This window comes from Budorcas taxicolor, chromosome 10 (assembly GCF_023091745.1).
Source record: "Budorcas taxicolor isolate Tak-1 chromosome 10, Takin1.1, whole genome shotgun sequence".
In the NCBI taxonomy this organism is placed as follows: domain Eukaryota; kingdom Metazoa; phylum Chordata; class Mammalia; order Artiodactyla; family Bovidae; genus Budorcas; species Budorcas taxicolor.
The window spans coordinates 26679560-26906701 of record NC_068919.1 but is presented as its reverse complement, the minus strand read 5'-3'; the positions used below and the strand labels follow the sequence as shown (position 1 = coordinate 26906701).

The following is a 227142-nucleotide window of genomic DNA, read 5'->3' as shown; positions in this document are numbered from 1 at the left end:
TTCAGTTTAGCATCATTCCTTCCAAAGAAATCCCAGGGCTGATCTCCTTCAGAATGGACTGGTTGGATCTCCTTGAAGTCCAAGGGACTCTCTAGAGTCTTCTCCAACACCACAGTTCAAAAGCATCAATTCTTCGGCGCTCAGCTTTCTTCACAGTCCAACTCTCACATCCATACATGACCACTGGAAAAACCATAGCCTTGACTAGATGGACCTTTGTTGGCAAAGTAATGTCTCTGCTTTTGAATATGCCACCTAGGTTGGTCATAACTTTCCTTCCCAGACACTAATCCCAGTGTGACAGCCTTACCTTCATGACCTCATCTAACCCTGATTGCCTGTCCCCACAAAAGCCCCAGGTGGCGCTATAATAGAACCTGTCGGCCAACACACAGAGAGACATAAGGGTTCGATCCCTGGGTCCAGAAGATCCCCTGGAAGAGGATACAGCAACCCACTCCAGTATTCTTGCCTGGAGAATCCTGTGGACAGAAGACACTGGTGGCCTACAGTCTGTAGGGTAGCAAAGAGTCAGATACAACTGAAGCGACTTAGCGTACACACACACAGAAAAGCCTCATTTCAAATAAATACATTGGGAGTTACGGCTTTGACATATGAATTTTGGGAGGACACAAACATTCAGCCCATAACAATTCTCCTTATAAAAAACTCAGGCTATAAAACAATGCTTTAAAATGGAACCAACTGAAGCTTTTTAAAAATTAGCACATAAGAAAAAATGCCCCAAAGGACCTGGATTGGTCATTCAGATCCTGGATGTAGACTCCAGTGTTCTTAGATTCCAGTATTCTGTGTGGTGGGATGTAGCTTACTCCACTCCTAAGACACCTGACATTGATCACCAGATGAATCCAGAGTAACCAAGCTTGAAAAAACAGGTTACACCATCAGAGATGTATCATTATGACTCATACTATGGTTGTCATTCTTATTCTTTAATGGATCTGTGGGAATGGCAATCCTCCCAGCTTCCTAAGCAAGTGCTGGAGGGAAGTGCTATAATGGGAACCTGTTAAAATGTGAATTTCACAACCGTCCTCTTGAAATGAGAAAGGTAGTTGATAATGAAGAATGAATGGCATTACTAGCCAGCCTCTTCTCCCAGCACCATATTATTTCATGTCACTGCTGACAGGGGCATTTCATGACACTGAATAGCCATGAACCAGAAACAGAAAAAATTGTAATCTGCATAGAAACGATGCAGAAACCCAATCTGAACTAACAAGGTAGGATCTTACCCCCCAAAATATATATATTTTTTTCTGATAAAGGGGTTTGAAAACGCATACAGACAAAATGGAGCAAAAAATTTTCATCCTGTTAAAACCCTATTATTGACATGGAAACAACTGTACCATGAATGGTATAATAGTAAGGTGTTCCTTTTCAGAAGACAACAATGATAGTAGAGTTAAATAACACAAATAACTAGAGATTGCAATAGAAGCCCATTTTACTGAAGCTGCTAAAAAGCTTAGGAGCTTTTTTTAAAACACTGGGGGAACTGGTTGAACCAGTGAGGCTAGCCAAATAGAATTATAATAGAGACATTGTAAAATGGCATAGACCAAAAACTTCAGAGGTAGCTGTAAAACTTTTTCCTTTAGAGGGATGCATTCTCACAAATCTGGTTGTATGAACAGAAAATTTCTTTGTTCATTTCAATCCAAATGCAGATGCTCTGAAGAAAATGGCATGAAGTATTAGAAACAGTCAGCTGCTTAGACCCTTAAAGGGCTTCCCTTGTGGCTCAGCCTGTAAAGAATCCACCTGCAATGGGGGAGACCTGGGTTCGATCCCTGGGTTGGGAAGATGCCCTGGAGAAGGGAAAGGTTACCCACTCCTATATACTGCCCTGGAGATGGACTATATGGGGTCGCAAAGAGTCAGACACGATTCAGTGACTTTCACTTCACTAGATCCTTCAAGAGGTGTTTGGGGATGAGAGGGGAAGACAGAAATGCCAAAATTGGACAGTGGCACAAACTGTAAAAGCAGACAAGGCAACTCATATGACCCGTGCAATCATGGTTTGCCTTCTCATAGTTTCTTTAATTAAAATAACATTTGCTCAAAGCCACAAAGTAAGGGAAGTGTAATATTTATTTTTACAATTTCAGTATTCCTATTATTTTCTAATTCAAGTTTCTCCCACGGGGGAGGAATACCAGCAGGCTCTCAAAAACTAATGACTGCTTAAACTACTCTGTGTAAATTCAAACCTTGTCATTTTAGAGCAACGAAACACTCTTAGGTCAGTGATTCTGAACCCTTGCTGCAAAGTAGAATCACCGGGAGAGCCACACAAAAAACACTGATGCATTTGATCCCCTCTAAGCAGATGAAGTAAAATCTTGAGGTGTGGCCAAGGCATCAGTATTTTCTAAGGGCTCTCAAGGTGAATCTCTGAATCATTCTGCTTTTAGGTTTAAAATCATGTCATGTTATAATTAATAACATTTTTTCCTCTAAATCCAAAAGTGGTAGCTGCATAATGCAGAGAATTAGGAAACATATGGAAAGTACAATTTTAAAAAATGATCTGAAATCTCACTATTCCTTTATATGTGGTAATCTAGTATGTCAGTCCCTTGCTTTACACATGAAGAAATGAAGGCCAAGACTTCCTTCCTCTCTTAGGAGCTCATTTGGAGTCAGGATTACAATATAGGTTTCCCTTTACTTTTCTTGCAAAACACATTTCTGTGCAAAAACTTGGATCCACACAAGTTTCATTCCAATCTGAAACTCTATTTCCATAAAGAAGCTATTATTTCTCATGATATTCTAACAAATTTTAAGAATATCAGTCAGATCATTAAAGAGTGACTTTGCCTTTCTCTTGAATTTGAGCACATAGGTAGGCCCCTGTGTTCTACAGAACACTAATTCCATTGGAAACTAACAGATGTAATGAAAAAAAAAAAAAGAGAGAGACAGATTTCTCATTCAGGCAGACTGGAAAACAAAATGAAAGAAGTTTCTTTACTGCATCACTTCTTGTGGTTTTAGTGTTATACTAATAGCACTGAGAATCTCTGGGATGTATGTGCAGAATACAATATCTTGACTTTATTTGACCTTGGAACCTTTCCTCAGTTCTTTGGAACACATTTCAGCAAATAACACTGTGAGATTCCTAGAATAAAGGAGTAAATAGATCTGTAGTACCTTATTAGGGGCTTCCCAAGTGGTTCAGTGGTAAATAATCCACCTGCTGATGTAGGTTTGATACCTGGATCAAGAAGATCCCCTGGAGGAGGAAATGGCAACCCATTCCAGTATTGTTGACTGGAAAAATCCCATGGATAGAGGAGCCTGGTGGGCTACAGTCCATGAGGTTGCAAAGAGCTGAGTAAGACTGAGCCACTAGGCATGAACATGAGCACTCTAAAAAATTTATACCAAGCAGAGGCGTACTTTAAAAGGGAAGAAGTATATGACTTGAAGGACAATGGCAGCAATATTGGTTATAAAAGGGGAAAAAAAGCAGTAAGCAACTTAAATACCCGGTAATAGGTTTAATTATGATATAGGCATATAATTAAATATAAAACCCAATCACTAGGAAGAATGCTGGAGATTAGTGATGTTGAAAAAACACAGGACTTCCCTGCTGGTCCAGTAGTTAGGAGTCAGACTGCCGGGGTGAGGGTTGGGGGACACAGATTCCATCCCTGATTAGGGAAGATCTCACATGCCAAGGAGCAACTAGGCCCCTGCACCATAACTACTGAGTCCATTCCCAGCAACTACTGAAGACGGCTGGCCCTAGAGTTCCTCCTGCACAAGAGAAGCCACTGCAGTGAGAAGCCAGAGCACCATCCCTGCTCCTCATAACAGAAAGGCCACATGCAGCAACAAAGACCCAGCACAGCCAAAAATAAATAAAATTTAAAATAAAATAAAAAACATGGAATGCATTTGTGGCAAGCACTCCGTTTAAACTCAGAACAAGCCTTAAAAGCAGGTTACGCATGAAAAGGTTTGAAAACAAAGAATCTGACTTGCCCCAAAGTCACACGATTAAGTAGTGAAGCCAGGACTCAAAGGTAAACTGAATCTCGAGCCCAAGAGTCTTAAAACGCCCACAGGCTTCCCAGGTTTTGTGCAGGGCAGGGATAGAACTATCTACGACGCAGTGTTACTGTGAGAATTAAAGGATATAATAAACACAAAGCTCCTGGAATACGGTGGACATTCAACACTCAGAAGCCACTAAATAACTCGCTCAAAGTCACACAATGCGTGGTTTCACCACGAATATAAACAGAAATTTGAACTTGTGTTCCCAAGAAGGCGTAAAAGTTGCAGAAGCACTTGCCTTCAACGCTTCCCTGGTAACTCAGCTAGTAAAGAGTCTGCCTGCGATGCAGGAGACCTCGGTTCGATTCCTGGGTCGGGAAGATCCGCTGGAGAAAGGCTAGGCTACCCACTCCACTATTCTTGGGCGTCCCTGGTTGCTCAGCTGGTAAAGAATCCGCCCACAATGCGGGAGACCTGAGTTCCATCCCTGGGTTGGGAAGATATCCTGGAGAAGGGAAAGGCTACCAACTCCAGTAGTCTTGCCTGGAGAATTCCATGGACTATACAGTCCACGGGGGTCGCAAAGAGTCGGACACGACCGAGCAACTTTCACTTCACTTTCTTGGCTTCAACCTCTAACGCAGGGTCAGTATAGACTTTCCTCTGTCCCATAAACCGCACCTCAGAGGTCAAGTAACACCCAGAAGGTCTCTTCAGAAAGCAGAGAAAGCGCAACAGTCCCTTTAGCACCAAGCTCACCAATTGGCCACGGGACAATTTCCGGGGCGGAAGTGACGTCTATAGTTGCGCGCCGGAAATGGACTTACAGAGTGAGCCCAGGAAGTCGCCGAGGTATTTGGGTTTGGGATCTGGCTACGCTTTGGTCCAGAGCTTTGCCGCATTTGTAGGCGGCTGCTGCCATGACTGCCCAAGGGAGCTTGGTGGCTAACCGAGGCCGGCGCTTCAAGTGGGCGATTGAGCTGAGCGGACCTGGAGGAGGCAGCAGGTGAAGTGCTGGGCAAAGCTCGATATCAGAGCTTTCACTGTAGGACTACCCCGGAGGAATAGGACCTGAGCCCTCAGGCACAACTCTCTAAAAAGACGACTCCTGGGGAGCTGATGGCTTCTCTGCCTGGAGGTTTCTGTGTCCAAAGGATGCTTATTTCATCCTTCCCAGTAGGCCAGGATCTGACGAACCACGGGAGGGCTTGGTCTAATATAGGTAGATGCGTCTAAGGATCTTTATTCCTATGATGAGAACAGGAAATGTGGGATACGAAGTGTGGGAGGCTACAGCCTTAGTTTTTTTTGGTTTCGTCTGTAGGGGCCGAAGTGACCGGGGCGGTGGCCAGGGAGACTCGCTGTACCCAGTTGGTTACTTGGACAAGCAAGTGCCTGATACCAGCGTTCAAGAGACAGACCGGATCCTAGTGGAGAAGGTACAGAGGTATAGATGTAACCATAGTCCTTGGGCCAGTTCTGAGCTACTCACCTACCTCTTCTTCCAGGCAGCATGTGGATATCTTACTGAAGATGGCCCTTATCCCGAATATTTGGTAGCTAAACTGCTTGAGATAAGTGTTACATTAGTTGACCGTATCAGCTCCAAAAGTGCTAATTGGAAAAATAAAAGACGGTTGAACATAAGGTATAATAAAGTAGGTTGAAAGTTATCTATTGGGGCAGCGCATTCCAGTTGAAGTCCTTTTTCTCCTCTGGTACCCTTATACCACTCATCCAATCTGTCAGAGTAGTCTGTTGGTTCAAATAGATTGAAAATCTTATTTCTTGCTTTACTCTATCATCCTGGTCTAAGTCACTCCATCTCCTACCTCTTTCCCTTTTGTTCACTCCTGTCCCCAGAATGACCTCCTTGCTGCTGCTTAAATATGCCGGGCAACCTATTTCAGGCTTTTTGTACTTGTTCTTCCCCTTTCCCCCAGATTCCTTTATGATTTGCTGTCTCATCGCCTTTATGTTTCTCAGATGTTACTTTTGTAGTGAAGTCTACCCTCATGGCACTCCCTGTCTTCTTATATTTATCCATATCATTCATACATTTTACTGTCTCTCTTCACTGTTGTAAGCTCTGTGAGAGCAAGATGTTTGTCTCCCAAGTGCCTGCAACAGTGCCTGGCGCTTTTTTTCCTCTCAGCCTTAATACTGCTTTTCAAAAAGCCCCTTTGGCTTTCTTGATGTAGAGCAAATTTCATTAGTTTCTGCTCTCATTTTGATTTCCTTCCATTTCCCTGTGTCTCTAATTTATTATTCTTCTGATTTCTTGAAATAGATGCTTAGATATTACTTTTAGTCTTCTAATATGTATTTAAAGGTGTAAATTTCTCAAAGCTCTGGGTCTTACAGTTTTAATATATGGTATTTTTGTTATCAGTTAATTTTTCTATTTTCCACTGACAGTTCTGCTTTGATTAGTGGATCATTTAGAGCACATTTGTTCATTCTAAGACATAAGAAAAAATTTCTAGTTATCTTTTTGTTATTGATTTCTAGCTCAATTACATTATAACCAAATAATATGCTTTGTATGATTTGAGAGTTACTGACATGTTCTCCATGGCTCAGTTGTCAGTTTTTGTAGATGTCCCATCTGTGTTTGAAAAGCATGTAAATTCTTTATCTGTTAGGTGCAGTGTTGTGTGTCAGTTGGGTTAATAATGTCATTCACATCTTACATATCTTGATTTGTCTGTCCTGTTAGTAAATGAGGTGTGCTGATCTACCATTATGTGGATTTTACCTAGTTCTTCAATTGTAGATGGGACAATGATAGGTGCAGAAGTATAAGAACAAAAGTAGGGAAGTCCTTTCTTTACCTAAAGTCATGGGGGGAAAATGGTATCTGGAAAACCCATAGGGAAAAACATAAAATAGTGAGGATGCCTTATCTTTAGTAGATGAGCAAGGTTCCTTTGGCAAAGTGAGAGAATGGTAGAGGTGGTGGAATTGAGGAGTTAGCTCAGAAGCACAGAACTGGGAATTGTGTTCATTTGACTTTAAAGTCAGTGATACGATAAATGTGGGACTAAGGATAGTAATCAGTGGTTAACCTGTGTTTGTTGTAGCGCTGCTGGGACATTGCCTTGGGTCCCCTGAAACAGATTCCTATGAACCTCTTCATCATGTACATGGCAGGCAATACCATCTCCATCTTCCCTACTATGATGGTGTGCATGATGGCTTGGCGACCCATTCAGGCACTTATGGCCATTTCAGCCAGTAAGTATTCTTTTTTTCTTGCCAGTAAGTATTCTTGAAATAATAATCCACCCTAACTAAGCTTTAAGAATCAGAGGCAAATTCTTTGGCAAAACCCACTGTAAATCTTTGGCAGAGCTTGCTCTTGGCTAGTTGCATGCAGGGTGGTGATGGCAGTGGTGGTGGCATGAGGGGAAAATGGTGCTTGTGGGTTTTTGTTCATCTTTAATGGTTCTATTTGCTATCTTAGTATGGAGCTGTTTGTATTATTTATATTAATATATTGCCTGATTCATACTGAAGAAAAAGTTGTTTTGGTTTTTGACACTTTCTGTTACCCCAACAGCGTTCAAGATGCTAGAAAGTTCAAGCCAGAAGTTTCTTCAGGGTTTGGTGTATCTCATTGGGAACCTTATGGGTTTGGCATTGGCTGTTTATAAGTGCCAGTCAATGGGACTGTTGCCTACACATGCATCAGATTGGTTAGCCTTCATTGAACCCCCTGAGGTAAGGCAAAAGGAAAGTTAAATTTGGAGCAGCCCTAATGTACAGTAAATAGCTGACCCATTTGATGGCGGGGGATCACAGTTTGTATTAGAGCTCATTTCTTAAATAAGATCCATTAGGAATTTGAGAGTTGTTATTCTTAAAAGATAAAGTAAAATAGAGCTTGTGGTGAAAGTAGTAAGTAGTCAATTCAGGAAGGTATTTCAACACTCATTCACCATTAACCTATTTACTTTTTCGTTTCTCAGAGGATGGAGTTCAGTGGAGGAGGACTGCTTTTGTGAACTTAAGAAAGAAACACCTGGTACCTATATATCTGGATTCTTTATGTCCAGTGGCTCCTTCTCAGCTTATTAACCCTTAACATTATCTCCTGCTGAAAAGAACCAAAAGCTCTTTTCTCCATGGTGAAAGACTGTTTCACTACAAACACACAAAAACTATACCACAACTCTTGACTGAAAATAAGGTAGAAAACTTTATTTATGTTTCCAGTATAGAGCAAAACAACAAATAAAACCATGACTATGTAAACAAAAGAATGGTTGCTGTTAAATCAAGAACCATAGCAGCATCTCCTTTTAATAAATTAAATGGCTGAGAACAATACTAAAAAAAAAGTTGCACAAGTTTTCCTTATATCTATTCTCCTTAATATTTCACTTCTATTTAACACAAGCTGGGACATAAAAATTCTGTTGGAGATACTTGTGGAAGATGTGAATTCAGATCATACATGATGAAAAGAAAAATAAACCAGACCAAAAAAGCGCATAAAATGCTTACAGTGTAATAACTACTTTAATATCCACAAAAATGGATTTTTAACACGTTTGGGGGAGTAAGGATTGGCAGGACTGCTGGGGCAACAGGAATCTGAGGCAACGGAAGATAAAAAGTGGTGATCCTCCCCCCGAGAGGAACTGGGAACCTGTCAAACGGATGCTGCGATTCAAACTTCAGTTTTAAGATAGCTATGCAATGCAGAGGGCCAGCAATTAGAAAATGAATATTGTCATAACCTGCCCTGGTAAAGTCATAGCTAAGACTTAAAAGCTGGATCTCATTCAAAAAGCAGGAAGATGTCTTTCCTTTTTCTTCCTGCTTAAAACACAAAGCCCCCTCCCATAATATGCATTCTCTCGTCAGGTTTTCAGTATTGCTTTATTTGCAGTGATGAAGAGACAAGATGCTTTGCAAACATAAGTGACATGTAGACATGAAATGCTCTAGACAGAGATGAGTTTAAATCTGGCCCAAGAACCACTTCCCCATGTAACAGTGATTGTTTTAGGGGCGCAGTAGGGGCTATATTAGCAGCCACTAATTCCATTATCCCTTTAAAGGATTCTTACAGAGCTCCAGCCACAGAAAGCTCTTCTAAAAACTAACCTTATTTTCTGCCCACGTTTTTTCTATATGGAAAAAAATACATATACATGTATCACTTTGGCCAGAGGGTGTGTGTAAATAAAAAGGAATTCTTGGGCAAGCTGACTTTAGAGCATGGGTCATTAATAGCTTGGGTCCTCGGAGACTTGTTCTGCTACTGCTGAACTCAACTTAGCAATGGAGTGTTGCAATGGAAGTTGTAAACAATGCTTCTACCCTCTGCAGAAAGCAGCAGGAAAAAACAAAAACAAAACAATATTGCTACCTGACTAAACTTGGACATTTAAAGAAGAGGAAAGGGAATAAATCAAAATGACTCAAATTTCTTAAGTCATATTGAAGGGTTTTTCTCCTCTGTCCATAAGGGTAAGCATAGTCTGCAGACGATGGAGCAAAGCAGCTTGCTCCATATCCTACTGGTAATCAAAGAATGGGACTATTTATCATTCATAAAATAAATTTCAAAAGCAGCCATGAATACAGGCAAGAGAGTTTCTTGAAATACCCTATCCTGTAAAATAAATGAAGACTTCACATAAATTACCACTCAGCCACACAGGGTAGCTTCCCTGTGCTTGAAAGTCAGATGTTTTGTGATCATTAACTTAGCAAATTAGTGAAGTTTGCACAAGTATTTTCTTGACACATTTTGAGCTTTCTGAAAACAAATAGCAAAAGACTTAATTTGGATAATTTTTGGGTTCAGATCCAAGTTTCTATAGTCAGAATAAGGAACTGGAAAAAAAAAAAAGCTCATACTTTGAGCACTGAGGCGCATGCCTCAAGTCTTCACTATGGCTTTGGGAATAAGTCCACAGGTTTCTTAAAGAAGTTTCTTGATTCAGGTCATTGCCAGTTATACACCACTTCAGTGAAGCAGGTAAGAAGAATAGCAGCAGCTCAGTAACTTTGGCACTATGGAAGGAGTATGGCTCTAAACCGCAAGTTCCACTGCTGGATTCTCCCTTTGAAGGATAGTCCAGAGGTTTAGGGAAGGATTTTTGCCAGTCTTCCTAGCGTTTGTTACTATGATTTTTGATCTGTGCCTGTAACCCAGAGGACATAAAAGGGAGAAGGAAAGGAGGATCTGTTGGTCAATATGCATTATCATCTATATTTCCTGGATAATAGCTTATGTATTTTGCCCATATCACACAGGTAACTACAGACTATTTATCCAGATCTTGATAGATACCTTTCGGAGTTCCCTTAGTTTGTCCATTTGAAAAGAACCTGAAAGAATTTTTACTCAACCTTCTAAAAAACAATTTCCATGGTAACAGTGCCTGTATAACAATCTTAACCACAGAATGGGTTTTGAAAAACAGCTGAAATATATAATATAGTATGTGTCCCTAAACATATTTGGGGGGAACCTTGTTTCGGAGGAAGTAGAGGCTGCAGCTTCGCGTTTCAGTTTTTACATATTAGTACCCTAATATAAAATTAAGAGTCCCGGAGAGCAGTGGATGCACTGATGAAAATTTTCATCTTGGCCTGCCAGTTACCTACACCAAGATGTAAGATCCCCATGTAATTGGCCAGGAATTCCGTAGTATGATGAGGCTGTCTCTCTCTGGCTGTCACCCCCATGGTGTCATCATTGAATCATGACTTCTAAGACTCATCTTTTATGTTAGATGTGTACTTGTGTATTTGCCTTTCGACTTCAGTTGAATTTCTAGCATCTCTTTTACCAATTTATTTTATTGGTTTAGTTTGTTCAGCCTAAGTTGCCTTCATTCTGGTACAGGCATGGCTTGTAGGCCTTGAGCATTGTACTGATGTTGCGGGAAGATCTACTTCTTTAAGGACAGCAGGTCATATGATAGCGAAGAACAGATTGGTTTGTACTTTCTTGCACAAGGACTTGAGGCTCAGCTCATTAAGAGTTCAGCGTGATGTATACAGAATACAGGTCTCTAGTTGATGGGAATGGTAATGAAGAGCCGGCACTTCCACGGAGGATAGAATCCTTTTCAGAAGGTGAGGCCGAGCAGAGTCATTCAGGAGTAGATTATGAATAAATGGTGATCACTTCACTGCCACCACCTCGGACAAGAAGGACTCGCTCTAGTCCTTCAGTGAGTACTTCTAGGAACTCCATGTCTTCAGAAATTGTCAAGGAGACAAGTAGGAAAAGAGCATTCTTACAACCTGGCATCATGATAATCTGAGTTTATCTGACTACAAAGCTGAAAAATCAACAGGCTTAACTATTATATAGTCAGAACTGGAGACGTCTGAACTCTGCATTCAATTCAGTTCTGTGAAGTAATCTGGGGATCTAGTCTCTAGGCATAAATAATATTAATGCAAAATTCTTTCCCACTTGTTAGATTTTTTTTTGTTATTTTTAAATGGGGGAACCCACAAGTAATGTGTTATTAGTACACAGTAAATAAGCCAAAAGGGAGAAAAAGCCACAACAGGGTAGCTTGTAAGATTCCAAGAGAGAATCCAAATAATTTCCAAGTGCAGCTCCTCGAGCTACATTTTTTCCCTGCCACTTCTTTTTCCTATGTTTCACTGAAATACAGATGATTTACTCTTTGTTTTCTTTTAACCTCTTTTCCTTAATGGTACTTGTAAAATGATCCAGTCTTTGCTATTTCAGAGGATGAAACCTTGTCTTTTCCTCTCAGTTAGAGGAAATTCCCCTTTAACTTCATCCAAGACAGACTTTGTGAAGTGGGAAGAGCCTGGAAAGGGGAAAGGATATGGTGTTCCATCTCTAGGATGATCAGAAATGGTGTTATATACTGAACATTAGAAGTCATTGTGCATATATACCACCTAAAAAATCTGTCTAGGGTTCAGAGAGAACATTACACCCAGCTCCCCCAAAGAAGCCTAGTACCACTTCTTAGTAAGGGTCCTTGCTTGAGACTTTTAACAGTCTTCTCTTCTCAAGAGGGGAAGTCATAGACAGTGACCTTTATAGTTACTCAGTGTCTCATCTAAAACACATTTAGATTTTCCCTACCAGCAATCCTGTGCTCAGAAAGGATACAGTTTTCGTCACCCTCAGGGTTTCGGGGTGGCCCTGGCATATTCAACAAAACCAGCTTTGCTTCATGGGACTTGTTAACTATAACCTCATTGAGCTTGACTGCTGTATGCATCCGCCTCACATTGGACTGGTCCCTGCAAGGGGAGAGTGAGGGGTTAGAAACAGCAGTAGGTTATGGCAGAGAGAAAACTAAGGTATATCGTCAACTCTAAAAAACCTGAGATAATAGAGGTTTTTTGCTTAGAGTATGAGTAACATAATGAACAAATGACTGCCTTATAATATTGACATCATGGGTTTTCTCATTCTGTGTTTGTTTGTTTTATACCAGGAACACAGTATGGGCAGGAAGAAAGATGGTTTGTGTACACTATTAATTGGTGGCTGGTATGCACAGGCAAACAACAGAAAGATGGCTGGATCTGGGGTGAAATGAAGACTAGATTCCATCCTGTATACCCAGGCAAAGTTGCATCTGTGGCACTAACGGGGCTACTACGTTAGGTTTGAGTTGGAAACTTACGGACGCATGTTAAGCAGGTCCTGGAACCCTTCCATTGACTTGGCCTTTTGTCCCCGAGACGCCATATACTTGTCTTTCGTCCACGTCATGTGCACCTTCTCCTGATAAGTCTCTGTCTCGTCATCCTCGTCAGAGCCAATGCTGGTCAGTCGTAGCATTGAGTTCCGATCTTTCACCAGCTGTGCCTGGGGGAGGCCCAACACAACTATGATACTATACCCGTTTTCTCTCATGCATCATCTTTAAGTATTTTAAAATGTGGGTACTGTGGAGTGACTAATAAAGCGGGTAAGGAAGAGTGTCATGCTGTGAGAAGACTGCATCCTCCCTTCCGGTGAAAGGCCCCCCCGGCCAGGCTGAGGCCGGTGCGCAGCCTCACCTCTCGGTCTCGCTCCGTCTTGGACAGGCGCATGTGCCGCAGCATCTGTGACCTCTGCTCCATCATCAGGGTGCGCTCATAAGTGTAGGCGGATATGTCACTGTCGTGCTGCCATACACACCACACAGATAGGCACAATAAGCTTCAGGGATGAGCAGTAAGCACAAAGGAGCAAGAAACACGCACTTTCGTTTCCACTCACTAAATTAAACCAGACCAACTATCACAGTACCAACCCAGGTGTCAGTTTTTGTTTAGTGATTGAGCTACATGAAACAATGCTGTGGCCTGTAGATCAGATCCAGAGCTCTGAGTCTCTCCCACAATCTAACCATTACATATGTGTTTCCTTGAAACACAAAACACAAAATCCTGTTAGTTTAATACTGCCAGGTTATTAAATTAAAAAAAGCTATCTGTGACTTTAGCATGAATATATGAATAGAAACTTAATAAAACTGTATTAAGAAGACAAGAATCTGGCAGAAATAGGACTATAATAAACAAGAAAGCAAAACTTAAAACCACCACCAAATACACACCACATATGTGCTATACTTATCTAGATCAATATACTAGAGTTTTGTTGGAACTAAGGGATTAATCCACATTTGCAACTGAAGAAATTCCCAGACTAGAAGAGATTCTAGAATGACAGGGTGGGACATGGGAGAAGGGTAGCTTCTCTGATCTCAAACTCAGTTTTCTCACCATCTCTACCACTTCCACCTCTGCCTCAATGCGAAGGTGATACAAGAAGGTGGCCAGGTCCTTCTTCATCTGAATACTGTTGTCTTCTAGCTGGGCTACTGTGAAGATCCGTATGCTGCATTTTCGCCACACCTGAGAAAGTACCATATATACATGGGAAATTAAATGCAAGGAAGCAGGAAAAGAGTTATTCAAATGGCATTTTTGCCTAAAACAACCTTGAATAGTATCAAGGTATTTGTTCCTAGCTTCTTACTTGCTATATTATTGTACTTGGGCAAAAGTTTGACTATGAACACATTAAATAGTTTAAACAAGAAAAAAACTGGCAAAATGGAAAAGACAGAATGTGATACATTAATAGTGAACTCCGGGAGTTGGTGATGGACAGGGAGGCCTGGCGTGCTGCAATTCATGGGGTCGCAGAGTCAGACACGACTAAGCGACTGAACTGAACTGAACTTAGTCAGACAGCATACTAACGATACCGTGCAGAATATACTGTTTGTTTATTTTTTCCCTGTGGCAAAAAAAAAGTTCATTAAGGAAGGAACAGAAAGAACAGAAAAAAATACCTCAAGGGAGAGGTGGGCCAAGCCAAGACAGACACTGGCTATATTTACTATTTTACTATTTACTTCAGTCTCACCAAAGGATGAGTAAGACACACATACCTCTTAGGTTTTCAGCACTTTGCTCTTTTTTTTTTTTTTTAAAACAGGACATGTTCACTTGTTAATGTTTTTTCACAAGGGCTTAATAAACTTGCTGAATTTCTCTTGGAGATGGTTAGATATCAACTACAAAGAAAACTATTTCTCATAAGGTTGAATCTGGGATTATGGAAGGCCAAGAATAATCTCCAACATTTCTAAGCCCCAACATTACAGAATGAAAGAAAAAAACTGTCTAGTGAACCAACCAGGACAGAAGTTGAAGGAGACAGACTTTTTTAAAAAAGGTGTCAAAATACCTTATGTTGTTTCAGTAGGAATGGTAATAGCATGAGCATCCCCCCATCATGTACAATCCACCACACATCAATGTTGCCCTCAGAAAACTGCTCCACATTGCTGGGAAAGAAGGAGATGTTTTTGGCCACCAGCAGGGCCAGATGGGCAGCAGTTGTCACTCGAACTGTGCCTAGAGGAAAAATAGAGACTTGGGATAAGCAGAGATGAATCCTCAGGCTTGCCTTGCTTCCTACCATGTCCGCAAAGAAAGGGTAATGCCCCTTTACAGTCCTTTGCATAGGGTGTCCTGTTTACACAGTAGGTTATACCAAATCAAGTAACAAAATTTATTAATAAAAATCTGAATAGCTAACAGAATTAGACTGAGACCTATGATTTACATCACTAGGTGTATTCTGATTACTATATTTCTAAGGGGGGGGTATGTGAATTTGGGAGATTTTGATGTTGAAGAACACTTCCTCCAACTCCTGTGAGAATGCCAATGTGGGAGATCACACATGGAAATATGACAGTTTCAGAGATAATTCCTAACATAAGACTTGGCAAGATAAACAACTGATGAACATTATGTGAGGCTGGAGGAGGTGAGTAGAATCAGTTATTACTACTAATAGTTATTTGCACTTGTCTGCTCAGTCACTCAGTCATGTCTGACTCTTTTTGACCCCACAGACAGTAGCCCACCAGGATCCTTTGTTCATGGAATTTTCCAGGAAAGAATACTTGAGTAAACTGCCATTTTTTCCTCCAGGGGTCTTCCCAACCCAAGGATTGAACCTGAGTCTCTTGCATCTCCTGCTTTGGCAGGTGGATTCTTTACCACTGTGCCTCCAGGGAAGCCCAACAGTTATTTAGGTGCCCTTATAAGGTTATGTTTCAGCAACAACGGAATTTCTGCTGTACAAGGCTGGAGCATGGGGTCAGAGTATATCCTCTATTTGGGCCCTCAAGATAGTACAAGAAGTGGTTTGTACCAATAAAAGTCTTCCAAGCTCGAGCATCTTCACTCTGGCGCCAGCCGTTTGGCCATCCCATCACCACTGTGTTGTGCTTCATGCCCCCAAGGCCACATGACTGGATGAGGTGGGAAATGCCCTCCCTCAGTTTGGCGGCCACCACCAGCTGGGAGAATCCTTTCACCTTCTCTGCCTCCATCAGATGCTTTATGGTCTGAAAGAGAGAGCCAGAACCTCAAAATTGGATTACTTTATCCTGAGTCTTTTAACTTCTTACTTCTTTTCCATATTATATTCCTTTCCAAACTCTGTATAAGATCATATCTTGTACAGAACAATTAAAAAAGTTTAATTTATCCCAATGAAATTTTAAAAAAGGTGTCAAAATACCTTATGTTGTTTCAGTAGGAATGGTAATAGCATGAGCATCCCCCCTTTGCCTTTTCACCTTTTAGGTGCTTACTACATACACAGATAGTTGTCTACATGGAGATCCTCTACGTTTCCCTCCCTTCTGCTTTTCCTTCTAACATACCAAACAAATTGAGAACAGGGATCTTCGCAAAGCAACTATTCAGTATCCCTTAATGGCCCAGGGTTAGTGTGAACATAGTCTTCCTTCCTCAGTGTCAGTCTTGCTCTGACTCATATTACTAGAAATTCAATATGATGATTCAGTTTCACTTCAGAATTTCCTCAGGTATGTTTTATTTTTTGTTTCTATTTCCACATTCCTTTTGATATTTTAATGGTGATTATTAATGACACTTGTATTTCTTTTACTTCACTCTCTTGGTGGAATGGTGAAGGGAATAATGATATGGAAAATGGATGATTTTCCCAAAGGCACAGATTAAGTCAGGGTGTATCTAGATTCATTAGTGTCTCTTGATTTCTAATACTGTGCTTTTTATTTATTTTTATGATCATTCTGGACTAATGTTTCTTCAGCACTTCTAGTTTTAGTGTTTCAAAGCTAAACATTTCATTTCATTCCAAAATGAAATCTAGTAAATTAAAAAAAATTTTTTTATTACATTTACTTGTTTGTTTACGCTATGCTGGTAAATTTTCACTGTGGCACTCAGACTTCTCTAGTTGTGGCATGTGGGTCTAGTTCAAAGACCAGGGATTGAAACCTGCCCCTCTGCATTGGAAGCACGGGGTCTAAGCTACTTGACCACCAGGGAAGTCCCTCAGTAAAATTTTTAAAATGCAACTGAAATTTCCCCAGGGTAGTTCCACCTATTGCTTATAATAAATATTAGAATGGTAACTACTTTCTTCTTCAGGAAGAACTTTAATTCCCAAAAACTAATCAGACTTGGCAAAAGAATCCTGGTTCTGCTACCATGTATTAAGATTAGTAAAGAGGAAGAAAATGTGCTCATTGCTCCTTGGTGTCACAACTAGATTGAGAGGAATTATCACCATGGTTCAAGGGATGATTTATTTATGTGACTTCTCTCAGGGCTGAGCCAATGTCTGGAGTCTATTTGGAAATAGTGCTTAGCCTTGATAATCTTATAGTTTAGAAAGTTTTAAATGGGAAGAATAAATTATTATCTTCTGGTTCACCTTATTATTTGGAGAATATGACCATACAAGTCAGCACAAGAAGGACACCTCTTAGGTTGCTCAGGAAAGGGATCAACTTAGAAGTCTGAGGTCTTATGATTCAGCTGCACAAAACCATAAGCTAAATTAAATTCTACTAGGTCATTAAGCCTTGATTGTTACCTGCTCAGCAGCTAAAGCTTCACCATAATTCTCCAGGAAGTTCCCAACGATGACAGAGCCCACAATTGTGAGACCCTTTCCTGCCTTAAGCTGTGAAGCAAAGGTGAGGAGACGAGGATGCTTGACATGTAGGTCTTCATCTAGTTTCAGCAATACAAGCAGCTGAGGCCTGCAAAGAGGTTGGCAGGGGGATGGCAGGATGAGAAAATACTTTGGGTCTGAGGACAGAATGACAATCCTACCCTTTAATTTAGGAGAACTGAATAAAACATATACTTTAGCAGAGGAAGAGATTAGAGAAAATGATGAGGCTATATAGTCATTCTGAATTTTCCCAGTATTATCTCAAGTTGATCAGTCTTGAAGGAAGAATGAAAAGGGTAGAAGTCTAGATCATGTATCATATAACTAAAAGGTCACAGAAATCAAGGATTTAGAATCAGTCAGAACAGGTTCATTACACGAATTCCTTGGGTCACACGATTTCCTTTTGCTGTAATCAATGAAGTACACAATTCTGTGTGCCAATTCTGTTGATTTTTTTTTTACCTCCAGTTTTTAGTGTGTGGCGGTCCTTCCTCCAGCCTAAGCAAAGCAAATCGGGCTGCACTGAGGGACAGCCCGCGGATACCATCACCCCATTCTTTCTCAGCTCTGAGAGAAAGAGGTGAAAAGAGCAGAGACAGACTTAAAATCTAGCAAGTACAATTTCAAAAACTAAAATTTACTCTATTTAAAAGTAACATACACACAAAGTAGATTAAAAATTGCATTAGCTATTTATATGATGCTCACTACTAACACAATGAACCTACTGTAGGCAGATCAACACTATCCTCCATCAACACACTGCACTGTACGACAGTTCAGAATAAACGCTGAGAGGGTCACTCATTTGTCCTGCGATGTAACTGTTGAAAAGCTAGAATGCTCAACAGCAATTTGGATTAGGAAATTACTATAGATCCAAAGTTCAAATTATTTCAAAAATAATGCAGAGAAAGCAAAACTCAATGTAATCTAAATCAGAGTGTTATTTATTCCTAATTTGGGCAAGCTGTTAATGAAGTTGTTACAAAGTTATTCAGGACTGATTTCTTTTCCATCTCAGACACAATTCCTTGCCTGAAGAGATAAGCAAGAATATTTATATTTGTTTAATACTAATCATTATTGGAAAAGACTCTGATGCTGGGAGGGACTAGGGGCAGGAGGAGAAGGGGATGACAGAGGATGAGATGGCTGGATGGCATCATCGACTCGATGGACATGAGTTTGGGTAAACTCCAGGAGTTGGTGATGGACACGGAGGCCTGGCATGCTGTGATTCATGGGGTCACAAAGAGTCAGACACGACTGAGAGTCTGAACTGAACTGAATCATTATTATTTCAGTACCTCTTTTTATTTTTTCACTGATCCATATTTTCTCAATAGTTTCCCCTTATGATCAAAATTTAGGTACAGATGAATGAAGTTATCTGGATCCCTAATGTAACTTTCACTGGTATGGCTCTAACCAAACTAGCCAGTTTCCATAATTTTAGCATCAATCAAGATTGTATCGACAGACTCACCCTTGGTACTCGATGTATTTGTAGATCATACCAGCTATTACCATAGCTACAATGGCATAATACCAGGAAGAAATGAACATCAGCGCCAGACAGATACTCATTCCCATGAAAGAGAGTGCCCTGGAAAATTAAAGACAAAAACAAATAAAAAATGTTTTCTTTAAGCAGCTATAAGAGAAGCCTGTGACAGAGGTGCTTCTTAAACTGGTGAAAAATTATTTTTTAAAACTCCAATATGTTGTAGACAGAACCTCTGTAAAATGCAGTAAAATTGAATTACTAGAAAAAAAAAAGTTATATGTTTGGATGCCGTGCCAATGTCAAATTTGTATAAAAGTTTCTAAACATATTTTCCCGTGTGTGTGGCAGGGGGCGAGGGGGGCACTGTGCCATGAGGCATGCAGGACTTTCATTTCCCCAACCAGGGATTGACCTCATTCCCCCTGCAGTGGAGACACGTAGTCTAAACCACTGGATCACCAGGTAAGTCCTTTTTTCTTAGTTTGTATAGTTATCTTATCATGGATTGGGAACAATCAGCAGATCTGCACTGAGCCCCAAAGCATCCCTGAAAAGAAAGTGAAAGTGTCAGTCGCTCAGTCGTGTCCAACTCTGCAACCTCATGGTCGGTAGCCCACCAGACTCCTCTGTCCATGGGATTCTTCAGGGAAGAATACTGGAGCGGGTTGTCATTCCCTTCTCCAGGAGATCTTCCCGACCTAGGGACTGAAACCACGTCTCCCACATTGCAGGCAGATTCTTTACTGTTTGAGCCACAGGGAAGCTCCTTAGTGCTGATGTTTCCTATTGCTGGAATAATACATAAATGAACCAGGATGCTACAAAAGTCATCTGCAGTTATGAGGACAATTAATACCTACATGGCAAAGCAGGGATGAGACATGTAGCCAGAATTAGTAACAACTCTATAATCTTTAGGGAAAAAAGCATTTCATGTGAATATTTCTAAAAACTTTATGAAAATTTATTAGCATACCTGCAGAACCCACTGAAAAAAATCTGCCATTAGTTTCCTTACTTTACATAGGGAACTTGGAAGAAAATAATGAAATTCTTGTTTTGATTAAATAAATAAGATAGACAACTACATTTACTGAAGTTGTACTGTGTAAAGAATGAAGTAAGTTGTATGATAAATTTCAAAGAACAAACAGAGCAGTTGTTAATCTGGAGAAGTTTAGATCCAATGAATGAAAATATAGGGTGTAAAGAGAAAGAGGAAAAAAAAACAAAAACAACTGGTAATACACAAAAGAACATTCATAATGAACTTTTAACTAACATTAAATCTAGAATGAGGATTAATGGTATTAAGATCAGTTGATGATCTAAAATTGTGCCAGATAAAGGTCGCATCACTATCCACCCCTGGTAAGTGAAGCTAGAAAGGGATCAAGGAAAAAGTCAGCAAAGAGGAATGTACAAACAAATATATAATAGGACATATTAAAGAACTTCTAGCTATGAAAGAAAAATGGGATGGTAGCTAAAAATGTGATAGTTCCTTTAAGGACTGAGATGTGAACACAACAGCAACAGCAGTAGCAACATCTCATTAAGAGCTTTACTACGTACCAGGCACTGTGTTAAGCACTTTAGATTATCTCAAAACAATCCTGTGAGATAGTTAATATGATTAGTACCATTTTATTAATGAATAAAATGAAATTTTATGTGGTTATGTGCTTTGATGAAAGCTACAAAGCTAGGAAATAGTAGAGCTAAACTTGAACTCAGGTCATCGATGCCATAGGCTCATGATCTTTTAAAAAAAAATACTTACTTGAATGGGTTCTTCTTCTCTTTTTTAAAAAAATAATTTTATTTATTTATCTATTTATTTTTGGTTGTGCTGGGTCTTCATTGATGCATGGGGCTTTTTCTCTGTTGTGCAGAGGCTCCTCATTGCGGTAGTTTCTCTTGTTGCGGATCACAGGCTCTGGGGCGCTCAGGCTTTACTAGTTGCCGGACGTGGGCTCAAGAGCACAGGCTCAAAAACTGTGGTGCGTGGGCCTAGTGGCTCCGTAGCATATGGGATCTTCCCACTCCAGGGATCGAACCCATGGTCCTCTGCACTGGCAGATGGATTCTTTACCACCGAGCCACCAGAGACACAGCTCATACTCTTTAATTAAATAAAACTGTCATAAGGAAGAGAGTCTGAGAATGAACACTGAGGAAAACTGATGAAGATAAGAGGATAAATGGAAAGGAATGAAGCTCAGGGCTCAGCTAAGATGTAAACAGGCAATCCGATAAGCAAAAGGTAGGTTGTTTCAAACTGAGGAACACAGCAGCCTGGAAATATTTATTTCGTAGTTTTGACCTTTATTCTCAATTGAGTATTATAAGCTATTATAAAACCATGTATTAAACTTGATTAATTAATCCAGCAAAGAAATGAGAGCCTGAACTATGTACTAAAAAAAACACAGTAGGATGGTGGAAATTCATGTGAACACAGGAAGATAAAAGAGACAATATGAAACAGATGGCCAAGAAAAAAAACTGGATTGAGAGTTCAGAATCTCCTAGTTTTCAAGTTCAATGATGAGTTCTCTCCAAACATGGGGAAGAAGAAGAAAAGCAGACTAACCAGTGGTAGTAGCGGAACCGGGGCCTCCAGTTGGGTGTTCGAAGCAACGTTTGCAAGGCACACGCCAGATTCACAAAGAGGTAACACATGAGAAAAAACCTGGCAGGATAAGAAAGCATGAGAGATGGTTATTATTGTAAAATGATTCTTCAAGGATTATTTTATATAACTAGAGAGCTTCGCTGTATTTAAGCCTTTGTTCTAGCCCACTAGCCTTTGATTAAGAATAGAGTGTAGAAAAACTTCACCTCCCCACAAACTTGCTCAACCTTCTAAGTTCTCACTCAAGTGAAAGACACTACCACTTTTTATCCAGTTACTCTTGGGATAATACTCAGTTTCCTCTTCACTACTCAACCTTGTTCCAAATTCACTTATCAAGTCCTACGGATTCCCCCTCTTTACAGAACTCTGAACTTTTCCCCTCTCCTTTCCACCTCTACTTCTCTCAGCATCTTCAGGCTCTCATTTGTTCTTTGCTGGATTAGTTAAATATGCTTCTAACTGGCATTGGAAACTTCCAACTTTCGGCTCAATTTTGGCCTCCTCCTAACCTATCTTTTATACAGAATTCATCATTATGAAATAGAAATATGACCATTTTGTCCTCAAAGGATTATCCACTACTTTCAGGAAAAGTTCCAGGTCCTCTGTGATCCACTTCTGCTTACTCCCTGCTCTGCACTTACCCTACCCGCACCTTCCACTCTCAAAGCCAGACTTTCACTTCTCTGAAAGCACTGCACTATTTCACCTCTCAATTCCTTCACACACATTCCCTGCCTGGAATCTCCTTCACCCCTTCACTTCATGATATAAGCATCACTTCCTCCAGAAAACCTTTCCTGATTCTCAGTCCAGTTAGGTGGACCACTGTAGAGCTCACAGAGCATGCAGTGTTCACCCTGACCACAGTATTCACCACACTAGACAAGGATCACTGGTTTCTTTATCTACCATCAGTTCTCTAAGGTTGTGTCTTAGTCATCTTATGCTTATCCTCAGCATACTGAAAATAACCTAGAGGGCCAGAAAATAAGCTAAGCTTTAATGAAAGTCTTCCCCCTCAAATTATCATAGTATCTGTTTTTTGCAGAAAAGTATAGAAAAAAAAACTTGGGAGAAAATTCACAATCATAACTGCTAACATTTAGCACTCCTTGCATATTTTACCATTTATTACGTTTTTAAAAACATAGATGAGACCACACTGCACCTATCTTTTTTTTTTCCTAGTCACACTGCGTAGCTTGTAGGATTTCAGTTCCCTGACCAGGGATTGGACCTGTGCCCTTGGGAGTGAAAGCATGGAGTCCTAACCACTGGACCGCCAGGGAATTCCCATGAACCTAGACATCACATATGCAACAACAAATGAAGAGAATAACAGGCTCTTACATGGAAAGAATAGGAGCCACGAGATCCAGGGAGGCAATAAGGATTCCCAGTTCTGCAATGGCAGCAGTTAGAAGTAAAGCCCAGGTAGGTTCCCCATTGGCTTTGCTGTGACCAAAAACCTGTACATAGAAGAGAAGTATCAGACAGATGAGTGTGGGAAAGGTTTGAGTCAATGCTCCCTTATTCCTCTATGCTATAGTTTCAGAATCTTTAAGATAACAGCATTACAACTGTGGCAGCTTTTAAATACCTTTATTCCACTCACATATAAACTCATACTAGAGATTTAGAGGGCTATACAGAGTCTTGTGCTAAAACCCATCTTCATATTACACAGCCCAGTGATTTCTAAGCCTGTGAAGATCAGTTTCTCCTAAAACCTGAGAAAAAAGGAAGAGGGCATAGAATCGGGTCACTCACCCTCAGAAAGGGTATGATGTTATCCTTGGCTATAGCCTGCAGCAGCCTCGGTGCTCCTGTGAGACTCTGAAGCCCAGCCCCACATGTGGAGAAGAAGGAGCCAATAACAATCACCCATGGGGACGGCCAAGATAAGGTTCCTACCACCAGATTACCTTTCACAGCATCTCCAAACCTGGGAGAGAAATCAGAGTGGGGACGTTTAACCTGGAAATAACTTTAGATGAAAATGCTAGATAGACATTCACTCAATTTTTTCTATTTATAATTTTTTATGCTCACAGATGAGAAAGGAAAAATACCAGTAGCCTGTATGATAGAAATGAAGAAAGTAAGTTTCAAGCTTTTATTCAGAATGCCAAGCAGACACTCTTATGTCTCATACAGAAAACAGAAACTTAAAAAAGTTTTAAATTTTTATTATTTGCCCTCTTTTACTTTTAGTCTCAGTTTTCCAACAGCTCTTATTCTACAGGAAAATCCTCAGTATTCAGACAAATCCACTGCTTTACTGAAGAATACTTGTGGCATCATATACAACATACTGGCCTCTCTTGTGGGGACCTATATATATGTACTTTCTGTTGTTACTTGTGATACACATCTCAGGTGGGTTTTGAGTTTATAACTGTCCTGGTGCTGTATGGGATGATCAGACATAATGGAAGATAGATAGGTGGCTGTAAAAGAAATCAATTACTCACTTGTCTCTGAGGACAACACCTTCAATACATGCACCAAAAAGGACAACATTGCTTAAATCTAAGACACTGAGAGTCAAGGAAACTGCCATTCACCCTCTAAGATGAACATAAACACTCAGGATATTTCTATCAGTAAAATGAGCGGCTAAATTCACTAATCTCATAAATTCTTTCTTGAGTTGTAGAGATGAGGTAGGTAGATTATCTGGGTTTCCCTTGTGGCTTAGCTGGTAAAGAATCCGCCTGCAAAGTGGGAGATCTGGATTCGATCCCCGGGTTGGGCAGATCCCCCGGAGAAGGGAAAGGCTACCCACTCCAGTATTCTGGCCTGGAGAGTTCCATGGACTAAGTCCATGAGGTCACAAAGAGTCAGACACGATGGAGCAACTTTCACAGGTAGATTATCTGGTGTGAAGTGAGGGGGTGGAAAGCATATATCTTTATTACCAGGATAAAAATACTGAGCACCCTTGTTCTATGGCTCAAACTGGATCCATCAAAAGGATACAGACAAAGGAGGTGGTCAGGATGGCGAGGATGGTGCCAATGGGAATGGACTTCTGAGCATCTTTCAGATCCCCAGATCTGTTTGATCCTGCCATGATGCCTTTAAAAAAGGGAAAAAGAACAAGTCAAGTTCTTTAGTTCCTGGACACTGATATTTGAACTGCTATCAAAGACTAGAGGAAAATCTAGGAATTCCGAGAACATAGCTTTGTCTCCGAAGAAAAATCCCTTCGCGTTTCTACCACCTGTAAAACAGGCAGCAGCCCATGTGCTTACCTGTGACAGAGGGAAAGAAGATGCCCACCAGAAGAGTGAAAGAGGTGGTGATGTCCACAAGGACATACTCATGGTTTAAGCTGCCTAAGACATCAGAAGATTTGGCTGAGGGCTTCTCAATGATCTCTCCCTTTGGTAGATAATTACTCCAAAGATTCTCTGCAGTGGGAACAAAGGGTGTATAAACAGTAGCAGTATGGAAAGGACACAACTGGATAATTTTCTAGCCAACAGTATTGTAAATCAGATCTGTCATTTATATGGTCTTTAAGGGTGTATTTGCTTCTATAGAGCACAGATATATGCACATACACGTCATATAGTAAAGTACACAAAAATAAAAACCTGATACCCTTTCCCATCTGGTTCAAATGTAGTTTGACAAATACTTTGGTATGTACAAACACAGTTACGTTTACCAGTGCAAATTAGCAAAAGTTAACCAGACTAAGCTGAATGCCCTTACAAAGTTAATTAAAAAAAAAAAAATTAGGTATCAATGCTAACACCTTAGTGTTAACTTGCTTACATGCAAAGAAATTTGTGGACCAGACAGTTAAGACAGAAATCACTTAAGGAAAGAATTTCAAAAATTTAGATGAGTCAGGAAAACACATGTGGGTTTGATGACATTAAAGTAATTCTAGCTGTCACTGTTGGAAAACCTGACAATTTTACAATGTGTTAACACACAGAATACTTTATTAAGTTTAAAAGTCATTTGTTCAGCTCTGCTTTCAAGAACAGTAAATTTTAGCAGACAATGCTACAAAGATGTCCTGAAAAAGGATAAATTCATTAACAGAAAAGCAGAAGGATGCTGAATTGAGTTGTATGCTGAATTTAAGAAGGGAAGTGGCTCTGTGGCAGTGAGTGTTGATGGATAATAGAAGAGTAAGAAACGTGTCCCCAAACCTCCTAACTCACCTGTAATGACACCGCTAGCCAAACCAGGGATGCCCTGGATTGAAGTGACATTATTGTGAACAAAGTACTCATCACACGTGGCATTGAAAAACTGACTTGAGTTGCAGAAGAAGCCCCATAACTTTGACGGTGCTGTCATGTTGTTAACTTCCTTGGTCTTTGAGCAAACATCAATATGTCTTGATGAAAGGGTGCGGTTGCCCAGCATGCAGACCCTAAGTGAAAAAGAACAGGAAGAAAACTGAAGCCAGGGAAAAACTATTTTAAAAAAGAAAATAGTTTAGAAATAGGTTAGTATATATATGCTTGCAAAGGAAAAAAAAAAATCTCATCTCGAAGAGTTTTTACTGTCTTGGGGTGGGAAAAGAACTAGTATTGACTAGCTCTGTAAATGATATCTTACATTTTCTGCCAACCTAACCCTTACAGCCATCTCACAAAATATGTACTAGTATTTCTACACTGTGGAGGAACTGAAATTTAGGGAGAAAAAGTCGTCTGCCTGAGCTCACACAGGTGGTGGGTAGTAGTAACAGAATTCAAATACAGGAACTGTCTGAAGATGCTGTGCTGAATCATCTTATAGAATTTCTAGGTTATTAACCAATTGTTGGGTCTAAAATCGGAGAAGGCAATGGCAACCCACTCCAGTACTCCTGCCTGGAGAATCCCAGGGACGGGGGAGCCTGGTGGGCTGCCATCTAAGGGGTAGCACAGAGTCAGACACGACTAAAGTGACTTAACAGCAGCAGCAGCAGCAAGGTCTAAAATAAGTCTTAAGAGTCCTTTTGTTCTTCTTACACACACAGATACACACAAATCCATCTCTTTCATTCTGGCCTAAGAAAAAGCCTTATGCTCATAACAACCCCTTTGAAAATATATAGAAAAAGGTCAAATCTTCTGGATACTGTTTCAGGGAAGACAGCTTGGCTATAATTAGGCCATCCCTCTACGGCCTAATAGAAAACTGTTTTTGAACTTAAGCCTAGACCTAGTTGGAGTGAGGATATTTAAGGATAATACAAATATAGACTGTTCATTTTATTTTTTTTCTTTAAACCAAAGATATAAATACAAATAAAGGAATAATAAACCCACAGTTAAAATAACTCTCAGGAGGAAAAAAGCAACTTTTGAAATCTGCAAAATGATAGCATACATATGTGATAAATCATGTGCCTGTCACTCAGCTTCAACAACTCCCAACATTTCCCACTCTTGTTTTATGCACTCCTCTAGGTTTTTAGACTTGTTTTGCTGAAATATTTTAAAGAAAATACCACACATGAATTTTGCCCACCAAAAAAGAGGAGACACATCAAAGGAAAACTTGAGGAAAATAGAATTTCCCAAGTTAAGATACAGCCAGAATATAGCCTTTAGTATTTCTATGACTCAAGTGGACCTCCAGTTACTTTACAGCTCCTGGATGAGCAGACTGAAAATTTATCATGGACTCATTACTGACAGCACTTTGCACAGGAGAAGGAATGCTGGACTGGGAGTCAGCAAACCACAAGGTTTGTGTTTTTGCTCTGCCAATCATTAACTCTGGGGCAAGTCATTTAATTTCTCTGGACCTGTTTTTTCATCTTGAAAAATCTGTGTTTCAGTAATCAGATTAAATCAACATAAGACTGATGAGTGTGATCCCTGGATTATTCGGATGATTTTTCAAAGACAGGCACTATAACAAGGTTATAAGCAATACTCAGTGCTGGCTAGTTCCTATGCCACTAGTCAAACGGAAAACAGGTGAGCCTTTGAGTCACATATCTGTACAAACCCATTTCTACTTCAAAAAGTATACATTAAGGCACCTGTATGACTTATGTATGTCATATAATTTATATAGAAACAGATATATATGCAAATAATGTGACATTTATTTCCCTTTATTTTGTGACTATAGAGTTCATTATTGTACTAAAAACAAAATAAAAAATTCAATTGTAAATACTTGAGGTAGGAATTAAGGTTTTCTTGACTTTCTTGATTTTTCATTAATAAAAGGAATCTAACATTTAAATATTCTATCAAGGTTGCTGACAGTAACTATGCTGTTTGAAAGCCCTTCATGAATAATTCAAATATAAATAATCATTATCAGGAGGTTTTGAAAAAGCTATTATCTATATCCAAATGATGGCCACAGTTGGCAATTCTATGCTTGGGACATAAGGAAGATGACACCCAGAGTTTCCTCGGAGGCTTCCTGCACAGATCTAACTGGGCTTATCCAAGAGGGAAATCACGGTGAAACTGAAATTCTGCCTTGAAATGATCACATCACCAGATACTGTTAATGGCTACCTAATAGTGATGCCTAGTCAGAGAGACACATACGGGAAGTGTGGAGGGGCGAATGAAGACTTGATGGCTCCAGCATAGATGGCCAAGATGGACACAATGACACAGGCCAGAAAGAGTGAGGCAAACTTGTTCACATAGCGTACGCCGATGAATACCACCAACACCATGAGGACCAAGAAGGCTGTCCCATAGACACGCATGTTATTTAGCATGGCTGCTGACTCCTTGAGTGCATCGTCACTATGAAAGATGGCAGCTCGAGGGAAGATATATACCTGTTAAGCCAAAAAAGGAGAGAAGGACGTCATTCAAAGTAACCAAAGGGTTGTTGTTGTTGTTTGCATTTGCTTTCACAAATGAAAGTAAAACCGAGACAGAAAGTGACTGGAGACATAGCCTAATTCCTGTTTCGATCTAAAATGCCTACAAAAATAGGGTATCATTGATTAGCCTACATGCTATTGTGAATACTTACACTTCCAAATGGAAAAACAAGGGATATATTAGTAGCTTATCCAAAGTGTTATACAAAGTAACGGTAAAGATTATCTTGAGTCCTACTTCTACTCTTGTTACTTTAAATAGTAAAAAATATATCCTAATGAATAAATAAACAAACATTTTATGTCATTGGGATAAAAACATTAAAAGAGATAAACTTTATTTTACTTTTTCCCCATTAGCATGTCTTGCCTCTGAGACTACCTTTTTGGGTGAGGTGGCAGGGTGCTGGTGATGGAGTGGAGAGGGGAGGGCAGCCAAAGGATACCCTCAACCTCTCTGACTCATACTCCCAGTAGGCAGTCAATAACAGGTCAGCAATCAGTCACTTGATTGATTCCTATAAATGATTTCTCAAAGCTTTGCTATCAAATAGCAAAATAAGTCCAAGTCTGTATCTTTTCCATACTACAGACCACAATTAAGCCATTACTCACCAGAAAAATTTCAATGGCACCAAGGATATACATAGCTGCTGCAAATGTGGTACCAAGATAAAAGCATAGGCCAACAGCTCCACCAAACTCTGGGCCCAGTGCTCGGGAAATCATAAAGTATGAGCCTCCAGCTAAAAGGTAAAACAGAAGGTGAACAAGATAAAGAAAGTATGCTAGTAACAGGAATGTAAACAAGTTGTAAAAAAGGATAAATGCTTTAGGCTTTTAAAAACCCTGAATGGGATAAAAAGCAGATTTCCCAGTAGGAAGTAAAAGATGAAACCTTCATACTACACATCTAATATCCCACATAAAGCAGCACAATTTTGTCAGTATTATTAAGAAAAAATCAGATGATATTTACTACAGGCATCTGAATAAAATATAAATTTACCACAGATAGCTGAATAAAATATAAATTCTAACTAAAAGAAGCTAAAAATGCAGTAGAAATGAGATATTCTAGCTTAAAAAATAAAGATTTTTTTTAAAAAGATGGTTTCTCAAGTCAAACAGTAGTGCCTGTGGCCAACAGACTAAATAAATAACATTCCTTGGAAGTCTGCACCTCTATCTTTATAGCATAAACATACAGTAATCAGTGACCATCCATGAAATCCCGTCTCAGCTACTGACCTGGCACCACTCCATTAGTGGCAATGGCACTCATGGAGATAGCAGTCAACATCGTCTATAGAGAAAGAGAAAAGAGAAGGCTGTTACTATACAAAGACAACATTTCCATATTACTTCCCCATCTGCACGTCTCAAAGCACTTGTCGAATATTCACCTCTACATACTCATATGGAGGGAGTTCCTCATACTCAATGGTATGGAAATGAGATGATGAGCTCCATCCCTGCACTAGTCGCACTACTGGTATCTGGAGTATTCCGTTAAAATGCTCCTTCATGGTAATCAGTGGGTTAGGTGCTATTAAGAACCACTGATCCTACCCTGATCTTCTAGTTAAAAACTTGGAAAAGATTGGAAACTGACTAAACACTGGCTACAATAACAAGAATAATATTCAGTAACGAGAACCACTGAAGACTTCTGAGTTCACAAGAACTGTATTTTAAAACCATTACCTGATAGTGGCAGAGTACAGAATGGACTGCAGATAGGGAGCACATGGAGGCAGAATGACTTGTTAGCAGGCTAATACAGTAGTTCAGTGAGAGGTAAGGACTGCAGTGGTCCAAGTAGGAATATAAAGAAGGGGTTGGACAAAAGAGATTTCAGAGGGAGACCTCATTGGCCTTGACACCTGATGAGATATGACAAGCAATCAAGGAGTCAACTATGGCCCTCAAGTTTCAAGACTGAAAGAAAAAACTGAGTCATGAATGATATGGACTATGTCCACTTACCCTGCTCTGCATGGTACTCAGTTGAGCAAAATGTGCAGGGAGTGTGTGATGGTGACAGTAGTGAGTCAGCAGTCAGCTTAATAATAAAAAGTGTTTATAATAATCTATCAATTTACAACAAAACTGAGAGATGTAGCTGGGATACACAGATAAGAGGAATTTAAATTAAAGGAAGACCAGAATGTTCTCAGTATAATGGAAAGAAGGCTTGGAAATAACACCCCAATTTCTGGAGAAGGGGTAAGGGATGACACTTCAAAATAAATACTTCTTACCCCCAAACAATAATCAGCTGTTTACTGGTCCTGCAGTGGAGTAATACATCTCATTTTCTAACACATTTTCTGCCACAACACTAGCATTATCAAATTCAAATGGTTTGTCTTCTGAAGTGTTGTCTTCAGAAGTGTCTTCTAAAGTCAGGGGGTATATCTTCTACTTCCAAGGGAAGCCTTTCTTTGTAATTTTCAGTACAATATATTACAGATATAAGCAGTGAGTAACTGACTAAACTGAAAATCCTTTAGATTTTAATACCAAAATAATCTCTCCTGTTGAGATCATGAGTATTTTCCCAGTATGTATTCTTTCTTTTATTCCCTAAGAGGTTAAAGCATGATACTCTTGAGCTCTTGCGTGTTCCAGGTGATGTCCAGGGGTCAACTTGGGACTTACACAGCAGCAGCAGATAAGGACAATTGCAAAGGCCTGCAGAACTCCAGCTGTGCCCACCACCCATGTAAGGCGCAGAAACAGGATCACTCCAAAAATATTTTGTAGACATGGGAGGTAGACACCCATGAAGGTACCCATTTGGGGAGTCTGGAAAGAAAGATGTTGACAAAAGAAAAAATCATGTAGTCATCTAGAAGAGCTGATTCATCCCTTTACTTTTATATAAAAACTTGTGCCCTAACTATAATTTTAATTGCAAAACAGAAATGAAAAGTTTAAGCAATATCTTTAAATAGGCACATACAAAATCTCCAACAAATGTCTATCACTATACTTATTATTCCTAGAGATACATATTTTAACTTTACAGAGATCTCCACATGTTTTTACATAGGAATCCTATCACAAACTTTTAGGTGCATCTCCAACAATTTAAAAGTTTCTGTTCGTCAAGGGCATTATTTTTTTCTTAAAAAAAAAAAAAGGATAATGACTTGATGGAATTTCTTCAGAACGTGGTATAAATCATTCATAGTAGTTGGTAAATGGAGTTGATAAAAAGATCTGAGTGTTGCTTTACTCCTGAACAACCAGAAAGCTAACCTGTAATTTTGTTCCACATTCTCAGGGGTATGGACACTTTTCTTCTGAAGTGCTGGTCCCTTGCCCTGGAATGCTCATGTCCCAGCTACACATTACAGAACTCACCCCTCACGTGGCTGGCATATAAGTGCTCAACAGCTCTTGAGCAAAGAGTGATGCCCAGGACATTTTTTCCTCTCTTCTATATGGGGCTATGTTAACTTGCCTTACTATTCTAAGGCCTCACCTTGGTGGGCTTCTTTTTCCCTTCAGTGATGTTCTCTGCCTCTTCATGTTCCTTTGCTCCTTGTGTCAGATTAGTATAATTGGCCAAGCGGCTAAGGAGAGAAGACACCTTTGGTCTGGTGTCCATTTCTTCCTATAAAGCCAGAAAATAAGGAAGAAATACATGATGAAGAACACTGGGAATAAACATCAAAACGATCCATCTACCAGAAACTGCAAGGTAATCACAGGCAAATATTTTTTAAAAATTTATCGGAGATTTTATTCTCCCCTCATGTTTTAAGATACAATCAGAGCTACATGAATTCTTAGGAAATTCTTAAATGAAAAGCTTTATGATTGTAATAGCTGACAGAAAACAAAAAACCACCCTGGCTCCTTATAGAGAGCTGTAACCTCATAAAAGGCTTCCCAGATGGCGCTAGTGGTAAAGAATCCGCCTGCCAACGCAGGAGACGCACGAGATGCTCATTCAATCTCTGGGTCGGGAAGACCCCCTGAAGGAGGAAATGGCAACCCACTCCAGTATCCTTGCTTTGAAAATCCCATGGACAGAGGAGCCTGGCAGGCTATGGTCCATGAGCCCGCAAAGAGTCAGACACGACTGCACACACATGAGATTGCAAAACTCATAAAGAACATCAATGACATAATTTTTAACCACAGTACTGCTAACAGTCTACTAACAGTATTACTAATAGCTCATATTGATAGTTATTATTTACAGCACCAAGCGTGGACACGTCAATGAAAAACTTTTGTGACTGAACCAAATATTCACCTCAGACCTTTTCTTGAAGGAAACTAAGAGAAAATATTATTTAAAAAAAAACAGGAACACTGAGAAAAGTGGCATTTGAATCACTGTCCAAAGTAAGACAAAGCAGTGCTGGACTAAACCAGGCTCCTTTCAACAATCAGGCCACAGGTTCCATCAAAGTCCATGCTGTCTTAGTCAGGTGAGACATTCAGGTCCTTTTAATCCAACAGCCTGCTTCCTACCCTGCTTTTTGGTTAGTGCTGTGCTAAGTCGCTTTAGTGGTGTACAACTCTTTGTGACCCCATGGACTGTAGTCCTCCAGTCTCCTCTGTCCGTGGGATTCTTCAGGCAAGAATACTGGAGTGGGTTGCCATGCCCTCCTCAAGGGGATCTTCCCAACCCGGGGACAGAACTTAACATCTCCGGCAGCTCCTGCACTGCAGGCAGATTCTTTACTGCTGAGCTGCTAGAGAAACTCTTTTGGTTACTAGTTCTAAGGTAAGTAACATTCATCCCAAACACAGAATTGAAAAATTTTATAGATTATTACAACATAAACATTTACATCCTAGTTAAATTAGACAGCAAGATTCTCCCTGTGTCTGTGATGTCAACATTCCTCTTTATTTCACAGAAATTTGATTCAATGGTTATTAACTAGCAATAATTAGATTATATAGATTAAATCAACTACAATGACAAACTATAATAATGAGTATTATATTTTAACAGTTAGTTATCAAGTTATCCAACCTGTACTATTTTAAAACTAGATGGGGTGGAAGACAACAATCTTAAAATTTCTGTTCCTGAAGTCTCTGCCCTAGTTTTCTCCCAAATATTACCTCAAAGAGTGCCAAATTCTTATCAAAATATTCATCTCCTTCTTCATAATTGGAATTGTTAAGAAAAGCATTTCGTGCTTTCTTATGTCCATCATCTGGAAAAAAAAGTATACCACGTTAGTTTCTCATTGGTACTGAAGAGGCATCAGCACCAAAGAACTGCATGTTGCCTCTGTAATAATGAAACTCACTTTCATATTCAGATTTTCATCTCAAGCATGGTAGCATTGCCTGGAAAATGTGACTTCCTCTTGAAAAGGAGCAAAAGCAAATCTCTAAGAAGTAAACACGGGTCACTCCTTTTCTTAACAATATGAAGACTGGAAACACTATTCTTTTAAGATTCTAGCCTAGAGGGACCCTACTCTTAATGTCATCCAAAGCCAGAATGAAAAATAAAAAGTCATTGAGTACCTGCTCAGTGTACAACACTGTGCTGGACAAGGCTACTTTACACACTGTTCCTGTTGATAATGGCAATAAAAACCCTTGGCCTTCAGGGCTATCTGACCTTTTCTAAGTGACACCATTTTTGTACAAACGTTTGCCACATATCTTTTTATGTGAAAACAGGCATCCCACAAGAATTTGGTGAATCTACTCTGAGGAAAAATGAGAGAGCGATTGGGTTCCCTAAAACAGTAGAGATTCTGTTGTTTGAGTGCTTTCTTAACTTTGGTTCTTTATAGTGTAAAAGTTACACAGCTATACAGGTCTGGCAGAAGAGAAAATTTTAATAACTGTGTAAATGTCATTAAGAACTAAGACTTTAGAGACTTCCCTTGCAACCCAGTAGTTAATAAGACTCCATACTTTCACTGCAGGGGGCACAGGGTTCAACTCCTAGTTGGGGAACTAAGATCCCACATATATAGCATGGTGAGGCCAAAAAAAAAATAAAGCGCCCCCCCCAAACTCTAAGATTTTAAATATTGAGAAACTAGAGATCAATATAAAAATTAAAGATTTTAATCTAAAGTCCTAAAACCTTATATATGTAAGATGAGCTTGGGAAACAGAAAGCTATCAAAATAACTGAGTCATGTCAAAGGACAGAAGAGTCAATCTGAAGGTGTTCCCATTGGCTAAAAATGGGATAATGTGAACACTAAAAATACATAATGCAATGAATTCAAATGCAACTACTTGAAATATCCAAATGGTACATTAAAAAAAAAAAAAACTAGTCCCCTTCGCAGAGTTGCTATGAAAAAATATCAAAGTCTGAAAAATAACAAATGTAAAGAATTAAGCGATTAGCCCTAATCCCACCTTTCCTGTACCAATTATAGTTCAAGGTAACCAAAGAGAGAAAATTTCTTCATCATAGAAACATTCTAGCTAATAAACACAGATGGAATGATATAATTACAAAAACAACACCAATTTCCAACCCCTAATGAAATAATGGTTATAAGCAGTCATCATCAATGGTTGCTAAAAGCATTAGGTGAAAGCCTGAGACATAACCCACAGATCAAACTTAGCATCACTAAAAGTGGGACAACACAATCCTCTAATGTAATGCAATAAAAGATACACTGTACAATTTTTGATGTATTCTTAACCAAAGAATGAATGGAAGCTGAATATAAGCAAACCTCTAAATCTAACTATCAGTTCACAGAAAACAAAGGAAGAGCATGTTAAACATCACCGCAAAGAGGCAGTCATCAAACTCAGAATGTGGGGCTTCCCTAGTGAATCAAGTGGTAAAGAATCCACCTGCCAATGCAGGAGACACAGGTTTGATCCCTGCTCCAGGAGGGTCCCATGTGCCACAGAACATGTAGACCACTGAACCCATGTGCTACAGCTACTGAAGTCCGTGTGCCCTCGAGTGCATGTTCGATAGCAAGAGAGGCCACCACAACGAGAAGCCCGTGCGCCACAGTGAAGAGTAGCCCCACGACTAGAGCAAAAGCCCGCATAGCAGGAAGACCCACACAGCCAAAAGTAAATAAAATTATTTTTCAAAAAATTCAGAATGTGGACAACTCCACATGACAAATAATCTGCTTTTTTGTTAACAAATAAATGGCATAAACTAAAACAGGTGAACTCATAAATTAAGAGACTTAAGATGACATACCAGATCAGTCACAAGGTACAAAACTTGTTAGAATCCTGACTCAAACCAAATGTCAGGAAACAATCAGAGGAATATGAACATGGATTGGTTATTTTCTTTAGAAAGGGCAAAAAGATTCTGGGGAAAAAATTTGGTGGGGGCCGAAAAATTTGCAACATTGTTGAAGCTGGGTGATGGGTTCATGTTGTTTTATTATGCTATTCTACTTAACTCTTCTGTACCTCTGGAAATTCCCATAATAAAGTCATAAAAGAAATGCAATTATTATCCTCCCTCTAATGCTTCCAGAAAATTTTGGAGAATGACACAGCTAAAAATTATCACCACTTTTGAGTAATTCATTTATTCAATTAATTCAGTAAGTAAATACTGAGTTCTTATATGTTGGGCACTACAACAGTAGACAAGGCAGTTAAAGACTACTTTCACTGTGCATATACCGAAGCCGCAAAAGACAGAAAACAGCTTCTAAAAAAGTGTAAGTTCAATGAAGAAAATGAAACATGTGCTGGGATAGATTATGACAGGATGGGAAGGCAGACAAGTTTTGATAAGATCATTAGAGTGATGATAAGCAGGTCCTCCAGAATTATATACTAATTTATAGTATTTGCCAAATATTCACATAGGCCAATTTTAAAATACTAATGTGACTTCACTGAACTTGGTTTCAGGAAGAGAAGATACACTTGGCTTTCATGAGCTGGTATGTGCTAACTGGCTGTAGCATACTCTTGGCACAGAATGGATGGGAAAAACCTGCATTTCAGGTAGAGGGGATAGCAGTTCTAAAAGACCCTAAAGCAAAAATAAATAAGTAAAAGATCCTAAAGCAGATACAATCTTAATGGACTCATAAACAGAATATATAACATGGCCAAAATAGAGTTAGGATAGAGTGGCTACAAAGACAGGAAGAAGTCAGATCATGTAGTTCTTTAGCAAATGGATAGCTCTTCTAAGTCCACTTATTGAGAAGTCCCCTCCTTTCTGCCACTGACCTATTCTAGTTAAAAACAGTACGACGGGGGTTGGGGCTGGGAAAGAGTGACGTGAGAGTATGTTAACGTTATTTTCTTCATTTGGGGGACAGGAGTAGACAGAATATTTTTAAGTAAGGGATTGAAATTTACAAGTTAAAATATAAAGACTGACACACTGGATTAAACAACAAAATCCAGGCATATATGTCTCTTGTTTACAAGAGTCATAATAAGGACACACAAAGGATAAAAGTAAAGGAAAGAGATATATCAGGAAAAACCTAACCAAAATAAAGCAGTACAGTTTTATTGTTAGCAGATACATATTTCTTTAAGAGAAAAACTTTATTAGGAATGAGAGGGTAACCACACAAGGCCTAATTCACCAAGGGAGTATATAAATTTTAAACATACATCTATTGTTTATAGTTATTTCTTTCTGTGTAACAAATGACTCTCAAATTTAGAGGCTTAAACAACACATGCTTACCGTCTCAGTTAGTGGGTGCTAGGAATATGGACATGGCTTAGCTGGGCACTCTACCCCACAGTCTCCTGTCAGAACCATGGTCTCACTGGAAGGCCTGGGGAAGATTCTCTTCCAACCTCACTTACACAGTTGGCAGGATTCAGTTTCGTTTTGTTTTTCAGGCTGTTGGCCAAGGGGCTTTCTCAACTTCCTTGCCATGTGGGACTTTTCACAGGGCGGCTTACAGCATGGCAACTGGGTTCCTGCAAAGCACGCCATCAAAGAGCCAGAGATGGGGTGCAAGACAGATGTCACATCTCACTTTGCAAGTGACTTCTGTCATATTCTAATAATTAGAAGTTTTGGAGTCATAAAGTCCAGCCCTCTCTCAAAGGAGAGATGATTACACAAGGGCATGAATACCAGCAAGAAAGGGTCAACAGAGCCGATCTAAAAGGTTGCCTAGGGAGTTCCCTACTTGTCAGGATTTGGTGCTTTCACCGGTGGGACTGGGCTCAATCCCTGGTCAGGGAACTGAGATCCTGCAAGCCAAAGTGCAGCTAAAGAAAAAAGAAGCCATATCCACCCACCCATCCATGCCTCAAAATATTTGAGGCAAAAATGAACAGAACTATATCAAGAAATTAATAAATCTACCATCACACAGGGAGATTTTTAACATACTTTCCCTCAATAATTGATAGGTGAAGCAGACAGAATAGCAAAGGCAAAGAAATCCAAGTAACACAATGAATGACCCTGACCTTAATGGAGGTAGAGTTCTGCCTGCAAAATAAGAGATTATACATTTTAATCAAACATATATGGAAATTTTATATATGGAAACTTATCATGTACTAGATCTTAAAGACTGTACAAACATCAAACATATCAAATATAAGCCATGATCTTGGTGTATAACAAGAAGTTAGAATTTAATTATAAACAGACAAATTTAAAAACCATGCAAATTTAAGAGTTAAAAACTACACATTTTCCTACAATTCAAGGATCAAAGATTAATCTACTTAAAAACTGAGTAACAACAAAAACACCACCTATTGAAACTTGTTTGATGCAGCAAAAGCATCACTTCAAAGTAAAGTTATTGCTTTAAAGTTTTATATAAGGAAAGTAAAAAGAATAAAAATTATATGAGCTAAATATCTATTTTAAGAAGCCAGAAACAGAAGGAAAAAGATAATGATAACTATACCAGTTGTCTTTTGGTTAAATGTCCTTTTCTGGTTTTCAACTTTTCATTTTTCCTGGGTTCTTATGCTGTAGGTAGATATCCTGTAAAGAGCATGTACCTGTGTTTTTAAAAATCTGACAATCTGTCTTTTTAATTGTCAAGTTAGGTCCATCAACTGTAGCAGCTGATATATTCGGACTGAATTGTACCATCTTTTTATTTCTCTTTTGTTTTCTTTTTCTATGATTCATTCTCATCTTCTCTCTGGATTTTTTTGGTTTACTTTCCCTTATTCCATTTTTTCTGTCTCCTAGCCTGGAGTTTTCACACTCTTATTTCTATTCCTTTCAGTTCCAACTCTCACCTCCTGACTTACATATTACTACTGTCCAACATTTCTAGGAGTTTTTTTCACTACACAAATAAGACACTAAAATTATTTCATATTGACAACACTGACTTGGGTGAAGGTCTACATTTACCATTCATTTGTTCAATATTCTTTGTTGCATTTCAGAATACTAGTCTTCGGGGATCATTTTCCTTTTACTTGCGGTATATTCTTTAGAATTCCTTTAGAGAAGGGTTTCTCAAACTCGGCACTGTGAAATTTCAGACAGTATAATTATTTGTTGTAGGATATTGTCCAGCACATTTTAGAATGTTTAAGAGCATCCTTGGCCTCTAGTCACTAGATGCCAGTAGCACCTCCAGTCAAAAATATCTCCAAACATTTCCAAATATCCTTTGGGGACAGAATTGTCCCTAGTTGAAAACAAATAGTTTAGAGCAAGTGTTGTGGTAAAAAATGTTGTTGGCTTTTACTTATCTACAATTATATTTTGCCCTTAACCCCAAGTGTCTTGCTAAGCACAATTCTAGGATAATAAATTTTTTCCAAACACTTTAAGACATTATTTGTTATCTGAGAAGTTTATCATCCTGTTGTTATTCTGATGATCTGTTTCTTCTCTCTGCTCCTTTCAAGATCTCTTCTTAGATGTCCTGCAGCTTTATTAAGGTATGTCCACATGTGGTTTTCTTTTTGTTCACAACTGTCTTCTGCCTGTTTCTAATCTGTTTAACCCCTTCATTTTTTTTTTTTTTTTTTGAGATTCGAGTTTTATTTACAAGTAAATGAAGACTGTCCCCTGTAGCCACTCATTTGGGGTGAGAAGAGCAATGTAAAGAAGTAGCTGCTGGCTCCACAGTGATGAGTGAGAGGAGTCCATGCCACTGTTTCTTTAAACGATGATTCTGTAATTAAAATGAAAAGAAAAAAAAAAAAAACACACACAGAACACAACACGTGATTTCTTCATGTTGCATCTGTGAAAGAATTCAAAACAAAAATGACTTTTCAAAACTCTATAGAGTCTCTCATCACATGGGTGAGGTGACCAGGCTGTCACTTCGTTTAGTGACAGCCCTGCTCCTCAAGAGCGACAGTCTCTGAGCAGAAGACTTAATACTCATTGAGAGTATCTGCCCGAGGGATGGACAGGCCTCGGTCCTTCAGGGCCTGGACTTTCAGCTTCTCGGCTTCCAGCTTGGTCTGCTGTTCCACCCTCTGTTCTTCTAAGATTTCCTCAATAGACACTTGCTGGAGAAGTGTGTCACTCTCCTTTTCTAAGTCTATTTCTCCTAGCAGGACCACATTTTCTCCTCTGACCACAAAAATCCCTCGAGGAATATCACCGTATTTTTTGCCCACATGAATACGCTCCACAGTCTGATGTAGCACTAAGTTAGCAAATTGATCAATGCTTCTCAAAAAGCCTATGAGTGTCCTTCCATCTCGAAGCAGGACCAAGTGCTTTTTGTCGATGTCCTCGATGAGGCTGGCGGTGCCAGGCATATAGTTCATTTTGAGTCGAGACAGAGCTGCAGCGTATAGCGGCGGTGGGCCAGCGAGTCCCACACCTCCTTCCTCCCACCGCGGTCGCCGCCTTTGCAGGACCGGGACAGGAACCAGACCCGGACAAACGCCGCCGCCCCAGCTTTCAGTAGCCGGGGCCTGCCGGAAACCTAACCCCTTCATTTTTAAAAATATCAACAACTGTTTGTTTACCTTCTCTTTAAACAGTCTCATGTTCCTAGCTGCATCCTCTATTAAATAATTTAGACATTTAACAGTGTTATATTCCAGACTCAACACCATTTCATTCCTTTTGAAAGTTACAACAGGAGGAAAGGAGTTCCAGCCTTAGCATACTACCTCCCTATTATTCAGCAGCCCTATAATATTGTTGCTATAAAAATCTGACTTCAGAACTCCCCTGCCCCGCTGCTCACTGGTCTAAGCCATCTCCTAACAGCTCTGGCTTCCTGGGCTGCAGCCCTGGCACCTCTGTTTGAGGCCTCTTTAGTTTCAAGTTTCAGGTGCAACTATCCTATCTTTCACACACTCTGGTTCTGGAAGTTTCTGACTCAATTTCTACTCGCTTGCTTAATTTTGTTTTGCGTGGTTGGAGGGAAGAATGTCTCCACAGACTTTGCCTGCATTTATGAGACCGATGATGCCTTCCAAATTGTCTTACCCAGGGTCAACTTGTGGTGGTGGGAGTGTCCTGTAGGGCTCCTGGTCAATTATGAAATGTCAGGGCTTTCTGGGCAAGGAGCAAAGCTCTCATCACACGTGGTTAACTGAAAGGCGTGGTTCAACCAGGTATAAAATCAAAAGTGGTTATACTGAAGGGCGTGGATCAATTCTTGGTCTGAATATCTTGGAAATCATGCTGCTTTCTGATGTACAACCTTCAGAAATCTGGGCCACTACTATGACTCCAGGAAATCCCAAGTGGAATGGAAATTCTAGTTTCTGAATAGCAAATAACCTTTACTCTGCAAGAACTAAAAAAACAAACTCATATCCATCCTAGGACTTCTTTAGAATTATGCAGAATCCTAAGATGCCTTTGGAGGATACCTAGTGAGACTGGCCTCAGTAATGCTTTGAAGGTCATACCTGAATGGTCTAGTGGTTTTCCCTACTTTCTTCAATTTAAGTCTGAATTTGGTAATAAGGAGTTCATGATCTGGTCATTCAGGTATGACCTAAATCAAATCCCTTATGCTTATACAGTGGAAGTGAGAAATAGGTTTAAGGGCCTAGATCTGATAGAGTGCCTGATGAACTATGGAATGAGGTTCATGACATTGTGCAGGAGACAGGGATCAAGACCATCCCCATGGAAAAGAAATGAAAAAAAGCAAAATGGCTGTCTGGGGAGGGCTTACAAATAGCTGTGAAAAGAAGAGAGGCGAAAAGCAAAGGAGAAAAGGAAAGATATAAGCATCTGAATGCAGAGTTCCAGAGAATAGCAAGAAGAGATAAGAAAGCCTTCTTCAGCGATCAATGCAAAGAAATAGAGGAAAACAACAGAATGGGAAAGACTAGAGATCTCTTCAAGAAAATCAGAGATACCAAGGGAACATTTCATGCAAAGATGGGGTCAATAAAGGACAGAAATGGTATGGACCTAACAGAGGCAGAAGATATTAAGAAGAGGTGGCAAGAATACACAGAAGAACTGTACAAAAAAGATCTTCAAGACCCGGATAATCACGATGGTGTGATCACTCATCTAGAGCCAGACATCCTGGAATGTGAAGTCAAGTCGGCCTTACAAAGCATCACTAGGAACAAAGCTAGTGGAGGTGATGGAATTCCTATTGAGCTATTTCAAATCCTGAAAAATGATGCTGTGAAAGTGCTGCACTCAATCTGCCTGCAAATTTGGAAAACTCAGCAGTGGCCACAGGACTGGAAAAGGTCAGTTTTCATTCCAATCCCAAAGAAAGGCAATGCCAAAGAATGGTCAAACTACCGTACAATTGCACTCATTTCACATGCTAGTAAAGTAATGCTCAAAATTCTCCAAGCCAGGCTTCAACAATATGTGAACCGTGAACTTCCTGATGTTCATGGTTTTAGAAAAGGCAGAGGAACCAGAGATCAAACTGCCAACATCCGCTGGATCATGGAAAAAGCAAGAGAGTTCCAGAAAAACATCTATTTCTGCTTTATTGACTATGCCAAAGCCTTTGACGGTGTGGATCACAAGAAACTGTGGAAAATTCTGAAAGAGATGGGAATACCAGACCACCTGACCTGCCTCTTGAGAAATCTGCATGCAGGTCAGGAAGCAACAGTTAGAACTGGATATGGAACAACAGACTGGTTTCAAACAGGAAAAGGAGTACATCAAGGCTATATATTGTCACTCTGCTTATTTAACTTATATGCAGAGTACATCATGAGAAACGCTGGGCTGGAAGAAACACAAGCTGGTATCAAGATTGCTAGAAGAAATATCAATAACCTCACATATGCAGATGACACCACCCTTATGGCAGAAAGTGAAGAGGAACTAAAAAGCCTGTTGATGAAAGTGAAAGAGGAGAGTGAAAAAGTTGGCTTAAAGCTCAACATGCAGAAAACGAAGATCATGGCATCCGGTCCCATCACTTCATGGGAAATAGATGGGGAAACAGTGGAAACATTGTCAGACTTTATTTTGGGGGGCTCCAAAATCACTGCAGATGGTGACTGCAGCCATGAAATTAAAAGACACTTACTCCTTGGAAGAAAAGTTATGACCAACCTAGACAGCATATTCAAAAGCAGAGACTACTTTGCCAACTAAGGCCCGTCTAGTCAAGGCTATGGTTTTTCCCGTGGTCATGTATGGATGTGAGAGTCGGACTGTGAAGAAGGCTGAGCGCCGAAGAATTGATGCTTTTGAACTGTGGTGTTGGAGAAGACTCTTGAGAGTCCCTTGGACTACAAGGAGATCCAACCAATCCATTCTGAAGGAGATCAGCGGGATTTCTTTGGAGGGAATGATGCTAAAGCTGAAACTCCAGTACTTTGGCCACCTCATGCGAAGAGTTGACTCATTGGAAAAGACTCTGATGCTGGGAGGGACTGGGGGCAGGAGGAGAAGGGGATGACAGAGGATGAGATGGCTGGATGGCATCACTGACTCGATGGACGTGAGTCTGAGTGAACTCCGGGAGTTGGTGATGGACAGGGAGGCCTGGCGTGCTGCGATTCATGGGGTCACAAAGGGTCGGACACCACTGAACGACTGAACTGAACTGAAAGGAACTGAATGCTTTGAAGTAAACAGCCCATCAGATCACTATTGTTTCTTAATTCTCATTTTACCAACCATAGAAAGCTGATATTATTGAAAAACTTACTGGTGTTTCATAGAACATTCAAATGAAAACTGATAGGAGTGCCACTGGCTCTACTGAAAATATCAGATTTCCATTTGTTACGGCATACTTTTTTGTAAGCAGAAAGAATATGCCAAATTCTTGCTCTTTATAAGCATTTTATTGTTGTGGTGCTATTATTTCTATAATGTTGCTATTTTTTGTTCAATTACCACTTATACTTCAACTTAGATGTAAGATAAACCTCAGATTCCTCCCTTAGACTCCTAAGCTTGTCTAATGGCCTTTGTTGGTCTGAGCAGGGCAGAACAAGAGCAATAAGTATACTTAATATCTCTTGGCCCAGGTTTGGGTCTGAACTATGTGGCCAAGTCAACACAAAAGGTTGTCTGAAATGTTATAAATTATGTTTTTGATTTTTAGTTTGATGTATGTGTGCGTGCTCATTTGTGTCCAACTCTGTGTGACCCCATGAACTGTACCCCACCAGGCTTCTCTGCCCATGGAATTTTCCAGGCACGAATACTGGAGTGGGTGGCCATTTCCTACTCCAAGAAGAAAGTCTGAATCAACAGCCAAATAAGAGGCACACGTTATGACTGGCTGCTTATCTCTTAAGTCTACTGGCTTTCTCTCTTTTCGTTTGCAGTTCACTTACTGAAGAACCTATGTTATGTGTTCAGTCAAGTTTCTGATGATCTGGATTTTATAAGCATCCATGTGATGTTGTTTAACATGTTGCTCTGTTTTCTTCTATTTCCTATATATTGGTAATTGGGTCTAAATGCTTAACCACATTCAGAATTTTTATGGGGGAGGGAGGAAAATACTCTCATAGGGATATTTTGATCATCCATCTGGAGGTACGGGTCATCTAATTGCTTTCTTTTTCAGATACTAGCAAATGTTGATCATGAATGCCTAGATTCATTAATTCATGAGAGGCTACAAAAATAGTGATATTCTGTTATTTTTCCTTAATTTATTAAGGAAAATTAATTAATTATTAGCTGAAATACTTTTATAAACAGACAATCCCTGTAATTTACTATTTGGTTACCCACTGGTATAGTTAAAAGCAAGATAAATACTTCATTTTTTTCTTTTAGACCAATTCTCAGAATAATGAATTGATTCACTAGACTACTCCAATGGTGACCAGTTTTTTATGAGCTCATGAATTTAAATACTGAATATGTTTCCAATAAAATCTTTTTCCTGAAATCTATTAAGTTGATTTTATGTTTTTCCTTCAATATGTTTAATATATTATATAAATTGATTTTTAATGATAAACCAACCATGTATTTTTACCAGAAAGTAATTTTTTGTAATTTTTTTTAGTAATTTTTAAAAATACAGGTAACCCCTGAATAATGCTGGGGGTTACTCAAAGTATAACTATAGTTGATTCTGTATCTGAGGTTCCTCCTCCGCATTTGCAGATTTAACCAGCCACAACCTATGCAGTACCATAGTATTTACTATTGAAAAATATCCATGTTTAAGAGGACCAGTGCAGTTCAAACCCAAATTGTAAGGGTCAAGTGTATATTGCCTGATTCAGACTGCTAATATTCATTTAGGATATTTATATCTGTGTTCATAAGTAAAATTGGTCTATACTGTTCTCACATTGTCATTGTTAAGTTTTGGTACCAAGGTTATGCTAGTCTCAAACTGAGCAGAGAAGTGTCTACTTGCTTTTCTGTTTCTTGAGAGAAACTGTAGAAGAGAAATTACTTTGCCTTGAATGTTTGATAAAAACTGTAAAAACGCCAGGGCCCACTGTTCATTTGCTTGCTTGCTTTCTAAAATGTTTTAAATGGAAAATAACACACACATAAAAATTCATGAATTGTAAGCATACAGCTTAATCCTTTATCACAACTGCAGTCTCACCCTTCTGTACATCTCCTCAGCCTGACCCTGTGTTTTGCAAGAGATCTGATGAGTCAGTGGAAACAGCAGATACATTAAAATAACTTTACCCTGTTGAAAGGAAAGCATTTAGAAGATTTGAAAGATCCTATTATAAACTCCATTCAGCAGGCAAGGCCACTGAAGCAGTTTTTCACCTACTGGGCCAAATTATCCTAAGTGAGATTTTTTATAGAATCTGGCAACATTTTAATTCAAGCTACCAATGCCTTTTCTGAGGAATCATAAGATAATTAGAAGATATAACAATAAATTATCTTTCACTCTTTTGCAATTCCAAAAATAAAAAAATAAACCAGTAAGGGGAATACCCTGAAGGTCCAATGCTTAGAACTCTGCTCTTTCACTGCTGAAGGTGCAGGTTCAACTCCTCGTTGGGATTTCACAACCCACCGGCACAGCCAATAAATAAATAAATAAAAATAAACCAGGGCAGATTTTGAGGTTGTAGCTAAACATACTTAGAACAGGAGACAGAGGAAGACCGTTATCAATAGCATGAGAAGAAAGGAGAACATAATCTGACCTAATGAACCTAGGAGAGAGAACCCAGGGTAGAAGGATGAACATAACCTAAACTGGATAAATTCCCAGGTTTATTTAAAAGTGAACGCAACTGTAGGTTGCCAAATGAGATTAATGTCTGGAGCAGCCTCTTTGCAAATCCTAGGGGTTTTAGATAACACTGAGGGAACTCTTTATGATCACATACTATTTCTTTGCACCTATAATTAATTTATCCACTGTCTCTTACTACAAAGTGCCTACTTGGAAACAAAACCCATCTCAGTAGCACTGGAATGGTACCAGCTCCCCTGACTGTTCGTTTCATTAGCCAAGCCCTCCTCTGCCTCCCTTACACACGTGTGTTCATGCTCAGATGATGAACCACTCTTCAAGAGTCTCTACCTGTCAGGCAGGTATCAGAGACAGAGCAATTTAACAGTTTAGGGGGAACTGTACTCTTCATCATCTACCAAAATCTTCTATGAGATCTTAATCATTCCTGGTTCAAATGTGAAATTTCTATACTAAGAAGACTGATTTTGAACAGTTTAAATAAAATAATATAAAAGTATAAAAAAGAGAATAGTGACAGCCCTAATACCACAAGGCTACATATTTAAAAGTACTTTTTATACTTTATTTATTTAAAGTATATATTTAAAAGGACTTAATTCACTCATAATTAAAGAGGTACAAATAAAAACTAGAGGTGCCATTTCACCTACTAAAGAAAAAATGTTAATATTGATAACACCTACTTTTGATGATAGGGAGCTTAGTATGTGTCCATACTCTTTATTGGTGGGTTTAAGTTGATGTATCTTCTGGAAAATATATATACCTTTTGACCCACTGTTATCCGACCAGGGATCAAACCCATACTCCCTGCATTAGAAGCAGAGAGTCCTAACCACTGGACTGCCAGGGAAGTATCAATTACACATTTTTATATTAAATACTATGACTATCTTTTTTCCTTTTTCTATCGGTGGAGTTACACTGTATGGACCATTCTGTGATTTCCTGTTTTTCACTTAATATTTTATCGTGGACATCTTAGTACATAAAGATCTGCCTCAGAGTCTCTCTGTTTGTAGCAGTAAAGTATTTTATTGATGTGTATACTACAATTTTATTTATGAGTATTTAAGTTATTTCCAGGGGTTTACTGCTATGTTGCAATGAACACCTTGTACATATATACTTGCACTCTCATTGGCAGTATATTTAAGTATACAAAGAGATGAGTATACATCTGTATAGCTACATCTACACAGATCTATACAGTGTATCTGTACAGTATAACTCCACTGAAAGAAAAAGGAAAAGATATAGTCATAGGAAAAGGAGGGGATGACAGAGGACGAGGTGGTTGGATGGCATCACCGACTCAATGGACTTGAGTCTGAGCAGGTTCCGGGAGGTGGCAAAGGATAGGGAAACCTGGCATGCTGCAGTCCCTGGGGTCGCAAAGAGTCGGACACGACTGAACAACAACAACAAAAGTATTTAATGTAACGTTTAACTGAGATTTCCCTGGCAGTCCAGAGGTTAGGACTCCCTGCTTCTCATGCAGGGGGCCCAGGTTTGATCCCTGGTCAGGGAACTAAGACTTCATACACCATGAGGCCAAAATAAATAAATGATAAATTAAAAAGCAAAAGAAAATATGTAATTAAAAACGTCTATAAGAATTCACAATAAAGTATCTAGAGCAAGTTAACCTTGGGGGAGCAGAGGTGAGGTGGGATACTTTACAGGACCTCTCTCTGCATTTTTTATATATATATATATATATATATATATATATATACACACACATATTTATTTACTTTTTATATTATTTTAATTCCTTTCATTCCAGAGTATGTTTTTATATTTGAAAAATTCATCAGTTTTACGATGTAATTTCTTATCAAATTACAGGTTTACTGCAATTTAAGTAAGTGATACCTAAAAGAAATCAATTCATTTCCATAACTTATTTCACAGATAAGGAATTTGAACATCAATTTCTTTGGCTTGCTGAATGAAGGCTGTGCTGTTCATGAAGTACTTTTGAGAATTAAAATGAAGGTGATCACAAGATATTACAGAATATTGTATCTTCTTTTCAAAATTATCTTGGAAAAAAGAAGCTCTAACTCTTACAGACCTTTTTTAAAACCACAGACCATGTAAAATTACTTTTTAATGTAACTATATTGAGTCTTAACAATCAACTACAGAATAGATTCCTAAAACTTACCAAGTTGGGAATAGAAACAGCAGGAAAAGAAGCTGAGGAGTGAAAATTGGAAAAGGGGTACAGAAAATAGAATTAGAGAAGGGAATAATATCTCTTAGTATACGCAGGAAAAGGATGACTTTAGAGAGAGTGAGTCCCCACAGAAATACTGTACCTAACAGCTGGCTGTGTTCCCCTGTGATGGAGTTCTGACTCGGGTCTGAAAAACAAACAATTGAAAAGAAAAGAAAAATGAATGAACAAAACAAATAATTTCTTAAAAATCAGCAACAAAAGTCAACCAAGGAAATAAGCAAAAAAAAAAAAATGCTCAAGAAACATTAATGAAAGGATAATAAAAATATGACTATTATAAAAAATAATCCCACAGCTTCCTCAAAAAGTTAAACAGATTTGCCATGTGACTCATGGTACATACACAAACGAACTGCAAACAGGGACTCAGGTACTTGTAGAACAATGTTTATAGCAGCGCCATCCACAACAGCCAAGGGTGGAAATAATGCAAGTTACCTCCAAACATGAATGGGTAAACAAAATGTGGTACAGAGGGTCCTTGACTTACAATGGCTTGACAAAGATTTTTTGATTTCATGATGGTGCAAAAGCAATATGCATTCAGTAGAAACCATATTTCAAATTTTGATCTTTTCCTAGGCTAGTGATATGCAGTACAATATTCTCTTGTGATGCTGGGCAGGGGAGCATGCAGCAACTCCCAGTCAGACATGTAATCAATAGGATAAACCACCATAACAATTCTGTACCCAGACAATCTGTTCTCTACTTTTAGTACAGTATTCAGTATATTACATGAGATATTCAGCACACTGTTACAAAAGAGGCTTTGTGTTAGATGATTTTGCCCAATCTGTGGGCAGAAGTGTTCTGAGCTTAAGACGAATGAATGAATGAAGTCGCTCAGTCGTGTCCGACTCTTTGCGACCCCATGGACTGTAGCCTACCAGGCTCCTCTGTCCATGGGATTTTCCAGGCAATGGTACTGGAGTGGAGTGCCATTTCCCTCGCCAGGAGATCTTCCAAACCCAGGGATCGAACCTGGGTCTCCCACATTGTAGACAGATGCTTTACCATCTGAGCCACCAGGGATAGGTTAGGCTAAATTATAATGTTTGGTAGGTAGGTATAGTAAATGCACTCCGAGTTACAGTATTTTTAATTTAGGAAGGGTTTATTGGGATGTAACCCTACTGTATGTCAAAGAAGATTTGTATTTATATACACTGGGATATTATTCAGCCATAAAAAGGAATCAAGTTCTGACACATGTGCATATACCCTGAAAACATTACACTAAGGGGGAAAAGCCAGAAGCAGAAGAACAAATATTGCATGATTCCATTTATATGAAATATCTAGAAAGGGCAAATTGGCAAATTTACAAAGACAGAAAATAGGTTATAGGTTAGCAAGGGCTGGGGACTGGAGGTGGAGCTGGGAGTAGGATGTTATTATTTAATAAGTCATTAAAGAATTTCAATCTAAAATAGAACTGGAACATATAAAATGGCAAGACTCATCCATGTGCCCTCAGGAAGACAAAACTTAAAGACTAAGAGGCTGATTTCCCCAAAATGCCTGACTTACAGAAACAAAATTTTCTCAGATGATGGGGGGTTGATCAGAGGCCTCATTTCAACCCTGGTAAGTTTTGCCAGAGGCATGAACAAGAGATGATCCAAACTGGGTTACTCTCACAAAGTGGGCTGAACAGAGTGTTGTTTGTGTGACTAGACTAATTCTGTCTGCTCAGGAAGTTTTCAAGGCTGGCCTCTGTTTGTTTTTGATTTTAACTGACTCAAACTGAACTCTCCCCTCTTTACATTCCTTGCCCATAAATACAACCTTTCCTAAACTTTGACCAGACTCATGTATAGCTTACTACAGTTTGCTTGTCCCAGATTGCAACTCCTCTGCTGTCACTGAATAAACTCATCTTTTCTAGCTTGCCTCAGTTTACCTCCTCATTTAAATCAGAGTACAGTTTCTTTTCTTTCTGACAACACAGCACAGCATGTGGAACTTCCGACTGGGCGACCAGGGATCAAACCTGTGTCCCCTGCAGTGGAAGCGTGAGTCTTAACCACTGGACCGACCCCCAGGGAAGTCCCAGAGTTTCTTTTTAAAAAATGTTTTTTTGGCCATGCAGTGCAGCTTATGGGATCTTATTAGTTCCCCGACCAGGGATCAAACCCAGGCCCACCCACAGCAGTTGAAAGCATGGAGTTCTAAACCCTGGACAGTCAGAGAATTCTGAGAAGACATGGTTTCTGTTTGGGGTGGTGAGAAATTTCGGAAACATTGGTAACGGTTGCACAACATTGTGAATGTATTTAACGTCACTGCACTAAAAATGGTTAAAATGGTACAATGGCAAATTTGATGTTGTATATATTTTTCTATAATAAAAAGTAAACTAAAAAATAATCACACAAATTTAGTCAATCAATATTAGTCCCATAAAGAAGAAGAATGATTCAGGACCTATGACATGAATTACACTGTCTCTTTAACGATCAAAGAATACGTGGCCACAGCAGCTGCAAGTCAAGACAGAAGCAAAGCGTTCATTACTACCAGCAGATATGTTCTGACTAGACTTTAAGATAAAATGATTAAACTGGCTTTTATAAATATCTATTTCTTCAGTATTCTGTGATAAAATTAGTGACAATAAAAGTTCTTAATCCAAGAGATACTGACAATTGCCAATTAACAACTTGTTTATTTCAAAGGCTTGCAAAGCGTTAAAAGCTCAATAAGGAAAAGACTCTGAGCTCTAGTTTCCTCAAAGAGTACATCTCTTGAGATATAGAGAATTACATCTGGATTTCTTGAATGTGTTTGGGGAATGTATAATTATGGCTGATTTGTGTTGCTGTATGGCAGAAACCAACAATACCCTGTAAAAATTAAAAAACAAAAAATAATATTAAAAAAATAGTTTTAGACCAGGGGTCTATGAACAATGGGAAAAAATTACATCTTCATTTTCACTAACCTCTAATTGAAGTTGAGTATTTTTCCCAAATATGATGTAGGCAACAAACTACATTTAAAAAAAATTACCTGTGATTTTGTCAACAATAACTGATATTTTCATATCACATTGCAGTTGTATATACCTCATAATATCTTTTCGGTTCCACACTACTTTGAAATTATGGTAGTTATTAGAGTGCCTGTTAGATTTAAACAGGTTTAAGACTGCCAAAGAGGTCCAAGATACAAAAAATATTGAGAATTACTATTTTAAACAAAATTCAAATATTTTTCATGGTGTTTCTAAATATAAATGTATACATAATTCAATCTAACACTAAGCAGCCTGGACAGACAGAACCAATCAGAAACTATACAAATTCTGATTTCTGATGTATACAGTATATATTAGAGTATATTCTACATAATATAATCAACGAAGAGATAAGATAGAAATCTGATTCCTAGAACTAAAGTTTTAAATGCTATGTGAGCATTTAATAATATAGTTTGAGAAGATTTTCTTCCACAATTTTAAAAGAAATTTCAAATTTTTAAAAGATATTTTCCCCAACATGCTAGAAAATTATTTCTCAGTTTTTATTTGTTTTTAATTTAAACCAGTTTTATTTCCTATCTAAATAAAGAATATAGGTTGTTTTTGTACATAAGACAAAAGCAGGACTAACAGTTCTATAGCATATTAACATATCACAATAGCTCTCTCTCTCTCACACATACACACACCGGATGAGAGGGCAACAGGTAGGAGGGCCAGAGGTGTGTACACACACACACACACACACACACACACACCAGATAAGAGGGCAACAGGTAGGAAGGCCAGAGGTGTGTACACACACACACACACACACACACACACACACCCCCCAGATAAGAGGGCAACAGGTAGGAAGGCCAGAGGTGTGTACACACACACACACACACACACACACACACACCCACCAGATAAGAGGGCAACAGGTAGGAAGGCCAGAGGTGTGTACACACACACACACACACACACACACCCCAGATAAGAGGGCAACAGGTAGGAAGGCCAGAGGTGTGTGTACACACACACACACACACACACACACACACACACACACACACCAGATAAGAGGGTAACAGGTAGGAAGGCCAGAGGTCCCGAAGTGGCAGGAGGAAATAAACTGCAAGTGGCAGACTTACTTTTTCCTTCTCTACACAAATTTAAAAGTTTATTTTAATTCTGTGTTGTAGACATCTGGTTCTGCATGAACTTTTCTCAGACCTTGAGCTAACCAATGCATTTTTCTTATGGAAATGTTCTTCTTAAGCTATGTTAATGAAACTATGTATTTGCTTTGGGCTCTGCCTTTCTTCAAAATGGTTCTGCCTCAGTTCAGTTCAGTTGCTCAGTCATGTCCAACTCTTTGCGACCCCATGGACTGCAGCACGCCAGGCCTCCCTGTCCATCACCAACTCCCAGAGCTTGTTCAAACTCATGTCCATTGAGTCAGTGATGCCATCCAACTATCTCATCTGTCATCCCTTTTTCCTCCTGCCTTCAATCTTTCCCAGCATCAGGGTCTTTTCCTATGAGTCAGCTCTTCGCATCAGGTGGCCAAAGTATTGGGAGTTTCAGCTTCAACATCAGTCCTTCCAATGAACACCCAGGACTGATCTCCTTTAGGATGGACTGGTTTGATCTCCTTGCAGTCCAACGGACTCTCAAGAGTCTTCTCCAACATCACAGTTCAAATGCATCAATTCTTTGGCGCTCAGCTTCCTTTATAGTCCAACTCTCACATCCATACATGACTATTGGAAAAACCATAGCTATGACTAGACGGACCTTTGCTGGCAAAGTTATATCTTTACTTTTTAATATGCTGTCTATAGGTTGGTCATAACTTTTCTTCCAAGGAGCAAGTGTCTTTTAATTTCATGGCTGCAGTCATCATCTGCACTGATTTCGGAGCCCCCCAAAATAAAGTCTCTCATTGTTTCCACTGTTTCCCCATCTATTTGCCATGAAGGGATGGGACCAGGTACCATCATCTTAGTTTTCTGAATGTCCGCCTAAGACTAACTTTTTGCTTCTCTCTAACCTTGGGCTGATAATAGCTCAACAAACAAGTATTCAAGTCAATTGTTTTATGGCTGGGGATGACACACCTTGTCCATTCTACCTCAAAAATGCATACTGTGGGAAAGAAAGTAAAAGTTAGTTGCACAGTCATGTCCAACCCTTTGCGACCCCATGGACTATAGCCCACCAGGCTCCTCTGTCCAGGGAATTCTCCAGGCAAGAACACTGGAGTGGGTTGCCATTTCCTTCTCCAGGGGATTTTCCCAACCCAGGAATCAAACCCAGGCCTCCTGCATTGCAGGCAGATTCTTTACCAACTGGGCCACTAGGGAAGCCCATTGTGGGAGAGGGGCCTGGTGAAACTCCCTCAGCCGTGAGGTGTCTCTCTTATCTGATTAGCAACTTTATAACAGAAATAAAATGCCTTGCTAAAAATTAGCAAGGTGCATTCTTCCTGCGTTCTCCTGATGTCTATGTCAGAAGCTTTCCCTATCTCTTTTATACTTGAATAAAATTCTGTTACACAAAAAGCTCCAAGTGGTCAAGCCTGGTCTCTGGCCCCAGATCAAAAGCCTCTCCTCTGGAAGTCACAAATCCCATTGTAGTACACAGCTCATGGCAACCGCCTTTCACTATCATTACAGAAAAACAGGTATATAAGTAACATGAAAGGAAGAGTAGAGAAAGAATCATATGATTTCAGAACCAGAAAAGCCTTGGTCATCATCTAGATATACTCCAGTGATTCTAAAGGAAAAGCTGCAGAAAAGTTATTAGCATCATCTATTTTCTTCCTAAAACTATACCAACAATCCTTCTGAAGATTCTGATTCCCAGATACTGTCACTAATAGGAATGCCTTTATCCATCAGCTGTGCTGGGACAGAACAAAGCTGAGAACCTTGGATTTTAACATATATAACTGACAAGATGAATGCTTGGGTTAATGAATGACCAAACACACCACACTATGACAAAAAAAAAAAAGGGTGGAGATATAGTCATGACATTTTGAGAACCTATTCTTAATACTCTGTAATTCTAATTTTCTTGTTCTAAAATACAGTAGCCTAAAACAAGTTATCTGGAATTGCCAGGGCATGTATCTATGGAAAAAAAAAAAAATCTCAGATAACTCAGACGGAATAGGTATATAAAGGATTTTTTCTTTAAAAGAATCACCAGTTTCTTTACTGTATATTTTCTTGCCTTCTGAGATGTGCACACATGATTACATGCATTTTCTAGTTAAGCCAAAACTTCTCCCTTAAACATTTTCCTACACAGTCAGTTCTCTATTTCTGAGGGATGGGGGTGGGAGCGGGGTGGAACCTACAGATTTGGAGGGCCAACTACACTACACGATTTTATATAAAGGATCTGAGCATCTGAGCATTCTGGTGTTCCAAGGGTAGTGGGGAGGGTCCTGGAACCAATCCCACCTGGATTCTAATGGACGACTGTATTTAAGATGAGTAAAAATAAGTCTACTGTGTAGTTCTTTACAAGATTTTTCATGTATTACAATTAAAGGAACATAGGGCAATCTTTACTTGATACTTATTTGGTAATATGAAGACCAACTCCCAAAGACCTGCAAATAAATGCTTCATTAATATATGTAAAAGCTGAAATAAGGGCAAATCTAGGAGTAAACAAGAACCCATTAGAATGAAACTAGCTATTTCTGTAAAAAAAAAAAAAATCACAATTGGTAAATGGGTTTTTAAGTTGAAGGGTGTTTCTGGGCATGTAATCCAAATTGTGTTCAACAACGCTCTGAGATATGTCTGGGCACCTTTGTATTGTTCTGTATCTGAACTCTCCCATTTAACATTTTTTCTGCCTGTGTCACTAATGAGGGCACACCCAACCCAGGTTTGCCTAATACTGGGAGTTGACCTAAATATTACTCCAAATGGTATCTGTTTTAACCAAATTACTTCCTGTAATGAGAACAATCTGCCAATAATGTAACTATCTTAACCCTTTGATAGCCTTCCTAAATTAAGCTATTTCTAAGTCATAATACAACCAGATTATATACAAAAGCCTGTGAAACTCTACAGATAAAAAGGCAGTTCAATACAAAACAGAAACATGTACCTTTTCACAGTGGGTAAATGGCATCAGAAAAGTGAACTGAAACTATTTCCTTGGAACTATGATGATATAGTACTTTTTTAAAATGGATACTTGCTCAATATACTTGGTTTATCCTGGGCACATGGTAAAGAACAGAGATTTTATTTCGTGCCATATGCCTCAGAGAATAGAGAGAAAAAAAAATGACCGTGGGCGGTATTCACTTGCAAAACTGCTTCACTATAAACAGTTTTTCTGAAAAGCCTTATTATCTCCCTTAGTTTGCCCATAGCAACAGTCTTTTTCTGAATTTCCTTTGATAATCATTTCATCTACCATTCTTGGCAGAGAATTTGAAGCAAATGAAAGCTAACCTACATTGTGCATCTAAATATCACTGTACATTTTAGTCATTAAAGATAGAATCAGTAATTTCATTAAAATAACACAATCAATAATAAAAACTATTGCCTAAACATGTAGAAAAAGAAGTAGGCATGACCAAGAGCAGCAGAAGTTATTTAAAGATACCAAATACCTGAAATCACCAGTCTTAACACATTTCTAATTTTTTCAATTCCAATTTAAAAAAAAACAAAGCAGCAACATCATCATAAGCCATCATCATAAGCCAAATTAGGTAAAGATGATTAGAGAGGAAATAAAAAACAATTACTCTAACATTCACGTTTATTAGATTCTGCCTCTATTTTGAATAAGTTCTAATTGTGGTGGCAAACTTAGGAGGGAAAACAAGTTGATATAAAGTAAAATCTGAAAAAGCTATCCTCCTTACATAGATCTTGAACTGACTTCAATGAAACTAGACAAACCTAAAAAAATTCACATGTGATTAATTGGGTATAAATAAATAGATGGGTGAAACAATCAGGCAATTTTAGGCAAAGTAATTAAGTAATAAGATGGAAATGTAAAGCACTGCCTACAAAAAGTTACTAAATCATTAGTTATTTACAATTGGTGTGTACCCCATAAAGGAAAATTAAGAGATCCTTTTTGATTTTTTTTAATGTAATAGAAATATAATCTTTAAAAGATATTTAGAAGTATCTACCAAAAAAAGATAGTATCTACTGGGATACTGTTGAAACCGAGTAGGACCCTGTAGGGGCTCCTGGGCACGGGAGTGTTTCAGTTCAGCCTCCATGACCTTCCCTGAGTTCCAAAGAGCAGGTTCAAACATTTGCCAGTCTGCAAAGGGAAGGGATGCAGAGTCAAGAGGGATCAGCCAGGAAACAAAGCAGCCTTGGGGCAGGGCGTAAGAGGAGCCACACAAAGGCCTTGGGGTGTAAGCTTGGCATGTTTGCGAAACAATGAGGCTAAAATACAGAGAGGAGGAAAGTGGTTTCTAAAGAAAGAAAGGTCAGAAAATTAGGTAGCAGATACATCTTGTAGTACTGCAGACTATGGTAAAGAGTATGTTAAGAAAATGATATGAAATAGCTGGAAAGGTTTTAAATAGCTGCATGACAGGTTTGATTAACTTTTTAGAAGATGGAGGCTGCAGGTTGAAGAGAGGATTGTAGCAGGAGCAAGAGTAGAAATGGGAGAACCAACTAGGAGTCTACTGTAGAAATCTCAGAAAGGTATGATTAGGACTGTAGTGAAGACGGTAAAAGTTGAGAGCCTGATGATATCTTCTGGAATGAGGGCTTGAATTAGTCTTCAAATGTAATGTTCCTGTGACTTTAAGTTTTGTAGCCCTTTTCATTTTTCTATTCAATAAATATTTTGGGGGCACCTTCTACATGTGAGCCTCCCTCGTAGCTCAGTTGGTAAAGAATCCACATGCAATGCAGGAGACCTCGGTTCAATGCCTGGGTCGGGAAGATCCGCTGGCGAAGCGCTAGGCTACCCACTCCAGTATTCTTGGGCTTCCCTTGTGGCTCAGCTGGTAAAAAGTCTGCCTGCAATGCGCGAGACCAGAGTTCAATCCCTGGGTTGGGAAGATCCCCTGGAAAAGGAAAAGGCTATTCTGGCCTGGAGAATTCCATGGACTGTATAGTCCATGGGGTTGCAAAGAGTCAGACACAACTGAATGACTCACTACATGTGAAACACTGCTAACTACTAGAAATGTAACAATAAAATCCCTGCCATCAAAGAGCTTACATGTTAGCGGAGAAGAGACAAACAAACAAGCTAAGTGTCAAAAGTAATTAAGAAAACAAAAAAGAAAAGCAGAGTAAGAATAGAGAGGATTAGTGTGTGGATGGTTTGTGTGCTAATTTATAATTTAGACACTGAATCTAAAAAATGTCTGTCAGATAATATGACATTTGACCAGCAACTTATCTGCAAGAAGAACACTGCAGGCAAAGAGAACAGTTAGTGCAAAGACCCTGAAGCAGGTACCTGTTGGGTTGTTCAACAAACAGCAAGGAAGCTAAGTTACACAACAGAACAGCAGGATAAAAGTGCTAAGATGTGGGATAAGAGACGGATGTGTGTCAGGGGCAGGGGCACAGATCATGGGGAGCCTTGCTGGGACACGGTAGGGACTTACTTTGAGTGAGCAAGAAATCCATTGGAAGGTTTTGGTATGTATTTTAATATGACCACTCTAGCTGGAGAACAGATTGCAGGAGGCAAGTTGAGGAAGCAGAAAATTGTTGGAAGGCTTTTACAATGGTCCCAGAAAAGCTAAGGGTAGTGTGGATCAGCTCAGTGGTAGTGGAAGTGCTGAGAAGTAATCAGATGCAGGGTGTGTGTCAGTGGAAGGATTCACAAGATTAGCATGCTGATGACTGCACATGGGACAGGGGGAAAGAAAGGAGTCAAAGCTTTTTCCAACAATTATGTGAACAGAGATGCCATTTACTGAGTTGTGGAAGACTGAGGGAGGAGGACTGATGGTGAAGTTTTAAAGACACCTAAAACTGTTAGATACTGTGAGGAATAAAAGAATGAGGATGTTTCTGACATTAAGAAGCTCATAATTTTGTTGAAGAGTCAAATTCAACATAAAAAACTCAACAAAGAATCCCTCTGCCATTCTGGGCATGAGACGATACAGTGAAGCCCCATGTGGTTACGGAATCCAACACAGAGTCAGGGACGAACGGGTAGAGATGTTAGGAAGAGATAAAGATGGCCTATGGAAGACAGTAAATATGGTTTAATTTTTACTACCTGAAAACGTTTAGGAACTGTACTATTTCACTTTTGTTATTTTTATATTTTGATTACTTCTGTAAGAATACAACCATTCAGGGACTTCCCTGGTGGTCCACTGGTTAAGAACAGCCCTTGTGATGCAGGAGATGCAGGTTCAATGCCTGACTGGGGAACTAAGATCCCACACGCCGTGGAGCAACTAAGTACCCCAACAAAGATCCCACACGCTGCAGCTAAGACCCGACAGAGCCAAATAAACAAATATTAAAAAAAGATAATGAGCACTCATAAATATTTATCATAATTTTATACTAAAGGTTTATTGAATTCATTTGTTCTAAACATCTCAGCAGGTTTATATCTGTGGTTTCAGGTTATCAGGATGTCACTCCACCTTCTCTCTATACCCTTACCATTAACCCTGTTACCCAGGAGTTGAAGCACTTTTCAAATAGAATTTTTTTACGTCTGTGCTAGAATGTCTGTAACATCTCTTCAGAACTCTATGGTCTCATTTTTAACAGGCTCAGAGCCTCTGCTTGGCAACGGTATCTAGCAAAATTAAAACAATTTATATTACATCTATTTTTAGTTTATATTTTATTTATACAGTGGCAAGCATGCTGAGATTTCATTTAGGAACAAAGTTTCCCATATAAAGGAAACCAGAAAACCAGTGGCTCAATGTAAGAAAAAATATTAAATAATGCAAAAATGATATATAAAAATGGAAAGGTTATAAAGGTAGTCTCCAAGCGATTCAATTTAGGGAAATTTTTCCTACTATCATCATAGCAAGCCTACACAGAAACCCTGCAAGAAAGACTTATTTCTGTGTCCCGAAAGCAACTCAGAAAACTGAAATGAATTGCCTAAGGTGGTATAGCTGATCATCTGTGGTACTGCCTTTAGTGCTGCAAGGCTCCAAAGGAGAAGAGCAACATGGATTGAGTGCAGTAGGAATTTTAAGTAAACCTTTTAAAAACCTTAAAAATCATGAAGAACTCAAAATCACAGAAGAGGAATCAATACGGGACATGTCTGGGATCATTTGCTTGGAAGGGTTGATCCCTTAGGAAAGGTCATAAGACATCTAAAGGACATGAAAAACAGTTGAAATTCTCTGTGTGGAATCTAAAAATAAAAGCAGTATTTTAGGTAAGAAAACAAGGGTGCAATATGCAAATGAAATGAATACCACATTTATCAGAGACCAAGAAGATATAATTATAACCAGGCCACTGTAGTTTATCCATGTGCTAACAAGCATCTCTAGCATGGTCTCTAGATGGTTGTTATTAGTTTAACCAATACTCTGAATGCCTACTCTGTGTTAGGTGCTGTGCTTGGCACTAAGACGCCAGTAGTAACCCTTTCTTCTCAATAATCTGGAGAGAAAACATGTGAACGATTATGAAAACAATAAAAATAATTCTTATAGTATAGGTACAAATACTGTGAGAATCAAAAGGGAAGGAAAACAAAATAAAATGGTGATCAGGGATGGTCAATGGGATAACTGAGCTAAATTCTGAAGGATGGGTATTTTATTAAAAAGCAGAATGGGTGAGAGAAAATGGACAAGGGGAGAGATTCTAGTCAAAGAGATTGACAACGAGGACACAGCTAATGGAGAAGTTCTGGAGATAACATGGGAAATATACACCTAATAACATCCCTGTATACAATATCAGGTATACACTATATCTAACCTATAATGGTATATAATGTTATTTTAGTCTGTAATTGTTGTTGTTCAGTCGTTAAGTCATATACAACTCTCTGTGACCACATGGACCGTACCAGGCTCCTCTGTCTTCCACTATCTCCTGAAGTTTGCTCAAATTCATGTCCGCTGAGTTGGTGATGCTATTCAACCATCTCATCCTCTGCTGTCCCCTTCTCCTTTTACCTTCTATCTTTCCCAGCATGAAGGCCTTTTCCAATGAGTCTGCTCTTTACATCAGGTGGCCAAAGCATTGATGCTTTAGCTTCAGCATCAGTCCTTCCAATGAATATTCAGGGTTGATTTCCTTTAGGATTGACTGGTTTGATCTCCTTGCTGTCCAAGGGATTGTCAAGCATCTTCTCTAGCACTACAGTTCGAAAGCATCAATTCTTTGGCACTCAGCCTTCTTTATGGTTCAACTATCACAACTGTACATGACTACTGGAAAAATCACAGCTTTGACTAGATGGGACCTTTCTCAGCAAAGTGACGTCTCTGCTTTTTAATATGCTCTCTAGGTTTGTCATAGCTTTCCTTCCAAAGAGCAAGGATCCTTTAATTTCATGGCTGCAGTCACTGTCCAGAGGGATTTTGGAGCCCAAGAAAATAAAATCTGTCACTGCCATACATATATGCATTGTACCTAATATAAAATATATACTCATTTGACAGGAAAGGAGATTTTAAAAATTGATTTAAAAACTGGGTAAGATACGAAGCAGAACCAGTCAGAAGATGTGTTTCCAACTTTTGGTTCTTCCTCTTTCTCATTCATCAAATCCAGTCATTTGTGGCTTCCATACCAATCTCTTCTTTCCATCACACTGCCATCTATTAGAGTCTCATTATTCATAGCCTGGACCATTAAAATAGTTTAATTAATCTCCCTGCCATCAATTTCCCCATCTTAAACAATCCTTCATTTTCCTTCTTATTAATTTTGCCTTTATCAGCTTCTTTATTGCTTAAAAAAAGACTTTCAAAGACCTCTAAGTGAAAATGCCAGGAGTGCCCAATCATTTTGTGAAGAGAAGACGGACTGTTCTCACTTCTTGTTTATATTTTGAGATCATGTGGGGTGCTGATTCAAGTCTCTCCAAGGAAAGGAAAGGGCTGCCTTTTGCAGGCTCTGTCTCTACTCCTACTGTGAATTTCCTGGTTGGGCATGGTAGTGGTAATGATGGTGGTAGCAGAGGTTAATGGCTTAAGCAGCCATAAATAGATTCCAGTGTACATGTTTGAATCCCTTGGCTTATAGAGTGAGTAAGTGAAGTCGCTCAGTCGTGTCCGACTCTTTACGACCCCGTGGACTGCAGCCTACCAGGCTCCTCCGTCCATGGGATTCTCCAGCCAAGAATACTGGAGTGGGTTGCCATTTCCTTCTCCAGGGGATCTTCCTGACCCAGGGATTGAACCTGGATCTCCCGAATTGCAAATTGCAGGCAGCCGCTTTAACCTCTGAGCCACAGGGAAGCCCCTGGCTTATAGGGTGATCTCCAAAAACACCTAATCCTGGCTTTCAAGTTCCTTTATAATCTAGCACTAGTCTACTCTTCTCTGACTTTATTGTTTGTTGTTTTCAGTCATGAACCCTCTGCTCCACACTGTCTGGAATGCCTTGAACCTTGATTCTAGACACATGAATCTTTGTCTGTATCACGTGTCATTGAAAGTTTCCCTGTCTTTTGTCTCCACTTACCTGATTTCTACATCTTTCAAAAGTCCAAATAACATGCTTCTTCTTTCTTTAGCCCTACTCTGAGGTTTAATTTTCTAAAAGATTTAATCTTCCTCTTAACTGTTGGATGTATGCTGCCTTGTATTATATTTTACCTAATTAATCTATTAATTCCACAAATACTTCTTAAGCGCCTGTAAGTGTCTGACTATATGCCAGGCACTGGGGGTTACACAGAGAAGCACAAACGCAGTAGCTGCCCTTAAGGGACTTAAAGCACCATGGGTAACACAAGCATTACTAATGACAACGGGTGCGTAAAGTACTGTATTAGGTGTTTATTAGGGATGTGGATGGCTTAGCAGGTAAAGAATCCTCCTGCAATGCAGGAGACACAAGAGATGCAAGTTCGATCCCTGGGTCTGGAAGATCCCCTGGAGGAAGAAAAGGGCAATCTACTCCAATATTCTTGCCTAAAAAACTGCACGGAGAGAGGAGCCTGGCAGGCTATGGTCCACGGCACTGCAGAGCGGGACACACCGGAGCAACTGAGCGCAGCACACACAGCACAGGGGGTGCCCACGTCACACCGCGTGACAGAGAGGCCACGAAGGAAGCAGTGATGTCCGAGCTCAGTCTTTAAAAGAAGAGCAACTGCTTGCTTGGTACTGGAGGAAAGAGCATTTCAGGAATATGAAAAACGTGTGGAAACAATAAAGGCATTCAAGAACATTTGCTACGGTGTTTAGTATGTTTGAGCAATAGATAAGAAGGCTGTTAGGATATTCTAGATAATGAAGGTATATGTATGACCTGCCAAACAGTATAGGCTTTACTCTGCGGACAGTGGGGAGATATTACGGGGTTAACGTAAATAAGGAAATAAAGAATGAAATGTATTAATATATTAGAGAAAACGTCTCCTGGTAGTGACTGTAATAGCTAGCTTTCGGAGGCGGGACATGAAATAACAATGGACTTCTTCTGAACCAGTGCAGTCACAGTGAGAGCCGGGAGATGGGGACTGACTTGAGAAATATTTAGGAGACTAAGTAAGCAACAACTGGTAGGAAAGAGGAGGAAGAAGAAGGAGAGGCGGAGGAGAGAGACTAGACAGTTTAATACTTGGTGGGAAGGTTTAAATAAAGTAGAAAGGACAAGAGAGGAGGCAAGGGAATTCCCTGGTGGTCCAGTGGTTAGGGCTCCATGCTACCACAGCGGTGGGCCTGGGTTCAATCTCCAGTATGGGAACTGAGATCCCACAAGCTGAGTGGCATGGCCAAAATCTTTTTTTTTTTTTTTTTTTTTTAAAAAGAGAGAGTCAGCAAGAGAATCTCCGCAGAATCGTGTACAGATGAGCACTGATAAGAAGGAAGAAGGTAAAGGGTAAGTATCAAAACAGATGGTGGTAGGAACTGGGGAAGAGGTGTTTTGGAAATACATCCTTTATTTAACTTATATACACTTGCTTATTCAACTTCTATGCAGAGTACATCATGTGAAATGCCAGGCTGGATGAATCACAAGCTGGAATAAAGACTGCCAAGAGAAATAGTAACAACCTCAGAGATGCAGATGATACCACTCTAAGGGCAAAAAGCAAAGAGGAACTAAGGAGCCTCTTGATGAGAGTGAAAGAGAAGAGTGAAAAGGCTGGCTTAAAACTGAATATTCAAAAAACTAAGATCATGGCATTCAGCCCCATCACTTCATGGCAAATAGACGGGGGAAAGATGGAAATAGTGATAGATTTTTTTCTTGGGCTCCAAAATCACTGTGGACAGTGACTGCAGCCATGAAATTAAAAGACACTTGCTCCTTGGAGGGAAAGCTACATGCTGCAGTCCATGGGGTTGCAGAATCAGACACAACTTAGCGACTAAACAACAACTGCCAAGCAGTCATATGCTGAATATAAGAGAATAGAGTGCTGGGGGTGCTTAATGAGCATTTTAAGTTTTGTGAGGAACTTCAAGAAAGGAGTTCAACTAGGATCACATAGAACTTTTGAAAAGTGTTAACAGTACAGTTGAGGTGGAAAAGATTAGGAAAAGAAAATAGAATAGGATAAAATAAAATGGATCATTGATTCCTTATGTCCTTCTTTGGCTTTATGGATGATCCAAATTATTTTTCATGTACTGTAGAAAAACATATTTCATGTTTTCTTCATTTTTAAAGATTTAAAGGTTTTGGGAAAATAAGGTCCAACAATACAGACTACCTCCTTAACAAAAAGGGATGAAAATTGACTTGAACATGCGAATTGTAAGGAGCCACAGAGCTAAGGAATTAAGGAGCTGAAGCTTTGCATTATGGAGACTAAGAGAACATGGTAAACATTTCTGATATTTTAAGTGCCTGTATTGATTTTATGTCACTAGTAAAAAGATAATTGCTTAATACAAGCTGAATTTAACATTTTCTAGATTTTCAAACATACAGAGAAGTTAAAATAGAAACTCCCATACAAACTGCACTTTAAGAAATCTGTTTCTAATGTATATGTCTGCGAATACACACATGCACATACACAGATCTTTTGACTATCAGTAAATGTGTAATGGCCCTCCATAATCCATTGCACTGCCACCTTGCCCAGTCCAAAGCAACTACTAATCTACTTTCTGTCCTCATAAATTTGCCTATTCTGGACATTTCATATAAGTGAAATCATATGTGGTCTCTAGTGATGGGCTTCTTTTATTTTTTATAATGTTTTCAGGGTTCATCTATATTGTAGCAGATAGCTGAGAAAAGAAGAGAAGCTAAAGACAAAAGAGAAAAGGAAAGATATATGTATCTGAATGCAGAGTTTCAAAGAATAGCAAGGAGAGATAAGAAAGCCTTCCTCAGCAATCAGTGCAAAGAAATAGAGGAAAACAACAGAAAGGGAAAGACTAGAGATCTTAAGAAAATTAGAAATACCAAGGGAACATTTCATGCAAAGATGAGCACAATAAAGGACAGAAATGGTGGACCTAACAGAAGCAGAAGATGTTAAGAAGAGGTGGCAAGAACACATAGAAAGTTGAAAGTTAAGTCGCTCAGTCGTGTCCCACTCTTTGCGACCCCATGGACGGTAGCCTACCAGGATCCTCCGTCCACAGGATTTTCCAGGCAAGAGTACTGGAGTGGACTGCCATTTCCTTCTCCAGGGGATCCTCCCAACCCAGGAATCGAACCCAGGTTTTCCACATTGTAGGCAGACGCTTTATCGTCTGAGCCACCAGGGAAGTCACACACAGAAGAACTATACAAAAAAAGTCTTCATGACCCAGATAACCACGATGGTGTGATCATTCACCTTGAGTCAGACATCCTGGAATGTGCAGTCAAGTGGGCCTTAGGAAGCATCACTACAAACAAAGCTAGCAGAGATGATGGAATTCCAATTGAGCTATTATTTCAAATCCTGAAAGATGATGCTGTGAAAGTGCTACACCCAATATTCCAGCAAATCGGGAAAACTCAGCGGTGGCCACAGGACTGAAAAAGGTCAGTTTCATTCCAATCCCAGAAAAAGGCAAGGCCAAAGAATGGTCAAACTACTGCACAATCGCAGTCCTCTCATACACTAGACTCCAAGCCAGACTTCAACTATATGAACCATGAACTTCCAGATGTTCAAGCTGGGTTTAGAAAAGGCAAAGGAACCAGAGGATCAAACTGCCAACATCCATTGCTGCTGCTAAGTTGCTTCGGTCGTGTCTGACTCTGTGTGACCCCATAGACGGCAGCCCAACAGGGCCCCCATCCCTCGGATTTCCCAGGCACAACATCCACTGGATCACCAAAACAACAAGAGAGTTCCAGAAAAACATCTACTTTTGCTTTATTGACTACACTAAAGCCTTTGACTGTGTGGATCACAACAAACTGTGGAAAATTCTTAACGAGACTGGAATACCAGACCATCTGATCTGCCTCTTGAAAAATCTATATGCAGGTCAAGAAGCAAGAGTTAGAACTGGACATGGAACAACAGACTGGTTCCAAATCAGGAAAGGAATACGTCAAGGCTGTATATTGTCACCCTGCTTCTATAACTTATATGCAGAGTACATCATGCAAAATGCTGGGCTGGAAGAAACACAAGCTGGAATTAAGATTGCCGGGAGAAATATCAGTAACCTCAGATATGCAGATGACACCACTCTTATGGCAGAAAGCAAAGAAGAACTAAAGAGCCTCTTGATGAAAGTAAAAGAGGAGAGTGAAAAAGTTGGGTTAAAATTCAACATTCAGAAAACAAAGATCATGGCATCTGGTCCCACTACTTCATGGCAAATAGATGGGGAAACCATGGAAACCTTGAAAGACTTAATTTTTGGGGGCTCTAAAATCACTGCAGATGGTGACTGCAGCCATGAAATTAAAAGACGCTTACTCATAGAAGAAAAGCTTTGACAAACATAGCATATTAAAAAGCAGAGACAGTACTTTACCAACAAAGTACTAGTCAAAGCTATGGTTTTTCCAGTGGTCATATATGGATGTGAGAGCTGGACTATAAAGAAAGCTGAGCACCAAAGATTTGATGCTTTTGAACCGCAGTGTTGTAGAAGACTCTTGAGAGTCCCTTGGACTGCAAGATGACCCAACCAGTTCATCCTAAAGGAAATCCGTCCTGAATATTCATTGGAAGGACTTATGATGAAGCTGAAACTCCAATACTTTGGCCACCTGATGTGAAGAACCAAGTCATTGGAAAAGACCCTGATGGTGGGAAAGATTGAAGGCAGGGGGAGAAGGGGATGACAGAGGATGAGATGGTTGGATGGCATCTCCAACATGATAGACATGAGTTTGAGTAGGCTCCAGGAGTTGGTGATGGATAGGAAAGCCTGGCATGCTGCAGTCAATGGGGTCTCAAAGAGTCGGATACAACTGAGTAACTGAACTGAACCGATCTGTATTTCATCTGTTTTCACTGCCAGATAATACTTCATTATACAAATATACCACATTTATCTATTATCAGTCAATATCTGGGTTATTTCTATAATTGGGGCTATCATGGATAGTGCTCCAATGAACATTCCTCTACAAATTTTTGTGTGGACATATATTCTCATTTTAAGTATATACCTAGAAGTGTAATTGCTGGATCATATGGTAACTCTATATTTAACTTCTTGAAGAACTGCCAAACTGTTTTACAAAGTGTCTGCACCATTTTATGTTCCCACCGAAAATATATCGGGGTTTCAGTTTTTCCACATTCTTGTCAACGCTTGTTACGGTCCATCTTTTTGGTGAGAACCATCCCAGCGGATGTGAGGTGGCCCCTTGCTGTGGTTCTGATGTGCACTTCCCTGATGATTAAAGTGCTTAAATGTGCTTATTTAGCACTTTCTCCTTTCCTCATCTCCATCTGGAAACCTCTTAGCTCTTTCCTCCCATAATTTTGAGGTTTTGCTTAGACTTATTTAGTACTTTTACATCACAAATATTATTGAATTGTTCCCTGAAGTATGTCCCTTTTTATTAGAGTCCTTATTTAGCATAACATTCCCAGACAGTCTATCATTTTCCACGTTTTCTATCCCTTTCATTTTGCGATCTGTGCTCTGGCTCTTTCAGTTGGTTAAAAACCTTCTTAAATATTCTCTAGTTATGTGGGTAATACAGTCTCTAAAGTTACATTTATGCCATAGCTCCTCCTTGTAGAGGGGATGATATTTTCACTGGAAATGGGGATTTGGGATTACAGTCTTTTTCTGTTGGTAATCTGTGGATACTCTTTCACTGTCTCCTAATTCCCACTGTTGTGAACTGGAATTCTGATGTGAGTCTCAGACTATTCTGAATATCATACTGTAATCTGGAAGCCTCCAAAATGAATCCCTGGAGTTCAAAACTTTACCTGGATAAGCCTAAGTGTGTTTTTTACAACACTGATCTTCCCTGGAATGTCAATCTGCACAATGAACTTTATCTTTAGATCAGGAATTTTAAAAATACATCTTTAATTACTACTTCTCTTCCATTTATTCCTTTTTCTGTAACTTGTATTAGCCACATTAGGTGTCCTCTTCCCAGTCTCTTTCCTATCCTATCTATCCTCAATCTATCCTCCAAATTTATTATTGTTTTTTTCAATCTGTATTTCTAACTCTGGGCTTTGAATCTTCCAGGGCAATAAATGATCATACTCATTCAATCCTTTATTCAGTAATTAGGTACTGAGTGTTTACTATGTACAAGACTCTTCTCGACATGGACACTGACAGCAGTCAATGTACACAAGAGAAAAAAACCCGGCTTTTATATGTTTACATTCTAGTGGAATTTTTTTTTAAAGTGTATGTGCACGGATTGCAAGTCAGGGCGTAACAAGTATTTAGCAGGGAAATCATCTCTTCTGCCCCCTAAGTCTCTTCTGTGCTTCACCTGAGCTCTCTTAAGCGCGCCCGCTGTTCACTGTTTCATATTCAAGTTCCCGTCCTCTGGCATTTCTCTTTAGTTGGTCTGCTGCACTGTTTACTCTCGGCTTCTTCCTCTTTCTGGTTTCCTGCCTTCCCCAGATGGGCTCTTTTTCTATGTTGCTTCAGAGGGGCTTAGGTTTCATTGTTGGAGCATCATAAGTGGGAGCGGTCTCAAGAGAAGAGAAAGGCAAAGCAGCCTCTACACCAGCAGACGGGCAGGGCAGGCCAGCCACCAGCCCCGCTGAGGCCCAGGAGAAAGGCTGCCGACTCTCAGGTCTCCTTACATCTCCCAGACTCAGAGACAGGGAGGTAACAGTCCCCTAGCTCTTTCCCATTCTTCCCATTAGGGGAGTCCATGGATCTCTACCAAGCCAAGCTCTTTTTCTGGATCTGCCATTCATATCCTCACTCTGAGGATCTTGATCAGCCCTTGAGGACCAAGTCCTGGGTCAGCTCTCCCTGAAAGAGCTCCCACAGAGCTGAGGCCTCACTTGCTTCTAAGTGTTCATCACATCCAGGGGTCATTTGGCTCAAGAGTGGCAGACACAAGTTGAAATTAGTAACAGAGGGATAGGGAGATTTCACCTTCCCAAAACCCTCTATGAAAAGTAAGTCCTAGTTACAGATTAATCCTAAAAACATTCAAATCTTGGCAAAGAAGTCAACGCTTTAAAAAGCCTCTGTGAGGTCTAAACATCTGTGGGTTGTATCATGTTCAACTACTGCCCTAAATGTTAAGTTCTGTGAAATAAGGTAGATCATAATGTTAGTTGGATTTTAAAGGATATTGACTAGATGGATGAGTCTCAAATTATGTTTTATAAAAGCAGTCAGACAAAAGAAAGTACATACTATATGATTCCATTCATATAAAATTACAGGAAATACAAACTACTGTAGGGACAGAAAGCAGATGAGTGATTGCCTGGGGACCACGGAATCAGGTTTAAGTGGGTTATAGAAGGGTGGAAGAAAGCTTTTGGAGGTGATGGAAATGTTCATTATCTTAAACATAATAACTGTTATAGGAGTGTCATGTTAAAGCTCAAACTGCATACCTTAAATACATGCAGTTTATTTTATTCCAATTATACATCAATAAAACTTCAAAAGAAGCACTGACTGGGAAAATATTTGTCATACTAAGGGTTGATGTTCCTAGATATAAAGAATGTCTAAAAATAAAAAAGAACAATAGGTAAGGGAAATGAACAGAAAGTTACTGAACTTTTTTGAGTTTGAAATTTTCCACAAGGAAAAAAATAGCATTTTGAAAACAATAAAACACTGTCCCTCATCCTCATATAATATACAATACAGTGGAAGAGATAAAATATAATTTTAAAAAATCAAAGCACATGCCAAGCATATTTGAGAGGTGATGGATACTGAATGATAGAATAATCAAAGCTGGGGTAGAGGATTAGGCAAGTCACCTAGGAGGAAATGAGCATGAGCCTATTCTTGAGGTGATGTGAGTTTGTGCAATTTTTTAATGGCAGACAGGCAGTAGAAAGGGCTTCCCTGGTGGCTTAGTGGTAAAGAAGCTGCCTGCCAATGCAGGAGATGCATTCAAACCCTGGGTCAGGAAGACCCTCTGGAGAAGGAAATGGCAACCCTCTCCAGGATCCTTGCCTGGGAAATCCCATAGACAGAGGAGCCTGGCAGGCCACAGGGTCACAAGAGTCAGACACGACTGAAGCAACTTAGCATGCATGCACTCTCTTGTTGTTTAGAACTATGGGATTCTCCGGGCAAGAATACTGGAGAGGGTTGCCATTTCCTTCTCCAGGGGATCTTCCCAACCCAGAGACTGAACCTGCATTTCTTACGTCTTCTGCCTTGGCAGGTGGGTTCAGAAAGAAGAAAATAACTCAAATGAAGAGAAATATATGGACAAAGGCAATGTGGCGGTGGAAGGATGAAGACAGCTTTTGAAAAGGACTCTTACAGGTTCACCATTTCTAATACAACTACGGAAATCGCTAGTCATGAAAAGCTTATATGAAGCAGAGTAAAGAACACAACGGAAAGGAAATGAGATACAATTCAGTGTATGAGGATTCAAAATGATCAATATAAATTATGCTATTTAGGAACTATATCAATCTTGGTCATGTCTATGCTCTACCTTTGTTAGTATTTTTCTTCAAACAGACTTGTGTTTTTAGCTTTATTCTAAGTAATAAGATCCTTGAAACGGAATATTACAATTATTTCTAGCACACTAAAATAAATGCACCCTTCATACCTTTAGCAGCATGTTTATTCTTAAGGCTATATAAAAGTGTAGTTCTTTCACTTGCTCCATATGCCCATTCCCCCCTGTAGTCTTTAAGGCTCCATTCCCATGTCACTGATAGAGTGCATTTCCCCTCAAAAGTTAAGGAGTAGAGGACCATTAAAAGACCATTAGATTGAGCCAAATTCCTAGCATGCCCATATCTCTCAATTTTTAGCATCATCTGAAAGAATATCCTACATTTGGAAATACTCTATGCCAAATAAAAAAGCAATCCAACACAAAAAAAGTTAGAAGCTACAAATAACTTTCAACTAATTTTGAGAAATCCACAAAGACAAAAAGAAACAGAATCTAAGAAGAATTAGTAACTACTGAAAAAGTAGACCAGACAACTTTAGAAAACATAACATGTTTTAACACGTGTTTAAAGCAGAGAGACTGTGGTGTGATGAAAAGAAAAACGGCTTTAAAGTCACAGAGACCTTACTTTGAATTTCACATCAATCACTTAAATGAACTATTTAATTTCTTGGCACTTCACTTTCCTCATCTCTAAAATGGTGATAACTGTTCCTTGCCCTGGTGATTGTGAGGATTAAATAAGCCAATATTCACAAAGGGCCTGGCATATATTAGGTGCTGTACAAAATTAAATCAGTTCTACTCTGGTTTATTTCCTGTGGGGCAAAAGTAGCAGAGCACACAGCTGGTACATTAAACAAGGAAAATCTGGGGAGCAAGATTCTAAAAAAAAAAAATCAGTGATAAATTGTGAATCACTAAATTGTATGCCTATAACATATAATATTGTACATCAACTATACTTCAACCAAAAAACCCTCAATATACAAAAAAAATGGTGATAACAGTAGTGAAATGGGGAATCAAAGTGTTGGTAACTTTCACTGTCTGAGTATAACATGAATATGACCAAGAAGGGTTAATGATTTAAACAAAGTTTTAAGATGTACAGAGCTAAAAGCAGTCAGTCTCAAATTTGTTTTCTTGTATTAAGGTATTAAGAGTATGTAAAAAAACATGGTGAAAAGAACGATATTTCAGGGAGATGTTAGTCTTTCTGACAATGAATATTGGTGGGAGGCAGGGAGGCAGAAAAACATGCCTTATGAAGCTGAGTTTAAAAATAAACTTTTAACACTGAGGTTTTAAAACATGCAGGTCTGAATCTGTTAGTTGGGTTGATATAAAATCCCATGTGAATAGTAAAAAAGCTTTTAAATATTTACTACAGAAAAGATTTTATCAATACAAGGAAGCTCTTTAGTTGTCTATTTTAATGCTAGTCAGTAAAAAGACAGTCGTATCACCTACCTTAGAACATAAGCAGAACTAATGTTTAGGTTACAATCTAACATTTTGAGGGTTCTTAAAATTTAAACTCCACTTAACTCATGCAATTTGGGTTACTCAGAGCTAATGTTTGAAGATGCTCTTCAATACCAATAAAGATTTTCTTCCTTGGAGAAGGAAATGGCAGCAACCCACTCCAATATTCTTGCCTGGAGAATCTCACGGACAGAGGAGCCTGGAGGGCTACAGTCCACAGGGTTGCACAGAATCAGACACAACTGAAGCAACTTAGCATGCACGCACATCCTTAATACTTATCTCTTCCGGGACCAACCCATCTTACAGTTCCTTTCCTTCCTCTTTTCCTCTCTGCCTTCTTGCCCTCTTTCCTTTTGTTTCTTCCTCTCTCCTTTCTTCAAAAAAAAAAAAAAAAGATTTCCTTCTTTCCTGTTATGAGTTCATTTCTGAAAATCTCCTTAGAAATCTTCCAATCTCCTATCTGTATCAACTGAACACAACTTCTGACGTTGAAATCTTCCCAATCCATAGACACTGTAAGATCTGATAAGGGAATTTTCTGGCGGTCTAGTGGTTAAATTTGCACTTTCACTGTGGAGGCCCAGGTTTAATCCCTGGTCTGGGAACTAAGAAACCACATGACTCACGATGTGGCAGGAAAAAAATAAAGAAATCTGATGAGCGAGGGAGAAGATCTGAAACAAATATTTCATGGAAATACTTTAACTTGCAAAGCAATTATCCTTCAATAAATGAATAAATGCAACATTTATACCTGATTCAGTAAGTGCAATACACAGTAAAACTGTTTTACTGTTCCTATAAAAAATTTTACAGATTTCATAATGTTTACATCAAACTCTGTGACCCATACACATTTCAGATATTAAACAACTTTCTCTTGTTTTTCAAAAGCTAGGACTTGGTACCATGGTAAGATGGGAAGCACATAAAATTTATCAATTTTGAACACAGGCTCTGTTACTACTCAGCAGGTAACTTTAGGCAAGTTGCTCATGGTCAACAAGCTCAGTTTCGTTACCTTTAAAGAGGCAGTAGCACCCACTATCCCACAGAGTGGGGACAGGCTGAAGCTGGTTAACACTTCACCAAGCAGCCCCACCCCTTTACCAGCATCCAATGTGCGAGCTATGTTACATGTCTATTTCCCACCTGCTTGCTCTACCCCTTCCTCATTCCGTCTGTCTCTACTGCTGTAATCTCATCAAGACCTCCCTTCAAGAATCAGTGTGCCAACTGCTATATTTAAAATAGATAACCAACAGAGACACCCTATATAGCACAGGGAACTCTGCTAAATAGTTATGTGGCAGCCTGGATGGGAGGGAAGTTTCAGGGAAAATGGATACATATATATATATAACTGAGTCCCTTTGCTGGTCACCTGAAATTATCATAATATTGTTAATCAGCTATACTCCAATACAAAATAAAAGTTTAGGGAAAAAAAAAAAGATTGTTAAAATAGGATCAGTATGTCCTGTCTTCTGAGATACCTGTCTGGGGTCCCCTCCAGGCAATATTATACTCTTCTCCAGAATTTGCTATCCAAAGTGGTTAATTTTGCTCTTGTTAAACCACTAGTCACGATATAGAAAGTAATCAGTAGCTCTTATTTCTGAGTGCTGTGTCACACATGTGTTAAGTGCTTTATGTTCATTTTCCCATTAATTCACAACCACCCTGTGAAGTAAACAGTACTGTTATTCCCTTTATCAATGAGTAAAATAAGAAAAGTTAAATCACTTGCCCAAAGTCAGTCAAGCAATAATTAACAGAAATTATCACCACTCCTAATTAGTAATAATTAGTAGGACTGGGATTCAAAGCCAGGTAACTGGGTCGAGAGCCATTCTGTTGCCTTTGGTGGAGAACTTATACTTCCTTCACCTTTGTAGCCTTAGGAAAAAAGCACAACATCTGGCATGAACATGTGCTTAAGCAAATTAAAAAAAAAAAAGGCAAAAAACAAGTCTGTACACTGAATTGTCTATTGTGTGCAATTCACCTGGACGTGGAGGTACAATATTATTCAAGATCTTTACTCTCAAGGAACCTAGAGGCAGGGTATTTGGGAGAGAGGCAAGTGAACAGATGATTACAATCCAGAGTGTGATACACGCTATTTCTGTGGCAAGCCTCAGAGAAAACATAAAGAGGGCACCGAAGCTGGACCAGAGAGAAGGAATCAAGAAAGATGTTAGGTAAGCCCGAGTTTCTGCCTTTCCCTTCAAAACCAAATTAAGTAGGGTTTTACTAGACTGGCATGGAGAAGGCAATGGCACCCCCACTCTAGTACTCTTGCCTGGAAACTCCCATGGACGGAGAAGCCTGGTAGGCTGCAGTCCATGGGGTCGCTGAGAGTTGGACAGGACTCAGTGACTTCACTTTCATGCATTGGAGAAGGAAATGGCAACCCACTCCAGTGTTCTTGCCTGGAGCATCCCAGGGACGGCGGAGCCTTGGTGGGCTGCCGTCTATGGGGTCGCACAGAGTCAGACACGACTGAAGCGACTTAGCAGCAGCAGTAGTAGACTGGCATTCTAGTAGTTGGCATGGCAGAGATGAATGTACTACTGTTTTTTAATTAAAGTACAGTTGACTTATGAATTGTATGTTCAGTTTGTAACATTGTACAGGAGGTGGTGATCAAAACCATCCTCAAGAAATGCAAAAAAGACAAAACAGTTGTCTGAGGAGGCCTTACAGATAGCTGAGAAAAGAAGAGAAGCAAAAGGCAAAGAAGAAAAGGAAAGATAGATATATCCATCTGAATGCAGAGTTCCAAAGAATAGCAAGGAGAGATAAGAAAGCCTTCTTCAGTGACCAATGCAAAGAAATAAAGGAAAACAACAGAATGGGAAAGACTAGAGATCTCTTCAAGAAAAATTAGAGATACCAAGGGAACACTTCATGCAAAGATGGGCTCAATAAAGGACAGAAACGGTATGGACCTAACAGAAGCAGAAGATGTTAAGAAGAGGTGGCAAGAATACACAGAAGTCCATACAAAAAATATCTTCATGACCCAGATAACCACGATGGTGTGATCATTCACCTAGAGCCACACATTAGGGAGTGTGAACTCAAGTGGGCCTTAGGAAGCACTACTGCGAACAAAGCTAGAGGAAGTGATGGAATTCCAGCTGAGCTATTTCTAATTCTAAAAGATGATGCTGTGAAAGTGCTGCACCCAATATGCCAGCAAATCTGGAAAATTCCTCAATGGCAACAGGACTGGGAGAAGCCAGTTTTCATTCCAATCCCAAAGAAAGGCAAGGCCAAAGAATGTTCAAACTACCGCACAATCGCACTCATCTCACACACTAGCAAAATAATGCTCAAAATTCTCCAAGCCAGGCTTCAACGGTACATGAACTGTGAGCTTCCAGACGTTCAAGCTGGATTTAGAAAAGGCAGAGGAACCAGAGATCAAATTGCCAACATTTGTTGGATTGTAGAAAAAGCAAGAGAGTTCCAGAAAAACACATACTTTTGCTTTACTGACTACGCCAAAGCCTTTGACTGTGTGGATCACAACAAACTGGAAAATTCTTTAATAGATGGGAATACCAGATCACCTGATTTGCCTCCTGACAAATCAGTATGCAGGTCAAGAAGCAACTGTTAGAACTGGACATGCAACAACAGACTGGTTCCAAATCGGGAAAGGAATATGTCAAGGCTGTATATTGTCACCCTGCTTATTTAACTTATATGCAGAACACGTCATGAGAAATGCTGGGCTGGGTGAAACACAAGCTGGAATTGCCAGGAGATACATCAATAACCTCATAGGCAGATGACACCACCCTAATGGCAGAAAGTGAAGAAGAACTAAAGAGCCTCTTGATCAAAGTAAGAGAGGAGAGTGAAAAGGCTGGCTTAAAATTCAACATTCAAAAAACGAAGATCATGGCATCTGATCTGATCACTTCATGGCAAATAGATGGGGCAACAATGGAAACAGTGACAGACTTTATGTTCTTGGGCTCCTAAATCACTGCAGATGGTGACTGCAGCCATGAAATTAAAAGACGCTTGCTCCTTGGAAGAAATCTATGACCAACCTAGAAACAATATTAGAAAGAAGAGACATTACTTTGCCAACAAAGGTCTGTATAGTCAAAGGTATGGTTTTTCCAGTGGTCACGTGTGGGTGTGAGAGCTGGACTATAAAGAAAGCTGAGTGCCGAAGAATTGATGCTTTTGAACTGTGGTGTTGGAGAAGACTCTTGAGAGTCCCTTGGACTGCAAGGAGATAAAACCAGTCAATCCTGAAGGAAATCAGTCCTGAATATTCATTGGAAGGACTGATGCTGAAGCTGAAGCTCCAATACTTTGGCCACCTGATGTGAAGAACTGACTCATTGGAAAAGGCCCTGATGCTGGGAAAGATTGAGGGCAAGACGAGCAGAAGGGGACAGAGGATAAGATGGTTGGATGGCATCACTGACTCAATGCACATGAGCTTGGGCAAACTCTGGGAGATAGTGAAGGACAGGGAAGCCTGGCATTTTGCAGTTCATGGGGTTGCAAAGAGTCAGACACGACTGAGCAACTGAACTAAACAGACTTACAATATTACATTAGTTTCAGGTATACTGTACAACAGTTATTTGATATTTTTATACATTACAGAAGGATCACCACAATGTACTTTTTAAAATTAGTTTAGTGTTCCCTGGTGGTCCAATGGTTAAGAACTAGCCTTGCAATGCAGGGGACACCAGTTCAATCTCTGGTAGTGAGAATGCCCCATGTTGCAAAACAACTAGTACTATGTGTCACAACTACTGAGCTTGCACGCCTGCAGCCTGTGATTCACAAGAGAAGCCACCACAGTGAGAAGCCTGTGCAATGCAACAAAGAGCAGCCTCAGTTCATCACAACTGGAGAAAGCCCAAGTGCAGCAACAGAGACCCACCACAGTTCAAAAATAAAATAAACAAACATTTTTCAAAAATTAGGTTATGTTTACAATTATCTATTCTATTTTATCTCAAATTATCTGTCTAGTTCAAATACATCTCATGTTCTAAAAAACACATTTTAAAGGATGATCTGCTTTCCAAATATGTTCAGTTTATATGATGGTACATCATATTTTTCTCTCCTCACAGACAAATAAGGAAAAAAAACTCCATAAAAAAAAGTGACTACTTACCTAACTGGCTAGTATGAGAAGCGCTTGCAATAAAATCACAATCAATTTAGGATTTTAACTCAGAAGAACAAGGGGCTGTAACTTATCATATGTCAAGCAATTGCTCTGCAACCACTATCTTCCTCAACAATGCTTTTCACCTAAGCAAAAAAAAAACTTTTGAGGTTTTTCCCATATATGTTTCCTTCCTTTTTTCCCTCTAATTTAATCCTAAAATAAAAACAAATACAATTTAGAAAATGTATTTCCATCAGTTGCTCACTTACCAAACAACAGTTCATTCAAGTGGATATCTTCTGAACTGTCACGAAAAATGCCAAAATAAATAGCCTTATTAAATTCAATTTAGATTATATCTGTCACTTCTTCCTTGTCCAAAGCAATTACTACAGAAGAAAATAAATTAAGCCTAGTAATACTATTTATTACAAATGTTGGTTGCTATAAAAATGTTTCACCAGTTTTCTAGGTGGTTACTAATAGACTAAATGATTTCTACCCTGTTCTAATCTGAATAAAGTAGATTTCTTCCAACATTGTGGAACCAGTAAAGACGAAATAATAGAGTAAAATAAGTAAATACAATAAAATAGTAAAACCAAATACAATAAAATTGAGCAGGAGTGAAGAATGCACTTCTTTGCATTTTGTGGGATTATGAGAGGACAGCAAAAACAAAAGCTTAAAAAGGATTAAAATCTAAGGGCAGCAAGCATAAACAACAAAGGAAGCGCAGCTTCAAATACACACAGTCCCAAAAGAGAACCTAAATTCTTTGACCGAGAGTTTTGGAGAATCAGGTTTAAGTACAATGTAGGTTGACCTTACTTTCTTTTTTTTTAAATTGAAGTATAGTTGATTTATAATGTTGTGTTGTATCTTCAGCTATACAACATGATTCAGTTATGTATTTTTATATGTATTCTTTTCCCTTACAGGCTATTACAAAACACTGTGTAAGTTCTCTTTGCTACACAGTAACTCCCTGTTGAGGTTAAATAACCTTAATTTCAACTTATCACCCTATTTGTTTAGCCAAATGAAAAATACCCCAGGGGAAAAAAAAAAATAACCTGGAGGAAAAAGAGTTTCCATAAAATCTTCTTTCTTATCTTCCCCTAGTAAATTCTCTAAAATGAAAAGATAAACAAACGGAGCTTTATTGTGATAAGCCTTATCTTTAAGTTAGAGATTCTTAAAAATTCATGAATGCTTGGTAGGACAGGAGAGAGTCAACAGCAGTTACAGCAACGAATTCTGATGTGTTACTTGCTAGCGGAAAATTAGAATCACAGAATCAAAAGGAATTTTAAGAGACTTTTATTCCCTTTGCCTTTATTCACAGACTAGAGAAATTTTTGAATATTTATGAAAGTTACAGACTTAAAATATAAAGGGCTTCAAACTATGGCTGTATTTAATATCATAATATTAACTCAGATTTTAACAGCATGTTAAAAATTCAAAGCCACAATTCCCACAGCAAGTGTAATTGTTACCATTTAGAGAAAATAATAGGAATAATCACATTCATCAAATTTATTAAACCCGAAGCTATGCTAGTCACAATTGACCTACTGTACTTTTGTTCTTTCATTCAAGAATGCTTAGACGATTTACTATTGAATTACTCTTTAACTGGTAAAAACTGAGGCAAAATACTGAAGAACTTGAGAAGTACAAGTGCAAAGTCCACTGTACAAAACTGCTGAACCATGCTCCCTGTTGATGTACTTTTTAAACTGAGCAAAAGATGAATTCTAAATTCCACATAAATTGCCACTAATTGTGCCTTTCTTTCTGCTTGAAAACACTTTTCATACAGGAGTACTGGTTCAGTTTCACCTGTAGGTAATGAACACAGAACTCATTGTGCAGAAAAACAAACCAGAATGTGAAAAAAGTTATCAGATATACAAAGGAGTGCAACAGCTGACTGAAAAACACTTGAACCACAATACTTCTTCTCCACTCTTAACGAGGCATTTTGAATATTTTAGTTACTGTTTCTTTCATGAGACCTCCAGTTTTCCTAAGCTCCCGAGCTGAGTACTCACCTGGTCCGTCTGAATGCTGAATCGGGGCTTTTATTTCTGCTGCACTGCGTTCCCCCTCCTGGGAGCCGGAAGCTGCTGCCCCCTCCTCTGTATCCTCTACTTTAGTCACCGTGAAGTGTGGCATTGTCACAGTCAGGAACGTGCGCTCCCCCTGTGTTTGCTTCCCTCCAGTCTACCTTCGCTGCCTGTCACTTCCTTGCGGTGCCCCTTTCTGACTGATCACTGCCCACGGGAGACCCAGGCAGGGAATCGGGAAGTACTTTCAGTTCACGTGACCTACAGCCCTAAGGGAGGGGAACCTGGAAAACCCGCCTTCCAAGGTGGTGTTTACCACTCACTTAAAAGGATTAAGCATTCCACCTATTGCTTATTTGTATTAAACTGTGAGAGTCACAAGAATGGTTTAGGCTGTTTTCCCAGAGAAGCCAAGGGCTGGAGAGTGGGAAGAATGCTTGAAACTCTGTCCATTGTGTATGCACCCTCTTGTTTCTTTAAGTTATTTGCACATGGAGATCTCAACCTCTGCCCTCACATCTCACAGGACAAAGACTAGGGAACAATTCATGAAAGACTGGTACTACATCAATTTAGAAAGTCAACTATCTGTAAGTTTCTGTTGTTGCTTTATTTCAAAGCATATTGAAAACAGTCATGCAAGTCAATGTTTTTTCTTATCTTTCAGATGAGAACATTCATTCAACAAATATTTAATGAATACCTATGTATTTTAGATAAGGCATAGTTCGAGATGTTGTAGGGTATACAAGGACACCCAAGAAGAGACATTAACTTCCCTGAAAGTCCAAATTTGTTTAAAAGAGCTAAATATTTTTAATGAGAAGAGTTAAGCATTTTTCGTTTTGTACAGAGAGTTTAAACATTGTGTTTTAAAGAAAAAACAATCCAAGAAAATCCCTGATGGAGAGGTGTATAGTTCCTTCAGCACACACTTAACATACTTTTGATATATTTTATCAGATAATTGTGTTCTCAGTTGATGACTTTAACGGAGTATGAGGCCCTATCTGAGCAGTCTAACACAGGAGTTCAGTAACGAGTGAAAGTGAAGTCGCTCAGTCGTGTCCGACTCTTTGCGACCCCGTGGACTATAGCCCACCAGGCTCCTCCGTCCATGGGATTCTCCAGGCAAGAATACTGGAGTGGGTTGCCATTTCCTTCTCCAGGGGATCTTCCCCACCCAGGGATCAAACCCAGGTCTCCCGCATTGCAGGCAGACGCTTTAACCTCTGAGCCTTGAGCTCTGTGCTAATTTCCATGTTAATAATGTAATAGGAGGATTTCGTTGTTAGTAACACCTGACAAGCAAGACTGCACTAAATTTAAAAGAGAACAGTGATGGTTTATAACCCTCATTTATTCTAATATACACCACTTCCAAAAGAGAACAAAGCTGATAGCTGTTAAAGACCTACTTGTACACTGCACTGCACTAGAAACTTTTCATTAGGATCTCATTTAATCATCACAAAAACAGAAACATTAGGCTAAGAACTTGCCCAAAGTCACAAAGCTTGTAAATGGTGAAGTCCAAATTAAAAATCCCCAATACCTTTGATGGTAGTCAGCGTAGAGGTTTCACAGAAAAGAAACTCATGTACATTTACTTAAATTTTATTTCATGGGTTCCTGTATAACATTGGTTTGTAATCTTAGGCTACAAATTGGAATCAGCTGGGAGATGTTAAAACTACTGATGCCTGAGTCCCATCCCAGATATTCTGATATAACTGCTCTGGAGTAGAACCTGGGCAACAGGACTTTGAAAAGCTCCCCCCAAATGGTTCTAACAGGCAGCCAAGGCTGAAAATCACTATAAGAAAAAAAAAAGAAGGCTTTGTAGCTACTGAGATTTTTTTCTTTGAGAGAAGCGAAGTAAGTCAGGTGTGGTAGTACCCTTGGTGATTTTTCCATATTAACCACTTGGGTAGCTACTCAACTAATTTACTCAAAGGTACTTAAAACAACTGCCAGATTGTCAAAGATTTCCATATTATATTCTAGGTTTCAAATTTATTAATGCTTTAGTGTCACTAGATATTTCCAATGGGATCTTACCTTTTCATATTTATTTTATAAAGAGTTGAATTGTACCTAATTTTTTATAGTCAATGGACAGAAACAATTACTTGTGTTTATAAATCTACATGTAGCTTGTACATATAACCCTATATACAAATGTTATCCTGTCACCTCTCCCCTCTAAAAAATACCCCAAACCTAACAAGTAGGAAGGTAACAAATATCTGTCAATCTACAATAAGTGTAATTTATTTACCAATTTAATGCTCTGGTAACCATAATGGTCAGCAAGTTTAAAATAGTTCTCTCCTAGAATGGACTGTAGGTAGTACAGTATAATAAAAAATTCAAGGCAAAGTTAAAGTAATACAGAAAAGGGTCGGGGGAGTGGCAAAGAAGAGATGTGTAAGTTCTGTACAGGAACAGTGGTTAGATAGAGAAGGTGGGATATAAGAAACAGCTATTTAAAGACCAACAAACTAAAACAATGAGGTATACCATTCCATAGCCAGCATGACAGATAAAACTGGGAAGATGGATAATACCAAATTCGGGGGGGCTGCGGAATGGAAGGAACTTTCATACATTTTTAATTATGTGCAAACTGGTTCACCACTCTGGAAAAGGGTCTGGTACTTACCCTTATAATCCAACAATTGCACTCCTTAGTATTTACCACCCTGAATTTATCCTGTGAATGAAAATATATTCCCACAGGAGGACTTGTATAAGAATGTTCATAGCAGTTATTAACAATAGCCCGAAACTGGAAACCCAGCCGCAAACAGGAAGCCCACAGAAGAATGAGTAAATAAACTCTGATACATTCATACAAGGGATTACTACTTAGCTATAAAAAGGAATGAACCAGTGATACCTACAACAATAGGGATGAATCTCAAAAACATTATGCTAAGTTACAGAAGCCTTAAACAAAAGAATACATAATATATGAAACAACCAACAGGACAGTGCTGGCAAAAGTAATATGGTGGATAAAAAACAGGACCGTGGTTGCCTCTGGAGGAATGGAAGTGGGGATTAACTGGGATGGAGCAAAAGAGAACTTCCCAGAGTGTTGGTAAGATTCTACATTTTGACATGGAGTTTAACAGTTCCACATGTGTATTCATTTGTCAAAATTCAGTCAATCTTCACTTAAAAGTTGTGTATTTTACTGTATGAAAAGTGTAACTTGAAAGAAAAAAAAGCTGCAAACAGATAATGAATTCTACTTAATAGTATGTATCCTGAGGTATTGGGGGAAAATGAACTGATATCCACAATTTAGCTTAAAATGCATACAAATGGATGGACAAGCTGTGACAGGAAAAGTATAATAAAATGTTAACGACAGATTCTGGGTGGTACGCATATGAGCGTTCACTATAAGTCTTTTAATTTTCTGTATGTTTGAAATTTTTTTATAACAAAATGTTGAAAAAATACAGTAAACTGACACCATTATGAAAACGAATAGGCAAGTCAAAGACTGGGAGAAAACATTCATAAAACATATGCCTGACAAAGGACTTGTGGTCTGAATATATAAAAATCCCCAAGAAAAGTGAAAGTGTTAGTCACTCAGTCATGACCGACTGTTTGTGACACCATGGACCCCACCAGGCTCCTCTGTACACGGAATTCTCCAGGCAAGAATACTGGAGTGGGTTGCCATGCCCTTCTCTAGGGGATCTTCCCAACCCACTCAACAGTGACAAGACGACTCAACAGAAAATGAGCAAAAGATTCAAACAGACAATTCACAAAAGAAGCTATATACAAGGATAATAATCAGCAACTGAAAAAAACACTCAACACATCAGTGGCCATCAGGGAAATGCAAATTAAAATCACAATTAAAACTGTTGGCAAGGATGCAGAGCAAATGTTAATGGAAATGCTGACCACTTTGGAAGAAAGTCTGGCACTTTTAAAATAAATTAAACACATACCTATTTTATGACCCAGCAATTCCTCTTCTAGATATTTACCAAAGAGAAATAAAAGCTAAAATCATAAAAATTTTGAACAAGTATGTACTAGCAGCTTTATTTATAACAGGTCAAACAGGAAACAGCCTAGTAGGTATCCATCACAAGATACACAGCCTACAGCATATTCATACAATAGACTATCAGCCAACAATAACCAGGAATGGATTACTGATACATTCAACAACAACATGACTGAATCTCAAAAACATTATAAATTATACGCTGCACATTAATTATGCACATACTGAAGTGTTTAAGTGTGAAGCACACTAATGTCTGCAACTTACCCTTGAAATGCTTCAAAAATAGATGGATCATTGGAAGGGATGAACATGTGATAAAACAAATATAGCAAAATGCTAAGTGTAGCCTCCAGAGGACATGGTTATGAGTATTTATAATATAATCTTTCAACTTCTGTGTATGTGTGAAATTTGTCATAAAAAAGTGTTGAAAAAAAATACAATGAACTAAACGAAGTTCACTGAAATCTAAAAACTTTGGAACAAATCACTCATGGGTCAAATTTCATTTCACATAAAATTTAGGGAGTTGCATAAAAGCTTTTCCTGAACTTTGATTCTAGAGTTTTGAACACTGTTTGAAATGAGAGTCACCATGCAGGTCTGAAATATTTACATTTTTACATTAAAAAAAAAATCCAGGGGAGAACAGATCTGTGGTTGCCAGGGAGAAGAGTGAGTGAGGGAGGGATGGATTGGGAGTTTGGAGTTAGCAGATGCAAACTACTATATAGAGAATGGATAAACAACAAGGTCCTACTGAATAGCACAGGGAACTATATTCAATATTCTGTAATGAACCATAATGGAAAAGAATATGCTACATAGCAGATATTAACGCAACACTGTAAATCAGCTATACATCAATACATTTTAAAAAAATCTATAGTTAAAAAAAAAAACTGGTATTTTCATGCAATAAGATACAAGGCCAAGCTAGGGCAAAAAGGGCATTTTAAAGAGCTAAATATTATACATGTTATATTTATTAGTTACTTTCACTAAGACACTTTTCTTGTGACTATGTTTTGTTTTTGTTTTTTTTTCAAGAATCATGACCATTCTTTAAAAGAATGGGTCTATTTTGGGTAATATTTTGAAAGTACAATTTACCACTCTACCCTATTCTATTATTAATTTTTAATCATGGTTAACAATTCATGATAACTAACATTTTATTTTATTCAACCCATTTATTAAAAAAAAAGACAAGTTAGCTTCAGTGAAGACACTGAAACAAGTGGAAGTCAATAGGAAATTACTTTTAACAGAAGGATTCTTTCAGTTTGTAATATTTTGTTAAATCCCATCATTAAACACTCAATTTTAGGGGCTTCCCTGGTGGTCCAGTGGTTATGTACCTACATGCCAGTGCAGGGTACATGGGTTCAATCCCTGGTCTGGGATGATCCCACATGCCAGCAGAGCAACTAAGCCTGTGCGCCACAACTACCGAGCCAGTGCTCCAAAGCCCATGCTCCCCAACAAGAGAAGCCACTGAAATGAAAAGCCCATGCACCACAATGAAGAGCAGTCACCTCTCACTGCAATTAGAGAAAGCCCACGTGCAGCAACAAATATCCAGCACAGCCAAAAACAAATAAATCTTAAAAAAAAAACCACTCAACTTTAGAGCAAATCATATATGTATTTCCACTTAGTTTGAAGAAATTGAGAACTGTACTGTACAAAACCTATGCAAATTACACTGCAAATTATCTTTGGTAAAGGACTATTTTTCTTTAAATTGCCATTCATTATGGACAAAAAAAAGACCTATAAAAACATAAAATAAAAATTACTAGAAAATGAAATATACAAAACACAAATTCCAATTTTTATCGTTAGATTCAATATACATAAACTTACTCTAACAAATTGCTAAGCAAGTTCTAAAAACTTAATTTCTGAAATTATCTCCTCATATATGTAAGGAAGAAGTATCTGGTGGCTCAGATGGTAAAGCGTCTGTCTGCAATGCAGGAGACCCGGGTTTGATCCCTGGGTTGGGAAGATCCCTTGGAGAAGGAAATGGCAGCCCACTCCAGTATTCTTGCCTGGAAAATCCCATGGACGGCGGAGCCTGGTAGGCTACTGTCCATGGGGTCGCACAGAGTCGGACACGACTGAGCGACTTCACTTCATATGTAAGGAGGTTTATAAATAGCTCATGGTCCAGCACCATCTGCATACCTCACTCTGAATGGCTCTATTAGAGAATATTCTAAACATTTTATTAGAAGTCAATAGGGGTCACACAGAGTCGGACACGACTGAAGAAGCTTAGCAGGCAGTTCACTACTTAAATTTGATGAGTATATAGAATCTCATTATACACAAATTTCCTATTTAACATACTCAGCGAAACCTTTTTCTCCTTCAAATACTGGGACAATAAATATTAATTTAAAGTATAAAACTGATCACAAATTCTAAATTTTGCCTTACTATGTAGACAACTATACAAAGAATTAAATGAGTCAGTTACTTTGGTGAGGACCAACTATCATGGATAGTAAGGCATCAAAACTTCTAAATCTCAAAATTACGTAAAATTGTCTATGAATGGATTTTTATAAAATGATATTTATAATGTATTTTGGGACTGATGACTGAAAGACAGTAAATACAAAAAAGACATTATTTTCTGATGGATTCGTAAAACTATAGGGTAAAGATAACAAAGAGTTCTCCAAATCAAAACATCAGAAGAATCTCATGCTTTACTGAGGCTGAAGGACTCATGCATTTATTCAATATGCCATATGACAGGAAAGAGGAATGCAATGGAGAAGATGACACTATTCCTGCCCTCAAGGAGCTGGCAGACTTATTATCCTATTAACTACATAATAACAAGCAATATAAAACCGGGAGTGTAACTTACAGAATCAATCTTGAGAGCACAACAGTACCACCTTGCCCAGTTTCTTCTGTAGGAACCTTAAGCTGTGAGTCTTCATTAAAGGAAAGAATAATGGTTGATGGCTAGTGCTAGTTTGAGAGCTATGCCATTCATTTTGGCTACTGATCCAAATACTAAAGAAGGTATTATCAAAAGCCTTTTAAGTACTTAGAGCCCTCCGCTTCTCCTGTTATCTTTTTCAGAGTATTGCAATTCCCTATATAAGGTTGCTCATCCCAATGTCAATTGTAACCTACAAATGAGAGGCCCCCAAAATCAACCTAAGTATGAAAACATAACTACTCAGTAACTCAGATTTTCATTTCTGAGGCATGATACTTCATTCTTTCATTCTGAAATATGATCTATGGGCTTCTAGTCAATGCTACCAGTAGTACATAGAAAATAAAACTGATATTAAACATTATCAAAACTTAGGACATATTTCTAAAATATAAAAAAAGAAAAATGAAAACATAATCTGAAACAAAATTTCCTTGTTAATTTTTATGTCAGAGAACAAGTATTTTTTTTTATAAATTATTGCTTCCTTTCTCCCCAGCAACAAAACTCAGTTTTAAAATAGATCTACTGATGATGACAGGCACAGACTTATTGTTAACATTCAGTGGTCCAGTGAGAACCCATGAGTGTTGGAGGTTAATGCATAATGACAGATGATGCTTTGAGTGGATTTTTTTCCCTCTCATACAAACAAGTCTCTAATAAAAACACTTTATGTTTAAAAATAAATTAAATAGATCTATTGAGACAAGGGTTGAAACATGAATATTAATTAACTTTAGATGGCTTCCCTGGTGGCTCAGACAGTAAAGAATCTGCCTGTAACACAGGAGATCTGGATTTGATCCCTGGGTTGTGAAGATCACCTGGAGAAGTGAATGACAACCCACTCCAGTTTTCTTGCCTAGAGAATTCCACAGACAAGAGGAGCCTGGTGGACTACAGTCCATGGGGTCACAAAGAGTTGGACATGACTGAGCGACTAACACTTTCTTCACTTTCTTTTTTTTTTTTAGATGGACTAATGTAACTAAATCAGTAAATCTTCATGTTAATTAAGCACTATTATAATGCCCTGGGGCCTCCCTTGTGGCTCAGCTGGTAAAGAATCCGCCCGCAATGCCGGAGATGGAGGTTCGATCCCTGGGTTGGGAAGATCCCCCGGAGAAGGGAAAGGCTACCCACTCCAGTATTCTGGCCTGAAGAATTTCATGGACTGTATAGTCCATGGGGTCGCAAAGAGTTGGACACAACTGAGCAACTTTCACTTTCATAATGTCCTAGGTATTTGAGATCATTTGTGTAAAAGAGAGTAAAAATGCATTTTTAGGCCAGATTTCTTGTTAGGGACATAGAACCTTAGGTTATTCAGAAAACATATCATTTTACTACATTAAAAAAAAAATTTCCTTTCATGCCCACAATGTGAGGCAAAATAATTGCAAAAATATACATAGAACATAAAACTTGCATTTCCTCATACCTCTTCTACTCTATTACACATTTGCAACTTAATAAATATTGCAGCAGAGCTGACCACTGTTGTTGGCCAGGCTTCCCTGTCCTTCACCATCTCTCAGAGTTTGCCCAAACTCATGTGCATTGAGTCGATGATGCCATCCAATTGAGTCGATGATGCCATCCAACCATCTTATCCTCTGTTCTCCTCTTCTCCTCCTGCCCTCAATCCTTCCCAACATCTGGGCCTTTTCCAGTGAGTCAGTTCTTCATATCAGGTGGCCAAAGTATTGGAGCTTCAGCATCAGTCCTTCCAATGAATATTCAGGACTGATTTCCTTTAGGATGGACTGATTTGATCTCCCTGCAGTCCAAGGGGCTCTCAGGAGTCTTCTCCACCACCACAGTTCAAAGCATCAATTCTTTGGTGCTCAGCCTTCTTTATGATCCAACTCTCACATCCATACGTGACTACTGGAAAAACCATAGCTTTGACTAGATGGACCTTTGTTGGCAAAGTAATGTCTCCGCTTTTTAATGTGCTGTCTATGTTTGTCATAGCTTTTCTTCCAAGGAGCAAGTGCCTTTTAATTTCATGCCTGCAGTCACCATTTGCAGTGATTTTGGAGCCCAAGAAAATAAAGTCTGTCACTGTTTCCATTGTCTCCCATGTCTGCCATGAAGTGATGGGATCAGATGCCATGATCTTAAGTTTTTTGAATGCTGAATTTTAAGCCAGCTTTTTTACTCTCCTCTTTCATCTTCATAAAGAGGCTCTTTATTTGCTCTAAAGAGGAACCAGTGGTTAGGATTCCACCTGCCAATCTACTTCTGCTTCACTGACTACAGTAAAGCCTTTTACTGTGTGATCACGACAAACTGAATATCTTGCATGGATTTCTCAAGGCCATATAAATATAATAAGGCTTAGCTATGGAGCACCAAAAATACAAAGCAGAAGACTGTTATTTTATAGGAAATTTTAAAAAGAAAAAAACCATGGGATTTCCCTGGTGGTCCAGTGGTTAAGACTTCTTGCTCCATGAGGTCAATCCCTGGTCAAGGAACTAAGATCCCACATGCACCCAGCATGGCCAAACTACTTTCCCTACCAGGAAAAAACAAAACCACCCAAAACAAAAACTAAAGTTAGGATTAAGACCTAAGTATATACCATTTCCTAACAACTTAATACTGCTTTTGTTTTCATTTTTCTATCCTGTCCAAATACAAAAATATAAATTTTCAGAAGAAGAAAAAAGCTTTAGTCCTTACATTTTTTCAGTTAAGAGACCCAGAGGTAACTTCAAATTTTCAACTTTTGCATAGCCTTTCAGATTGACTTATTTACAATATTGGTTTGATTCTGATATTTTGGTAACTGTTAAGTTCTACCTGTGATTTAAGTAGATTAAAATTTTTCAAAAGTAAAATGCACTTGAGAATCAGAAATGTTAAAAATTTGACAAATGAACACTTTAGCACTGAGCAAATACAGTAACAACATTTCCTATTAACCAATACTGAACTTCTGCAGCTAAAGCAAGGTGCTGTGTGCGTGTGTGTGCGCTGTGTGCTCTGCAGCTTTGTGCTCATAACTTTATACACCATTGCAGGCACTCTTCAAGTGCACCAAAGCACGAATAACAAGGTTTTAATGGGGAATATCTTCTTCGGTTTTCCACTTACTTCTAAAATTTCATTAAAATACACTGTTTTACACAATCACAAAATAAAGTGCTTTCATAATTCCTTTAATACAGCTCTCCAAATTTTCATATCTACTGCTAAGAAACACATCACTAAGAACTTAAATACATAGAATGTGCATTACTCTGAGTCAACAGGCCCACCAGGTGAAGCTATGCAGCTTACATCAGGCCAAAAGGGCAAGGAGGGGGAGACTGAAATTCAATTTGCCCTTTTCCAGGGAAGCTTGCAAAGGTGGCCATTTTAGGTCTGGCTAGTCCAAAAGCATTTATTACACAGAGAAAGAAAAAAAAGAGCAGCTTCGATTCAAGTTTACAGCAAAATATCGTCCTTCTAGGTCAGCACAAATTGCCTTAAAACATTCCTCTTATTTTAACAGCTTTAACACGGAAAAGCATGACTATATAAGATTCTTAGGTTCCCAGGCCCTCTTCCTTCTCTTCCATTCCCAGTACAGATAATAGCAAAGCAAAGTTTATGAGAATCCCTCAGAAATGCAAACCAAAACTGCAAATGAGGTATCACCTCACACCGGTCAGAATGGGCCTCATCAAAAAGTCTACAAACAATAAATGCTGGAGAGGGTGTGGAGTAAAGGGAACGCTCTTGCACTGTTGGTGGGAATGTAAATTGATACAGCCACTGTGGAAGACAGTATGGAGATTCCTTAAAAAACTAGGAATAAAACCACCATATGACCCAGCAATCCCACTCCCAGGCATATACCCTGAGGAAACCAAAACTGAAAGAGACACATGTAACCCACTGTTCACTGCAGCACTATTTACAATAGCTAGAACATGGAAGCAACGAAGATGTCCACTGACAGATGAATGGATAAAGAAGTGGTACATATACACAATGGAATATTACTCAGCCATAAAAAGGAACACATTTGAGTCAGTTCTGATGAGGTGGATGAACCTAGAACCTATTATACAGAGTGAAGTGAGTCAGAAAGAGAAAGATAAATATTGTATTCTAACACATATATACAGAATCTAGAAAAATGGTACTGAAGAATTTATTTACACGGCAACAATGGAGAAACAGGCATAGAGAATAGACTTATGGACATGGAGAGAGGGGAGGAGAGGGTGAGATGTATGGAAAGAATAATATGGAAACAATATTACTATATGGAAAATAGATAGCCAACAGGAATTTGCTGTATGGCCCACGAAACTCAAACAGGGGTTCAGTATCAATCTAGAGGGGTAGAATGGGGCGGGAGATGGGAGGGAGATTCAAAAAGAGAATATATGTATATCTATGGCTGATTCATGTTGAGGTTTGACAGAAAGCAACAAAATTCTGTAAAGCAATTATCCTTCATAAAAAAATAAATTAGAAAGAAAAAAGAAAAATAAACATGCCTTTGACAGGAAAAGAAAAAGGCCTCTGATGCAAAGAATTACTGAGGAGATAGGAGAGACCATCCAGGATAGAAGATGAGAAGTTGAAGTAATCACTCTTTCAGTCACTAATATTTAATCAAATATCTAGAATATTCTAGGACAGACTCTATAAAACAAAGTCCTTTCTATTAAGTCTATTTCTGGATTTCAGTCCAACTTTTTAAAAGCTTGTATTACAGATGTTTTCAAATATACACAAAATCAGAGAAAACAGTAAGATGAATCCTCATGTACCTTTTACTCCAATTCAACAAATCATAAATGTTTGTCAGTCTTGTCTATCTCTCAAATTTTATTTTTTTGGTATGAGGGGAGGGTGGAGTACACTTCATTTCACCTGTTAATATGTCAATATGTACCTCTACAGATCAGGGCTTTACATTACCATCGGGCATAAATATGCCTAAGAAAATTCACAATAATTCCTTCATGTTGTTTAATATTAAGTGCATGGTCATGTTTCCCTGATTTTCTCAAGTCTTTTTACAGTTGTTTGTTCACATCAGTTCAGTTCAGTTCACTCAGTTGTGTCCAACTCTTTGTGATCCCATGAATCGCAGTACGTCAGGCCTCCCTGTCCATCACCAATTCCCGGAGTTCACTCACACTCGCGTCCATCGAGTCAATGATGCCATCCAGCCATCTCATCCTCGGTCATCCCCTTCTCCTCCTGCCCCCAATCCCTCCCAGCATCAGAGTCTTTTCCAATGAGTCAACTCTTCCCATGAGGTGGCCAAAATACTGGAGTTTCAGCTTTAGCATCATTCTTTCCAAAGAAATCCCAGGGCTGATCTCCTTCAGAATGGACTGGTTGGATCTCCTTGCAGTCCAAGGGACTCTCAAGAGCCTTCTCCAACACCACAGTTCAAAAGCATCAATTCTTCGGTGCTCAGCCTTCTTCACAGTCCAACTCTCACATCCATACATGACTACTGGAAAAACCATAGCCTTGACTAGACGGACCTTAGTCGGCAAAGTAACGTCTCACATCGGGATCCAAAAAAAGTCCACACATGTATTTGGTTGATATTCTTTTTATCTGAAACAGCCTTTCCCCCTTTCCATCAACTCCTCTTTCACCCCATTCACTTATTTGTTGAAAATTCTAATTATTCAATAAAATTTGCCACACTCTGGATTTAGCTGATTGCTACTTGCGGTATAAAATATTGATAATACATTATACATTTAATCACTAACTGTGCAGTATTGAGACTTGGTCTATAACCAAAATGTTTCACACAAGTGATAATTTGTCTTTTAAAAAAATGGGGGGGGGTGCGAATTGAGCTTGGGGAAAAAAAAAACCTACCAGAGGATGCTATTAGGAAAACGAAGAAGGTACCAAATCCACATGGTTTTACAAAACTATCCCCTTTACTACCTTATACACTGTTAGTTACAGCTCTTTATTAGTGTGTCAAAGTGAAGGACAGTATTCAATAATCATATAATATGAAAGGTATATTTAAAAGAAAGTTAATAGTCACCTATAATTGTCACCTACAATGTAATTCACTTAGTTTTGTTTGGTGCAAAAAACTAGACTTTTTTTCAAAAGCATAAAAAAAGTGCTTGGTACTTTGAAACGTGTTTTATGAGAGAAAAAAAAGATAGCTTTCCAATTTTATTCTGATTCTTAGTCAAACATTATTTAACCCCAGCTCGAGAGACTGGTATGATTACTAATAACACAGAATTGGTGGGTCAGTAGAGTGGGCTTAATGTCCATGTGTGATGTAATGGTGCCAAGTGCAGATAAATATTTGTTAAGACCTATCAGCATTTAAGGAAAAGACTGCCAGGCCTTATCCACTTGGTGAATGTCTACTTACCCTTTGAAGCCCACCTATAGTAGGAAAATTCTTCACATGTATATTACATTAATCCCTCTTTCCTTTTGAGCTATGGTCCCCAACTCTGGCTGAAGAGCTTTTAAATATGATGGACAAAGAATGTTGCCTGCTGTATCAGTGAACAACGGCTGTTGAGGCCATCAAGACGTCAGTCATTGCAGTCACCCCCAATGGTGCACCTTGAGGGGATTCAAAATGGAGAAAACCAGGATACTGGCCCTAGACAGCTAAGGTGCATCTCAAAGGAATGATTTCAATAAGCCCAGAGTTTTGCATCTTATCATATATAGAAAAGCACTAAATTTGTTAACTTGAGATGTCCAGTTTTCCTTAACAAGCAGTAATCTTTTGATGTTTCAACTATTTGGTTTTTTGGCAAAAACTCCTATGTATCCTGGTTCCTCCATATCCTCCTCCTTTATAACAGTCCCTCAGGGCTTATTGAGAGGCTATCTTTGGGTTGAAGCCCTCAGTAAGTCTGCCAAATAAAATATAATTCTCAACTTTTAGGTTGTGCATTTTTTAAAAATTGACAACGTTATGCTCTGAAGATACAAAGACAATTTGGTGTCCCTGTCCTTAAGAACTTTACAGCCTAACTGAAATAGGTACTGTAGAAGTAGTCTGTGTAAGAGATGTAGGGACTTAAAGATCTGATCTATCTGGATTTGAGGCTGAACGAGACAAGGTGTCAGAGAGAGGTGACCCCATGAAGGAGGGGCTTATCTAAATTACTCTCACCTCTCTAGCAGCTAACAACCGTCAATAAAAATTTGGTGACAGCCAGCCTCAAAGTACACTTAGAGCTTCCTAACTCAACTGGCTTTTGTTTTTACTCCACCTCAGAAACCCACTCCCAAGGCTGTACACTAGGACCACACTGGAACTGCTCCACCTCTGAACACATCAAGCCCAACTTTCAAACATCTGATCACAGCCTTTAACCCTTCTACGTCTTTCACTACCATTTTGCCCGTCAAGTCCTCCAGTCTCTCAGTTCATTTTCCTTTACTGTATTTTTCTACTGTATTATTCTAAAATTTACTTTATTTTTCTCTTTTGTATTTTGATGTGCACTTCTCCTTCTACATTTATCATACAGCATTTTAATTTATACAAAATTTGGTTTGCTTTCTCTATTAGAGCATAACTTTCCTTAGAACAGTAATGGGATTCTTTTTCTCAGTCTGGCATCCTTCACACCCAGAACAGGTCTAGTCCATAATAATTGCTCAGTAAACACTGGTGCAAGCATTCTTGTCATTTTCACCACTATTTCTATGAGCTCTCCAAAGGCGGAACCTATATTTTACCTGAGTATTCAGTAGAATGGGGTTTGACCTATAATTTCTACTGGAGTGCCTCCTACATGGAGCCCTCAGGAGCATTTGTTGAATTGGAAAAGGTTGAAATGTTATTAGAGCCTGTACAAGACATATAAAGATATGTTCTCTGCTCTATCTTGGCATTATTATTTTAGCAATCATTTAAGTTAACCAAATAGTTATGAGACCACCATAAAAAATGTTCATTGTGGCAGAGGCAAACGGAAAGCCACGGACAGAGAGGTCAGGAAGCCTGCACTTTACTCTCGGCTCTGCCACTCAGAATCTACAAATAACCATCACTGTAACCCTTAGTTTCCTCATTTATTAAAATGGGGTTTGATGAGAATTTGATTCTTGATTATCTGAAAGTTCCCTAACTGATACGCTATGGCTACTAATTTTTTTTTAAATTAAAAGTGATACACTCTCAGATTTCCCTAGTGGTACAGTAGATAAGAATCTGCCTGCTAATGCAGGGGACACGGGTTTGATCCTTGGTCCAAGAAGATTCCACATGCCACGGGCAACTAAAGCCCATGGGCCACAACTACTGAAGCTCTCGTGCCTGGAGCCTGTGCTCCGCAACAGAAGTCACCGCAGCAAGAAGTCCATACACCACAATGAAGAGGAGTCCCCACTCGCGGCACAGAAAGCCCTCAGAGCAGAATGAAGAGCCAGCACAACGCAAAGAAAAAAAGAAATGATTTTTTTTAAAGGTAGAATTTCTTATGTAAAGAATAAAAGTGATACACTCTCAATATAAAACATTGTATATGCCTTACTGAATTGTTTAAAGGGAAATTCCTTCTCTCCACTCTGTTTTCATAACTCTGGAGACGTCCACTCTCAAAAGTTCCTTCTGTACATTTAAAGCATTCCTCATGCACAAGCAAGTATAGTGCTAAGACTGTTGATTTTATTTACCAGCTTGACAGTCCCAGAAATTCTAATGGGACAGTGACAAAATGAAAGAGAACTATAAATACTTTGATAGCAGAAAGATAATTACTACTCAAGAGGCCAACAGTAGAAAAAAATTAAAATACAGACATATTTAAAACTTCATGCATCACCCCTCCTTGGTTGTGTAATGTAATGTTAATAAAGGTATACGACAAGATAATAAACTGAAGGTGGGAAGAAATGTGGGAGGCAAGGGAATTGTGGAGAAAAGAGAGATTCATACCAATGTTGTAATCACTAAAGGATATAAAAAAAGACCAAAATAATAATAACAATACAATTCTAAGTGGTAAAACAGGGCTTCCCTGGTGGCTCAGAGGTTAAATCGTCTGCCTGCAATGTGAGAGACCTGGGTTTGATCCCTGGGTCGGGAAGATCCCCTGGAGAAGGAAATGGCAACCCACTCCAGTACAGTACTCTTGCCTGGAGAATCCCATGGACAGAGGAGCCTGGTGGGCTACAGTCCACGGGGTCGCAAAGAGTCGGACATGACTGAGACTTCACTTTCACTTTCAAGGGGTAAAACAAGAAACAATTCTGAAATATCTTACGAGCATATGGATAGAGTCAAGGAAGTAGTTTGTTTTCCTTTATTAAATCCAGCCGAGACAAATGTAGATTAACACATGTCCTTGATTTTCTTGACAAGAGCATTCTTTGAAGTTTGAAAGTGAAAGTGAAAGTCACTCCGTTGACTCTTTGCAACCCATGAACTATACAGTCCATGGAAATCTCCAGGCCAGAATATGAGAGCCTTTCCCTTCTCCAGGGGATCTTCCCAACCCAGGGATCAAACCCAGGACTCCCGCATTGCAGGTGGATTCCTTACCAGCTGAGCCACAACATCTAAGTCTAATAATGGCATCTGCATATTACAAGACCAAAGGTAAAAGAAGTATATTTCTAACCAGTTCCCTCCTATAGTGTGGGAAATATATCACAGGATGATTGCCATCACAAGAATTTTTCTAAAAGATAAGTAAGAAAAAATAGGTCACTAGGAAAGTAGGAAACTCATTTCCCAAGAATACTCTAGGAAAAAGTGTGATCTAATGGCCGGACTGTTAATTTCCCTTTCATCTAGTACCAGAAACTAAACATTAAGGAATATGTTGGATAGAGGACCAAGCTTTAACTTCAGTACCCACCTAAACGAGACAGATTTCACCTAAACAAGATAGATTTCACCTAGACAAGATAGATTTCACCTAGACAAGTCTCAGTTTTACCCTTATGGTTTTACCCTTATGGTATAAAGTGATACCACTGCAGATCTTAAAGAACGGCTTATAGATCAGAAGAGCAGCCCAGATAAGGATCCTGTCTCTGCAAGGTTAATACATTACTGATATGTCTACTTTTAGAAACACCAAAAGTACAATTCTATGATACCTAACTTGCAAACCTATCAACACTCAACTATAAATTGTGTATGTGTGCTCAGTCATGTCCAACTCTTTTGCAACCCCATGACCTGAAGCCTGTCAGGCTCCTCTGTCCAGGGGATTTCTCAGGCAAGAATACTGGAGTAGGTTGCCATTTCCTACTCCAGAGGATCTTCCGGACCCAGGAATAGAATCTGTGCTACCTAATAACAATTACAGGCTTTCCAGGTGGCTCAGTGATAAAGAAGCCGCCTGCCAAATAGTAGACTTGAGTTTGATCCCTGGGTCAGGCAGATCCCCTGGAGAAGGAAAAGAGAAGCGACTCCAGTATTCTTGCCTGGGAAATCCCACGGACAGAGGAGCCTAGTGGGCTACAGGCCGTGGGGTCACAAAACAGTCAGACAGGACATTGCGACTGAAGAACAACAAATGACAATTACAACATTAAAAAAATTAACACTGTTATAGTCTTTACCTGGTATTTTTACAACCTAAATACAGTATAAAGGGTAAAAACTAAAACTATAATTTAGAATGTGGAAGAAGAGAAAATGATCAATTATTTTATTCCCATAATGTAATTTTAATACCATGGTATATAACATAAACTCTGTCATGAAGGTGAAAATTGTTTAGTCCAGGAATTGACCTGTAAGGTCTTCATAAAAAAAAAAAATTAGTCAAGGACTATAAACTAGCAAATCTACCTTGTCTCCTTACATTAAAACACACTAAACAGAAATAAGGAACTAAAAGCATTTTGGTTTCCTGCGCTCTGTAGGTTAGAAGGAACAATATTTCCTGACACCGGAAAACAGCAAGTCAGTGGCTGAAGATGGTTTTCAAATGTGGGTAGAATATCATTTTAAGAGCTTTGAAAATTCTTAAGAGAATTTTCATTACTAGAGAGATCTATGTTAGAACACAGCATAAAACTAAATATATAAAGCAGCACGGTATTTCTCAAATTTTTCTACTTTAGTCCAAAAAATGTTATGACCTGTTTTATTTCATCATCTCTCACTAAACGCAATGGAAACCTCCAAGCCTGTTGACACAAATTGCTTTAGGAAGCTAAAGGTCTGCAGTGGTCAATACAAGTCAAAAGTGGCTCATGCGCTGTTCCTGACTACAAAGGCTTAATACTCAGTACATGCCATCTAAAGTTCAAAATGAAACAAAAAAAATTTATGTGGAATCAGGCCCTAAAAGCCTCTTTAGAATTCTCCACTGGACAAGGCAGCCCACTCAGATCTACCCACCCTCACCCTGAGCTTAGCTACTGGAACAACTGCCTCTGTAAAAACATAAATTTTTAAAAGGAATTTTGTGATACAATATCTGAAGTCTCTTTCGGAAAGCCAATAACTAAGATATGATCAATAATTACTCCACATAACTGACCTTAAAAGCAAACTGTCATACATAGTTAGACCCCCAAAGCCAACTCTCCACTAAATTTTACCATTTAGGATTCTCCTTCCTGAAAATGATTAAATTCTTTGATACTCATCCTTAACCAAAAGATACATTTCAAGTTTGAGACAAAAAACGAGGAAGTCAAAACACAACCACTTTCCTTCTTGCCATATACCTCCAAACACACCAAGTTACTACTGCAGAGCTTGGCTATGCAAACCATTATCCCAAAGGGTTCCTAAACATCTCAAAAAGAGGTTCCTTGGTTCCTAATGATTATTCTATAATGGAAACGTGATCTCTCAGTATAATTTCATCCTGGACAAACAGGTCAGTAATGGAAATATTTTGTTATCTACGTTTCTACTCACCCTCAGTAACATCCTGGGGGTTAGATGTCCGGTCACTGGCTGGATCCAGTGCAACCGTTGCCAAGGAAGTGGTGGCTCCAGACATCTCACTCATAGGCTCACTACGGCTGGTTTCGGGCACACTTTCGCGGGAGCTAAATCTTACTCGGGAACTGGATCGAGAGCTGAGGTCCGGACTGGTGTCTGATAAACCTGGAATGTCATCGATCTTTGTTGGTGTCACCATGAACCGAACTGAAGCCATCTTGGTGGTGGTTTCTGGAGGATGCATTTTTATTTTTCTCTTCCTTTATAAGGACAAGGAAAAAAGAAAAACCCTGCAAAACCCTTCCTCCTTTGCAAGCTACTTCTGATTGCAAAAACAGAAAAGATAACTAAAAACACGAAAAACAACCTTCAGTTACCTTGATTTACACCACACGAAAAGCCACTACATATAAGAATCCTCCTATTCAAGAATTCAAGCTGTCCTAAAAAGTGCACTACCAACAGTTGAAAAATATTAAAAAAAAAAAAAAAAAAAAGACAAAACGATGCCAATCTCGTGTAACTTCGTTTCTTCAGAATGAAGAGATACCTAGTTCTCTCCTCTGGTCCAGGGATGTGGGCTCAGGGCCATTGTCAGAAAAGCAGGTGACGAAGCCTTTCTTGCCTCGACCCTAAGGTTTCGGCCGAGGTAGTTAGTCCTTTTTTTATCTGTAAATGTCCCACGGTTAGTTGAGCAAAGTGAGCACAAGCCCACCCTTATCAGACGAATACAGCATAGATCAGCCTGCGAAACGGTGTATACCCGGCCACCTGTTGTGTATCAGGTGAATACCCCACAGGTCTGGCTGGGAGGAGGTGTGTGTAGAGCCACCCGATGTTTCTGAGGCCGATAATCCACTTGGGTATGGTGGGAGAGGTGCGCACGCATAACGGGAAAAATAATCGCACACTCTGGCTGGAGGAGAATGAGAGAAGGGTGAGCAGAGGAGGCTGCAGGGGCAGAGCGGATTTCTGCCTTCAAGAGGCCTGCGGGGCTGGCCCGCCCGCTCTTCTGGCAGAAAGGTCCCTAGGATCTGGGAGGAGGCGGCTAGCTGATCGAGACTCCGCGGACTGCAGCTCAGGGTCGAGGCAGGTCGCTGCTAGTCAGTCCATCGAGCCCCGACTGGCTCACTCGGTTTCTCTTGCGCGTGACAGGACGAGCCACCCCTTTGCCGAAGAAGCTCTCTCCCCTACCAGAGCCCCGGCGCAAGGTCAGCCCTCGCTGTTCTTCCTTAGGGTTCTAACTGAAGAGGAGGTGGCCTCAGGCTGGCCCTGGCTGAGCCGGAGAGAGCAGCGAGGATGAGAGTAGGAGGTCGCAGGTGCGGGATCTCGGCGCCAGCTGATGCGGGTGCGCGCGCAGCTGTTGTTTATGAGCCGGTAACTGTTTCCGAGCCACGGCGCGCGCAGGACGGCTGGAGCTGCCAGGGAGGGCGCCCCCTCCTTGGCCAGACGCCAGAGATGCAGTTACGTGACCTCGCCGCCCCCGGCCCCGGGCCCGGCGGGCTGGGCCCGCGCCGCCGCAGCCCCGCCCTTTCCTCCCCGCTCGTTCCTCATTCGAGGTTAACGGTCCGAAGAGAAGCCTAGGGGAGCGGTCGGAGGGCGGCACCGTCCCCACGAGCGCCTGAAAGCCCCGCCCAGTCTCTGCAGCCCGCGAGGTGGCCGAGAGGGCTGCGCGCATGCGCTCGCTCAGGTTGCGGCACGGGTTGGGCCCCAGTGTGGGAGGCCCGGAGCACGACGGGAATTGTAGTTGTGTGTGGGGGGGGCCTCAGCTGCGTGTATTTGGAAAAACAAATGCTTTTCCTTCTAGGTCCTGCTGTCTTGCACTAACTCTAGAAGTGGAAGGATTTCAGGGAGCAGTGGGTACGCCATACTCTCAGAACCGCAAAAACCATCTCTACTGAATAAGAACATCCTCAAAAAACCATAATTTCTTTAAAAATCACAAATCTCACACCATCATATACCTCCAAAATATATGCTATATATTGGATATAACCCTCATTGGAGTTTTTATGTAGTGGTATATGCCAAAGCATTGTATGCTCAAATTTATACATAATGTGTGCTACATTCTCTATTTGCTGTCTTTCGGAAAAAATGCTGGTTTTCACAGGTATACACCTATCAAATATTCATATTGTACACGTTACATATATACAATTTTGTGTTTTACCTCAGTCAGACTGAAAGCTCCGTTAAAAAAGCCATCTTTTAGACATGAAGATGACATTGAGATACTTTCTCTTGACGCCAGTGTTTCTCTGCTACTGCCACCATATTTTCCCTAGCATGTTTATTTAATGCGTGAATATAGAGGTGTTCAATAAATTTGACTCATCAATGTTTTGTTTGCAAGTTATTTCCTACAGCTGTGATCAAGACTTTTTCTTAATTTTAATTTTTCCTAACTTTATTTATTGACATATAGTTCATTTACAATGTGCAATCTTTGCTGTACAGCAAAGTGACTCAGTCATACACATATTTTAAAAAATATTTCTTTCCATTATGGTTTATCACAGGATACTGAATATAGTTCCCTGTACTATATGTAGGGCCTTGTTTATCAAAAGTCATTTAAAGTCAACAACCTGGGGCCTGACTTTGCCTGGTCCTTGCTCAGCACAAGTAGAAATGTTTAACATCATCCTTAATAATAGATGAGAACAGTATTGAAGACCTGAGCCAGGAAATCTCCGTTTATCACATGACACAAAGTCCACAGTCTGGTTTAAAAGCTACAGGTAACTAGATTCCTATTTAAAATGTAAATCTCCTCAAAGCTTGATTCTTTATAAAGCCTGTGATACTGATTCGGGCTTACAGTTTTCTTGCAGAAGCAAGAAATTTAGCTCCCTGATCAGTTTTCTTTTTAGGCAGGCCTGCTGTTCAGTCTTACAGACATTCCCCTTACTAAAAAAAAAAAAAAAATTCCTAGATTTCTACAACATTGAATTTTGTTTCATTCCACAGTGTATTTTCATTCACTTTATACTAAAGAGTTTCCCATTTCTGAGAACATCTCAGATACCTAGGAGATCTCTTAAGAAAAAAATCTTCGCTATATACACACCAATTTGAATTTTCCTTAGTCTACACAGTAGGTGGTATCAAGAATGCTAATCCTTTTTTGGCGGGTCAGTGTAGCTTTTAAAGACAGAATCACAGTCTGCATTAAAAACAAAAAGATAGGATTTGCTTATTTTTTTAGCCACCCCATGCAGCAGCTTGCCACCCCAGGGGCAGCGGAAGCTGGGAGTCCTAACCACCAAGAATTCCCCTGAAGTTAGTTCTTTAAACACTTCCTTAGCAGAACCTTTTTCCCTAGTCATTTGCAGAATTTCTAGCCTTTCTTCAAACATTAACCTCTAATAGGACAGGACAAGTTTTTACAATCTCTTTAATACTAAGAGCCATAAGTAAAGAGGCTAAGAAACCAAAAATTGCTTGACAGAAAATAAGCATCCCATTTCACCACTCTCATAAGTAATAGAACTGGAAATCATGTCTTTTATTAACTACGTATGACCCAAGTCTTTAGATTTTTTTTTTCTCTCAACAGTCAACTATTCTTTTCTGCTGGGACAGTCAGACATCAGCATCAATGAGAAACATATTTACCCCTTTCCAGGGCCAGTCTTGATAAATCAAATTTGGGCTGATGTATGTTACAGTGGCACTAGGCAAACATTCAATTCAATGTCAAAAGCCACAAATAAGAAGTTCAGGAAGTACCCAATTGACTTACGGAGAGGAAGGAGCAATCATTTCTTGAATGCCTGTATTTTGCCTCATCATCCCTATGCTATCAAGAAATTGGATTATAAATTTATGGTTGCCCCATGATAGAAGCTCATGGCCTAAGAAATCTTCCAGGATTAAAAGAAAACCCTCCAAGATATTTCCAGAGGAGCAGTAAAAATGCATAAAGACATTCCTATTCACAATGGTTGGATGAATTAAGATCCATCACTGAACTCTATCAATTTTAGAGGTGGAAGAGTACTTAGGAATGATGAGAAAAACGGAACTAAACAGGTTGACTTTCTCAGAGTTATAAATAGAGGGGTGAATACTCCTTTTCTGGCTTCCAATTCAACATCTTCCTCCTCCCATATAGCTGCTATTATTTTTCAAGCAACTCTTCCATTTTGAGTGAAATTTCATTTCAAGGGACAAAAAATTACTTAACTGACAACATGGGTATTTCTTACTTAATGCTAACAGTTGCACAAGTCTTTCTCAAGCTTTCTTCCCCTACCCTAGCACCCTGCTATGACTCACAGCACAGCACGACTGCTACAGCAGTCACCTAAGTTTCTCTTCCAAGTGGTCTTGTATCCCTGGGGTACTCTTCCCTCTCGTTTCCCTCGTTTTTTTTTTTTTTTTTTTTTAAAACCACTCCTTTCTTCCCACAACATACAAAACAACTGCTCTTTGAAATCATTTTAATAACCTGGCAGTGATTCAAAGTACGAAAATATTCAAATATCTCCCCTTGGACGGGGTTGCTACCATGACTGCTTCACAACAAGCATGATCGAAGGCAAAGATGAGACCGGATTCGAGGGGCAAGGGTCGGAGCAAGCTTCCAGGCTCACAGACCGAAGAGCCTGGCTGCAGAAAGTCTCTTGGGTGCTGGCAGGCAGCAGAAGACACATGAAATGTTAAGACATCCTCAGAGGACGGGGCGCGGCTGCTGGGTCATGAGCACCTTGAAGCGTTTCTTGATGGTGATTCGGTGTCGAGAGTATTTGTCGTCTGGGGAGAATCGAGCAGGGTGGGCCGAGCACGTCTGTTGTCCCATAGGATCAAGCTTCTGCTCGAGGAGGAAAGAACATAATCTCAGCACTGGAATGGTGGGAAAACGCAATCCCTGGCCTCAAAAGGGAGATGGAAGCTGGGATGGGGAGTTCAGTTCAGTCGCTCAGTCGTGTCCGACTTTTTGCGACCCCATGAACCGCAGCACGCCAGGCCTCCCTGTCCATCACCAACTGCCGGAGTTTACCCAAACCCATGTCCATGGAGTCGGTGATGAACCATCTCATCCTCTCTTCCCCTTCTCCTCCCGCCATCAATCTTTCCCAGCATCAGGGTCTTTTCAAATGAGTCAGCTCTTCGCATCAGGTGGCCAACGCATTGGAGTTTCAGCTTCAACATCAGGGGCCGCGCAAAAACGGCAAACATGAAAACAGGGGATGCGACGGTAAGATCTAGAAGCCACGCATTTCTGCTTCCATTAATTAATACCACGCGCGGCTTCTGGAGTTTCTAGTCCCGCCCCCCTCCCCCGCCCCCGCCCAAGCAGCTAGGCAACTCACTGTCTTCTCCCGACCGCTCCTTCCAATGACATGCATCGCTAAACTGACATCCAGCCCGTTTACCCTTCTCACCTTCAGCGTGTAGACTCGCTCTCCTTGCTCGTTGAGGTAATACTGGAGAAACATGATCACACTAAAGCAGGACGTTCCAATTCTGTCCGCAGCTGCCTCTAACTGAAGGCCTCACGTGTTGGTCAATTTCCTTCCTGTACAGCCGGAAGTCTCGCTCTGAAAGCACGCCGGGAAATGTAGTCCAGTTTATCTAGACTTTTCTCCAGCCGGACAGAAGGAGGCGCACTAGCTCAGAACGTGACCAGTTGCAACCCAGTTGCAATCTTGTAGGAGTTGTACGACACGTGCAGTGTGCCCACTGTGGGCCTGGTACTGCTAGGGAGAGAGGGGCGTAGGGATGGATATAGATTAAACATAACTGAATACTATCCTGTTTTTAACTCAAGATGCACACCCATTTCAGAGGCAATGAGTTTCTAGTACCTGCAGAACTAAAGGCTCCAGGATCCAGAGCCTCCTTTACCTTAGGAAAGAAAGAAGATTTTCTTCCTTCCCCTATTTTACATCCGGTTCTCTCGCCCTGTTTCAAACATTGGCGGTAAAAATGCACGATGGGTATTCCATATTCTGCACAGCGAAAAGAGCGTGAAGTTATTTTACGAAACCGGTGAAGCATATTTTAGTGGTCGACCCAAGATTCAAACTCAGGTCTCTGCCACAAATTCAACTCTCTGTAGTGGTGAGTAGCTAATAATAGCGTAATAAGATGCGCCTCTTAGAGGTATGGCGAATTTTTAAAAGAACGTACAAATTCTCTTTATAGGATTCTGGTTTAAAGAAATGAAAATTGGAACCCAGATATCATTAACCGAGGTGACCATTGCGGTATGATTTATAATGGCGAAAAACGTTGGAAGATATATCAGCTTTATAACCAGAAAAACCTTAAAGTTTTTTTTTTTTTTAAGTATAGTTTGTGTTTGCTTGTAGTTGTATAAAATATCTCAGTGAGGATCCAGAATAAATCTGATTTCCTCTGGCACAAAGAGCTCAACTTGGTTCCGGAAGGAGTAGAACGGGGGGTGGACTTGCCGTGTACTCCATTTTAAATAGTCTGATTTTTGAACAGTCCTGATGTACTACCCATTTTAAAAATTAAAATTATTTAACAAAATTTAAAACCACAAAAATAATTTAACAAACAAACAAAAAAGACTTTTGGGTCTTGGAATTTTACTCTGAGTGGCAATTTTTGATTAAGTGGGAAGCTTTTCAGCCCAGGGTATGGCTGAGCTGTTTGTGGACTGCAGAGGTGATGGTAATAGTCTGTTTGGGAACTGCAAAACAGCTTTCTAAGGAAATAATATACATACAGCAAATCAGCACCCTTGATATTGTGAGACAACCCTAATTTGAAACATTCTGTTCACTTGATCCGTAAATATATAGACTATGTGCTCTGATTTTGGTTTAGAAAATACAGCAAACATTGAATTGTCAAGAGTTTGCCACAGTTTGCTGTTAATAGGAAGTCAGGTACAAAACTGGGTAGAATTGAAAGGCACAAAACTAGATATATTGGTAAAGAAGTGTATAGGGAACCAAGATGTAAAACTACGTGGTTGGGAATCTGAGAAATAATTTGCAAGTTGTCTTGAAGAGATACACAATTGTGTCGCCATACTCTGGTTTGGAGGGCATTCCTGGTTACTGCCTACATACCAGAGTCCTTTGTGGAATATCTCCCTAACTTCACCCCATTTCCCCCTCCCTTCCCCCCACTGTAGAATGATGCCTTGAGTTCTAGATTCTAGTTCTGTTTTGATCTGATCTTTACCCTCCCTTCCTTGGATCCCTGTGTTTCGACTGGAGGTTACTCTCTGGGTCCTGAACCTGCCTGTCTCATTCTGGAGGCTTCCAGACAGCCACAGTTAGTGCCCAAACCTGAGACGATGTCTTCAGATGGAGGTGAGTCTGCCGGTAGGGGAGGGTCCTCTGCCACCAGCTCCCTCTTTAGCGATTCAAAACTTGACACTTTACCTGGGGACGAGCTCTCAGGGCTGACCTAGAGGGATGTGAGAACACCAGACACCACCAGAGGCATCACACTGGGGGAGGAGATGGTGCTGTTAATACTAGGGGTTGGGGAAGGAAGGGGGCCTCCTGGGTGGCAGATCAGAGCACCTCTGAGGAAAGTGCTGAGTAGAGAGAAGGGATGGTAGTTAGCAACTTGCTTCTCTGGAAGAGGGTGACCTTCAACATGTGTTTGTGTGGCAGGGGCAGGGATGTGTGTGGAATGGGGGACACAGGGGGGTTCCAGGGGAAGGCCCAAGTTCTGGTGTTTTCTTTAGGCAATTGGAGGCTGCTCTAGAATTTGCCCTGAGAGAACTGATCTAGGGCCGCTCTCAATTTTACTGGGTGTAGGGAGTGGAAGCCTTGTCTGGAAAACCGTTCAGTGGGGCCATCTGTTGCCAAGTCCGTCGAGAACTGTCCTCCCGGAAGCTAGATGAGGAGGTGCAGTAAGTGCCTCTGCTCAGAGCCTCCTGGCTCCTTCCAGCCCCAGCGAGGGCTTCTCTTTTCATGTAGGGAGCAGTTTTCCTTGCTTTCCCAGGGTCAGGGGAGGTGGGTCACTCTAGCAGAGATGAGGACTGGGGCTTCCCTGAGACGCTCTGACTTTCTGCCTTTTGCGGAACTCAGGCCTCAGACCCATTTCACTGTGTTCCGTTCTTCAGGGAGCATTCCTGGTCCTCTGCTCTGTGCCTGAGGTGAAGAGTCTGCTCGTATTCCCTGTCTCCTTCAGTGGTCAGGAAGCAGCAGAAGCTGGACGTTGTTAATTTGCCAGCAGAATAGTCTATCTAAGAGGGGGAGGAGAGCAACCTGAAATTAGGCAGATGATCTGTTATTATTGAAAGTCCTACGAGACACATGTCCTGATTAAGTACACGTTTTAATATATTTATCCTTGGTCTCTTTGACTAGAGTCCACATAGCCCCTGAACTGTGTCTCAGACTTCATGGTCAGTGCCTTTCAAAAGTGGACCCTAAATTTCTGGCATTAGGAGTTTCAAGCAGAAGGATCACAGATAAACATTATAGTATGTCTAGCATCTACTTAAAGCTCTGGAAGCCTCCCTCTCCACACCGCCCTCCCTTTACCCATTTCCTGGCTCTTACCTCTAGTCATTCCTGGCTGCTAAGTAACAAAATTTCTGGGAACAAAACCTCTAACCCACACATCCCCTCCTGGGAAGAGTGCTTCTGTGAGTGGTGGCAGGGACCACAGAGAAGCTGGGAGCAGGGTCCAGGTGGCTTGAACGTGTTTGGAATGTACCTGTATGCTGGGTGGCATGTGTTATGGAGTATGAGCTCGTGGGTCCAAGGTCATTGCAACTTCCCTAGTGCAGTCATTCTCAACAGGGAGTAAGGGACATCAGAAACACTTGGGGGACATTTGCAAATATACGCATTCCCACTCACTCACTCGCTGAGAATCAGCGCTCTGCTTCTTCAGGGACTAGAGTTGAACTCAGATGACCTAGCTCTTGGCCTCTTTTTCTGCTACTGTATCCCCTCTTTTTGTCTCTACAGCATCTCCATTGCCAGGATCGGACATGGCCATGAATCCTGGCACCGCCCTGTCTCCTTTCACTGCACTTACCTTCCCCCAATCTGCTCCTGGCCCACCAGACCCACCACCATGGGAGCCGCCCTCGCAGCCCCCTGTGCCTGCAGCATTCTCTCCAGGCAACCCTCTGGTGCTCTCTGCTTTCCCCAGCTCGTTGTTGGTGACCGGGGATGGAGGCCCTGGCCCCAGTGGAGCCGGAGCTGGCAAAGTCATTGTCAAAGTCAAGACAGAAGCAGGGTCAGCTGAGCCCTCTCAGACTCAGAACTTTATCCTAACTCAGACCGCCCTCAGTTGGATTGCCTCTGGCGCTCCCTGTGGGGGTCCTGAGAGTCCTGCCCCCGGGCTCCTGACAGCCTCTAATGTGAAGACCCTTCTGCCCACTAAGGCTGCTGGGCTGAACCAGGAGGGTGTCCCGTGCCTTCCTGCTCAGGCTCCACCACCAGCTGCCCAATTGGCCCCCATCGTACCCCCAGAAAAGGCTTGGCCAGGGCCACAAGGGACAACCGGGGAAGGAGGTCCTACAGCCACCCGACCCAAGCCCTCACTGGGTGACCTCTTCTATACCTCCAAGGGTGTTTATGAGAACTTCCGGCGCTGGCAGCGCTACAAAGCCTTGGCACGAAGGCACTTATCCCAGAGTCCTGATGCAGAGGCCCTTTCCTGCTTTCTTATGTAAGTGGGGAGACCAAAGATTCATTATCCTAGAGGCTTTTAAATGAGGAGGGTTTGGGGAAGGACAAAGTGGTTAGGCTATTTAGGGATACTTGAGTGCAGGTCGTGAGGGTGATGAAGATGCTATGAGAATTAAAATAACAATGCAACCAACCTCTTTACCCATGTGCCAGAGGATAATAAGTCTCAGGTGTCTTCTTTGAAGTGATCTTCACAATCCTTCACATTCCAGCAGGCATTTTTCTGGTCATCCTCATTTATGGATGAGAAGGCTAATGCTCAGAGCAGTAATTGGAACCCAGGTCTCTAATAAGGAGTGCCAGGGCCTTCTTGTGCTATTTTACTAGCTTTTTTTCTTTTTTTAAATTATTATTTATTTTGGCCCGTGCTGGGTCCTCATTGCTGCGAGAGCTGTCCTCTAGCTGTAGCTGGGGCCACTCTCCAGCTCTGGTGCTTAGGCCTCTCACTGCTGTGGCTTTTCCTGCTGCAGAGCACGGTCTCTAGAGTGGGCCAGCCTCATTATTTGCGGCTCCTGGGCTCTAGAGCACAGCTCAATAGTTGTGGCGATCAGGGCTTAGTTGACTTGAGGCATGTGGGATCTTCCCAGATCAGGGATTGAACCGTGTCTCCTGCATTGGCAGGCAGATTCTTTACCACTGAGCTACCAGGGAAGCCCTTAATTATCTTTTGACATGGAGTTGAACTGTCCAAACCGACTCGGATGAGGTGCACTGGGAGGGGAGGACGGTGTGGTGCCAGGCCACGGAGCTCATGTGCCACCCTATTTACTCTCCTGTTTTGTTTTGTTTCAGGGTTTGGGGCCATGCCTAGCAGCTTGTGTGAATCTTAGATGCCCATCTAGGGATTGAACCAGGGCCTACAGCAATGAAAGGGCCAAGTCCTAGCCACTGGACTACCAGGCAATTCCACATACAGCTCCCTGTTTTATTAGAAGTCAAGTTGAAATAGAAGTCAAGTCAAGGGAAGTGGCAGAGCTCACTTGGGTTCCCCTGGTGGCTCAGATGGTAAAGAATCCACCTCCAGTGCAGGAGACCTGGGTTCAATCCGTGGGTTGGGAAGATCCCCTGCAGGAAGAAATGGCAATCCACTCCAGTATTGCCTAGAGAATTCCATGGACAGAGGAGCCTGGCAGGCTGCAGTCTGTGGGGTCAGAAAGTCACACATGACTGAAAGACTAATACTTGGTCTAGAGCTCACTTACTGGTCAAGTGCTGGGCCCCACCACTTACTAGGTGTGCCATCCTGGGTCCTGGCACTAGTTTCTTTACTCTCCGCTTTCACATCTAGAAAGGGGATGGTTACTGACCTCAGAGAGTTGCTGAGATGAAATGAGTTACTGTATGTGAAATGCTTAGCGGAGTGCCTAGCACAGAGAATGCCTCATCAAATGGCAGCTGCTATTGTTGTTGTTATTGTTATTATAAAAAGGCAATCTAGAAGAGAAAAAGAACTCACAAAAGGCCAGAATGTCTGTGCGAGTGGATGCTTGGCCTGGGAGCCCAGGGTCACCGGCTATTAATGTTTATAAAGCAAAGTCATTGACCATTTGGGGAATTTTCTCTTCTTCCCACTAAGAACTCTGCCTTCCTCAACTGCACTGCGCCCTCAGCATTTTGTGTAAACCATCATATAACAATATGCCACCTCCCGCACTTAACCGTTGGGCTTCTCAGGTGGCACTAATGGTAAAGAACCCACCTGCTAATGCAGGAGATCTAAGAAACAAGGGTTCAGTCCCTGGGTTGGGAAGATCCTCTGGAGAAGGGAATGGCAATCCATCCCAGTATTATTGCCTGGAGAATCCCATGGACAGAGGAGCATGGTAGGCTACAGTCTGTGGGGTTGCAAAGAGTTGGACATGACTGAAATGACTTAACACACACATCTCTTACTGGACTTGAAAAAAAAAAAAGGACATCATGTTCCTCCAGTGGCTGAACCCCTAAGGGAATCTCCCTTTCCTTCCTGACTCTGGAGTGAATTATTCAAAAGGCTCCCTCAAAGTCCTTGGTGTAGATCACTCTCTGCTTTCTCCAGACAGCTCTGGGTGTCTTAGAGTCTGGGAATCTGAATTTCTCACTCCTGACCTGTTTCTGTTCCCTATGTTCATGGGCTCTGGGCAGGGGCCCCGGACCAGACGCTCTGCCACAGTCACCCGGGAGGCTGGTAAAATGCTCAGTCCGGTGATTCTGGGGGCACTGGGATCCATGTTTAAAACAAGCTTCCCCAGGTGATTCTAGGCACAATAATGATTGAGGATTCACAGAAAGTTAGAAAGGCAAAAATAAATCACAGAGAGCTCAAAGAGTATTGATATTCGATTGTGAGGGGTATCCTGGAGGCAAAAAAAAACGCTTAAAAAGCAACAAGTAAAATCACCCCACAGACTTTAATTAGATTCATTTGGGTTTGTGAGCGCGGTTTTTTTTTGGAAATGTAAGAGCCTTTGGGCAGGGTTCAGCTTACTTTACAATGAATAACCTGAATGCTTTCTTCCTTGTGTTTGGTTGAAGATAGTACTGTGAGAATTCAAGGTAGTTGATTTTAAAAGATGGGGAGAACTGTCTGATTTTCTGTGAGGATTGTAAATTTCAGTGGGAAGAAAGACCAGTGTGGTAAATGACTGGCTGGAGGTTGGGGGTCTGGAGTCTAATCCTCAGTGGGATGTGACAGGGACCTGGAGATGCCTGATCTGATGAGGGGCAGGGGGTGGGCACTGAGGTGGGGGTCAGGGCAGGTGGGTGGCGGGTACACTTGTAGACTGTGACTGACCCAATGGGGGTTTTAGCCCAGTGCTTCGTTCCCTGGCCCGGCTGAAGCCCACGATGACCCTGGAGGAGGGACTGCCCAGGGCTGTGCAGGAGTGGGAGCGTACTAGCAACTTCGACCGGATGATCTTTTATGAGATGGCAGAAAAGTGAGTCCCGGCAACCCTCATCCTCCCTGGGGGCGGGGGTGGTGGTGGTGGTGGTGGTACTCTGAGGGCAGGTAAGAGAGGCTTGGGTCTGGGCTGTGGGTGGTTCCTGTAAGGGATGCTGGAGGAAGGGTATAGACTAGCAGAGGGTCTCCTGGATCCTTGCTGCTTCTCCCACCATCTTGACTCTTGGGACTTTTCTGTCCTATCTCCTCTTGGAAGCTTTCCCTTCTCCAGATCTTGAGTTATGTAGGGGCTTTGATACTGAAGCTCTTAGGATGGGATTGGATCCCAATTGGTGTAAAAACCCTATACTGAAGGGAACCTAGTGATGAGAGGTTTATGCCCTACTAGGCATGTTCTTTCTACCTCACTGACCAGATAGCACCCTGGGGTCACCACTCCTGTGGAAACAGTGGCACAGGAATTGTTTAGCCCATTGCCTCAGGGGAGGGCTTTTTCTTAAGGAGGTTTGTCTGGGGAAGGTCCTAGATGGATGTCCAGGGTGGTCTTCTGGCTCATATCCCCCATTCCTCCATGATAATCTCCTTAGTTAAAAAAGTAACTCAGGAAAATGAACCCTATCCTCCAAGCTTGGCTATCACTTTCTCCCTGGAATCTTCTGGACCTAGACTTCCTAGATTGACCCTTCTGGGACCCGAGTCCCAGCCTCAGGCCTTCTGGGTCACAGCACTGCCTCCTAGTGGGAACTTCCTTGAATTGCAACTCTGGCTCTGCTTCAGGAATGCAGCCATGCTTTATGGTTGTAGGCATGGGCAGATGAGGCCTTGAGGAGGGATCTTGCTAGGTGCGGCACGGGCCTGACTGAACTCAACAAGGTTTTATTAATCTGTATACCCTCGACGTTGAGTGGGATAGGGTATGAAAAAGCCATGATTCTGTCCTGTAAAGCTTACAAGCTCTAGATTCTTTTCTTTTTATTAAGATTATTTTCTTAATAAGCTTTCTAAGTGACAACTGCAGGGAGAGGGGCTATGTGGTGACCTGGTGAGGGTTTTCCAGAAATGTTATTCATTCAGCCGTCTGTGAGCAGATGCCCTGGGTTTTTAATGAATCATGGTCTTCTCAGCACTGCCTGGGCCTTCTGCCCCCCCTTGCAGGTTCATGGAGTTTGAGGCCGAGGAGGAGATGCAGATTCAGAACACACAACTGATGAGTGGGCCCCAGAGCCTGCCTCCTGCAGCCCCTCTGAAACTTGATCCTCCGGGACCACCTGTCCCTGAGGTTTGCCCGCAGCCAGGTAAGGCCACCCAATGCCAACAGGAGCCTGTGGGCCAGGAGCTCAGAGGGAGTCACACAGAAACCAGTCACTTCCATCCAGGGAGTGGCATGTGATGTTCCAAACAGGACAGGCATAAGTTCCCTTTGTCCCAAACTAGATGTTGATCTTGGCCAAGTTAACCAACGGCTCTCTCACTGAGACTGTAATTGAGGCACATGATGCCTCATCTGCCTAACAAATGAGGGCTGGACCAGGGGGCTTTTTGGAATTTCAGGAGTTCTGAGAATCCTCCTCCAGATTCTCAGACCCTCTAGCTCCTAAGTATTCTCCCCTAGCTGGTACTGTTGTTAGGTCGGCCAAATCCAGTCTGGAACCATCTGTGTACCCAGGTCACTGCCCTTACAAGCGGGGAGCAGGGGTGGGAGAGGGTGGGAGGCAGGAGCCGAGGGCTCAGCACTGCTTCCCGTTTCTGCTTCCCATTTCTGCTTCCCGCCTCGCCCCTCAGTGTACATTCCCAAGAAGGCGGCCTCCAAAGCACGGGCTCCCCGCCGGCGGCAGCGCAAAACCCAGAGGCCTCCAGCCCCTGAGGCCCCCAAGGAGATCCCGTCAGAAGCGGTGAAAGAGTATGCCGACATCATGGAAGGGCTGGTGGGGAGCCACTCGGCCACTGAGGAGTCAGATGGGAGACAGGAAGAGCAAGGACAGCAGCAAGAGGAAGGGATCTATCCAGATGCTGGTCTTCTGAGCTATATCGATGAGCTGTGTTCTCAGCAGGTCTTTGTCTCCAAGGTGGGCTAGCCCAGGGGGTGTGGTTTCTAGCAGACCCTGGGGTGGGAGCTCCAGGGAAGATCTATGGTTTTGCCCGAGGCCTTTGGGAACTAGACTCTCTTCGGTGCTGGGGCAAGTGTGTAGCTGGTGGTTTCCAACCACCCAGGTAGAGGGTGGTGAGTAGGGAGGTGCGTGACTGCCTCTTGGTTCACGCTACCTCCTCTCTGTGACTCCCATCACTTTCATCTCTGTTCCCCAGGTGGAAGCTGTCATTCACCCTCAGTTTTTGGCAGATCTGCTGTCCCCAGAACAACAGAGGGATCCCTTGGCCTTAATTGAAGAGCTGGAACAAGAAGAAGGACTCAGTCTTGCCCAGGTAAACCTGGTAGGTAGAGAATATCAGAATGAAAAACGTACGTGGCTTCGTCTAGCCTTACACTGTCTTGGATGATGCGGCTTCTGGAGAGGGACAGCTTGAGCTTCCAGCTTTGGGTGTAGAACAACAGACGAGGACCACGGAAAAGGGGAGTTTAGGGCTCAGAGCATTAAGACCCAGTAAGGTGGAGAAAAAGAGCGGGGCACCTGGCTTTGATACCATCACTTAAGCCACTTGCTTGTATCCCCGGGTCCTGCCTAAATACCATCTCCTCCCACCCGGCCTGCCACCCCTTCTCACAACCACGTATAGACCAGTATTTGTCCATTCTCCTTCCAGCTGGTCCAGAAGCGACTCCTGGCCTTGGAAGAGGAGGAGGAGGCCGAGGCACCTCAAAGTTGCAGTGGAGCCCAGTCAGATTCAAGTCCTTCTATTTCTGATGAGGATGAAGATGGGGGTGGGCGGCTTCGGCCCTCACCTGGGCCTCGGGGGGCTGGGGGCTCCCTCCTCCTTGGAAAGGCTGCTTCTCTCGGAGAGTGGGCAAGAGAAGTGTCTGGTGGGCAGGAGCGGGCCCTACGTGGCCTGAGGGTGATGGGCAGGGATGGGAACACCCTGCCAACCCCCAGTGGCTGGGGCCTGCAGCTAGAACTTGCAGCTCCACAGGGAACTCAAGGGCCCCTGCATATAGAGAGAAGAGGGTCTGGGGAGGTTGCAAACCAGATATCCCCACTGCAGGATGACCTCCTGGGAGGTGCTGGGTCCCCTGGGCGCTCCCTGGGCACTGACAGGACTTCTGAGACCCTTCGCTGGCAGGAAGGCCCCCAGCTAGAGCTCGTTCCCACTTTGGATGTTGGACTTGCTGGGCTGGCTCCTCTGCAAGGACAGGGGTTAGAAAAGCAGACTCTGGGGCTGCCCCCAGGACAAGAGGTAGAGGGTCTTGGAGTGGGTCCTCAGAGCATGGAGCCATCAGTATTGTCCCAGAAAGGCTCTTCAGAGGCCGCGTGGGGAGATGAGAGTGGTCTCCCCCCAGTTCAGAGTTATGATCAGAACCCTTCACCTAGACCAGCTGGGAATAGGGATGAGGCCGGGGCTTCTCTCAGCCCGAGGCTGTGGCTGAGCAGTGAGACGGATGCTGTCGACTTGGAGTTGCCCTTACAGATGGAGGAGGTCGTAGAGAACCTCCATGAGGGGCAGTGTGTAACTGAGCTTCAGGGGGGCAGCCAAGCATTGGGCTCTAAAAGCAGAATTTCCCTGGGCCCCAGAGAAGCCCTGGCACCTGGGGACGTGGGAAGCAGTGCAGTTCCCTGTGGAGACACAGACGCCACAGCTGCCCTAGAAGAGAGAAACTATCGTGGCCTGATGGAACCTCAGACGGCCAGTAGCCCGGCCTTGAGGCCTAGAAAGGATACGGCACAGAGCCCTGGGACTCTGCAGGGTCAGCGTGATCTGTGGCCTGAAGATTGCCCCCCTTTGCTAGAGAGCAGAATTGGGGCCTCTACACTGGGGTCTTCTAAAGAAACACTCCTGCCTGCAAGTCAAGGCAGTATCCTTATCCTGGGGACCCAGGACACCTCCTTTCCTGAGGCCAGCCCAGAAGCAGGGAGCAGTGGCAGTTCCGTTTCTCCTCTGTTGGAAACCACATATGTTGACAAACTAGATGTTAGGGATGCCTGTGGCCTCCAGCTGGGGGTCAGCGAGGATATTTGCCCCCTAAATTTTAATTCTTATGACCCCCAAGGAGAAGGCAGGGAGCATACTGATTTATCTGAGCCTAAAGAACTTGCTCCCTTACAAGGGGATCAACAATCTTCTGGCCATGGGAACCCCAAATCAGTACCTCCTCACCAGGGCCTTAGAAGCACTTCCCCCAGCTGGGGAACCAGGGATGCCTTAGTTGCGAGAGAAACCTCTCCTGTTATTGAAGCATGCAGTTCAGCAGATGGGGCCAAAGCTGAGGAGGAAGGGGAGGAGGAAGACAAGGAGCTCTCCAACTTTGCCTACCTCTTAGCCTCTAAACTTAGCCTCTCGCCTTCTCGCCCTGCTTCAGGCTTGCTTGCCTCAGGGCGTCCTCAGGGGACCCAGAGAGCATCCCACTCCCTTGCTCCTAAGCCAATAGGCTTCGGCCAGCTTCCTGCTGCCGAGTCTGGGAAGCGAGCCCTAGTTGGAGGACCAGTCCCTGTTGAAGAGAGGCCTTTGCGGGGAGATGAACCTGGGGCGCCTGGGGAGAAACCAGTGGCTCTGGGAGTGATTCGCACCTCACAGCCTCGTAAAAGAAAGCGTGATGGTTTCTCCAAGAGCAGGAGGAAGAAACGGCGTCGCAGCCAGTAGGGGGCAGCCAGGCCATCCTGTCCCACCTGCCAATCCCTGTGGGTGGGGGCCCCCAGGGAGTAGACTCTCCCTGGCAGCCTGTGAACACTTGCTCTCAACCCTGTTGTTTTGTTGTTCTGCGCCTGGGGCAGAGGGGTGTCACGCTGGCTTGGTTGGAAGTGGTCCCCTGGGTGAGAGGTCGGGGGAAGTACCTTTGGAAGTTGTATGAGAAAAAAAAATAAAGATTTTGTTGTTGGAAAATGTTCTCCACGTGCCCTTAACTTCTTTGCTGCTAGATGGGGTGAGATGCTAAAAAGGAGAAAGGCGGTGGGGGCGGCCTCGGATTTAATGGATCCAGATGGCATTCTAGCCTCCAACCTTACTGAGGTATCCTGATGAACCTGGTGCTGAGGGTCCTGTGATTACTTTATTCCTCCATCAGAAGCCTGGACGTGGTGTTGGGAGGGCTTCTCTGGACATCCTGCCATGATCTGTCTCCCTTAAAAGTCCCTAGATGGAAAACTGCTTCTTTTTAACCTGTCAGATTTCTGGGATAGAGCTCTATTTCCTTAACCTATTTCCAAAATGGTGCCTAGAGATACCACCTTCTATAGGTGGGGGCTATTCTTGTTCCTTGAAAAGAAGCTGGACAGAAGGGACTTGTATGTCCCCAATTCATAGTATGGCAGAAACTCTGGACTGGCAGGTCTGAGCTGCAGTAGAACGGCTGGGTCCTGACACAGCTCTCTGCCCCGACCATGGGGGCATCAGCCTTAGTATGATTATTAAATATAAAGTGGTGGTCAGCTATTCTTTAATAAGGACAGAACAAGAGGGAACAGGCTGAAAAGAGGTGCAGGAGGAGGCCTGTTACAGGCTGTGGCAACAAGATGGAAGATACCAGATCCGCATGATCCATCCACTGGCAAGTGAGGACTAATCAGCTGTGTCCAAGAGATCTGGCCTTGGGAACCTTCGGGGGTCTTCCCAGGGTGGCCTGCAACCATTCGTCCTTTCCTCCCCAGCTTATGATACCATCAATGTGACTGAGCTTTTTTGTTTTTTAATAGATATAGATATATATTTATATATAAAATAGTTTCTTACAAAATAAAACCAAACTAACGAAAAATGAAAACCAACTTAAAAAAATCAACGACAATAATGAAAAGTCAAGCAGGACAGAGGTGGGCTTGAGGCCCGGGGGTGGCCCCTGGCGCTGCCCTGAGTCTGAGCGGGTGCGAGCTGGCGGGGCGGTGGGGTCGAGGTGCTCAGTCGCCCTTCTGCTTGGGGGTTTGCACAGTCCCATTGGCCAGAGCGGTGGTGCTGCCTGGGGAGGAGGCGGGTGGTGTCTGGGAGGGGCGCAGGTAGGTGCTGAAGAGCTTCCCGTGGAGCGGGTGGTGGAGGGAGAAGTCCTGGAACTCACCTGGAGGGGAAAGGAAAGACCTGAGGAGGAGAGGGAAGAGATCCCTGGCCCTCCTCACTGTCTCAAAGCCAAAGTACTGTCTCCTACCTCCCTGACAGTATTCTCCCAGCCTCACCCTGAGGATGTCCTGATCCCCCCAAGCCGGCCCCCAGCCCTGTGCTGCTGACACCCCGACTGCCTGCACGGGGCCTGCAGGGGATGACTCACAGAGGGAGAGACCCTGGTGGGCCCCTGCCTGGCATAGCTCGGCATGCAGAGTCCTGGCAGCGGGGCGCGGTGAGCCGAGCAGCAGGTGCAAGATGGTGCTGAAACCGTCTTTGTACAGCAGGCGGCCGGGCCCCTTGGCCTGCTCCTTTGGCTCCTCGGCAAAGAGCTGGGAGGAAAAGGGAGGCAGGTCAAGCTCTTTCCTTGGGACATCACCCTGCATGTCTGTCTGACGGGCTCCTCCTTTTTTTGCAATTATAATGGTCACAGCTGCTTCCATCTACCTGTTCCCAGTAAAGCCTCAGCAGAGATGCTGGGGCTCTGCGGTTCAGACAGTTTGGCACTGGGGTGGCCACCAAGCACCTACTAGCCAGAAGCTCCTGGGAACAGCTCACCGTGGGTGGGGTGAGCATAGGCACTTCGGGGCTGACCCCCACAATGTCCTGATACCTCAAAGGCCAGGCGAGTCAGCTCCTCCAGGCTCCTGCCCCCACTCAGAGCTGCCAATGCCAGGGCCACGTCTCGGAAGTCCACCAAACCATCGGCATCCTGGAGGGTGGGAGAGAAACCAAGGCAATGTAGGGACCAACCCCATACCCACCCTCCTGCTCTGGATCTCGGCTCCCCACTCTTCTCAGCAGGCATGGAGGTGACCCCTGTCCTGGGTCTGCTTGCCTCAGAACTGTGGGCCCTAAACTCTCCAGGTTCCCTGACAGTTCTCTCGGGGCATGGATTCGCTCATACTATACCTTTTCAAGTCACCTGGGTGACAAAGCTCTCCTATAAAGGGATCTCCTAGGAATGATGGAATCCCTCAGGTATGTTTAAGTTACCATCATTTCTGATAGACAATCAGGGCATTTCGGACCCCAAGCTGGAAAAACTGGTTCTCTTCTGACTCGGCCTGTGTGGGAGAACTGGTCCAGCTAACTAATAAAAGGGGGCCCCTGGCAAAATGTCTTACCAAGGAAAAAAAAAGCAAACCTGAGGATGCCGGCTGTGCTATGTCTATGAGGGACCAGGGCACCTGGGTTTTGGCTCTGCTCGGCTACAGGTTATGATGGGAAGCTCCTTTCAGGGACAGTCTGCCCCAGTCTAAGGAATCAGCACATCTGGGTCACTCTCTATCCCTTCAGAGGATGTTGAGAAGTATGGTCTGCATCTTAGATCAAAAAGAACTCCTTAGGACCACTGGGAGTTGTTCATAAACATTACGAATCATCTGAGGCTATTATAATTCAACAGGACAACCTGGCTAAGTCCCAGGAAATATATGGCTCATCAAAATTCTTGAGAAAGTTCAGGAATCCTCCAGAGAAGCTCTGAGACATTTAAAAAAAATCTGCCCAAGTATTACAGATACTTCTGGGTCTTAAACTCTCAACTGTCTAACCTGTCCAGTGTTGTCTCCTCCATGTCACCTTCCCCACCCAGTGCTCACAAGGTCATGTGATCCCCATCTCCAGTATGCCTCAGAAATTTATGGATCTCACCGACCATTATTTTTCCATCATTCTTTCCCACAATGACTAAAACACTGCTTCTTAATGTATAAAAAAAATGAATCTCCCAGGGGACCTCAGAAGATGTCTGTCTACCAACAGCTATTACAGCATCCAGCCTACACTCCAGATTGGCCATCCACACAGCCCCTGGGATACTGTCCTTAAAATCTTGAGCATCCCAGTCTCTTTACCTGCTGGAAGTAGCTAAAGGCACCAGCCACCGTCTGGGAGTCAGAGAGCTGTAGCTGCTTGGCAAACTCTTCCTGACTGATCCTTCGACTCCGGCCTGGCTCTGTCCCAGCGTCTACACAGCCAGGGGACAGCCTACAAGGGAATTGTCGTCGAAGGTGCAGCACTGACTCAGTTTTCTTCTGGAAACACCACCCACCAGCACCTTGGCCCCAGCCCCAAGAATCCTCCCAGCACAGGTACATCTGGTGTTTTTCCAAGAGGTACTCTGACTCATCATAGTACCTGGAAAGCCATTCCTACCTTTGTCATTGGGGTTATTATGTATCTTTTTTTCCTCCTTCCTTTTACTCCATTATCTTTCAAAAAAATTCTCATCTTCCTACTTTTTTTTTTTTTTTCTTTCTAAGGACTTTTCTTCCTCCTACCCATTCTCCCTTTTCTCTTCTCCTTTCCTCTTACCCATACCCTCATCTCCAAGGTCACTTACCCAGCCTTCCGAAGCACTTTGCCCAGTTCCCAGAGCTGTGGCTCCAAGGCCACCTTCAGCCGGCCCACCACAATCACAGGCAAGCTCTCTACAAACTCGCACTCGGTGGCTGGAATGCCTAGGGCCCTACAGGATGAAGAGGGTGGAATGCAGGGGGACTGAGTTAGAGGGCACGGTCGTCTGAGGGCTCGTTGCTGATTCTGGCCTGCTGACCAGGGAGAGGAGATCAGGCCCCTTTCACTCTCCCATCCCTCACACATCAGCTATCAATAGCCCTTCCTCCTGACCGACTGCCTCCCCCGCTACAGTTTTGCCTCAAAACCTCACTCAGCTCTCCTCCCCTTCCTGTGGTTCCTCTGCCCTGTGTATCTGCTTTTGGGAAACACCCCATGGGACACTCACTGTGCCATAACCCTCTGGACATTGTTGGCATAGAGGGTGGGGTCCCTGCTCTCCTCCGGGCTGGGGCGGTATACAGGTAGGAACTGAAACACACATACACAGGCTTCTCATCAGGACTTCCAAGTTAGGGGTGACCACTCCCACCCTCTTTCCCTGAAGATCCCCAGCTCAGCCGATGGCTGCTCTCCTACCCCACCCCTGGGAGTCATACCTCCACATCCACGATGCTGCAGGGCTGAGAGGCTGTGAGCCAGAGGACTTTGAGTCTAAGAGAAAAGAGACCTCAGATGCTCACCAATCTCTAACTACGGGCATCCCCCAGCCCAAGGATGGGAGTGGCAAAGTTCTGCCCACTGATATAAAAATCAGCTACTAGCTGTAGAGTCAGCTGGATGAGTATGTAGCTGGGAGATAGAAGGGCCAGAAAGGTGGTAGGTGGGATAAGAGAGTGCTGCAGGGCCCTGCCAGAGAAAGAAGTATAGGTGAGGGGTTTGAGGAACCACGAGAAGGAGCAAGCCTGGTGCTGTGGATAACCGAGGTAGAAAAGGCTGCAAAGTGGGTCAAAAGGCACCATAAGCACAGCAGGAATGATTAGCAGGGATAGCTGAGGGCACTTTCTGATAATATCTCAGGAGATCAGGACAAAACAAAGGGATATGGCATTCCCTTCTCTAGGGTTCTCTCAGTTCCAGGGATGAACAAGAGTGATTCACTTTGTCTGGAGGGTAGAAGACGGTCCCCACTCCCCACCCTCACCCCCAGGAATACCACTACTCACACTCCAGGGCCCCTCCAAGCCCAGCTGGTAGTGTCCTGTGGGAGAAGCAGAGGTGAGAGGAGAAAGGCATTACTTTTCTTCCCTGAACTGACTAATCCTCTCTGAGCAGAGGCCTGCACCCCGATCAAGCCCCACCTCCACACACATATCTTGTTGTGGCACCACGAGCAGTTTTCACTTACTCCCATTCAGGGTGGACTTGTGCCCTCCCTCCCCCAGCTGACGACTTACCAGACTGTTGGGGTAGCGGATGAGGACAGGCTGCACGGGCACCCCCGCGATGAAGGCTCCTAAATCCCATTTCCACCCCCACCCCCAAGGCAGAGGTTAGTGCATGGAGGCAGCTGGAGGGCATGGAGTACAGGGGTCTGGATCAGCTCCACAAGGAAATCTGGCTGGGCTCCATTTCATTTATAATTTCCTCTGCCTCCTGGAGACTTTCCAGCATCAGCTAGGAGGTTCTCTATCTCCCTCCCTCCCCCACCCCACCACTTTTCTTGGGTTATTCCAAACTCCCTCTCCATATATGGGGCCTCCTTTCCTACAGCCCTCCCATCTACTGCTGCTTTATTCACCTGGTTTGAATTTCAGCAAAGCCTTCTTGTTGGAACAGGTGCCCTCAGGAAAGAACAGTACCTGGTGGTGGGGGGGGAGGGAGGGGCGGATCAAGGGACCAGAATGAGGTGGGTGGAAGGGGAGAAGAGGCAAGAGAAGCGTCTTCAGGAGCACATAAAATAGGAGGAGGTCCTCCGACCTTGGACCCACCTGAGGCCACTTGCCTCCGGAGGTAGCCCGCCTTCGGACCTCTTCCACCACTCTGCGCCGGGAGGCGGGGTCATGCCTGGACACCAGGATGGCTTGGTTGAAGCGAAGAAGGGCTGGGGTAAAGACAGAACACAAGGGGTCACTTGGTTCTTCCCCAGGGGCACTAACACCAGAGCTCCCTGCTCCCTTCTAAGCACAGAGCTCAGAATCTAAAAGGCTGCTTCACAAATAGTATTAATTTGCATTTCATTTGCCAGTATCAGTTGATATGGCTTCTAACTTCTCCCTTCTCCACCTGGGACCAGTTCTCTCCAGAGTCTCTGACTCCTGTCCTTTTTTGCCCAGAGTAGCCATCTCTCCCCTTCACTCCTCTTAATCTCTCACCTCCAATGACGGGAACGGAAAGGTTCTCAGCTCGAGACACAACCTTGGGCAGGTCACAGGGCAGCAGAACAATGGGGTCAAAAAAAGTAGAGTGAGGGGCGGCAACCAGGACAGGCGCTTGAAGGCGAGAGGCCCGCTGGCCCCGAACGCGAATCCGGAGGAAACCCAGCAGGAAAAAGAGCAGGCGGCTGAGGCCCAGCACCCCATGATGGCACACAGTCCTGCAGGGCAAAGCTGGGCATCAGTGGAGGCAGCTATCCTGACCTTCACTCAGCCCCAAGCTCAGGCACCCAGGAAAGCAGGTGCCCTTCTTTTTCTCTCTGTTACCTGGCCAAGAGGCTAAAGTCTCTGGTTAGTCTGGGACATATCCGGGTGCATCGTTTAGAGTTAAGGTCTTGGGTACCAGGGTTTGAGCTTGGCTGACTCACCTCACCTACCCAGCCTGGGTAGGAGAATTTCAGAACCCTCCCTCATCCTCTTTTCAAAGAGGGAGCAGATGGACAGCAGGGAAGAGAAAGGAGAAATTGGGTCTTTGGGGGCTGATCCCCCACTTACTTCCTCCATCCGGTAATTGGCTCCTGAAGCTGCTCCTCAGTAAGACCAGCTACTTGCAGCCAGGCAAAGGGCCAGAGGAGGAAGAGGACGATAAAGGCCAGAAGCACTCGGATGGGGGCCAGCAGTGCCCCCAGGAGGCAGAACTGCAGAGGGTGGGAGAAAAGGCTACTTCAGGGCTGTGAGATGCTCCTTACAGGCTTCCCTCCCCAACAAGGATGGACCCAGGAGCAGAAGGCCATCAACCCCACCCCTGTGGATCAGCAGATAAGTAGTGTGGGAACAGGAGATGGGGTTGGAACGCAAGGTGGGATGAAGATACCAATAAGGGAAAGAGGATAAACGATTAATAGATCAGTGGCCTCACTTTCGTGTCTTTCAGTTGGTCCCCACCACACCTACAAAATTAAAAGGCTGTTAAGAGGATTCAAGGATAACCAGTGTGAAAGCGCCCAGCACTGTGTTTGGTGTAGAGGAGGCTAGAGAGAGTTCCTCCTCCCCCCACCCTCTTCCATAAATAGATCCCACGTCCAGCAGAAACCAGGTGCATAGTGGGCCTTTTCATTGTGGGCCTGGGAGGTAGAGGCCAGAAAACAGAGAGGTCCACTTTTCAGACCCAGGCCAGTCTCTAGTTCTGCCCAGCAGCACGCCCCCAGTTCTAGGAACTTGGGGGAGAAAAAGAGTTCGGCCTTACTCCACACGGCAGGGGTTGCCAGGGTGACTTCAGGGGCTGCCCTGGGGAAAGTGCAGGTAAACAAACCGAGCTCCAGGAGCCGACCTCAGGGGAGATGAAGGCAAAAGAAACCTTGGACACTCCCTTCTCACACCATTCCGCAGCTCCCCCAGGCCCTTGCGGCCCTCCACTTCCTGTAGCCACCCCCTTCTTTACTTCCCTCCCCGCCCCCACCAGGAGGTGCTGCAATGCGCGTGGAGGAGAGGGTAGTGCAAAGTGGGGTTGCTGAAAGGGCGCAGGGGGTGCAGGCTCCGGGCCCAGCAAGCTCTGCCATGTCAGAGCCTCGGAAAAGCACTCAGCACGCCTCTGCCCCCACCCCCGCTCTTCGTAGCCTCCAACTCCATCCTAGCCCATCTGCATCCGCAGGATGTAATCCGCAGTCGCCAGGGTTCTCCACCTCGCCCACCGCTGGGTCCCCTGCAGTCCTCCAGGCTCACCTAGTCAATTCTCACACACCTTCAGCCTGCCTATCGCCCAAGCCCGCGTCCTCTCCAGGACTCCTTGACCACCCCCGCCGCCCCCCACGTGCGAACCCCGGACTCCCCGCCCGGCTAGCCTCTCACCAACCTCCTTCCTGGATCTCCATCCCCATCTGCGTCAAGGCTCTAAAGGCCTCCTTTTTCTATCCGCGCGAGTCCTCCGGGCGCCCCCCGCCCGCACCTTACCTTAACCCTCTGGAGGCGGGAGAGATGTAACTCGTGCACGAAAGGGTTGGGGGGCGCTGGGGGTCCGGGGGTAGGGTCGAGGGGGGCCCAGTCCCCCGGACGTCCCTGGCTCATAGCGGCGGGAGAAGGTGGGAGGGCGGGCGCCCCGGCCCGGCCCCGGGCCCCTCTTTGCAGAGCAGCGGCTGCGCCTGCAGCGGCGGTGGCGCTCTGGCCGCGGCCCCGCCTGGTGCGGGGCGCCGAGGGGCGGGGAGCAGGCGGCGCGGCCGGGCCCGCGTTGTCAGGGAGCCGGCCGAGGGGCGGGGCTTCCAGCGCCCGGGTGCTGCTGCTCCTCCGCGACCGCAGCCGCGGCCGCAGCCCCTCGGGCCATTGTTACGAGGCTGCGGGTTGCGGGAGCGCAATGTCCGCCTGCAGGTTGTCCCCTGGGCTGGCCCTCTGGGACTTCCTCTGGGAAGACTCGGCCTCCGCCTCCCCGCAGGCCTCCGGCTCGGAGCGGGTTTAGGGCCGCGGGGAGCGAGCGAAGCGGAGAACGCCCTACGACCCCGCCCGGGCGTGGAGGTCACCCTGCAAGCGCAGACAGGGTGGGGCCCTCCGGCGGATGAGCAACGAACGGTGGGCGCTCAGTGCGCGGAGGCCCGCAGCTCCCGGGCGACGCTGGCCCGAGCTGTCCCGGTGGACTCCCGAGCCCCATCCATCTCTCGGAGGCCGACCACCTTTCCTTCCTGGTCGTGTCGACGCCATCGCGGGTGAACTTGGACGCTCGCGCCCTCTGGCGACCGCCTTATGTCTCACAGCTCGGCGTCCGCGTACTACCTGCGTTAGGCAGGGCTGCCTGTCGGGTGTAAGGACTCCTTGAGCCATGCAGACTCGGGTCACAAACTTATAAGAGCCCAACTAAAGCTGGCTAGGGACGGGCAGTGAGAACCTGGAAGGCTGGGATACGTGTCTCTTTTTCCTGTCTTTCTATTTCTCTCTTTTCCTCTCTCCACTGCTTGAGAGGACAAAGGAATACCCTTCATTACCAAACTACCCTGGAAAACTCATAAACCGTTGTCGTCAGGTTGTGGTGAGATCAGGGAATTGGGTAGACTTTGAGATCCACACCCAGTGACACAATCAGAAAGATAATTCTTGTGACAAAAAGGAAATAAAAGCCTCATTGCTTTTGGAAAGAATTTGCCTTCAGTTCACCCTGCTTTAGGGCTCTCTCCTGCATCTTTGTCAGTCACCGTATCTTGAGGGTAATGGAAACAATGGCAGGTGAATGGGCTATTGGGTCATTGAGTAATATTTATCTTTCACTGGAAGGGAGACCAGGCAAAAGTTAGGACTCACTTCTAGCTAGACCCCCTTCCCTCCCTTCTTGCCCCATAATCTACCCACTTACATTCCTGCCTCTGTTCTTATGTCAACTACAAATTGGCGCTTGCCAACGGTATTTGCCTCCTGCGTTTGTCGATATTAAATCTTGTGCTCCTGTAGCAGCTGACCTTCAGCACACCCTGAATGGAGTTAAGGGTGGAAAGTGAGGCAGTGTGTGCTCCAGGGAAACTGGTGGAGCAGGTTTTTAGATAGGTTGATATTTTCAGGAACTTATTTTATGATCTTAATCCTTGCATCTTCTTGTATCTAGAAAAGCACTAAATCCTTCAGAGTGACATCAGCTCCTAGCAGAATATCTTTTGTAAGTTAAGTGCTTGATTGCATTGAACTCCCCTTTCACCAGAATCATATACAATCACCTCCTTCCGCTGCCTCTTTGGAGCAGTTTCTCAGAGCTATCTGAGGTGCTGTATCCTGGGCTACGGTCCTGATTTTTCCTCATATAAAACTTAACTCTCAATTCTCATGTTGTGCATGTTTTTGAGTCACCACTTAGGAGAGCAGCCAGCATTCTCAGAGAAATAAAAGGATATCCTCAGTTCAGTTCAGTTCAGTTCAGTTGCTCAGTCATGTCCGACTCTGACCCCATGAATTGCAGCACGCCAGGCCTCCCTGTCCATCACCAACTCCCGGAGTTCACTCAAACTCATGTCCATCGAGTCGGTGATGCCACCCAGCCATCTCATCCTCGGTCGTCCCCTTCTCCTCCCGCCCCCAATCCCTCCCAGCATCAGAGTCTTTTCCAATGAGTCAACTCTTCACATGAGGTGGCCAAAGTACTGGAGTTTCAGCTTTAGCATCATTCCTTCCAAAGAACACCCAGGACTGATCTCCTTCAGAATGGACTGGTTGGACCTCCTTGCAGTCCAAGGGACTCTCAAGAGTCTTCTCCAACACCACAGTTCAAAAGCATCAGTTCTTTGGCGCTCAGCTTTCTTCACAGTGTGACTCTCACATCCATACATGACTACTGGAAAAACCATAGCCTTGACTAGACAGACCTTTGTTTTAGGCAATATTTATTTATTATAGATTTTTAGAGATGATTCCAATCTCTTTAATTTTAACAATTTTTCACCTTTTTTGATATTAATGCCATATATGTAAGTTTAAAGTGTACAATGTGATTATTAGATATAGATATACATTTTACCTATTATTTAAGGGAAACCAGGTTCTGTATGTCTTGGCTTTTCCAAAGTAGTTTCAATATTTTTATAATTTCATTCTTTTAATTAAGGCAATTCATTAAAAGCATAATTGCACATAAGTTGTTTTTTATGCTTCTAATATTTTCAATTCAGTTCAGTTGCTAAGTTGTGTCCGACTCTGTGTAACCCTATGGACTGGAGCACACCAGGCTTTCCTGTCCTTCACCATCTTCTGGAGCTTGCACAAACTCAGGTCCATTGAGTCGGTGATGCCATCCAACCATCTCATTTTCTGTTGTCCCCTTTTTCTCCTGTCCTGCTGTAGCAGCTGAACTTTAGCACACTCTGAATGGAGTTAAGGGTGGAAAGTGAGGCAGTGTGTGCTCCAGGGAAACTGGTGGAACAGGTTTTTAGGTAGGTAGATACTTCATTTAAGAGGATGTCGTAATCTTTCCCAGCATCAGGGTCTTTTCCATGAGTCAGTTCTTCGCCAGAGAAGACAATGGCACCCCACTCCAGTACTCTTGCCTGGAGAATCCCAGGTACGGGGGAGCCTGGCGGGCTGCCACCTATGGGGTCGCACAGAGTCAGACACGACTGAAGCAACTTAGCAGCAGCAGCAGCAGCAGCAGCAGCAGCGGCAGCAGCAGCAGCAGTTCTTCGCATCAGGTGGCCAAAGTATTGTAGCTTCAGCTTCAACATCAGTCCTTCCAATGAATATTCAGGACTGATTTCCTTTAGGATGGACTGGTTGGATCTCCTTGCAGTCCAAGGGACTCTCAAGAGTCTTCTCCAACATCACAGTTCAAAAGCATCAATTCTTGGGCACTTAGCCTTCTTAATGGTCCAACTCTCACATCCATACATGACTACTGGAAAAATCATAACTTTGACTATATGGATCTTTGTTGGCAAAGAAATGTCTCTGCTTTTTAATATGCTGTCTAGGTTTGTCATAGCTTTTCTTCCAAGGAGCAAGTGTCTTTTAATTTCATGGCTGCAGTCACCATCTGCAGTGATTTTGGAGCCCAAGAAAATAAAGTCTGTCACTGTTTCCCCATCTATTTTCCATGAAATGATGGGACCGGATGCCATGATCTTCACTTTTTGAATGTTAAGTTTTAACCCAATTTTTTCACTCTCCTCTTTCACCTTCATTAAAACTTTCTTTAGTTCCTCTTTGCTTTCTGCCATAAGGGTGGTGTCATCATTTCTCTTGGCAATCTTGATTCCAGCTTGTGCTTCATCCAGCCCGGCATTTTGCATGATGTACTCTGCAAAACTCTAAAAGTTTTGCCCTCCTGTAACTCTAGAAGTTAAGTAAGCAAGGTGACAATATACAGGCTTGATGTGTTCCTTTCCCAATTTGGAACCAGTCCGTTGTTTCATGTCTGGTTTTAACTGTTGCTTCTTGTCCTGCATACAGATTTCTTAGGAGGCAGGTAAGGTGGTCTGATATTCCCATCTCTTAAAGAATTTTCCACAGTTTGTAGTGATCCACACAGTCAAAGGCTTTAGTGTAGTCAATGAAGCAAAAATAGATGTTTTTCTGGAATTCTCTTGCTTTTTTTATGACCCAGTGGATGTTGGCAATTTGATCTCTGGTTCCTTTGCCTTTTCTAAACCCAGCTTGAATATCTGGAAGTTCTTGGCTCATGTACTGTTGAAGCCTAGCTTGGAGAATTTTGAGCATTACTTTACTAGCATGTGAGATGAGTGCAATTGTGCAGTAGTTTGAGCATTCTCTGGCATTGCCTTTCTTTGGGATTGGAGTGAAAACTAACCGTTTCCAATCCTGTGACTGCTGCCAAGTTTCCCAAATTTGCTGGCATATTGAGTGCAGCACTTTAACGGCATCATCTTTTAGGATTTGAAACAACTCAGCTGGAATTCCATCACTTCCACTAGCTTTGTTCGTAATGCTGCTTCCCAAGGACCACTTGACTTCGCACTCCAGGATGCCTGGCTCTCGATGAGTGATCACATTATCATGGTTATCTGGGTCATTAAGATCTCTTTTGTATAGTTCTTCTGTGTATTCTTGCCACCTCTTCTCAGTATCTTGTGCTTCTTTCAGGTCCATGACGTTTCTGTCCTTTATTGTGCCCATCTTTGCATGAAATGTTCCCTGGTGAGGATCAAAGTCTAGTTGAAGTTGACTTGTCTGGCATCTTGGACCCATTTGAGTCTAATCAGTTTCTGTTGTGTCCTCGGGCTATGTCATTCTTTCAAAGAGTGTGCCTCCTGTTTCAGCTTGACTGGGGAAGGATCTGCATCTAACCCCCTTCAGCTGGTGGCAGAATTAATTTTCTTGAGGCTGTAGAATTCATGGCATTTTGATTCTTATAGCCAGTGCCAGAGAGAGAGAATCTCTGACCTCCAGGCTCTCTTTTAGGTTAGCCCACCCAGGACAATACTGCCATTGATTAACTCAAAGTCAACTAATTAGGGATTGTGGTCCTTAATTACATCTGCAAAATCCATTCACTTTTTTGCTATGATGTAACATAATCATGTGAATAATAGCGCATCACTTTTGCCTTATTCTGCTGTTAGAATTAAGTCAGGACATGCACAGTCAGGAGGAAGAGATCATAAAGCCACCCTAAAGTGTGTTTACTATGGACACTAAGTGACTTTGGGTTTATTATGAAACACATTGTCCAGCATGTTTCACTGTTGTGGAGAAATATACTTATTTTTCCTGTAAAAGTAAATTTTTTCTCTCATTCAGAATTTATTGTTCAACCATCTCACACTCACAGTTATTGTTCTGTCACTAAGTCATGTAGAGCTCTCTGTGACCCCATGGACCACAGCATGCCAGGCTTCCCTGTCCTTCACTAGATCACACTCACAATTCCTTGAGCTATACTGAAATGCAGAGGTAAACAAAAGCAACATTAAGTAGAGTGAGTTCTATAACTATTTCAAGAACGAATTCCCTGAAGAAGGTCATTTGAGTTAGATCTTGATATATAAGTAGTGGTTTGTAAAGAAGTTGGGAAAGAGCAGGTCAGACAAAAAAGGAGCACGTACTCTGGGACAGGAGAAAGTTAATGAGGGTTTGAACACACCCATGTGATCAGACTGTTGGGAGATTGGGGACGAAGGTGGAGACTGAAAGATATTGTGCAAAACTGTTAAAGCAGTCTAAAGGATTTGTGTTTGCTGACTCTGTGCGAACCCATAGACGGCAGCCCACCAGGCTCCCCCGTCCCTGAGATTCTCCAGGCAAGAACGCTGGAGTAGGTTGCCATTTCCTTCTCCAATGCATGAAACTGAAAAGTGAAAGTGAAGTCGCTTAGTCATGTCCGACTCCTAGCAACCCCATGGACTACAGCCTACCAGGCTCCTCCATCCACGGGATTTTCCAGGCAAGAGTACTGGAGTGGGGTTCCATTACCTTCTCTGAGTAAAGAGTAAGCCGTAGTCAAATAAGGACACAGCAGCTTTCAGTGGAAGTTCTATCAGTTCAGCTCAGTTGCTCAGTTGTGTCTGACTCTTTGCAACCCCATGAACTGCAGCATGCCAGTCTTTGGAAGTTCTATAGACATCTACATAGTAATATGTATAATTATACATTTTGTGTGACTGGAACCTCACTGTAAATGGACCATGACCTCAGACTTACAGCCTCCAGAACTGTGAGAACCTACCTTTCTGTTTCTTAAGCCACCCTTGTTATTTTGTTATGGTGCCTGCACTAAGACTCGCTTACCATATTGTTTATCACAAATCTACTATTTAAACATGATACTATGTACTACCACAGGCGCTGGAGACAAGAAGGGTGCTTGAAGTAATCTGAGGTGATTCTGAACCTTTGCAAACTTACTTTCTAAACGAATGACAGTTGGTAACTGTGTAACTGGGATTTTTTTTGAGTTAAATTCCATGCAGAGTATAGTGTTCCTCAAAGGATAAATAATAAAAATGTCCAACTTGTAGTTTAAACAGATATTTTTAAAACTCAAAAGTAACCTTAGCAATTGTTTAAAACTTGGACCCATAGGGTATTTTTTTTGCAGGAGTAATTTATCTTTGACATTGTTCAGAATTGCTGGTGCATAGTGATAATAAACTACTGAGTAATTTTTGGCTGGTTTTATTATTGTTTTTAGGTTTTCTACAGACAAGGCATACTCTTGTTGCCTACATGTGGGGCTGACCCTGTCTAGCAACCTGCTCTTGGTTCCCTACTGACTCCATGATCTCTTAGGTGCTTGTTTCACAGGTTAAGAACCAATGGTCTAGCTTGGGAGACTTGCAATATTTGGGGTTGACATGATTTAAACATATTCATTGTGACGCATCAGCCAAATCCAGGTGGGACTATCTAGTAGACCTTTAAAAACGTGGATCTGGGGCTCAAAAATGGAGATAAAGATTTTGGAGTAGTCTGTGCATCTGGTGGAGAAGGCAATGGCACCCCACTCCAGTACTCTTGCCTGGAAAATCCTATGGATGGAGGAGCCTGGTGGACTGCAGTCCATGGGGTCGCTAAGAGGCTAAGAGTCAGACACGACTGAGCAACTTCACTTTCACTTTTCACTTTCATTCACTGCAGAAGGAAATGGCAACCCACTCCAGTGTTCTTGCCTGGAGAATCTCAGTGATGAGGGAGCCTGGTGGGCTGCTGCCTATGGGGTCGCACAGAGTTGGACACGACTGAAGTGACTTAGCAGCAGCAGCAGTGCATTTGGTAGGGAAATCAAGATTAGGAGTGTGGGATCAGATGTATTTCTATTTGCTTCAGAGGTGCCTTAAATCGAGAAAGAATTCTTCTGATTATTATCTTTTCTGTTTCCAATCTAGTAAAATAAATATTTATTAAGCTACACCTATGGGATGGTGCAGTGGTAAAGAATTCTCCTGCCAGTGCAGGAGATGCAAGAGACTGGTTCGATCCCTGGGTTAGGAAGATCCCCTGGAGTAGGAAGTGGCAACCCACTCCAGTATTCTTGCCTGGCAAATTCCATGGACTGAAGAGCCTGGAGGGCTACAGTCCATGGGGTCGCAAAGAGCTGGACATGACTGAGCCACTGAGCACACACATACATCTATCAGACACCATGTTATCTATCTATCTAGACATGGGTGTGTTGGACACAGTCTCTATTGTGATTGTGGAACTTGAATTCCAGCTTCCCAGTTCTGTCTTATTCTTCAGTCAGGCTTTATATTGAACCATTTTGCACAGTCTCAATAAGCAATAAATTCATTTAATACCAAGGCAGATTCTTTTTTTAAGGTAGCTAACAGGTGGGACTTCTCCTTGATAGGGACAGCACAGTTCTGATGTCTTCATTTTAGGTTCACACAGAATGTCCTTGGAGTGATTAGAGACTGAAAAAAAAAAATCACAGTTTAACATATTCAAGAATATTCAAGATAGGTTTAAGATGAGAAAAAAAGTTTCTAAAGAGGAGCTTACTGCTTAAGGGCACATGTAAGCAAGGGGAAAGAGGTGATTCCATCTCTGTGGTCCTGAGTGTACCATAGTGCTGAGTGTACCTATGTTTAATAAATGTTTTCTGGTGTTTGAGAGTCTCAAATTTTTAATAAATCAATAATTGATGCAGATCTCAGACATTTCCTATTTCTCCTTGAGTCACTTAAATCCAGGGACCTGGAATAATGGCCATCAATCACTATAACTGAGTGATTATGTTGAAATATGCATTCACAGTGAGCTTTAGAGAATACTAGGCCACTACATGGGGGGCTTCCCTGGTAGCTCAGACAGTAAAGCGTCTGCCTGCAATGCAGAAGACCTGGGTTCGATCCCTGGGCAGGGAAGATCCTCTGGAGAAGGAAATGGCAAACCATTCCAGTATTCTTGCCTGGAGAATTCCATGGACAGAGGAGCCTGGTTGGCTACCATCCCTGGGATCGCAAAGAGTTGGACATGACTGAGTGACTTCACTTCACGCCACACATAGAAGAATATCTTTGGCATTTATGCGGATACCATTGCTATCTGAGCAACCAGCCTTGGTGTTATATTTGCATTAATCCTTCCTTAAACTAATGTTATAAATTTGAGTTGCTGGAGTGAGACTGGTTCAGAATAAAGTAAACAGTCTTAAATTTGGCATCACCAATAGTTACTGCTGTCCAGTCACTCCTTTGCTTGAGGCACATACCCCCACTCTTCCTCATGTCCCCCTGTCTAGTGTTAGCTGCTCCTGCAGCCACTCCCTTCTATTAATACCATCCTAAGCTTGCCAGTTTTCTGGTGATAACCAAAAAGTTCTGTTTCCTGGCTTCTTTTTCACTTAGAAATACCATTTAAATTTTGATGAAATATCTAAGAACTAGCAACGATTAATGGGATAGAATTACGTTAGGTACTGTATGAGGCAGTAGTGGAATGTGTGAAGAGGCAAAGCAAAGCAAAGCATGCATTCAATACTATCATATCCATTAGGCCTAGCACAGTGTCTGATGGAAAGTACTTTGTAATTATTACTGTTGGCTAAATGCATTGTAGTATTTATTGCTTTTTTATGCCAGAGTTTGAAAAATTCTCCTGTGGCTTACAATCAGAAGACATAAAATATAATATAAATGATCGAAGAATTAGAGGCGTAGGAATCAAGATGGCAGAATAGGAGGACATGGAACTCGCCTCCGCCCACAAACACGTAAAAAATCCATCTGCATGGGGAACAGTTCTCACTGAAAACTAACTGGGGACTAGCAGAAAGCTTGCTTGCTTCCATAGCAGAGTGGGGGAATCCCTTGGTGGTCCAGCGGTTAGAACTGTCTGTTTTCACTGCCAAGGTCTGGGTTCAATCTTTGGTCCGGAAACTAAGACCCACAAGCCACACAATGCAGCCAAAACAAAAATAAACAATACCAACAAAGCAGGGGGGAAAAGGCAGATCGAAAACCATGTGGCTGGCCGACTGGTTTCAATGACCACCCTGGCACATCCTGCAACCTGAACCAAGTGAACGCTCCAGCACCGTTTGCCTTGCATTGCAGCTCCACACTGGAGTGAGGGTTCCCATAACCAAGGAAAAACCCTGGCCATGAGGTGCCGTGGTGGCTCAAATCCTAAGCAGAGTCTGAACAGGGAGGGCCAGCCATAGTTGGTAACTGCATGGCAGCCCATCAGAAGCAGACCATGTCTCTGATGGTGGCTAGACCATCACCGCCTTGTCCCACTCTCCATGAATACCCACACTGGCCCCTCTTACTCCAACACTGCTCCCCTCTGAGGCTGAGGGTGCTGTCGTTGGGAGGAAGCAGAACATACACTTAAAGAGAACAGAGCCAGGTGGGACCAGACCCTCAGGATTTCAGCTCCAGAAACTTGGGAGCTGACCCCGCCCCGATAGGGTAGTGACAGCCACTGAACAGAGGGGCAGAACCACTTCCCACCTGGCTCAGACCCTAGCCCTTCCATCGTCAGCCCCACCTTCTACCAAGGTGATAGCTGACAGCATACCCTGAGGAAAGATGTGATCTCAAATCCAGCTCTCTCACCAAAGCCATTGGGCACAAACAGACTCTATAGAGAAGCTCCTGTATAAGGACTCCCTTCAAGACTAACAGTTAACTGTTTCACCTAATTTCATAGAGTCAGAGAAAGATTAAAAAAAGATGAGAATAGGGAGGGCAAGGGAATGAATGATGGAGTTCAAAGGCTTTTTCAGGCAATGAAACTACTCTGTATGATACTAAGATGGTAGATACACGTTATTATAAAAAGATTAAAAAAAGGTACATGCTCAAAAAAAAAAAAAAAAGAGAAAACAAGAAATTTTTTTGATTGAAAGAGCAAGAGAAAAGCCCTGAAAAAATAAACTAAGTAAACAAATGAATGATTTACTAACTAAAGAATTCAAAGCATTAATGATAAGAATTCTAACTGAATTGGAGAAAAGAATAAATAAGCACAGCAAGAATTTTAATAAGGATCTAGAAAATGTTAAAAAGAACCAGTGAGAGCTGAATATGAAAACTGAACTGAACTGAAACACACTAGAAGGAATACATAGGAGACTAGGTGATACAGAAGAATACATAAGTGACTTGGAAGATAGAATAATGGAAACCAGAATAGCAGAAAGAAACACAAAAAACAGGAAAGAATTTAAAGGATCTTTGGAAACACGTCAAGGATATCAATATCTGTATGGGACCCAGAAGGAGAAAAGAGAGACAGAATGGGGTCGAAAATTTATTCAATGACATTAGGACTGAAAACTTCCCAAGCCTAAGGAAGAAAACAGATATGCAGGTATAGGAAGCACAGTAGTAGCAGCAGTAGTTAAGCCGCCGACTCTTCGTGACCCCATGGACTGCAGCCTACCAGGCTCCTCCTTCCTCCATGGGATTTTCCAGGCAGGAGTACTGGAGTGGGTCGCCATTTCCTTCTCCAGGGGATCTTCCCAACCTAGGAATCGAACCCGGTTCTCTTTCATAGCAGGCAGATTCTTTATCGACTGAGCTATAAAGGAAGCACTATAGGAAGCACGGCTGCTGCTGCTGCTGCTAAGTCGCTGCAGTCGTGTCGGACTCTGTGTGACCCCATAGATGGCAGCCCTGGGATCCCGTCCCTGGGATTCAAGTGAAAAGTGAAAGTGAAGTCGCTCAGTCGTGGCGACTCTTCGTGACCCCATGGACTGCAGCCTACCAGACTCCTCCTATCGGCTGCCTTCTCTGAAAGGAAGCTCAGAGGGTCGCAAACAAAATGAACACAAACAGACGCATACCAAGACATATCATAATCAAAATGGCAAAAGTTAAAGACAGAGAATCCTAAAGGCAGCAAGAGAAAAACCAAAGAGTCATACATAAGGGAATCCCATAAGACTAAGCAGAACCTTTGCAGACCAAGAGGGTCACCTCATATACCTGCCAGAATGGCCACCATCAAAAAATCTACAAATAAATTCTGGAGTGGGTGTAGAGAAAAGGGAACCCTAGTACACTGTTGGTGGGATTGTAAAATGGTGCAGCCACTATGGAAAACAATCTGGAGCTTCCTCAAAAAACGAACAGTAGAACTACCATGCTGCTGCTGCTGCTAAGTCACTTCAGTCGCGTCGGCCTCTGTGTGACCCCATAGACGGCAGCCCACCAGGCTCCCCCATCCCTGGGATTCTCCAGGCAAGAGTACTGGAGTGGTTTGCCATTGCCTTCTCCGAGAACTACCATACGATAGAGCAATTCCACTGCTGGGTATACATCGGAAGACAATGAAAACTCAAATCTTTTTGCTTTCATTTTTAAAACTAATTTATTTTTCATTGAAGCATAGTTGATTTACAATGTTTATTAGTTTCTGATGTACAGCAAAATGATTCAGTTACATATGTTCTTCATTCTCTACTGAGGGACATTTTAGCTACTTCCAGGTTTTGGTTTTATAAATAAAGTTATTATGAACATTCACATACATGTTTTTGTGTTGACATAAATTTTCACTCCTCTGGGATAGATGCCTAGGAGTGTGATTGCTGGTGGGGTTGTATATTTAGTTTTATAAGAAGCTGCCTAACTGTGGCTGTCCATTTTACATTTGCACAAGCAATGTGCAAGAGATCCAGTTGTTCCACATATCCTCATTAGCCTTTGGTCTTGTCCCTATATTTTATTTTAGCTCTTCTAGTAGATATGTGGTCATATCTTATTTTGGTCTAAATTTGCATTTCTCTAATGACTAGTCATGGTGAACATCTTTTCTGTTGTTGGTTTTTAATCTTTCATCAAAGACTTCTTTCTTCTGAACCATGATAAATGATTGAGACCACATGTTCATTTTTAAGCTTGGTCCTAATGAAAATCCCTCCTCTCTTTACTCTCCATGGGAGGTGGTTATTTTTCATAAAAGTCTTTGTACCCCCCTTTGCTCCAACACTGCCTGGGGTGAACACTAATAAGGCTATTAATGACAAACTATTTTCTGAATAGAAGCCCTGTGTTTGGAGACATTGCCTCCAGGTGACAAACATCGTTACAGTGAAGGCATTAGTTGGTACGTGTTCTGAATACATTATCTCTAGATGTTTTTGATTCTAACTAGATTTCATTTTTTGTTGTTTTGTTCAGTTGCCAAGTCGTGTCCAACTCTTTGAGACCCCATGGACTGTGGCATGCCAGGTTTCTCTGCTCCCCATCATCTCCTGGGGTCTGCCCAAGTTCATGTCCAGAGGTTATTTTATGCTGTAGGGCACAAATCGGCCTCAGTAAGAAGCTCTGTGATAATACTTGGGAGTTAATCTTTAGAATGAGACCAGTATACATTTAATTCCTGGTTTTGCCATTTCTGAACTTGGTGACTTTGGGCAAGTTATTTAAACTTTCTAAGCATTAGTTTTCTCATACAGAAGAGGTGGATAATAATGGCAATTACCTCATAGGATTTTTCTGAAGATTATCTGTTTTAGTCATCTATGGTTGTATTACATGCCATCCCAAAGCTTAGTCCAACAAGAATTATTTATTTTTCATGATTCTGTGGGTTGACTGGTGCTATAGATTGAATGTTTGTGTTCCTTCATGTATTGCAGCCCCAGCCTTCAGTGTGCCAGTATTAGGCAGTGGGGAATTTGGGAGGTGATAATGGCACCCACTCCAGTACTTTTGCCTGGGAAATTCCATGAACAGAGGAGCCTCGTAGGCTACAGTCCATGGGGTTGCTAAAAGTCGGACACGACTGATGACTTCACTTTCACTTTTCACCCTCATGCATTGGAGAAGGAAATGACAACCCACTCCAGCGTTCTTGCCTGGAGAATCCCAGGGACAGAAGAGCCTGGTGGGCTTCCGTCTATGGTGTCGCACAGAGTCGGACATGACTGATGCGACTTAGCAGGAGCAGCAGTAGTTTATAAGAGTAAACCTTAATGAATGGGATTAGCATCCTTAGAAAAGAGACCCTGGTGAGCTCTCTTGCCCCTTGCATTATGTGAGGACACAATGAGAAGAATGCTGAATATGATCCAGGTTCAGGCTTTTACTAGACGTCAAATCTCGATCTTGGGCTTTCAGTTCAGTTCAGTTCAGTCGCTCAGTTGTGTTGGACTCTTTGCGACCCCATGAATCGCAGCACGCCAGGCCTCCCTGTCCATCACCAACTCCTGGAGTTCACTCAGACTCACGTCCATCGAGTCGGTGATGCATCCAGCCATCTCATCCTCTGTCATCCCCTTCTCCTCCTGCCCCTGATCCCTCCCAGCATCAGAGTCTTTTCCAATGAGTCAACTCTTCGCATGAGGTGGCCAAAGTACTGGAGTTTCAGCTTTAGCATCATTCCTTCCAAAGAAATCCCAGAGCTGATCTCCTTCAGAATGGACTGGTTGGATCTCCTTGCAGGCCAAGAGACTCTCAAAAGTCTTCTCCAACACCACAGTTCAAAATCATCAATTCTTCAGCACTCAGCTTTCTTCACAGTCCAACTCCCATATCCATACATGACCACTGGAAAAACCATAGCCTTGACTAGACGGACCTTTGTTGGTAAAGTAATGTCTCTGCTTTACAAAATGCTGTCTAGGTTGGTCATAACGTTTCTTCCAAGGAGTAAGCGTCTTTTAATTTCATGGCTGCAGTCACCATCTGCAGTGATTTTGGAGCCCAAAAAAATAAAGTCTGACACTGTTTCCACTGTTTCCCCATCTATTTCCCATGAAGTGATGGGACCAGATGCCATGAACTTCGTTTTCTGAATGTTGAGCTTTAAGCCAACTTTTTCACTCTCCTCTTTCACTTTCATCAACAGGCTTTTTAGTTCCTCTTCACTTTCTGCCATAAGGGTGGTGTCATCTGCATATGTGAGGTTATTGATATTTCTCCCAGCAATCTTGATTCCAGCTTGTGTTTCTTCCAGCCCAGCGTTTCTCATGATGTACTCTGCATAGAAGTTAAATAAGCAGGGTGACAATATACAGCCTTGACGTACTCCTTTTCCTATTTGGAACCAGTCTGTTGTTCCATGTCCAATACTAACTGTTGTTTTCTGACCTGCATACAGGTTTCTCAAGAGGCAGGTCAGGTGGCCTGGTATTCCCATCTCTTTTAGAATTTTCCACAGTTTATTGTGATCCACACAGTCAAAGGATTTGGTATAGTCAATAAAGCAGAAATAGATGTTTTTCTGGAACTCTCTCACTTTTTCCATGACCCAGAGGATGCTGGCAATTTGATCTCTGGTTCCTCTGCCTTTTCTAAAACCAGCTTGAACATCTGAGAGTTCACGGTTCATGTATTGCTGAAGCCTGGCTTGGAGAATTTTGAGCATTATTTTACTAGCGTGTGAGATGAGTGCAATTGTGCGGTAGTTTGAGCATTCTCTGGCATTGCCTTTCTTTGGGATTGGAATGAAAACTGACCTTTTCCAGTCCTGTGATCACTGCTGAGTTTTCCAAATTTGCTGGCATCTTGAGTGCAGCACTTTCACAGCATCATCTTCCAGGATTTTAAAGAGCTCCACTGGGATGCCATCACCTCCACTAGCTTTGTTCGTAATGATGCTTTCTAAGGCCCACTTGACTTCACATTCCAGGATGTCTGGCTCTAGGTGAGTGATCATACCATCATGACTATCTTGGTCGTGAAGATCTTTTTTGTAGAGTTCTTCTGTGTATTCTTGCCACCTCTTCTTAATATCTTCTGCTTCTGTTAGGTCCATACCATTTCTGTCCTTTATCGAGCCCATCTTTGCATGAAATGTTCCCTTGGCAACTCTAATTTTCTTGAAGAGATCTCTAGTCTTTCCCATTCTGTTGTTTTCCTCTATTTCTTTGCATTGATCACTGAGGAAGTCTTTCTTATCTCTCCTTGCTATTCTTTGGAACTCTGCATTCAGATGCTTATATCTTTCCTTTTCTCCTTTGCTTTTCGCTTCTCTTCTTTTCACAGCTATTTGTAAGGCCTCCCCAGACAGCCATTTTGCTTTTTTGCATTTCTTTCCCATGGGGATGGTCTTGATCCCTGTCTCCTGTACAATGTCACGAACCTCATTCCATAGTTCATCAAGCACTCTATCAATCAGATCTAGGCCCTTAAATCTATTTCTCACTTCCACTGTATAAGCATAAGGGATTTGATTTAGGTCATACCTGAATGGTCGAGTGGTTTTCCCTACTTTCTTCAATTTAAGCCTAAATTTGGCAATAAGGAGTTCATGATCTGAGCCACAGTCAGCTCCTGGTCTTGTTTTTGTTGACTGTATAGAGCTTCTCCATCGTTGGCTGCAAAGAATATAATCAATCTGATTTCGGTGTTGACCATCTGGTGATGTCCATCCTGTAGAGTCTTCTCTTGTGTTGTTGGAAGAGGGTATTTAGTATGACCAGTGCATTTTCTTGGCAAAACTCTATTAGTCTTTGCCTTGTTTCATTCTGTATTCCAAGGCCAAATTTGCCTGTTACTCCAGGTGTTTCTTGACTTCCTACTTTTGCATTCCAGTCCCCTGTAATGAAAAGGACATCTTTTTTGGGTGTTAGTTCTAAAAGGTCTTGTAGGTCTTCATAGGACCATTCAACTTCAGCTTCTTCAGCATTACTGGTTGGGGCATAGACTTGGATTATTGTGATATTGAGTGGTTTGCCTTGGAGATGAACAGAGATCATTCTGTCGTTTTTGAGACTGCATCCAAGTATTGCATTTCAGACTCTTTTGTTGACCATGATGGCTACTCCATTTCTTCTGAGAGATTCCTGCCCGCAGTAGTAGATACAATGGTCATCTGAGTTAAATTCACCCATTCCAGTCCATTTTAGTTCACTGATTCCCAGAATGTCGATGTTCACTGTTGCCATCTCCTATTTGACTACTTCCAATTTGCCTTGATTCATGGACCTGGCATTCCAGGTTCCTATGCAATATTGCTCTTTATAGCATCGAATCTTGCTTCTATCACCAGTCACATCCACAACTGGGTGTTGTTTTTGCTTTGGCTCCATCCCTTCATTCTTTCTGGAGTTATTTCTCCACTAATCTCCAGTAGCATATTGGGCACCTACTGACCTGGGGAGTTCCTCTTTCAGTGTCCTATCATTTTGCCTTTCATATTGTTCATGGGGTTCACAAGGCAGGAATACTGAAGTGGTTTGCCATTCCCTTCTCCAGCGGACCACATTCTGTCAGACCTCTCCACCATGACCCGCCCGTCTTGAGTGGCCTCACAGGGCATGGCTTAGTTTCATTGAGTTAAACAAGGCGGTGGTCCTAGTGTGATTAGACTGACTAGTTTTCTATGAGTATGGTTTCAGTGTGTCTGCCCTCTGATGCCCTCTTGCAACACCTACCATCTTACTTGGGTTTCTCTTACCTTGAGTGTGGGGTATCTCTTCACGGCTGCTCCAGCAAAGCGCAGCCACTGCTCCTTACCTTGGACGAGGGTTATCTCCTCACCGCCGCCCCTACTGACCTTGAACGTGGAATGGTTCCTCTAGGCCGTCCTGCACCCGCGCAGCCACCACTTTTTGGGCTTACCAGTCCCCCAAACTGTTGTGTCTCTTTAGACATTATTTCTATAACACATTTTTCCTTTTTAAAGGTCTAGGCCAAGCATTTTGTAAAATTCTCAGGTTCTTGATTTGTTCATTTCTTCATGATGCCACATCATTTTTCTCTCCCCTGTATTTCTTGTACACTTCATTGGGAGGTTTAGAGGCTTGGTTATATTCATTTTAACAGTTTCGACAAGAATATATCATAGTTAATATTGTGTATTTGATATCGTGTCACCTAAGGAAACAGTAATGTCAGGTTGTTCCAGTGTTAGTGAGAGTTAAGACGGTGAATACCAGATCACATATTTTCATCTTTATAATCAGTAACTAATCAGTAGTTTTAGACCAGTTAGTTATTGCTGCATAACAAACCATTTCAAAATTTAGTGACCTAAAACAAGCGATTATTTAGCTCGTGATTCTGGGGATTCGAAATTTGAGTTTGGAAAGCAGTTCTCCTGGTTTCAGTTGGACTTCTTCATTTATCTGTGGTCAGCTGTGGTTTGGCTAGGTGGCCTTGCTCCTGGGTGTTGATGCTCTGTTGCCAGTGGCACCTTAAGTCTCTCAGTAGGCTAGGCTGGATCATGACACTGGTAGGGATCCAACAAAGCAAGTGGAAATATGTGAGGACTAGGCTAGGAACTGACATACTGTCACTTCCTCCACAATCCATAGATCAAAACAAATCACAAGTCCAGTTTAGATGCATAAAGTGAAAATGTTAGTCATTCAGTTGTGAGCAACTCTTTGCAACCCCATGGACTGTATATAGTCCACCAGGCTCCTCTGTCCATGGAATTCTCCAGGCAAGAATACTGGAGTGGGTAGCCATTCCCTTCTCCAGGGGATGTTCCCAACTCAGGGATGGAACCTGTGTCTCCAGCATTTCAGGCAGATTCTTTATTGTCTAAGCCATCAGGACTCAGTTGAGATGTACAGGATAGGGAAAATAGATTCCATCTCTTTTTAGGAGACCATCAAAGTCACATTGCAAGAGGTTTGGTTACAGAAGAACTGGGACCATTTTTTTAACATCCACTGATGATTCCCACCTGAATCAGTTATCAAATTGTGACAAAAGAGTGATTTCTTAATAATTTCTTCTGTATTTTCTCTCTAGCATTCATCTTTAAAAAGTCTTCTTTTATTTCCCTTTTCTCTCACTTTTGAGCATTATTATAGATACCATTTAAATCATTATGTAAAAAACATATATTCATAAAAATTCAAGCAATACAGAAACACCTAAAGTAGGAAGTGAAAACCTTCTGTAGTCCTACTTTCTAGAGGAACCCATTGTTACAGTTTTGTACACATTCTTTCATATGTATATATAAATTTGTATATGTATAAGAAACAACAGAGAAGGCAATGGCAACCCACTCCAGTACTCTTGCCTGGAAAATCCCATGGACAGAGGAGCCTGGTAGGCTGCAGTCCATGGGGTCGCCAAGAGTCGGACATGACTGAGCGAATTCACTTTCAATTTTTACTTTCATGCATTGGAGAAGGAAATGGCAACCCATTCCAGTGTTCTTGCCTGAAGAATCCCAGGGATGGGGGAGCCTGGTGGGCTGCCGTCTATGGGGTCGCACAGAGTCGGACATGACTGAAGCGACTTAGCAGCAGCAGCAGCAGCAGCATGAGAAACAAAAATGAGATCTTTACACAAAACTCAAGATTTCAGATATTTTTGAAATATCAAAATAAGCATATTAAATTAATTAAACTACTAATTTAAAACAACAAAGTGGCAAAACACTTTCCTCAAAACTTTTTTTTCTTCCTACATTCTTTGTTTTTCTTAGAAAGGTGGATTGTAAATCCACCAATCACCCCTTCTACATCCAATTAGCCACTTAAGTCCTATTTAAATCCTGTTAACTGTCCTTGGATTACATCTTCAACTTGGCCCCCTAGCTACTCCTCAATTTGCTGACTCTTGTCATCCCCAACTTCACCTCCTGCTGCTCGATCTTTCTGCCTCAGTCATGTCAGATTTCTTTCAGTTTCTTGAACTCACCACACTCTTAATGCCTCCTAGACTTTGAACATGTGGTTCCACCTCCTGAAACACCCCCTGCTTACCTTCCCTGCATCCCATCCATGCCTGACTACATCTTATTCATTTTTAGTTTAGATACTACTTTTTCAGGGAGACCTTCTTTCACTCACAAACTGATTTATATTTTCCTGTTTTGTTTCCTACAGTACTTTAAATTAATGTTTTCATGCATGGTCAGATTATAAGCGTCAAAGGGTACAGTAACTGTGTCTCCACTGTCCACTGTGGTATCCTCAGGGCTGGCACAGCATTTGGCACATCATAAGTGCTGAATAGGCTTCAGTGGTAAAGAATCCGCTTGCAATGCAAGAGTCGTAGGAAAAGCAGGTTCAATCCCTGGGTCCAGAAGATCTCCTGGAGGAGGTCATGGCAACCCACTCCAGTATTCTTGCCTGAAGAGGCCCAAGGACAGATAAGCCTGGTGGGCTACTGTCCACAGGGTTACAAAGAGTTGGATATGATCAAAGCAACTTCATATGCATGCAGGTACTGAAAATATGCTTATTTAATGAAAGAAAATAGAATGGTATTCTGAAATATTAGGAACTGATACTGAGTAGCGCCCTATGGAGCTCCTGGACACAAAAGCCTTTTTTCTGTGTCCCCCATTTCTTTGTTTATAGGAAACTTCCTACATTCAGCCTCCATGACCTTTGCTGAGTTCAACTGGCAGATTCAAACAGTTGTTAATTAGAGAAGGGAGAGGATGCAAGATCAGGGAGAAACAAACAGTTAAGAGGAGTAATAGTGCAGCCCTGGGGCAAGGTCATGGTTCCCTATCAAGGGATGCACACAACAGTCTTTGAGCTGTTTTGTAAATACAAAACCTCCACCACTTGGGAGGAGTTACTGGCTAACTACAGTATGTTCCCCAAGCATGGTGACCTCAGATTGGTTGGAACCAGAAGGTTGATGATGCTGACTCCTACTTAACCTCATCACCAATCAATCAGAGGAATGTCTATGAACTGATCACACCCTCTTTGAACCATTACTATAAAATTTCTAACTACCCTCTTCAAATGGGGACACAGTTGTGAGAGCATTGGGCCACTGTGTTCCCCTTGCCTGGCAAAGCAATAAAGCTATTCTTTTGTACTTTTCTCAAAACTCTGTCTCTGAGATTTAATTTGATTTTGGGGTGCAGAGGCTGGATTTTGCTTCATAATCAGTGTCACAATCCTATTTCCAACCGTTTCCCTCCTCCCTAACCTTTCAGTTTCTGCATCAGTACTCTGCCTAGATCCTCTTGGATCCTTGATAAAACTGTCTGCTTTTTATTAGCCAACACCTGCACCTCTCTTAGGAGTACTATCCTTGGGTGATTAGAATTGCTTTTTTTGAGGTATAACTGACAAAAATCCTACATACTTAGGATAATGGTAATTTTTAATTTTAATTTAAACAACAATTCAGAAATACATAGAAATTATTCTTTTTGTTGTTGTTGTTCACAATTAAACAACATGATTTTGATAGGGACAGAGTGGGATAATCAAATAGTTAGCTCAGAAATCCCATTAGAGGATTATAGATAAGAGAGGGAATTTTAGGGGGCCTTGGGGAACCACAGTAAGTTAATAATCACTTAAGAAAGCAAGTTTGTTAAACCACGAAACCAAACAGACTTGCTTAGCAACAAACCATGAAGCACAAGCATGAGACATGCTCCCAGCCATAAAACAATGGAGGCATGAGACCCCCATCCCACCCAATGGGCTCAGTAAGTTAATGACCCTAGGACATGCTCTCTGCTCACATAAAAAATAATTTATGGAAAGATGACATTTCAAAGTAAAGACCTTCATTGTACCGAGATTTGAAATAATTTTTCCATAGGCCATGACAGTCCTGGCTTAATAATGTAGGAATAAGAAAACTCCCCTGCCCAACCTGGAGGAGGAGCTGATGGCCGAATTATGATATCTACTCAAGAATGAGGAAGAAGATGGTCTTTCTCCCTTCTCTACTCTTCCTTTGATTATAAAAATGTAACCCACTATGTACTCTGGACAGTGCAATGCTCACCTCCCCACCTGTAAGCCTCATAAGCGTCCTATTCTAATAAATCACTTCTTATCTATTACTTTGCATCTCACTGAATTCTTTCTGTGCTGAGACATAAAGGACTGAAGCTCCCTGAAGTCCCCCTGAAATGCCACCTGGTAGTTTCAATTTGATATGCATATATATTGTGCAATGATTACCACAATCAAGTTAATTAATATCCATAGCCTCACAAAGTTACCCTTTTTTTTTTTTTCGTGGTGAGTTAAGATCTACTTAAGATCTACTTTCTTAGAAAACATCAAGTACATGGTACAGTGTTATTAACTGTGGTCACCAAGATGTATGTTATATCTCTGGAATGCAGTCATTTTATAAGTGAAAATCTGTACCCTTTGACCAACATCTCCCCACCTCCCCCAGCTCCCAATTTCTGGCAACCACTGTTCTATTCTCTAATTCTGTGAGTTCAGTTTTTTAGATTCCATATGTGAGACCATCAAGTATTTGCCTTTCTGTGTCTGGTTTATTTCACTTAGTATAACTTCTGGGTATATAGCCAAAGGAAATGAAATAATTATTAGAGCTGCTTTGCTTAGGGAAAGGCAAAAGGAATTGACCTGGAGTTTACATTCCTCCTACACCAACTCACCCCGTCCTCAATTGCTGCAGAAGTATGAAAACCCCACTCCTTTGACTCCAAGTTGGGATAAACTCTAAACTCTGAGCAACAATCTACATTCCAGAGGTCTCCTGCAAATCTGGCTGAAGTTCAGACTTTGCATGGGATCTCACCCTTTTCTGTCTTTCTTCCCTCCCTTTCCTGCTTCCCCAGCTCCCTTACTAGTTTCTCTTGGGAGGGCTTTATTCCTACCTTTATTTCTTTTCAAGAAATCAGGAAATATTGTTCCCATGAGCCACTTCTAAATTTAATTTTTAATAAAGCTATAATTGACACATAGCATTGTTTTCGTTTTAGATGTTTAACATAATGATTTTTTAAAATTCAGGCATAATTGACATACAACATTATATTAATTTCAGGTGTGCAACATGATTTGGTGTTTGTATAGGTGTGAAATCATCATTACAGTAAGTCTAGTTAACATCCTTCACCTCAGTTCAGTTCAGTCACTCAGTCATGTCCGACTCTGCGACCCTATGGACTGCAGCATGCCAGGCTTTCCTGTCCATCACCAACTCCTGGAGCTTACTCAAACTCATGTCCTTTGAGTCGGTGATGCCATCCAACCATCTCATGTCATCACCTTTTCCTCCTGCCTTCAATCTTTCCCAACATCAGGGTGTTTTCCAATGAGTCAGTTCTTCGCATCAGATGGCCGAAGTATTGGAGTTTCAGCTTTAGCATCAGTCCTTCCAATGAACACCCAGGACTGATCTCCTTTAGGATGGAATGGTTTGATCTCCTTTAGGATGGAATGGTTTGATCTCCTTGCAGTCCAAGGGACTCTCAAGAGTCTTCTCCAACACCACAGTTCAAAAGCATCAATTCTTTGGCGCTCAGCTTTCTTCACAGTCCAACTCTCACATCCATATATGACTACTAGAAAAACCATAGGTTTGACTAGATGGACCTTTGTTGGCAGAGTAATGTCTCTGCTTTTTACTATGCTGTCTAGGTTGGTCATAACTTGTTTTCCAAAGAGCAAGTGTCTTTGAATTTCATGGCTGCAGTCACCATTTGCAGTGATTTTGGAGTCCAAAAAAGTAAAGTCTCTCGCTGTTTCCATTTTTTCTCCATCTATTTGCGATGAAGTGATGGGACCGGATGCAATGATCTTCATTTTCTGAATACTGAGTTTTAAGCCAACTTTTTCACTCTCCTCTTTCACTTTCATTAAGAGGCTCTTTAGTTCTTCTTCACTTTCTGCCATAAGGGTGGTATCATCTGCATATCTGAGGTTATAGATATTTCTCCAGGCAAACTTAATTCCAGCCTGTGCTTCATCCAGCCCAGCATTTCTCATGATGTACTCTGCATGTAAGTTAAATAAGCAAGGTGACAATATATAGCCTTGACATACTCCTTTCCCGATTTGGAACCAGTCTGTTGTTCCATGTCCAATTCTAACTGTTGCTTCTTGACCTGCATGCCGGTTTCTCAGGAGACAGGTAAGGTGGTCTGGTATTCTCATCTCTTGAAGAATTTTCCACAGTTGTGACCCACACAGTCAAAGGCTTTGGCGTAGTTAATAAAGCAAAAGTAGGTATTTCTCTTTTATCCATACTCTCTCTCTCTCTTTTTTTGATAATCCAATGGATGTTGGCAATTCCTTCACCTCACATAATTATGATTTTGTGTGTGTGTGATAAAACTTTTTTTTTTTTTTCCTATTTTTTGGTTACTATTGGCATGTGAGATCTTAATTCCCCAACCAGGGATTGAAACTGAACCCCCTGCAATGGAAGTGTGGTGTTATTAAGAAATCATGTGGGCTGCCAGGAAAGTCCCTGATTAAAGTTTTAAGATCTACTCTCAGCAACTTGCAAATGCTAAAGATGATTAATTAATTGTTAACTCTAGCCACCATGTTGTACTTTATATCCCCAGGACCCATTTATCTTATAACTGGAAATTTGTGCATTTTGACCACCCTTATCAATTTTCCAACCCTCCTACCCCCTGCCTCTGGAAACCACCAATCTATTCTCTGTATCTATGATTATTTTTTTTTAGATTTCATATACAAGTGAAATATACAGTATATTTTTTTCTCACTCTGACAAATTACTTTGCATAATGCCCTCAGGGTCCATCCATGTTGTTGCAAATGGCAAGATTTCCTTCCTCTTAAATGATTTCATAACATTTGATTGTACACATACATATAACATTTTTGTAATTAAAATAATTTTTTTTTAAATTTATTTGGTTGCACCAGGTCTTACTTGAGGCACATGGGATCTTTGTTGTGGCATGCAACATCTTCAGTCGTGGCATGCAGAATCTAGTTCCCTGAGCAGGGATTGAACTCAGGCCTTCAACACTGGAGGCATGGAGTCAGCCCCTGGACCATCATAGAAGTCCCTATACCACATTTTTAAAATCCATGCACCTGTTGATAAATACTTAGGTTGTTTCTATATCTTAGATATTGTAAACAATGCTGCAATGAATATGGAGTACAGACATCTTTTCAAGATAAGTGACTTCATTTCCTTCAGATAACTATCCAAAAGTGGAACTGCTGGATCATATGATAGTTTTACTTACAAAAAAAAAGTTTTTTTTTGAGGTCAACAACTTTACTGGAAATCACATGTCTCATAGAAAAAGGAAATGTAGCACCAGGTCAGATTATGTGAAAACAACAACAACAACAACAACAACAACAACAAAAATATATAAATTTGTCATGGTTGCTCTATCGACAACTGGGGCAGGCTCTGCCAGGTATCAGGTGCAGCCGTTGCACTTGTCCGAGGCCCCTTTGCAGATGCAGCCCTGGGCACACTCGGCACAGCCCACAGGGCAGTAGGAGCAGCAGCTCTTCTTGCGGCAGGGGCATCTGCAGACTTTGCAGGTGCAGGAGCCAGCACAGCTGCAGGAGCCGCCAGTGGCGGCAGGAGCAGTTGGGGTCCAACTGGAAGAAAGGCAAGGTCCGAGGTCCAAAGCAAGTGTAGAAGCACATCCCCTGGTCCAGTGGGAGGTGTACTTTAAAATTTTTGAGGAAACTCCACACTGCGTTTTTTTTTAATAGTGGTTGCACCAATTTACATTCCTATCAACAGTGCACAGGGTTCTCTTTTATCCATATCCATACTCTCATCAACACTGGAGTACATTTTCTTAATAAATCATCTGAATACGAAGTTTTGTCTCAGTCTGCTGCTTCTGACTCAGGGCACTTGACCTTCCTTTGACTTCTTCCTTCCTTCCTGCTTTCACCCAGGTCTCTCTTCAGGTACCATCCTCTCTTTGAGGCTTTCCTGAACCCTAATATAAAATAGCATCCCTCTGCTCTTTCCGTCCTAATCTTGTTGCCTTCCATCTCAGTAACTTGCTCCGTTTCTCTTTCATAGCACTAAGGACTCTCTGAATTACATACTTATCTTTATGTTTTGACTATTTCCCTGGTGGCTGCTTCACGAGGGCAGGAACTTTGTCTTTTTTGTTATTGTTGCTCTGGAACACAGCCCCTAGTGGCACTCAATAAAAATCACTTAAATGAATTATTACTCTTTACTAGAGCAGGGAAATGTAATAGTAGAAATTTGGGATCAAAAGAACAAGATAAAAATTCTACTGTTAAAATTTATATTTTCCTGAAAATTTTATATAATCTTTAGAACTTTTCATATTTCTTGGTTTTCTCTTTTTTCATTTTGCAACTATTTTTCAGAAATAAATATTTTAATTAGTGTTGTATGGCCTTCTTATAGGAACCTCAAGTTCTTCCTGAGAACTTAACACCATTTTGGATGGTACAAATGAAAATAATTTGCACCAAAAAGAAGAATGGAATGATAGCTGTAGTCTTTATTTTCTGCAAGTTAGCTCTATAATCTCAGCCATCATACCCTTTTTGTGAAATGACTGGGTTGGGCTGGACCAGCTGTTCTCAAACTTTTGCATGCCAGGTAGATGAAAATTTCCTGAACCAACCTAAGAATTTTTAATTCAGGAGGTCTGGGGTGGCCCTCAGCAATCTTCTATAAACATATTGAAAAATAAAATATTGCCTGCCATATCAGTAACACTATATAATTGTAAGGGATTTGATTTAGGTCACACCTGAATGGTCTAGCAGTTTTCCCTACTTTCTTCAATTTGAGTCTGAATTTGGTAATAAGGAGTTCATGATCTGAGCCACAGTCAGCTTCTGGTCTTGTTTTTGTTGACTGTATAGAGCTTCTCCATCTTTGGCTGCAAAGAATATAATCAATCTGATTTTGGTGTTGACCATCTGGTGATGTCCATGTGTAGAGTCTTCTCTTGTGTTGTTGGAAGAGGGTGTTTAGTATGACCAGTGCATTTTCTTGGCAAAACTCTATTAGTCTTTGCCCTGCTTCATTCCGCATTCCAAGGCCAAATTTGCCAGTTACTCCAGGTGTTTCTTGACTTCCTACTTTTGCATTCCAGTTCCATATAATGAAAAGGACATCTTTTTTTTGCCTGTTAGTTCTAAAAGATCTTGTAGGTCTTCATAGGACCATTCAACTTCAGCTTCTTCAGCATTACTGGTCGGGGCATAGACTTGGATTACTGTGATATTGAATGGTTTGCCTTGGAGATGAACAGAGATCATTCTGTCGTTTTTGAGATTGCATCCAAGTACTGCATTTCAGACACTTTTGTTGACCATGATGGCTACTCCATTTCTTCTGAGGGATTCCTGCCTGCAGTAGTAGATATAATGGTCATCTGAGTTAAATTCACCCATTCCAGTCCACTTTAGTTCGCTGATTCCTAGAATGTCGACGTTCACTCTTGCCATCTCTTGTCTCCAACATCAGCTGGATCATGGAAAAAGCAAGAGAGTTCCAGAAAAACATCTATTTCTGCTTTATTGACTATGCCAAATCCTTTGACTGTGTGGATCACAATAAACTGTGGAACATTCTTCAAGAGATGGGAATACCAGACCACCTGACCTGCCTCTTGAGAAATCTGTATGCAGGTCAGGAAGCAACAGTTAGAACTGGACATGGAACAACAGATTGGTTCCAAACAGGAAAAGGAGTATGTCAAGGCTGTATATTGTCACCCTGCTTATTTAACTTCTATGCAGAGTACATCATGTGAAATGCTGGGCTGGAGGAAGCACAAGCTGGAATCAAGATTGCTGGGAGAAATATCAATAACCTCAGATATGCAGATGACACCACCCTTATGGCAGAAAGTGAAGAGGAACTAAAAAGCCTCCTGATGAAAGTGAAAGAGGAGAGTGAAAAAGTTGGCTTAAAGCTCAACATTCAGAAAACAAATATCGTGGCATCAGGTCCCATCACTTCATGGGAAATAGATGGGGAAACAGTGGAAACAGTGTCAGACTTTATTTTTTTGGGCTCCAAAATCACTGCAGATGGTGACTGCAGCCATGAAATTAAAAGACGCTTACTCCTTGGAAGAAAAGTTATGACCAACCTAGATAGCACAATCAAAAGCAGAGACATTACTTTGCTGACTAAGGTCCATCTAGTCAAGGCTATGGTTTTTCCAGTAGTCATGTATGGATGTGAGAGTTGGACTGTGGAGAAGGCTGAGCACCGAAGAATTGATGCTTTTGAACTGTGGTGTTGGAGAAGGCTCTTCAGAGTCCCTTGGACTGCAAGGAGATCCAACCAGTCCATTCTGAAGGAGGTCAGCCCTGGGATTTCCTTGGAAGGAATGATGCTAAATCTGAAACTCCAGTACTTTGGCCACCTCATGTGAAGAGTTGACTCATTGGAAAAGACTCTGATGCTGGGAGGGATTGGGGGCAGGAGGAGAAGGGGATGACAGAGGATGAGATGGCTGGATGGCATCACTGACTCAATGGACGTGAATCTGGGTGAACTCCGGGAGCTGGTGATGGACAGGGAGGCCCGGCGTGTTGCGATTCATGGGGTCTCAAAGAGTCGGACACAACTGAGCAACTGAATTGAACTGAACTGAACTGATTGTAGCCACTGATCAGTGATTGTAGCCACCAGCTGTGGTAAGCTAGCAAGCCCTGAAGGTACTCAGGAAGGAGACAAAGAACAGATTGCAGCCACTGTCCGTGGCAAGCCCTGAGGAAACTCGAGATATGAAAACACAGGCCCCTGGCCCCAGAGAGCTGAGGTGCACTTCAAAGGAATGATTTCATTATCTAGACTCTTGTATCTCCCATGCATAGAAAAGCACCAAATTCCTTAACTTGACATATTTGGTTGTCTTTAATTAACAATAATCTTTTGATGTTCAAACTTCTGCCCTTTCTTGCAAAACTCCTATATATCCTGGCTTCCGCTCACCTCTTTGGAATAATTCTCTCAGGGTTATTTGAGATGCTGCCTCCTGGGCTTGAAGTCCTAAAAATTCCTGTCAAGCATAACATAACTTTCAACTTTAAGGTTGCGCGTAATTGTTTAGTGTAAATACAAAAGCCAGGTGACTTAGAAAGTGTCTGTAAACCACACTTTTAGAAAAAACTGGGTAAGATATTCATTTATTATGACCATCATTCCACAAACATTTATTGAGCATCTACTATGTGCTCTGCTCTGTGTTCTAGAGCCTGTGGATATAGCCATGAACAAAATAAACCAATCTATAGTCATCTGGAGCTTCATTCAAAAGTTTGTGCATGAGTGTGTGTGTGTCTGTAGACCCTAACTTTCCTCACTCTCTCCTTGATCCCTGCTCCCAGTGGCCACAAGGGCTTGCTGGGTGGGGGCAGCCACCAAAGAGGGGGAGCAAGTCTGTGAATCTAAATGTCTTGGGCCAGTTGGGAAGAGGGGGAGACAGCCCCCTCTTTGGATGGTGTCCAAAGAGGAATAGTAGTGAAAAATCTCAACATGGAAAATGCCTGGGATGAGAATGAAGGAGGGGACCAGGCCTCTGTGCAGAGTAGAAAGGAATCATGTCATTTAGGAGCAGGGCCAGGCCAGAAGCCTGAAGCAATTCAAGCTGGGGTAGGACTAGATGACTTGTCCCTGGTTTTGACAGGCCATATCCAGCAGGCATAGTGATCACAATAAAGAGGGAGAGGATGTGGACAAGTACATAGGGCAGATGAAGGAAATCAGGAGAAAGATTAGGGAGCAGCAATGGTACAGTTTTCAACTTCTGAGCCTGACAGTCATCATGACTTCTGCCTTATACCTAAGAATGCTAACTTTCCCCCTCAGGTTATAATGAGGCTTCTGCTCTACAAGTTTGTAGCTCTGTGATCAACCAGACCACCTGACCTGCCTCTTGAGAAATCTGTATGCAGGTCAGGAAGCAACAATTAGAACTGGACATGAAGCAGACTGGTTCCAAATAGGAAAAGGAGTACGTCAAGGCTGTATATTGTCCCCGTGCTTATTTAACTTATATGCAGAGTACATCATGAGAAACGCTGAGCTGGATGAAGCACAAGCTGGAATCAAGATTGCTGGGAGAAATATGAATAACCTCAGATATGCAGATGACACCACCCTCATGGCAGAAAGTGAAGAGGAACTAAAGAGTCTCTTGATGAAAGTGAAAGAGGACAGTGAAAAAGTTGGCTTAAAGCTCAACATTCAGAAAACAAAGATCATGGCAAAGATCTTTGCCAAAGATCACTTCATGGCAAATAGATGGGGAAAGAAACAGTGGAAATAGTGACAGACTTTGTTTTTTTGCGCTCCCAAATCACTGCAGATGGTGACTGCAGCCATGAAATTATTTTTATTTATTTATTTTTATCTTAATTGGAGGCTAATTACTTTATAATATTGTGGCGGTTTTTGCCCAACGTTCACATGAATCAGCCATGGGTGTACATGTGTTCTCCATCCAGACCCTCCCTCCTACCTCCCTCCCCATCCCATCTCTCAGGGTCATCCCAGTGCACCAGCCCTGAGCACCCTGCCTCATCCATCGAATCTGGACTAGCAATCTATTTCACTTAAGATAATATACAAGTTTCAACGCTATTCTTTCAAATCATCTCAGCCTCGCCTTCTCCCACAGAGTCCAAAGTCTGTTATTTACATCTGTGTCTCTTTTGCTGTCTCGCATATAGGGTCATCGTTACCATCTTTCTAAATTCCATATATATATATGATATTATACTGCATTGATGTTTTTCTTTCTGGCTTACTTCGCTCTGTATAAAAGGCTCCAGTTTCATCTGTCTCATTAGAACTGATTCAAATATATTCTTTTCAATAGCTGAGCAATGTTCCATTGTGTATATGTACCATATCTTTCTTATCTATTCGTCTGCCAATGGATATCTAGGTTGCTTCCATGTCCTGGCTATTGTAAACAGTGCCACAGTGAACACTGAGGTACACGTGTCTCTTTCAATTCTGGTTTCCTCAGTGTGTATGCCCAGCAGTGGGATTGCTGGGTCATATGGCAGTTCTATTCCAGCTTTTTAAGGAATCTCCACACTGTTCTCCACAGTGGCTGTATTAGTTTGCATTCCCACCAACAGTGTAAGAGGGTTCCTTTTTCTCTGCACCCTCTCCAGCGTTTATTGTTTGTAGGCTTTTTGATAGCAGACATTCTGACCTGTGTGAGGTGGTACCTCATTGTGATTTTGATTTGCATTTCTCTGATAATGAGTGATGTTGAGCATCTTTTCATGTGTTTGTTAGCCATCTGTATGTCTTCTTTGGATAAATGTCTGTTTAGTTCTTTGGCCCATTGTTTGATTGGGTCTCTTATTTTTCTGGAATTGAACTACAGGAGTTGCTTGTATATTTTTGAGATTAACCCTTTGTCAGTTGCTTCATTTGCTATTACTTTCTCCCATTCTGAAGGCTGTCTTTTCACCTTGCTGATAGTTTCCTTTGTTATGCAGAAGCTTTTAAGTTTAATTAGGTCCCATTTGTTTATTTTTGCTTTTATTTCCAATATTCTGGGAGGTGAGTCATAAAGGATCCTGCTGTGATTTATGTCAGAGAGTGTTTTCCCCTAGGAATTTTATGGTTTCTGGTCTTACATTTAGATCTTTAATCTATTTTGAATTTATTTTTGTGTATGGTGTTAGAAAGTGTTCTAGTTTCATTCTTTTACAAGTGGTTGATCAGTTTTCCCAGCACCACTTGTGAAAGAGATTGTCTTTTCTCCACTGTATATTCTTGCCTCCTTTGTCAAAGATAAGGTAAACAGAGGTGTGTGGATTTATCTCTGGGCTTTCTGTTTTGTTTCATTGATCTATGTTTCTGTCTTTGTGCCAGTAACATACTGTCTTGATGACTATTGCTATGTAGTATAGCCTGAAGTCAGGCAGGTTGATTCCTCCAGTTCCATTCTTCTTTTTCAGGATTGTTTTGGCTATTTAAGGGTTTTTTTTTTTTTTTTTGTAATTCCATACAAATTGTGAAATTATTTGTTCTAATTCTCTGAAAAATACCGTTGGTAGCTTGATAGGGATTGCATTGAATCTATAGATTGCTTTGGTAGTACACTCATTTTCACTATATTGATTCTTCTGATCCACAAACATATTTCTCCATCTATTTGTGTCATCTTTGATTTCTTTCATCAGTGTTTTATAGTTTTCTATATGTAGGTCTTCTGTTTCTTTAGGTAGCTTTATTCCTAGTATTTTATTCTTTTCGTTGCAATGGTGAATGGGATTGTTTCCTTAATTTCTCTTTGGGTTTTCTCATTGTTAGTATATAGGAATGCAAGGGATTTTTCTGTGTTGATTTTATATCCTGCAACTTTACTGTATTCATTAATTAGCTCTAGTAATTTTCTGGTGGAGTCTTTAGGGTTTTCTATGTAGAGGATCATGTCATCTGCACACAGTGAGAGTTTTACTTCTTCTTTTCCAATCTGGATTCCTTTTACTTCTTTTTCTGCTCTGATTGCTGTGGCCAAAACTTCCAAAACTATGCTGAATAGTAGTGGTGAGAGTGGGCATCCCTCTTTTGTTCCTGACTTTAGGGGAAATGCTTTCTATTTTTCACTATTGAGGATGTTTGCTGTGGGTTTATCATATATGATTTTTATTATGTTGAGGTATGTTCCTTCTATGCCTGCTTTCTGAAGGGTTTTTTTTTTTTAAATCATAAATGGATGTTGAATTTTGTCAAAGGCTTTCTCTGCATCTATTGAGATAATCATATGATTTTAATCTTTTAATTTGTTAATGTGGTGTATCACATTGATTGATTTGCAAATATTGAAGAATCCTTGCATCTCTGGGATAAAGCCCACTTGGTCATGGTGTATGATCTTTTTAATATATTGGTGGATTCTGTTTGCTAGAATTTTGTTAAGGATTTTTGTATCTATGTTCATCATTGATATTGGCCTGTAGTTTTATTTTTTTGTGGCATCTTTGTTTGGTTTTAGTATTAGGATTATGATAGCCTCATAGAATGAGTTTGGAAGTTTACCTTCCTCTGCAATTTTCTGGAAGAGTTTGAGTAGGATAGATGTTAGCCCTTCTCTAAATTTTTGGTAGAATTCAGCTGTGAAGCCATGTGATCCTGGGCTTTTGTTTGTTGGAAGATTTCTGATTATGGTTTCAAGATCTGTGCTTGTGATGGGTCTGTTAAGATTTTCTATTTCTTCCTGGCTCAGTTTTGGAAAGTTATACTTTTCTAAGCATTTATCCATTTCTTCCAAGTTGTCCATTTTATTGGCATATAGTTGCTGATCAGTTCAGTTCAGTTCAGTTCAGTCGCTCAGTCGTGTCTGACTCTTTGCGACCCCATGAATCACAGCACGCCAGGCCTCCCTGTCCATCACCAGCTCCCGGAGTTCACTCAGACTCATGTCCATTGAGTCAGTGATGCCATCCAGCCATCTCATCCTCTGTTGTCCCTTTCTCCTCCTGCCCCCAATCCCTCCCAGGATCAGAGTCTTTTCCAATGAGTCAACTCTTCGCATGAGGTAGCCAAAGTTTTGGAGTTTCAGCTTTAGCATCAGTCCTTCCAAAGAACACCCAGGACTAATCTCCTTTAGAATGGACTGGTTGGATCTCCTTGCAATCCAAGGGACTCTCGAGAGTCTTCTCCAACACCATAGTTCAAAAGCATCAATTCTTTGGCGCTCAGCCTTCTTCACAGTCCAACTCTCACATCCATACATGACTACTGGAAAAACCATAGCCTTGACTAGATGAACATTTGTTGGCAAAGTAATGTCTCTGCTGACAGTAGTCTCTTATGATCCTTTGTATTTCTGTGTTGTCTGTTGTGATTTCTCCATTTTCATTTCTAATTTTGTTGATTTGATTCTTCTCCCTTTGTTTCTTGATGAGTCTGGCTAATGGTTGGTCTATTTTATTTATCTTCTTGAAGAACCAGCATTTAGCTTTGTTTATTTTTGCTGTGTTCTCTTTTGCATTTATTTCTGCCCTAATTTTTGTGATTTCTTTCCTTCTACTAGCCCTGGGGTTCTTAATTTCTTTCTTTTTTAGTTGTTTTAGGTGTAGAGTTAGGTTATTGATTTCTCTCCTGTTTCTTGAGGTAGGCTTGTATGAACCCCTTAGCACTGCTTTTACTGAATCTCACAGGTTTTGGGCTGTTGTTTTCATTCTCATTCATCTTCATGCATATTTTGATTTCTTCTGTGATTTGTTGGTTATTCAGAAGTGTGTTGTTTAGCTTCCATATGTTTGTATTTTTCATAGTTTTTTTTTTCCTGTAGTTGACATCTAATCTTACCACATTATCATCAGAAAAGATGCTTGAGATGATTTTGATTGTTTTGAATTTACCAAGGCTAGATTTATGGCCCAGGATGTGTTCTATCCTGGAGAAGGTGCCATGTGCACTTGAGAAAAAGGTGAAATTCATTGCTTTAGGGTGAAATGTCCTATAGATATCAATTAGGTCTAACTGGTCCATTTTATCATTAAAATTTGTGTTTCCTTGCTCATTTTCTGTTTAGATGATCTATCCATAGGTATGAGTGGGGTATTAAAGTCTCCCGCTGGTATTGTGTTACTGTTAATTTCCCCTTTCATATTTGTTAGCATTTGGCTTACATATTACAGCGCTCCTATGTTGGGTGCATATATATTTATAATTGCCATATCTTCTTCTCAGATTGATCCTTTGATCAGTATATAGTGTCCTGCTTTGTCTCTTTTCACTGCCTTTATATCAAAGCCTATTTTATCTGATATAAGTATTGCTACTCCTGCTTTCTTATGGTCTCCATTTGTGTGAAATATCTTTTTCCATCCCTTCACTTTCAGTCTGTATGTGTCCCTAGGTTTGAGGTGGGTCTCTTGTAGACAGCATATATAGGGGTCTTGTTTTTTTATCCATTCAGCCGGTCTTTGTCTTTTGCTTGGGGAATTCAACCCATTTACATTTAAAGTAATTATTGATAAGAATAATCCCAATTGCCATTTACTTTGTTGCCATAATCCTTTTCTGTGTTTCCTGTCTAGAGAAGATCCTTTAGCATTTGTTGGAGAGCTGGTTTGGTGGTGCTGAATTCTCTCAGCTTTTGCTTATCCGTAAAGCTTTTGATTTTTCCTTCATATTTGAATGAGATCCTTGCTGGGTACAGTAATCTGGGTTGTAGGTTTTTCTCATTCATCACTTTAAGTATGACCTGCCATTCCTTTCTGGCGTAAAGGGTTTCTATTGAAAGATCAGATTTTATCCTTACGGGGATCCCCTTGTGGGTTAATTGTTGTTTTTCCCTTGCTGGTTTTAATATTTGTTCTTTGTGTTTGATCTTTGTTAATTTGATTAATATGTGTCTTGGGGTGTTTCACCTTGGGTTTATCCTGTTTGGGACTCTCTGGGTTTCTTGGACTTGGGTGTCTATTTCCTTCCTCATTTTAGGGAAGTTTTCAACTATTATCTCCTCAAGGATTTTCTCATGGTCTTTCTTTTTGTCTTCTTCTTCTGTGACTCCTATGACTTAAATGTTGGGGTGTTTGACATTGTCCCAGAGGTCTCTGAGGTTATCCTCATTTAATTCTTTTTCTCCTCTCTGTTTCATTTATTTCCACCTTTCTATCTTACACCTCACTTGTCCTATCTTCTGCCTCAGTTCTTCTACTGTTGCTTCTCTCCAGAGTGCTTTTAATCTCAGCTATTGCATTATTCATTATATATTGACTCTTTTTTTATTTCTTCTAGGTCCTTGTTAAACTTTTCTTGCATCTTCTCAATCCTTGTCTCCAGACTATTTATCTGTAACTCCATTTTGTTCTCAAAATTTTGGATCATTTTTACTATCATTATTCTGAATTCTTTTTCAGTTTGACTCCCTATCTCCTCCTCTTTTGCTTGGTTTAGTGGGCTTTTATCCTGTTCCTTTACCTGCTGCATATTTCTCTGCCTTTTCATCTTGTTTAGGTTACTGTGTTTGGGTGGCCTTTCTGTATGCTGGCAGTTTGTGGTTCCTCTTTATTGTGGAGGCTCCTCCCTGTGGGTGGGGTTGGACGAGTGGCTTGCCAAGGTTTCCTGGTTAGGGAAGCTTGAGTTGGTGTTCTGGTGGGTGGAGCTGGATCTCTTCTCTCTGGAGTGTAGTGAAGTGTCCAGTAGTGAGTTTTGAGGTGTCTCTGGGTTTGGTGTGACTTTTGGCCACCTGTATTTTTGTGCTCAGGGTTATGTTCCCGCTTTATTGGAGAATTAGCTTGGTATGTCTGGCTCTGAAACTTGTTGGCTCTTGGGTGGAGCTTGGTTTCAGTGTAGGTATGGAGGCTTTTGGATGAGCTTCTGTTGATTAATGGTCCCTGGAGTCAGATTTCTGGTGATCTCAAGTTTTGGTTTTAGGCCTCCTGCCTCTGGCTTTCAGTCTTATTCTTCTAGTAGCGTCAAGACTTCTCCATCCATACTGCATGGATGACAAAACATCTAGGTTAAGGGTGAAAAGATTCTCCAAGGGAGGGACACCCAGAGAGGTTCACAGAGTTACATGAAGAAGAGAAGAGGGAGGAGGGAGATAGAGCTGACCAGGAGGAGAAGAAGGGGAGTCAAAAGGGGAGAGAGCAGTCTAGGCAGTGATCAATTTCCTATTTGCTCTCCACAGTCCGGAACACTCAGAGAGGTTCATGGAGTTCCATAGAGAAGAGAAAAGGGAGGAAGGAGATAGAGGTGACCAGGAGAAGAGGAGGGGGAGTCAAAAGAAGAGAGACCAATCTAGCCTGTAATCAGTTCCCTAAGTTTTCTCCACAGCCTGGAACACCCAAAGACACAAAGACACAAAAACAAAGAGTTAAGTAGAGAAGAGAAGGGGGAGGGAAGAGATAGAGGTGACCTGGGGGAGAAAAATGAGAGTCAAAAGGGGAGAGAGCAATAAAATGGGTCCTGAAGATTGGATTCCTAAAAGTACAAAATTGATAACAAATACCAAAAAGCAAAGTTTAAAAATCTAGAGTAGAGGTTAGACATTCAAAAATACAATATTAAAAAAAAAAGTCACAAAAGTTGTATAAAAAATGTGAAATTTCCTTTAAAAATAGGGTCCTTTTTTTTCAAGGTAATAGTAGGTTTTAAAAATGAAAATGAAAGGATTAATAAAGAACTTAAAAATTAAAAAAATTAAAAATAAATTAAAAAATGATAACTGTAAAATATATCTAGGAATTTCTCTGGAGATGTTGAGGACAGTGTGTGGTTAGTTCATTTTCAGATAGTTCCTTGTTCCACCTTTTACTTCTTCTCAAGGTCTATAGGTCCCTTCCAATGTAGTCAGTGTTAACTACAGGGTTTTAATCTGTTGCACCTGTCACTTCCAGAGCTGTTCCCTCTTCTTTGTTTATTTTGGCTTCCTCTGTTTGCAAGCCTCTTCAGTATCTAACTTGCACCCTGACACAAGGGGGCAAAGGTGGTTATTTATTTAGGCTCACTTGTTCAATTGTGCTGTGGGGAGGGAGGAACCCTGCATACAATTATCACTTGCATATGTGAGGAGTGCTCACAGTGTCTGGGTCACACTGGATTTGCCCCCACTCATGGCATTTGAGTTTCTTGGTCTACACTGCTTAGGCCTCAGGTTGGTCTGCAGGGAACTGTCTGAGGTGGCCCTGGGTTGCGTGCACTTCCCAGATCTACGCTGCTCAGGTTCAGGTTCTTGGGTACTCCACAAAAGGACAGACTCAGTTGGGCCTGCATTTTGTGCTCTTCCCAGGCCCGAGCAGCTCAGGCGACCAGGTGCTTGGTGAGCGCACACTCCCCAGGTGAGGTGCGTCTTCTCACCTCCCGTCCCAGCCACTTGGTTTCCTGGGTGCGCAGCTGCATCTCAGGAGTGCTGTGTGTCTCTTCTGGGGAGCTGATCTCTGACTGCGACCTTCCTGACAGATGTCAACCGTCCAGGATCCCACGAAGACTTGGTTAGCGACTGAGAGCCTGCTTGCAGTTTGGTAGGGGATGCTGTCTCTGGGGCCCAGTTTGCCCCTTTCCTTCCGGCTCTGGCTGGCACCTGCCTGCCTCCCTGCCTCTGGCGGGGGGTGGGCCGGTCCGCTGCCTGATAACTCTCCTCTGGTATTCGCTCAGTCCTTTGTTATGTGGTTGGGCCGGGCAGTGCCTTCAGTTCAGTTCAGTTCAGTCGCTCAGTCGTGTGAGACTATTTGCGACTGCATGAATCACAGCATGCCAGGCCTCCCTGTCCATCACCAACTCCCAGAGTTCACTCAGACTCACGTCCATCAAGTCAGTGATGCCATCCAGCCATCTCATCCTCTGTCGTCCCTTTCTCCTCCTGCCCCCAATCCCTCCCAGCATCAGAGTCTTTTCCAATGAGTCAACTCTTCGCATGAGGTGGCCAAAGTACTGGAGTTTCAGCTTTAGCATCATTCCTTCCAAAGAAATCCCAGGGCTGATCTCTTTCAGAATGGACTGGTTGGATCTCCTTGCAGTCCAAGGGACTCTCAAGAGTCTTCTCCAACACCACAGTTCAAAAGCATCAATTCTTCGGCGCTCACCCTTCTTCACAGTCCAACTCTCACATCCATACATGATCATAGGAAAAACCATAGCCTTGACTAGACGGACCTTAGTCGGCAAAGTAATGTCTCCGCTTTTGAATATACTGCCTAGGTTGGTCATAACGTTTCTTCCAAGGAGTAAGCATCTTTTAATTTCATGGCTGCAGTCACCATCTGCAGTGATTTTGGAGCCCCCCAAAATAAAGTCTGACACTGTTTCCACTGTTTCCCCATCTATTTCCCATGAAGTGATGGGACCGGATGCCATGATCTTCGTTTTCTGAATGTTGAGCTTTAAGCCAACTTTTTCGCTCTCCTCTTTCACTTTCATCAAGAGGCTTTTGAGTTCCTCTTCACTTTCTGCCATAAGGGTGGTGTCATCTGCATATATGAGGTTATTGATATTTCTCCCAGCAATCTTGATTCCAGCTTGTGCTTCTTCCAGCCCAGCGTTTCTCAGGATGTACTCTGCATAGAAGTTAAATAAGCAGGGTGACAATATACAGCCTTGACGTACTCCTTTTCCTATTTGGAACCAGTCTGTTGTTCCATGTCCAGTTCTAACAGCTGCTTCCTGACCTGCATACAGATTTCTCAAGAGGCAGGTCAGGTGGTCTGGTATTCCCATCTCTTTCAGAATTTTCCACAGTTTATTGTGATCCACACAGTCAAAGGATTTAACATAGTCAATAAAGCAGAAATAGATGTTTTTCTGGAACTCTCTCGCTTTTTCAATGATCCAGTGGATGTTGGCAATTTGATCTCTGGTTCCTCTGCCTTTTCTAAAACCAGCTTGATCATCTGGAAGTTCACGGTTCACGTATTGCTGAAGCCTGGCTTGGAGAATTTTGAGCATTACTTTACTAGCATGTGAGATGAGTGCAATTGTGTGGTAGCCTGAGCATTCTTTGGCATTGCCTTTCTTTGGAATTGGAATGAAAACTGACCTTTTCCAGTCCTGTGGCCACTGCTGAATTTTCCAAATTTGCTGGCATCTTGAGTGCAGCACTTTCACAACATCATCTTTCAGGATTTGAAGCAGCTCAACTGGAATTCCATCACCTCCACTAGCTTGGTTCGTAGCGATGCTTTCCAAGGCCCACTTGACTTCACATTCCAGGATGTCTGACTCTAGATGAGTGATCACACCATCATGATTATCTGGTCATGAAGATCTTTTTTGTACAGTCCTTCTGTGTATTCTTGCCACCTCTTCTTAATATCTTCTGCTTCTGTTAGGTTCAGACCATTTCTGTCCTTTATCGAGCCCATCTTTGCATGAAATATTTCCTTGGTATCTCTAATTTTCTTGAAGAGATATCTAGTCTTTCCCATTCTGTTCTTTTTCTCTATTTCTTTGCATTGATCACTGAAGAAGGCTTTCTTATCTCTTCTTGCTATTCTCTGGAACTCTGCATTCAGATGCTTATATCTTTCCTTTTCTCCTTTGCTTTTCACTTCTCTTCTTTTCACAGCTATTTGTAAGGCCTCCCGAGACAGCCATTTTGCTTTTTTGCATTTCTTTTCCATGGGGAGGGTCTTGATCCCTGTATTCTGTACAATGTCATGAACCTCCATCCATCGTTCATCATGCACTGTATCTATCAGATCTAGGCCCTTAAATCTATTTCTCACTTCCACTGTATAATCATGAGGAATTTGATTTAGGTCATACCTGAATGGTCTAGCGGTTTTCCCTACTTTCTTCATTTGAGTCTGAATTTGGTAATAAGGAGTTCATGATCTGAGCCACAGTCCACTCGTGGTCTTGTTTTTGTTGACTGTATAGAGCTTGTCCATCTTTGGCTGCAAAGGATATAATCAATCTGATTTCAGTGTTGACCATCTGGTGATGTCCATCCTGTAGAGTCTTCTCTTGTGTTGTTGGAAGAGGGTGTTTGCTATGGCCAGTGCATTTTCTTGGCAAAACTCTATTAGCCTTTGCCCAGCTTCATTCCCCATTCCAAGGCCAAATTTGCCTGTTACTCCAGGTGTTTCTTGACTTCCTACTTTTGCATTCCAGTCCCCTGTAATGAAAAGGACATCTTTTTTGGGTGTTAGTTCTAAAAGGTCTTGTAGGTCTTCATAGGACCGTTCAACTTCAGCTTCTTCAGCGTTACTGGTTGGGGCATAGACTTGGATAACTGATATATTGAATGGTTTGCCTTGGAGACGAACAGAGTCATTCTGTCGTTTTGGAGATTGCATCCAAGTCCATTTTGGACTCTTTTGTTGACCATGATGGCTACTCCATTTCTTCTGAGGGATTCCTGCCCGCAGTAGTAGATATAATGGTCATCTGAGTTAAATTCACCCATTCCAGTCCATTTTAGTTCGCTGATTCCTAGAATGTCGACGTTCAGTCTTGCCATCTCCTGTTTGACCAGTTCCAATTTGCCTTGATTCATGGACCTGACATTCCAGGTTCCTATGTAATATTGCTCTTTACAGCATCAGACCTTGCTTCTATCACGTCACATCCACAGCTGGGTATTGTTTTTGCTTGGCTTCATCCCATCATTCTTTCTGGAGTTATTTCTCCACTGATCTCCAGTAGCGTATTGGGCACGTACTGACCTAGGGAGTTCCTCTTTCAGTATCCTATCATTTTGCCTTTTCATACTGTTCATGAGGTTCACAAGGCAAGAATACTGAAGTGGTTTGCCATTCCCTTCTCCAGTGGACCACATTCTGTCAGACCTCTCCACCATGATCCACCCGTCTTGGGTTGCCCCGCGGGCATGGCTTAGTTTCATTGAGTTAGACAAGGCTGTGGTCCTAGTGTGTTTAGATTGACTAGTTTTCTGTGATTATGGTTTCAGTGTGTCTGCTCTCTGATGCCCTCTTGCAACACCTACCATCTTGCTTGGGTTTCTCTTACCTTGGGCGTGGGGTATCTCTTCACGGCTGCTCCAGCAAAGCGCAGCCACTGCTCCTTACCTTGGATGAGGAGTATCTCCTAACCTAAGGCTAGGTTAGGGCTTTCTGCGGGAAAGTTCTCTCTCTCTCTCTTTTTTTCCCCTCTCTGGCTATCCCACGGTTTGGGTTGCTATCTCATGTTAGCTCCCTCAGATTGCCTCAGGGGATTCAGGCCCAGTCCTTACCCTAAAAATGCAGCCCCCACCTCTCTCTTCAGCCCCTGCTTGCTGGTGGAGGAGGCGATCGTCTGGGCTACTTCTCCATTAGGAGTTGTAGTTGGACCTGTAATCTGTGGGTTTTATTTATTCATTTTTTCCTCCCAGTTATGTTGCCCTCTGAGATTCCAAAACTCCCCACAGGCCCGCCGGTGAGAGGGTCTCCTGGTGTTTGGAAACCTCTTTTAAGACTCCCTTCCTGGGACAGTTCTCTGTCCCTAACTCTTTTGTCTCTATTTTTATCTTTTATATTTTGTCCTACCTCCTTTCGAAGACAATGGGCTGCCTTTCTGGGTGCCTGGTGTCCTCTGCCAGCGTTCAGAAGTTGTTTTGTGGTATTTGCTCAGCGTTAAAATGATCTTTTCATGAATTTCTGGGGGAGAAAGTGGTCTCCCTGTCCTATTCCTCTACCATCTGAGGGCCGCCTCCAGCCATGAAATTAAAAGACGCTTACTCCTTGGAAGAAAAGTTATGACCAACCTAGACAGCATATTAAAAAGCAGGGACATTACTTTGCCAACAAAGGTCTGCCTAGTCAAAGCTATGGTTTTTCCCATTGTCATGTATGGATGTGAGAGTTGGACTATAAAGAAAGCTGAGTGCTGAAGAATTGATGCTTTTGAACTGTGGTGTTGGAGAAGTCTTTTGAGAGTCCCTTGGACTGCAAGGGGATCGAACCAGTCAATCCTAAAGGAGATCAGTCCTGAATGTTCATTGGAAGGACTGATGCTGAAGCTGAAACTCCAATATTTTGGCCACCTGAAGGCAGGAGGAGAAGGGGACCACAGAGGATAATATGGTTGGATGGCATCACCAACTCAATGGACATGAGTTTGAGTAAGCTCCGGCAGTTGGTGATGGATTGGGAGGCCTGGCATGCTGCAGTCCATGGGGTCACAAAGAGTTTGACACAACTGAGCAGCTGAACTGAACTGATCCTTCTCTGTAAAACTTGGTGTTTCTACTTACTAGTTTTTAACTGATTATTGTTGTGTCTCAGTGTTAAACTTTCTGTCCATCAGTTACAGGAAAAAATATTCTTTTCATAGTATGAAATTAGAGTTCAGTTCAGTTGCTCAGTTGTGTCTGACGCTTTGCAGCATGCCAGGACCACAGCATGCCAGGCCTCCCTGTCCATCATCAACTCCCAGAGTTTATTCAAACTCATGTCCATTGTATTGGTGATACCATCCAACCATCTCATCCCTTGTTGTCCCCATCTCCTCCAGCCTTCAATCTTTCCCAGCATCAGGGTCTTTTCAAATGGGTCAGCTCTTCGCATCAGGTGGCCAAAGTATTGGAGTTTCAGCTTCAACATCAGTCCTTCCAATGAACACCCAGGACTGATCTCCTTTAGGATGTACTGGTTCGATCTCCTCTAAGTCCAAGGACTCTCAAGAGTCTTCTCCAACACCACAGTTCAAAAGCATCAATTCTTTGGCACTCAGCCTTTTTTATAGCCCAACTCTCACATCCATACATGACTACTGGAAAACAATAGCCTTGACTAGACGGACCTTTGTTGGCAAAGTAATGTCTCTGCTTTTTATTTTATTTTATTTTTTTGCATTGACAGCTGAGTTTATTGAAGTTTCACAATATTAAAGGCCTCTCTGTGGACTGGCTTAGCCAGCTAGGTGATTATCAATTTACCACCAGTCAAAACACAGATTCCTTCATGTACAGTGTCTGTGGCATAATCATGTACCTTTAATCCAATCAAACTGGCACAAGCCTACTAGAGTGATTCTTGTAAGACGGACAGAACATCAGTTAGGAACTTCTCTAATGAAATTATGCCTAAATTCATTGTTTGATAGAACATTTTTCCAAAATCGTAGATCAAGAATTCACCACTCCCAAAGGAAATAAAGTCCAAGCTAGAGAGGCAGAATAGGGAGAATATTCAGTTCAGTTCCGTTCAGTTCAGTCGCTCAGTCGTGTCAACTCTTTGTGACCCCATGAATCGCAGCACGCCAGGCCTCCCTGTCCATCACTAACACCTGGAGTTCACTCAAACTCATGACCATCGTGTCTCTGCTTTTTAATATGCTGTCTAGGTTGGTCATAACTTTTCTTCCAAGGAGTAAACGTCTTTTAATTTCATGGCTGCAGTCACCACCTGCAGTGATTTTGGAGCCCCCCCAAAACAAAGTCTGCCACTGTTTCCACTCTTTCCCCATCTATTTCCCATGAAGTGATGGGACCAGATGCCATGATCTTTGTGTTCTGAATGTTGAGCTTTAAGCCAACTTTTTCACTCTCCTCTTTCACTTTCATCAAGAGGCTTTTTAGTTCCTCTTCACTTTCTGCCGTAAGGGTGGTGTCATCTGCATATCTGAGGTTACTGATATTTCTCCTGGCAATCTTGATTCCAGCTTGTGTTTCATCCAGGCCAGGGTTTCTCTTGGTATACTCTGCATATAAGTTAAATAAGCACGGTGACAATATACAGCCTTGATGTACTACTTTCCCGATTTGGAAGCAGTCTGTTCTTCCATGTCCAGTTCTAACTGTTGCTTCCTGACCTGCATACAGATTTCTCAAGAGACAGGTCAGGTGGTCTGGTATTCCCATCTCTTGAAGAATTTCCCATAGTTTATTGTGATCCACACAGTCAAAGGCTTTGGCATAGTCAATAAAGCAGAAATAGATGTTTTTCTGGAACTCTCTCGCTTTTTAGATTATCCAGCGGATGTTGGCAATTTGATCTCTGGTTCCTCTGCCTTTTCTAAAACCAGCTTGAACATCTGAGAGTTCACGGTTCATGTATTGCTGAAGCCTGGCTTGGAGAATTTTGAGCATTACTTTACTAGCATGTGAGATGAGTGCCATTGTGTGGTAGTTTGAGCATTCCTTGGCATTGCCTTGAAATTAGTGAAGCAGTTTAATAAGCAAAACAAACAAATAAAACCTCTGTGTGTGTTTGTGTGTACATGTGCAAGTGTATAACAAGAGATGCAAACAAAACAACCCTTAAAAAATACCTAGTGTCAGATGAAGCTAAGTGCTAAAGAGAAAATTGAAGTAAGTTTGAGGCTAGAGGACTTCCCTTGTGGCTCAGACGGTAAAGTGTCTGTCTACAATGCGGGAGACCCGGGTTCAATCCCTGGGTTGGGAAGATCCCCTGGAGAAGGAAATGGCAATCCACTCCAGTACTATTGCTTGGAAAATCTCATGGACGGAGGAGCCTGGTAGGCTACAGTCCACGGGGTCGCAAAGAGTGAGGACTGATGGTGATTGGACTATAACCACCAAGACTCACTGAGTTGGTAATATTTGATAACATGGAGTGAAAGATGAAACTGTCTAGGAGAAAGGCATTCCAAAGAGAGAAAGGGCTCTGAGGAGGGGCCTGGTTGGTATACTGGCGGATGGGCAAGGAGTGGAGTGATGGGAGATGTTGTGGGGGCATCCTGAGAGTCCAGATCACACAGCGCCTTGTAGGTCTTCTTATAGTCTTAGGTTTTACTCTGAGCAGAATCGGAGACTAATGGAGGGAAAGAGACATGGCTTTTTCTACTCTTTAAAAGATGCATTCCCCAGGACTTCCCTGGTGGTCCAGTGATTATGACTTCACCTTCCAATGCAGGAGGTACAGATTTGATCTTTGGTCAGGGAGCCAAGATCTCATGTGCCTCATGGCCAAAATGCCAAAACATAGAACAGATGTAGTGTTGTAACAAATTCAATAAAGACTTTAAAAATGATCCACACACACACACACACACACACACACACACACACACATCTTAAAAACACTTTTCTCTCTTCAAGGATGGAAATAGGCATCTGCTAAGAACTTTTTATTAATAAGGTAATTTAATCATCACAACAAAAAGAATGAGCATTCTATCATCACTATGTTCTATGTTCATCACATCATTCTATGTTGGTTAAAAAAAATCCATTTTATTTGGTTCTCTGTCTTTCCTTCTTTTCCTGTTTATGTAGCGTACTCATTCTTAACAATTTACAATTTCCTGACCTTTTTTTTTTGGGGGGGGGGCAGGGGTGTGGTAGAATAGGAGGGAGGAAGGCCAATCCTTCTTGCTTCCCGACATTTCCTTCCTCATGGATGGATATATGTTTACCCAGCACTGTGGCAGTGGGAATGTTGTATCATATTGGATTTGTAGACAGAGAAGGTGGACATTACCTCAGTCAGAATTCATTCCTCTCAGTTCCTATAGGCACTAAGTTTTTTAGGAACAGGCTAACACTTGGGAAGGTCTGCGGTGGTTTAGCGCTGTTTGAACTCTTAGCAGTGGACCTAATTTGGGGTTCAGTATTCAGAACATGTAGCTCTCATACTTCTGTACCTGGGCTGACACCAGCTTATCAATATCAAAAGTGAAGCCTGGCCTTCAACCACCTTATTTCTTATCTCGATCTTTATTGATCACAAGGTAGAAAAGAGCCCTAATTCTTGGGTCATCTCAAGCCCTAGCAGTACTCTTTTGAGCTCTTCTCTTAGTTCTTAGAACAGTTTTAATGAGGTCTTATTGCAAGATAAAAAACTTTGCTGGCTGGTCATTCACAAAAATTACAGTAGGTGGCAGACACACTCTATCAAAATCAATATCTGCAGCAGTTCTACTAAGAAACTAGTCAATTTTTGCAATGTCCCATTGCAAAAGGCTGTATATTTTCACCCTGCTTATTTAACATATGCAGAGTACATCAAGAGAAATGCTGGACTGGATGAAGCACAAGCTGGAATCAAGATTGCCAGGAGAAATATCAATAACCTCAGATATACAGATGACACCACCCTTATGGCAGAAAGTGAAGAACTAAAGAGCCTCTTGATGAAAGCGAAAGAGGAGAGTGAAAAAGTTGGCTTAAAGCTCAACATTCAGAAAACTAAGATTGTGGCATCTGGTCCCATGGCATCTGATCTAGTCCCATCATTTCATGGCAAATAGATGGGGAAACAATGGAAACAGTGACAGATTTTTTTTTTTTTTTTTGGGCTCCAAAATCACTGCAGATGGTGATTGCAGCCATGAAATTAAAAGACGCTTGCTGCTTGGAAGGAAAGTTATGACCAACGTAGACAGCATATTAAAAAGCAGAGACAACAAAGGTCCATCTAGTTAAAGTTATGATTTTTCCAGTAGTCATGTCTGATTTGAGAGCTGGACTATAAACAAAGCTGAGCACCAAAGAATTGATGCTTCTGAACTGTGGTGTTGGAGAAGACTCTTAAGAGTCCCTTGGACTGCAAGGAGATCCAACCAGTCCATCCTAAAGGAAATCAGACCTGAATATTCATTGGAAGGACTGATATTGAAGCTGATCCCATATTTTGGCCACCTGATGTGAAGAAGTGACTCATTTGAAAGGACTCTGATGCTGGGAAAGATTGAATGTGGAAGGAGAAGGGGATGACAAAGGATGGCATGGTTGGATGGCATCACTGACTCAATGGACATGAGTTTGAGTAAACTCTGGGAGTTGGTGATGGACAGGGAGGCCTGGTGTGCTGCAGTCTATGGGGCTGCAAAGAGTCGGACACTACTGAGCAACTGAACTGAACTCTTTGTTCAGACTGTTAGAACAAAACCATAGACTGGGTGACTTCTGAACAATAGAAATTCATTTCTTGCAGTTCTTGGGGCTGGAAGTCAAGTCCAGGGTGCCAGCACTGCTGAGTTCAGGTGAGGACCCTCTTCTGGGTTGCAGATACCTGGCTTCTCATTGTATCCTCATATGGTGGAAAGGCAGCAAGAAAGTTCTCTGGTCTTTTCTTATAAGGGCACTAGACTCATTTATTAGAGCTCCACCATCGTGACCTAATCAACCCCAAAGGCTTCATATCTAAATAACATCACATAGGGATTTCAACATATGAAATCTGCATTTAAGGATTTAAGGGTATGTCTTAAGAGCAAACTTACCCTGTGTAGCTTCAGAGAGCAGATTCGATGCCGGGGGGCAGGTACTTATATCTCTTCATAGGAGGAGTTTTCTAACATTAGAGCAAACACAGAATGGAGCAGTTGGTGAAATGGTGAGCACCCGTGCCTGGAGAAAGAGTCTATGTCTTTTGATTGCTTTGTTAAATAACATAATCATCATCATCAACAACCTCCTGCTGTTCGCCTAGCACTGATGTTCACTCTGGGTTTACGTCTGGGCGCTGCTATTTGGAGCAGCACCACTAGGTGGGGCTGGTGGACAGACTTGGCACCTAGGCGTCACCAGATACGTAACATAGGGCAAATTGCTTAACTTCTCTGTGACTCAGGTTCCTCATAGATAAAGGAGGAGAGTTATGGAATTTATCTCATGAAGTTATTGTGAGGGTTTCATAAGCTGATCTTCAGTTCAGTTCAGTCGCTCAGTCGTGTCCGACTCTTTGCGACCCCATGAATCACAGCACACCAGGCCTCCCTGTCCGTTACCAACTCCCGGAGTTCACCCAAACTCATGTGCATCGAGTCGGTGATGCCATCCAGCCATCTCATCCTCTGCCGTCCCCTTCTCCTCCTGCCCTCAATCCCTCCCAGCATCGGGGTCTTTTCCAATGAGTCAACTCTTCGCATGAGGTGGCCAAAGTATTGGGGTTTCAGCCTCAGTCAGCATCAGTCCTTCCAATGAACACCCAGGACTGATCTCCTTTAGGATGGACTGGTTGGATCTCCTTGCAGTCCAAGGGACTCTCAAGAGTCTTCTCCAACACCACAGTTCAAAAGCATCAATTCGCTGGTGCTCAGCTTTCTTCACAGTCCAACTCTCACATCCATACATGACCACTGGAAAAACCGTAGCCTTGACTAGACGGGCCTTTGTTGGCAAAGTAATATCTATGCTTTTTAATATGCAATCTGGGTTGGTCATAACTTTCCTTTCAAGGAGTAAGCATCTTTTAATTTCATGGCTGCAGTCACCATCTGCAGTGATTTTGGAACCCCCCCAAAATAAAGTCCGTCAATGTTTCCACTGTTTCCCCATCTATTTCCCATGAAGTGATGGGACCAGATGCCACGATCTTCGTTTTCTGAGTGTTGAGCTTTAAGCCAACTTTTTCACTCTCCTCTTTCACTTTCATCAAGAGGCTTTTTAGTTCCTCTTCACTTTCTGCCGTAAGGGTGGTCTCATCTGCATATCTGAGGTTATTGATATTTCTTCTAGCAATCTTGATTCCAGCTTGTGCTTCTTCCAGCCCAGCGTTTCTCATGATGTACTCTGCATAGAAGTTAAATAAGCAGGGTGACAATATACAGCCTTGACGTACTCCTTTTCCTATTTGGAACCAGTCTGTTGTTCCATGTCTAATTCTAACTGTTGCTTCCTGATCTGCATACAGGTTTCTCAAGAGGCAGGTCAGGTGGTCTGGTATTCCCATCTCTTTCAGAATTTTCCACAGTTTATTGTGATCCACACAGTCAAAGGCTTTGGCATAGTCAATAAAGCTGATCTTAGTGGACTCTAAAATTATTTGGAAAATGAGCTATTATTTTTCAATTTGTAATTGTCGCTGTTATGGACTGCAGGTTTGTATCCCCCCTTCCAGATTTCCCTGGTGGCTCAGAGGGTAAAAGCATCTGCCTGCAATGTGGGAGACCAGGGTTCGATCCCTGGGTCAGGAAGATCCCCCTGGAGAAGGAAATGGCAAGCCACTCCAGTACTCTTGCCTGGAAAATCCCATGGCTGGATGGAGAAGCCTGGTAGGCTACAGTCCATGGGGTCGCAAAGAGTCGGACACGACTGAGCTACTTCACTTTCCCTGATTCATCTGTTGAATCCCTCCCACTCCATGTGATCACCAATGTGATGGTATTAGGAGGTGGGACCTTCGGGAAGGTGGTTAAGTCCTGAAGGTGAAACCTTCATGAATGGGAGTGGTAACCTTATTAAAGAGACTCTAGAGAGCACTCCTCTTCTTTCCCCATGTGAGGACACAGAAAGAAGAAGGACATCTGTCAACCAGAAAGTAGGTTCTCACCAGACACCAAATCTGCTGGTGTACTGATGCTGGAATTCTGGACTCCAGATCTGTGAGAAATGTTTGTTGCTTAAGTCACCTGATCTATGATAATAAAAGTAAAATAAAAATAAAATAAAAAATAGATCTTTTTCATGTTCCAATAAACTTTTATTTGTGGAAAATGATACTTGAATTATATATCTTAATAGATTTTTTTTATGTTCCAATAAAGTTTTTTATGGACAATGATACTTGAATTTCATATCATTTCACATGGCATGCAATATTGGTCTTTGATATTTTTCCCCTTCAAACTTAAAAATGCAGAAAGGGTTATATATATATATCACATAGCAGGTTGGCTTTGGCCCATGTGCCATAGTTTGCCGACCTCTGCTCCAAAATAATACTTCAAAAATCCAGTCACTTCAAAATTTCAAGTCATTACATCCCAGAGATTTGAAGTGATTATTCATATATTCACCAGTAACTTCTTTTATATCAGCTGGTTTCCACTTTGTCTGAACTAAGACAGTCACTATAGCACTTGTAAAATAAAAATATGTGTTTTCATATTTCCAAGACAACATTACTTTTTTTGTAATTTAGGGATGAATCCTGCTAGTTTTATCCCAGGGTCATAGTGTTTTTTGAATGTCCATAGAAGATGGAGTTGTTGAAAGTATCTTTTATTTTTTGAAATAGTCAAAAGCTATTCAGAGCCAAGTCTTTTAAATTAGAAAAGCTATTACATTGGGTTTTTAATGTGTGGTAGGATAATTTTTGGAAGTATTCACTTGCATTGTGCCATGTATTTATTTCTGATCTTCCAATCCAAGTGCACAGCCAGGGCCTTTTAGGAATTCCTTGCTTCAGATATTTATTGTAGACTATAAATACAAATTTTGATGTCAATAAATCTTTTCTGATTTTGATAGAGTATAACTTTCATTGAGTTTAAGTCCTGAAGGGGTAAGAAAGAGAAGAATAAATGAACAGAGAGAGAAAAGGAAAAGATACCAGGAAACTTGGAAAAGGATAAGAGTCACTGGGATTTGTGCTTATTAGAGTCCCAGGCATTGGGACTCATAGCTTTGCTTCTGACTCCACTGCTCAAAGTGTGCACAGTAGAGCTGAGATGCTGAACCAGAAGGGACCACAGTGTATTGGTACAAAGGCTTCTAAAGCAATCTAGGTAGATGACCGAGAAACTCTCTCATGCTTCAGCACTGAAGGGACACAGGATCTTGGCACAGCTTGGGAACTGGGAATCCAAATAGTGGATGGAATGGCATTTCTCCAGCAGCCTGGCAGAATGGGGCTCAAAGTCAGATTTCAGATGATTGAAAGAAAATAAGGCAACACAGTATTTCTTGTATCCCTGAACTTGTGGACCAAGAGTCATACCTGCTACAAATATTTTTTGGCTAAATATAAATGTATGTCTCTAAAATAACCATATTTACTTTTCCAGCTCTGTTTTAATTAAAAATTTTTTTTTGGCTGTGCAATGTGGCATGTGGGATCTAAGTTTTCTGACCAGGGGCTGAACTCACGCTCCCTGCATTAGAAGTGCAGAGTCTTAACTACTGGACTGTCCTGGAAGTCCCTATTTACCCTAGGGACTTTCTAGAGTAGATTAGCTTCCCATTTAGGTCACCATAGAGCATTGAATAGAGTTCTCTGGGCTATACAAAAGGTTCTACTCAGTTACCTATTCCATATATAGTATCAGTAGTGTATATATGTCAATTCCAATCTCCCAATTCATCCCACCCCCTCCTTGGTATCCATACATTTGTTCTCTGTCTGTGTCACTATTTCTGCTGTCTAATTCTATAAGTAAGATCATCTATACTAATTTTTCTTGACTTCCTACTTGGGGTAACAGGCAAATTTGGCTTTGGAATACGGAATAAAGCAGGGCAAAGGCTAATAGAGTTTTGCCAAGAGAACACACTGGCCATAGCAAACACCCTCTTCCAACAACACAAGAGAAGACTCTACACATGGACATCACCAGATGGTCAACACTGAAATCAGATTGATTATATTCTTTGCAGCCAAAGATGGAGAAGCTCCATACAGTCAGCAAAAAAAAAGACTGGGAGATGACTGTGGCTCAAATCATGAACTCCTTATTGCCAAATTCAGACTTAAATTAAAGAAAGTAGGGAAAACCACTAGACCATTCAGGTATGACCTAAATCAAATAAGTGAGAAATAGATTTAAGGGCCTAGATATGATAGATTAGAGTGCCTGATGAACTATGGATGGAGGTTTGTGACATTGTACAGGAGACAGGGATCAAGACCATTCCCATGGAAAAGAAATGCAAAAAAGCAAAATGGTTATCTGGGGAGGCCTTACAAATAGCTGTGAAAAGAAGAGAAGCTAAAAGCAAAGGAGAAAAGGAAATATATAAGCATCTGAATGCAGAGTTCCAAAGAATAGCAAGGAGAGATAAGAAAGCCTTCTTCAGCGATCAATGCAAAGAAATAGAGGAAAACAACAGAATGGGAAAGACTAGATATCTCTTCAAGAAAATTAGAGATACCAAGGAAACATTTCATGCAAAGATGGGCTTGATAATGGACAGAAGCTATTAAGAAGAGGTGACAAAACACAGAAGAACTGTACAAAAAAAGATCTTCATGACCACGATAATCACGATGGTGGGATCACTCACCTAGAGCCAGACATCCTGGAATGTGAAGTCAAGTGGGCCTTAGAAAGCATCACTATGAACAAAGCTAGTGGAGGTGATGGCATTCCAGTGGAGCTATTTCAAATCCTGGAAGATGATGCTGTGAAAGTGCTGCACTCAATATGCCAGCAAATTTGGAAAACTCAGCAGTGGCCACAGGACTGGAAAAGGTCAGTTTTCCTTCCAGTCCCGAAGAAAGGCAATGCCAGAGAATGCTCAAACTACCGCACAATTGCACTCATCTCACACACAGTAAAGTGATGCTCAAAATTCTCCAAGCCAGGCTTCAGCAATACGTGAACTGTGAACTTCCTCATGATCAAGCTGGTTTTAGAAAAGGCAGAGGAACCAGAGATTAAATTGCCAGCATCCTCTGGGTCATGGAAAAAGCAAGAGAGTTCCAGAAAAACATCTATTTCTGCTTTATTGACTATGCCAAAGCCTTTGACGGTGTGCATCACAATAAACTGTGGAAAATTCTGAAAGAGATGGGAATACCAGACCACCTGACCTGCCTCTTGAGAAACCTATATATATGCAGGTCAAGAAGCAACAGTTAGAACTGGACATGGAACAACAGACTGGTTCCAAATAGGAAAAGGAGTACGTCAAGGCTGTATATTGTCACCCTGCTTATTTAACTTCTATGCAGAGTACATCATGAGAAACGCTGGGCTGGAAGAAGCACAAGCTGGAATCAAGATTGCCGGGAGAAATATCAATAACGTCACATATGCAGATGACACCATCCTTATGGCAGAAAGTGAAGAAGAAGTAAAAAGCCTCTTGATGAAAGTGAAAGAGGAGGATGAAAAAGTTGGCTTAAAGCTTAACATTCAGAAAACGAAGATCACTTCATGGGAAATAGATGGGGAAACAGTGGAAACAGTGTCAGACTTTATTTTCTTGGGCTCCCAAATCTCTGCAGATGGTGACTGCAGCCATGAAATTAAAAGACACTCCTTGGAAGAAAAGTTATGACCAACCTAAGATGGCATATTCAAAAGTAGAGACATTACTTTGCCAACAAATGTTCATCTAGTCAAGACTATGGTTTTTCCAGTAGTCATGTATGGATGTGAGAGTTGGACTGTGAAGAAAGCTGAGCACCGAAAAATTGATGCTTTTGAACTATGGTGTTGGAGAAGACTCTTGAGAGTCCCTTGGACTGCAAGGAGATCCAACCAGTCCATTCTAAAGGAGATCAGTCCTGGGTGTTCTTTGGAAGGACTGATGCTAAAGCTGAAACTCCAAAACTTTGGCTACCTCATGGGAAGAGTTGACTCATTGGAAAAGACTCTGATCCTGGGAGGGATTGGGGGCAGGAGGAGAAGGGGACAAAGAGGATGAGATGGCTGAATGGCATCACCAACTCTATGGACATGAGTTTGAGTGAACTCCGGGAGTTGGTGATGGACAGGGATGCCTGGCGTGCTGCAATTCATGGGATCGCAAAGAGTTGGACACTACTGAGTGACTGAACTGAACTGAACAATAGTAATTTTTCAGATTCCACATATATGCATTAATATACAGTATTTGTTTTCTCTTCCAGGCTTCACTCTGTATGACAGTCTCTAGGTCCATCCACGTCTTCACAAATGACCCAATTTTGTTTCTTTTTTTAAAAAAATTGGTCCCTCATGTTATTGACATTATTATTTTTACATAGCATAAACCTTAATTTGGTAATACATTTTATTTTAAAATATTGATATTATGCACTTTACTGTTTTTTTTAAAATGAATGTTTATTAAATGTTCAGTTTAAGCAATTTTCCTTTGATTTGAAATGCAGAAGTTAGCCAAAATAACATCTCTTCCCACCCCAAAATAGATATACATGTTTTAGTTTGTAGTATAATTGCTTTACAATGTGTTAGTTTCTGCTGTACAACAACAGGAATCAGCTCTAAGTATACATGTTTCCCCTCCCTCTCGAGTCTCTCTCCCACCACACCTCACTCTCACCCTCTTTTAGTCATCACAGAGCACTGGACTGAGCTCCCTGGGCTACACCACAGCTTCCCACCACCTGTTGATTTTGCACACGGCGGTGTGTATATGTTGCTGCTACACAACTCTCTTTGTTGCACCCTCTCCTTCCCCTCATCATGTCCGCAAGTTTGTCCTCTAGGTCTGTGTCTCTGTTCCTGCTCTGCAAATAGAATCATCAGTACCATAGATTTTTCTACATTCCATATAAATGTGTTGACATAGGATACCTGTTCTTCTCTTCCTGACTTGCTTCACTCTGTATGACAGACTCTAGGTTCACTACAAATGACTCAGTTTCACCCCTTTTTGTGGCTGATTAATATTCCATTGTATATATGTACCTTATCTTTTTTATCCATACCTCTGTTGATGGACTTTCAGAAATACTTGCATTTCTCTAATAATAAGTGATATTGAGCATCTTTTCATGTATTTGTTGGCCCTCTGTATAGTTTTTTGCAGAAATATCTATTTAGTTCTTCCACCCATTTACTGACTGCGTTTTTTTTTTTTTTTTTGGCTATGGAGTTGCAGGAGTTGTTTGTATATTTTCACAAATAGTATCTTGTTTTTCTTCATTTGCAAATATTTTCTTCAATTCTGAGGGTTATCTTTTTGTTTTGTTTATGGTTTCCTTTGCTGTGCAAAAGCTTTTACATTTAATTAGGTCCCATTTGTTTATTTTTGTTTTTATTTTCATTTCTCTAGGAAGTGGATTGAAAAAGATCTTGCTCTGATCTATGTCAAAGAGTGTTCTGTCTACATTTTCCTTTAAGAGTTTTATATTATCTGGCATTTAGATCTTTAATCCACTTTGTGTTTATTTTAAAAATTTTATTATTTAAAAAATTAAAATTTTTTTTGTGTGTTTATTTAATTGCCTCAGGTCCTAGTTGTGATGCACAGACTCTCTAGTTGAGGCTCATGGGATTAGTTGCCCAAAGCATTTGGGATCTTAGTTCCCCGACCAGACACCAAACCCTTGTCCCCTGTACTGCAAGGCAGATTCTCATCCACTGGACAACCAGGGAAGTCTCCATGAGTTGATTTTTGTGTAGAGTGTTCGGGAGTGTTCTAATTTCATTCTTCTACATGTAGCTGTCCAGTCTGCCCAGCGCCACTTGTTATAGAGATTGTCTTTTCTCCATTGTATATTCTTGCCTCCTTTGTCATAGAGTAGGTGGCTATAGATGCATGGGTTGATCTCTGGGCTTTTTATCCTGTTTCACTGGTTTGTATTTCTGCTTTTGTGCCAGTATCATACTGTTTGGATTACTGTAGCTTTGTCTGAAGTCAGGGGCCCAGATTTCTCTAGCTCCATTCTTCTTTCTCAAGATTTCTTTCACTATTTGGTTCTTTTGTGTTTCCATAAAAAATGTAGAGTTTTTTTGTTCTAATTCTGTGAAAAATACCCTTGATAATTTGATAGGGATGTGCTGGATCTAGAGATTGTTTTGGGTACTGCAATTATTTTTTCATAATGTTGATTCTTCCAATCCAAGAACATGGTATATTTCTACATCTGTTTGTGTCATCTTTGATTTCTTTTATCATCTTATAGTTTTCTGAGTACAAGTCTTTCGCTTCCTTGAAAGTGTGAAAGTGTTAGTTGCTCAGTCATGTACGACCCTTTGCGAGCCCATGAACTGTAGCCCATCAGGCTCCTCTGCCCATGGAATTCTCCAGGCAAGAAAACTGGAGTGGGTTGCCATCTCCTTCTCCAGGGAATCTTCCCAACCCAGGGATCAAACCTTGGACTCTTGCATTTCAGGTGGATTCTTTACCATCTGAGACACCAGAGAAGCCCTCAGGTAGATTTATTACAAGGTATTTTATTCTTTTAGAGGCAATGATAAATGGGATTGTTTCCTTAATCTCTCTTCCGGATTTTTCATTGCTTGTGTATAGAAATGTAAGAGATTTCTGTGTTCTAGTTTTGTATCTTGTAACTTTACCAAATTCATTGATGAGTTCCAGTAGTTTTCTGTGTTTTTCTTTTTTCAACTTCCCCAAATGCATGTATCTAGGAAATAAATTGTGTGTGTTTGTGACTGTCTTATAATAATATATGCATATGTGAGAATAAAAATGATTTTCACTAAAAACTACTTAAAAGATATTTTCATAATTTTTGGTGGGGTGGGGGGCGGGGAATCTGCATGCAACATGTGGGATGGGATCTTAGTTCCCTGACCAGAGATCGAACCCATGCCCTCTCCAGTGAAAGCAGGAATTCTTAACCACTAGAATCTGCCAGAGATGGCCCAATATTTTCATAAATTTTAGGACTTTACCTTCACCTCAAGTCCTGGGTTAGAAAAATAATCTGATAAAACCTGTATATTCATGAGGGATCTCTTCCTCTAGGTGACTCATTAACTGCCTCCTCCTGTTGCTCTGGGAAAATCAGTCTTATTCTCTGAGACCACTCTCCACACAGATTAAAGTCATATTGGCCTTCCATGTTCTATTTGGTACCACTTTTTACTAACCTTTGTATTATTAATTAGCTACCTCTTTTCTACTTTGGGGAAATTTCAATAGTTCCATATGCCAGATGTGATTTTTCTGAAGATGCAGCTATTTTAGGTCTGCTAGAGATCAGGACACCACTGACCGACTTCATTTTCACTTTTCACTTTTATGCATTGAAGAAGGAAATGGCAACCCACTCCAGTGTTCTTGCCTGGAGAATCCCAGGGACGGGGGAGTCTGGTGGGCTGCCATCTAAGGGGTCGCACAGAGTTGGACACGACTGAAGCAACTTAGCAGCAGCAGCAACAGAGATCAGGTGGGTGAGAAGAATCAGCAGAACAAATTCATTTAGATTGCTATGTTTTGTCAACTAAGATATTTCCTGGTAACTAAATCATCACTAGAGATTTCAAACTGTGATTTAGTTGTGGTGTGGAAGAAAACATCCAGAAGAGAAAGAGTTGGGAACAGTAGTTGAGTCAGTGTTGCCAGGCATGAAAAAATACTTGGCAGGGAGACTACCTTGGTCTTTAAATGGGGACAAAGAAGGTGCCTGGACAAAAATGATATATATATTTTTAAACTTGAAGTGAGAAGAAAAATTTATTGTTCTTAGGTTGGTTAATCCTACAACTCTTGATCAGTGTTTAATGTAACATCAGATAGCATTGATTCATTGAGTTCCTCCACTCTACTCAAGTTCAAGGATAAGAACTATGATGTGAGAGAGTCAGGCATGATTTGGAGGCACACAGGATACATATGGGATGTTTATGTTTAGCTCTTGATTCAGATTAGTTTGGTGATAAACATACATTCCAGAGTTGGTAGCAGCATTGGCCCTGGTTGCTCAAGACCGCTTCTACATAGACCAAGCAAATAAAAGTATGCAATTAGGCTGAATTTGCCAAAGAAGCAGGGATTGCATGCTTTTTCCTTCTACACTGACCATTTAACCAGTTATTATAATAAATGACTGATGAGAAAAATTTTAAAGTGACTGCTGAGATTGAATATTCTAATTTTTTGAATTGAACCCCAGTCTTCCTGAAATATTAGAGAAACTTGATATCTGGGTTATCTGTACATCCATTTTTTCATTCAACAAAAAACATTTCTTAAGCTTCTGTTATGTTTCCAGCATTGTCTGGGGAGCTGGGAGTACAGAGAAAAAGAAACCATTTCACTCTCCCATGAGCTCATAGCCTGGCACTGGGAGAAAAACTCAGAAATAGCAAGTTATATTGCATCACTGTGCACTTGGAACAGTAATAGGTGAGTGGTGGAAGGTAAGGAAGTGTGGAATATTTTTTAGGAAAACATTGCTTTAGGAAAGAAGTAGAAGAATAGGGAAAACTTTAGTTTCAAATTGAGGATCTGCTATCTCTATCCATGAGGTTTTCTGTCAAATATTTTCTGAGAAGGAAAATTCAGACCCATTCTTAGTGATATTAGTTTTTCCATCTAAAATCTTTCACTGGGCATGTGGTTAGGGCTCTTCGGAACATCCAAGATGTAAGCTAACTTTAAATTCCTTTTCTGTGTTTTTCCATTTAGGCCTGTGAGTCTCTAGTCTCAGAATTTGAGGGAAGTTTCTATAGCATTCCTTTTTCTTTCCTCTTTCTATTCTACATGATTCTTTCATCATTCTGTTTTTCTCTATTTCTTACTCCTTTGCTTAATTTTCTTGTTTCCTTTATTTATCATTAAAGCTTTTTTTTCTTCCTATCCCTCACCATCTTTCAATTTCTTCTCTTTGTATGTTTCCTTTATTTTCATCTTCTAAATGATCTTACATTAAACAATTAAGTTGAAATTGCAAAGGAATTAATTAAAATTAATTCAACAAACACATACTGATTTTCTAGAACTGACTGTTCTGCCCTCTGAAACTGTCCAAGGAACTATCATGATGGAGATGAAAATACAGAAATCTCCACCTTTTAGTGCTTGTAAACAGAGGAAATAGGTCATGCACATGTAACTACACCAAAGGGTGAAAGGTGCTATGATAAATACAAAGTGCTATGGGAAATGAGGGGAAGAAGATTTCTTTTCTAGCTAGGAGAATTGGGGAGGTTTCATGAGCGGCATTTAAACTGGGTTGTGAAAAATGAACATTTCAAGACACATGAGGCAGGTTTTTATTTGAGTAATATCCAGTTGCGTGCATGCATATACACAATGTTTTGGCCATCATAAATAACACTTCTATGAGCACTGTGGTGCATGTATCTTTTTGAATTAGTTTTCTACAGATATACACCCAGGAGTGAGGTTGCTGGATCATATGATCACTCTATTTTTAGTTTTCTAAGGAACCTCCACAAAGCTTTCCATAGTGGCTGCGCAAACAGTGTAGGAGAGTTCCCTTTTCTCCACACTCCCTCCAGCATTTGTTGTTTGTGCAGTCTTTAGTTCTTGATTGTGGGTTCCGGTTCATTTCTGCTCTTCCCCATTTTATATCCATCTTCCTTTCCTCATTGCCTGTCCTGTGGACTTCAAACTACAGCATTAGATGCAAGGACAATAGACTGGTAGAGACTGCTGAATCAGCTTCTGCAGGGTCAGTAAGATCAAGTCACTGTCACAACTCTTTTGGTATTTTACCTCCTGGTGGTTCTGCTTCTCCATTGGAACACTGAGTAATATGGCCAGTAATCCAAATTTCTTATTTTTCCTATTTTTTCAGGCAAATTTGGAGCCCAAAGTGACTGAGACCATGGGGGGAGGAAATCATTCGGTGGTGTCTGAGATTGTGTTGGTGGGACTCACCAGTTCTTTGGAGACGCAACTTGTCCTCTTTCTAATTTTCTCTGTGTTTTATGTAACAAGTATTTTAGGAAACCTCCTCATTGTTCTCACAGTGACCTCTGACTCCCATTTACGCTCCCCTATGTGCTTCCTGCTAGCCAACCTCTCCTTTATTGACATGTGGGTTTCCTCCATTACAGCTCCCAAGATGATATCTGATCTTTTCAAAGAGAGAAAAGTAATCTCTTTCCAAGGATGCATTGCTCAGATGTTCTTCGTTCATGTTATTGGAGGAACCGAGATGGTTCTGCTCATTGCCATGGCCTTTGACCGTTATGTCGCTATATGTAGGTCTCTCCATTACCTGCTCATCATGAACTTCAGAACTTGTATTTCACTCTTGGTTGCTGCCTGGACCATTGGGATCATCCACTCACTCATCCAGATTCTATTTGTCGTAAATCTACCGTTCTGTGGCCCCAATAAATTGGACAGTTTTTACTGTGATCTTCCTCGATTTATTAGGCTTGCCTGCATAGATACTTACAAACTGGAGCTTGTGGTTACTGCCAATAGTGGTTTCATCTCCCTGGGAACATTTTTCATTCTGATTACCTCCTATATCTTCATCTTGGTCACTGTTTGGCAACGTTCCTCAGGTGACTTGTCCAAGGCCCTCTCTACACTGTCGGCTCATATTGCAGTGGTGGTCTTATTTTTCGGCCCATGTATTTTTGTGTATTCGTGGCCATTTCCCACAGTACCAGTGGATAAATTCCTTGCTATTTTTGATGTAGTTATTACTCCATTTCTGAATCCTGCCATCTACAGTTTGAGGAACAAAGAGATGAAGGTGGCAATGAGGAGGATATTCAGTCAGATGTTGAGTTTCAGGAAGCTGTTTTAAGTGATTTTGATATCAATAAAGATGAACAACCCTACTATTCCCTGCCCACACCACAGACATGAATCAACGAAACATAGTACCATGGATGCTTTACTTACTAGTTTAATTACCAATGTCCAGAATTTTCTTAATGTGATTTCTGCCCATAACCAAGAAAGATATGGTATTCTTTCTTGTGCAATGTGACAGAATAACAGCATTAACGCAGGACTATTTCCACATTTTCTTGTGTCTCCTCGATAAAAATGAATTTGGACTGGTCTCTTTTTGATTTCTTTTCCCCTCTGGATTCTGAGGAGGATCCTCACTTGTCAGATAGAGTTTTGGATTTTGTGATACAGAATCTGAAGAAGAGTGCTTTGGAAATATGACAAAAATTGAAATTATTCAGGATAGTTTTTTTTTTGAAGTTCAGTAGTGAGATGTGTGTGTAGTAAGTAAACTAGTAATTAAAGCATCCATGGTGTTGTGTTTCAGCTGTAATGTGTGAAAAAACAGATGAAAGGTAAAAAGGGGATTTTAAAGAGTTATTTTTGGCTATCTCTTCCCTTCAATATGATATTGCCCTTCAATAAAATAAAAAAGTTAAAGTTATTCTGAATTATTTTTGAGTTAAAAAAAAATCACAATATCAGCCTAAAATCGGATCACTGGGGTATGGCTTCATAAGCATTTCAGCTAATGCACACAGTAAGTATGAATTAAGCCTTGTAACTACTACAGTTTTTCCAAAATCTTTGTTCCTGTATCATCTGGGGATTTGAACAATGGAGATCAGGTAATGGGCAAAGACAATGACCCAGTTAGTGCTAATCCTTGCCTTAATTATATTGAAGTCACCTATAATTCCTCAGAGTTGTTGTGCTCAGTTGTTTAAGTCATGTCCAGCTCTTTGCAACCCCATGGACTGGAGCTTTCCAGGCATCTTGCATTTTCCAGGCAAGAATATTGGAGTGGGTTGCCACTTGTTTCTCTAGGGGATCTTCTCGACCCAGGGATCAAACCCAATTGGCAGGCAGATTCTTTACCACTGAGCCACCAGAGGAGGCCTCCTCAGACTTAGGTAACTGTCTTCTTTTCAGTGACATGGTTACAAGTGCAGACTCCTGAGCCAGACTGTATGAATTCAAAACTTAGCTTTGCTTTTTCAATAATTCATGAATTGTTTAACCTCTTTATCCCTAAATTCTGTTATCTGTAAAATGAATCATCTGGAATTTCTATTTGACTGCTATTGACTTACAGAAATAGCAGTACCTTATGGCTAAAGGTATTTTCATACGTTTCATACTTATAAGGTGATAAGGATTAACTAAATTAATACTTGCAAAGTGCTTAAAGCAATTCCTGGCCTATAGCATTATATACATGCATGTTCAATAAAATAAAATAAAACATTAAAACCACTTCTCAGTTTTGACAAACTTCTTCCATGTTATTAGAGATTATTTCTTTCCTTTCTAACTCCGTTTTCATCAGTCATTGGTCAAGAAATTGTTCTTTTTCTAAAAGGAGTATTTTAAATTATTGAATTCCTTAGATAAAGAGACCTCAAAATGCCACAGTTCAATTTTCATTCTACACTTTTTCTCTTCAAATTGCATTTTTTTTTAAAATTTATTTTTTAAAAATTGAAGTATAGTGTGGCTAGTGGTAAAGAATCTACCTGCTAATGCAGGAGATGTGAGAGACACAGGTTTGACCCCTGGGTCATGAAAATCCCCTGGAGTAGGAAACGGCACTCCAGTATCGTTGCCTGGAAAATTCCATGGGCAGAGGAGCCTGGTGAGCTAGAAGTACATGGGGCTGCAAAGAGTCGTCCACGACAGAGCACACTGTGCCTATGGTGTAATTATAATGCATTAATTACTGCTGTACAGCAAAGTGATTCAGTTATATATGCATGTACATTCTTTTTCACATTCTTTTCCATTATAGTTTTCACAGGTATTGAATATAGTTCCCTGTGCTATACAGTAAGACCTTGTTGTTTACCCATTCTATGCATACCAGTTTACATCTACTAACCCAAACTCTCATTCTTGCCCTCTCCCACCCGCCTCCCCCTTGGCAACTCCCAGTCTATTCTCTATGTCCCTGATTTTGTTTCTGTTTCATAGACAGGTTCGTTTTAGACGTCACATATAAGTGATATCATATGGTATTTCGCTTTGTCTTTCTGATTTACTTCACTTAGTGTGATAATCTCTAGTTGCATATACGTTGCTGCAAATGGCACTACTTTGCTATTTTTTTTAATGACTGAGTTGTATTCCATTGTATACATGTACCACATTTTTTTTTTTTTTTAAGCCAGGCCTCTGTCTATGGACATTTAGGTTGCTTACCTGTCTTGGCTATTGTGAATCAGTCAGTTCAGTCATTCAATTGTGTCCGACTCTTTGTGACCTCATGGACTGCAACATGCCAGGCTTCCCTGCCCATTAGCAACTCCTGGAGCTTGCTCAAACTCATGTCCATCTCGTGCTGTTATGAACATAGAAGTGCATGCACCCTGTTGAATTATAGTTTTGTCTGCATATATGCCCAGGAATGGGATTGCTGGATCATAAGATAATTCTATTTTCAGTTTTCTAAGAAAACTCTGTACTGTTTTCCACAGTGGCTGCACCAACTTACATTCCCACCAACTGTGTAGGAGGGTTCCCTTTTCTCCATACTTGGTCCAGCATTTGTTACATGTAGACTTTTTAACGATGGCCATTCTGAGCAATGTGAGGTAGTACCTTATTGTAGTTTTGACTTGCATTTCTCTAATAATTAGTGATGTTGAGATCTTTTCATGTGCCTATTGGACATTTGTGCTTATTCTTTGGAGAAATGTCTCTTTAGGTCTTCTGCTCATTTTTTTTTTTTTTTTTTGTTTGGGTTGTTAATTTTTTTCTTGTTGTCTAGTTGTATGAGCTGTTTGTATATTTTGGAAATTAAGCCCTTGTTGGTTGGATTGTTTGCAATTATTTCCTCCCTTTCTGTAGTTTGTCTTTTCGTTTGTTTAAGATTTCCTTTGTTGTGCAGAAGCTGGTAAATTTGACTAGGCACCTTTGTTTCAGTTCAGTTCAGTTCAATTGCTCTGTTGTGTCCGACTCTTTGTGACCCCATGGACTGTAGCACGCCAGGCTTCCCTGTCTATCACCTACTCCCGAAGCTTGCTCAAACTAATGTCCACTGAGTCAGTGATGCCACCCAACCATCTCATTCTCCGTCGTCCCCTTCTCTTCCTGCCTTTGATCTTTCCCAGCATAGGGGTCTTTTTCCAATGAGTCAGTTCTTCGCATCAGATGGCCAGAGTATTGAAGCTTCAGCTTCAGCTTCAGCTTTAGTCCTTCCAATGATCATTCAGGACTGATTTCCTTTAGGATTGACTGGTTTGATCTCCTTGCATTTCGAGGGACTCTAAGAGTCTTCTCCAACACCATAGTTCAAAAGCATCAATTCTTCGGCGCTCAACTTTCTTTATAGTCCAACTCTCACATCCATACATGACTACTGGAGAAACCATAGCTTTGACTAGATGGGTCTTTGTTGGCAAAGTAATGTCTCTGCTTTTTAATATGCTGTCTAGGTTGATCATAGCTTTTCTTCCACTCTTTTAATTTCATGGCTGGAGTCACCATCTGCAGTGATTTTGGAGCTCCCCAAAATTAAGTCTGTCACTGTTTCCCCAACTATTTGCTTATTGGGCATTTATGGATATTTTTTGGAGAAATGTCTCTTTAGGTCTTCTGTTCATTTTTTTGGTTTGAGTTGCTCACTTTTTTCTTGTTGTCTAGTGATGGAACTGGATGCCACGATCTTAGTTTTCTGAATGCTGAGTTTTAAGCCAACTTTTTCACTCTCTTCTTTGTTTATTTTCATTTTTATTTCTATTGTCTTGGGAGACTGACCTAAGAAAACATTGGTATGATATATGTCAGAAAATATTTTGCCTGTGTTTTCTTCTAGGAGTTTTATGGTATCATGTCTATGTTTAAGTTTTTAAGCCATTAGTTGCATTCTTCTATGCTCTTCAATAGTTTTATGAAGATTGTCTTTGTTATCTATGGTTCTTTTTTAAGATTTAAAATTCTAAAAAATTTTAAGATTGAAGTATAGTTGATATACAACATATGCTACAATATTATATGTTCATAATATAATGAGACAATTTTTAAAAATTTACTTATTTTTAATTGAAGGATATAATTCACATTAAAAAATTTTTATTTTTATTTTTAAAATTTTTATTTTTACTTTATTTTACTTTACAATACTGTATTGGTTTTGCCATACATTGACATGAATCCGCCACGGGTGTACATGAGTTCCCAATCCTGAACCCCCCTCCCACCTCCCTCCCCATAGTTTCTAATGTGGACCATTTTTAAAGCTTTTATTGAATTTGTTGCAATATTGTTTCTGATATATTTTATTATTATTATTATTTTTTGCCACAAGGCATGTGGGATTTTAGCTCTGTGACCAGGGATCAAACTTGCACCCCCTGCTTTGGAAGGTGAAATCTTAACCCCTGGACCACCAGGGCCATCCTGATTCACAATTTTTAAAGGTTATGTTTCATTTATAGTTATTATAAAATATTGGCTATATTCCTCATGTTGTACAATATATCCTTGCAGCTTATTTTATACATAATAGTTTGTAACTCTTAATCCCCTTTTCCTATACAGCTCCTTCCCCTTTCCTCTTTTTACTGGTAACCACTGGTTTGTTCTCTATATCTGTGATTCTGCTTTTTTTTTTTTGGTCATATGCATTAGTTTGTTATAATTTTTGGATTCCACATAGAAGTGATATAATTCAGTATTTGTCTTACTCTGTATGACATTTCACTTAGCATTATGCCCTAAAAGTCCATCCATGTTGTTGCAAATAGCATTATTTCATTCATTTTCATGGTGGAGTTATATTTCACTGTGTATATATATATATATATATATATATAATGTATATATATACAACATCCTCTTTATTATCTATGGTGCTTTTTTAAAACTTGATTTATTTTTTATGGAAAGATAATTGCTTTACAGAATTTTGCTCTTTTCTGTCATACCTCAACATAAATCAGCCATAGGTATACATATATCCCCTCACTTTTGAAACTCCCTCCCATGTCCCTCCCCATCCCACCCCTCTAGGTTGATACAGAGCCCCTTTTTGAGTTTCCTGAGCCATACAGCAAATTCCCGTTGACTATCTATTTTACATATGGTAATGTAAGTTTCCATATTACTCTATCCATATATCTCACCTTCTCCTCCCCTCTCCCCATGTCCATAAATCTATTCTCTATGTCTGTTTCTCCATTTTTGCCCTGTAAATAAATTCTTCAGTACCATTTTTCTAGATTCCGTATATATGTGTTAGAATGTGGTATTTATCTTTTCTTTCTGACTCACTTCACTCTGTATAATAGGTTCCAAGTTCATCCACCTCATTAGAACTGACTCAAATGCATTACTTCATATGGTTGAGTAATATTCCACTGTGTATATGTACCACTACTTCTTTATCCATTCATCTGCTGATGGACATCTAGGTTGCTTCCATGCTCTAGCTATTGTAAATAGTGCTGCAATAAACAATGGGACACATGTGTCTCCTTCAATTTTGGTTTCTTCAAGGTATATGCCTAGGAGTGGGATTGCTGGGTCATATGGTGGTTTTATTCCTAGTTTTTTAAGGAATCTTCATACTGTCTTCCATAGTGGCTGTATCAATTTACATTCCCATCAACAGTGCAAGATCATTCCCTTTTCTCCACACTCTCTCCAGCATTTATTGTTTGTAGACTTTTTGAAGAGAGCCCTTCTGACCCATGTGAGGTGATATCTCATTGTAGTTTTGATTTGCATTTCTCTAATAATGAGCAATGTTGAGCATCTTTCACATGTTTGTAAGCCATCTGTATGTCTTTGGAGAGATGTCTGTTTAGGTCTTTTCCCCACGTTTTGATTGGGTTGTTTTTCTGGCATTGAGTTGTATGAGCTGCTTGTATATTTTGGAAATAAATCCTTTGTCAGTTGTTTCATTTGCTATTATTTTCTCCCATTCTGAGGGTTGTCCTTTCACTTGACTTATAGTTTCCTTGGCTGCGCAAAAGCTTTTAAGTTTAATCAGGTCACACTTGTTTACTTTTGTTTTTATTTCCATTACTCTAGGAGATGGGCCATAGAGGATCTTGCTTTGATTTACATCATCGAGTGTTCTCCCTATGTTTTCCTCTAATAGCTTTATAGTTTCTGGTCCCACATTTAGGTCTTTAATCAATTTTGAGTTTATCTTTGTGTATGGTGTTGGGAAATGTTCTAATTTCATTCTTTTACATGTAGCTGTCCAGTTTTCTCAGCACCATTTATTGAAGAGGCTGTCTTTGCCTCATTGTGTATTCTTGCCCCCTTTGTCAAAAATAAGGTACCATAGGTGCATGGGTTTATTTCTGGGTTTTCTATCTTGTTCCATGGGTCTATACTTCAGTTTTTGTGCCAGTACTATAATGTCTTGATGACTGTAGCTTTATAGTATAATCTGAAGTCAGGAAGGTTTATTCTTCTAGCTCCATTCTTCTTTCTCAAGAGTTCTTTGGCTATTCGGGGTCTATGAATTGTGAAATTTTTTGTTCTAGTTCGGTGAAAAATGCCATTGGTAATTTCATAGGGATTGCATTGAATCTGTAGAATGCGTTTGGTAGTATAGACATTATCACAATATTGGTTCTTCCTATCCAGGAACATGTAATATATCTTCGTTTATGTCATCTTTGATGTCTTTCATTAGTGTCTTATGATTTTCTGTGTACAGTTCTTTTGTCTCCTTAGGTAAGCCTATTCCTAGATATTTAATTCTTTTTGTTTCAGTGGTTAATGGAACTGATTCCTTAATTTCTTTTTCTGATTTTTCATTGTTACAGTATAGAAATGCAAGTGATTTCTGTGCATTGATTTTGTATCCTGCAACTTTGCTAACTTCACTGATTAGCTCTAGTAATTTCCTGATACTATCTTTAGAGTTTTCTATATACAGTATCATGTCATCTGCACACAGGGAGAGCTTTACTTCTTCTTTTCCAATCTGGATTCCTTTTATTTCTTTTTCTTCTCTGATTGCTGTAGCTAGGACTTCCAGAACTATGTTAAGTAATACTAGTGAAAGTGGACACCCTTGTCTGGTTCCTGATCTTAGGAGGAATGCTTTCAGTTTTTCACCATTGAGAATAATGTTTGCTGTAGGCTTATCATATATGGCCTTTACTATGTTGAGGTATGTTCCTTATATGCCCTCTATGGTGCTTTTTAATGTGCTAGAAGAAGTTAGCAAGCAGATTTGGTTATGAGGAAAATTACATAAATAGAAATTTAATTAATCAAAAAAGATACTGAATGCTCACTATATTCTTTTTTAAACAAACTTCATTTTGTATTGGGGTATAGCTGATTAACAATGTTGTAATAGTTTCAGGTCAGCAGCCAAGGGACTCAGCCATACATATACATGAATCCATTCTATATTCTAAATGCTGTGCCAGGATCTGTAGAAAACTGTTAGAAGCATACAAATCAACTGTCAGAAAGGACAGTGGATCTCTGAGGCAAAAATCACTGTGAGCAAGTAAGGGGTGTGGTAAGGTGGGCAGACTCAACAAAAAGGTTTGAGTAGAAGGGATCCATGAATTTGTGAACATTTTGTAAAGGAGTTAGAGGCCATTACAATTGTTCTTCTGAGGTAAGTGCATGCCTTGGAAGAAGGGAAGTTCCAGGAAAGCTCTGGAGTAGATCAATGCCACAGCATGTCAGGGCATGGATATCTCCTCTACCTCATTGCCAGGGTCCATGAAGATGGAAAAGATTTGACTCTGTCAGCTTCACTGAGTATTTTTACTCTTCTTAGCCAGTTTGGACTTTCTCTTGCTTGAATACACCAGGTTTGTGGTCTGAGACCCATACCCTGGCCCTTTCCTCCACTTGCCTAGAGTTTCACCTAGGTAAATGTAGGGTTGGTTCCTGCTCATCATTCAGATATCAGCTTGACTGTCAATGCCAGGAAAAGACATCCTATCCAAGGAAGTTCCCTCTTGCCTTTCTAAAACTCTACTTATTCTTTACCATATGCTTTTTAAAATGTCTTCATATTTTTAAAATCTATTTGAAATATTGCTTTGTTAATTATTTTTGTTTCTATCCATAGGAAAAAAGATTCATAAAATGGAAAGTAAAATTTCTTTGTTCTTTGTACCTAGAGGGATGCCTGACTTACAGTAGGAAGTTGATAATATTTGCCTGACCTACAGTAGGAAGTCAATAATTGTTTGTGCATAGAGCAATGGTAAATAAAAGCTGAGAGGGAGAAAGAAACAACTCTTTCTTTCTGAATCACAAAGAATGGAAAAGGATGGGAAAACCTAGTAGATTTAGCACAACCATTAAAATAAATTTTTTCAGAGACACATGTACCTCAGTGTTCATTACAACACTATTTACAATAGCTCAGACAAGGAAGCAACCTACATATCCATTGACAGATGAATGGATTAAAAAGCTGTGGTGCATACATATGATGGAATATTACTCAGCCATAAAATGGAATGAATTTGAGTCAGTTCTAGTGAGGTGGGTGAAACTAGAGCCTGTTATACAGAGGGAAATAAGTCAGAAAGGGAAAAACAAATATTGTATATTAATGCATATACATGGAATCTAGAAAAATGGTACTGATGAACCTATTTTCAGAACAGGAATAGAGATGCAGGCATAGAACAGACTTGTGGACATAGTGGGGGAAGGAGAGGGTGGGACAGAATTGAGACAGCAGCACTGACATACATACCATGCATAAAATATATAGCTGATGGGAAGTGGCAGCATAATACAAGGAGTTCAACCTGGTATTCTGTGACAGCCTAGAGGGGTGGGATGGGGTGGTGGGTTGGGGGGAGATGCAAGAGGAAGATGACATACGTACCCTTATGGTTGATTCACATTGTTGCATGGCAGAAACCAACACAACATTTTAAAGAAATTATCCTCCAATTAAAAAAAATACTGCCAAGTCAAAAATTAGGTCGGGGGGGCGGGGGGCGGGGGGGTGGAAGGAAGCTTACCTATAGAGAAACACAAAGAAGAAAAGAAAAAAAAAATCACCAAAAATAATCCCATTCAAATATAATGGTAAAAAATTTGTCATGTTTCTTTTAAGATATTTATTTATACACTTAAAAATTATACACACAAAAATTATACACACAATAATATCACACTGTTCCACAATTCACTTAACAATATGATATGATGTAAATCTTTTCATGTTGATGTATTCTAGCATGTGGCTAGAATTGATGGCTATTTTTTTTTCATTTTAAACAAGAAGTTTATTTAAACAACAAGACGCTTGACTTGAAGGGAAAACTATCTAGAATTCATTTCTTTTAGAGTAATTTATGCCTACTTAAAGACAGATTGCCCTACATGTAACAGCTACGTACAAAAAAGTTATAAAATTGTCCTTGGTTTTACAATGATAAATGAAAAACATTAAAATTCTCCAATCGAACAAGGTATGCAAGAATTTTTATGTTGTTCTTTTTTTTGTTAAACAGTGAGAGCAAAATAACTTACTGGAATATGAAGATAAGAGCTGATGAGCATGCCACTAATGGAGAAAAGGGGGTATTTTCACAGAATCAGTATTTTTCCCCATCCCATCTCCATTTGATGTCAATCAAAACATACCATTGGCCATTTAGTTAAAAAAAAAATGCAATATGCTTGTGCACATACACCAGTTACTTTATGTACAATAAAGGAATGGGGAAGGGGAAAATGAAAGAATAGAGAAACTATACTGTAGTCGTCAGGATGTGGTGGAACCAAATTGTGGTTTTCTAATTGAGAATGTCTTCTTGGTCTGGAGGAACAGAATTCTGGAGTAAAGTAGCAGGTTACCTTTCTAGTAGACACCTCCTGTCTGCTGCTGGAATACATCAATTGTATCTTCATCTTCCATCTCCAACTGTGCAGGTGTGTCTGTTTCATTGATTGGCTGCCCGTCAAATCGGAATCTGATCTGCCTCATTGACAAACCCTGTCGTTCACAATAGGCTTTCATTAGTTTACTAAGTGGTGTATGCCTCTTAATCCTAAACTGCACCACAGAACCATCCTGCCCCGCCACCTTCAAATTAATATGATCGTTGTTCTCAGTCTTGACTCCTTCCTTGGGCTTTTCGTCCGCCATGGCGAGCGCCGGAGTCTCCTCAGCTGCCGCTTCACAAAAGAGGTACCAGGTCCGCACGGAACGAGCACACAAGCAGCACCAGGAGCGGCAGAAGAAGGAGGCGGCAGCGGTGGAGGAGCGGCTATTTGTTAATATAATGAATAGATAAGAGTTATATTGCTTTGTTGTTTAGTTGCTAAGTCATGTCTGACTCTTTGCGGTCCCATGGACTGTAGCCTGCCAGGTTCCTCTGTTCAATTTCACAGGCAAGAACACAGGAGTGGGTTGCCATTTCCTTTTGCAGGGGATCTTCCTGATCCAGGGATTGAACCTGGGAGTCCTGCATTGCAGGCAGATTCTTTACCGTCTGAGCCACCTATATTGCTTTAAAGAATACTTTATTGTTAACATTTGTTTCCAGTTTTTGAAAGTGAAAGTGAAAGTCTGTCAGTCGTGTCTGACTCTTTGCGACGCCATGGACCATAGCCTGTCAGGCTCCTCTGTCCATGGAATCCTCTAGGCTAGAATACTGGAGTGGGTAGCCATTCCCTTCTCCAGGGGAACTTCTCAACCCAGGGATCGAACCAGTTACCAACAATACCTCTATGAAAGATCTTGATGTACCTCCTTGTATGTATACATGTATATAAACATATATATATATATATATATATATATATATATCAGTTCAGTTCAGTTCATTTCAGTCACTCAGTCGTGTCCGACTCTTTGCGACCCCATGAATTGCAGCACGCCAGGCCTCCCTGTCCATCACTATCTCACGGAGTTCACTCAAACTCACGTCCATCGAGTTGGTAATGCCATCCAGCCATCTCATCCTCTGTCATCCCCTTCTCCTCCTGCCCCCAATCCCTCCCAACATCAGAGTGTTTTACAACGAGTCAGCTCTTTGCATGAGGTGGCCAAAGTATTGGAGTTTCAGCTTCAGTATCATTTCTTCCAAAGAACACCCAGGACTGATCGCCTTAAGAATGGACTAGTTGGATCTCCTTGCAGTCCAAGGGACTCTCAAGAGTCTTCTCCAACACCACAGTTCAAAAGCATCAATTCTTCGGCACTCAGCTTTCTTCACAGCCCAACTCTAACATTCATACACGATTACTGGAAAAACCATAGCCTTGACTAGACGGACCTCTGTTGGCAAAGTAATGCCTCTGCTTTTGAATATGCCATCTTAGGTTGGTCATAACTTTCCTTCCAAGGAGTAAGCATCTTTTAATTTCATGGCTGCAGTCACCATCTGCAGTGATTTGGGAGCCCCCCAAAATAAAGTCTGACACTGTTTCCACTGTTTCCCCATCTAGTTCCCATGAAGTGATGGGACCAGATGCCATGATCTTTGTTTTCTGAATGTTGAGCTTTAAGCCAACTTTTTCACTCTCCTCTTTCACTTTCATCAAGAGGCTTTTTAGTTCCTCTTCACTTTCTGCCATAAGGGTGGTGTCATCTGTATATCTAAGGTTATTGATATTTCTCCTGGCATATATATATATATATATGGCTTTGATTACTTCCTCATGGCAACTTAATAGAAATGAAATTATTGCTAAACTATATTCATAGGGTTTAATTACATATTGTAAAATTGCCCTGTAAAATGGCTGTGTCAATTTAAAATTCCTCATCAGTAGTGAATTAGAGGACTAGTTGCTCCCACCTTTGGAAAAGCTGGATCTATAATTTGAATCTTTACAAACTGAAAAATTGAAAAATGTTATCTACTGATATAATTAAAAGTTTCTTACTTTTTATTATCAAATATTACATATTTACAAAAATGTAGCACATATTTAGTTAGAAAGCATGATACCTGCTAACCCATCCATCACTGCACCTTTTCTCCTAACTTCTATTCCTTTAATCTGCTTCCCATTCAGATATAATCAACATTCAGGATTTTTTTGTTTATGCTTCCTCAAAGCTTCTCCTCTTACAACTATGTAAGAAGTTGTCCAAGAACTCAATGCTGATCATTCTATGGCTGTTTGGCATTTGAAGTAAATTGGAAAGGTGAAAAAGCTTGATAACTGGACGCCTCATGAGCTGACTGCAAATCAAAAACAAAAAATCATTGTTTTAAAGTGTCATCTTCTGTTATTCTGTGCAACAACAATGAACCATTTCTTGATCTGATTGTGATGTGGGATGAAAACTGAATTTTATATGACAATCAGTGATGACTAGCTCAGTGGCTGGACTGAGAAGAAGCTCCAAAGCTAAACTTGCACATAAAATGGGTCATGGTCACTGTTTGGTGATCTGCTGCCTGTCTGATACACCACAGCTTTCTGAATCCCCGTAAAAACATCGCATCTGAGAAGTATGCTCAGCAAATCCATGAGATGCACTGATAACTGCAATGCCTACAACCAGCATTGGTCAACAGAAAGGGCCCAATTCTTCTCCATGACAATGCCTGACTGCTCATCACACAAGCAACTGTTCAAAAGTTGAATAAATTGAGCTATGAAGTTTTGCATTATCTGTCATATTATGCTGACCTCTCACCAACCAACTGCCACTTCTTCAAGCATCTTGACAACTTTGTGCAGGGAAAATGCTTCCACAACCAGCAGGATAATGCACAAAATGCTTTCCAAGAGTTCATAGAATCCTGAGCCATGGAATTTTTTTTTTGCTACAGGAATAAACAAACTTATTTCTCATTGGCAAAAATGTACTGATTGTAATGGTTCCTATTCTTATGAATAAAGATGTGTTTGAGCCTAGCCATGATGATTTAAAATCCAGTGTCTGAAGCCAATATCACTTTTGCACCAATAGAATAAATGAATTCAGTAAAGTTGTAGGATACAAAATTAATATACATAAATTTGCTGCATTTATATACAATAATCCAGAGAAATCAAGAAAACAATCTTATTGACAGTTGCATCAGAAATAATAAAATATCTAGGAATAAATTTAACCAAGGAGGTGAAAGACCTATACTTGGAAAACTAGAAGATATTCATGGAAGAAACTGAAGATGACCCAAATAAGTGAAAAGAAATTTTGTGTTCATGGATTGGGAGAATTAATATCATTAAAATGTACATACTACCCAAGGAAGTCTACAGATTCAGTGCAATCTCAATTGAAATATCCATGGCATTTGTAACAGAGCTAGAATAAACAATTTGTAAATTTGTATGGAACCATAAAAGAATTTGAATATTTAATGTAATCTTGAGAAAGATATACAAAGCTAAAGGTATCATACTGCATGGCCTCAAACTATACTACAAAGCTATAGTAATCCAAACAGCATGATAATGTTGCAAAACAGAAACATAGGCCAATGAAACAGAATAGAGAGCCTGGAAACAAACCCATGCATATACAGTCAAAGCAACTAAACAATAACAACAAATGGCAAAAGGAGACAAGAATATACAATGGGGAAAAGACAGTGCTGGGAAAGCTGGACCACTACCTGTAAAAAAAAAACAAACGTGAAAGTAGATAATTTTCTCACACTATATACTAAAAAACTCAAAATAGATTAAAGACTTAAAGATAAGCCCTGAAACCATAAAATTAGGAGAAAGCATGACCTATGTGGTCTTCATATGCAGTTTCCCTTTAAACTCAGTCTTCGCAATATTTTTTTTTGATTTGTCTCCTTAGGTGATGGAATTCCAGCTGAGCTATTTCAAATCCTAAAAGATCATGTGGTTAAAGTGCTGCACTCACTATGTCAGTGAATATGGAAAACTCAGCAGTGGCCACAGGACTAGAAAAGGTCAGTTTTCATTCCAATCCCAAAGAAAGGCAATGCCAAAGAATGTTCAAACTACTACACAATTGCACTCATTTCACACTCTAGCAAAGTAATGCTCAAAATTCTCCAAGCTAGGCTTCAATAGTATGTGAACCAAGAACTTCCAGATGTTCAAGTTGGATTTAGAAAAGGCAGAGGAACCAGAGACCAAATTACCAACATGCACTGGATCATAGGAAAAAACAAGAGAATTCCAGAAAAACATCTACTTCTGCTTCAGTGACTATGCTAAAGCCTTTGACTGTGTGACTCCAACAAACTGGAAAGTTCTTGTAGAGATGGAAAGAGATGGAAATACCAGACCACTTTACCTGACTCCTGAGAAATCTGTATGCAGGTCAAGAAGCAACAGTTAGAACCAGACATGAAATCGACTGGTTCCAAATTGGGAAAGGAGTATATCAAAGCTGTATATTGTAACCCTGCTTACTTAACTTATATTCAGAGTACATCATGCGAAATGTTGGGTTGGATGATGCACAAGCTGGAATCAAGATTGCTGGGAGAAATATCAATAACTTCAGATATGCAGATGACACAACCCTTATGGCAGAAAGGAAGAGGAACTAAAGAGTCTCTTGATGAAAGCGAAAGAGAAGAGTGAAAAAGCTGGCTTAAAACTTAACATTCAAAAAACAAAGATTATGCCATCCGGTCCCATCACTTCATGGCAAATAGATGAGGAAACAATGGAAACAGTGACAGGCTTAATTTTCCTGGGCTCCAAAATCACTGCAGATGGTGACTGCAGCCATGAAATTAAAAGACGCTTGCTCCTTGGAAGAAAAGCTATGACAAAACTAGGCAGCATATTAAAAAGCAGAGACATTACTTTGCCCACAAAGGCCAGTATAGTCAAAGCTATGGTTTTTCCAGTAGTTATGTATGGATATGAGAATTGGACCATAAAGTAGGCTGAATACCCAAGAATTGATTCTTTCGAACTGTGGTGTTGGAGAAGACTCTTGAAAGTCCCTTGGGCTGCAAGGAGATCCAACCAGTCCATCCTAAAGGAAGTCAGCCCTGAATATTCATTGGAAGGACTGATGCTGAAGCTAAAGCTCCAATACTTTGGCCATCTGATGTGAACAGCCAACTCATTTGAAAAGACCCTGATGCTGGGAAAGATCCAAGGCAGGAGGAGAAGGGGATGACAGAGGATGTGATGGTTGAATGGCATCCCCGCTCAAAGGACGTGAGTTTGAGCAAGCTCAGGCAGATGGTGAAGGTCAGGGAAGCCTGACGTGTTGCAGTCCGTGGGGTTGTAAAGAGTTGGACATGACTGAGCAACTGAACAAATAATAAACCTTTTTATAGGTCAAAGAAGGCTGTCTGTTTGTAAAAGGTGTATCTATTTTCAGAACATTCTGGTAACAATTCCTTTTAAATTGTAGTAATTAACATTAATATTTTATAACTTGACAACACTCTGATGAAACATGTCTGTAGTCCAGAGCCCTGGATTTTGAGTCTTGTGGGACTGAAAGGGATTTAGTGAGCCAAGATTGCTGATATAAGAGATAGCTTTATGGTCTGTGGTTTCTCATTTGCTATTACCTCCTTTTCTCATGGAAGAGTGTCTTTTTGCTATGAAACCTCTAGTAAGTACTAGAATAGAAAAATACTCTATTTCCTGCTGATTCTTGAGCATTCTAAGGTGTTGGGTTTCTTGGTTATATCTACTGTACTGATTCATATTAAAGCAAAAATATTTCTGTACATCGATTTAAGACACCGTTAAATTTGATACCAAGAAGCTACTTTCTTTTCTCTGTTCTATTTCCCGGGTGAAAATCAGGATGGACTCTGAGGCATAATTCACAGGAATATCCAATGAATGAACGGCTGTTTATTCCCAAGACTCACACAAATGCTTGGCCACCATATGATAATTAGATTTTTTTTTAACTTGAGGAAAACAATATTAAGCTCTTTGTTTCAGAAAGGTTTGTAGTCTCAATCAGAGTGAAACGGTCCTTTCCTGAACCTAGAAAAATGTTTCTATTTCAAGCACTATCATGCAAAACATCTGTAAAGCAAATGTTTTATTGTTTAGCAGATCCAAAATCAATCCACCCTATCCTTGGGTCTCTCTGAGTGATTGCTCAGTAATTTCCTCTCCCTTTAACTTAATCTACAGTTTTTTTTGTTATTTGATGTATTTGTTACATATGTATTCTGGGCAATGCATGGAAAGGAGTAGCAAGATGTATAACAGTATGACTTTTGCTAAGGGTACTGGGGAGATGATGCTGAACTGCATGGTGAATGAAGAGTGGAATTTTGACTGGAAAAGAGGGAGGAGGAAAAGCATGATATTTTTTATCTTTTCTATGCCTTATTCCTTTCTATTCCCCTATGCTCTGTGTCCTTTTAGTTTTTCATGGTATATAAATTCCTAAGTGATGTTTTCCATTTCTGTGTTTTATAAACTCTCACTTTCTGTCATTTGGTTTTCAGAATCCATCAAACTAACTCTTATTTTTTTCTTTTAGAAATTATTGCTCATATAATTGGAAGTTTTTTTAATCTTCTCACACAATTTGGAAGTAATTGATCTGCCATCTGAGGAAAATAGACTCAGCTTAACTCAGGTAAGAGAGATTTCTTGTTCTTACTGCTCTTCTTTGCAAATAGGGTTAATAACATTCCATCACTGGATATGAGTCATTTCTAGGGCTCTGAGAAGATTCGCTTGTGTTGTTTTTGATGCAACGCAGATGAAACAGACAGTGGAATGCAGTAAAATACATTTCTCATGTGAAAAGCTCATTATAGGGAACTAAGATCAGGTATAGGCAGCATAGGATAAATTGGGTGTCAAGCTGTTGATGTCTGTTTCTGATGTGCAAGAACAGTGGGTTAAAAGTGGAAGAACTGTATGGGCTTCCCCAGCAGTCCAGGGGTTAAGACTCTGTGCTTCCACCGCATGGGCCTTCAGCTGTCCGATTCCTGGCTGGGGAAATAAGATCACACATACTGCTCAGTCAAGAAAATAAAAAGGTGGGAGAGTTATAGCAACCTGAAATATTCCAGAAGCATGGCACAGTTTGTTGTTTAGTTGCTAAGTCATGTCCAACTCTTTTGTGATCCCATGGACTGCAGCCTGCCAGGTTCATCTGTCCATGAGATTTCTCAGGCAAGAACACTGGAGTGGGTTGCCATTTCCTTTTCCAGGGGAATCATCATGACCCAGGGATAGGACCCACATCACCTGTTTGACAGATGGATTCTTTCCCACTGAGCCGCCAGGGAAGTTCATGGCACAATTACGGACGTATATAACTAAAAGGGCTTCTCTTGTGGCTCAGCTGGTAAAGAATCTGCCTGCAATGCAGGAGACCTGGCTTTGACCCCTGGGTTGGGCAGGTTGTCTTTAGGTTGTCAGTGACTTATAGAATAGTGTAGTGAAAAACCCTGGAGTCAACTTGCTTTTTAAATTAATATTTTTTCTTTAAAGAGAAAAACACATTCAAAATAGAAAATTTATCATCCATAGCCTCTTCATAGAAAGCAACTGTTAAAAATTTTGACATTTTCTTCCAGTACTTTTTAATCCATTGCATCTTTAAAACAGTTGCAAGAATTGGATTTGTATTGGACACCTAGCTATGCAAAATTAGGCAATTAATTCAATCTCTTTGAGTCCTTATTTTGTATCTGCAAAATATGGATCATATACCTTTTTCCTATGCTCTACCCTGGTACTGTGAAACAAAAGAGATGAAAGAGACTTTTTAGAGACTGTAAACTTTTAGAAAAAGGAAATTAATGTTACAAACTTTGATTTTGTATTCTGTAGGAAATTACTAATAAAACGGGTTTAAAAAGTAACAGCATTTTGGTAGGAAACAACTTGAAGAAATTGTCTTATTTGAAATTATATGAGTGAGTAGGTGCATTCTTGATTCAGATGAGTTTATAACTCATATGGCTAACTGTGAGGAATAATGATATTCTTACACGCTGCATTTTATTTTCAGAGGGTATAGCACAGCTATAATGTATAAATTAAATAATATATTATATATATATATAATATTAATGTTTTCTAAAGCCAGTGTGAGATCAGAATAAATGGAAGTATGTCATGCAAATTTCAGGAAATAATTGTATTATATATATGATTAGATAGACTCTTTTCAATATCTTACAACCAAGATTCATTAACACATGAAGTAGAAATATGTGTAGACAGTAAAGAAGACAAGAAATCTACTAACATGTTTAAAAGAGTTGAGAAAGGAGACGCCATTGGTAATAAAAAGTGTTTATCCTGCGTGTAAGGTTAAGGAGAGGTGTAATATGAAAAATCGTGTCATTTGATCACTGACCAAAGATTTAGCTGATGACTTCTTCGGCGTTTTTCACATGCATAGTGAAGTGAAAGTCGCTCAGCCGTGTCTGACTCTTTGTGACCCCATGGACTACACAGTCCATGGAATTCTCCAGGTTAGAATACTGGAGTGGATAGCCAGTTCCTTCTCCAGGGGATCTTACCAACCCAGGGCTCGAACCCAGGTCTCCCACATTGCAGGTGGATTCTTTACCAGCTGGGCCACAAGGGAAGCCCAGGAATACTGGAGTGGGTAGCCTATCCCTGCATTGAACCGGGGTCTCCTGCATTGCAGGCGGATTCTTTACCAACTGAGCTATCAGGGAAGCCTTCACACGTATAAAATATCATTATCTGGTGAATCATAATAATTTCTATCTCTCTTAAGTAGTAAGCAGAAGTAAACAGTTGTAAATAATCATGTGAAGTAAATTACTTCTGAGGATTTGGAGAGGAGGGAGAAAGCCATTCATGAAATCCTCAAAAGGATGCCCAAAACAGGTTTTAGAATTTACACAGTTGCACATATTTAAAGTTGCACATTGTGTATGTAGCCTTGATCTTCTCTTTGGCCTCTAGGTTACAATGATTTAAGTCCTCCCCTATGTTAATGATTCTAGTTATAATCTTTTCAGTTATGCCCACATAAGAATGCTTAGAGAAGTGGGATAATTAAATAAGATGATATTGCTAAGCTATCTTGAAGTAAGTCAGAATAAATCTATACTAGCATCAGAGACTAATATCTAAGCCTTTGGACCACTTACTTTTCATTTATGAATATTTTGCATGTTCCATGAACAGAAATATCTGTGGCTCATGGAGAAGGAAATGGCAACCCATTCTAGTATTCTTGCCTGGAGAATCCTGTGGACAGAGGAGCCTGGAGGGCTGCCGTCCATACGGTCGCACAGAGTCGGACATGACTGAAGTGACTTAGCATGCATGCATGCATTGGAGAAGGAAATGGCAACCCACACCAGTGTTCTTGCCTGGAGAATCCCAGGGACAGAGGAGCCTGGTGGGCTACCATCGATGGGGTCACACAGAGTTGGACACGACTGAAGCGACTTAGCAGTAGAAACAGCATGAATTGGGAATAACCTTTGATGAAAAGAGATAGTTAAAATGTTAATCACTCAGTCATATCTGACCCTTTGTGACGCCATGGACTTAAGCCTGCCAGACTCCTCTGTCCATGGGATTTCCCAGGCAAGAATACTGGAGTGGATTGCCATGCCCACCTCCAGGGGCTCTTCCTGACCCAGGGATCGAACCTGCATCTCCTGTATTGGAGACAGGTTCTTTATCATCTGAGCCACCAGGGAAGCCCATTTCTCTTCAAATATAGACCAGACAGAAATATAGCCTAATTCTTCCCCTATGGAGTAAGAATTCAAGCCTTCTGTAATGTCCATAATGCCCCTCCTTCACTACTATCAGTTGTCTGTCCTTTAAATAGTCTTCCTTTGTCTAATCTTTTTAATTTTAAAACAATTGAGTACACTTGAAATATAACATTGTATTAGTTTCAGGTGCACAGCATAATGGGAACATAAGCCTGTAAGGATTTAAGTCCTTTCCTACGTTAATGACTAGTTAGAATTCTCATTTGAGGAGTTATAATCTTCAGGTTCAGCCTGTAGAATAGGTGTTACCAACACAGAGAGAGATGACAAAGTCTTTGCACATCCCATTAGCTACAATATTGTTCAGAAAGTAGGAAACGGTGAACAGTATAAGATGATGCATCTTATACAGAAGGATAAAGATTTGTCTATTTTGAGGTATTTGGTAATCTTCATATGATCAGTTTAAAGAAGGTAGAGAGACAGCTGTTAGACTGTAAAGAGTTGAGGAGGAGGTCATTGATGGGCAATAGAGCAGAGAGTATTAAAGGGTATAAATATTTCTTTAAAAAATATTTATTAGAAGATAATTACTTTACAATATTGTGCTGGTTTCTGCCATATATCAACATGCATCAGCCAAAGCTGTATGTATGTCCCCTTCCTCTTGAACTTCCCTCCTGCCTCCCACCCTATCCCACCCCTCTAGGTCGCCACAGAGTACTGGATTTGAGCTCTCTGCATCATACAGCAAATTTTCACTGGCTATCTGTTTTATATGGTGACATATATGTTTCAATGCTACTCTCTCAATTCATCCCACGCTCTCTTCCCCTTGCTGTGTCTACAGGTCTGTTCTCTGTCTGTCTGTGTCTCCATTGCCACTCTGTAGGCAGGTTTGTCATTACCATCTTTCTAGATTCCATACATATGCATTAGTATACAATATTTGTCTTTCTCTGACTTAGTTCACTCTGTATAATAAGCTCTAGGTTCATCTACCCCATTAGAACTGAGTCAAATGTGTTTCTTTTTATAGCTGAGTAATAAGGAATTTGTACTTTTAAAGTCAGTAAGACCCACTGGACATTTTTTGGTGGTAGGAGTTATATAATCAAAGTGCTACCTAGGTACCTGGGCTTCCCAGGTGGCTCAGATGAGAAAGAATCTGCCTGCAATGCAGGAGACCTGGGTTCAACCCCTGGGTTGGGAAGGTCCCCTGGAGGAGGGAAAGGCAATTCACTTTAGTCTTCTTGCCTGGAGAATTCCCATGGACAGAGGAGCAGGGTCACAGAGTCGGACATGACTGAACAATTAAGCACAGCACCTAGGTGGAGCAATCTGATGGCCAGAATATAGGTTAGATGAGGAGAGATCAGTTGTTTGGTATTGCAGGATTTCACTAATGATGAGGAAAGGCAATCAAGATTTGAGATGAGTAGGAAGGATAAGATGCCTGAAGTGTTATAATAGATCCGGAAGAAAAGCTGCACTGGGGAATAGAGATATTATTAGTTGAGTAGTAATCATGTGAAATTTCACCAATATATACGCATCTAGGGAATAGTGTTTAGTGAGCTATGGGAAATACAGCTATGAAGTTTAGGATAGAATTAGGGGATAATAGATTCAACTTGCATTTATATGCTGGGGAAATACTAGACCTTTTCATATATATTGTTTTTCACACAGTGATCAGGCTTTTGGGGAAGGTATTAATATAATTAGAATACGTGAAAGCCCATTAGGTGAAGAGAAAAACAACAAGATCTCAAATAATGTTACTATTTATACAGTGAATAAGTGTTGAAAAACTAGGGAAAGACAAAAGGAGGGGTTTGAGAAATGGGACTGCCAGGAGAGTTTAGTGCCACTAAAGATATTTATAATAACATCATGATGATGAACAGTTATTGAGTTCTTGGTATGAGTCAAATACGGGTCTAAGTTCATTTCCTTTAGATATTTTTGAGGCCAGACTATTTTCACTCCAATGTAACAGTGAATAAACTTAAACACAGTAAGATTAAATCATTTTTCCAAGGTCAGGGTAAATGGTAGGGCAGGTAGTTGAGTTTACACATAGCAATCTGGACTGTGATTTTTCACTTTTAACCAACATTTTACATCTTTCTCTCCAGAACGTTAAATATTTGAAGGAAAATGAATAAACAAATTTAAATAAACTATATAATACTCTAACTTGTACATTTGGAAAGAGGAACAGGTTTGGATTTTATTTTGATTCTAATTCTTTGCTATTTTGTACAGAAAATCTAATTTATTTTTAAGATCAACCTTCATTTTGGCAGAAAATGTTTGATCTGAGATTAATTCTGACTTTGGAGCCCTAAAAAATCAAATTCTCAGGTTGAAAAAAGTGAAAAGTGAGTTCGTTGCTCAGTCGTGTCCAACTCTGTGACCCCGTAGACTGTAGCCCACCATGCTCTTTTGTCCATGGACTTCTCCAAGCAAGCATACTAGAGTGGGTTGCCATTTCCTTTTCAAGGGGATCTTCCAAACCCAGGGACTGAGCCCAGGTCTCCTGCATTGCAGGCAGATTCTTTACCATTTGAGACACACATAATCTTTTCTTTAACCATCTCATTACAGAGCAACACATACAAATATTGTTATTGAGAGTTACAGTTACTTCAAACATCAGCACCATGTTATTTATTTCACAGATTTTTAAGCACTTTTCTATTGTCAAGTAGTTATTCCAAGAATACTTAACAAGGAGTTTAATACTTTGTATTAGGCGGTATTTACATCCTTGGAGAGATAGAGAGTGAAAAATATCAGATTGACTGGATACATTGAATGACTCTTGAAAATGAATGGGATAGATGATTTCTGAAAGTTCAGTTCAAATATTATAATCTACATGTATAAAGCATATATTAAGTGTATATGATATTAGGGTGTGTTGAATACAGGGCTGCTCAAGAATCAGATGCTAATTTCAATAAAAAATTAATAAGAGCAGGTAGAATGATTCATGAGTAACAGAGCAAGAACTTTGGGAACAGACCAATTCAGATAAATTTAAGCAGAGGATGATTATTTTTGAAATTCAAATTTGAGGCTGAAAGGTTAATGGAATGCATATTCTAATGCACATAAGATAAAGATAGTGAGATGGAAATCATGACAGTAAGCAAAACAGGGAGGATAGATTCAGGAGGCATAATATGTAAAACAAATAGAAGTTTTAGAGGATAAAAAGGAACTGATTTAATTTAAATGGGAAGAGGAATGAGAAGAGGGGTGTGAAACGTGTTTTAAAGAACTCAGCTTAACCGGTGTTGGGGAAAAGTAGAAGGAAATAAAACATATTAATAGGAAGATAATTGGCATCTTATTTTAAAATAAGAATGCAGAAATGTATCTCTGGAAGAGACAATAAACATGAAAAGTATAGACAAATATATAGGACTTTCATGTTAATAAGGAAGCGGTAAAATGAATACTATCTTTACCAAACCAACACAAATTAAATGTGGAAAAGTTCTCTTTTTCCTGATGACATTATTGTAAGCCAAGAAAATCCAAGACATTACTATAAAAAATTATTACACAGAATGCGGTAAGGTATCTGCATATTAGGGCAGAATGAACTTTTCTTCATTCTTGCAAGACGAATCTAGACATGGAAATGAGAAAAGAGATTCTGTTCATAATGCTAAGAAAAAAAGCTAAAAAATACATAGGAACAATTTTTACAAAGAAGGTATAGAATATGTGTAATAAAAGACAAAATCTTATTAAATGACATGAAACAAAATTTAAACAGATGAATAGATGCACTATATTCTTATTTATTTATTTGGCTGTGCTGGGTCTTAGTTGCAGCATGAGAACTCTTAGTAGCAGCACGTGGGATCTACTTCTCTGACCATAAATCCAACCTTGTACCCTTGCATGAGAACTCGAAGTCTCAGCACCTCAACCACCAGGGAAGTCCCAAGCATGATATTCTTAAATGGGAAGATATCATTATAACAATGCTACTTCATTCCAAGTTAATCTATAAATTTCATGAAATCAAGATCAAGACCAGTGGAATTTTCTAGGGAGATTGGATAAAATGATCTTAAAATTTATATGGAATAATACATACTCAAGAATAGCCAAGAAAGCATGAAAAATAATAACAGGAAAGGAGGGACTTGCTTTATCATGAGACAAAGCATAAAGCCGCTATTATGAAATACTCTGATATTTCTACAGATGTAGATAAATATATCAGTGGAAATAGAAGAAAGAATTTGGAAGCAGATCCCAAATATCTGAAAATTTAGCAAAATGAAAATGGTAATTAAATTCAGTGGGGAAAGAATGGGCTGTTTAACACATGGTGCCATTACATGCGGAGATGGCAATGGCACCCCAGTCCAGTACTCTTGCCTGGAAAATCCCATGGATGGAGGAGCCTGGTGGGCTGCAGTCCATTGGGTCGCTAATAGTCAGACACGACTGAGCGACTTCACTTTCACGCATTGGAGAAGGAAATGACAACCCACTCCAGTGTTCTTGCCTGGACAATCCCAGGGACGGGGAAGCCTGGTGGGCTGCCGTCTATGGGGTCACACAGAGTTGGACACGACTGAAGCGACTTAGCAGCAGCAGCAGCAGCCGCCATTACATGGTGCCATTACAATTCTATTATACCTGGAAGAAATTAAAAGTGGACTGATATTTTAAAACATATACAAATGTAATAGAGCACAGTTCTAAATAGAAAACAAAATACAATAAAATATTGAAAGAAAATCTAAGGGTATGTATGATCCAGAAATAAAGCAGATTGTAACTGAGAATAAATTCAGTAGCTATAAGGCCAGTAAGAGCTGTATTTAATCATATAACATTTAAATCATGCAACTTGGGTATAGCCAAAGAAATCATAAACAAAATAGCAGATAATTGATTTAAAAATATAACAAATGACAAAAACTTTACATCTACAATATAAAAAGAGCTCTTACAAATGATAAGAAAAAGCACAAGAAGAAATAGGAAAATACATGTAAAGGTAATTCACAGAAGAACAAATCCAAACTGCAAGAAAATATGTTCAAATTTTTTGATTGTCAGACAATGAAAATTAGAGTAACAATGACCTACAACTTTTCACTCACTACACTGGCAACAATTTAAAAAGTGTTAACATTTATTCTTGTGGAAATGCAATCAAGCAAAACTACCCAAATTAAAAATATATGTGCTTTGACCCAGTGATCTCATTTTAAGCGTTGATGCCATGAAAGAAAAAATTAATACAAAAGGATGTGTGTGTAAGGATATTTGTAGCATTGTTTGTAGGGCTCTCCAAACTAGAAACTAGGTAAATGCTTATTAACAGGGAAGTTAGTAAATAAATTATGGTCTATCCACACTGTGAATCAGGCAGCTATTACAAAGAATAAATTAGAGCGCCTCTCCAGACAGCTTTCTGTACCTTTTTGTACATGTTTTCATTCTGGGGCATATTTCAGTAGAGAAATTTGGCAGTACAAATCTATTTCCTGAGTAACCTCTCTTTAAATCCAAACTTGCTTTTGTCTACACTCCCCCTTCTTGTTTAGACACTAAAGCCCAAACTAAATTTGAGGTACATGATTAAACGATACTGAAGATTTATGCGGGGGACATTTCTGATTCTGGCTCTTTGTTATACTTGTACTGTGTAAGCTCTAAGTAACTCTGTACAATGGCAAGATGATCTTTAGTTTCTGACATTTTTGCAAGGACTTTCTTTCCAACTTACTAATTATGTCTGTCTCCCTCTTCTGCTCTTCAGTTAACCTCAGGGCCAGCCTTGTGCATGAAGTTGATGGATGGAGGAAATCACTCAGTGGTGTCTGAATTTTTGCTGCAGGGACTCACCAGTTCTTGGGAGATCCAGATTCTTCTTTTTCTATTTTTCACAGTATTTTATATAGCGAGTATGTTGGGAAACCTTCTCATTGTGCTCACAATTCTCTCAGACCACCATTTACATTCGCCCATGTACTTTTTGTTGGCCAATCTCTCCTTCATTGACACAGGTGTTTCCAGCATTGCAACCCCAAAGATGATTTCTGACCTTTTCAGAAGACACAAAGTCATCTCCTTGAGAGGCTGCGTCACTCAGATGTTCTTTATTCACACTGTCGGGGGTGCAGAGATGGTGCTGCTCATAGTCATGGCCTATGACCGGTACGTTGCTATCTGTAAGCCGCTCCACTACCTGACCATCATGAGCCTTAGAATGTGCACTTCTCTTCTGGCTGTTGCTTGGACCATTGGACTCATCCACTCTGTGGCCCAGCTGGCTTTTGTTGTCAATTTACCCTTTTGTGGCCCCAATGAAATGGATAGCTTTTACTGTGATTTTCCTCGGTTCATCAAACTTGCATGTACAGACACGTATAGGCTGGAGTTTCTGGTCACTGCCAACAGTGGCTTCATCTCCATGGGCACCTTCTGTATCCTGATGGTGTCTTACATCTTCATCCTGGTCACGGTTCACAAACACTCTTCAGGTGGTTCATCCAAGGCCCTTTCAACCCTCTCAGCTCACATCACTGTGGTAGTTTTTTTCTTTGGCCCTTGCATTATTGTCTATGTGTGGCCATTCCCTACCTTACCCATAGATAAATTTTTAGCCATCTTTGATGCTCTTATTACTCCTTTTATGAATCCTATTATCTACACACTTAGAAATAAGGAGATGAAGATGGCAATGAGGAGACTCTTTGGTAAGGTTTTAAGTTTTAAGAAGAGTTTTTTCATGCACAATCCAAGAAATTCAGATTGATCTTGACTATTCTTGGAAATTGTCCTCTTTTAATTACACTTTTCATATATATTTTCAATGTATTTAATGATGTTGTTTGGACTTCCCTGGTGGCTCAGTGTTAAAGAATCTGCCTGTAAGCAGGAGATACGGGTTTGATCCCTGGGTCGGGAAGACGTTTCATAAATCTTTTCAGTGTATTTAAGATTTTCAGTATCCACTGTGAAACCTCTCCTCAGGGATTCTGTTCTGAGCTGGTCAGTTTTTCACAGGGACACTTACTCTAAGGAATCTGAAAATATTAGGGAGTAGTAAATTCAGTGGGCTTCTCCGGTAGCTCAGCGTTGAGAATCTGCCTGCAATGAAGGAGATGCAGGTTCAGTTCCTGAGTTGGGAATATCCGCGAGGAGGAGGGCATGGCAACCCATGGACAGAGGAGCCTGGTGGGCTACAGTCCATAGGGTTGCAAAGATTCGGGCATGACTAAGGTGACTGAACACACATGCATAGTAAATTCAGCCCTGGAATATAACGTCCTTATTAGTTTTTATTATTATTTATTAGATGTTGGTAACGGCTCATGTCTCATATAATGGGCACATTTTCTATTAAAACAAAATGTTGGATACTCTTCTCTTAGGTAGCAATTCTCAAAGATGCAGCTCCTCTGGTATACATATGCACTGCTCTTCGAGCCCTTTGTGTTTCTCAGTGTCTATATACCCACAAGAAAAAACAAAACACAAGATGAAAACAGCCTACATAGCTTTGAGAATTTGAGGCTTCTAACATCTGAATTTTGCCATCCACACTCAGATTTAGTTAATAATAAGGTTTTAAAATTTAGTCAGGATTGGAATATTAAATTTTGGATAACTCATAGATGACAACTCAGGAGGCATTAATATTATTAATTAATCAAATGTTTTGAGACTTGGTCATATAAATTTCTACTCCTCGGTGTTTATGATTTTTCCTAAACAAGAGTCACTCTTTTTATATGACAATGATAACTATGTGAGACTAAATGATTATAAATGGATTGAATATTTTGTAGATAAGAGGCAATACTGAATTAAAAAGGAAAAGATATCTATATTGTGAATGAGGCTAATAACTAAATAAAACAAAGGATAGAATTTTATTTATAGAATTTTATATATAGAATTATATATAAATTTATAGAAATTTACAAAAGAAAATTTATTACAAAACTGTATAAATGAAGAAATAAAATCTATTATTAAACTGTATAATGAAGAAATATGTTAAACTTTCCATGTGTTAAATTGTTTCATGTAATTATTAAAAAATAAATATACCATTCAGAAATAGTATAAGTAAATATTCAAAGAGTATCTCACTGTTCTTTTTTTTAAAAGGAAAGCTTGATTTTATTATTTAACTGGAGTAGAGTTGATTTACAATATTATGTTAGTTTCAGATGTATAGCATAGTTATTTTTTCTGATTATATTCCATGATAGGTTATTATAAGATATTGAGTATAATTCCCCGTGCTATACAGTAAATCCTCATTGCTTATTTATTCTTGTATAGTAGTTTTTGTATCTCTTAATCTCATAATTCTAATTTATTCCTCCTCTCCTCCTTGGTAACCATAAATTTGTTTTTTATGTCTGTGAGTCTATTTCTGCTTTGTATACAGATTCATTTGTATTATTTTTAGACCATATATAAGTGATACCATGTTGTAATTGTCTCTCTCTGACATTTCACTAAGCATATTCTTTAAGTCCATTTATGTTGCTGCAAATGGCAATATTTCATTCTTTTTTGTGTTTGAGTTGTATGTCATTGTGTATATACATATATCCTTCCTCTTTATTTTTCTATGGTGTTTTTTAATGTTCTCAAAGAAATCATCAAGCAGACTAGCTTATGCAAAAAATTACATAAGTAGAAATTCAATTAATCAGAAAATATACTGAATATTTGCTGTATCTAAATCTCGTGTCAGGAGCTGTAGAAAACTGTGTTAGAAGTATACAACTTAATTTTAGGAAGGGACAATGGATCTCTGAGGCAAAAATCATTGCAAGTAAGTAAGGAGTGTGGTAGGGTGGGCAGACTGAACAAAAAGGTTTGAGTAGAGAGGATTCATGAACTTGTGAACATTATGGAATGGAGTTAGAAGTCATGCTGACTCATCTTCTTAGCTAAGTGCATGCCTTGGGAAGGAGAGACGCTCCTGGAGAGCTCTGAAGGCTAAGGGTAGACTGATGCCACAGCATGATGGAGTATGGATACCTACTCTACCTTGTTGCCTAACCAGGGTACAGAAGCCTGAAAAGATTTGACCCTGCCAACTTCATTGAGCCTTTTCCTTCTTAGCCATTTTGGACTTTGTTGCTTGAGTACACCAAGCTTGTGGTCTGAAACCTATACACTGGCTCTTCACTTCACTTGTGGAGAGTTTTGCCTAGGTAAATGTAGGACTGGTTCCTTCTCATCATTCAGAGATCAGCTTGAAGGCCAACACCAGAAAAACACTTCTTATCTAAGGAGGTTCTCCTTTGCCTCACTACTCTATTATTCTCTACCATATGCTTTGTTTAATATCTTCATGAATTTTTAAAAAAATCTATTTGAGAGATTGCTTTGTTAGTTTCTTTTCTCCCATTGGAAAGAAAGGTCCATAAATCAGGAAGTAAGAATTTTTGTTATTTGTACCTAGTGTGCATGCATGCTAAGTCACTTCAGTCATGTTCAACTCTGTGTGACCCTATGAACTGTAGCCCACCAGGGTCTTTTGTCCATGGGATTCTCTAGGCAAGAATACTGGAGTGGGTTGTCCTGCCCTCCTCCATGGGATCTTTCCGACCTAGGGATCAAACCCATGTCTCTTAAGTCTCATGCACTGGCAGGAGTGTTGTTTACCACTAGTGCCAACTGGGAAGCCCTTTGTACCTAGAGGGATACCCATTTTATAGCAGGAAGTCAGTAATATTTGCCTGACTTAGAGTAGGAGGTCAACAATTATTTCTGCAAAGAGCAATGATAAATAAAAGCTGAGAAGGAGATAGAAACAACTCTTTCCTTCTGAATCACGAGGAATGGAAAAGAATGGGAAAATCTGATAGATTTACCACAAACATTTTGTGTTAACTTTTTCAGGATAACAAACTAGTGGAGTCTAAAGTACATTTATAGCTTACATATAGATAAGCACAAAGAAGAAAAGGAAAAAAGTCACCAAAAACAATCCCATTCAAACATAACAGTTAAAATTTTGTAATGTTTCTTTTGAGATATTTATTTATGCATTTGGGCTTCCCACATGGTGCTAGTGGTAAAGAATCCACCTGCCAATGCAGCAGTCATGGGTTTGATTCCTGGGTCAGGAAGATCCCCTGGAGGAGCATGGCAGCCCACCCCAGTATTATTGAGTGGAGAATCCCACAGTGGAGCCTGGCTAGCTACAATCCATAAGGTCGCAAAGAGTCTGACATGACTGGAGTGACTTAGCATGCATTTACAAATTATACAAAACAATATCACACTATTCCACAACTCATTTTACAATACAATATGTAAATCTTTTCATGCTGATGTATATACTTCTAGCATGTAGTTCTTGGTGGCTACGTGGTAATTGAGCATTACTTTACTAGCGTGTGAGATGAGTGCAATTGTGCGGTAGTTTGAGCATTCTTTGGCATTGCCTTTCTTTGGGATTGGAATGAAAACTGACCTTTTCCAGTCCTGTGGCCACTGCTGAGTTTTCCAAATTTGCTGGCATCTTGAGTGCAGCACTTTCACAGCATCAACTTTCAGGATTTGAAATAGCTCAACTGGAATTCCATCACCTCCACTAGCTTTGTTTGTAGTGATGCTTTCTAAGGCTCACTTAACTTCATTCCAGGATGTCTGGCTCTAGGTGATTGATCACATCATCATGATTATCTGGGTGGTGAAGCTCTTTTTTGTACAGTTTTTCTGCATATTCTTGCCACCTTCTGCTATATAATATATATATAATACATAATATTTATATAATATATATAATATATAATATCTTCTGCTTCTGTTAGGTCCAGACCATTTCTGTCCTTTATCGAGCTCATCTTTGCATGAAATGTTCCCTTGGTATCTCTAATTTTCTTGAAGAGATCTCTAGTCTTTCCCATTCTGTTCTTTTCCTCTATTTCTTTGCATTGATCACCGAGGAAGGCTTTCTTATCTCTCCTTTGGAACTCTGCATTCAGATGCTTATATCTTTCCTTTTCTCCTTTGCTTTTCCCCTCTCTTCTTTTCACAGCTATTTGTAAGGCCTCCTCAGACAGCCAGTTTGCTTTTTTGCATTTCTTTTCCATGGGGATGGTCTTGATCCCTGATACAATATCATGAACCTCTGTCCATAGTTCATCAGGCACTCTGTCTATCAGATCTAGTCCCTTAAATCTCTTTCTCACTTCCACTGTATAATCATAAGGAATTTGATTTAGGTCATACCTGAATGGTTTAGTGGTTTTCCCCAATTTCTTCAACTTAAGTCTGAATTTGGCAATAAGGAGTTCATGATCTGAGCCACAGTCAGCTCCCAGTCTTGTTTTTGCTGATTGTATTGAGCTTCTCCATCTTGGGCTGCAAAGAATATAATCAATCTGATTTCGGTGTTGACCATCTGGTGATGTCCATGTGTAGAGTCTTCTGTTGTGTTGTTGGAAGAGGGTGTTTGCTAAGACCAGTGTGTTCTCTTGGCAAAACTCTATTAGCCTTTGCCCTGCTTCATTGCATACTCCAAGGCCAAATTTCCCTGTTACTTCAGGTGTTTCTTGACTTCCTACTTTTGCATTCCAGTCCCCTATAATGAAGAGGACATCTTTTTTGGGTGTTCGTTCTAAAAGGTCTTGAAGATCTTCATAGAACCATTCAACTTCAGCCTCTTCAGTGTTACTGGTTGGGGCATAGATTTGGATTACCGTGATACTGAATGATTTGCCTTAGAAACGAACAGAGATCATTCTGTTGTTTTTGAGATTGCCTCCAAATACTGCATTTTAGACTCTTTTGTTGACCATGATGGCTACTCCATTTCTTCTAAGGGATTCCTGCCCACAGTAGCAGACATAATGGTCATCTGAGTCAAATTCACCCATTCCAGTCCATTTTAGTTCGCTGATTCCTAGAATGTCGACGTTCACTCTTGCCATCTCCTGTTTGACCACTTCCAGTTTGCCTTGATTCATGGGGCTTCCCTGGTGGCTCAGAGATTAAAGCATCTGCCTGAAATGCAGGAGACCTGGGTTTGATCCCTGGATTGGGAAGATCCCCTGGAGAAGGAAATGGCAACCCACTCCAGTATTCTTGCCTGGAGAATCCCAAGGGCAGAGGAGCCTGGTGGGCTACAGTCCATGGGGTTGCAAAGAGTTGGACATGACTGAGTGACTTCAGTTTCACTTTTCATGGACCTGACATTCCAGTTTCCTATACAATATTGCTCTTTACAGCATCGGATCTTGCTTCTATCACCAGTCACATCCACAACTTGGTATTGTTTTTGCTTTGGCTCCATCCCTTCATTCTTTCTGGAGTTATTTCTCCACTGATCTCCAGTAGCATATTGGGCACCTACTGACCCGGGGAGTTTCTCTTTCAGTATCCTATCATTTTGCCTTTCATACTGTTCATGGGGTTCTCAAGGCAAGAATACTGAAGTGGTTTGCCATTCCCTTCTCCAGTGGACCACATTCTGTCAGACCTCTCCACCATGACCCTCCCATCTTGGGTGGCCCCACAGGGCATGGCTTGGTTTCATTGAGTTAGACAAGGCTGTGGTCCATGTGATCAGATTGGCTAGTTTTCTGTGATTACGGTTTCATTGTGTCTGCTCTCTGATGCCCTCTTGCAACACCTACCATCTTACTTGGGTTTCTTTTACCTTGGACATGGGGTATATTTTCACAGCTGCTCCAGCAAATTCTGAAAGCCAGGCTTCAGCAGTACGTGAACCATGAACTTCCAGATGTTCAAGCTGGTTTTAGAAAAGGCAGAGGAACCAGACATCAAATTGGCACATCCGCTGGATCATCGAAAAAGCAAGAGAGTTCCAGAAAAATATCTATTTCTGCTTTATTGACTATGCCAAAGCCTTTGACTGTGTGGATCACAATAAACTGTGGAACATTCTTCAAGAGATGGGAATACCAGACCACCTGACCTGCCTCCTGAGAAACCTATATGCAGTTCAGGAAGCAACGGTTAGAACTGGACATGGAACAACAGACTGGTTCCAAATAGGAAAAGGAGTATGTCAAGGCTGTATACTGTCACCCTGCATATTTAACTTCTATGCAGAGTACATCATGAGAAACGCTGGGCTGGAAGAAGCACAAGCTGGAATCAAGATTGCTAGGAGAAATATCAATTACCTCAGATATGGAGATGACACCACCCTTATGGCAGAAAGTGAAGAGGAACTAAAAAGCCTCTTGATGAAAGTGAAAGAGGAGAGTGAAAAAGTTGGCTTAAAGCTCAACATGCAGAAAACGAAGATCATGGCATCTGGTCCCATCACTTAATTGCAAATAGATGGGGAAACAATGGAAACAGTTACAGACTTTATTTTTTGGGGCTCCAAAATCACTGCAGATGGTGACTGCATCCATGAAATTAAAAGACATTTTCTCCTTGGAAGGAAAGTTATGACCAACCTAGACAGCATTTTAAAAAGCCTAGACATTCCTTTTCTGACGAAGGTCTGTCTAGTCAAAGCTATGGTTTTTCCAGGAGTCATGTATGAATGTGAGAGTTGGACTATGAAGAAGGCTAAGCACCAAAGAATTTATGCTTTTGAACTGTGTTGTTTAAGAGGACTCTTGAGAATCCCTTGAACTGCAAGGAGATCCAACCAGGACTAAAGCAAATCAATCCTAAGTATTCATTGGAAGGACTGATGCTGAAACTGAAGCTCCAATCCTTTGGCCACCTGATGCGAAGAAGTGACTCATTGGAAAAGACCCTGATGCTGGGAAAGATTGAAGGCAGGAGGAGAAGGGGATGACAGAGGATGAGATGGTTGGACGGCATCACTGACTCTATACACATAAGTTTGAGTAAGCTCCAGGAGTTGGTGTTGGACAGGTCCTGCAGTCCACGGGGTTGCAAAGAGTTGGACATGACTGAGTCCGATCAGTCAACAACAAAATATATCTATATTCTTTTAAAATTATATTCCACTATAGTTTATTATAAGATATTGAATCTATTTCTCTGAGCTATACTATAAATCCTTGTTGCATATCTATTTCAGTGTGGTAGTGTGTACCTGCTAATTCCCTAGTCCTACTTTATCTCTCCCCTTTCCTCTTTGCTAAGTAAGTTTGTTTTCTAGGTCTGAATCTTTTTTGAAAATAAGTTCATTTTTACTATTTTTCTAAATTCCACATGTAAGTGATATCATATAATATGTGTCTTTCTCTGTGTGACTGATTTCACTTTACCGTAATAATCCCTCATGCTCATGCTCAGTTGTGTCAGTCATGTCTGACTCTGCGACCCTATGGACTGTAGCCTATCAGGCTCCTCTGTCCATGGGATATTCCAGGCAAGAGTACTGGAGTGGGCTGCCATGCCCTCCTCCAGGGGATCTTCCTGACCCAGGGATCGAACTTGAGTTCCCTGCATCTTCCTGCATTGTGGGTAGATTCTTTACAGCTGAGCCACTGGGGAAGCCCATAATAACCTCTAGGTCCATCCAAGTTGCTAAACATGGCATTATTTCATTCCTTCTCTATGGCTTAGTCATATTCTGTTATATATATATATATCTCACTTCATATACATATACATATACATATACATATACATATACATATACATATACATATATATATATAGCAGCAGGGCTTCCCTGGTGGCTCAGAGGTTAAAGCGTCTGCCTGCAATGTGGGAGACCTGGGTTCAATCCCTGGGTTGGGAAGATTCCCTGGAGAAGGCAATGGCAACCCACTCCAGTATTCTTGCCTGGAGAATCCCATGGATGGAGGAGCCTGGTAGGCTGCAGTCCATGGGTCACAGAGTCGGACACGACTGAGCAACTTCACTTCATATATACACAAAAGGTGCCTTTTCTTTATCCATTCATTTGTTGATGGACACAGCATAATTGTTCAACTCCATAGCATTGCCATTTTTTTTTGTTGATTTGATTTATAGTTGGTGTGTAAGGTATGTATTGATATTTTCTATTGTGTTTGTAAGAATGTTGTATTTAATCAATTTTTACTTGATATATTTTGAGACTATGATATTAGTTTTATATGAATTTATAATATTCTTGGTGAATTGAAGTTTTATTATGCAGTAGCACTCTCTGCTCCTAATAAAGCCATTTGAATTAACATATATTTTGTGATATAGATATAACTGTGCTAGTAGGGTTTTGTGATATTTAATTACTTCCTATTAAGTTTCTCTATCTGCATGTTTTTAGGTCTGTGTCTTATAAATATCACATAGAAGCATTTTTAAGATCTGTTTTGATATTCTCTACAAATACATAAAGCTGACAATATCTTTAGTTAACTGAATTCTTATAACGGCTGGTCATAGTAACGGTTATATTTATGAGGCATGAACCATTTGGATATATTGATTATTTATAAAAATTATTTTAAGTACATCAGAAAAAAACTAGTCAAGCATATTTTTAAAATGAATATTTATTAAATATTGACTATATGTTTTGCATTGCATACCGCTGCTTGCCAGAATTTACTGATCAGGTGATGGGTATGGTGGAAGTATGGCAGTTATCGATTATAATTCTTTCTGAGAGTTAATATGAAGCAATAGTATCTAGGGGCTTCCTAGGTGGTGCTAGTGGTAAAAAACCCACCTGTCAGTGCAGGTAGATTTAAGAGATATGGATTTGATCCCTGGATTAGGAAGATCCCCTGGAGGAGGGTATGATAACCCACTCCAGTATTCCAGAATCCTATGGACAAAGGATTATAGTCCACGGGGTCACAAAAGTCGGACATGACTAAAGAGACTTAACATACACAATATTACCTGAAGAAGGATGGTGGGAATTGAAACAAAGGAAAATATTATAGAATAATAAGATAAAACTATATAAGAACCTCTTTTATAAGATGTGGTCAAGGAAGGGTACCTATTTGGAAAGGGTGTATCTATTTTCAAAACTTTCTGCATAACAATTCCTCTTATTCTTTAGTTATTAACAGTTTAGAACTTGACAACACTCTCATGAAAAAATGTATGTAGTCCAGGATCCTAGATTTTTAGTCTCATAGGACTGAAAGACATGTAGAGAGCCAAAATTGCTGAAGTAAAGTTATGTTCTCTGATTTCTCATTTGCTGTTACCTCCTAGTTTTCATTGAAGAGTGTTTTTGCCATAAAACATCTAGTTAGTACTAGAGTAATACTCTTTCCATTTCCTGCTGAATCTCAAGCATTCTAAAGTGTTGGGTTTCTTTATACTTATTGTATTGTCTCCTTTTAAAGCAAAAATATTTCTGCACATCGATCTAAGCCATCATTAAATTGGGTACTAAGAATCTACTTTCTTTTCTCTGTTCTTTTGTTCTTTTTATTCCCCAGGTGAAAATCAGGATGGACTCTGAGGCATAATTCCCAGGAAAATCCAATCAGTGAAAGACTGGCTATTCCCAAGATTCCCACCAACACTTGGCCACCACATGCTAATTAGAATTTTTTTTTTTTACTTGAGAAAAACAATATTAAATTCTTTGTTTCAGAAAGTTTTACAATCCCAGTCAGAGTAAAACTATCCTTTTCTGAACTTAGAAAAATGCTCCTATTTCAAGCACTATCATGCAAAGTATATGTAAAACAAATGTTTTACTATTTAGCAAGTCCAAAATTAATCCGACTTATCTTTGAATCTCTCTCCAGTGGTTTCTCTGTAATCTCCCTACTTCTTTTAACTTAATCTATGGTTTTATTGTTATTTGACATATTTGTTACATATGTATTCTGGGCAATGCATGAAAAGGAGCATCAAGATGAATAAAACTATGACTCTTGTTAAGGGTATTGGGGAAGATTTTGGGGCATGGAAAAGAGTTTCAAAATGAATAACTCTTTGACTTTTGCTAAGGTCATGGGGAAAATGACACTAAACTGGGTAGTGAATGAAGGGTGGGATTTTGACTAGAGGAGGGTGTTCTTGGCCGGAGGAAAAGCATGATGCTTTCATCTTTTCTATGTCTTATTCCTTTTTATTCTCCAATTCTGTATTTCCTTTTAGTTTTTCATGGTAAATTCCTAAGTGATGTTTTCAGTTTCTGCGTTTTATAAAGTCTCAATTTCTGTCATTTGGTACCCAGAATTCATCACACTAATTCTTACTTTTCTCTCTTAGAAATTATGGCTAATATATAATGGAAGTTTCTATCTTCTCACACAATTTGGAGGGACTTGATCTACCATTTGAGGAAAATCGGTTCTTTGGTCTAACTCAGGTAAGAGAGAGTTCTGGTTCTTTGCAAATAGGATTAGTAACATTTTCATCACCAGATATGAGTAATTTCCAGAATTCAGAGAAAATCCTTTTGTGTTGTTCTTGATGTCTTAAACTAAAATTCTCATGTGAAAACCTCTCCATGGGAAACTAAGATTAGGTATAGACAATATAGCATAAGTTGGGTGTTGTTAATGTCTCTTTCTGGTGTGTAAGCAGGGCAAGTTGAAAGTGGGAGAGTTGTGGGATTTCTCCTATGGTCCAGTGTTTAAGACTCAGTGCCTCCACTGCAAGTGACTTGGGTTCGATCCCTGGTCAAGGAGCTAAGATCCCACATGCTGTGTAGTCCCTTGCCCCCTAAAAGTGGTAGAACTGTAGCAGCTTGGAATACTCAGGAAGCATGTCACAATTAGGGATGTACCTAACTGAAATAAAAATTTTATGAGAGTAATTAGAGTTGGGTTTTATATAAAACTAGGTGACTACATTGAAATGACTCAACATGTAAATGGTTTAATTGAAAAAGCTCTGGAAGGGATGCTTTGGAGGCCAGGAACTTGGGAGAGACTAGATCTTGGTGAGGTTGTCATAGGTGGAGGTCTTGGACAGTCAGGGACTGCCTGAGAGAAGTAGATAATGAGCAGGAGCAGAAGGCAGTACGACAAGAGATGGTCGAGGAGCTGAAGATGAGGTGGCAGACACCAAAGACCCGCTGCCTGTCAAGTCTTTGCAGGCAGCCCATATGCCTGTCAAGTACCTTGGAAGTAAAAGCTACTTCCTCACACCCTCGAAGTTACTTTGTCTTTAGGTTGTCAGTGACTTATGGAATAGTATAATGAAAAACCCTGGGCTCTGGAGTCAACTTTGTTTTTTAAATTAATAATTTTCCTTTAAAGAGAAAAACGTGCAAAATAGAAAATTTATCACCCATAGTCCCTTCCTAGAAAACAGCTATTAAAATTTTGACATTTCTTCAAGTTCTTTTTAATCCACTTGCATTTTTAAAACAATGGCAAGAGTTGGGTTTGAATTGGACACTTTGCTGTGCAAAATTAGGCAATTAATTTAATCTCTTTCAGTCCTTATTTTCTTATCTGTAAAACATGGATCATATTCCTCCTTTCTATGCTCTATCCTGCTATTGTGCAACAGAAGATATGAAAGATTTTTTAGAGGTTATAAACTTTTAGAAAGAGGAAATTAATGTCATAAATTTTGGTATTTGCCTCCTGTTGGAAATTATTAATAAAACATGATTTAAAAACAGCATTTATGGTAGGTCACACCTTGAGGAAATTTTACTAGTTGAAAAGTAGGAACATTCTTAATTCTGAAGAGTTTATAACTTATATGGTTAACCATGAGGAATAATGATATTCTTACAATTGTATTTTATTTTTAGAGTGTATAGCACAGCTATAAAATATAATATACACAATATTAATGTTTTCTAAAGTCAATATGAGATCAGAATAAATAAAAGTATATCATGCAAGTTTCAGGAAATAATTGTATTATTTATGATTAGATACACTCTTATTAACATTTTAAACCAAGATTCATTAGCATGTTAAGGAAATAAAAATGATGTCTAGATAGTTAAGAAGACCAGAGAACTATCAACATTTGTAAAAGAGTAAAGAAAGGAGATGTCATTAGTAATAAAAAGTGTTTATTCTGGATATCATATGACCAAGGAGAGTCATAAGATTAAGGAGAAGTTAAAAAAATTATGTAGTCGAGTCACTGACCAAAGATTTAGTAGATGACTCCTTCAGCATTTTTCACATAGATCATTATCTTGTTAGTCATAATAATTCTCTCTCTCCTGAGAAGTCAGCAGAAGTGAACAATCTTAAATAATCATCCAAAGTAAATTATGTCTGAAGGTTTGGAGAGGATTGAGAAAGCCATTCATGAAGCCCTCAAAAGGATGCCCCAAACAGGTTTTAGAATTTACACATTTGTATATAACTACAGTTCTGTAATGCATTGTGCATGTAGCCTTGATCTTCCCTTCGGCCTCTAGGTTACAATGATTTAAATCCTCCCTGATGTTAATAACTCTAGTTGTAATTTTTTCAGGTATGCCCACATAAGAATGCTTGGGAGTGGGGAAATTAGATAAAATAGTATTGCTTAGCTAACATCTGGAAGTGGATCAGAATAAAGTTATACTAGCATCAGAGACTAATGTCTAAGCCTTTGGATGACTTACTTTTCATTTATGAATATTTTTGTATGTTGCATGAATGGAAATGTCCCTGGCTCATCTTATGGGAATAACCTTTGATGCTTTTCTTCAAATATAGACCAGGCAGACAAAAAAATTAGTTTATTTCTCCCCTCATGGAGTAAGAATTCAAACCTCCAATAATGTCTGTACTACTCCTTCTTCATTACCTTCAGTTGTTTGTTCTTCCTCCAAATATTCCTACTTTGTCTAATATTTTTAACTTAAAAAAACCTGCAGTACAATTGAAATATGATATTATATTAGTTTCAGGTTCACAACACAATGGAACCTAAATCTGTAAGGATTAATTCCTTCCCTATGTTAATGACTCTAGTTTGAATTCTCATTTGAGAAGCTATTGCTTTCAGGTCCAGCCTGTAGAATAGACATTATCAATAGGGAGCGAGATGACAAAGTCATTGCACAATCCACTAGCAACAATATTTTTCAGAAAGTAGGAAATGGTGAACAGTATAAGATGTTGCATAAATATCAGAAGATTCAGCTATTCTGAGATATTTGGTGATCTTCATGAGACCAGTTTAAAGAAGGTGGTGGGGATAGCTGTCAAGAGAGTTAAGGAGAAGGTAATTGATGGGCTTCCCTGGTGGCTCAGATGGTAAAGAGTCTGCCTGCAATGCTGGAGACCTGGGTTCAATCCTTGGGTCAGGAAGATCCCCTGGAGAAGGAAATTGCAACCCACTCCAGTATTCTTGCCTGGAAAATTCCATGGATGGAGGCTCCTGGTGGGCTACAGTGCATGGGGTCGCAAAGATTCAGACAGGACTGAGCAACTAACTGTACTTTAGAACAAGAAGTATTAAAGAGGAATAAATATTTCTTGAAAGTAAGAGCAGAGAGGGAGATCATCCTGGAAAGATGGCATGGAGCCGAATTATAGGAGCACATTCTATGTTAGGAGTTTGTACTTCTAAAGGCAAGGAGAATCACTGGACACTTTCTGGTGGTAGTAGTTATATCATCAAAGTGCTACTTAGGAAGAGTTAGCTGATGGCCATATGCAAGTTAGATGTGCAGACACTGGTTGTTCTGTATTGTAGAATTTCAGTAATAATTAGTGAAAGGCAATGAAGATTTGAGAAGAGTAGGATGGATGAGATGCCTGCAGTTTTATAATAGATCTCGAGGAAAAACTGCATTGTGAAGTAGAGAGATGATTATTAATTATCAATTTATTAATACAATTAATAAAATTAACAAAATTATTATTTTTTTGTAGTCATGTGCAATTTCACTAATATATAAATGTGTAGGTGATAGTGTTTGGTAGAGTATGGAAAATACGACTATGCAATTTAGAATAGAATTAGGAGATGAATGACTAACTCCTAGGATTCAACTAGCATTTACATGCTGGGGAAATACTAAACCTTTTCATATATATTGTCTTTCACACAGTGGTCAGGCTTTTGGGGAAGGTATAATTAGAATACATGAAAGCCCATTAGGTGAAGAGAAAAACAACAAAATCTTAAAAATGTTATTATTCATATAGCAAATAAGTGATGAAAAACTAGGGAAAGACAAAAGAAGGATTTTGAGAAACAGGACTACCAGGAGACTTTAGTGTCACTGAGGATATTTATAATAATATCATATGGCTAACAATTATTGGGTTCTTGGTATGAGTCAAATACTGTTCTAAATTCTTCTCCTATAACGATTTTCGAGGCCAACTATTTTCATTCCAATTTAATGATGAATAAATGTAGATATAATAAGATTAAATCATTTGTTCAAGGTCAGTGTAAGTGGTACAGCAGGTGGTCAAGTCAAGTTTAAATCCAGCAGTCTGGTGTGTGATTTTTCAATTTTAACAAAGATTTTATCTCTCTCTCTCCAGAACATTAAAAATAAGAAGGAAAATGAATAACTAAATAAACTACACGATACTCAAATTTGTATATTTGGAAAGGTTAACAGGGTTGGATTATCTTTTAAATTCTAGTTCATTGCTATTTTCTATAGAAAATTTTACTTATCTTTAAAATCAACTTTCATTGTGGAAGAAAATGTTTGAGATGAGATTACTTCTAAGTTTGGAGTCCTAAAAAGTCAAACTCTCAAAGCAATAAATCACAAAGCAATAAATAAGAATATAGCTATTGAGAGTTATAGTTTATTTCAAACTTTATTTAATATCATGTTATTTATCTATTTCATAGATTCTTAAGCACTTTTCTATTGTCAAGTTATTATTCCAAAAACACTTAACAAGGACGTTACCTGTGCCTTAGGTGGCATTTACATCTCTGATTGACTGGAAGACACTGAATCTTGGAAATGAATGGTATAGATGATTTCTGAAGGTTCAATTCAAATATTATAATCTATGTGTATAAAGCCCATTTTAAATACATGTGATGTTAGGCTGTGTTGAGTATAGAGCTTCTGGAAGAATCAGATGCTGATTTCAACACAAAATAATAACATCAGGTAAAAGGATTCATGAAAGTGAAGTCACTGAGTCGTGTCTGACTCTTTGTGACCCCATGGACTGTAGCCTACCAGGCTCCTCTGTCCATGGGGTTTTCCAGGCAATAGTACTGGAGTGGATTGCCATTTCCTTCTCCAGCGGATCTTCCCGACCCAGGGACTGAACCCAGGTCTCCCACATTGTAGACAGATGCTTAACCATCTGAGCCACCAGGGAAATCCTAGAGGATCCATAAGTAATATAAATAAGACCCTTGGAGTTGTCCAGTTCAGTTGGACTTAAACAGAGGGTGATTATTCTTGAAATCCAGATTTGAAGCTGGATGGTTAAAGGAATGGATATCTTAAAAAATGTTTATATATTTATTTACTTTTGGCTGTGCTGGGTTTTCTTTGCTGCACGGGCTGTTGTCTACTTGGCAGCGACTGGGAGCTTCTCTCCAGTTGTGGTGCACGAACTTCTCATTGCGGTGCTTTCTCTTGTTGCCGAGCACAGGCTCTAGGGCATGTGGGCTTCCAGGCTCCAGAGCACAGGCTCAGTAGTTGTGGCCCACAGGCTTAGCTGCCCCTGGCAATGTGGAATCTTCCTGGATCAGGTATCTAATCTGTGTCTCCTGCATTGGCAGGCTGATTCTTTACCACTGAGCCACCAAGAAAGCCCAGGAGCGGATATTTTAAAGTGCATAAGATAAATATAATGAAATGGAAATGATGATGGGAAATGAAACAGGGAGGATAGATTTAGGAGGCATAATATGTAAAACAAATAGAAGTTCCAGAGGATAAAAAGGAACTGATTTAATTTAAATGGGGAGAGGAATGAGAAGATAGGTGTGAAAAGTATTTAAAAAGTCTCAGCTTATTTGGTGTTGGGAAAAAGTAGAAGGAAAATAAAATTTTTAAAAGTTAATTTATTTTTTAAAAAAATTAATAGGAAAATTAATTTCCTACTAGTGGGAAATTAATTAAAAATAATTGGCATATCATTTTAAAACAAGAGTGCAGAAATGTATTGCTGGAAGAGACAATAAACATGAAAAGAATAGACAAGTATATAGGGCTTCTATATTAATAATTGATAAAATGAATATACTATCTTAACCAAATCAACACAAATTAAATATGAAAAAGTTCTCTATTTGCTGAAGATATTATTGTAAAACAAGAAAATCCAAGACACTGCAGTAAAACACTACTACACAGACACTATAACACTATTATGTAGCTACCTTACCACTATTACACGTGCTAAGGTAGCTACATATAACAGAATGAAATTTTCTTCATTCTAGCAAGAGGAATCTAGAAATGGATATGAGAAAAAATATTCTGTTCATAATGCCAAGAAAAAAGTTAAAAAATACAAGGAATAAGTCTTACAAAGAAGGTATAGAATATATATGGAGGAAAAAGCAAAATCTTATTAAAGGACATGAAACAAGGTTTGAACAGATGGGTAGATGCATAATGCTTTAAAATAGAAAGATACCATCATAATAACAATGCTACTTCATTCCAAGTTAATATATAAATTTAATGCAGTTAAAATCAAGAAGTACAATGGAATTTTTTTGAGGGGTTGGGTAAAATGATCTTAAAGTTTATATAGAATAATGTACTGAAGAATAATGTACTGAAGAATAACTGTACTTCCCTGGAAGTCCAGTGGTTAAGAATCCACCTGCCAGTGCAGGAGACACAAATTTGATCCCTAGCTCTGGAAGACCCCATATGTCACAGGGCAACTAAGCCCCTGTGCCACAACTACTGAGCCTGAGATCCAAAACTATTAAGCCCATGTGCTGCAACTACTGGGCCTGCATGCCTAGAGCTGGTTCTCCACAACAAAAGAAGCCACCACAATGAGAAGCCCGCACCCTGCAACTAGAGGAAGCTTGGGCACAGCAACGAAAACCCAGCACAGCCAAAAATAATTAATTAATTAAAAAAAGAATAGCCAACTAAGCATGAAAAATAATTACAGGAAAGGAGAGGCTTGCTCTATCAAGTGACATAAGATAAAGCCACAGTTTTGAAATACTCTGATATTTCTACAGATGTAGGTAAATAGATCAGTGGAAACAACAAAGAATTTAGAAACAGATTCCAAATTATCTGAAAATTTAGCAAAATGCAAAAATGGTATTTAAATTCATTGGGGAAAGAATGGGCCACTTAACACATAGTGCCATTACAATTCTATTATACCTGGAAGAAATTAAAAGTGGACTTATATTTTAAAACACATATAAAAGTAATAGAGCACAGTACTAAATAGAAAACAAAAAACAATGAAATGTTGAAAGAAAACCTAAGGGTGTAGTTGTATGATCCAGGAGTGAGGGAGATCTTAACAAGACTAAATTCAGTAGCTATAAGTCAAGTAACAGCTGTCTTTAATCATATAACAACTAAAAACTTGGGAATAGCCAAAGAAATTATAAACAAAATAAT

At 40.7% G+C, this 227142-nt stretch overlaps 8 protein-coding genes across 8 annotated transcripts; 4 read left to right on the top strand and 4 right to left on the bottom strand.

Annotated features, from left to right (window-relative positions):
- Positions 1–4879: 4879 nt before the first annotated feature.
- EMC4 (ER membrane protein complex subunit 4) lies at positions 4880–8553 on the top strand. Its single transcript, XM_052646131.1, has 5 exons — positions 4880–5059; positions 5378–5492; positions 7137–7290; positions 7616–7776; positions 8025–8553. Exons 1-5 carry the CDS (start codon positions 4974–4976, stop codon positions 8058–8060), a joined length of 552 nt encoding a protein of 183 aa, XP_052502091.1. The 5' UTR covers positions 4880–4973; the 3' UTR covers positions 8061–8553.
- On the bottom strand, positions 8358–98454 carry SLC12A6 (solute carrier family 12 member 6). Its single transcript, XM_052646129.1, has 25 exons — positions 98108–98454; positions 48405–48449; positions 33629–33723; positions 32025–32156; positions 31196–31342; positions 29783–29837; positions 29147–29277; positions 28242–28483; positions 25893–26107; positions 24966–25124; positions 24691–24789; positions 24183–24240; positions 23479–23653; positions 23059–23177; positions 21661–21759; positions 19044–19163; positions 18017–18121; positions 17468–17636; positions 15746–15941; positions 14768–14937; positions 13795–13926; positions 13084–13191; positions 12705–12889; positions 12182–12315; positions 8358–11277 (listed from the first exon to the last, which is right to left on the bottom strand). The coding sequence occupies exons 1-25, from the start codon at positions 98376–98378 to the stop codon at positions 11186–11188; spliced, it is 3453 nt and encodes a 1150-aa protein (XP_052502089.1). The 5' UTR covers positions 98379–98454; the 3' UTR covers positions 8358–11185.
- Positions 39819–40334, bottom strand: LOC128053741 (U6 snRNA-associated Sm-like protein LSm1). The gene has a single exon (XM_052646132.1). It carries the CDS (start codon positions 40232–40234, stop codon positions 39833–39835), a length of 402 nt encoding a protein of 133 aa, XP_052502092.1. The 5' UTR covers positions 40235–40334; the 3' UTR covers positions 39819–39832.
- A 6896-nt stretch (positions 98455–105350) lies between the features above and the next one.
- NUTM1 (NUT midline carcinoma family member 1) lies at positions 105351–115414 on the top strand. Its single transcript, XM_052647010.1, has 7 exons — positions 105351–105435; positions 107056–107764; positions 110574–110702; positions 111821–111960; positions 112448–112731; positions 112970–113086; positions 113426–115414. Exons 1-7 carry the CDS (start codon positions 105420–105422, stop codon positions 115412–115414), a joined length of 3384 nt encoding a protein of 1127 aa, XP_052502970.1. The 5' UTR covers positions 105351–105419.
- A 1144-nt stretch (positions 115415–116558) lies between these two features.
- Positions 116559–123640, bottom strand: LPCAT4 (lysophosphatidylcholine acyltransferase 4). Its single transcript, XM_052646814.1, has 14 exons — positions 123487–123640; positions 122092–122234; positions 121537–121757; positions 121153–121265; positions 120963–121023; positions 120619–120677; positions 120388–120422; positions 119821–119875; positions 119610–119692; positions 119208–119333; positions 118720–118852; positions 117474–117572; positions 117027–117192; positions 116559–116819 (listed from the first exon to the last, which is right to left on the bottom strand). Exons 1-14 carry the CDS (start codon positions 123598–123600, stop codon positions 116665–116667), a joined length of 1563 nt encoding a protein of 520 aa, XP_052502774.1. The 5' UTR covers positions 123601–123640; the 3' UTR covers positions 116559–116664.
- Positions 123641–182071: 58431 nt separating this feature from the next.
- Positions 182072–183016, top strand: LOC128053997 (olfactory receptor 4F3/4F16/4F29-like). The gene has a single exon (XM_052646527.1). The coding sequence runs from the start codon at positions 182078–182080 to the stop codon at positions 183014–183016; it is 939 nt and encodes a 312-aa protein (XP_052502487.1). The 5' UTR covers positions 182072–182077.
- Positions 183017–192979: 9963 nt separating this feature from the next.
- Positions 192980–193379, bottom strand: LOC128054323 (small ubiquitin-related modifier 2-like). Its single transcript, XM_052646941.1, has one exon. The coding sequence runs from the start codon at positions 193265–193267 to the stop codon at positions 192980–192982; it is 288 nt and encodes a 95-aa protein (XP_052502901.1). The 5' UTR covers positions 193268–193379.
- Positions 193380–208566: 15187 nt separating this feature from the next.
- On the top strand, positions 208567–209541 carry LOC128054787 (olfactory receptor 4F3/4F16/4F29-like). Its single transcript, XM_052647354.1, has one exon. It carries the CDS (start codon positions 208567–208569, stop codon positions 209539–209541), a length of 975 nt encoding a protein of 324 aa, XP_052503314.1.
- The last annotated feature ends 17601 nt before the right edge of the window (positions 209542–227142 follow it).

What these genes read in the sequence shown, in the direction of transcription:
- EMC4 (XM_052646131.1), top strand. Translation starts at nt 4,974, where the DNA reads ATGACTGCCCAAGGGAGCTTGGTGGCTAACCGAGGCCGGCGCTTCAAG. An exon ending in ACCGGATCCTAGTGGAGAAG is followed by an intron (nt 5,493 to 7,136) that starts GTACAGAGGTAT and finishes TGTTTGTTGTAG; the next exon opens with CGCTGCTGGGACATTGCCTT. An exon ending in ACTTATGGCCATTTCAGCCA is followed by an intron (nt 7,291 to 7,615) that starts GTAAGTATTCTT and finishes TTACCCCAACAG; the next exon opens with CGTTCAAGATGCTAGAAAGT.
- LOC128053741 (XM_052646132.1), bottom strand. Translation starts at nt 40,234, where the DNA reads ATGAACTATATGCCTGGCACCGCCAGCCTCATCGAGGACATCGACAAA.
- SLC12A6 (XM_052646129.1), bottom strand. Translation starts at nt 98,378, where the DNA reads ATGCATCCTCCAGAAACCACCACCAAGATGGCTTCAGTTCGGTTCATG. An exon ending in CCCCCAGGATGTTACTGAGG is followed by an intron (nt 48,450 to 98,107) that starts GTGAGTAGAAAC and finishes TTTGTTTTTCAG; the next exon opens with ACCCGAGTCAGAACTCCATC. An exon ending in AGAATTTGGCACTCTTTGAG is followed by an intron (nt 32,157 to 33,628) that starts GTAATATTTGGG and finishes CTGGCTTTATAG; the next exon opens with GAAGAAATGGACACCAGACC.
- NUTM1 (XM_052647010.1), top strand. An exon ending in TTTTATGAGATGGCAGAAAA is followed by an intron (nt 110,703 to 111,820) that starts GTGAGTCCCGGC and finishes CCCCCCTTGCAG; the next exon opens with GTTCATGGAGTTTGAGGCCG. An exon ending in AGCAGGTCTTTGTCTCCAAG is followed by an intron (nt 112,732 to 112,969) that starts GTGGGCTAGCCC and finishes TCTGTTCCCCAG; the next exon opens with GTGGAAGCTGTCATTCACCC.
- LPCAT4 (XM_052646814.1), bottom strand. Translation starts at nt 123,600, where the DNA reads ATGAGCCAGGGACGTCCGGGGGACTGGGCCCCCCTCGACCCTACCCCC. An exon ending in AAAGTGCTTCGGAAGGCTGG is followed by an intron (nt 118,853 to 119,207) that starts GTAAGTGACCTT and finishes ATTCCCTTGTAG; the next exon opens with GCTGTCCCCTGGCTGTGTAG. An exon ending in CCTTTAGCTACTTCCAGCAG is followed by an intron (nt 117,573 to 118,719) that starts GTAAAGAGACTG and finishes CCCACCCTCCAG; the next exon opens with GATGCCGATGGTTTGGTGGA.
- LOC128053997 (XM_052646527.1), top strand. Translation starts at nt 182,078, where the DNA reads ATGGGGGGAGGAAATCATTCGGTGGTGTCTGAGATTGTGTTGGTGGGA.
- LOC128054323 (XM_052646941.1), bottom strand. Translation starts at nt 193,267, where the DNA reads ATGGCGGACGAAAAGCCCAAGGAAGGAGTCAAGACTGAGAACAACGAT.
- LOC128054787 (XM_052647354.1), top strand. Translation starts at nt 208,567, where the DNA reads ATGAAGTTGATGGATGGAGGAAATCACTCAGTGGTGTCTGAATTTTTG.